Below are 288,358 nucleotides of genomic sequence, written 5' to 3'. Positions count from 1 at the left end.
TTTACACAACCGTGGCCAAAAAAAATTTTATTGTCCATATCTCAATTTATGCAAACCTGTCGTTTCAGAAATAATGTAAAAGGACTTGGAGACAATCCCGGGTCAATGGGAGGTTTTAAAGTTACCTGTAGGTCAGTGAAAGGACAGTGACTGAGACCAGAAGATGACTGGGAAGGTGTTGGTATGGGACCAGTATCATCAATGCAGTAGTGGGACCAGGAAATGGGAAAAGAAGGTTAGGTTAGCTGTGTTATTAAAGATAAATCAGCTCATTCCTTGCCAACATTTCATGTAGAAATATTTTAGCTTAGCAAGGACCTACTTGGTATCACGTCTATCAAAGATTTCTGCACTGTCCTCACTGGTTCTGCCACAGAAGATCTCCGTGGATCTGTAACTATACCTTTATATAAAATAAGAGAAGGCAGATTAGACAGCTAGAGAGATGTGGTTTTATTTCTCTCTTAGCAAATATAATCCTTGTGTTTATATTCCTAAGCACCTAATTAGTTAGGACAAATGCCCCTCATTCAACATTGGTAAGACTTGAGAAAGTAAAAAGTATTTTCTGCAACTTGATAGTTTTGAGCTACAGGTATTTTATTTTATTACAGAAAATAGCATAAAGTAATCGAATTTAAACCGCAAAAAGAATTAGAATGTTAGAAGACACATGGATATAAGCCAACAAATTGGCTAAATAACTGTCTGGTGAATATTAGCTAAATGTTTTTCCCCTAAGGAACATTACTAAGCTTGATTTAATTTATTAATATAGCTTAGTAGATATTATTTCAATTATGAAAATAAAGTAATATGAAACAAGTAGGATCTTCTTCTAGGTGATGCCTTGCTCATTTTGTTCCACATTAGGTTTACAAAAATATGGCCATGCCCATGTATGAAGGAAATGTAATTCAGCATACTGGAATTACTGCCAGCATTAGGCATGCCACCCAGGGAACTGGCCCAATCACCTTAACAGGATTATTCCTACTGGTTATAAGGGCTGAAACATATTCTGCAGTGCACTTAACACCTCATTCAAAGCACACTGGACATATTAAGCCTAATTAGTCAGCAGTGTAAGATCAAGAAATACAAATTTGTTGCTGGCTTGACACAACACTGCATCACAGTCCTTGATTTCAGTCTGTTACAAAGATCTTCTCAGTATATTTTCCTCTCAGTTCTGTGTGTTTCTTTCTGTTTCCTGTGTCCCTGTGGCTGAACATGCATATTAAGCTTTGAAAATTCTCAGATGAAAATACTCTGCAAATGCAGGGATAGAATCTCACATTAGCCAACAAACAGTCAGCAACCCACAGCAGTTTGATTCCTTCTCAACAGGTTTGAAACTGAAATAGTTGTCATGATAACCTTACCAGTTCTCTGAATTATCCAGTTCTCTCCCTCCTCAAACACTGCTTGGAAACTTCAGCCTGTGAGTCACCCTGCCTTTATTGCAAGTGTGCTGAGGCACACTGAAGAGATTTCATTAGAATTCTCTGCAGGCCTGAATAGATTATAATAAGATTACTGTCACCAGCAGAGGGAAAACTGCAAAGGTAGATAAGAAATTCTAAAGGTTGCTGGAGGTGTAAGGGATGCTAGAAAAATAGGATTCTTTTGAAATAAACAAACAAATCAAGTCCCCTTAGGGAACTGATAACAGCAAAATTGCGGAAATGGTTGAAAAATTGTGTGGTAGAAACATTCCACATTTGCTAGAAGTGCCAGTGGAAAAGAATTTGCAAATCATATGAATTTTAAAAGGAAGACTTTGAGGTTAACTGCTTTAAACTTTAACTCTCAGAAGAAAAATATAGCAGTCTCCCAGATATAGGTAACACTTTTTAGAGAACAGGTGGTATAACATACTGCTTAGAGCTGAAGAAGTATGCTCCAGCTGGATCCAAAACTTGTCCCAGGTACAGGAGGAGAGGTTCTGGGTAGCACAAACCAGGTGACGCAAGAGAAACCTAAAAGAAAGCACCATTTCTACCTCACTTACCTGCAGACTTACTGATAAACAGTGTAAAATAAATACTGATTTCCACCCCAGGTCTACCCACACCTTCACTCCCTTGTAATGTTTTGAAGGAGTCACATTCTTAGGACCCTTGCGTTGCCCTTAGAAGGAACAAGTACAAAACACAAGCAGAGCCAACTGATTGCCACCTTTAAAGCCTTTTTTTGCTGTTTTTCTACTTTAACAGCAACAACTGAGAAATTTAACAGCAATTATGATGCAGGTCTGCTGGGAATTGCTGGTTGTCACAGCATGTGACGTTTTCTTACTGTTTCATTTTAGCCTCTCATTTGACCACATCTGTCATAGTGCATTCTCTCTTGCAGGGTGCCACTGCCAAGTCTACTTCTACAATAAAATGCCCTCTCTTGTTGCAAGTTATGAATATGATAAACATTGTTACAATGAGCTGTTCCCTGCCTCTTTTTTTTCAGAAATAGGAAATACCATATATTCTGTATATTTCTGGCATTTGTCAAAGGTTATATTACTGTGACCAAAACTGTGCTAAAGATAGAAGTGTGGTCTTGCAGTATCCAACTTAAATGGCTAGTAACCATAAATTTCTTAACAATTAGAGATATTTTTGTATATCAACACTCCAAGCATTTTAATTTAAAAAAAAATAACCAGATCATGCAAACAGTTCATAAAGTTCTGACCTATCTTCACAATGCCTTCTCACAGTTATAACCATCACATGAGAGTTAGTGCAAAACTTACCAATACAAAATTTTTGGAATTCAATTGTATCTCTGAATACACTTTATGTCAAGAGTAACATATTTCATTCATTCATACACTCATCAACACCATTCCCATCCTTACCAACTTCACTTTTACACATTTGAACTCTGGTGAAACAGAAAGTACAACTTCCATTGCTTTCTAATTGCAAAGCAAATCCTTGGTCTTCTTCATGTTTTCTCACTGCAGATCAAAAGAAAGATCCCCCAAAGTCATATGTTATTTCCTAGACACATGGCAGTTTGAGTAAATCTGATTTATGCTGCTATGTGAATACTTGTACCTCAGTACATTTGATTTCTAAGTGAAGGTACAGGACTGAAACATTGCTGAACAATACACAGGTTTTGGTGCTGATATCTTTTTCTTGAGCACAGGGTAAAAATTTGGCTTTCACACACTTTCACTTTCCTGTGAAAGTTCATTTTAATCCTTAGCTGGACAGTGAAGGTATTTAAAGAATCTTTTCCACCTGCAGTGAATGTCACAGTTTCCAAGAACCTGCTTCATTGACTACAGGGATAAGACTGGACTATAATTTGCTCTTCTCCCGTCATTGCTGACACTTGCACAATATTATGGTTGCAGTAGGTCTGTTTTAATCACAGCAGTTTAAGAAAAAATGATTGTTAACGACTGAAGCATTTGGATAGATCTCCAGGGAACACAGTGCAAGCAGGAACTCTCACAATCTCTTTTCTGTAGAATACTGTCTGTTGGATCCTCTGGTAAAAAGAGACTGCAGCTATGCCAGATGCATGCATATGGAAATTGCTGCACATATTCAGTCTACATGGCCACTCAGTCCTCAGTCTCTCCCTTGGGCCTGCCAAAGGCACTGATTAGTGGGCTGTTTTGTTATCTGGGTGTTTCTTCACAGGAACTGCAAATAACATCATTACTGCCCTCAACAGAGACAAAAAAAATGGCTATAACTCATTATAAAAGTAGGATTTGGTGCAGTGATTTGAACAACAATGTTCCATATTACTTTACCAGTTCTTTCACTCAGCCACTGCTGTGAAGTCCCAGGATGTTCCACTGCTGAAGAATATTGGCTTTATAAATAAGATCCAAGACACAAAGTTTTTGAAATCAAGGGTCAGGTAATGATCAGAGCTTTCTAGCCCTCAAAAATCATCTTGTATTGTTGAGTACACATTTCTTAAGGGAACATCATTTAAAAACTCTTGTTTTGGTGTGTCAGACATTGCTAAATACATAAATGGAGCTTTCTCTACTCTTAAAACTGTCAACTTAACTAAGGTATATCATTTCCACAGGGCTTGGTTTACAGGCATTCATCTTAGGCATTTACAGCTGTGGGGCTGAACTGGTGTACTGCTTTCTAAGCCTTGACTCACAGCTCACAAAAAGAACTTAGAAAAAGTTCAAAGTTCTTCTTCCATCACAGACTCGGGGAAAATGGGGCTGAAATGGCAAATCACTGTATCTGCCCTCCAAGTGCAAGGCCAAATTAGCTGTGCATAAGACATTCCTGACAGATTGGCATCTGAAAACACCCATGATAGAGAACCTGCATTAGGACAGCTCCAGTTTTAATGTCTGTACTATCAGAAAGATTTTCCACAAAAGTCAGCATACTCCTCACGTGCTCATCTGTTACATCCATCGTGTACCCACAGAAAAGTCTCCTCTCTCTATTCCAGCTATTGTTTTAGTGTTTGACAGCCTTTTGCATGCATCTCAAGTTCCAGTTACTGGTCCAAGACATATTCTGACTGCTGTGGTGTTATGGGAAACAAAAAGAGCTTTCTATCTCTTTGCTCTCTTTAGCACATCAATCATAAATTGATCCTGTCCTTATGTTGGTATATGCAAATAATTTACTCCCTTTTGTTTGTTCATTTCTTCCCTCACTCTCCTGAGCTTTGTGTTCACTAAACTGAATCATTGTAGGGAAAATTGGATCTCCTTCCATGGAAATAACAATAATTTGACTGGACAAGACCCCGAGCAACTTGTTCTAATGAAAAAGTCTTCTTTGAGCAGACAGTTTGACCAGCCGACCTTCAGATGTCACTTTCAGACTAAACTGTTCCATGATTAATATTTGTAGGTTGGAACATTTAGGAAATTAGCCTTTCCAAAAGTATCATCTGCTCCACATTAATTGTCAAGCAACAGATTTCGTTTAACATCCTTCTCTTCTACCCATGATGGATGAACATTATCTCATTGTGAGAGAAAGGTGTGACTTTAAAAAACCTAATGCTGTGGCAGTTCTTTGCTGAATAAGTATGTCCTGAGGTTTAATTGGGGGAGGGAATTATACCTCCTTTTTCCTCATTTGAACCTGGCCACAAAGTCTCTGCTTTTGATTACCTATTCTGATTGATTGCCACTGGGCTCTTGCATTTCACATTTAAAAAAATTTTCCTTCCTCCTCACAGGGGCTGGTCTGCTCACAAATATTCACATATTTAAGCATTCTCATCTACTGGCATCAGGATTAGCCAGCATGAGTTTTCCCCTCTCAGCTTTGTGCTTTCCAGAGGCTAAGAACACAGCAGGAATGGTGGCTCTTGCTCTCCTGGGTGACTGAGTCACTGGTTCAACTAAATGAAACTCCATTAATTATGAAGGAGTTAGCAATAAATAAATAAACTCATCTGTGAAGATTTGCTTTATCAGGTTTAACCATAAATAATTGCTTCTTTAGTAAATTTTGGAATAAGTGAACAAATTTTTATGTTGCAGCAAGTATACTTGAGTGTCTTTTAAAGTAACAGCTTTTTATTGCTGATTGCATTTTAGTGGGTGAGCATATAAATAAGAAACTTACTATCCATCTGGGAACTCTTGTATCTTTCTCCTTAAACATAATTATTTTAGTTCAAAGTCTTCCCTTTACTTCCAGTAAACAATATAACTCAGGATTTTAATGCACAGTCCACTCTTTTCCTACCCATCATGGGCCCTGCAGTGCAACAGAGGTGAGTGTTCTGCCAAAAAATCTGCATGATTTGTCCATATCCATCCAGTTGGGACCAATCAGCTATGACTTAGAAAATTAGATCAGGAGGCCAGTCATGCCTCTGGAAAAATCCCATTCCTGAAGTGCAAGGTTCAGTCTCACTGCAGATTGCTGGGAAAAAATACAGGTCTAAGGTGTTTACTGTAAGAATGATTGGTCACAAAGTATTTAGTGCACCCAGGGTAAACAATGAAATGTAATGATTGCAATATTGTGAAGTGCTCTGCAAACTCTGCCCTGCAGTCTTAAGGCAGTAACCTCATCATGGCAGCAGTGTCCTGATGAATAAATCATTTCAATCACAGGACAGCCATGAAGAATCTCTCTCTGCTCTGCTAGATGCATGCTTAGGAAAGCACCAACTTTGACCACTAGCTTTCTGTTTTCTGTGTGCTGTTCACTAATCCTTTGTTCTAAGAGGTGATTAATCATGGAGAATCACATCTCTCACTGCTAAATTAGCATTAAGAAACCATGAAATATCTCAAAGTACAATTAACATCCTCTCTGTCCATCTCTCGATATATGTACCAACAGATCATTTTTTTTTTTTTCAATTTCTCTTATGCAAGAAGTACTTTAAAATATGGTAATTTTCCATTGTACTGAAGTTCCAGGAGTGAGAAGGTAATCTTACATTGCTCAGTAGAAGATAGAAGTATTTTGAAAATATCTACACTGGAAATCTATTTATCCCAACTGATTCACTGTTTTCCCTTTCATGAAGTCACCAAATATATAAACATTTTCCAACAAAAAAAAAAACAACAAACCAAAACTCCTTACTTTTTTGTTTTAATAAAATACAACTTTGGAACTGTTTGTACAATTATCCACCTCTCAGAGCAAAGAATGCCAAAGCTGTCAACAGCCTATAATCCATGTACCATCCAGTCACAGAGCTTCCTTTTTTCCCTTAGTGGGAAGAGTCTGTCAAGAATAAGTAATTGGTCAGATAGGAGGGAAGGGAAGTGCTGAATGATGCTGCAGGTTTCATGCTAGTCAAAACCCCAGTATACATCATAGTTTTTGGAGAGGGAGATGAAGACCAAAGCCTTTTTGTGTGCAGGAAGAATGGTCATCTTCACACATCTTGCACATTGGCCACCTGACTGTAGGATGTGCATTTACTGCTTGAATCATACTTGGACTCCAGAGAGAACATCCACAGAGGTGGATAATGGCAAATGGTCCTTGTCACGAAGGATGTCCCTGTGAACAGGAGGTGGTCCTGGAGCAGAGCACAGGGCTCAAGATGCACTCTCAAATTCAGAGACTGCAGCTCATCACCAGCCCTGGTATTCACGGGAAGATAAAGTCCTCTTCTCAAACTTCAAATATAACAGCTGACATTTGTTAATTAAATGGTTCTTCTCAGAGCTGCTAGGTACCTCCTACAGCAGGAACCTTGGAGAAGATCATTTATCACTGATGTATTTTTAATAGAGCAACTGTCTCTGAGGAAATCATTGATCATTGCAGCTAATGACCAGAATATCATACAGTGTAATTAATAATTGTATCAGCACCAGCCAGTCGTTTGAAAAAGAGAATTTTTGACCTTTATAGGGTTTCTAATTCTACAATACCTATGATAGAGGCTGGACAAAGAAAAGCCAAGTTTTAGGGCTCAGAAAACATTTAACTAGAATCCACTTGGATACAAAGTCAAAAATGGTCACAGAACCATTATATGTTGCTCATCATTATTTCTGGGTGCAGCCACAGTCAGTGAAACTGAAAGATCTTGCTCCCTGCATGAAATTAATATGTATTTGCAAAGGAGAATTACACCTATGGCCTTTATTTGCAGCATGCTCTTGTTCTGTTGCCTCATTCAAGCCTTTCTTATTTTGAGCCTTTAAATAACCTTTAAATATGCGCCTGAGCAGACAAATAGCAAAAAGTACATGTCAGGCTGACATTGAGTCAAGCAAGAAAACAAAAGCAGCAGAAGAGAAGGATGCAAAACAACACACAAAAACCTGAGGCCTCTTGGTCTCAGCATAAAAGGACTTGAGTGGAACAAACACAGCTCTAAGACAATCTCACACATTTATTGATCAGCTGGTGGGAAGGGCTAATTGGCTGATCCTTCCTTTGAGCCTAGCAGTGAGGATTTGGAGAATGCAAAACTGAGATGTTTCAGATATACTGAGTGAAAGGAGCAGGTCAAGGACAGTGTGACAGAGCAGAAGAAACTGGAGATATAAGCTCTGAGGAATGCAGAAGTTTAAAGCTCAGTAGAACAAAATGACAACACAGCAATACACTAGAGAGCAATTAATATTACTTTGTAGAAGCAACAGAAATTGTGTAAATCTGAGATAATTGCCAGCATGTTAAATAACCAAGAAAGATCAAACAAACCCCACCTACCATGGACTACTTACAGTGGTAAACATCCCTGCATATGGAACAACATTAGAACACAGTGGATTTATTCATAGGTGTCTATTCTAAATTATAATAGCCTTTATGAGACCATGTCTGATTATCAGTCATACTTCCCCAATGTGGTTTCTTTCATATTAGTATGGTACCTGGAATTCCAGCAGTGCATTTTAAGAATCAGATGTAAAGACTACACCAGGGGGGACCAGCAGGGTCTGTCTGGGACGTGACTTTTCTTCCACACTGCCCCTGCTGAGGCTGTGTCCATGGATAGGCAGCAGCTCTACATTGGCAAGTTAAGCAGCTTCTTCCAGGAACTCAGAAGTAAAAAATGACATACAGAGCCTGCTAGCAAATATTTCAGTGAAACAATAACCTTTGAGATTGAGTATGGATGAACTTCTCTGTTTTTTTCTCCTTTTTATCCAGCTGCCATAAGCGGCTGCCCCCATCTGTCTCTGAGGCTGCTCCCACCAGAAATAAAATGTGGTTGGGTTCTACTGTGGAAGGAGACCCAAAGCTAGGACAAGGCCAGGTGGAAAACATGGAAAAACCAGCTACTGGTTCCAGTTATTTAAGGCATCATGACAACTGTCCCTTACAGCTCCCATGGAGGCACCAAACCATGCCCTGGCAGGAGGATCATTCTTTGGCATGTCTTCCCTCAGGATGCAGGCACATCCCTTGCAGGCTGCCATGCAAAGCAGCTGCCTAGGGAAAGAGCCAGCTCTCCTACAAAGCAGACTTTGGAGTCCTTGATCATAGGTTCCTTTTACATCACTGCACTTCACATACTTAAAAGTAACAGGAAAAAACAAGGTGAGAACGTGCACATTCTGTGAGAACCTTCTACTTTCCTTAAAGCTTTCACTGTCCTGCTTCATCACCCCAAAATGCCCATTTGCACATATGAAGACCAGAGGATGCCTATTCCTGTGATCACAAGTTCTGAAAGGTTTAGCAAGAAGAGTGAGAAAGAGAAGATGTGGATCAATAAGAAAAATCTCAAAGAAACAACAATTTTCTGTGGATAAAATGGTAAATCACAAATAGAGAAGCAGCAACAAACTAAAGGCTCCTACAAACACAGCCTCCTCCAACAGTGCCGAAAATCTGGCCAGGGAAAGGTTTAGGTTATGAAGTGCCTTATAAAGAGAGAGAAAGAAACAAGAAATTGAATGAATCCCCTGCCCTGACAGGTCTTGACTTTTAATCACAGATTTGAAATGTATTTTCTGCTCCACTGCTGTCTAGTTTTCTAGACACTAAATCTCCCTTTGTGCTGGTCACTGTCCCATCAAAGTGTCAACCATCACTGTCTCCCACTTTGCCTGGTCGTTGAGTCCCCAGCTGCACCATCAAACCTATCCTTGGGGCTTGGTTTATTCAGCACAAAAGCAAAATGTGAAGTGCTCTGCTGCAGGGAGCTTGAGTTGCTTAGAGGAGCAGGATTTTGACATTTTTCCCTATCTGTTCTTAGAGACTTGCATCAAGGTGAGATTTCTACTGCCCACTGTAGAAAATACTGCAGTCCAGGGTTTTGGCACTGTACACAAATCTGTAACTGTACAACTTGGACACTTCTGAGGAGGGGCCAAACATAAAGAAAAATTGAAGCCACAGAGAGATATTGCAACCACTGTTCTCTCTCATAATATCATCTCTTTGTCTGGAAGGAGCAAGGAGCTATTCAGAGAACACCCAGAGCAAGGAACCTTGGGGAAACATTTACAAGAGGGCTGTCTCTGACAACCCAAGGAAGCTCTGAGTGGAGCAGATGGTGCTGTGCTTACCCTTGGAGCCTTTAAGCCAATCCTCCAAGGGAAATCACCCTTTCAAATGATTTGTACAACATGATTTGGACAAATACTTTTTCCCATTTTACAGATAAGATATCCTGATAGACCAACAAAGAAGGGAAACTAACTTCTTACAAGCTTAGTCAGATACTGAGGGAAAGATAAGCCAGGCCTATGAAGAAGAGGAATCTAAGTGAGCACAACAGTGACATCCAGAGGGCAGAGACCAGCAAGCAAGATTTTGTCTAATATAAGTAAGAAAATAAACACCAACACCACCACTGGAGGTGAGTTTCAAGCCCACTTGATGGTAGGCTTCTCATCTCCCACAGATGTTGCTTTATTTGTGTACCTGACCACCCAGGGAAAGCAAGGGATAAGGAACACTCCCTAGACATAAATGACTGACATATCCCTCCTTTTGTAGGGCAAATGAAGATGGATCTTCCTACACCAAATGGAACAGGAGTGGAGATGAGGTGCAGCACCACACCAACTGGTCCATTCTGGAGCAGTCCCAGCCTTCTGAGGTGACTCAAGCAGTGTTACTGGTCCAGGCAAGTTTGTCACCACTGCCCCAGGTGAACATCCCCTGCTCTTTTCTCTGCCCCACTGGGCATGCTGTGAGCTGACTTTTTGCAGCTCTGGCTGACCAAAATGGATTTTCAGTCTCTCCCCATTGCATGAGGGCTCTCTCTGTCTCTCTGTCCCTCATGCCAGCCCACATCTGGCCCGCTCCATTTTCTGCCTCTCTTCCAAATCTGCGATTTGACACGCTTTAAAAAAGTGCAACACAAATATGCATAGGAGCAGGTTGCTGTTTTCTGCAGTTTTCACCAGGGAGATTTAGTGTCTAGAAAATGGGGCAGTAGGGGAGCAGAAGATATGCTTCAAACTAAAATTGTTTGTCTAAGGAAAACCCAAGACCACAGAATCCCTCTAATCATTTATGTGACACATGGTGCTCTGGCTGCTTCAGGGGCAGGGATTTCAGACTTCTCACACAATAAAACAAAGAATGCTGTAGGAGGGATGCTTGTGCAGTATCTGCTTGACCCATCCAGATCCATCTGGGAGGGTGTTAGATCAGGATTTATTTATTGTGTGTGGCAGCAGGTGAAAAGGGGCATGTTTTGCCCTCCTGCAAGGCAGGCTTGAGCAGGCTGGGTTTCACTTGTCTGCAGGCTTAGCAAGGCTTCTGTTTCTTCAGGCAGGAATAGAAATCCCAGAGGGGGAGACCATTATCCTATTTACTGAGTCACGATGATTCACTTAGTATTCAGCTTTCATCAGATACGGCAGCTCCTGGAGTTTAAACTGAATCTGTTTCCATCCTGCTGTTATTTCGGCTTCTCACTGGCTTATCCAGCTTCCCAGAAACTTCCACTTTCAGAGAGAAGAAGGTAGAAAGTAAGTCAGAGTGTTTGTTTCTTTATTTATTGAAGAAACATTTGGAGAAGCTTATTTTAAAGGTAAAGTACAAGGAGACTAAGCAGAAGACAAAGCACACAGTGTTGTTAAAATCTTCAAAAACTACTAGTCTTGTTTAGAAAACAGCTTTTATGTCATTGAATGAAATGTTCTCACCTACCGTGAAAACAACGTCAGTGAAAGACATGGTGAAAAATGCTGTTTTGAAAATTCAGCCCAACTGTGGCATAGCCAGCTACAAACAGGGTCTTCCTGCCAGGAAGCAGACAGCTGTGTCCAGGAAAGGGCAAAGGCACAGCTTCCATGTGAGTGCCAGGGGCAGCAGAGATGCTCAGCAGCTGCAATCCTGACCAGCTCAGCGGTGGGAGACGAGAGTGTGCCGATGGACACCAGAGTGACGGAGACAAGTTCTCCTTCAGAACAAGAAATCCTGCACAAGGGAGGCTTCTTTTCTCCTCAAAGCCCAGTGCTACAGCAAAAATGATGTTGTGCCCAGGATCAGAGGGAGCCTGCAGCAGAACCATCACTCAGTCCCTCCACCCTGGAGACTGCCTGGTGCTCCAAAAGTTCTCAGTGGGCATCTGGATGCTGCTGTGCATCTCAGATGGGCACGGGCATATCAGAGCACATTGCTTGCAAATGTTTAGGAGGACCTCTGCTTTCAGCTACATACCAATCCTCACCCCTTTTCAAGTCAACAAAAATCCCCACAGATTTCAATGGGACTTTGATTTCAGTCTGTAAATCCATCTCTCCCCCACTCAAATTAGAAAGCATGGTTTGAGCTTAAAGACATATGATAAATTATAATTTCTACTGGGCAAGAAAGACATATCAGTTTAAAGGACATAACATTATGTACAGCTGAGTTGTGTTCCAGTCATACTCCTAGAAACAATGCTACTGTCCCAACTTGATATACTCTTTCAGGCTCTCCTTGCATCTCCAAGGAAAGAGGTTTCCCAGGAGCCATTTAAAAAATATCAAACATTACAAGCCACAGGAACATGCCTCTGAAAAATCCTCCACAGTGAGTAGCAATAATTCCTGAAGGAGCAAGTTAGGACTGATAACATATTTCCAAAATGCATTTTTGACAGCTCCAGTGGCTTGATCTATTTTTCATGGCAAAACAACAGCTTTGAAAAGTGACTTTAATCTTTGCTCATACAGCTTGTACTTCACTGCTTCCCAAAGGCTACAGATCCTCCAGGCTCCCAGGGCTCAGGACTAGGATTTAAGGTACTTGAGTCCTCACAAGGGAATGTCAGATTTGTGAATGATCCAGGAGCAAAAAGCTGTGTCAAAGCCCCTTAAGGCAGAGTTGGAACCAAGAAAGTCACAAGATCAGCAGCACCTTCAGCTCCCAGGTCTGTGGCCGTACTTGCAGGCACCATGTCCAGCTCCAGCCTGGTGAAGCACAGGTTGCTGTGAAATCTCTTGTGAGGACTTTCAAGCTCTCCTGTGTGCTTGATGAGAAACAGAAGATGCACACCTTACATCTAAATGAACCTGGTAGTTTCTTGGGCTGCTGTATTTGTCCATTCCAAAGGGCCATTTTCCACAAATGTTCAAGGAAGAAGCACCTGGCATGATTTTTTTTTTTTTAAGCCCTGAATGTTCATTTTTCCCGGTGTTACCACTATATTTTGTTCACTAAATCAGAAAGGAAAATTTAGGGAGTGTGAAATCACTGCTTTTTGCTAGAGTAGGAAGGATTTGGTTATCTCTTCATATGTTGAAGTGTTCTGTAAAGGGCTACAGCCATGGCTAGTGAGTGGAAGAAAGAAGTAGTAGAATTAGGTCCAGAAAAGGCTGAATTTATTATATACTCTTTGCTTCATTCTCTGCAAGGAAGGGGAAGGCTAGCTAGACACCAATGCACTGCTTAACATCTCTTTTCTCCAGCTGGCCTGTGTTCCCTCCCCTAATTACCAAGATGCTGGATGACCTTCATCCAGGAGTGAAGACACCTAACACACTGAACAGTCTTGAAAAGCTCTGGAGAATGGGAAAGGTCCTACAGCAATGGCTGTGATGCTCAATGATCTTCCCACCAAGATATAATAAATAAATAGAAAAATAGAAGCTCCTGTGAAATTACACTTTAGTCACCTTAACTGTGACAGGAGAAAGGCCAAGTTTGGATCTATTGAAATGACTATATGCTACTGACATGAGTGATAGACTAGGAAATCCCCTTCCAAAGGCTCCAACCCAAAATTTTATCCTGTTTTGGGGCAGGGTTAAAATTCAGAGTGTTTCTCCCATTTATCAAGCTCAGTCTCAAGGCAACAAACTGGAGCTGATTTTGGGAAGTGCAGAATAGCACACCACAGAGTGGGAGAGAAAAAGGATGAGCTGTGCTCAGATGGAAGGGGAGGGCTCCTCAGGTCTGCAGGGTTAGATTCACTTTAGGTGCATGAGAAAAAAAGTAATTTACAAAATGAGGGAGGTAATTACTCCTCTGCTTAGCACTGGGGGGGGTCACAATAAATAACACATCTACTCTTGGAGGAATTGCACTTTAAAAAAAATGTGGGAAAAATTCACAGTCCAAATTGGAGCAACATTGGTGATCAAAGGTTCAGAAATATGATTTGTAAGGAAAAGATGAAAGAGCTGAACTTGTGTAATGTCCAAAGGAAAAGAAGAGAGGAGCAGAACAACAGTCTCCAAAGATAAAAAGGGATTTTATCAAGAGAGACAGCAATCAACAGATTATACTCTCTGTCCACATGGGAAAGAAAGGAATTTAGTTGAACTTCTCATTATAAAACACCACTATTTCTGTTAAAAAAGGGTGGACATCTGTCAGGGATTATACAGGTAAAGCTAAGGGCATGTCAAAGCAGGGCAGCAGGCCCCTTGACATCTCCTTTGGAGATTGATTTCTTTTGATTACATTATTTTATCTGTCTTCAGTCATTTCTTTTAAGTGCCCACATTATAACTGCTAATAACAAAAGCACAGCTCCCTTCCCTTTGAAACCACTTTTCTCCACTGTATTATTGTGCATAATGACCATATCATTAAGTGTCAGCAGGACTAAAGGTTTTCTGTATTTTTGTTTCCAAGCACTGAAGCAACAGACTTAGAGAGGATAAATGCAGCATAACTGTTGATTCTGCTAATGAGGGAGAAGAAAAAGGTCAGGATCAATATAGAAGGAAAACGCTCCACATGAAGTGTGAGGATAAAAGCAAATGTAAAGAAAGAAATGTAGAAAACCAAATTTCCTTAGCAACCCAGAGTGACAACCACTCCAGAGAAATACAGTAGCTCACCAAGAGATATTTGTTTCTCTGAAATTCACAATACTGTCTATCCATGTTTTACAGTTATTTTAGCTTCTTCACATGAAATACATGTTCATATTTTCTTGATTCCTCCATGAATTGAGGTATTTATGGACCTACGTCAAAACTATTTTAACCTCATGATGTTACAGTGAATATAGCACAGAGCAATCCTTGACCAATTCTTGCAGCTCAGAGAATCTTGCACCATTTTTTCCTCCACCCTCGCTCACCAACAGATAATTAAAATGAAATTATTTACTCCCCCCTATAGATTTTTGCCCTTGGATAGAGGAAACCTCACGTGCTTGGGAACAAAGTAGGGAAACCCCAAACCTAGGCTGCTCTGAGGTGTGAAAAACAGGCTTAGTGGTGCTCTGCTATTGAAGAAAAAGAATGTTGTTGAGTTGAGAGTGGTTTGGACAAGGTTTGGAAAAGGTTTTGGAAGGATTCTGTTAAGGAGTTCTAAAGAGAGGAAGACAGTCTGGAAGGGGGAAGGGAGCTCCTCTGAAGATGGTGAGCCAGATGAGAGCAAGGTGGGTCAGCGGGACTGAGTTCCACTCTGCCATGTATTGTGGCACCAAGTAGTGGGGGATTACTGATGGGGAGCAGACTGTCTCAGTTTATCCCCCTAAAAACATCCTTGTGGCATTCACATTCTCTGAAAAAATTCCTTCTCTCAGGGTTTTTCTCCTGGGAAGCTGAAAGGCAGCAAGAGAGGCCTCAGAGAAAAGGAATCCAATTCTTATCTCATTTGCTTCTCCTGTGTTGTGCTCATGTGGAATATGTTTGGAGATTGTTTACCCACAGGTGATTGTTTCATTGGACTCCAGTGGGTTGTTTGATTCATTGGCCAGTTAGGGCCAAGCTGTATTGGGACTCTGGAAAGAGTTACAAATTTCCATTATTATCTTTTTAACATTCAGTACGTATCCTTTCTGTATTCTTTAGTATAGTATAGTATTCTTTAATATAATATAGTGTAATAAAGTAATAAATTATCCTTCTGAGAACATGGAGTCAGATGCATCATTCTCTCCCCTCATCAGTGGACCTGCATTTTCAATACATCCTGTTTTCCTTGATAGAAGGAGGAGGTCAGGGTGGGAAAGTGAGCTGTCTTTGCCCCTCACCAGGCATCTCACATTAAGAATAAGTTACAGTGGATTTCCTATGAAGCCTGCATAGTCAGGAGTCCAATTTCATGCTGTCAGTGAGGCTATAGAGAAATTGGCCTTTAGTCCCCTCCTACTGCCATCCCAAATCTGACCCAGATGATATAAACCAGGAGACACAATCATATTTGACCCGAAGGTCAGTATGCAGCGGCATCTGGCAGTGGTCAGAAATCAAGTGTCTTGTAGTGCTTCTCTTTGAAGGGCTCCCAGCCCAACTCTGCACTGGCTGCTGGCACTGATCCCCTACCAGGAACACTTCAGCACCCTTGACTCTGGAGGCAGGTGTGGCTTCTCTGAGCACTGAGCAGAGCTCATCATTTCTCAGTTCAGGGCTCTCCTAAATGATTACAGTGCAGAGCAGTGGCTTGAATTGCATAGTGTGGCTGTGGCAGGTCACCAAATGCCAGGGCTGTGGAACAAATCTGGTTTTTTTCAGCTTGATGCTGAAATAGACATTGAGACTGTTTGGACCAAAGTGCTGCATTTCATGTTTGTGTCATGTGCCTCTTCTGCAAGGCAGGTAAGGGTAGATGGAATCTGGGAAACCTAAAAAGAGCTGCACTGAAACCTTAGATGTCAAATGTCCCATCCTAGGCTTGTCAAAGTCAGCAATAGACAGTTTCAAATGTTTGCTCCTACATTTACAACCTTTTTTTCTTTACATCTTGCAATTTTTTTTGTTACAGAAGAGTCAAAAATATCTTGTATGGGGTGTGTGTGTGTGTATGTACTTTATATACAGGGTGACTGTAAAAGAGAGTGATTTTTCATTTTCTCACATTTAAGTAATAAAGTCCTACCATTAAATCCTATTTTAAAAGATGTTTGAGCACATCTGGTATTCCATCATCCTGACTCAAAACATAACTTGATAGACAAGAACTCATTTTCACCAAAGCCAACCAGGAGGTAGAAGATCACACCAAAATACTGACTAGCTCTTCCCTACCACACCATGCTTTCCCGTGCTGGAAAACAGGAGTGTGAGTTCCTGATTCCTGCCCCTTGCAAGTGCTGTGAGATAGAAGAATTTTTGGGTCTGGCCACATCCCCTTCCCAGCTGCTGTAAGATATTAACCCTGTCCTGGCTGAAATGAGGACACAAGCAAACAAGCTGACCTTCAGGAGAAGCTGGTGCAGTTGCCTTTGCTAAGGAATTGCAGAGCATCACAGAGTGTTATCCAGTGACCTGCCTTCAATCCCAGAGCAGATAAAGATGATGCAAAGATGATACAATTTCTGAGTACTCCAGGCACTTAGGATAGCAAAAATAAACAAGAAAACAAAACAAAAAAAAAAACCCCTTTGTCTTGTGACAAAAGTTAGATTATTTTGTTTGACAATCTATTTAACTCATTATTATATCACATTTCAGCCTATGTGCTCGGTGAGTCACCACCATGTGTTGCCTATAATAAGGAAAAAGAGGTTGTTTACAAGAGCATCAAAGTGTCTCCTTGTACGAGCCAGGAGAGAGGAGTTTTTTCCTTTAAAAAGCAGTAATATAATTCTCACATGACAGTCTCTCCTTTCACTGGGAAAAAGTTTTTGAACTTCAGCAAATGAAAAGTAACTCATATAATATATATCTTGGTATACCTTGTCCATGTTCCTAAAACCTTGTAGTGCCAGGGCAAAAGGAGATTTCAAAATCACCATTAAGGTGATGTATCAGTATGGCTCAGGTGAAGGGGACTGACTACAGACCCAGAGAGGAAAAAGGACAAGTCTGGGAAAAGGTCCTTCTGCCACTAATTACTTGTGGGGCCATTAGCTCAAGCCAAGGAACTCCTCCTGATGTGGAGCTCCCTGCTTGCTGTGAAGATACCTCGTTGGTTTTCACACATCACTGGCAGAATCAAGGACATACTTTCCAAAGGAGCTAACAAACATAAAATTTATAAAGATCCTACACTAATACATGGATCTGTAATTGTTGAGGACAGACCTTGCATTGCCTAGTGTGTCTGGGGTTCTGCTGCTCATCTTTCCTCCCCTGCACCAGCTATAACAAATGCCATGGTAAACAAATTTCAGATGCACAAGAGATTGCTGTTCTCTGTCAGAGAAGGGAAGTAATGAATCTGATTTAAACACCTGTTGGAGAGCTTTAAGTCTTTCCATTGTATTTTTAACTGATATTCAAATAGTCACAAGTTTGTAATGGCTGTTAAGCAAAATGATTGCAGCCATCTAAAATCAAAACTGATTTTTTTGTAATGCCACAAGAAGCAGTTTAACTCCTCCTTTTTTAAGTTCATAATCGAAGCTCAGTTTTTTCACATATCCAGAATGCTTTCCCATAGATTGCCAGGAGAAAATTTAATTTATTGACATCCCAGCAGCATATAACAGCATTTACATAGTAGTTACACAGGTATGCAGCCATCAGAGAGAATGTTGTTTATAAAGACATAAAGATAATTCTTTTTTTCTTTAATACAAAAAGGGGATGTGTCCCCATTTCTGACATTCACATATGCATGCAGTCCATATGATCCAGTGAGCTTAATTGACAAGGTGGTTTAAAAGTGCAAGCCCAGCAACTTAGCTCTGGTGTGGAAGTGCATTTGGCCATGGCCATTTGAATACAATAACTGGCAAAATTTGCAATTACAACCACTGTCATACATAGTAATCTCTATCATCTGCTTCACCTTAAGTCAATTACAGAAACTGGTGGCTTCAGTTACTGAGCCATAACCTTTAAAACTCAACAGCAACTTTAACCCCAGAACCAAAGGACCTGTCAGATAGGCCATGTCAACTGCAGCTTTGAGAAAAATCAGCAACCCTGGAATCTGGAGGGCCTTCTCTGATGAAAGCTCACATGACATTTGCCATAAGAACCCAATGCCTGCAGGTCTTTGAGGGTGTGTGATCAGAACCAGCCCTCAGTGGGTGCCCCATGAGGTGTAATAGAATTGCCTCTGTGCTAAAGGCATCCAAAAGAACTCTTGTCTGGCTCCAAGGGGCATGAATCTGACTCACTACAGTGAGATCACTGTTTGTTTGGTTTTTTTAACACAACTTCCATCCATCACTTAGTATTACTTGACTAAGTCTCCTGCCCCACCCTGTCTCTAGCAGCTTCTAGGAAATATTTTTGGATGGGCAGACAGGAATTCACTTCTCACTGGCAGAATTATCCCCAAATCTTTGAATTCGGTTATGTCAAAGCTGCAAGTTTTCAGCTACCACTTTCCAAAACCAAAATTACATTACAGAACTGTGCAGTATAGCTTAAGGAAGGGGTGTCTGTCTGACTTTGATAGCACTGGATCCTTTTCAGAGCTATCTTTTCGAGCCAGCTTGATGTACTGGTGTTGACCGTGTTTAATTGTATGAGCTGTCTGCTCTGCACTGCAGCACAAACGTTCAGTGAGATGGTATTTTGGATGCCACAGCTCCTTGTTCATTCCACAGCGTGAGCAAGGATCAACACAGGATCAGCACAAGTGTTGGAGGGTAGGTTAGGAGCCCAAAGACCCCGTCTGTATTCTGCAAGCATCTCCTGCTCACAAACACAGGAAGGGAGGGAATACAGGCTGTCCTTGGGGAAGATCTAGGAAGAAAAATGTCATGTGAAATAACACCATCCCTGTCTGACATTTCAGGTGAGTCTCACCAGCAAACAGGAAATAATACTGCTACCCAAAACATAATTCTTAAGTCGAAGGTGCCAGTTGCTGCAGCATTATCTGGGACCCACCTGTAGCTCTAAAAATACTGTTTGCACCAGCTCCTTGACATTATCAATTTGTGTTATTTGCTGCCTCCCCAAATGTCAGCTGCCTGACTTTTCCAGGCTGCTCTTACACAGTCTGGTTTTCCAAAGCTCATTAAATATACCAAAGACCAACAGTCCTGTGTAAACCTTCAATCGAGCCAAGCTGCAAAGGGTTCAAAGGTCTTGGTATTCTACCTCAGATGTTGGGTGCATCCCATTTCTGGATGCAGAGGTCTGCCCTGCTTGTGAAACTGTGAGAAAATGATGAGGGTTTTTTCTTTTTAATGGTGTAGACTGTGCTACTTACAGCTAGCTGATTTTCTTTACAAACATACTGCAATCATAAATTGTGGGGGGATACAGTATGGGTAGATGAAGCTGGTATAGAAGATAATCTTATTGCCCAATGAGTTGCAGCTGGACCAATTACTAAAGATTAGAAGCAGGCCTGATCTTAACAGGCCACACCTGTAGCCAATAAGAACAAGTGGTATAAAAGAGTGGATTGGTGGGCTCTGGAGTTAGAGGAGTCAAATAACTACTGCAAGGACCAGGGACAGTCAGTGCTTAGAGGAGCTGCCTGCGAGAAACATTGAGGAGGTACGCAGCTGTGGTAATGTGATAATCCTTACACTAGAATGACTTTAGAACTTGTGCTATCTAAGACAACAATAAATATTCCCTGGCTATACAGGGGAGAAATCATCAGCAGAAGTCAGTGCAAGGCCTATTCTGTGGTTTTCTGAATTTCCTCTAATCTGTGCCTATTGTTTAGATTAATCCCCAGTAAGGATGTCTGGCACAATGGGCACTTTATGAGTGTCTAAGAAATTGTGAGACTACTGCTATATGATCAGACATGTCAGTATTAATAGCAGATGATACTACATTATATTCCAGATACTATGCATTATTAACTTTCTGAAGGAAAAAGACCACCATTAAAGTGAATTCTTTCAGTCCAATATCCTGTTTGGTTTGGGATTTTTTTAAAGGAAAAGTAGTAAACCAGGATTTGGTGTTGTCTCAAACTGACTAAAAATAAACAAAATCCCCACCAAAACCTCCCTTTCAACCAGTGAGTTTAATTACAAAAAACTTCTGTGAATTGTAATTGAGGATTATTCCAGTGCTAGATTGTCATGCATGGGATGATGAAAGGCTAAAGGGAAAACGTGCTCTTCCTTCCAACACTGGGAAATGTTCCCTTAAGGAGGCAATGTTTAAATTAATAGGTTTCCTGTAACATAACTAATGAAGTGCAGATCAAAAGTTACCTCACTTGTCCATTGTACATCAAATAATAGACAAGTTGCCAGAGAGACTTTAAAAAAATCTCTCTCTCTTTTTTTCCTTTCTACAACTTTATATTTCTTATCAAAACATTTAAGAAGAGATGATGAGGGTTCAAAGAATTAAGTTTTGTACCTGAATGCCTCTCATGACCTTCATCAATGGAACTGGATCACTGATACGTGTTGTTTTTCAATGGAGGTGAACTGCACCCAGTGCTTTCAAGCAGATAAGGCAGCAACATTGTTTTGATCTTTTCCTTCATTAGGGCCATCTTTGTGTACAGTAAAGAGCCTAAACCTAGCTTTGATTCCTCTAATGAGCAGAGAAAGATGTCTGAGTGCTGGTCAGAAGTTGTTCTGTGTAGTCAGAAAAAAGGCAGGTCACTGGTAGACATGGGATTAGGGCACCCACGTGCATAGGGGGAATACAGCAGAAGAATCTCATCCTAGTCATTATGGTGGTTTGGACATTACCCTTCCTGTAAACCTCCCCAGAGAAGCTAGGGGTTTAGCTGCCCACCTTGTGTTTTCATTTCCTCTGGTGACACTAGTGGGATAATCTGATGGGTGGGGTGGGATGGTTTTAAAACCCCATCTGAGGTCTTCAGAGATTGTGCTCCTGCCAAAACTGCTGATAACCACGGCATGGGTGGCTCTAGGGGTGCTCAGCAGCAGCAGACTGGGTGGAAGCTAGGGAGCTCATTGATGGATTGCAAATGCCAAATGAGACAGTTGTGCATCCAAGGCATTTAAGCACCCCAGGGGAGCTGAGATTAACCCAGGTGATTTTGCCAGATGGAATTTCACATTATCAGCCAGCGCAGGAAAGCAAAGCAGTCAGTAACCTCCAGCAGCAGAGGATAGACAGAGACATGCAGCGTGGCCAACATCTGGAGCAAAACACACATTCAGGTAGCTCCAGAGGATGCCCCTCCACAGCCTCAGAGCTGCTCACTCTTCGACTGAAACTGAAGTGATTGCAGAAGGACCATTGTCACCAGCAGAGCTGGGGGTGGTGAATGGGGCTGCTGTCATCAACTGAGAAGACAAGTTTATTTTACAGATGTGTTTGGCCAAATCTAAACAGCTCTGTGGAAGGGATGAGAGTCAGTGCCCACACCAAGCTGAGTCCCCACAATCAGCAGAGGAGCACTGTGGTTTTCTCCCCCATTCCCTGCCCTCTCAGAGGAAACAGGCTCCCTCTTACTGAAAGCTCAGCTGTGGATGAGGTCTATTAGAAGGTTATTTTTTCATTATGGCTGTCCCTATGCATCTTATCTCAGTTTTACCAAGCTGATCCTGAAGGAGTTTATTCCATAATGAAGGGTTATTCTCCTTTAAAAAGCAGACTTAAACCTGTTCCCCCTAACTCACATTTGCATAATCACTTTGATGCTTAGAACCATCATTAAAATAACATCAGAATTTCATAGATGCCATGGGACCAGTTCAGCACCTCCCAGTAAGTTCAGATAACTGAAAACACACACACATCGCCTTTCAAGCAATAAAAAAAAATTTAAAAACCCACAAACCCCACCATTGCCCCAACCAACAGCAACACCCTGCTTCCTTTCTCTGCCCTCTCCAGGATTCAATTCTATTGAAAAAAATTGTCAGGGATTTAAAAAAAAAAAGGAAAAGAAAACCACCAAAACTGAGGTCTTGCTCTCAGTTTTGTCACCAAGAGTAAGGGTTACATTAGGAACTGTGCAGCTGTGTCTGGCCTTTCCAGCTTCACAGCTTATACATGACATTTCTTTAGCATTTACCCTACAGTAAAACCATGAGGTCAGAAAGGTCCAGGTTACCCCATAGCACTTGGATCCACAGAAGGCTTTAACATAAACAATTTCAGTCAAGATGAAGCAATAAAGAAAGATTTTGAATAACTTTTAACTGTTTATACTCCATGATTTCATCCAGATTAGCTGACTGTGTCTCAGCCCAAATGTTATGCTCTCTGCAGAGCATATCCTTCCTGCATGCAGTTGTTTCAGGGCCTTCCAGCTGCTAGTATGGTGGCCTGGGGGAGAAATTTTGCATTCTTGCAAGCCACAACTGTTCAAAGATTTTAAGGCATGGATATTCTTAACTAAAGAGTTAATCAGGTGCAAAAATGCTTGCAGGAGGGTGTGGCTGAAGATGCAACAGGTGCCTTCAGAGAGCCTGAGCCAGTTAGATTTATAAACACAGCAGCAAGCTCAAAGCCCTGCAGTAAAAAAAGGGTGCTGGCATCTGCACACAAAAGATGAGAGCCAGATTTGCCACCCCCTCCCACACCAAGAGCCTCATTCCTGTGCATGGTATCCCTGTCTTTCCAGGACTAAGACCTTTGTTAGAGGCAAGAAAATGCTCCAAGGATTGCAGCCTGATCACAGAGCTGCAGCCAATAAGTAATTTATTTCTTCTTTTAGTTTCTTTTATTCTGTAGAACTGCTAATTTAGTTTTGTTTGATTTTAGGGAACATGGTAGTGCAGCCAAGGGCTCTGCCAAGGTGGAAAAAGCAAACCTGTTTTATATTTTTCGGGCCAGATCAGCACAGCACAGATGGTGGGGTAAGAATATTACACCAGCTAAAAGGGGTTGGGCAGTGTAAACACACACATTTTATACTGAAAGGGAAGAGGAAATCAGCAAATGTAGTTTATGAGAAACATCTGCAGGAATGTGATAATAAGAATTTGTTAATTAAGTCAATACAGGTGAGGTTTTGTTGGATTCCTCTCCATTCCTCCAACTCTTGGAGTTCTTGAAGTTTTATTAACTGACATCTTAAAAATTTTTAATAATATCCTTAATTACCAAGCCAGACTCATGGAGCAGTATTTCATGAAACATCTTAATACAGCAAAAAATAACTGAAAAAAAATCCCCTCTAATGCTTTGTAGCATTTGCATTGACAGCAAGAAGAATCCATTCAGACTAAAAATTCAGCAAAAATAGTTGAGATAACAGCTACATCATGAACCACCACAGGAAATAAAAAAGAATCCTACCTGCTAATAGAAACTTCCATTAGAGGTAACCAAAATATGGATCATGACAGAAAACATTAGCATTTGAATACACTTACTATTTCTCTTTTGAAAAAAAGCTTCCAGAAATACAGATACACCTTAACCATTACTCTTTCTGAAGAAAAAGATCTTTGGAAAAAATAAAGCCCCTCTTAAAATACAGTGTGAGGCTCCTACTCTTCACAGACACAATTCTACAAGAAAAGCCATGTGGCAAATCACAGGGCTTAAAAGCATCACTTCTTTGGGATACTCTGGAAGTATTAGGGTTTACATATCCTTCCCTATCCCCTTATGGTGTTCTGCAAGTGAGAACAAAAAGTTGTTTATTATTAGATCATGACTATTCTTAAACAAGGCTCATCAGGGAAATACTGTTCTGCCAGAAGAGCTATGTGGGCTACTTGGTGCAACAACAAATTGAATTTAGAGGATGCAGTTCAACATCTTATTCAAAGCAAGACTATTTTCAAGTGGTCGAGGTGAAGAACAAAAGGACAGGAAGCAATTGTCACAAATTGCAGAAGGGGAAACCTCAAGGTAACCACTTCTGTCATGATGAACTTCTTGAGCACAGGAACAAGTGCTCAGAGGGCTCTCAGGAATTCTTGCTGGGAAGCCTCAAAACTCAAATACACCAAGGCCTGCCCAGCCTGGTGTAACTGTGAAACTAGCCTTGCTTTATTCCAGGGGCCCTTTGCCAATGGACAGCAAGCACTGCGTTCAGAATTTCCCCTTAGTTTCATTACCAGGAAGCCCAACTAAAGGACAGAGTTGCTTAAAGATAATGAAATAGCAGTGCTTCATACAGGGCTGAAACAGATTTCCATCACTTGAGTAATTAGCCATACCCTGGAGCTTGTGCAAAACACAGATATTTAAGCACAGTTTCTATGGCTACCCTCATTCTGCTCATTATCTCTGAAGGATTGGATTAGCCTGGGGATTCTCTTGAAAAGGTGTTAAGAAGGGGGAATCATGATGGCATAGTATTGCTTGGGATTTGATGGGTGTTAGGGTTGCAGAAAATCATTTTTTTCAGAACATTACTTTCAAGACCCTCTCTATCTTGGTCAAGTGTATTTGTGCTTTTGGCTCGTGACTAGTCATTCACAAACCTGCAAAGAGTTTTCCAGACAGAAACAAGTGAGCAGAGTTCAGAACTGCAGCCTAAAGATGGCTCAACCTGTCCCCTCCTCCTCCAGCACACAGGGAGATGGTCAGCAAGCTAAAGACTCTACTTAGAAAGAGCTTTAATTTCAGTAAGGTTAGGGAAGTGGATGGAAGGGACAGGGGAGATTCTCTTTAAGCATTAGAGGAGCCAAAATAATGAATTTATCTCTACAAACTTTGCTTTTATGTCTGAATCTATGACAAGAAGGAACTGGAATCTTCCAAAAGGATAATTCTCTGTAGAACCGATGGAAAAGGAGCCTCCTTTTCCCTGAGGAAACCCATAGACTTCAAAGAGTGTTTTCATTCTAAAAAGAGACTAGGAAGAAAATATCTTGGAAATTTCCACAAGAAGAAACAATTTTGCTCCGATGTCATTACAAAGGCTTTTTGAGCATTTATGTAATTTAGGTTCTGATACAAAATTTTAGAAATCAGAAAGTTGTTCAAACATCTGAAGAAATTAGATTAATTTACATAAGAAGCCACTTAGTGCTGTTTTTTTCCCCTTGATTCCTTGTTTTGCAGCTATAGCACCAGACAGACCTTGAAAAACCAGGTGAGAACTAAGCTGAACCTCAGTCCCAGGTCAAACCCTGGGCAAGTCTTTATTGTCTGCACAGCTGAATTTGGAAGGCTCAGGAGAAGCTCTGCTGTCTTGCATCAAGGAAAAAATCATGGCAAATGAATGATAAGCAACAAGAGCAAAATAATTCAGGGCACATTTTGAGGCTTACCAACACAAACAGAAAGAATTACACCTTCTAGATGCTGCTCCCTGTGTGCTCTAGTCTTAGGTGACTTCTGCTACCAGCTTTGTACAACTGATGCTGGAATGCCAGCAGGCTTTAAGTGCCTCCCTAAAGTCTGAAAGGGAAAATAATGGCATTTCAAAGTACTAATGAGAAACTTGGGATTCCTGCTCTCCTGTTATAGGAGTAGAAATTCCCAGAAGGCCATCTACCATTAAACTAGCTGCAGCCATTTTACAGCTCATTTTAAAAAGCCACAGCAAAACCCACCAACCAAAACACCAACACACTGCAGATTCCAGAATATTAGTTCTCAAAAATTTTAAGAGCAATTGTATGGTTTGGGGAGTTTAGAAGCACTGTAGGAACTTCACAGGGGTTTGAAATGTTCAGTTATACCTTACATGATTTGGCAATAGGTACAGGTCTGTAGCAGCTGCCTTAGTATAACCACAGTGGTACAGTACCACAGCAGCCTCCAGAGCTTTTCAGAGCACAGCCTTGTTGTGCTCAAGACTGAACTCACTTGGTTCCTTGGGAAAAAATGTTCCCACTTGCTCTGTGTATGTCAAGGCAGAAATGCATTTTCAGGACAAGTCCCCTTCTTCTAGGTTGTTACCATACAAAGAACAACAGAGGTTTTCTTAAGCAGTGGGGCTCCCACCCATCCAACACTGACAGAAAGATGCTGGCTGTAATGCAAGGCACCCTCTCCCAGTCTGATAAAGCAACATACAAAACAAAGGCCTCATCTCAAAGTTCCAATATCTTAGAGGAGTAGGTTTAATTAGAGTTTAGCCATCTCTTAAATTTCCTCGCTCACAAAATTGATGCTTACAGGAATTGGTTCAGAAATGGCCCCCTCTGCTCCAGCCCCAGCAGCCTTTCCAGCAGCCACAGGCAGGAAAACAGCCAGGCAGCAGCTGTAGCTGAGAGAACCTGTAATCCATGGGAGACTAACTGAGACCACACACTCCCAGCTTAATATTCAGTCCTACACCTTTTTGGTTTTATGCAGAAACAGTTGTCTTGTCTTCTTGCTTATTTCCTGACAGCATTTAGTGCCATGCTCTGGTTGACATGGTGGTCTTAGGTCATAGTTGGACTCGATTTCAGAGCTCTTTTCCAGCCTGATTCTGTGATTCCTGGTATTATTTCCTTTTTATTTTTTTTAAATATACTTTTAGGAGTATCACTATAGTTCCCCCACAGCATGGGTAATGAATTATATTAATCTGTCAAGCAATTTAAGACAAATGATGGATAGCAGATGAACCCAATGTTTGTGTCACTGCCAAACAGATTTGGAGAGGCAGAGCGTACCTCTGGTGGCAGGCTGTGTCTCTAACAGGATAAACTTCAGCTTGCTAATTGTCACCAAGTACAAATTGGCTGCTGGTGTTTGCCTGGAGGTCCTGGTGATTGACTGAATAAAGGAAGTTTCTATGTAACTGCCCAAAGACATGTGGACCAAAATCTTTAACCACTGTTTTAATGGCAAAACAAGAATTCCACTTCTGTCATTATCAGGTCACCAGCGCTGTGCTGGCTTTTGCCTACCAGGATTGGAAATGGCTCCTGGTTTGGGTTCTGGGGTGCAACACCTAGGCCATGCTCATGCCTAAACAGACCCTGCCCTAGGAAAGGTGGAGAAGTCATAAACACAACAAAAACACAGAGAGAAGAAAGAAACTCCGTATTCTTTTTGTGATATTCCAGAAAATTCCCCTGTCCAGAGAAAGTGGAGGGAGGGAAATGAGAGTCAGGAAAAACCCTTCAGCCCCCCACTTCTGGGGAGCAAGAGACAGAGATTGGTCAGGCTCTCTCATTTGCCCAGTAGCAAAAATGTCCATTTGGTGGCAGAGTGAATGGATGAGTGCAGCTGCAGCCAACTCTGTACTTGCAGTTAAACCCCCTCAGGAGCTTGCCCCAGCTCACGATGTCTGCACACACAACACAAGGATGGGCACTCCAGCTGTCTGCTACAGGGCTTGTTCTGGATGTTGTGGGAAGGAGCATTTTGGAAACAGAAACTTCTTCACAAGAACAAAGTCTCCATCTGCCTTTCCAAATCCTTTCCTTTCTATAAAGCTGAGCCTTGAAGGAACAATAAGCAGAAAATAACCCGATCAAGGTCACCAAGTTTTATGTCCTAGCAGAACAGTATAGCTCAGTTCACATTGGATAAACAAAGCCTGTGGATTTGTATGTACACCATAAAACAGCCATCTAATTCCCTACCTTCCTTTCTTCCTCCTCACTAACATGATTTTTGTGAAAAGATTCAGAGCCCAGGGGGGTTGTATTCTCCTGCAATGAAGTGAGGCTGTCTTAAGAAGCTTACAATCCAAGATGTAACACCACTCCTGATATTCCCTTAGATCCCCAGGGCCTAAACCACAACACTACCTGAAAATGCACGTCCCTCCTCACACTCCTGCTCTCTCCTTTACTCTGACAGCAGGCTCTGCAGCACCCATATATTTGCTTCCCAGTACCAGTGCTATCACACTGAGAAGGTACTGTGACATCCTTCTTTCCAAGGAACATCTTGCTTGAATAAAAAGGTAACTTGTTCCCCAGCACCTAAACCCAGTAATAACTCTTACAAATGCAACCTCCACACATGGACCACCCAAAATGGCCATTTTTTTGTCATGAACAGAGAGCCCCTTCTCAAGGCATTACTAGTGCCAAATGAATCTTTATTCTGTATCACAATACTCCAGGCAATGATAGTATGATGACAAAAAAGACCCTTTTAGCCACCATTTTGTACCATGTTTTCTATGTATGTTATGGAAAAAAGTCTCACACATTTTTCTGTCTTTCAGGAAGAGAGATTGTGGCAAATTGGAGTCCCTTTGTGTAATACACTACTGAAAGTTGATTGATTGGTTCAAATACTGATTATCTCAGTACTAATAACTGCAATTATTATGTTTACATTGTGGATGGACATCTCCTTAAATCTCTGGGACAACAAAAAAAACAGACTTCATCTTCTTTAGTATAAGCTTATTAGTCAAGATCAAGTATAATTCAGATTTAAACAACATTCTCTGCTAACAGGAAACTAATCAGACAAAAGGAGACAAAGATTCAAGTTTTCATATCCATTTCTTCTTAGTATGAAGGACAAGTCAGAGTTCAGCAAACTCCCCTTTCCAGACATCCACTAGTTTCCCTTTTATCTGGGCTTCCCTGCTCCTCCTTACAGGCCCAGCAGGGAAAGGTGGCCCTGAGCAGAAAGCCCCAGGTGTCACTAGGGATTTGTCCCCCTTGTAGCACCAGCAACACAGAGGGAGAAAATAGCAGAGGGACTAAACTCAAGACTGCAAGTGCATTTGCTGAGGCTGAAAACAAGGTGAAGTCTCAGGAGATCCTGAGAGGAAAAGTAACTTTAAGCATTCATCAAGGTGACAGAAGAAAGATTAGATGTCTTCCTACAGCTGGCATTACTCTAATTCTGTTTCAATAGCTTTACTTCCAGACACATGCATACTTCTACACACCATTCTCCAAAAATATCATTAGTATTTCCACAGACAAGAAAAATTATAAAGGAAACAGAGGTTTAAATATTTTTTTTAATGTTCTCCTATACTAGAGAAAAAGATTGACAGTCATCACTTGATTTCTCTGCTTTCTAAAAATTTGCATTTCAAAGAATAAGCCAAAAGAGATTCCACAGTAACATCAGCTTAATTAAAACAATTGTTGAATATTCATTTTCCCTCTCATCTCCACAGAAACACTGGTACAGCTGTAGCAGTTGCATGATGTGCTTACTGAAGACAGGAGCTCTAATTTCATGTCAAAGAATATCTGTGCATTTTTATGCTTGTTACTGTAATTATAATTCAATATTTTCATTGCAGTAATGCTTAAGCAATCCCACTGAGATTCATTCTCCTATGCAATGTACAAACATGTTGACATGACCCCCAAAAGGGTTGGATGGTTGCCAGTCCCACCTTGCAGGCACCTACATGATTTAAAGGCTAAGTCTACAAGGTTTTTGACAAGACTTGTACATTTGCTGCTAGCACAAGCTCCTGAGCTAGGAAAAGTGAAATGAACAGGAGCAAGCACTTTATCATGTTTTTCTATTGTGCTCACACACAATGGAAATTCTGCAGCTCTGTCTCTGCAGTTGAAGTGAGTTTAGCTCAGTATGGAACACACATTGGTCCAGGCACATCCCCAAAGCCCACTCAAGAGGATACAAGCACTACCATTTTGGCTAAGCACACCCCTGTGTTTGTGAGTCAGGCAGCTCACAGGCAAACCAGGGTTTTTCATTCATTGAAGTGTTGTGCCAGAAGACCTTTCAGAACTTCAAGTGATCAAAGATCTGTGGAGATTCTGAGTATTTACACATACACAACTTTGTGTGCATGCATAAATGCCAGCCTCTGTGTGCACACAAACATCCCCTTGATACCCTCCTATACCCAGAGAATTTACATTTTGACAGCTTAAAGCAAAGAGCAAAGAACAGTCACAAAAATTCTTAGGCAGGGAACAATGGAGGAGTTGCCCAAATACCCGCATAGCTTCTCCTGGGATGCATGGGATGGTCCTGGATGGACCAAAGGTGCTACCTCTCAGTAAATCCCACCAGCTTTAGTAAGGGATGGGAAATCCAGAGACCTCTCAATACTCAGTCCCAAGGACTTGCAGGGTAGTAGAGACAAGCACCCCAAGACACAGGCCAGCAAGTCTGGCACACCTTGACTCTCAAGTCAGTCATCAGCTGTGCCAACTCTGCACACCATTAGCCCATCTGCAAGCCATTAAGCCCCACCTTGTTTCAATTGGACTCATGAACTACTACTACTACTACTACTACTACTACTACTACTACTACTACTTTCCCCTTAGCCAGACCCTACTGTTGCCAGATTAATTCATACACACTAGAAGGAATTTTTGTGCTGTGAAGAAACCAGATAGAAAGCATTTACATGGAATAGCAATAGCACAACAAATGAAAAATCACCTTTCTGGCAGGTGAAGACCTGCACAGCATTATATAGGTGTGCTCTTGTACCATGTGGCTCAGCTGGAATCACAGGATAAAAACACCAGCCTCTTTCAGGGACCACAGCCTTCCTCTGCACTTAATGCTTGTATTAGTTCCTGCCATATTCAGCAAGCCCTTTCAAGCTAGTGATGAAATCCTAGTGAGCCTAGGAAAACTCACCTTAATTAGCTGATAGGCTGTGAGCAGTGGCAAAAGTGGTTTTGCAAGCCATGGGCTGTCTCTGGTGTAAAGAGGGCAAAATTGTTTTCCATCAGCACAGACCTGAGTCCACCCTGGCTCTGCAGTAGGTTTGGTGATGCAAGGGGTGAAATGGGGGCAGGCATCCAAACATCTGAGCCCTGAAATCTCTTCTCCCTTCTCTGTGCAAACTGCCACAGCAAGTCAGAGGCTGCTGGGAGCAGCTCAGCTCCCCACTTGGTACCTGGAATGTTTTACTTTGAGCAGGGAAAATCTTGATTTTGCTTCTTGGCCTCATTTAAATTAGCTTTGGGTGGAAGAAGGCACACTTTGTATCATTAGACACGACATACCCATTTTAACAAAATAAAACCATCAATACATGAGTCACCACATCTGCATTAGCTGGTCAGCCTGTTCCGTTTAGTGACACTCACTTTCTCCCTGTGGAGCTCCAGCTGGCCTCTGGCAGAACTCTTCTTGGCAAGAACTCTTCGGGGTTTGTTTAGTACCAGGTCTTTTATCAAGGGAACAGAAGAGATGTCTGGTGAGGATATCTGGACTAACTTGTTTTGAGAATATTCACCTTTAAGCCTCTTCGTAAAAAGTGATGATTCTTTAAAGCTGTTAGGTAGTCAGTAAAAAAGCACCATGTCTGAAATCATCCTATAGGAAACATCTTAGGAGATAGCAATAAACATACTGCAGGCTCACTGCAAAGATAATCCAAATCTCATGTTCATTTCAATAACGTTTCCCATCACGTTGACAGCCGCAGAGATAAAGGGAGGCAGAGGAAGGTGCTACAGGACTCTTTAATGTTCCTGTCAGCCATGGAGTTTAATTTGATCTCTTTATTTATTTGCACCTGAAGAAAATTCAATTCTATCATTTTCTCCCTTGCTCTGAGATGAACAAACTGTGTTTTTCCCAGAGATGACAATCAAATGCTGATCACAGTGACAGTTGCCAGCCCTAGTAGTCCATAAACAAATTAATTCCATTAAGACCTAATGATTCTCCGTTGTGAAAATGCACCACTTATATTTAGATTCCATGCATCTCCAGACACAGGCTTTTGAAGCAGTCATGAATATTATTGTGAAGCAGCCAGTAGGAATACCAGTTTCATCTGAACAAAGGTTCTTGTCAAAAACAAACTTAATGAAACCCCTACAGTATTGACTTTGCTCATTTGACAAGCAAACAGCATTTCTCAGGTAATCAGTGTTCCTCCTTCATGTCAGTTTTTTCCTCCTCTCATACTTGTGGTGGTAGCTCATCTTTCCTATCTTCCCCTGTTAGCTGCCTGCTGCCCTCCAAAGGTCCTCATTAAGGAGACTCCAGCCCTGCACTGCCCACTGAACAGCCATAGCTGGAGTTTTATGGTATTTCCAGGTCTCCATCCCTCTGCATCTGGACTGCACCCACAGTCCCCACTGTGGCTCCTACAGCCCAGAGCTGGAAGGCAGAGGTGGCTAGTTCATCTTTCTGGCTGGTTTTATGGCCGCAGAGCTTAAGAAACATAAAAAAGCTGTGCTGTTGCTCTTATCCAGCTGCATTTGACTCTGCATCATCTTTTAGCCTCTGCAGCATTGCAGCTCTTTATTTTGAAAATGCATGGTGGAGGTGGACTGTAGAGTGGCTTGAACTTCCTGCTGGTCATGGACAGCAAGGAAGGACTGCTTTGTTACAATCAGAGCACCAAATTATGGAAAACCTAGTGATGGTATGAAGTACTAAGGTCTGAACAACAGACCCTGAGCAAAAGCTGACCTCTAGGTGAACCTTCCAATCACATGTTATATATCTACATTCACTCCTTAACAAAGAATTGTTATATGTGTTCATTTATTGGCAAAACATGTATTTATCACTCCATATCTAGAAATCAGATAAGGCTGGTTTTTAGGAGAGTGTAGAATCAAAGACAACACCCTTGGCTCCTCCTTGAGCCCAGGCCAGGGTTTTCAAGAATGCCAACAGAAGAATGGAACTAGAAATTATGTCAGGTTGTTTGTTCTACAGTATAAAAGCTGAGCTACTGTCACAGCAAATGGGGGAGCTTTGTGTCCTGCCAGGTGGGTGCACCATAGGATTTCCCAATTCCTGGGTGTGGTTCTCCAGTCCTTTGTGTGACAGCTTCTCCCCACAGCTGACATGCAGATTTGGATGATGCTAAAATATCAGGGCAACTGGTGATGCACCTTTCTTAATCATTATAGGCATTCTTTTGTAGCAATGATTAGGTGCATTGCTGAGCTTATCCTTTTGTGATTGTTTGCAATTTTACATTATAGTAAAATATGCTATTACTTAGGCTGGTGCCTGGGTCTGTGTCTCTGACCCTACCACTGGCAAAACATGGTATCAGACTTCAGGTCTTCACTTATTACACAGGGATGCATGTTTATATAACTTAAAATTTCCAGAATATTGTAGAGACCAAAAGAACAACTGGGCTCAGAGAAGAGACCGGCAAGTTTCTGACCGAAAAAATTCCACTAACCTTTTCCCTCAGTTTGCTCTCCTTGAGAAATGTTTTGTCTTTTATCAGGGACAAGGAGAGACAGACTGTTCTGCAAATCCCCAGCAAGTGCTCCATCAAACCTTCACCTTTGCTGCAGCTAATTATCTCACTCCAGCAGAGAGTTCTTATCAGAGACTGTGCATTTCTCTGCAAACAGGGAAAATAACATGCTGCTCTTCCTCTGTGTGTCTCCGACAGCTCCAGCTATGTGTATCTCCCTGTATTCACAGACAGTATCAGTAGTGATGGAAGCAGGAAGAAAAACGTCCTCAGAGGAAAAAACAAATCCAAAGTGTTTCATCAGCAAAACCATGTAATTCTTACACAATAAATATTTTTCACTTTTTTATTGTGCATAACAATTTCTCAGATTAAGACTGTGCTGTGATGCCATGTAAATCTATAACACCATGCTCAGGAAAACCACACTACAGGGCTTCAACATTTCAACAGAGCAGTCCCTGAGGAACGCCTGAAATAAATCACTTCCTTAAAATGATTTTCTTCTTCCAGTACATCTTCAATAATCTTAGCACTCAAACATTTCCAAGCCCTTCCAAAAAATATCGTGGCAGACTAACTTTTAATTAGCTGTCTAAAAGATTTCCCTATTACAACACATAAAGTGCTGTAACTTACAAAGAAGCCTTGTAGACAAGCTGTATTTCTTTTCATAGGCTGCAACTTATGCAGTTAATTAAATGCTGCTGAACTCATTCTGCTCATTGTACAGCTCTGTAACCTATTAAAATATTTTCCTCTGCTGCACACACACTGCACTCATATAACGATTCTGCACACCCCCGGCTTTTAACTAAATTATACAAGAATCATTTTTATACTCATCAGGACTGGGAAGGTGAACAACATCTGCACACTGAGAGCAGGAAAAGGCCACGTCTGATTTCTCATTTCTCTTCCCACAGCGGTAGGGACAGCCCGAAGTGACCCGAGGGGCCGGGGCTGTGGGCAGGGTGGGGCAGGGAGGGGACACGCTGGGCCAGGGGAGCTGCAGGAGGAGCGGGGCTCAAGGAGCATGGAGTGACTCATATCTGCAGCTGGTGCATCCCTGCAACTGGTGCATCCCTGCACAGGCACATCCCTGCAACTGGTGCATCCCTGTGACATGCATCCCTGAGACAGGCACATCCCTGCCTGCCCAGCGGGTCGGTGCCAGCAGCACCACGGCTCCTGCAGAAACAAGGTCAGAAATATTCCCTTCCAAAAGACAAGGAATTGCTGTAAGTCCAGTGATGGAAAAGCTCTCTTGATGTTTCATTGCTGTGTGTTTGTGTCTAGGTTCAGTCAGAAGTGACAGAGTCCTTAGCTGGGTATCGCAGATTCACAGTGAAATCAGTGGCTGAAAGGATAAACTTTCTTATGGAGAAGGGTGTCAGGCTGTTGGCTACTTCAGCAGAGAATGAAAACACTCAGTGAGGAGCACCTGTGATAAAAAAACCTGAAAAACAGGGTTACCACACAGCAAAGAACTTCAGAAGATACCTTACAAAGCCAATTGCTTGGAATTGGGATATAAAAGTGCATGGAAGACATGGGAGAGTGACTGTCTCCAGCATTTGGAAAATAATGGAAGGAAATTTAAAACTTTTCACATTTTGAAACCACGTGCAGTGAGGACCATCCAGCAAATCCTGTAATTCTGTACAGCGGGAGGCAGCACAGGTGGCAGAGCAGACTTCTATGATGGGACCCTGTTTGCAAGAGCTGAAACATCCAAACTGACTCTTTCACAAGAAGCAAATGCCCCTGTTATAAGAAAAATGGAATTTAGAGAAAAAATGAGACTGGATATAAAGGATACCATTTTCTTTTATGGGAATGGTTTGATTTTGAATTGAGGAAACAAAACACACTTAAAAGTCTGTAAAATCTGGGAAATTAGGAGCTAGATCATATCTGTTTTTTTAAGGATGCTTGGTTCTGGATTTCATACAATGCATACAATAGAGGAATAAAAAAAAAAACCAATACATAAAATTAATTCTCAGATATCTTTACTGGGACAGGAACATTTTTAGTGTTCCACTGCCCAGCTACCAGAAATACCAATTATTTATAACTGTACAAATGTTTTTAAGAAGTAGTTCACTGACTGAATTAAAAAACAAACTGAATTTACCCGCTGTACCAGGGAGAAGTGTCGTAAGCAATTAATGTAAATATTTAAATATTTGGAATACAATTACATCTCACTAGCAGGACATTCTTATCATTATGGTTGAAGCTCAGTATTTTAAAATAATTTTAATGGATCTGGCCTATTTCCCTAAATAGGGAGAGTTCAGTATGCATTTCCAATATGCCTCATGGGAGCAAATACTGTTACAGAGTACCCTGTGAGTTAAAATTTCTTCCTGGCACATTTTTTCCCCCTAGAATGTGGTACCACAGCTTCCTAAAACAGCTTCCTAAAGGAATACAGGGGCAAAGTATCTTTTGACAGCATCCTGGGAGGACAAGAGCAGATCAGAATGAAAGTCTACAGAAAGGATTCCACAAAAGGGCTCAACAAACAGAGCTGAAATGAAAGAGATAACTTGAAGGTCACCTAAATGAAATTGCTAGGAGAAAGACTGAAAGTAATACAACTAACACAGAGGCATTCAGGCACAGTGAACTCTGGAGGAACATCCACTCTGGAATTGTCATCCTCTGCCCATCTCCATGTCCTTATAACAGAGAGAAGGAGCTGAAATGTCACCCTAAGGAGGGATTTTCCTGCTTTAAAAGCCTTAAAATGAAGCTATCATCCTTGCATGATGCATATGCACCAAAAGGCAGAGCAAGTTTTCTACAAACACCTCAGAAGGCAACATAAGGCACAGTATGTGTGCAAGAAAATGACAAATTTTGGGTGTGAGCTACATATGCCCCCAGAATTCTTGCTGAAATAAAGTGTTACTGCTCACAGGCACACTCAGTGGAGACCAGATCTGGCAAAAACTGGCAGTGACAATTCTGCTGCATAGAGAAGGATTGTACTTTGAGAAAACTGGTCTTTTTCAGCTTTAGCTGCATGGTTTGTCTGCTCTGTGCAAACTGCAACATTAGCTGCTGATGGCAGACGTGCTCCTAAGAGCACCTGATCAATCTCAAGCTCTCAAGACCCAAAGGAAAACCAACATAAGGCATGCAATGTCTGTGTATGAGGATTAACTCGTGAGAAATGACATAGAATGTATTTACAGAACCAATAATAAAAGATTAGATAGTTGCAGAAAGTAATTACAACTTATTTTATTGGGTGGCTGTGGAATTTTGGCTACATTACCAATTCAAATCACCATGGCTTTCTGTAATTGCTGGCTTGAAATTTAAGGGTGAGAGAAAAGTGCTGCCAGAGGCACTACAGGCTGACCTGCTTCTAAAAAAACAAGAAGGTCACAGTGGTAGGCAAAAACAAAGGAAAAGTCATGTCATCTACTGCACTGGCTAGTACTCTGTTTTTCTCTGTCCTCTCATTGGAAACCTCAGCATTGGAAAAAAAAAAAACAAAGCTAGGATCATGATCTGCATGCAGTACTTGTGTTGTCTTCCTTCTAGAAATGAGGATGCAGAAGAAGAATATTTTTTTTCTAATACCTCCACAAAATGAAACAAATGTGAAAGTCTTAGAAAAGGCCTGAAAATCACCTACAATCAAAAGAGAGGAAAAAACACCCCTTTGAGAACAGCCAGGCCAGACAGGGTACCTGCAAGGTGTAACAAGTACTGATAAGCAGCCCACAAAGCTGGATTTTGCCACACAATAGTAATATTGGATAATTTCGGATAATTTTCTATGAGTAGAGTGGAAAAGAAGTAAAGAACAGCAACTGTTGCTTCAAGAAAAGCTAAATATTAGAAGACAAACCAATGATCCAAACCAGTTATGCCAGGAGATGAAAGCATTGCAAGAAAGGGAAAAAGGGGTCTGAGCACTGACTTCCAACAGATCCTTGTTAAGTTTCTTCTCTCTTGTATGCTCTATTTAAGTCTCCTCCTTGAACCTTGCTGACAAAGTCACAAAAAGAAGTTGAAATAAATGAATATCTCTTATGTTCCAGATGGGGGCTTCAGCAAAATGACACCTTTCTCCTTGACTAAAGAGAAAAACTTTCACCAAAAAAATTTAGGAAAATGATGACATTTTTGAAAGAGGATAATCCTGCTATTTTCATCTCTCTTTTTGGTACTCCAAACAAAAATACTTTTGATTTAATATTCCTGCCCATATTTAAACTCCCTTTACTACCCTTAAGCCTAAGACTGCTTCTTTTTAAATCAAAGGCAATCTTAAATGAACACCTGAGATAATTACATCTCATGGCATCTCCTCAAGCAACTGTTAATATTTGGACCTAAGGCTAAAGGAACTTGTTTAGGGACCTCCCCTGTACCACACCCTTCCCTGCTGAGCTTTGACTCTTGCTCCCTGCCCTTGCTGTGTCACCACCAGTGCCCACACACACAGCAGCAGTAAAAACCAGCAGCAGCCAAGTGCATGAGTGCTCTTCAAACCTGTGCAATTCAGGATGATCAGAAGTGTGGAAACCCAGGGCACCAGGAATATTTCTCTGTCTGCTCTGGGGTGCCCTGACCCCCAGGGGAGCACTGACTTTGAGCCTTGTTCATGGAGAAGGTTTCCTGGACTTCAAGATAGACTGGAATCCACAAAAGTGGGAAATAGATTATAGAGAGCAGTGTAGGTGTAGCACTTGGTGAGAAATTTAGGTTTTGAGATTTTTAGTATGTTGTGGATAGAAGCAAGGTGGAGGGCACAGGGTGTTGTCCTGGGTTTCTTCTTCCTGCTTCTTCTTCCTTCTTCATGGGTTTGGGTGGCATTTTGTAATTGGGCAGAAAAGCCTTCACTGTGGGCTCTGTGGGATCAGTTATTGGGTTAAAAGGGAAAATAATCTAGGTGTCAGCTTTTAATTGGATAGTTTAGTCTTAAAAGACCTTGTAACAAGAGATTGTTGGCCTTTCTGTGCCTTCTAATGAAAAGCTCTGATAAGAAATAATAAACACCTGAGTCTGAATATGAAATACCTCCAGTGCCTTCAGTCCAGACCCAGAAAAACTAACGACTGGGTCATTAGAAGAAGAGTGCAGGAAATCCTACTTTTAACAGGTGAATGTCCTTGGGTAACAATTAGGGAAGAGATACAAGAGCTGACAAAGCACGTGGCAGAGTCTGACTGGAGAGCAATGCTCAAAACTCTCAAAAAAAAAAAAAAAAAGTGTGTTGCTTTCACGCCATGCAATGCCATGGTTTTTATCCACTACCTGCCCACTTGTGTGTAGTAAACAGGCAAAAAGAAATGGAAGGAGGCTGATGATTTTGAAAAAGTGCCAGTTTATTGAAACTAAGAACAACAGAGGATGAGGCCCCAAGGTAAGATTAAGACATACACAACAAGCCGGAGGTAACAGTTTGCGCAACAAGAAGTTTCTCTGGCCACAAAGTACCCTAGAAAGACGCCAGGTGCTTGGCACCGGGGCTTTTAAAGTCTCTTAAAGGTTCAGGATTGGTGTGTTTTCAACCCACTTGTTGGCTGGTCCTTTTTCTGGTTGTTGGTCCATAAGATGGGGCATTCCTGGCCAATTATTCTGGAATTCTGAGGCCTCATTGGCTGGCAAGTCTTCCAATCACAGTCTATATTAATGTTATCATCTCATGAGGTAACTTTCTAGAAAATTCCGTCACTCAGACTTCACTGACCCCCCCCCCCAGAGGGCACACACTCATATTACAGCACATTGAACTCCATAACTTATTACATAAATCAGGCAGAACAATCTATTACATTAACAATTCAGAATAAAATTACCTTACTAACAACTCATAACTCCACCTACGAGAGCCAGCTTTATTTATAACATGTGGATAAACACCAAGCCCCCCTGGCCCACACGTTTTCCAGTCACATTTCCCAGCCAGGCTGAGTCCCCCGCTGTCCCCGGGCCAGCGGGCACCGGTGACATCTGGTGGCACATCTGGTGGCACATCTGAGGGTGCCGTCTGACCTCCCGCCCAAAAAGAATTTGCTGTCATTCTCTTGAGCTTAACTTCTACGCTGGCACGGCACCACACAGTGCAAATTTGAGCCCAAACCTCACATCTCCTCCAGCAACAGACTGCAATTCCTTGCTTTCTCTCCTTTTCCGTACCAGGACTTGCTGCTGACAATCTTAGAAAAGTACAAGCAATCGACTGTACCAAAGGCATTCTTAAAATAGAGAAAAATGGTCTGCAGCATGGTCAAAAAGGATTTTTTTCCGGCATGAAATCATCTTACTTGCAGGTACTTCTTCCTTTTGCCTATAGCAACAGATTTAAGTGAGCCAAGCCTCTTTTGATGAGAATTAGTAAGTGTAAGCTATTAAACTCATCATTTGAGGGGGTCCCAGGGGATGTTTTAAGGTTTGGCTTTTTTTTTTTAATTTTTTTTTTATTTTTACTGAGTAGATTCCTTTTAGAGGAAGGAATCTACACAGTTTACTTGTTCTGCTAGTCCTTTGTCTTCCAATCTCTCCACTCTTGCTTTTTTTCAGAGAAGACAGTCCTTTCTTTTCCAAGTGCAAAGACAACTTTTTTCCTCAGCTGATGTTGCTGTTCCCAACTTCATCACTGTAAGCAGCAGAGGAATTTGGCATTGGGCACATTCCATGATTACTGGGGGAATAAGGAGTCTAACTGGCTTTGAGAATTGAATGGGTTACAGTTCAATTTTCCCTCTAATCAGCAGGGGCAAACAGATCTTGAGTATTTATATTTGAATAGAAAGCAAATTCTGTTGCTATGCCCACTATAGGTATGGGGCAGGGGGGAGGAGGCAGAAATTGCTTCTATTTGTTGACTTGATGGCTGTTTTTCTTCCCCACAGCAAAACCCCAGCTCTTCCACATCCCAGCAACTGCAGCTGTCATAATTTGGACCTTGGTCTCCAAGGTTCACCGAGTAGAGCAGATTCATGTTGATTTCCTTTTTAATCTCCCATCAAGTTAATCTATTGCATGAAGTAGGAGAGGGTGTACTTTGTATATGTTAGTAGCTGTTTTTAAGTTCATGGCTTTGTAAGATATCACTTTTCACTTATTATTACTCAACCATATGATTCAAATGACATCTGAAAGTTCATTACAGTAGGTCTTAAGAAAACCAGCATCCTCATCCACCAAAATGAGCATATCTAGCATACCAAGGAATAACCAACAAACATTATTAAATATAGAAAATCTTAGGCTTCCAGAACTCCCTCCAAAGGCATTTATGACATTGTTTAAAATCCTACAACAAACACAAGGGTGAGGGCAGAGAGGAACAACAGCAGTTATTGCTGAAATGTAATTGGTTGTATGCTGCAATACAATGGCTCAGTTATCAACTCTCTAAAGTAATTCAGAGAAAAAAGAAGTATCTTTTTCTGTAACCACTACAGAGCTAAAAATATGTTGAAGTCTGGCCATGATTTGAGTGCTTGCTTCTAGCCTTAAGAAAAGGGTGAGGTTAAGAATTTGTTTTTCAGCATTCTACCCTAAATATATTCTCTTGAATTAGATTCCTCTTTGGAATTACACTTTCCCAGGTGAAAAGACTCAGAGCTTTTGCCATCTATCCTTTTTAAGCTTTCGTATGATGAACTTGACTTCAAAATACTCCAAAATAGGAAAATCACTTTTAATGTAAAAACTCCAAGGAGATGCACAAAACTCAGGTAAATACAAGTTGTACCTTTAAGACTCCCCTTCCTGTATAAATAGGCTTATAATTTCTCAGTGATAGGAAATTGTTGGGATATGAGAGATGAACCAAGGATAAACTGGCTATCAAGCACATACTTTGACAACAATTTGGGCTTTGTCAGTTTTGCTTTTCTTTTGTCAAAAAAGTAAAGTCCCAACCAGCAATTTAGTCCCTTCTAAAGGCAAACAATATATCAATGACTCAAAAGGGACTGACTGGCTGTGACTGCCCCACCATTTGTGTACAAACACAGCAGCAGGTTACAGCCACAGTAACACAGTAGGCTGCACGATCTAAAAAGTAAAGGTAAACAAAAGGCTGACTATTAATCAGCAGAGACTTTGTAGAAACACCTCCTCAGCTCCTATGGGTGGTTAGCTTTAAGGGCAGAGCACTGCATTTCTGCTTGTTTAAAGAGCCGAAACTTGGCACGGCACGGTGCTGCCGTGCTGTTCTTCCACCAACTGCTTACCTCTGGAATTCGAAGCTGCAGGCTTCAAACCATACATTCTTTTAAGCTTATTAACTTATCTCATATTTATACCCTTAAAGCACAGAGATACCGTGGTGGTGAACGCTGGCAGTAACAGACTCTCTCCCCCTGCAGTGTGCTACTGCAGGATCTGTACTTTTGGGAGATGAGATTTATGGTGCAGCTCCAGGCACTCGCCTTCCGCAGCTCAGTTGTGAGCCAAGGCTTTCTGTACCATTGCCTGAGCCTCTGGAGAGCCATTCAGAGCTCACTCTTGCAGTTCACAGCAGGTACTTATTTCTGTATTGCCTAAATCTAGATGATGGAGTAACACTTCTCCTCCCTCATCCTTATGTTTCACATTAATTTATTAAATCCCTTCTCCAAGGTAAAGATGGAGCCTTTCCAAGAGATAATGCTTCAGTGAAAAAGACATTTGAGGCAATAAGCTGTAACATCATTCCTTAGGATGTATTTGCACATTTGCTGCTCAATCATAAATGGGGAGCAACCAATTAACACAGTTTTGTAAGAGCAGTATTAATCAGAAGTGGTTGAAATAGGATCCTTTCATCCAGACAAAGGAAAATACCTAGTATCCTAATGAATTCAGGGTGGGAGAGAACAATGAGACAAAATTTGTTGTATGAACCAGGAAATCAATCCTAAGCTGTAATTGCTTTGACCAATCATGAGAATCTTGAAAAAAACCCAACCAAAACCAAACACTAAACTTTGTGTAATTATTTCCCTAATGTGGCAGTTACTGGCTAAATCATTGCAACCAGTTGTGACTGGAATTGTTCCTTGCCAAAGTTAAACTTTAACTTGTGAGAAACCTGTGCTGTGAAAGAAAAGTATGTACAGCTGTGGTGTATTCAGCTCCCAAGCTGAGTTAGAGCTCCCCTTTGTGTGTGAAGTCAAGGCATTTCCTGCTGCAGCTGTTGTTTACTGCTGAAATGTGGTGCCTTTGATCACAGCTCTGAAAGTGCTTTACAAAAAAGGATGAAGTCCTTGTGCTCATCTTACAGACCAGTGCTACAGTGTAAGCAAAGAGAAATTCAGCGACTTGTCCAAGATCAAAAGCCAAACTTGCCCTGGAACCAGGGTGTGATCTCCAGTTTGTACTGCCTGCAACTAAAACTTTCCTGCTGAACTCATTGCACTGAAAACTGCAGAAAAGTAAAGCCATTTTAGAAGATGCTGTTCAATGTTGCATTTTCAAGATGAAATACTAAAACATCACAAAGTAATAAAATAGTATTTACTTCATTCAAAGGTAAGCAAAAGTTTTCAGAAGCTGAGATCTAACTGGACTTTAAAACAATTTGTAGAACTCCTAAAGTACTTGACTTTTACAACTTCAAACATAAGCTAAACTGGCTGCATTGATTCAATGCAATTACATGGGCAAACTTTTTAAAATCTTTCTTGAAACACCATTGTTAATTATTGTTGAAAGTGGCATGGGAAAGGTCACTGAACAGATAACACTTAGATATAGTGGTTTTAACTCTTTGATACTGTACACCTCTGAGGACAAGCCAACCTAGACAAGCTATTGGACAAAGATTCAATGTAGCAAATTGATTTCTTACCCTAGTGAGGATGATTTTATATAAAGATTGAATGGGGCAGTTGAGAAAGGCACACAGGAAAATAATAAGGCAACCTGGACATTGGCCTAAATTGAGGCCAGATGTATTTATAAATATGGTAACAATAAAGCAATGAGAGAGAAGGGTGAATTAGACTAGTTTTTCATGTTTGTAAAGATGAGGAAGAACCAAAAGTCTTAATACACTGAACAAGAGTGTAAGTAAATTATTATATTATATGAGAAGTATCATGATCAGAATACAAATCATAAAGGCCAAGGCTTATTAAATATGGGGAACTGATGGAAATGTTTCTTTTCTTATCAGAGATTCATATGCTTGCTCAGTAGTCCAAAATACAAGAACTACAGGTTTTGAAGAAAATCTGTGAACTTATCTGAAATGGGGACACTCCTCAATCTCTCTTCTCCAGACTGACAAAACTAGATTTCAGTACCTGAAGGACTTGAATATAGGCCAAGAAATAAATGGGAAAAATAAATTAGAAACTTTGGATCAACAGTATGACTTCAAACAAATTCTGTGTGAGAGAAATGTGATTCAAGGGGAGGACCCAGCACCTGGTGTTGTGGAACTTCATACAATTGGCCTTGGCCCATAAGTCCAGCCTGTCCAGATCCCTCTACAGTCTTCCTACACTCCTGTGATCAACACTCACACCCAACCTGTTGCCATCTCTTACACCAACACTCTACAGTTTTGATCCTTTGACCTCCTTTCCAGGGAGAAAAAGCTAACTGGTTTGCATTACAAGAATTAGATGCTTGTAGTACCTGTATCTCACTGCTTCACACAGTCAGGCCTGAACTGCCATTTTTAAGTACTTTATTTCACATGAAGGCTTTTGTGGACTACAGGATATCTGGGATTTTTTAGTGTTAACAGCAAGATAAACTTAAATTGGACGATATGGAAAAGGATGAAATAAAGATGAAACTTCCATTCTTGAGCTTCTTTTCAACTGTAACCCAGCCTCATTTTTTTCTGACTTCCACAAGTATTCAAAAAAAATTCATCAGGTACCACAAAAGTTAATACTTCTCAAAACAAGTACCACAGTCATCACTGTACACAAATCTGGGGTAATTTTCTCTTTTTGAAAAGTACTCGCTGTATGTATATTCATCCTATACTTTTATCATAGAATCACCTCCAGGAATATCTGTTGGAGCACGTATAAGCCAGACCCCCTCTACTTGCCTGACACACAGCATTGCCATCCTTCTTCCCTGCAAACCCTCAAAGTGTTAAAAGGTTTTAAAGTAAAGGGAGAAATACTGTTCCAGGAGCCTATTTACAGCTCCAAGAGTATCTCTCTTTGCTTTCAGTATCTACAAGCACATCATATGCAAACACTATGATTGCCCCTGACTTTCTCTAAGGGATTCAGAGCTCTATTTAAAAAATACAAATTGGTGATGGGCACACTTTTATTCTAAATATACTGCACAGCTGTGGAAAGAGATCCTCATGGTAATTCTGCAGGCCTGAAGAATATACATATTCATTCTGTAGAGTTTCCCTAACTTGGTAAAGTGATCAAGCTTGATGACTCCATACTATGATACTCTTAATATGCTTTAGATAGTATCTGTTCCTTGCATCTTCTAACTATGGATGGTGACAGTACAGGTTTTCTTCATAATATACCAGCAGAATTTCCTTAACCAAAGAACCACCACAGTAAAAACCACCCAAACCTGAAAAGGCACCTGAAAGACATGCTTTTGGTGGGTTAAATTTGAGGTACAATAAATAAGACAAGGCAATTCCCTTGCTCACAAGTATCTGTCCAACAAGTATTTCTTGTGGGTAAGCTCAGATGTTGGTATCTTAGCCCCAAAGATAGCCATCAAGCAGCTGCATCACAAATAAGAAGGAATCGGGGCCTTGGTGATGAGAATTTTGACTATCAAGAGTGGAGCCACCAATATCAATATCTTCCAGGGTTCCACGGTGAGAAAAATGAATATTTTGATCAAATTGTGATAAGAGGCATAGAATCACTGTTACTTCTGCCTTAACCATTTCAGGTGGCACATACACTGAAGGAGACACACTCATATCCCTAAAGATAGAGTCAAAAAGGCATGCAACCATGTGAAGGCCACTTCTGGAACAGCAGTGGATTCACCCTCTGGGTGAATACCCTGTCCCTGGAAATAACCTGCAAGGCTCTCCAGCACTCTCAGGAGCCACGTGCTCAATACTACTTAAGTGACTGGAAAATATATGTCTAGTATGTGTCTTTCTCTTACCTAGACTGCTGGTAGATACACCTGATGTTTGATTCACTTGCTTCTTAGCACAGCTACCTCCATCAGGCTTGGAAATAAAATCCTCCAAACCACTGACGGCATTTACCAGGCAGAATAAATGGCATCTAGCACAAGGCACAAATGTCACTTTTGGTCTGGAAGGCAGCAGAGACTAAAAAGGCACTGTAAAATATTATTGCCTAATTCTCTCTGCCATAAAATTGAGTTTAGAAACTTTTGAATTATGCAAGTGATTTGCAAAACAGTGAGCAAAATGAACAGTCTTACTGTTTATTTTCTCCTTTACCCCACATTTGCAGACTTCCACCTGCTTTCATAAGGACTGGCAAGCCCTCAGATGACAACAGTTCATAGTGACTACTGCTACACCAAAGATCTTATCTAGGTGTATCTGAAGCTGGCTGGAAGACAACAGCACATGTGCAGATTCTCTGGCATGGGGAGAACTCAGCAGCTACAGTAGGAATGGCTGCCCTGGGCACCCTCTTTGGAGAAGCACTAACAGTGTTCTGCTTCTGAGGAGCTCACAGCTGTGGCCTCTCCACCTCCCCTTCAGAGATCAGAGTACTCATCAATGTCTTCAGCAGCTGTAAGAGATTCAAGTTGTCAGATCCTGTAACTGCATACTTTACGTAGTGGGAGGGAAGACTGATGCTCTCAGATGTAACACAAATGTTTTTGAAAAGTCCACTTAGCAGTGCTGCAGAGCATGAGACTTCATACTAATGACTGCTCAAAGAAGTAACACCAAATTTGACACCTGACTGATATTTGACTAGTTTGGTCACCTGGGGTGAATTGATTACTTTGTTTCTAATGTAAATTGCAAATATTTTGAACAGATTTGAGCTGTTACATCAAGCAGCACAGAACTCAGGCCATCCTGACGCCAAGTATCAACTACTGAAGCAATTCAATAAGGCCTAGAGCTGAGAATGGCCATTATGTCTTTATTTTTGAAATGGAAAGGGGAAAAAAAGCATTTGAAGAATTGCAATTACCAAAATCACTTAGGAAAAATATTTTAGATTGTATGAATAAAATATAGGATGGTTTTAATCATAACTTACTTAAATGTCAGTGGTGGAGAACCCCTGGGGTTGATAGAAGAGCGGATAAGGTTTAACACCTCCATTACCAACCCAGCTGTCAGGACAGGGTGTATTCTCAGCAATGCACAGACAATTTAAAAATAGCAGGAGTGGCTGATGCACCAGATAGTTGTGCTGCCATTCAGAGAGACCTGGACAGGCTGGAAAACCGTGCTTAGAGAAATCTCGTGAAACAGAAATGCATTTGGGGAGGAACAAGCCCACACACCAGTACACGCCGAGGACCAACCATCTGGGAACTGGCTTTGCAGAACATGACTTGAGAATCCTGATGGACAAGAAGCTGAACAGAAGCCAGCAATGTGTCCTTACAGCAGACAGCCAACAGTTCTCTGCATTAGTTATGGTGCCAGCAGACTGATGGAGGTCATCCTACTTAGCACTGGTGAGGCCACACCTGGAATGCTGGGTCCAGTTCTGGGCTCCCCAGCACAAAAAAGAAACAGACTTAGTAAAACAAATCCAGTGCAGCACCACAAAGACTGGCAAAGGACTTGCATCTGTGGAAAGGCTGAGAGATCTGGAGAAGAGTCCAGGAGGTTCTTTTTACCACTGTTTATAAATACCTGATAATGGGGTAAAGAGAGAGGTAGGCTCTTCTCAGCAGTGTCCAGCAACAGGATGAGAGGCAATGGGCACAAACAAAAAAACAAAACAAAAAGAAAACAAGCAAAACCAAAAGCAATCAATGAACAAGAAAAAACCAAAACAACCCAAACCCCCTAATTAAAAGGAAATTAGTTCTGAATATGAGCAAATATTTTTACTGCAAGGATGGTCAAACACTGGAAGAGATTGCCCAGAGAAGCTGTGGAGTCTCCATCTGTGGAGGTACCCAGATCTTCAATGGACATGGTCTTGGGCAGCCTGCTCTATCAGAGAGGCTTAGACTGTTTTATTTCCAGAGGTCTTTCCCAACCTAAATGACCCTGTGATTCTGTGAAATAAAAAGTAAAACCATCCTACCTGCATAGCTCTGCATTCCATTCTCCAACTTACTAGATGAAAAAGCACATATTTTGGTTAAAGAAACTATGTTATCAGACTATCTATATGAAGCATGTTGGATTTCTGTTAGCAGTGGGATAAATGATGCATATTTGGTTTGTTTAGGAAGAATTCCACTACATCCTGGCAAGGACTCGGGACCTTATTTAGCATACCTAATACTGCAATCTTAAGCACCACCAACTGCATAAAAAAAGTATTAGATAACAGAGTCTCCTTAGCTCCTCACAGTGCATACACCATAGTGATCTGAATAGTTACATTAAGAAAGCGGTTGGCTACACTGCGATCTTTTCCATTACCCGACACTTGTACGCAAATCTTTGTATTACCATTGTAACTCTGTGGATAAAATAAACTGCCTCTGCAGCTTGGCTTACAATCTGGGCTCCATACTGACACTCACAGGCCACATAAATATTTGTTATGCAGCCAGTCTCACTACAAGCTGAGTGCAGGCATGTCTTTGTAAGATTTGGCTTGCAACCTAACAAATTCTATATATAATTCAATATATTTTGATTTGAATTTCACTGTATCTTGCCTGTTGTCACTGTTCAAATGGATACTTCCTTTTCCTAACTGAAAAATGGGCTAATGCATCCATGACGTGACCAAGGAAGAGTGAAGTTCAGAAAAGGTGTTAAAAATATTATAAGGAAAATACTGGCTTCATTAGCCTAAAGAAACCCCCCACAAACCTAACAAAAAACCTCAAAGTACCAAAACCCCCAAAGAACCAATGGACCCTCCCAACAAAAACCCCACAACAAAAGGATGTTATTACTTACCTGTATTCTTGATGTTGAGTTTATTTATATCCACTACTCTACCTCCTCTAAGACACTCAGCCAACATTGTAAAAAGCATCAAAAGAATATTATGGTCACATCAAAGGAAAAAACAAGCTTATGCTAAATGTTTCTGCCCACATCAAGTGCAAGATATTACAGGAATGCTCTTGTTACTGTACAGGATTCTTAATCTTAGAATAACAATTACATTACAATCTTCCAAGAACAGGCTGATCATAGTCTATAGCTCCTGGTTAGCAATGGGAGAATTCTGTACATGTTAAGAAATCATTAAAATGTATTTTTCAAGAAAATTCAGGTCACTTTGCAATACAGTAGCTACAAAACATTTATTTTTTAAATAAAAACATTTAAATCATCAGGTTTTGTAAAACAGTATATCAGTTGTTTATCTCAATCTTTGTACTGTAAGCACCTTCAGTTTTATGCTAAAACAATCAACATAAATTATTTGGTCAGGCTATCAACCTACATTGAAATAAATATCTTTTTAACCAAGACAGGTCACATAATGCATACCAGATTTCTGTACCTTGACAGAAAATTTCTCTGGTGATACGTGAATTACAGACTGAAACCATGATGGAAAGAATTGTTTTTTCTTTTTAATTACAATGAAGACTGGCCTATAATTGTAAACTATAAAGACAATTATAAAGCACTACAGACTATAGCTTAAAAAAACTGCATCACATCAGAGAAATATTTGAGATGGCTTGCCTAAACTGTCTCAGAATAAGAGATGGAATACAAACTCCTAAATTACTTAGAATGCACTGGGCTGGCCATATTATATGTCCCAATCTTATGGGAAATTGTTCATTGAACAGGAATAGAAATCTGTTTAATTACAAGAGAGAAAAGTCACTAATAAATGAAAACAATATAGCTCAAAGAGCTTTTTATGCTGATACTATTGATTACAAAACACAGGGTGCAAAATTCAACCCCTGAAATTATATAAACCTTAAAAATACAGAACTTAACAGAAGTTAAGTTTACAAGTCAAAATACTTCAGCACCTGAGATTTTCCTGTAGAAAGCCAAACAGAGATACTTTCTTCAGAAACATGTAATACAATCAGCTCATTTTCTCTCAGTATTACACACAGGAATAATTGATCAAGAAAGAGTTGAAATATACATAATGCTCAAAAATTCTAATTAAGCCTTGAAGGTAAATGTGCTGTTAATCTGTACTTAATATTTAATGACTTTATTTTATAAAAACATTTTGTATTACGACTGGAATAGACAATCTATTAGTGTTCTGATGAATTAAAGTTGAAACAGAAGACAAAGAACAGTATGTGACTTGAATCATGTTGACAGAAAACTAGGAATACAGCGACAGAAACAGGTTTGAAGAAAATGCAGTAACAATTTGCTACACAAACACTTATATTTACAGACAACTAGTGGTTCTGTCTTTACTTTTGGTAAACTTTAAGGAAATTTCCTATTTTCACTTTGAGGTTGGAAGTTACATTTTCTGGGTTCTGCTCTGTGTGATAAAGACTTGATGATTTCATTTGTATAATTGTATGTCATCTTCAAGGTGGACACTGTAGTGCATACACTCTTAGAACAGAAACTTTCTATTTTAATCCCTTGGATTTGAAGCTTTAAGCAACTGTGTATTCTATCTGAACTCCCAGACCCCAGAGTAAAGGAGAAGAAAAGATTGAAACACGAGTCTTCACAGAACAGCATTTGGATGGGAACACAGTAGTTTTAGTCTAACATTATCTAATTTTATTTATGAAAACTATTTAAATGTCAAATGAGCTGCAAAATTAAGACTTCAAAACTGGAAAATGAGGGATATTCCTTTAATTCTAAAAAATGCTTTCATCAGGGAAAGTATACTGTACATTTGGTTTTATTTAATCATTCACTTAGTGGTACTGTAAAAAATTAAACTACCACTGTTATCAAAGCTAAATGTTCCTCCCCCCACAATTAACTACTGGCAATTTTCTGGAAACTTTCTATCACTGAAAACCAGTCAAGCACATCTGTTTCTGTCCTTTGATTCCTAAATATGAGTAAGCAGGCACTCAGTAGTACCTTAGGAAGAGAAGCTACAGAGATTATACTGAAAATTTTCATATTAAATTATAGCAGTTTTAAAATTAAGTGCAATAAAATGCACCATTGGCTCACTTAAAACCAATTATCCTTAAAACCTACCAACTTTCTTCAATACAAGGTGCAGCAGAGTTTAAAAAACAAGAAGGGGGACAAACCCCTCCACCACAAACAAAAAATTCAAACTCAAGAATATTGCTTTCAGTGCAAACACTGTAGTCTTCAAAAGGTTAAGAGTACAAATATTTACGTTCCAGTGTATCCTTACCTACAAGGAATGTTGTTTCACATTGCAAAGTATGTCAAATACCTTTACTCCAATCTCAATACTGAAGTTTACCCTCTCAAATCGATATGGTGGCCGAAACTGAAATGTTTATACAAGCAGTGTAAATTTCTGGAGCAACTAAGAAAGTTCTCACGATAACCAAGGGCAAAACCTGAAAATTTAGCTCCTGGTTCTTAATCAATTTCAGTATCAAATGCCTGCAAGCAACCACTTCCTTAATGAGGAGTGAACAGAGCCTCCTGTACTTGCACCTTAAACCCCTAGTCCCTCTCCTTGAACCTACAAGCCACAGAGGCAAGCTGCAGATCACCACTTCTCAGGTGAAACTCTTCTTGACAGAACACAACCTTGCTCTATATGTCATTTATTTTTTTAATGTGCCAAAGTTAATTTTTTAGCAATATCTATCAAACCTAAAGAAAACTTCTGTGACACGGCAGAGGGAAGTGGGCATTTTATTTTAATAATTCAAAATATACTTAAGAAGTTCACCCAGAATATGATTTTGCAGCATTGTGCTTTTAGAATTACTAGCTGGATTCCAAGGAACATTTGAAAAAGGCACCTACTACACTTAATTAGCTGCCCATTTTAATAATTTTGGTACTATTTGTCACAGTACATCAGAAAACAGCAGCAGAAAGTGTTAAGACAGACAAGAATTTTATATTTGTTCCCCTTTATGAAGCAAAGATTTTTAAAATGAAAGGCACTCAGGACAGAAACTCTCTCTCCAGTTCATATATAGATGGCCGACAAGTTTTGCTCTTCATTCTGCATAAAGGCACAGTACAGTCTCTGTTTTGACCTTCCACATCAATATCAAGTAATGAGGGCATGTGGCAGTTAGTTCTTTCCTCAGTATCTGGCGAGAAGTGAACATCTGGATGTACATTGCCCTCTGAAGATTCAGAGTCTTTAGAGTTTGGTTTAATAATACGTGGAATGATCTGCCATGCATCAATTTTACTTCTTAGAGAAGAAGGTCTAGGCCTTGAGATAGTATTGACAGTGCTTTGCTTTTCATTTGAAACACTGCTGTGATTGCTTCTTTGTTGAAAAGATGGGGAGGGCAGAGTTCCAGGAACTGACAGGACTGGGAGTCTGGAGACATCATTGGTTGAAGCAACTCCATTAGCTAGGGGAAAGAAAGCCCAAACAAAAAAATGCCAATTTAAACTATGTGACTTGAATTTTTTGCCATTTATAGAACTGAGTTGCCGTAAACACTAGTGGCTTTTCTTCCACCAGAAACGTGAAGAGGTTTGTACTTTGTGGGGAATCTCCCAAGACAAGACCAGTGGTGCCCAAGTAACGTGTTTGCATCTAGACTCACTGCAACCAGCAATCACAATTTATTTTTTCTTGCTACAAAAGTGATGTAGACAAAAAGCACTAACCCTCCCCCTGCCCCCCCCCCCCCCCGATAACTGGATGAATATTCATACTGGAATAAAGTCCCATGAACTTCTCCAGTTATTCTGAAAAATCACACATGCACAGAGTATAATGAAGAATATCACATTTAAGCCACCCCAGAATATCAGTACTGAAATTTAGAACTTCTTTTCAAAAACTCATTGATCATGAGCTTATCAATTTCAAAGTAAATCGGATTTAAAGACATTATTTTATGCCTAAATTTTTATCAGCAGCTCAACTTAAAGATTCTTGGAAGTTTTTAATTACCTACCTGTGGTCTGAAAATGGCTCCCATCTGATAAGGTTCGCCTGTGACCCAACATTCTTAACTTTGCGGAGGAATCTTTTGGCACAATTTGAGACTCTTGTTTCAGACCAAGACTAAAAGGCTGAGTTTTCAATTGTGTCGAAACTGTGTTCGGAGCCAGCTGTATCCTTTGTTCTCTCTTACTTTCAGAAGATTGGGATGAAAAGTTGTCCATGGAACTACATTGACCACAATCCCCAAGCACAGTGCTTACAAAAGCATCTTCACTATCAGGTTGAAGCAGGCATTTCGTAGAAATGGAGGGCATAGAGAGAAGATTCACAGTATCTGAGGCTGGATTTAGGGATGGAATACTTGTTTCCTCTTTCTTGTACTGCAGTCGTGTAGGGCTGGCACTCCTGCGGAATTTTGAAGCACGCTGAAATATTCCATCACGCTTCTTCCTCTCATCTTTAGGCAATAGTTCATCTGGACCCTGCGATTTATTCAGCTCTCTGATATCTAAGCCCAGGGCAACAGATGCAAGGAAGACAGCACACCCATACAGCACTGAATCAGTCTTCTTTTTGTGCAGCGTCCTGCTCAGACTGTTTGTAGGTGTCATTTGAGGAGTACTGTTTGTAGAACTAGCTGAGGTTCCTTCTTCAAAGCTCTCGTGTTCTACTGTGTTCTCTCCCTGATCATCTTTCCAAAGAGGTAGATTAATATAGGCCTGATTGGGCAACTTAATTGGCTTTGGTCTTTTACTGTCCAAACCTTCAGGGATAAGTTTCTTATCAGTACAGGCACCTGTAAAACACCACAGTATTCTTTAAGATTCATCTGTTAAGCTATTGCATGTCTGCATATGTACATCATTATTTCCTTTAAAATGCACAAGTAATAACCGTGAAGGATAGTGTACAATCCATTTAGACGCTATGAGAAGCTCGGACTCACATTCTGAGTTTCAGAAACACATCCTACACCTATACCGCTTTGTGTTCTCAACGCTTTGATAATGCTTTTTAAACAACACAGAAAACATTTGGGTGTATGGATTACAGAGAAGTAATTTATTATACTGGCAGATAAGATCTGGAACATATTCTTTACAATACTTTCAACTCAACTGAGTTCCAAAATCCAGTCAGTTATTAGAAATTTTTCCAATTAATTCATTAGGTCATGCCGGTCTGGAGTAAAACGTAAATTTGACATCTTACACCTAATGACATACAAATGGAGGTTTGACTTGCAATTTGACTTGCATCTGTTATTCTACTGTAAATGACTGAATGCTAGAGAATAAACGCAGAAGCATTTGAAATTCAAGTATGGGAACTTTGTGTGCAGGATTATAGTAGTAAGATAATAAATCTCTAACATTACCATTGGCGAAGCTTTGACTTATACCCCTACCACTATACATGAAGATTAAAGTGCCTTTCTCCAGCAGTTTTCAAGCAGCTTCCTATTTCCTCTTCCAGATGACATGAATCTAGCTGCTGATATGGACACCAAGTTATATCACAGGCTTTTTTCCTGACACTGGTAACTTAATTTTCTCAGATAAGAGAATCCACAGTATATAAAAAGGGTGCGCAAACTTTAAAATTATTACAAATATTTTATCGTCACGGCCCATTATAGCAACGGGCATAAGAAGCAACAGGCAGCTATTATGCTTCTGATCCTAAAGGGAACAAGTATGTTTTTCCTTGTGATTTTACCTGTAAATAGCATCATGTTGTCTAAGACACTTTAGGATTTAAAATCTACACTTCTGTCTTGAAAATTTAGATAACAGGTCTCATTCAAAAAACCAGGGAACTAATATGTGGGAATATATCAGGGCTTACAGGTTTTTAAAAAACTATGCATTTTTGCAACAACAATGTCATCAATGATTATTTAAATGTCAAGACAATTATGGATTTAGGGTCTTTTTAAAAGAAACAAAAAAAATGGTGACTGCAGACCTCCTATACAGAGTAGCCTGCAACTCAAAAACATGGAAAAAATCTCTATATGGTTTTGTTCACAGACTACGTGTATTTTTTAGTTGCTAATGATGTAAATACAGGGTTTTTTTTTTTGCAGAGGAAAACGGTTGGCAGCATGATTTTTCCTGTAATATTCTGCATAATCTTTTAAGGAATTCAAGCAATACAATTTATAACATTGAATGTGATCTCAATACTATTATATGGCTCCTTTCACTTTTTCAAAAACAGCTCTTACCTTGGTCCACAAATAGTGAAGCTAAGGGCACACCCTTCTGATTTTTCATTACTACAGTTGACCAAGGGTTGCTGCCATCTGAAAGGGGTCTTACTCTGCAATAACAAGAGTTACTTTGAGATTACAGATACCATGCTCACATAAACTTTGTGAGAAAATTACTTTCTTTACAAACTATAAACTTGCAGTACATAAATGGAAAAGCTTTGCAAAGGTAAAAAGAAGATGGAGTAGCATTGAATCATATGATTATAAATGTAAACATGCCTTAATGTCAGGCATTCTTTTGATGATAAAAATTTTATGTCTAAAAAGAAAGCAAATGAAAAATGGGCCTTTGTTACCTATTGAACAACACAGGTTTCTAACAACCTGTGTGAAACAATAGTTTCATTGTCTCAAAGAAATGATGTGAATACTGGAAGTTTATTAAACTATAGTGACTTTTAAACAAACAAAAATAATATAAAGCCAGTTCCAGCTGATCATCTGGAACCAACTCCTGACACAGGTAACGGAGTAGATATCCCTACTATTATTTATAGTGCCTAAAATAAATTAAGGCACTATAAATAATAGTATATACTAGAGAAATAAAGAAAAGTATTCTTACTATCTCTGGTTTTGAGCCATTGGAAAATATAATCTGTAAGTAAAGCTGTCCAGCTGATTTTCATAACCTTTTCACCCTCTGTTTGTCAGCATAAAGGATGTTTCTGGTGTGAACTGTGCCTCACATATGCCAAATCCGTCAGTCTTACTTAATCATGCTGAAAGTACCCAGTGGGGGCCATGCTTGCAATTCCTCAAAATAATGTGAGGAAGGGCAAAAAAGACAGGCCATGAATGTCTGGTATGCACTGGTAGCTCAGCATCCCAGTATGTTTCAAATCTCAAAAAACCAGAGATAAAGGGTAATATATAAGAATCAATAAAACTTTAACATAAGTAGGTGTTTTATCCTGAAGATTACATGGAGGAGCTACTAATCAGTAATGTAATTTCTAAATTAATTAACAGGCAGGAATTCTTGCTGTAACTAGACACAGCAGAACATTTTTCACTCACTACCTATGCTACAAAGAATGCTTTAGAATACCAAAATGTAGTAGACATACTTGTCCTTACAATCTGCACGATCCTTTGTTTGAACTGAACTTGGTCCCCATGTACAACCTTTCTTTTTGAAATTTCTCTTCACATCTTCAAACTCTTCTTGGTGATATGTTGTGCTCCTTCCCCAAGTTCTGTTGCTTTCATCTGAAGTTACTGGAGATTGGATTTAAAAACACAAAACCCACACACATAAATGCTATTTCTAAACCCAAAATATTTTGACAGAACAGAGTATCTTCTGCACTGCAAAACCATTTTGGCACAGTAACACAGAAGTAGAAAAAAATTGTGATTGTTTTTTTCTTTTACTAAAAGCACCACACAAACTTCACTGATCCAAAGAAATGAGGAAGAAAGAAAAGTAATTTTTGAGTTTATGAGAGACCCAGATCAAAGATAAAGCAGCAAAGCAAGCACATTTTCCATGCTTCCCTTAACTGAGAACCTTATATTTAGGTAATTCAGACAAGTGAATTAGACTGAGCACTTAAGTTCAATGAATAAAATATATTCTGTGGACAACTGGTATCAAAAGAAACAAATATTCCAGTTGTGACTATGATTAACATTTTCTTTCTTACTACACCAAAACACATTATACTTTGGGTGTCTAACCTCCATTAAATGCTTAGTCTGTCACTGTCTCAGCTGACAAATTAAACAGAACCAGCACCTTGGAAATATAGCAAAATCTTGCCTTTTTTCACAACCCCACAGTGAAGTTCATATTCACTTGTGATATCTACATCTTGCTGGTATACATATACACTGTTTCTTCGGCCATTAGCTGTGTGTGTATCTGTTTTTGGAATCACTGAGGAAAAATTAAGAGAATGTAGTAGAGATCTTAGTCAAATTGATTTCAGAAACAGAAATGTTTCTCTCATATTTTTATATCTGGGTCATAAAGCCTGGATCTATAAAGGCATTAAGCATCTTCTAATAATGGGTTTTCATGGTAGGGTTTAAAGGATCCTCTTTCTAGGACCTGACCTGGGAGGGTAGATTTTCACATGCCACTGACTAACTGAAGCATTAGCTTGGAATCATGATGGCATGCTAACAGATATGATGGAGAGACCTAGGAGAAAAATAACATAGCCAGTTACATGAGCATGATAAATGAGGGAGCATTTACATGCCAATGGTTCTGCTGTTCCTTCACTGTACAGATTCTGCTCCTTCCTCACCATACACTTCACCAGCAGAGCTCACGCTGTACACTTGCCTACTTTACACTCTCATTTTCAACCCCATTCCTATGGAATATGTACCTTAGTGGTTTTCCTTCTCCCTCCAAAACTCCTTTCAAAATCAGCAGACTTTGTTTTAATATGAAATTAACTAGATTTTTCTTTTAACCTAATGTTTAGATTTGAAAGCTAAACTTGCTCAAGACAAAGTGAAGCAGTCAAGTAACCAGTTGTTACATAAGCCTGTTCAAATCACCTGTATTTGAGCAAGTCGTCTTGAAACAAAGACACTTTGAAGTTAAATCAAGATAAAACATTATTGTGGGAAAGAGAATTTATTTTGCACAGGTGCAGATGGGTGTGGAAGCTAAATTGTTTCAGCTAGATACTCCTGAGATATCTGATAAGCTTTCAGGTAAAAACCTAAGGATCCAAACCCAGAAGCAGACATGTACTTCTTATAAATGAGAGCCTTTATGTTGTCCCGCATGTTAAACCCTATGAATACAAATGCCTGCTCAAATAAAAAAGAAAAAAAACCCCTCAGTGGTACTTAGCACACATGCAAGGAGTGGCACTGCAATAGCTTACACAAGGCTATGCAATTAAGAAAACAAACACAGAAAACTCAAGTTTTCAGAACCATGCCAATACCTGACATTTGCTTCACTCCCAAGCATTTCCTCACAGAGCCAGAAACAAAGATAAAATGAGATAGGCTTTTCTTAGTAAAATGTTGTAATTACATATAAACTTTCTTTACCTTTCTGCAAAAACCAAAGCCAACCAACCAACCAGACAAACCCACCACATTTTGAGGACAGGAAACTATTGAAAACACTCTGTCAGCTAACACCTGAAAAAGACTCCAGTTGATTTTCCTTCCATCCCAAATTTTCATGTGAAAAAAAGCAAGACAGGGTTTGTCCACCTCTCTCCTTTATCCACAACGTTTCCAACTGTATCCACTGCAGCTCAAGCAAATACTGAAGTGCCAGAGAAGACATCACTGCTCCCCTTTAGACATTAACAATGAAAAGGATTTCATAAGGCGGAGGTGTTACAAAGGAGATGAGAGATCTGATTTCTATCCAAACTTTAAAACAAAGCGTCAGGCTGGTGGAAAATTCAATCAATCTTTACTGACTAGCTACAGAACAGTATGGAAGAAATCCTCATGCATTCTGATTTGCCCTTCTCCATATTTATAGCGGGCAAAGCCAGATTCTGAAGTATTCTCCCTCACAGGTGACTGTGCTTGCAAAAGAAGATAGCGAACATCCATAAGCAATCCGCTGGAACAGGTTCCACTGATTTCATAGAGAGAGAAGCTTAAGGCATTTCTCTCTGAATATGGATAATTAGACAATCTACTTTGCACAATAGATCAGACAGTACAAATGCAAGCAGTGAATCCTGTAAGAACTGTTTTATCTGTGTATATGCCATTCCCAAATATGCTTCTCTGTAATAACATGATCACATTCCTGGTACCTCCACTATGTGAGCATGAACATTCCTTCCTTTCTGTTATCAGTATCCATAATAATGTAGACCTACAAATGTACCCACAAATTTTTTTTGTCTCTTTTTCCTATCTTCAGAAAACCTAAAGCAAGATTTCTTCTGGATTTACACCTGTTTAAAGCCTGATTCTCTTTTGACATAACAAAGTTGGGTTATTGGCTCATTCTTTGATCTTTCCATCTTACAAGACTCCCTCACACTCTGAATCTTTCTTTTCCTTTATCAACTCCAATACCTAATAAAAACTTGTTTTCTATCCTACTTGGATTCTAAATGTAATGCTTTGCCTTTTGTCATAATTTTTGATTTGTCATTGTTTTATCCCAGTTTACAAATTGGTTCCCAAAGTAATTAAGTAAAGATACAATTTAAAGCATTCACAATCATTTTGAATTACTGAAAATTATTTAGCGTTTTAACAAGATTATCCCTACTTTCAAAGAAGCTGCAACTACTAGAACCAATCAAAGGATGTGGAAATCAGACAGAAATCTGCCAGGAATCTGATACTATTACCAACATTTCAGCATGTATATGGAACACCCTCTATTGATCAAATGAGTGGAGACTTACATTGTATAGCTCGAAGACGAGGAATTATTGTGGGGCTGCTTGATGGACTAGAGCTGTTACTGTTTAAACTCCTCCTCTTATCCAGATTAGGGGATGCCTGCACTGTTATTTTGTGTTGGAAATCTGTAAGAGAGCAAAGCAAATCAGTTTTAATGTTCAGAATAAAAAACTTCTCAGAAGAACATGCTGCTATACTTCTTAAAACAAAATTATACAATGAATTAGACTTCATTATATGTGACTTATTTATACAGGTAAGAGATATACATATTAAAAACACTGAAAAACTCTAAATGTAACAATTCAGATTTTGAGTCAAACAGGCAGGACTTCACACCTTCATGTGATAGCCCTGCAAGAACATGAACAACACCAAGTAGGTCCAAGTGGACCTGATCTGAGACACACCCACACCATAAGCTGTTATTCAATCTTTTTGGTTGTCACAAGAAGGGCAAAAAATACCCCTCAGTATTTAATCACAAACTAATCAATACTCATTCCAATGAGATTTGCCTTACTTTTTTTAGCATGTAATTCATATGCACCATAAAAAGTAGTAACAAAAAGTCACATTTATTCATGTTAGAAAATCATGACAGTAAACTACAGAATTACAAATATTTATAGCAAAGTAGTAAAAAAAGAAAAAGTAACATTGAGGAGGAAAAAAATTATGAAATTAACCTTAATATGCCACTCTAATACCCATCATCAATGCAATTATATTGTACACTATTCTTAGAATAGAATTGTCTCAAGGACAAGGTCATCTGGGTGTTTTTGGTAACAAGGAGCTAAATATTTTCATTCAGAATAGCAGTTATTTTATCACTGCTTCAATTTAAATACAAGCAGAACAGGAAACAACGGACCAAATATTCAATTGCAGCTGGCAATCCAGCAAAAATCTAACTAAAACTCATAAATGTACCATGTTTGTCTGGGAGGCTGTAGAGCGGCTTTTATCTTATTTGCTCTTATTTTTAAAGTAAGGAAAAATATTTCACTAGTGCTGAAGTAGTACTCTAAATGTTACTGCCTTCTTGGTGTCTTTCCAGCTGCCAGATAGCTACAATTTGGTCAGACTTTTATTAACACAACATCAAGTTCTTAATGCATTTGTAATAAACTGTCAGACTTGACCTGGAAGCCACTGAAAGGAAACCCACCAACCCCAGGATGAAGGCTTTCCAACCACTGGTGAAACCATGAGTTTGTGTAGAGCTATCTGGAAGCAACATTAAAAAGGCACCTCTAAACCAGACCCTCAGAACTGAAAGACCCTCACTGTCTACAAACACGCCTCCTTTGTAAATGGGGAACTTTAATGCATTCATAGGTGGAATGAAGTGCTCTAACATTCAAATTATACCATATTTGTATTCTGAAATCATCTGCTGTTAATATGTTTTCTTGCAAGAAATAAGGCACTGAAAATTGTAACTGCTGTGTTGTACTTGCAACTGCAGTAGGTGTGCAGCTCGGACCTACTGCACCTGTACATACATCCCCAGCCCTCTCAAAGCACTGTTTTTCTGCTTGGTATTTGCAATTTTAGGGCAAACAGTACTAATATTCGATCATGTTAGAAAGTTCTGGCATGTAGTAAAAAAGTACCTTCTTGTCTGTACAGAAAAAATGGTAACAAAAATCTGAACTTTGAACCAGTATTAAATCATGTGGCTCTCATGCTAGTGACCTTTCCCTCCAAATGGGTTGGACTTCTAGCTGAATCATTCTTCCAGATGAAATGAGGACTACTTCACAAGAACATGATATGTGAAAGCTTTTCCTTGTGGGAAGGGAGCTATACAATTCTTACCAAACCCTTCTGTGCGTTACTGAAGAAGAACCTGATAACAAAATAAAATAGGAGCTAGTACTGAAAACATGAACTATAGAACTGAAGAAGCTTGCATATTTAATCATTACATATAAAGTGAACTTGAAAAAAATTGCAAACCTGAAGGCAAACTAATTCTGTGTCCATCTTTGAGTTTTAACCGGCTTCTTTTAAACTTGCCCTTCCTCTTCTTGACATTGGGTTTCTCTTGGTTTAACTGGAATATCATGATATTCAGCTCGCGCTCCAGTACATCGATCTCGCGTTCCGCTAACTGCTGCTCACGGCGCTTCAGCAACTCTTCTTGAGATTTTTGCTGAAGAGCTGCTCTTGTCAACTCCTCTTCTCGGGATCGAAGCTCCTGAAGACAAGATTCACAAAAGTAAAACTCAGTAATAATGTGAAGGCAGTTTTAAAGGACATACGAAGTGCACAATAGATTGGATTTCCTGATTTATTTTTATGATGCACTATAAACATGCAACATGCCCAATCTTCTGCAAGTCCTCCATTCTGAAAAAAAACAAGATTCTGCATTCAGAATCAAGCATTACACAGATTTCCTTTAAACCAATTAACTTGAGTCACTCCACTTAAAACAGGTAAACCGTGGCAATGGGGACAACACATGCAATCAAAGATTATCAGCTAACAGCCCAGCAGAAAATGCCTTCAAGTATTTCACATGATGAGAAGCTCTTGCACAGCATGAGGGCTGCTATTGGACAGCTCCTACACTTTAACATAAGGCCAATGACCTGACGAATACACAAATTATTGCCTTTATCTTAAATTCTCTAACCTTTCCTGTTTTTCAGCCACGTATTAAGTAGCACTTTTCTATCTAGAAAAGCAATCAGTATTACACTGAATGGGGGTTAGTGCAATAGGATAAAGTAAGTCATAAGACAGCTGTTTCTTAATTAAATCCAGCAGGTATCTGTAACATCAAACAGCTACTAACCATTGAATTACAGCACACAGACTCCCCAACCACCACTCTCAGAAGAGTTGCTCTTCTTCTATGATTTTTTAATTTTGCAAAAGGAAAAGCTTTAGAAAGGAAGCTAGGTAATTTTTCAAGGTAAATGAATAACCAAGGCTAAATAGCTGTAAACCTAGCATCTTAAAATTATCCTAATCTTCAGTTTCCAAAATCTATTAAAATACATCTGAAATTTAAGACCTCCCTAATTTCAGACTTTCCTTCATAGTATGGGGCATATTACACAGGAAACAGACTTAGAAAGAACACTTATGGTCTATATTGCTAATAACACTGTAGTGAAAGTATAGGAAAAGGAGAACTAGATGTGACTCATACTCTATATGTTTCTCACGACATTTTTTTTCCACATGATTGTGTAAATTCACTTAATTCAACTCAGAAAACATCATTTGAAACAAAGCTATGCTGAAACTTCAGGATATCTAAGAAATTTATTTCTATTTAAAATTAATTCATTTTTACACTATACAATTTTATACTTGGGGTGTTGCTTAGTTTTGTTTGACTTTGTTTTGTTTTTATTTCAGAACTGTCTAATTCTTCCCATTGGTATCCAGCAATGTTGTATGCCAGAAGAATTCCTTATTTCATATCAATAAAGCAAAAAATTTCTTCCTGAACTGTATTCTTTCAGTGTTTTCAAATGAAAATGTTCAAATGTTCTTGCCAAAAAGACTATGAATTCCAAAAGACAGGCTGGCACTGAAGCAAAGTGGTTCAATGAGAAGTGTCTGTTCTTCAGACATGTTCTGGTTTTTTTTACAGCTATAGCACACATACACTGCTTATCATGGGTTTAAAATTTAAGTGATATGACTGACAAATTTCATATGGTATACTAATTTTGAGTGAGTATTGTTTCAACACAATACTGGAAACCAAATTTTTAAAAATATATTTAATAACTTTAATTTAGAGACTCATTAAAATTCTCACTTTCCTCCTCCTCTGTCCCCTCAAAAAAGGGCAACCTAAAACAAGGACTGAAAGCAGAAACTACATTAATTCAGATTTAGAAAAGAGATACTTAAAAGTTTAAATAGAGAAGATCTTTATTACTGCATTAGTACAGTAATAAAAGGTCCATTAGGAGACACTGCTCATTTTCCACTTTTCACTTTTCAAATCCAGGTTCCATAAACCTCAGCATCCAGGCAGAAACTGAGGGCCTGTATGAAATGGTAGACAGTATAGAGGAAGTAAAAGTGTTTCCTCAATGAGAGATTAAGTATTTACTCTTCTCCAAATAAACTAATTAAACCCAGACTTAGTGCAATTAGTTAGGCAATGTTTCCACATCACTCTACAATTAAAACACCCATTGTAAGGAAGCTTGGAAAGAATTCTGTATTTCAGTTGCTCAAGAACATTTGTCAAAATAAGATTGTGATCTTCTCTTCGAGTAGGCGTCACCATCACTCATTTGCAGTAAGCCCTTGAGGAAATTCCTCTAGCTACACAAGTTCCTCTTTTACAGGAGGAATGAGACTGCATGCAGAGGATTTTTGTAGTAGTATTATTATATAAATACTTTACAGACATGACTTTCCCTCTAGTAGCTCATAGCAAAATTGATAATATGACAAACTAAAAAACCCTGCACATATGAAAATCTTGTCTAAGTCCAAGTTACATGTTTTCAGCCTTAGAGAAGTACACCTCATTATGGTAGATGCCTCTGGAGATGCACTTTAGCATATTAGAAGTAAATTTCATTTTATCTTTTCCCCTACCTAACTGAGCTTAACTCACTTTTGTACCCAAGATATTACTTTTCCCGAAAACCTTTTCACCTGCTTATTTAATCCTAGACTTGATTTAGTCAGATTTTTCTTGGATAGGAAATCTCCTACTAGAGTAATGACTCCAGAAAAGCAAAAACTAAACAAAAAACCTGAACAGGAAGGCCTGTTACAATTGGTCTCAGAGTAAAGAGAGGAAAATGGTTGGTTAAACAGTTGCTGGAGGGGCCAGAAACAGAGTTATGTTCTATGGCAGGTTGAGGCAGGTGAACACAGTAGCTGGTGACCCCACGGCAAGTAAAAAAAGGAAGCCTCTCCTCTCTGTAAAGGGACTATAACTCAACTGCAAAGGAAGAGACCTGACAGCTCCTGAGGCATGCAACTCAGCTCTAGCACTCTCTAAGCCTACTGCAGGCAGAGCCGACCACACCACATACTCACCCACTTCCGTGAACCAAAATGAAGAGGGAAATGCAGAGGGTAGAAGAAACAGTAGATAGGAAATAATGATACTGCAATCTTATGGTAAAGGAAATTCTAAGATCACTATGCTGATATTACAGTACATATGTAATGTCACACCCAAGACTAGGCAAAAGTCCACACACTTTTGACAATTTGTGACATTTGATGAGAATAAGTGAAGGACAAAGGCTACAAACAGTGACTTGAAAGACAGGAGTTTAGTTCTTGCTTTTGTCAAACTTGGCGACTACATCTTCTATAAAGTTTTGTCAAACGTCACCGCACCTCAATTTATTGTCTTCCTTGTCTACAATCACTTCACAAAAAATAACAGCAAATATATACTGGGATATAATTATACTGCAAGAAACACCTGCTAAGAAGGAATCTCTTTTTTCCAGAAGCATTTCTAACTGGAACTTGAGCACACCTGGCCTATTCCAACTATTATCTTTATCAAGTTGTCTAAAGAAAAATATTAAACTTAGGGTGGTTAAAATCAGGTTGAAGAAGAGAAAAAGAGAATTAACAGTGAGTACTCATTTAGTACAAAAATATAGTGATGTGAGAGTATGGAAAGAAGATCAGCAACAGAAATCTGAGTAATAAACAAAAGAAACTAGATTTGCTGATTCATGTGTGTGAGTCTGACCTTCTTAATATCTGGCAAGAATATGTCCCAAACTATAACACTGAAAGGCATCCATATGATCAGTCTGTACAGCAAGAACAGAGATAAAAGCACAACTCCATTTTTGGAAAAGAAGACATGAGATATAGTCATATAACAGGAGGAAAAGATTTTCATTCTCACAGGTGGGGAGAATGTTCAACAGCAGCTGAAAATTTGCAGTAAAAGATTAGCTTAAGGGACAAATCCAATTTAAGTGATACATGCAAACATACAAGAAAAAAATAACACATTTTAAAAAAGAGCCTAGAATGCCACATTTACAGACCTACAGCCACTTTGGGGAGACAGGTGTGGATATCTCTTTTTTTCATCTGTATACATATTTGCATGAGTATATTGGTAAGCAACAATTCAAAAGTTCAAAAACTGCTGTATCACATAAACATAAATACACACATACCCTTCCTTCACTGCCATGCAATTGGAAAAACCAACTTACTTTTTCCTTGGTCCTCAATTCATTAAATATCTGCTGAATTTCCAATTTCCAGTCATCTTGCATGGAGTGGAAAGACTCTTGAGGCATTTCAGTCATAACTGCCCCTTCAATGGCAGTAAGCTGTTCAAGAATTAAGGCAAACGATGGTCGGATATGAGGATCCTGCTCCCAGCATTCTAGAATTTATCAAAATCCCGTCAGTTTGTAATAGCACATAGAACTTTTTGAAGAGCTACCTGAGTTTCAAGTTACTTGCAACTGCATTTCAAATTCTAATGTGTTCACTTTACCTGCAAGACATCCCCAGTTCTGTCTCAATTTACAGAAGTGACATGTACCTACCTGTACTCAGACAATTGTTTTTGTATTAACAGTAATTTTTTGGTCTATTTTTAGCAATTTAGCAATTTGCCAAATTGCTAATGAATGAATAATAATTCAACAGCTTAATTGCTAATGAATGCAAATAATTAAATGAATTAGCAAAACCAGCAATATTGTATGGAAGAAATAAATAAAAAGGTAGAAAAATTCACTAAACACAAGAACACAAGGAAATAGCCATTAGCAAGCAATGTTTATTTCTCCCTAAAATATTTCCAAAACATTTTTGACATTTATGAAGAAACATTTAAAAAAAAAAAAAGGGATTTGCAATTGTTCCCCTTAGGATTTTAATCTATCTTGTATTAATCCATAGTAGTATCCCATAATTTATGAAATTTAATGTAATTTCAGAGTAGAAAAAATCAGTGAAATCAGAGCACAAACTGTACTGTTGCTACTGAAAAACTTATATGCAACACCATAACACTGTATAGCTCCTTTAGAAACACACCCAACTCTCTCTAACACCAGAGTGCTGTGTAAAGAAAAATAAAATACTTAGTACACAGCACACTATCAAATGAGGTACTTATTTGGCGACCCATGATTATTTTATCCCCAAAACATAACTATTTAAAAACATAGCAAGAAACAACCTGGATACCTTTCATTAGTTTTGCAAATGGTTCAGGGCAGGTGGATGGAATGGGCAAAGTAAGCTTATTGACAGCTACTCCATAAGCCACAGCGAGGCCATCAATGCCACGGTAAGGAACTTCTCCTGTAAGCAGTTCCCACAGCAACACTCCGTAACTACAAAAGGTAATTTTTTAAACAGTTATTTTTCTGAGAAAGAAACAACAAGAACACATGAAAACACAAACAAGTATCTATCCCACCATGTACTCAAATTCACGAGGATTTCCCAGTCAAAGGTGAATGCCTTTAAGTCAGCTCTACTTTTGTCATTGTGCACCTTTCCAGTCATAGTGATTAAGCAAATTGGGTGCTACTTTAAGACTGGCTCACACTCTTATTCAAAATGTAAGCCTGAAGCCACTTCTATAGAAATGCTAGTTTCACATAACTCTGACTTACAATAGGAAGTCTGGAATGACAGGAAAACAAGCAACCTCTCCCCAATGAAAAGAAACCCTCAGCAGAGCATTCAGCCATTCCCCTTTCCAAATATTTCACAGTAATTTACCTAGAGGGACGTATTTTTTATTTTTTAAATAATAGTAATAAAAATTACAGAAAACTCCCATCTTTATCTGGAAGTTTGAATTTCTAATCCCGTTGCGTATATATGAAGACCAGTGAACTTTTCACTTCCCACTGAAGATGCAACAAGATTGAAAAATTATTTCATGCACACACATGGAATTTCTCCATACTAGAAAAAATCCCACCCACAAAATCCAAACACAACAACATTGTTTTCAGCAAAAGGTGGTGGCATGAAGAGATCTTTTCTCAATGTCAGGTACAGAAATCAAGAATCACGGGAATTCCTATTACAGTGGCAACAACCATAAGAACTTCGGCAATGCTCTCCGTTCAAAGAACAGCTGGGTGTTGCTTTTACCTTCTTTGGGTCTGTATGCCCAATGCTTGGCTTGTTCAAATTATTCAAGCCCCTACAAAGGGCAGGGACAGCACACTGGCTGCTGTGGCTCTAGAACTCCTATCCTACCACCACTGAAATGGACAGCTTTCACAGTCATTTCTGCGGAAGTGGGAATTGCTCCTTTCAGAATGCTAAGCCTAAAGTGGACTTTATGACTGGATTTGGTTTTTGTTCCTTCCTTCATCCCCCATGCCACCTCCACTTCTCTTCCTGCCAGGGAACCACTACCTGCAGAACAAGGACACAAAGGACAACCAATTGCTGCTTTTGAGTAGTAAAGTGAGTGGCCAAGAAAAAAACAGAATGCAAACGATTGCTCTTGCCCCTTCTCTCCAAGTATGCAAAGAAACCACTTGCAAATTTTGCAGGACTATACTGAACTCTCCAGCATGAGAAGAAAAGCATTCTGCACTGGGGAAGTGAGGGCTATGCACTCCTTAGGGTTAGAAATGACACCTCAAGGGGAGGTATCAGATGTGACAGGGAGAAGAACACACACCAGTCAAGGTTTTCTATCACTTTCTGCTTAATGAGAAGAAGTTAGTCAGTATTATACAACACCTTACAACATCATTTTAATAAATAACAGCAAACTACACAATATCAGCTCAAATATCAGCAGTACTTTGTTTTCTATGGTCTGTTTGTGTGAGAATTTTTGCATCTTACAAAATCTTAAAAACTAACAAATTTACAGTGCTAACACTTCATGAAAAGCTGAAGAAAACAGTCTGTACCTGCAGCCAGAAGAAAAAGGAATTAAAAAAGTTGTGGGCCTCTTAACAATTTCCTCCTGCTTTTTCTGGTCTAACTTCTGCATTTACTTGTATACTCAAAGAGGGTTAAAATAATGAATTCCAATTTGCTTTAAAACAGTGGTATTCTGACCATAATGAATACAACACTTCCTGTGGAACATACACATTTTATGCCTGATGGTGAAATTCTCCTGAACTACAGCTCATTTGTGTCTTTGGAGAAAGTATAAAGAAAAAATCTCTCAGTAAGTACAGACTGTTCTAAATTAAAGTAATTTCCTTGTTCAGACTATTCCATATGTATTTTAGTATGAACTCTGAAGATAAGCAAAACATTATATTTAACTAAAAAGAAGTCATCCTTTATTAAAAAAGTTGTCACACTATTAGCTTTAGTTGTATTTACAATTCAAGCCTTTAATCTTAAAGAGCTCTTAACAGTGCCAAGAAGGTGGTTGCAAAGTTTTAAACAGACCAACACAGTAACAGCATTTTAATGAAAGCAGCCTTAATGTCAAGTACCAAGAGCCAGCACTATGGGGGAAAAACTGCAAGGAGGAAGCCTAAAGACATAATGGTCTTGATACACTGGGGTTTTTAACTACTTCAGCACAGTAGTTTTTAACTACTGCTAGGGAGGTACTAATCTGCCATTATCTAGAAAAAACCTACTTGTTAATTCTCTCAGCTACACAAGTAGCTACTTAGTGTATTAAATTTCACCAGCTCACATACAATTGTCTTACACATACAGCCTGAGCTTCTAAGAAACAGCTTTTTTCTTAAGGGCAAAAGCCATGACCCTTTCCATAATCAGCAAAAGGCAAAGCCACAACTGTGTAATTGAAATACCTATTTTTAAACCACAAAAATGAATACACCTACAAAAATATGTTAAGTATTTTCATTATTAAAATCATTTTTCCTTCAATCAGGTGTGATTTAAGCCTTACTATATCTCACCCCAGTGAAAACTTTCTGATTTTACATGCTTTAGGAGCTGAAAATCTGAAGGTAAGATTCTCAAAGTTTATTTTACTCTACAATCCATCTTCTAGAGCAGAGGTTACTAAGCAGTGCTACATGAATCACTTCGAATTTATACAAATGTTCCAGGCAAAAGCAACTGCTAATTCTGCTGTACAGTAGATGCTTCCTGGCTTTGCCAATGGCTTGTACAACCAGGACACACGTAACTTTAAAGACCATTGCTGAAGCACACCATCAGCACTTGGAAATCTGTGGGCATATTTGCACTTTCAGGCTCCACACAAAACCAATACTGACACACCACTCAGAAACGTGTGATGATTCATGGAAGGGTAGGGTTGGACGAGTAGAATTCTTGTTTGGGAATTTGGAAGCATGTGCCAGAGTAAAATAAATACAGTAGCTGAAGCTCTAGTCTGGAAAGCAAAAGGACACATGTGCAGGGCCTGGAAAGCACTAGTTCTGCTATCTAGGATGACACCTGAGAACACACAGCCTGGAAGGCTCTGCATGAAAATACTCCCACAACATTTCCAAGCACTGGCAGATTCTGGAAGACTAACTGGAAGTGTAAGTTGCCTCAACTTGAGCAGCCTCAATTGCTCTCTTTTTTTTTAATAGGAGGTCTGCAGATTTCATTCAGAGCCTCAGGACTCAGTATTTGTAACTGAGATTTAGAAATTTGCTGAAACATACTGTGTTCCTGTCTTAGAGAGACCCATATACTTAAATTGGTAACCTGAAGGCTTTTAAAAACAAAACCCACTCCTGTAACCAGGATATTCTTTATTTGCTTTTCTTTTAAAGAAAGAGTAAAGATAAGCAACAGAATAGATCAAGGTGCAGTGAGCAGAAAATGTTTAGAAGCTAAGAAGGTCTAAACTATACTGCAAAACACAGCCTTTCTACTTAAAAACCTCTCCTGTTAGACTTCCATCATTGAACTAAATACTTACATTTTTACAAGAGAGGCGTGCAGAAGAGAAGGCGAAGAAGAGAAATACTGTAGGTTCCAAAAATGTAAACTAATGTTGCAGCAGAATATAAAATAATTGCACCAAAGCATACCCCCTCAGATACCTAAAATCACAGCAACAAGACTGGACAGGACCTGTAATTAAGCATGGAATACAGCTGATTAGGGAAACGCCTACACCCAACCTTCATCCCGCAAAAGAAAAAAAAATTAAGAAAAAAGTAAGAAGGAATGGAAAAAAAAAAAAAAGAATGAGGCCAAAGATGCTTCCCAACTGTGCATCAGCTGAGACTAATGCAAATAGAATTGGTTCCAGAGACAAGACAAATGAGCGTCACAAAACAGCAGTGCAGATACAGAATCATCACGAGAATACCAAAAGTATTACTTCATGCTGTAGAATATCATGCATTTAAGGAAAACAGAACCCTATTTAAGAATTATACACTCCAGAACATGCATAAAGCAGCAGGAGAAAACAGATTAAAGTCCTCCTCTCCTTCCCCAAATAGCGATCTTGGACCCTTCAGAGAAAACATATCAAAAAGAAAGGAATTGCAGACTTTTCAAGGTGGGGCACAGCAGCTTTTAGAGCCTATTGTGCAATCACTGCTTTTCTGCACTCACAAACCAGAACTAAATTAAAATTAAAGTTTAAATTACCTTTCTACACTACATGTATCCCACACTACACCAGTCAAAAATAGCATCAGTAGTGAGAGCCACATTATTTATATGATCCACAATACCATCTTAAATGAGAAATTCACAAATTTAACACAGGGCATTTCCCACCTTTAAAATTAGAGAGCAAGTTAAAACAAATTTGTGCTGAATACTCTCCTTAATCCAGCTACTGGAAGCAAAATCTCTGTAAATGTAAAAGCTTCAACCTAGTATTAACTTTTGCACACAACCACATTCCAGATTCCTAAAAACAGCATTAATTCAAGTTAACACTTGGCAAAGTTCTGGTTTGAACCTTATTATTATTTATCAGTCATATAAGGCAATAATTGGTCGGTGTCATTTTTAGGCAAATTGAGAGCTTTCAGACATCTAAGATAACATAAACCTATCAAAATGTGATCAATCATACATTAATGGATCAAGAGCATACAGTTATTTATATTAAGACTCCAGAGAAGCACTTGGGTATATTAACCAACAAATATTTTAATGGCTTCTCTTAATGAGAGCTTGCTTAAAAAAAAAAAAAAATAGTCTTTGTTTTCCCTCTTCCTCCCCCAGTTTGTAAGTAAGGGATAATAAAAGGTGTAACAACTGAAGTAGATACTTTAAAATGTGTTTGTTTCTTAGAAGAGCTAAACTAGCCGTATGTTGAGGCAATAACCTAGAAAACAACCAAAAGAAAATTCTATCAAAACCCTCAACACACCTCCACTGAACATGGTCTTCAGCAGAAAAACTTCTTACCTCCAAATATCACTTCCTTTAGAAAACATGGAGGACTTGATGACTTCTGGAGCCATCCATGCATAAGTTCCTGCTGCACTCATTTTGGTTGTTCTGTGCCACTCTCTAGCCAGACCAAAGTCTGTAATCTTCAGAGTTTTATTACAAATGTCATCATGCTCCATCTTCTCCAGCAATAAAACTGCAAAAGATGGAGTTTGTAAATTAATGCAATAGCAATAAAAAAAAATACATTTATGTTATTAATTTCACATATAACTTGTATTGCACAGATAACTGTCTATTTTTAGTTTTGAGAAAATATTTTTGCAATTTTTATCTGCATGAAAAAGTTTTTTGATAATTTTAAGCTATTCCAAGCTATAGAAGCAAGAAATATCTACAGTGTCATGAGCTTTTAATGCAGGAGCATACATTATTATGCTAAAAATAAATATAACAATAAATTATTATTTTTATGCAGGACCGTATATTAAATTAGCACAAGAAGAACACTAGAGATGGAAAGTAAATCAGATCATTTAAGTAAGCCCAGAATCCTAATAATCCCGGATGATGACAGACTGTCAGAAAATTATCCACTTTGCAACAAGAATCTGGAATAATAAAACCAGCAGCAGTAGTAAACCAAAACCAAATGTTAAGAATTCTTATAAAAGACTGATAAAACAAAGCAGTATTATGTCACAGTAAAATGAAATCCATTCTTAACAGTGCACTCCATCCTGGCCCCTACTCATCTCCAAAAGCCTGTAACAACTGAAAGAGGTGCAGGGAAGGACACAAGCAGGGTACTCAAAACAACATAACCACAGCTACAAGGAATGGTTAATAGACAAGAAGCCTCTTCCTAGACTTCCCCAAGGAAAAGAAACATTTACAAACAAAAATCTATATAACAATGCCTTGTTAATGAAGTAAACTAGATGTAATAATTGTTCAAAGTTTCTCACTACAAGAAATGGACACCACTGGGTAAAACTAGCAGATGAGAATCAAACACGTGTCAGTCATTCACACAACACCCAGGTAACAAGATTCTGAACTTTGGAATTCTTTGTAACAAGATTCTGAACTTTGGAATTCTTGGCATGGTATGTGAATATTATTATTTAACATAGATTTAAAAAGCATCTCCACAACTTCACAGAAGTCAACTTGATATAGGGAATTTATATAAAAAAAAGTTAGTTTAGTTTCATGAAATCCCTGGGCCACAAATCAGAACAAAGTTGGGAAACTATAAGCCAGGGAAAGTAGTTTGCCTTAGGAGTTCCCTGCTGGCAACAGGCCACTGGACTTGGATCCAGTCCCTTTTATATTATACACATTGCACCTTCATGAATGTTAAAGAAGTTATCTTTTTTTTTGCTATTGCATCCTACAGTGCCTGACTTGTTCAAGAGACAACATTATTGGCAGAGTTGTAGCACCTCTTCAGGAAACTGTTACAAGAAGAGAAATGGGTAATTGCGTTGGAGCTCACAAACAGGGGAACAACTGATGGAAAGGAATCAAAATTTTAACACACCATAATTTAAATCCCATATTCAGTTCCTCTGTCACTGTTTGAGAGAGCAGCTGTCAGTTTTTACTTTCTGTTAAAATGATCTCCTGGGACAAAGACCAAAAATTAAATTATATGTAAGAAGCATAAACGTGTGGTTTCTACCTGTATGTACAGCAAAACACAGTACAGGAAACCCATTAACAAAAAAAGCAGACAAAAAAAAAACTTACCCTACCTTACAGAAGAAAAACTGATGACCTCGCACTTGCAATTGAAAGAAATAATTCTTACTGGTAGAGATTAACTCTTACAAATATTTCAAAAATGACATCAAATCCAGATAAAAGGAAAAGAACCCACATTCTGTTTTCAATAAGCTTCTTAAGAGAGCAAGAGAAATGAAAGCCAAAATGGTACAGACAAACCAAGAGCTCACCAATGAGAATCACCAGAACAGGTTAAATTCATGCAAGTTTTTATACTTTTATACTTGAATCAAAGACCTATTGTTTGCTGTTCCATTTCAAACATGTTCAGCAGAATTCCTGACATTCCTTGTCAGTCAATGTGACCGAAACCAAAAACAGTCAGTCTTGCAAAAGGTAATAACTGGCATGTGACCAAGTTTCATCCTACAAAGGGACAACATTTCTTAGCAGTTCAAACTTCCCTTTCCGGCTGGTAGCCAGGCAAACAATACCACACATGCATTGCTTAGCAGCTGGGCAGTAAAAATGCTCAGCATACCTGAGTAGCACTCTGTAAGAGCTTACCTTGGAGTAGCCTAGCAACCTTCACTATAGCATCCTTCTGCCTCTTCCATAGCTTCCTGGCCCTTGCAGGCTGCTAACCTGGGAGAAACTATTTTATGATCACCAGTTTGCCCTGTTAACTCAGCATCCTCCTTGTTTCCTTTGCCAAACCTTTAAATTGTCTTTTCTTCCTCCAATATATGTGCAATGTTAAATTGAGCAAGAGCCAGTTTAAGACTTTTGGGTTTACTTAAATATTTTTCAGACTTTTTATTTTCCACGAAAAATGAAGTTCATACTTACATTCTAGCTTTGTTCCTGGCAAGCACAGCCCAAAATACTTAGATGTGCAAAGACTATTTGAAAACAAAACCCACCAACACCCACAGATTAGATTAGGTATGCAGAAATGCAGGAAAATCCTATGTGCTTACTTATTTACGTGTAAGTAGGACATGGGATAAGGATATTTATCTAATATCTTATTCACTTTTACATAAGCAAAACCAAATACTATGTTTCTGAATGATTCAGAATCAAAGAAGATTAAGTTTGGTCCAAATGTAAAAATCTACCTTGGATCCTCACCCAAACATTTCAGCCAGAAACAAAAAAATGATCAAGCAGTCTAAGGTTGCATATGATTTCTACCGGCAACACCATTTTCAACTAAATTCCGAGTTCTTACACCTCTCTTTGTGACTCTACCTTTCAGCAAAGAGATCAAGGGGAAAGTAAATTTATTAACATCACAGAGCAAAGGATTGGGTAACATATAATAGGCACTCCTTGAATATATGAGACAGCGCATGCCCAGAAATATTTACAGCAGGGCAACAAAGAGATGTTATTTTCAATAATTCCTGAAATATAAATTAACAAGTTAAAGATAAAAGCCAGGTAAGTCAGAGAGAAAAATAAAATGCTGTGTAGTAAACTGGTATTAAAAGTGGTAGATAAGATACTTAGAATCATAAAGGTTGGAAAAAATCTCCAAGATCATCAAATCCAACCTTTGACCAAACAGCACCATGTCAACTAAACCACAGCACTAAGTACCACATCCATTTGTTTCTGGAACATTTGCAGAAACGGTGACTCCACCACCTCCCTGGGCAGCACAGTCAGAAGGTAGTGCTCACTCTAAGAAAAAACAAACCATCATACTAAAAACTATGCAAGTTTGCATAAGATCAGTCGTAAAAGCTATAGCTATAAAAAAGAGAGGAAGAAAGAAGAAATGCCTGGCTGTTCTGGCTAATGGAAAACCAGCAAGTTACATGTAGCTGTGCAAGTAATTAAGTTCTAAAAGTCACTAAAGAAGGCTTAGTTCAGTAGAAACACGGAGGTAGCAATAGAATTTTACAAAGCACAACACCTCATAGGAAATACTGAATGACTAAACCTGCACATGCATGTCCAATACCAGGAACTGAAGCAGACATAGAAAATAGAATAGCTAGGATCTAGTAATGTCTTTTATATAGACAAAATCAGGAGAGCTTGTCCTTTTTGCTAGGCTAAACAAAGGTTTAGAGAAGTTATGCGAACAGAAGTTACCCGTACCTAACAACAGAATACAGACCTACAGCACTAGTGCTCTTAACAACAAAATACTTTACTAGGTGCTCTGGCTGGTCCATCTCACAGGTACACTTCTGATTGAACTCAGTTCTAGATCTGGAGTTACCAGGGTAGGGAATTTTATTGCCTCCTTTCTCCCATCCTCATTTCGGACCCCCTCTGCAGTGTAAAGCAGAGTTCACTCCTCAAAAAAGTAGCAAGATCAAACGCACGTTCCTGTTACAACTAGTGGTCCCTGAAATAGTACTCAATCTTTCTTGCTTTCTGCACTATCATTGTTATAGCTGGAATGTTTTTCTACTGATCTTATAGCACAATGCAAATATTTCATGGTGTAACAGTATGCAGGTAAGATGTTTTGCACACTTTTAGAAACCAAAATCTAACATGGAGCCAGCCAGTACTTCCCAAGTCTGTGCTCCTCTAATTAAAACAGACCCAGCAACAATTCTTTGCCACACCACTACTGTTTCCATACCAGGTGATCTTAGTCAAGAAAGGCACAGAATTTAAGCTTGAAAAGGACACACAGGTCTCAGGAAAATCCCCCTCAAATGCTCACAGTTGCCACTCCTTTTCCTGTGCTATTCCCATCCTATCAGTCCCATCTCCAAATTCTCCACGCAGGCAGTAAAGCTCTCCCTGAGGTGAGCAAAAGCTAAGATATAAATGAAATAGCAGACCAAGTCGGGCCAGAGTTGAACAAGAACTGCATTCTCTGTTCTTTTGAGCTTAGGTTGAAATTTTATTGGGGAAAAAGAAAAAATAAGCAAGAGCCTATATATAGACCCATTAGCCAGAAATAATAGAACAGAGCAGATTTAGACAAACCAGATTCCTGGAGGTGCACATTTGCCAAACTCAGGTACAGAATGACTACCACAATGCTACTTTCCAGACTAAGCTGAAAGCCTAGAGAAGAACCAGAAGTACTAATTTAAATTGCATGCACTTTGCTTAAAGCATAATTCTAAATAAAAGGCTCACATTCCTCCCTCAGCTTCTCTCTTTTTTATTTGTTAAAATTAATACAATTAAGGAAGCAGTGTTTACAGCAAGCCTGAGGGAGGCCTGGAGAGACATTTTAGGCAAGAAATCTAGGAAACCTATACCTAGAACTAAGCTCTTCAATGCTACTCTTTTAATGCAGGTTATTTCCTATGGTGTTAGTTTTCTTTTTGTTTCTAAGTACATATAGATTGTATTTCTCCAACCTTATCTAGTCAAAGTTCTCATTTAAGACAACACTTCAGTTGATTTTTTTTTTAAATCCAAAGACCTCATACACTTTAAGTTAGTTTTATTGCATGAACAATGCATTTCAGTGTTTTCAGGTGACTTTTTTTTCAGTTACCACTCATATAAAATAGTTAAGTAAAACAGGTATTCTGAGAGAAGCCAAGGTAAAGGATGGAACACCTTTTGAGTACTTTAAATGTACTGAATTCAAACTACCTTCTAATGCTTAAACTTAAAAAAAGAATCATCCTGAAATACTGAAGTCCATTGTATCCCTCCTATCACCTTTGTAGTTTCTATTATACCCTCTTGATACTATATATTTTGTTAGTACTAAAAATAAAACATTAAGCAACCTTATTTTCCCAAGTTAGTCAATTGCTACCAACCATTTCTTGCTACATTATCTGCAGTTTGTTAAACTATGACTATCATAGGCTTTGCAAATATAAGCTATTTAATACCACAGCTATTGAAGTTACTATGATTATAGGTAAGAATGCCTACACATCCACTACATTTACCACCAATGATAGTCATTCTTACAGAATACTATAAAGGAAAGAAAGTTGTTATGCTGTACAACTTTACTTGCAAATAGAGATTGTACAGACAATGCTGCTACTGTCTCTGTTCCCCCTGCACCCAGTCAGTTCCCTCTCCAACTGTTTGCAAGTAAATCTGGTTCCTGTTAGTTCGCTAAATCAACATACAACAAAGGGTGACCCTGCATCTTTATCTGGGGACTAACAGGCAGAAAAAAACTTTATTAAATGATGTATATTCAATTAATGAAACACAATACCTTGCCACTTTAAAAGACCCACCTCCATCATTTGGAACTGTTATTTGGCTCCAATTGTAATTGGGAATTAAAACTTCAACATTGCTTATAGAGGCCATGTCTAGGTTTTAAACTGTAGATTAACTGCCATAGTGAAAAAAATTAGATGTGCAAACCACAAATTAAATATCTCAGTGAAAACACTAACTGATCAGAAACCATTCTGTCTATAAAATAAGATGATACTTTTGCCCATGCAGCACCACTCCTTAAATACCTTCCTTTTCTCCCGTGGGCTCTCATGATGGGTTCTACTATCTCTGTAGCTACTATCTGTCAGATTGTGATTGTCTCACTGGATTAAGTTCAGAGGTCACCATCAGCAAGGGAATTTTAGACTTTAAAAGGTGATTACATATGCAGGAGACTTTTTTATTCTATGGATACTGTGCTCTTCTATTATCTATGTCCCTGTACAGCAGGCATATAACCAGCTCTCAATTTTCACACTTAACTGAACAAAAAAAAAAAAAAAAAAGAAAAAGAAAAAAAAATCCTGAACAAAGTGTTTCCAGTTGGAAAGCCAAAACAAGACAAGACTTGACAGAAAAAGTCCTTGACATCATGAATTGACAAATACACATCAACCTCATGAGAAAAGCACAGCCCATGGTAGGATATGTGGCAAAAGAAAAGCACCAAAGGATGAGAATGACTAGGAGTCACCTACCTTGTGGAGAAAATGGAGGGAGAAGGAAAGAGAGGAAAAGGGACAAGAGATTTCAACAGCTCCAACACACCTTGCATCACCATTTTTTTGCTTTCCTTTCACTTCTTTAATAACTATGATTAAAGCAACTTTGGGCAAATGGAAACTTGAGAGAAAGAAGCAGTTTTAACAAGTTATTGGCACAGACTACAGATGCTGCAAGTTACTTTACTGCATGCCATTTGTGCTTCACTTGCTCTTCAGATAGGTCTGTAATGCAATCAAGAAATTTCTATTGTGCTGTAACAGGAAGTACTAGAGGTAACAAGCATTTATAATAGACATTCAAATAATTGTAATTTAAACATTAGATCAGCAGTAAATTCTGAAAAATGTAGGATTTGGATACTACATCAGCAAAAAATCAAAAGCAGACTGGACATCAAACATTCTCAAGTTCTCTTTAATAAAATATTAAACTTAAATTTAGTTTTTAAATAGGAGAGTTAAGAAAAAACAACCTAATTAAAGTAATTCCTCCATAATTTCACAATGACATGGAAATCAGTCAATACTGAAACTAAGCTTTAAAACTCAAAACATTCAGTTGTGTTCTATCTACCATGAACTTCCTCGCTTACTTGAAACAGCATTTGCTTTCTTCACTTGCTATTTTTAAAAGGCAACTCTAAAGAAAAAAGACCCCAAAAATAGAAACAAAGAAAAGTGACCAAAATGGAGGCAGATAAGAAGGATAACAGTTAGGTTGTGAATTCCTGAGTTAGATAATGTTCTAGTTTCAAATTCAGCAGAATAAAGTGGCTGCGAATCCATTCCTTAAAGTACACCATCTTTTTTTATGGAAGTGATTTATTTTTTTAAGCAACTTCATCCTGGTCTTAAAAAAAACAATATATAAGGCAAACTAAAGCTATTGTGTTCAAACTGCATTAAAAGTTTTTGTCAATATATAATATATGAGGTACAGTTTCCACCAAGAGAAACTTGGGGAAAATATTAATTTCCTGCCTAACTCAAATTTAAGACCTGGCCATTCGCTAAAAAAATATGTGTCATACAACATACAGAATTTAACAGGGAATGCAGATGAAGTTTTTAATCTCACAAATTGCATCCAGGGGCAAGAGCTGACAGATGTTAACTTAAATTGTTAGTTCTGAAGGAAGGTATCTATTATTAGTCAAATCACCTTTTCAATATTTCATTTTGAAACTATGAATGTTTCATTCAAATTTGGCTTGGATTTATAGGTATTTTTTGGGAGTCAATGGAATATGACTTGATGTAGTTTGATATTTCAAGCTAATCAGAAGAATACACAGCTTCTGAGTACACGGAAGTATTTACATAGTTGGCATACTTCTGCTGACCATAACACATTACACTCCACAATTACGAACTTCCTTGTTGCTTTATTTTTTGTGAATTATCTCAAGGTGCATTTGATGTGTTGAAATTAGAATATTTAATACAAAAAAAGAGTCACATCAAAATGAAATAAAGTTTAATAGAAATACATAGATACATACCTAAAAAATTAAAAAGACATTTTACTTTTATAGGTGACTTACCAGCAAAGCTGAAGTAAAGAGGTGTAGTGTGATGTCACAACCAAAACAGTAAGAACCTGCTGTCACTGAAATACTTTAACTTCCTCTTCATTGATAGCCCCTCACCCTCTACAGCTTTTTCCCCCCAGGGTAAGTCTAGCAGCTGGGTAGTCTTGAGAGACTCAATCAGCCAGATAGCTCAGCAGAAAATGAAGCCTGCAAATAAACCAGCTTAGAGTAGTTTCCTGCTGAATCTCTCCAAGGTTTTAACCTGACCTACTGACCACACAGGCAGAGACTGAGATGTGTAGATTTGGCTTACAGGTGGGAGGGGGGAGAAGCTGCCTGGAGGTGGGTGGGGAAGCCTCCTCATGCAGCTATAGCTGTCCCAGGAAACCATGTGGCACCTGTTGCAACAAGTGGGAAGTCAAGCAACAGAAAACAGGTCAACCCTTTTACACCTGGTTTTAGTCAGAGATTTAAAGATGGGATCCAGCTTTGCTATGTTTTTTTCCATTATAAAATCCCCTCTGACAAAATCTACTATTGGAAAGAACCCAATAAATAAACCAAAACCAGAAAAAAAAATCCTGGATTCCCTTTGAAGATGCCAACTGCTATGAATCCAAATTCTGGTTGTAGATACTTAGTCAGGTTTACTCATTGAGTTAGAATCTAATCAGTTAACATGAAATCCTGTTAACACAATTTCTATGAGGAATCTTAATAGGTTACCCTTTATAAAGGATTTTTAAGTTGTTAGTTTATTTTATAAAGAATATTTGAAAGAGTCCTGCTGTTTTAACAAAAAATAAAAATCCAAACAACCTGTTACCTACCAAACAAAGCAGAAAAAAAACCAGACAATTTTTGAGTCCACTTTTTTTAAAATACATTTAAATGCATTTTCAAGAACATCAAAGTGAAAATGCTTATTTTGAAATGAGAACTCTGCAAACTTGACAGTGCTGTCCTTCTCTTCAGAAGAGAAAATGAAAGGTAAAGCTGATTGCTTGTCTCAATAGTGTAACATTAAGCAATGAGTTAAAAAGTACAATATTTTTCCTTTCTACATGATACAGGAGGAAAAAAAAAAAAAATTAACTTCGGGAAGAACAGTAGCATCTAATCCTAGTAGAAAAGAAAATCACAGAACTGCCTAAACAGTCAGAACTAAAATATAACCAGTTCCAAGGGTTAACTTGTCCCGTAATGAACCACAGCAATGAAGCATTTACTCCTACATTTTTGAGAGGGAGGGCCGACTTATCAGCTCTGAGTTAATAGTACACCTGCCAAAACACAGATTTTAGTCACTGTAAAGAGAACAAAGAATGATTATGTAGACAACACTGGCATGTCTAGGACTGATTTAACTGAAGCTATGACCCCCCACCCCACACAAAAAAGGTTAAAAGTGGCAGGAAGCTCCAAGAAGGAAGAATACTTTTGTGGTGACATTATATAAATATGTAATTTTTCTAACTTATCATATTAAACCCATGAATTTAACATGCAGTAAGAGGGTTAAAATTTAAATATCCACTTATTTTCAGTGACTGGATTGAGGTAGGCTCTTAGTAACATGGTCAAGCAAGATAAAAGTGATGAAATGTAGTTTAAAGCTGTCAATCCAGGAATCTAAGTTACACCAGTTGTTATTTTTGTACTGCTCATGAATATAGACAGCCAAGTATTTGGTATTTATCTGTTTGTATCTATGTATCATCTGTATTTAGTTTATTTCAATGTCCTAATTCTGCTTCTAATAAACAAAACAATCCCCTCCCCCCCAAAAAAAAAAGAAAAATATCTGCATTTTTTAGAAGCATTATTACTGAAAGTCATTGAAACAAATTTTAATACCTTAAATTTTAACAAATATTCAGAAATAAATTTCAAGGTCAGAAATTACCCTATGCTGCACCCACTCCCTGCAAATGTTTATCATACAAGGTCAGCCTGTTTCAGAACTTGCAACACTGAAGCAAGTTTAGAAGAAAGCTCATACTCCGTGGTAAGAAAACTTATGGATTGCAAACAAAAAGCCATTCTCTTCTAAGGTCAAAGAAACCACAGAAAAGCATTCAACATCCAAATACAGTTCAGTGATGTGTTACTTCTCTATTCTTTTGAGGTTGCAGAACATTTTCGTGGAACTTTTAATATTTGTTAAGAGGGTCCAAAGACATGCTCTGTCCCTGCAGTTCCAATGGGGATGGGGGAATAATCTGTAACTGTAAACTCAGTTTTATCTCAATTTCTTCTAATGCTTGGATAACACCAACAACATCAAAATTTCAACCACACTTTGCAGTTTGTTTATTTAAGTACAATACCTCATTTAAGAAGCCTTGTGGTCAGCAGTTAAAATTATTTTTCACTGTTTTAAGGAATGAACAAAATACTTCTACAATTTTGTGCAAGTATTTTAACACTAATGGGAGGTGTTTAGCTGTCTGTTTTTCTGTTGATCTTTGTGGAAATAGGTTGCTTGCTCAGTACAATTTTCAGAGGCAAAAAGGTATATATGAGCCTATCTTTAGGGTACCAGCTTTTTAAAAAAAAATTGAGCCAAATCATGCTTGAAGTCTTCTTTAATACACAAATACTAAAAACACTCTAATCCAAAGTCCTACACTTCAATTTATAATGCTACCCCAAAACAGAGCTCTTTATCATCAAAAATGGTGAGCAAACACAACATATAGACTAGAATGTGACTCCCACATTCTCCATGAAAAGGTCAACTGAAACCCTGGTGCAAATGAAAGTCCTGAAGAAACCTGCTAGGAATGAGTATAACACAAAGCAGAAAAAAACCCAACAACAAAACAAACAAACAAAAACAAAGGAAAAAAAAAACAAAAAAAACCCAACAAAACAATCTTACAAAAGTTGTAAATCAGATCACTTGGTGTTATACAATGATAGAACAAAGACAGAGAGAAGAAAGACATGAAAAACCAAGTTAGATCCAGAGAAAGATCAAAGCAATATTATTCTGGACTAAATAATCCAACCTGTTAGAGACGCAGTCTCAACACCAAATAAGAAACAACTCTCTACAGCTGTCAGCTGGACATAGTTGGGAAAACATTAAAATGAAAGTCTGAATTAAAAATAAGTTATAAATAAGGGTATTAAAATTTCATGAGCTTTTAATTAATCAAATTACATATAGCTAGTATGAAAACAGCCTACAGTCTTGTTTTCAACATTAAGCACTACATGTATATACTTCAGCCTTGTTAAGTTTGAGGGACTTTGTTCTAAAATAATGAGCAATTTTTTTCCACCTGTTAAATGTCCAGACTTGAGACACAGAAAAACATCAAACAGAAGCAAATTTAGAAGACAGTAATTGAGGTGAAATAAATGGCTACTGCAGTTAAGTCTTCACCTACAAATAAAATAACTGCTGGATATTATTCCTCTTCTGAAAGCTTAGACAGGTCAAATACTGTGTTACAGAGCAGCACATGGCTATTGTATTAAAATCATAATGTTTCTGAATATTATTCTTAAATGCTGAAACGCATCCTTCAACTGGAAATTAGGCCTGTACAACATTTTGCCATTATAATTATCTCTATGGTGGATTTAGACAATCGCAGCAACCAGTTACTCAAAATTACTCTCTCTTGAATTCCAGCATCTTTCTGGATATAAACTACACAACATTTTTATATGCAACAAGCACATATATCAAGTGAATATTAAAACAGGTGCAACACGTAGCGTTGCCTTTGATGAATTGGAAAAAGATAATACTAGCTTAAGGCTGCTAAGCATTTGATGCTCCCACAGAATTCAGCTAACCTTCAGGGCCTTTCAAAAAACAGAATCCCTATTTACATAGTCTGAGCAACATGAAACAATGAAAAAAAATTACTGGGAGCGATGTTTCATGAAACACAGAACTCTTTCATGTGACATAAGGACATTCAAAAGAAAAACTTACTGGAATTCAATGGAACGCTAAGTTTAAAGTAGATCACAACCTTCAAAACAGGTGTTGTTTCCCAAATTAATGAAATTTTGCAGTCTTCCTGATATTTGCATGAAGGTGATTTGATTTTGTTTTTCTGTGCTTTTTTGAAAGAATACTTTGCCAGCAAGTGCTCCTTCCTGCATATACACTTCCAGATGCTTGAGGATGTAGACCAGTTCTTGATGTTGCAATGCAGCAGCAGTATTTTTATAGCAAAGCACAAGGCAGGGCTACTGCCTCTCAGAGATGGGATAGGAACCTGCTAAACCTGGCATAATTACTTAAAAATCACATCAAGTTGGAAACTAAGAACTGTGTAAAGCATTTAAGTACCATGACTTCCTATATGAAGACAGCATGAAAAACTACAGCATACAGATTTTAAAATGCTACATAACTTCTGGCCCACTATTCTACCTGACTGATATTTATCAAAGTGATACCATGTTCTCAAAGACATGGTTCTTACGGGTTTTATAAAAATCAGTTGCCTTCTGGCAGAGGAACTTCAGTTAGTTCTACCAGGAAAAACATCCACTCCCCTCCAGACCTCAGAGACACCAGCCACCAGCAGCTTAGCAGCTAGCCAGGCAGTACAAGCAGTGTCAAACCAATTACAGCATTTGCAGCATGCGACAGGAGGTGCCCGAGTCACCCAGCACTGGAGACAGGCACCTTGGGACAGCCAGGCTTAGCCCACCAGGGACACTGGAGACATGGAAGCCAGTATGAGACTCTAAGTTCCCCAAATGTGAGTGCCAAGAGGAGGAGACTGAAATGCAGAATACATCAGGTTTTTTAGTTTTGTTACACCACAATAGGCGAGCAGTAATTGGCACAGTGCTATTGACAGAAAAAACCTCCAAGTTTCACTGCCATCAGTGGGCACCTTGGAACTTTATTTTCAAAGGAAATTATACTGAAGCTCAAATCTACTGAAAAGCCATTTCTCATCTCTCTCAAAACTTCCAAAGACAATTGCAATAGAATGTAATTTTGAATTCTCTTGGCAACTGTACAAGATTCTGCTTTTCAAACATTTAATAACAGCTGTACTTGTGATGTGAACAAGTCTTAACCTCTTCAAAACAGTTAAGAAACAAATTATGCACCCTAGTGATTTCAGAATGTATAAAATCAGCCCAGAAAATGGCAGATAGGCTTAACTCCAGTTTCTTACTCTTCCTCTCCCTGAACAGCTAGCCTAAAGCTGCTATACAGAGAAGTTTGAGAGAAAGCAGTTTTTATGAATTCTGGAAAACATCTCCATCCATCTTATTTTAGATGATGTTTAATAGCATAACTTGGGCAATTTTGCGGCAAATAACCTGTAAAAGCAAAGAACCAGAGAGAATTTGTTCTTGCTCTTCTCAAACTCCAGGACACCTTGCCTCATCAAAAGCAACCGATTCAACAATTCTCTCAAAACACATCACACTTCCTTTTAAGGTTTTAAAATCAAATGCTTTCTGTTCTAACTGCTACTCATTATACTAGTTTGAAGAACATGGCATTACAGTGAGTTGCTCTCTCCTATGTTTGATCCTTCAGATTCCAAGTAGTTCTCATTAGCACTGTCGCTTCCATGGCCTTATTCAACAATCCTTGAAACTCAAGCTGACCTTGACAATTTCAAAAAGCAATATAGACTCAACACCCTTCAAAGAGCTGGGGGCTGCAAAGGATCCTGGATTGCTGGAGGAGCTGGTGAAGCCACAGCAAACCAAACCCTTAAGGCATATCCATCTATAACAAGTGAGTACAGAGCATTTTATCAGTACTGTGTTAGTACACTTAATCTACACATAACCAACTCTGTAATCGTGGATAGCTCCACGCCATAAGCAAGATATCATGAACTTATTGCAACGCTTCCCGAAAGTACACAAGGCTGCTGCACTAGAGATAAAGTGCATTTTTTTTAAGGCAGAAGCAGTGCACAGTCTGAAATCAACCCCAGAATCACAAACCTCTGTTTTCTCTAGCCTTTACTTCAGAAAGTGAAAATGTGGCACACTCTAGCTGAATATATTACTAGCTTTCTTCAGGACAGAATAATCAGGGAAGGCTGTGCTGAGCCCTTACACAACCACTGGTCTTATAACTAATAGGGTGCCCTTGCTCAGAAGCAAATTTCATTCCCTCAGAGAAAAAAAAAGTTGCCCTTCCAAAGAATCAGTAAAACAGCTGAGACACGGTAAAAAGACACACATAAGTTACAGTGTCTAGTCTTGTAAATGAATTCTGGTCTTCTATTTCCAGTAAAACCTAAATTTTTTTCATAATCAGCAGGCATGCTAAATCAAGAATAACTTTCTACCCAGAAGACAGAGTTAGGAATATTCAAGTATTTTCAAAATTTATAAGACATCTCCTTTTCCGTTAAAGCATCAATTAATTCAGAATTCCTTTATACACAATGATGGTTTGAAAAAAATAAAATTTTCTTCCATTATTTTTATTCAGATTTTAGATTAGGTAAAATTCACCTCTTAATATTTTATTTTAGATTATTTCTTTACTCCATAAAGTACATTGAGGAATGTAAGAACTGCTTATGAGAAATCCTCAAAATAGGCCATGATATTCGTCAGTCAATCTTCTCACCACTTCAGCCACACAAGGTTTTATAAAGCACCTACAATTCATAAGGCAACATTAGAGACTATGGTTGCTATGTTTCATTTAATCACACATATCTAAACTAAGTGTTTTTTTACACTTTTGTTTTGTCTGCCTTTGAAAAGCCTGTAAATTTAAATTTATTTTACATGGACTCCAGAACTGAAGAAACTCTCTCTGCTGTTAATAAAACTCATGAGATACACTTCACTTCCCTGTTCAGCCCTCAAAACCAAGTTTGTTACTTTTCCTTTCCAATATGGAAAACATTTGTTTACCTATTAATTTCCCTTCCTCAGGCAGAAACACAAACCTTTTCCCACTTCCCAAAAAGAGCCCATGAAACAAGAGCATTCAAACCGAAAAAGTTACTGCTGTTAATAAAAGCTGGCTGCTCTCGTGGCTCTTCTGTTTGTGGCACTTTTTCTCCAGTCCTGTAAATTTGGCATCAGGAAAGCGACACTAGATATACTGTAGAGATCCCAACTCCATAAAATTGCAGAGAGAGAAGTAACATGCTTGCCTTTGAGACGTTTGCTATTGCCTGCCAACCACAAGCCCAGACACATACCTTTTCTGGATCAAATACACTGGTAGAAGGGGCTCCCTTTCCCTGGCTGGAAAAATTAGTTCCTGCCTACTTGCTAGGGAAATAGTTTGAGAAGCATTCCTTACCACACTGTAATAACTACAGTCATTTTTCCAATTTATTGTTTGAGGAAGAAAAAACATCCTTCTTAACAACAATAACTAAGCCAGCACAAAACAGATACATTCATATGCTACCTAGAGCTGCTTAAGGGCGAGCCCTGAACCAGCAGCAGCAGCAGTGCCTGGAAAGCAGCGATGAGCAGGTGAGGAATGGGTGCTGCCAGACCCCTGTTTGGAGCTGCAGCCACTGCAGAACTGCTAGTATCCATGCCGAGCAAGTCTCTCGCTCAACCCTGGCAGCATTCCACTCCCACTGTGCAAGACTGCAAAAGACTACAGAAAAAGAATGAAGGGAAATCTTTGATGAATGGGTGAGTTACCAGAACAGGGGATACTGCCATGACTTGCAGAAGTCATTTTAAATTCATGTTGTTGAACAGTATATGGTACCACCAGTGCACCACTGTCTTCCAACACTATCATTTAGGTAGATGATCAAGAGACATAATTCTTTTTAGCATATTCAATACTTCTTCAAACTAAGAAGTTTGTTTGAAGTATATTGCTAAGATTAAGAAACAGGTGAGAGATATAACCAGCTCAAGTTAAGTGCATCTGCAACAGGAGCTAGCAATGGAAGCAGTGAATAGGCACCTAGGCTAAGGTTATAATCAGAATTATATTTTTTAAATGCTCTGCCATTACCCCTATAAGATAATAATGGTAATCAGTTCTCAGAAGTACCCAACTCAGCTCCCAGTGTTATGCTAAACCACAGGCTTATGAATTTATTTCAGACATAAACTCTGTCACTGTCACTTAACATGCTGCTAGCATGCAGCAGCCCACTCTGTCTAAGGAGAACACTAAACACTCAAGGTGCAGCAGCTCATTCCTTACACAGCAGCAAACTAAAAGAGCACAAGCTGGCAACAGACCACTTGCTGAAAATAAAGGTGTTGGCCATGACACTAAACGTCCAAGAGTTCACCACCTATGCTACAAACAGAACCACAAACACAGCTGAGCTAGGTTCTTTCTTTATCAAACAAATAGTGAAAGTATGCTCAGAACAGTCAGTCCCATGACTGAGCCTTGTCTTAACAGGCCATGCATGGTGACCTTCAAGACACACAGCCTCTTAAACAAAGTGCTTCAAACTTGAATGAAGCTTTTTCATTTCTACTGGACTACTTAAGAACTCCTAACTGGAAAAAAAAAAAGAAAACCACAAAAGACTAACACATTGCAGCACTTTTGGAACATTCAGAACAAAAAGTAAAGAGTTGAGATAGTTTCAGATATTTATGGAAACACACAGATTTCCACTTTCAGGTCATCATTTCTAAACACAACTACAACGGCAAGCCATAAACACTCTATCCTAGTAAGCCAGCTTTCCAAATGCACAGTGACCAAAATCTTAGATGCTTCTGTATTGCCAGATGGACCAAGGAGCCATTAAGCACGAATTGAGGAACTCCCTCATTCCTGCAGGTGCATTTGCCCATGCCAAAGGATGAAAGCAAATCTGTCATCTGAACAATGCTTCTACTGGTTTTAAGGTACTTGTCTTTTCCACCTCATGCTGGCAAAGTGGGTAAATTTTACCAATGTTAACTGAATGCAGTGAAAACCAGAAACACATATGATTGGTCGGCAGTGAAATGAAACATAAGTGATATACCCTTATTAAATCTTTTCTTTACAAGGTGCTTGGTTCTTGGGTTACTTTTAAAAGCCAGGACCAGACAACATATCAGAGTAAATAGAGCCTTGTAGATTCGCAATTGTGGTGGCTGCGCAGAGAATTTTATCCCGCTCTAAGTGAGCTTCCCTCCGAGGGGGCAGGACTTTACGGGCGCTGAAGGTACCCCCGGTTCCTCTCGACCTTTCCACGAGTTCGTAGCCGGCTAACAGCCCGGCAAACCAACCTGCCGCTTGCCCAAGCTTCTGGCACCGGGTGCCCGAGTTGCGACACCCATCCCCCGGTGGAAGAGGGCTCTCGGACGGAGCCCGTCCAGGCCCGGCCACCCGCCCCCGCACCGCGGCCAGCGCCGCCAGGCCGGGCTCACGCCGGGACCCCCGGGCCCAGCGGCCTAAGGCGGGGACATCCCCTCGCCGTCGCCGTCCGAAGGTCCCTCGTCACGTCGTCCCCCCCCCCCCACCGCGTCGCCCGGGACTCACTGTTGCTCGACTTGAGGTCCCGGTGCAGGATGGGGACGATGGCCTCGTCGTGCAGGTAGAGCATGCCGCGGGCGATCTGCACCGCCCAGTTCACCAAGATGTGCGGGGGGATGCGGCGGCCCCCGCGGGCGGCCGCGGCCCCGGGGGCGGCGGCCAGGGCCCTGTTGAGGGATCCGCCGCGGGCGAACTCCATGACGAGGCAGAGGTTGGGCTCCCGCAGGCAGACCCCGTGCAGGGCGATGATGTTGGGGTGCCGCAGCATAGAGAAGAGCTTGGCCTCCTGCCGCACGCTCTCCGCCGTGGCCGTGATGTCCTCGTCGGGGTCCTGCCGTGCCGCCTTCACGGCCACCTCGCGGCCCCGCCAGGTGGCCCGGTACACCTTCCCGAAGCCCCCCACGCCGATGATCTCCTGCAGCTCCAGGTGCTGGAAGTCGATCTCCGTTAGGCTCCCCGCGGGGTCCCCCCGTCCGCCGCTCCCCGCCGCCGCTCCACCGCGGGGCTGGCGGGTCACGTAGTTGGCCGGGAAGATGCCGAGGCGGTGGCGGATCTTCCCCGCCCACCAGCCGTCGTCGCCGGACACCGCCGCGTCCTGCGACAGCACCTCCACCACGTCCCCTCGCCGCAGGCTCAGCTCGTCCTCGCCGCTCGCCTCGTAGTCGTACAGCGCCGTCCACAGCGGGCACGGAGCCCCGCTGCCACCGGCGGACGCCGCCGCCCCGGCCCCCGGCAGAGCCATGGCAGCGACCTCAGCCCCGGCGGCCACCAGCAGCAGCGCCGCCGACGCGGGAGCGCCCGCCCAGCCGCATCCTCACCTGCCGCCGCCGCCGAGCGGGAGCCGCGGGAGGGGAGGGCGGGGCGCGGGCAGGGGCGGGGCCGCCCGGCCCGGTCGCCGCCGCCGCTGCGGGGCTCCAGCGGGGAGAGCGCAGGCGCGCGCGGGAAAGGCGGGGAGGGCAGCGCCGGTGCCGCGCGCCCGCCCGCCCGGGCCCGCCCATTGGCCGCCCGCCGTCACGTGGCGCGGGGCGCGGCGGGCGGAGCGGTCGGTGCGGACCCGCGGAGCCGGGTTACGAGACCGAGGCAGCCGTGACCTCCCTTTTGTCTCTCGGGGGCTGCAGACCGGGCTGAGGGCTTGAGCCTCCGCCGCCGCAGCTTGCTCTCTCCTTCCTTGTGCGGTTCTGGGGGTCCTTTGGAGCAAACCCCAAGCGGGTTCTGAAGAAATCGAGCTTCCTCGGTCCGTACTTGCTCTGCCACCTGGCTCCGCCGCTCGTGGGCTCTCACAGAATTGGTCGGGTTGGAAGGGACCACAGTGGGTCATCTTTTCCAAGCCTCTTTGCTCAAGCAGTGTTATCCTAGAGCACCTGGCACGGGATTGAGGCCAAGTGGTTCTTGAACATCTCCAGTGAGAGATTCCACAACCTTTCTGGACAATCTGTTCCAGTGTCCAGTCAGCCTCACCTCATATTCAGGTGGAATTTCCTGAGCGTCAGTTTCTTCCTGTTGCCTCTTGTCCTATTGCTCAGCCCCACTGAGGAGAGCCTGGCGCTTGGCACCCTCCCTTTAGATACTGATAGACATGGATGAGGTCCCTTGTCAGTCATCTCTGCTCGAGGCTGAGCAGGCCCAGCTCCCTCAGCTTGTGAGAGACGCTCCATGCCCTTAATTATCTTTGTTGCCCTCTGGACCTACTCCAACTCTCCCCTGCTCACCACCCTGTCCATGCAGGGGCTGAGAGAGTCCCAGCCCTGTGTGGTGAGATCACACAATCCTTTCAATTAAGAGGTTGCCTGAATATAGCAAATGCCGTGTATGTGCTATTTCTGGGTAAAGATTCTCCTGGTCTTAAGTGGAAAAATCGTATCGCTTTCTAAACTACAGCTGTCCTTTCCTTGGAAGTTGGAGGGAAGCATGTGGGCTGGGGACGCCCACCTGTCTCGCCAGCGTGGTGGGAAACAGTGGTTCAAAGTGGAAGGAAATGAGTTTTCATGCCAGGAGCCAATCACTGTGCTGTGGGACCTGTGGTTATGGATGTGGCTGCTGCCAGCAGAGGCCCTGAGGAGGACAGTAAAGGCTCAGGAAAGGTGTAAAACTGCACTGCTGGGCTGAATAACCTGGTGCAATGAACACAATGTTTTTGCACAAAAACCTGCATTCAGAGCACTGTACATCTCTACATAAACACAAAATTTGCAGCTGAATACCACAGAACTAAGGTTTGAACGTGATGATAGTAATTAAAAAAAAATAAAATTACAGTATTCAAAAATCAAAAATTCTTGTTTACCCCACTGTATTTATAGTTGTACACAACGCAAAAATACAATTACGCTAAAGTGACTTACTGAACCACATTAACCAAAAAGAAAGAATGCAGAACCAGCATGTCTATCAAGTCTTCTCCCATTTCCTTTAATATAACATTGCCTTGCAGCTATTCAGAGAGGTAATTACAAGCCTTTCCCTTATCTGCATATTTGCCTTATTATAAAAGCCATAAAGTATGTTGTAATACAAGCGTTCTGCCACACAAATTCCACCTTGTACTTTGTTATCTAAAAGAATCTGCAGGAACTAATTAAGTGTGGAATGTTTTGGGTCAGACAAGGTATTGGTTGGAGTACAGTGAAATGTTTAAATATTTATCTAGAGCTATTATTCCAGAATTTGCTTTCTGAAGTGCCACTATCCACTACCAATCACTGCAGTCAGGTTAGACTTTGTTCAGTATTTCTTCAGCACCCAGCGCTTCAGGATCTTGGCGTATAGTTGCTGTTCCTAGGAGTTCAAATAATGGAAATATTGTGACCCAAAACAGTGTAAAGTGTCCCTAACTTTCCTGACGGCACCATCTAGTGGAGTTACCGGTTAAAAGAACGGCGTACAGACGGCTCAGACCCTCTCCGGCATCTCTGTTGAGAAAAGAGATCCCTTTTTTCATCTTTGGCACTCCTGCAACTGCGTAGCCACAATACTGTGCATCTACGTTGTGTCCAGAACACATTTCCTGACCTGGAAATTACAGGAACGCTTCATAACTGCAAGTATCATTATGCCAAAAAAATACTTGGTGTCAGCATTACCCAAAGATGAGGCAGAGTTGAAAGATGTGAGCGATGGGTGGACAAGTGTCTTGGCTTAACCCCAGTCAGCAGCCAAGCCCCATGCAGGCACTCACTCCGCCACCAGCAGGATTGAGGAGAGAATCAGAAGAGTAAAAATGAGAAAACTTGTGGGTTGAGATAAGACAGTTTAATAGGGAAAGGAAAGCCATGCTCACAAGCAAAGCAAAACAAGGAATTAATTTACCACTTTCCATGGGCAGGCAGGTGTTCAGCCACCTCCAGATCAGGGCCCCATCACATGTAATAGTTACTTGGGAAGACAAGAAACTAAGATGCTATCACTCCAAATGTCCCCCTCTTCCTCCCCCACACTTTATATACTAAGCATGATGGTCTAATATATCCCTCTGGGCAGTTTCAGTTTACCTGTCCATACTCCCTCCCAGTTTTTCTTTTTTGTACAACCTCATTGTCAGGACAGGAGACACAAAAAAATTAAGACAAACATGACATAGCAACAACCAAAATATCACCGTGTTACTAACAGAATTCTCATAGGGAATCCAAAACACGGCACTGTAGCAGCTACCGAGAAGAAAATTGACTCTATCCCAGCCAAAACCAGGACAACGAGTTAGCCTAATATCAGTTGCAGTCTGGATTATCTAGGCCTGCCACATTTTAACCTACATGAGTTAGAGGTCTCAAAAAACAGAAGAGAGGAGGTTTTGAAGAAGCTTTCTATTTGCACCCGAGTTTACCCACCTTTCTGTTTTGGAGCTGTGCATGTAAACCAAATTATTTGCTATTCTGCCTGCCTGTGGGAAAATTACTTCAGTAGTTTCTGAAACAATATTTTTAGTTATCATACATCAAAAACATTATTCATAGCTGCATATTGCACTTGATTCAATTATTACAATTGGTTTAATAAACTTTGTCATCTTTGAAAAGAACCTGCAAAGGTTAAAAATGTTCACTCAACAAGGCAGAAGTTTGGGCAAGATGTGTTTACAGGAGTAGCCCATGAGGCACGGCCAGGACTGTGCCTCCTTTACACAGCTCACATAACTTAGCTGCTCACCGAGGTCACGCTGAAGAAGTACTCAAGCCCCAAGGCTGTAGATCCTTAGGCATCTAATGGTGGCAGTGCTGCTAAGGGAGACTATGCCATTCCTCCCCTGCTCCCAACCACTTGTTCACAGGGCTGTGAGCCCTCTCATCAGGCCAAAACTAGCATCCAGCATGGCCACATCACCTGCAACATCAGGAAGAAAGCTGAGGTATGTGGTTCATGAGCTCACAATTACTATAATAGCATCTGTGGTCTCTTAACTTTGTCAAAAAAAAAAAAAAATCCACACAAAGCACAGCAGAATGGCATGTTTGGTCTGTGAAACTATAGCCACGGTCAGGAACAATTGAAGTAGAGTAAATTTGGTGATTTGCAAGATGATCTATGTACCCATTACATACATGCATCCTTCACAAAATTGACTGTAATAAAGGAAAATACATGTGGAACAGTTCCTAGAAGGGGCTGGCGAGACACTTAAAATTTAATTTCGCTATTTTCTGATGGTCGGTGGTGAGCATCGTGTGAGGTCAGCCCTGGTGTTCACAACCCACTTTACACCCCTTCCTTTGGGGGCGTCCCATAAGAATACACCTGGTATCCTTATGTCTCATTCTTTACTGACTTTAGTTTCCCCTGCCCAAGGCTTCCACTCAGCTCCATCACCTTTTCAGCCCCCCTCTTCCCCACTTCGCCTATGCTTCCTCCAACCCGCCCCTACCTCCTCACTCCGCTAGTTTGAGGTCAGCTGCGTAAAACTCTTCAACGAAGGCAGACTGGGTTCTTCCCTAAACCCATTCTTGAAAGAATCCGATTTTTTTTTTTTTTTTTGATCAGTCTTCCCCCATCCCGCCCAAAACACATCTCAAGTCAACGCAGAACGGGCGACACTGAAGTTGGGCAGAGCTCGCAGATCGGAAACTCGTGATGTGTCGGGCAGGATCACTGAGAACCCGGCGGTGGGGGAGTGGCCGGCGAGGCGCGCAGCCCAGCTGGCGGCCGCCGAGGCTGCCCCTGTGCCGCGCTTTTTTTGCACCTGTGAGCGCACCTCGCGGTGCCCGGGGCGGAACGCGGCCGTGACGGACACCCCCGCGCCAGAACCGTCCCCCTTCCGCCGCGGCTCGGCCCGGCCCCGCTCCGCCCCGCGGCCTCCGAGCGCTGCCGCCGCTCCCGGCAGCCGGGCGCGGACCCCGGTGGGGCGGCGGCCCCGGCCCCGCGGCGGGGCAGAGCGAGCGCGGTGCCCGGCGGGGGGCGGCCCGTGACGGCGCCCTCCCGGCGGCGGCGGCGCCCGGGGTGGGGCGGGCGGGATGCTCGGCGTCGCGGGGCACCATGGGAGAATCCGCGGGCGCCCGGCATGGCGGCGGCGGCGGCGGGCGGCTGAGGGGCGGCGGTGGCGGCGGCGGGGGGCGGCCATGGTGTCGCCGGCGGCGCGGCTGGTGGGGCAGGGCGTGTGGGCGGCGCTGACCGGGGGCTGGTACCACGACCCGGAGCAGGGCGCCTTCACCAACAGCTGCCACCTCTATCTGTGGCTGTTCCTGCTGACGCTGCCCATGGCCCTGCACTTGGTGAGAGGGGCTGGCTGGGGGCGGGCGGGCGGTAGCGGGGCCGGGGTGGGAGCCGCGGGCCCCGGCCCGCAGGCGGCAGCGGCGAGGGCGTGTGCGCTCAGCCGGCTGTGAGCTGCCCTCCGGGGGCTTAAATATTGGGCGTTCTGGGCTTTCCTTGAGGGGTTTGTGTCTAAAGGTTAATGGGGTGAGTCTGCCGGCTGCGCTAGGCAGGGGCCGGACCCTTAGCCCTGCCGAAGGAGTTGGGTAGGGGTGCAGCGCTGGCCTCTGCAAGTGCTGAATGACCGTGGGGACGTTTGTTCAAAAATCTGTCTTAGAGACAGGTGTTTTGGTTTTGTTTTTTTAAAGTTTGATCTAGTCTTACCCGCTGAGAAGGGTAAATAAATGGAAAAATCCAGATGCCATGTAATTAATACGCCTTGCTGAATGTCACTGGTGAATCACATGGCTTTTTGTGACATGCAGCTCCCTTTGTGCTGAAATTTAAACTTTGCAAGTGAATAATGACTAGAGTTTGTTTGCTGGACTTTAGGATTTATTTTCCTGAAAAGCTTGAAACTTTTGCTCTTGTTTTTGTGTGCTTTCCTACTGTGTGAAAAAAGCTTAAAGTATGCTGGATCATCGAATCTATTTTGGTGTGTCCTTCAGTGATTATAGGGTAATATTGCTTCCGTTAGAAGCAGTTTCCATCCATTTGGTTCCTGGAGTGACTCAACTAAATTCTCAATTTCTAAATAGGTTTCTTCACCCTACATGGTCAGATATGGGCCTGATTATCAAAAGCAAAGAGCATTTATGAATCCCGCTGCAATCCCAGTGGAAAGCAAATCTTGTATTTTTAAGCATGAATTGGTATTGGCTTTTGTGGCATGGATTGCAGTGAATTCCTGTAAGAATGGCTCATGGAGTTAATGAACCAGAATAACAATGTGCTTCCTCCTGATTGATTGCATATTTCCTATGCAAACTAGCAAGTTGTAGGATTGTCTTGCATTGTAGGGCTTGCTGTCCAAGTCATAAGTGTGATTAAAAAGGAAAAAAAAAATTGAAGGCTAACTTTTTTTAGTTGAAAGAAGTATGTATCTGGAAGGATTCCTTGTGGGAAACTTCTGAACTGAAGAAGGTCTGGGGGTTGCACAAAAGAACACTGGACTGTAGGTCAGAGCTAAGCTAGAAGTAAAGGGGAGAAAATGTAACTTATCTAGTGAACTCTCTTGGGCATCATCTTTGCCTGTCTAAATAGACTTGCTTTTTCTGCGGACTGACTGACTTTCTGATGAATCATCTGCTTAAATGCAGGACTTGTGTTCTTGAGCTAACATATTGCTATGGGAATTCTTTGTCCTTGATAAGAATAAAGTGTTTATTATGATGGCTGCCTGACAGTAATTATGTTCTTACACATTTTCTTGTTTTCAAGTGGCTTGTTTCTAAGGCTTTGTAAACTTTATGCAAGACATCTATTCTTGCCACTTAGAAATTTGAACCTGCTTTTCAGAAAAAGGTTTTTTTCCTGCTTTATAAGAAATTTTGTTTATAATATTCAGTAATGTTTGGGGTGATATTTATGTTACATACATGACACCAATATTTTGGGTACAGCTGAAGCAGTCAGTGATGTTTCTTGAAATGGCAAAATGAAAACAGATCAGAGTACTACTTTTTAAATTTTTCGTTTGCTTGGGATAGTCTTTTGTTGAAGTCAGGAAGTCTCTGAAACAGTGTGATTTGAATCAAATGGCAAAACTCATCCATCTGTTTTTAGTTTTTTCACAGTGGCTCAGCAGAGGAGTGCTGACGGTAGCATTGAGAAGCTTAAAGTATCAAGTTGTTTCTGTTGTGTGGATTGAGAATTTCTTTCTCTAGCTTATTCAGCATAGCTTACTTTGGAACTAAGGATTCCTTTATTAGCTTTCCCCACCCCTGAAAATGCAGCTCTGTCTTTTCATTACTTTTTTTTTTATCATTTAAACATTAAAAATGTACATTGGCTATTTGGAGTATCATTGCTGTTCAAATCAACTTTCAAAATTATAATGAGATCTCTTCTAACTCTGCCATATCAACTTTCATAGTATATTAAGAATTAAAGTTATCTTATTCCACCCAACAGTTGAGGATCCCGAGGTGTTTTGCACATGAAAATAGTGATAACTCTTGAGTATTCAGCCCCCGGACTGAATTCAGCTCCAGTAAAATACCAGTGACCTAGGGATGCAACTTTGGGAAACACTTGTACTACTGTAGCTTATTTTATAAGCTGTAAGAGAGTGTGCAATGTGTTTGGGTGACTCCCCAAAACAACCTACTGAATGTTTCTCCTGCCTTTTGTTAGACAGGGAACCCTTGAACTTACAGGGTTGTTGCTTCTCATTCACTAGATCTTCAAAACATGCTGTGATAGAAGTACAACCTGGCAGTATAAGGGTGTGGGCACATAAATTACTCAGAGGTAAACTGATAAAACTAGCAGTGTGTCAGCTGCTTCCAGTCTCACTTGGCTGCCTTTTACCCCACTCTATCTCTCTGTAAAAGTTAAGGATGCATATATCTCCACAGCAGAAAGATAGGCTACCCTGTTACGTCCTGTATTTGTTGTGTGGGAGGACATACTTAGAACTCAATGTACACCCCTGGAAATTTATTTGCTACCTGCTTTCCCATATTTCATATTGCGTGATGGGCATCTCTTAGTATTTGATTCACCTTAATTAACAGATAAACATGGATCTTTGGCCCAGTGTCATGTCTCCCACGCATATCTCTGATGATAGTGGCTGACTGAACATTTGGTAGTGGTCCTTCATTTGTGCTCTGTAGCACACTGAGACAGTGAGGCCCAGGTGCAGCACTGCCTTGCTCTAGACGCCTCAGGGGCTCAAACAGTGGGTGGGATGCATCAGGGTCTAAGCACCCTTTATCATTCAGCCAGTTGACAAGGCGTGGTATTTTGTTCAAAGGTTACATACCTTTATGTGCATATCTCAGTCACCACCACCTTTGTGCTACTCAAATAAGGCCAGTAGACACGTGAAGGAGAAGGTGGCTGTTCTTCTGAGAGCAATCTCTGGGCTGGGCAGGCAGAAGCCCCAAGCAAAGGTGCTCCTTAGGTGGTGATGTCAACCCTGTTGCATTTGCAGCTGTAAGTTGGGCCACATTTGGGGCACACCAGCCTGCATTTCTGGCTGTGACCCCACGCTATTCTGGTGTAGGGTACAACAACAGAAGCTACTGGAGAACAAAAAGTACATTATGGTAGAGTTTTTAATGGGATGAAAGAATGAAGAAAACTAGGGCTACAGCTTCCATAGAAACCTGTGGGAAGTCATGAAGCCCACTTTCTAATGAATTTGTATTTGTGGATTTTTTTTTCATAGCTTCTAATAAGATGTCAACTCAATTGAAGCTTTTCCTGTCACTGGGGTGGCATCAAAAGGTCAGAGAACTGTGTGGGCTCCTCTCATTAATGGAGGAGGTGTGCTGCTGTGACCTTGCCCAGTGGGGTGTATTCTCTTAAAGTTTGCTGAATAACTTTTTAATTCTTTGGCTACCTTTCAACTGAGGGGAGGGAGGGCGATGATGGATATGCAGACACACGGTGTGATTATAAAACCTCATTTTCATAGAAAACTGGGCTAATTATAACTATAGTTCATCAAAAGTGACTCTATAATCTAATTCCTCAGTGGTCTGTAACTTAGTTCCTCCTTAGCATGGTTTTGATAGCTTTCACCTGTCTGATCCTGGGAACACCAGCTGCAGTCATATGACACTGGTACCTTATGCAAGAGGCCTGATTCAGAGAACGGAGGGTTTTCCATTATTATCTTTCTCCTAATTCCTCATGTGGATAGAGAGCAACCTGTTGGCTTGTAGTACTCAGCCTGCCCCAAGATTCAGAGTATTAAAGATGCACAAGATGCCATTGGTGTCTTGGTGTGGTGAGCACACTAAAAAACAATGTGTCTCGGACAGAATGGGCACAGAGATCATGGGCTGGCTCAGGGCACAGCTCTGGTAGGTCTGGTCACAAGGCAGGGATGAGCACATGCTGCACTCAGCATTTGCTAAAACTGGCCCTGTTTTCCACTCAAAAATCTAGGAGTTTCCTTTGAGTCTCTTTTGTGGTGTGCTCTCTGCACGCATAGGCTGCGCTACTGGAAATCTATTTTTGTTGTGTCCTCTTGACATTATTCATATAATATTTATTAAGCTTTGTGAATGTCACCTATAAAGCACTTCTTAGTGGGCCATTCTGAGTTATTTAGTAATGAGTGGTTGATCTGTGCCTTTTAGTGTATAGTTGAAGAGATTCCTTGGAAGGTGAACAAATCTCTCTTAAACAGTCATTACAGATAATTGGCTGCTGCTCTTTGTGAAACCAAGCAATTTCTTACTTGTTTTGTAAAAACATTAGTCATAAACCACAAATTCTATAACCTCAAGTTCTTCAACCTCATCTACTAAGCCTTATACCCTGAGAACATGACCTTCAAATGGATCCTCTCTCTGGCCTGAGTTCACTAAATAACTGAAGGGCGTGCTGGGAGTCAGTATTTACACAGTACCATGAAGTTCTCTTACCAGACTTAAGCCTCAACTTGTAGAAAGTCATGTCTGTCTTATTAGGGATCATTGGTAGTACGTATGTCCTAAATAGCTCCTCCACTATTGTGCAACAGATTCTTTGTATCTGAATCAGAATAGTCATTAAAAAGGATTCGCCTAAAAATTTTCACGTGTACATCTTGATGGTATGAAGTCCCCGTCAGCCAAAAGCAGCATCAGAATTGCATCCCACTTGCTTGTCACAACACAGAAATGATTCAACATAGTAATTTCAACATCAAGATAAATGTGGTGACTTGTTCTAAAGATGAAATAAGCATGCCTTGTTCCCTTCCCTTTATCTGTGTGGTCGGTGTGATTTATTTATGAACTTGAAAAAATCATTGATTTAGTCCCAAGTAAAGACCATTCTTTAAAATTACCTTCAGCAGGCTTTTAGCAAGTCCTGAGTATTTAAAACCTTTTTTGTTTTTGTGTGTTGCTTGGGGTTTTTTGTCATTGTTCTTGTGTGAGAATGTAGTAAATCTCTGTTTAAATAAAACCCTTGAAACTTTAAGAGAGATTAAATTCAGTGTGAGACTGCAGCTGTATAATGACAATACATAAACATGTTCTGTGACTATAGTGGTAAAGACTCTGGTACTTCAATTATAGCTGCAAGTGTCCATTGGTATGATTTGCCCTTTACTTTAAGGAAATATTTGTATATAAAAAAGTTGTTAGTCTGTCATGTCTGTGAAAGAACTTTACAGACTATAGTTGAACTGTAATTAATTTTAATGACTAAGAGCTGTGGTGCTCATCACAGATCATCAAACAGATCACAGACAGCTGCAAATTAACAATTATGTACTTTAGAAAAAGAATTCAAAGAGGTTGTGTCATAGCTTAACCCCAGCTGGCAGCTAAGCACCACATAGTCAATTGCTTGCTCCTTGAACATCAGCCGGGACAGGATGCCTCTCTAACTGTGTTTTTAGTCATTTGTTTTGACTAGTCCTGACTAATTATTTAAAATTCTTCAGTGGTTAAGGTATTTGGGAACATGTGGTGAGGCATTAGAAAATGGACATCAAACAGCAGTGTTCTGCTTTTGAGTCATAACTGATGTATAGAGTAAGATGACAGAATTTTTCTAAAGGTTTTGTGTTTGTAGATAACTCATGTTTCAATTTGTGTTTGCATTTTTATGTATTCATAGTTTAGGGAAGACTGCAGGTACATTTACATGGGACTGCAGTATTTTAAAAAGCTTCATAATATTTGTCAACGGTGAGATTTTGCTGATTTTGATAATAAATAATATCCGCAGCTAATAAAAAGAAGAATAGATCTTGTGAAATGGTTTGAAACTTGAAGAAACCCTTAAACCTTTTCTGGGAGCAGAACTCAATACATATATTGTATTTAAAGTTTTTAACAGCATTTTCTCAAAGCAAACTGTTATCATTGTGTCCTCATTATTTCTTCCTGTAGGCTTTTCCAGCAAATGGGGTGACAGTTTTTGTGTACTGCAGCTCGGTGACAGTTTTCTTCACGGTAATAAAGGTGATCAGCTACCGTTTACACCTTATGTTTGATAAAGGCGAAGTAATTCAACAAAAGCTCTCAAGAAAAAATGGAAGGCAATGTAAAGATACAGAGGTTCAAAAAGGAGAAGCGGTTGAATCCTCAAATTGTAGGTAAGGTTTTCCTTGTGTTGCTGGCACATTATGTAAACTCCGTGAGTTTGCACCATGGTCCTGCACAGCAGAAAAGTCTGTTGAAACCAAGAATACTCCTTACAGCTGTATGAAGAATGACACTTTCAAAAACTTGCTTAGTGCTTTTCAGCTGGGTAGCTGAAATGTTCTTGTGGTGCAGCAGGCAGAGCTGCACCTGCTTCAGAGGTTGGCAGCAGCTGGGCACCATGAAGGTGGTAGAGGAGATATGACCTGGAGGTACTAACAGATCCTAAAGAAAACGTGGCAGAAGTTTTCTGGGGAAGCCTTAAAATGCTTGCTTCTACCTGCAGGGAAGTGGCAAGGAAGTGGCAGGCACCTGTTGGTAAAGAAAATGCTTTAATATCATGGCTTTGGAAGACAAGACAACCTCTTGTTGCCTTTGTGCTCTCGGTAACTTCCCTCTCAGATCACACTGAGATACATAGGTTGCTTTTCCTCCTTATGTTTTATTGTGATAATTGTGATGTTTTTGTGGTCTTGTTCATGAGGGAAGCTAGTACTGTTTTTATTTCTTAGGGGCATTTGGTAGGCAGTTTTAGCTCCTCTGTTGAGGAGCCTATTATTAGTCTTTACTGCATATAATCAATAAGGCTACTTCTAGGCTGTGATGGGATTGAAGGTAAAAACATAGTGAGATGAAGACTAGTACTGATATTTTCCAGATTTGTGTACTGGTAGAATGTTCTGCTATACACTCTTCAGAATAAATAAATAAACCCTTCCTGCTGGTTTTTCAAGCTTGAGTCATACAGACAAATGAAGCTGGCAAGTGGCTTTCAGTGATAGCAAGTGTTGTGACAGATGTGAAAAATGCTGAAATAAGGTATGTCTAAAAGAGACAGAAGCATAGAAATGTCTAAAGCAAGCCTAAATTGATTAGCTTTGTTAAAACTACCAGCCAGGCTTCAACAGAGGGCTCTGTATAAGAGAACTTAAGGTGTTTTTTTGATGCATTTGCAGTTGCTACTGCTAGCTCTGTGCCAGCTAAGTAGTATCAAGATAGTTTGCGTTCCTCTGTGCTTCTGCTCTTCTGTGTGTTTTACACATGCACATCTGTGCTACACTCCTGGTAGTGATGTTGCTGGAAAAGTCAAGGTCTGCCTGCATTTGAGACTCTTGTGAGAAATGCCTCTGTGTGTCACTACCCATATGACATTTTTATTTTAGATGGGGTTATGCCTTTCAGACTATTTTGGCTGAGAAGTAAAGGTAGAATAAGTTAAAAGTTGCATGTTAAATCGTGTGACTGTTCCTCCCAGTTGATTTGTGTATGCACAACAATCCATTAATTAGTACTTGGTCAGAAAATAAAGATCTTAATATTATTTTGACTGGATGGATGACAGAATTTTTTAAACAGACCTTCATAGTTGGTGGATTGGTTGAGCAGTTTTTGAAGCCAGTTAACTAACCCCCCAGATAAATAATGTTATTGCTTATATACAACTTTAGAATTTTAAAAATAAATTTTTCATTAAAAAACCAACCCAATGAACAAATAGAAAAGCCCAACCTCATGTTTTTCAACATTTCATTGTGTTGTTTTTCTGGTTTTTTTTTTAATTTTTGGTGGTTTTTTTGTTCAACTGAATTTTAGTTGTGTTATATCTGAGAAAAAGAGTATTTGTAGGTTATTGATAGTAAACCTTGTCCAAAAATACCTGCTTATGCATCAGTTCCTCTATTAGCTTTTCCATGCATGCTTATTCCATAAGCATGCATGGAAAAGCTAATAGAACACATGTGTAAAAGGAATTTGTGGATAGTTTAGTGCATCCACAAAGGAACTGATCTATAAATTGCCTTAGAATACATGAAATTAGTAATGGCTGTATATTTACTTTGCCTAGATCAGAGCAAAAATTTTATTTTCTGGTCTAGTGATTATATTAGTACTCTCTGTGTTGTATTTCAAGTAGGTGTTTTATGGGAGCTTTCCAGATAAACAGGCAGTTGGATAAGGCTTGCATACTCCATGACTTACAAAGCAAAAATTGTGAAAGGAGCTGCTTTTGATTGTCATATGTCTAAGGAAAAGCCCCAAATTGCCTTTTGTGCCAAAAAATCTGTTTGTGTGTCTGGCAGGCTAATGGCATTATATATGCATAGGGAAGTTGAAGAGATGTCGTGCTGTTTCTCATAGTTCCAACCATAATTGTTTTACACTGAAGGGTTTTTACTCTTTAGGTTTTATCAAGTTGTCTTGGTGAGGAAGGAAGTGCAGAAAGGTGTTAGAGTATTTTTACAGCCCTGTTCTTTTATCATTGGAGGGGAAAGAAGTGCTGTTACTTCATTGTGCTGTGCTGCTTCTTCCCATTGTGTTCTTATTTGTGAGCTACTTCCCCGAGCTCGCTGTGATGCCCTGTGGTGAGAAGCATTGCTTTATCTTTTGTGTGCTTCCCCTTCAGCCATAACTCGGGGGATCCCGCCGTCGGTGAGACCAGCCCAAACGGCTCTACCCAGACAATTCCTGACAGTTCCAGAGTGCCAACCCAGCACTCACAGGACTCCCCTGGAGCCACGGTTAGTATGTGCACTCCTCCAGCAGCGTCCTTGCCTCCATCAGTCCACAGCTCTCCACACACGGTTTTGTGTTGCCAGGTGCTCATTGCTTGTAACACAGGCCTGCTCCAAGCAGGAAGGGTCATTCCCTTGAATGCATCTACTGGGATTGCCACTGCTGCCTGTCAGCCTCGTCCTAAAGGTTTGGCTTTGCAGAGCTAAAACTGTCATAAATAATGATGCACTTCTTAGGAGGGCTCTCTCTGGTCTACAGATAGCAAGTGGCCTTTGTAAATCTTGCCAAGAGCAGCTAGCTTTTTGGGGCTGCTTTGACAGGAGGGAGAGGCTAAGGCAGTCAGCATTATTTTGTTGCCTCTGAAGGGATCTGCTCTTGGAGCATTAATAATTTGGTTTTCTGTAACTAGACTTATGCTTATGAAATGAACCAAAAACATCTCTTCAGTATTTAAAGGAAGCATAAAAGCCATTTAAATCTAGGGGATGTCTAGAGGAGGTTAAAAGTACCTGTATGTGCACTCAGCACCAGGGGCTGTGCTTAATAAATCAAAGGTATATGAAGTCATGAAGGTGATGTATGTAAATGTTATTAAAAAAAAAAAAAAATAGGAAACAGTCGTGATAAGCTGAATAAATTTTAAAAAAATTAAGAAACAGAATAACACTGTCTGTGTAATCTTAAGCTACTCCCCTTGCCTACTGTAATAACATCTTTAATTATGTGATACCATGCTATTTTTTTCTACAGGACTCCTGCCTCAGTCAGTGCAGAGGATGGTTAGTGATTTCTGAATAAGTGGCTATTTGATACTTCATTTTGTCTTCATATTCCTCCACACCCACCCTTTATCCCTATTTACTACAAATTATTCAAATCCTGATCTGAATCAGAACTATTTCTTCATTTCCTGAAGTGTTTTTACCTTTTTGTAGCATCTGTGTGATTCAGAGACATTATTAGTTCTTTTTGTTGGGTTGTTGTTTTTTTTTTTTTAATGAGGTAAAATATTTTTCACCTTGTTTCTGTCCTAATCTCCAGTATTCTGGTATTTGTCCATTCTGCAAACCTATGCCTTCCTGGGATCTCATCCTAGTCTCCCGCTTCCAAACATGTAGGTTTAGTCTTGTCACAGCAAGTCTCCTGTTCTTACTGCCAGGCTACCACCATGAAATTTTAGAAAATAATAATAATTTCCTCTTGGTTTTGGTGCCTGTCAGTCAGAAAAGAGCCACAGTAATTTTTTCAATGTCTGGTTCCTAATTATGCACTTAGGCTGTTGAATTTAAACTGAAGTACTCCTCTGGGGTGTTGTGTTTAGCTTTGAGCTCCCCAGTTAGTTCCCATGCACATTGACCTGCTGGTGAGAATCCAGCAGAGACAAACAAGGTGATTGAGGAACGTGATGTTTGAGGACAGGCAGATGAGACGTTTCAGCCTTTGTAAGGCGAAACTCTTTTATAACCATACAAGTAGAGCTTACTGCTGTCTTCAGTTTTCTAATAGTAAGTTACGCAGCAGGTTGAGCACTCTCTTCTCCGAGGTGCCCAGTGGCAGGATAAGAAACAGTTGCAGCCACGGAAAGCTACAGTTTGATCAATTAATTACATTTAATGTCTTTTGTGCGGAGTTGTTTTGTTTTTTGGTGGTTCGTGTGTTGGGTTTTTTTTTTCCCCCCTGCAAAGTGAGTGGTCAAATACTGGAAGAGGTTTTCCAGAGAAGTTGTGAAATCTCCTTCTTTGGGGATTTTCAAAGCTCTGTTGGAGATGACCCTGAGCAACCTGCTCAAACTGTATCTCCTTTGAGTGTGTGTGTATGGCAGAGGGGATTTGGACTAAATGACCTGCAGTGATTTCTTGGAATATAAATGATTCTATATTAATTTAATGTCTCTGTCCTCTAGTTTTCCATTAAGAAATGGAAACCAATGCTAGAGGCCAAACTTTTCATTCTAGTGCTTTGGAAACACACAGCTGGATAAGTGGAACAGATGAACACATTTTATTCCTTACTGATTAAAAAAAGTGTGTTTGGATTAGGCACTGCAAAATTTTTTTAAAAAACATTTTGCTTTTCTTTCCCCTCCCCAAACATCACACACAATTTCAGTGATGCAATTTGGAGCATGACTGTTCTATAACCATCTTCCTCACCCACCCCTTGCATTTTGTACAAGGTACATGTTCTAATTTCAGTGATTTTAAGCAGCTTACCAGTGCTGTAATTGACCTTTGATTAGATAGCTATTGATAGCTTCATTGTTAGATTTTTTTTTCCCCAACAGAATTTAATAAATGACCATGTTAATCTTGTGTGTTTCTTTTCATTTTTTAGGACCTGCCAACACGGGAAACTATTGAAGATCTTAGAGGTATTTTAAAGGCTTTATAAATCCCCATAGCTGTTATTTAATCATTGCTTGGCACAAAAAGTAATGGCACAGAGGACCCCATGACAGGTTCTGTTGTGCCTCCTGTGTTAGGGTCTGAGTTGAAGAGCCAGAACTAAATTTCAAGGGTATTCTAAAAGACTAAGCTTTCTCAACTGTCAGCCAAGCTGTTTGGGACACAACACTTTGAGGGGTGTTCTAATAGCTCTCCCCATCTTGATATAGGGAGGTGAAAGAGCCTTGCCTCACATTCTTTGGAAACTCTGAGCTCTTTAAAGCATTAAACTAGGAAGTTAGCACTTGGCTTGCATCCTTGAACATGTGGCTGTAAACTTCTGTGATTGTCAACCTTTAGCTCTGTGTTGTATATGCCAGCACACCTTACTTTGCCTACACTTCCATCTCACTTGAGATGTCTTAGTATTTTAAATTTTGTTTCGTTTCTGTTAAGGTGATCACCATATCCTGTGTGACCATTTAGGAATTGCAGAAAGTGATGCAGCAAACCTGCAGCATTGGCTTATTTTTTCTTTCACCTCCCCCTAAGCGGGGATAGTTCTGTAAAACATTTTGATTTTGAAACTAGCTGTTTATTCAGCTATTTTGAGTATTTGGACATGCTGCTATGCTTGTCCTGACTTGAATGGAGTCTGTCTTGCTTTTGTAGTACTTCATATGTAGCTACCAAAAAAAGGCCTTGTTGCTTTAGAACTGTTTTAATCAGCTGCATAATCTGTGCTTCCTTTGCTCTGCTCTGGATCAGGTTTTATTGGTTAAAGATCATACTTTAATAATGCTTAGTGTTCATGTGAGACTTAATGCCCAAATGTTTTTTTTTAGGTGTTATGGTACTAGAAGATCAGGCTACACCACCAGTTTCATCTACCTCACCCTGTATCAAAGCAGATATATTACCTGTTTCTACCACCTCTGGTTCAGGTGCCACCACATCAGCAATAGCAACAAAACCAGCTGCTATGGAACCATTTCCTGGTGATGGAATAAAGGAAAAAGGATTAAATGGACAGCCTTGTGGGCACCATGGATCCCAAGATATTCTTGTGGACAGAGACGTAGCTAAAAACTTCTCCAATATTTCTTCATCACAAGGTGATATTTTAAGGACTGGAGTTTCTTCAGAGCCATGGGACAGTGAAAATTCAGTTATTTCAGACCATTTAAGTTATCCTAAAAGCTACAAAAGAGAGAAATTGCCAGATGGATCACCACAGACAGGCTTTACCAAGAACTGCCCACAGTGCAGTGCTGTTGCAACCAAAGAGCATGAGCAGATGGAAAGCTCTTGCGATGCTGGTAATAGCCATGAGGCCCTTGATTGCTCAGACAGTGAGACTGCTGTTGCAGTTGTGGACAATTCTCTTCCTGCAGACCAGCTGTGTGAGCCCATTAAAATTGTCATCACAATGAGTACTACACCTAACACCACCCTTAGTGACCTACCAGGCTCTGTCCGCTTACAGGCCCTGGAAAGTGAGAGAACAAGCTCAGCCCTTGACTCTGGTGTAGTTAGAGCAGGATGGTCAAGTCAGCAAACTAATGAACAGCTCAGAATCCCTGTTATCACATTTGACCTGTCTGATGACAGTAAAACTAAGCCTTGCTCAGAAGTTACTGAAAGTGACAGAACTCCAGAAATGTTGAGGGCAGAGCTGTCATCCAACCAATGCTCTGGCTATGAATCTGGTGATGCAGTAAAGGAACTCAGCAACCCAGCAAATACACCTCTAGAAACTAACACTTGTTCAGATCCAAATCAGGAAAATGCTTTGGAAAATGTCCAGACTGTGGATTTAAGTTCTAAGGAAGACTTGCATAACCTAGACCCGCAGTCCTGCAGAACTGCTCATGAAAAGAGGCACATGCGCGTGTTGAGTGTAGACAGTGGGACAGATGTGCTTTTAAGTAAGAATTTCGTGGAGGTATCTGACAAAGAAAAGACCTTACCGACCTCTAAATCAGATCTAGAAGCTAAAGAAGGTCAGATGCCCAATGAATCTAACTTTCTAGAATTTGTCTCCCTCTTGGAATCCATTAATACCTCAAAGATGAAGACATCTAATCAATCCACTGTCAAAATGGAGACAACAAAGGAAAATGGGCTTGTTGGAGGTATTATACATGGATTACAATTCTTTTGGAATAAAGATGTTGTGAAGAGTTTGATTGTTTAGAGCAGCTTAGCTGGATATCTGCAGTAAGGCAGATTCCCAGAGGAAGACTGGTTTTGCTAATAGGGCCAGGGTAGGACTGGACTTGGTGGGACAAAATGAAAGTGTGTGATAGTGTCAGCTGCAGTTTTAAAATATTTTTATTTTCTTGAAGAAAACTGGTTTTCTTCCTCTAGGAAACTAGTGATAAGCTTAGTAGGTATCCATTATTTATTTATTCTGTACTAAAATAGTGTGCCTGGATTGTTGGAATACCAGAAGTATGCAAAAATGTGTATAGCTATAGCATTACTCCTGTCCTTGCACATCTTACCAGGTGCATGTTGAGGAGTTGTCTGTGTGCCTCTAAGTATAAAAGCTGGAATGGTCACTGGAGATGGTTCAACTTTCAGCTAACACGTGTGTGCACACATACATATATTTCTAAATTTCCTGCATGGTTGTGGCTTGGCTTATAATTAAAAAAAAAAAAAAAAAAAGTAAGAGTTCTTAGTAGGGAACAGTTCTGATTTTCAGTCACTTATAGTTAAAATATTTCCATTTTAAGGATGAAAATTTGATGGCAGTTTTTAGTGAAAGCCCCCAGTGTTTTAATGAAAAATAGTATATTCCCATGCAGTTTTCCATTTAATGAAGAGCACATTTGTTTAAAACACAATCAGTCTGCTAATTTTAAGACCTATATGCAGTACAATTTATAGCTCTAGTACAGAAATTTCTGGTTTTAAACAGCACTGTCATTGCTGTAACTGGACTCTGTGACCCTTTTCTGTTGGGATGGACTGTTGTTTGAAGTGTCTCTAGCAGCCCTCCAGCAAAATTAGTAGGGCCATGTAATGAGGATGTGAAATACAGTGCAGTGAAGGCAGATGCAATCTTGGTGTACTTCCCCAAGTGATCAGTGCAATTGGTTTAGAAGATCTGAGTCAAAGTGAAATAAAGCAACCTGTATCTTCCCCTTCTCCGAAATGTTTGGTTTACCTTAGATCCTATAATAAGCTCTTTTAAGAAAGCCTAAGAGGATGCTGTCTCAATACTTAGTTTGCATGGAATGTAAGAAACTTCATGGTACCCTAGAAGAACAGCTTGGCACTGCTTTTTGTCTGCTCCCTCCTGTTCTACTAGCTCGCTCCTGGAAGAACCTTCCATTACATCTAAAATGCCCAACTGACTTAACAGGTTTTTAAAAACTATTGTGAAATGTGTGCTTTTATCTTGTTAAAACAATAAGATTTATCTTCTCAGTGTGTTATTTTCTTTTAGATTCCGTTTACCTTTCACTCTGTCTCTCTCTAAGTCTGTCCTATCCAATGTATTACACCCCCATCTCATTCCATCTTTCACCTGGGTCCATTTTTTCTAGTTCTGTGCCTTTCCTTCCTCAGTCATCCCTTCCCATTTTAGGCACTCCTGTCCTGTGCCACCTCCTTATTTGTCTTCATATTGGTATGCCCTCTTCTTTCCTTCTGTTCTTACTAATCCACACTGTTGCTGGTTTAGGCTTTCCCACTCTATTGAGCCCACCTGAAGCTGTTTCTTCCCCACAGCTTGCATTCACTTCTGCACTTACCCTCCTCTCTGTTCCTTCTGATGAATTCTGAGGAATTGAGAGAAGGGTAAGTGCAGGAGTAGTGAATTTTGCTTTTCCTAGACCTGCCGCCTCTCTTCTGGTGTATCTTACCCATCTCTCCCGCCTTCTCAGGCTCTTTATTCTTCACTGCAGTTTCTGTCCTTTTCTATCAAGTTTATCAGCCTGCCCTGCTGGCTCCAGTCTGTGCTCTGGTTGCCCAAGACAAGTGCTGAGCAAGCCCTGCTTGTCACCTGAGCCTGCTGAGCCCTGCTGGATTCCCGGGGTGCAGAGTCACCTGCCTGCACAACAGCACACAGCAATGTGAGGGGTGCAGCAAGCAGATTGGGATTTTTTTTTTCTCTGTTCCTCAGCCATAAAAAGGAGTGTTTACCCAATAATTGTACTTCTGAGTGATGTGACTTAGCTTGTAAAGAGAATTTTAGAGGTAAATTTTAATGAAAGTTTAAAAAGAGAAAGTGCAGCTAATTTAGAAAGGCCTTTCAGACAAGTACCCTCAGATAATATGAACAGGCAAGGTTGCTGCGTGAAAGAAAGTAATGGATGGTCAGAATAAGTCAGATTCAGATTCCACAGTAAAAACAAAACCCAAAACTTATAAATGTGTGTGTAGTTATTGTGCTTCAGATCTGGTGAACAAGATTCTTATACAAGAGAATGAGGGAACAGAAGAATTCTGCTCTTCCCTCATATCAAGCTCTCATTTAGTGACTTCAACTTAATCTCAAAGAATCACAAAATGATTTTATTTGGAAGAAACCTTAAGCATCATCTAGTTCCAAACCCCTGCCATGGACAGGGACACCTTTCATTGGGCCAGGATGCTCTAAGCCCCATCCAACCTTAGCTATGAACGCTTCTAGGAATGGGACATCCACAGCTGGTCTGGGCAACCTGTTTTGGTGCCTCACCACCCTCACAGTAAAAAATTTCTTCCTAATATCTATTCTAAATCTTCATATTTCTATTTTCTGAAATCTGTACTTCCATGAGATAGTGAAGTTGAGCTGCATACCTGTGTAATTAAGTGTCTCTGCAGTGTGGGCTCAGCAAGTGTCATCCAGAAACAGAAGAGGGATTGGAAAGGGGGTGCCCTGCATGAGCAGGGATGGCAGCTGTGGATTCTGCCCCTTGAATTGGTGCTGTGGGAAAAAGGAGATTCAGTCTGAACTCCATGAGGTTGGGAGAGGTAGTTCAAAGGCAGTTATTTTTAAGGGCAAGTAGGCTTTGTTTTCCAGCCTAGTCAGAACGTGCTGTTTGTTAAAATAAATTACTGTCATTACTGGGAGCTTCCCTTTTGCAAGACTGAATTTTAGGAATGAGAAAACCTTTAATTTGTTTACAGCCTTGCAATTGCAAATATGCTTTAATAATATAGTATCTTGGAACAGATCTGAATAAACATTATTCCCACATTAGAGTGGTTGTTAAGAAGAGTGTATGTGTGTGGGAATACAGAGTCGAGCTGTGCACCAGTTGTTTTGAGGGAGGAGGTTGGTTCTGTTTGGTTTTTGTTCTTTTAATCTTGCACACTGTCTAATTGGCAAAAGTTAGCAATAGATGTCTGGTCCAAATGAGCATGAAATGCACTCCAGAAAGATTTTTATTAGGCAATGTGAAAAACTTGGCAAATTCCTGGAAAGCTGGATATTCAGAGCTGTGCTAAAGAAAGCTGATATAATTTGTGGAAGGTGGTGAAATGTGCCCATCAGAACTGTCTGGCAAGTGAGTGAATGTCATGGATGGGTCTTTGTTATGGGTGGTCCCTCACAGAACTTGGGTGTTCTGTGGAAATAGAAGAGTTACCATCCTGACCACATAAGCCTTTGCTAGCAGACAGCTTGGTAAAATGCAGTATGAGAAAATGAAAGCCTTTCTTTACACTTCTAAGGGTGCCAGATTTAACCTGTTTAAGTACAGGATATAAAAGCTCTAAGAGCTGTTCTATAGCCACTCCACCTCTTCTAGATTGTGAGAAAACACCACTGACACTGTTGCTAAAACTGACTTTCAGATCAGAGTCCTTTCAGTTTTGAATCACACTTATACCACCCACATGATGAAAGTGTGTTGTAGGGCAACTGCATATTTTTTTCAGTCTTTGAGAGATGTAAGAAAATCTGGGTTTATTGGCTGCTTTGGGTCCCTCTGACCTGTCTTGAACCAAGTAAGAGCAGTTGTGCATCAGACTTCTGCAGGGCAAAACCTCCTGTAGGTCGCCTTTGGCACAGCTGGTTTGTAATCTAGGACAGACAGTATTCTCTCCCAGGGAGAAAAGCCTGCCATGGGAGTGGTGGGGACTGGTGCAGGAAAAAACTAAACCAGGGCTGCATGGCCCGAATTTAGATGTTTTGCAGGCTCTTTTTAGAAAAGGTACTCATCATTCTGGGCAGTGCACAAACCACAACCTTGAGTGAGTTGTTCTGGATCCCAAGCAATTACCTTTCTCCTATAAAAAACTAAAACATACTCCTGTGGGTATTTTTAATTTTTAGACTTCTTTTTTTTTTTCTTCCCTTGTGTGTGGGAAAGAGGACTGTCACATGCCATGTAGTCAGGGGGAAGAGGGATCTTGTGCATTGAGTCACTGGTGCAGTTGACAGTAGTAGTGGGAAGTGACAGTAGGTGATTTTGTTGGCAGGTGGGTGGCACCTAGGAAATAAAGCCCTGCCTGGTGCTAGCTCATCTCTTGGAACAGCTGTGTATCACCCCTGACTCTTGTGCCAGAGAGGGGCCACATGGCATGTGGTGCACCTCTTTGGATGTGGAGGAACTGGTGTGCAGAACTCTGAATCTGATCCTCAATGTGTAAGGCTTGACAGGCTAAAATTTTAAAATTCGGTCTTTAAGTTGAAGAGGTAGTAACATGTATGATGCCAGTCTGACATCTGCAAAAAAAATGAGGTTGTTTCAGAGGTCTGTGTTCTGATATAATTGGTAGGTATTGTGATTAGGCTATTAATTCCTAGCTCTGCTGCTGACACATGAGATTGCTTCAAGCAAGTCACTTCCTGTAGCAGGTAGAATGCCTATTGCTAGTTTTTCCTGTTGCTTCGGGATTAATGTGGCAATCCTCATTAATGGATAATGCCATGTGCTGCTTCAGTGTCCATGCTGAACTCTTGTAGCAATTATTGGGCAGTGTGGTATTCCCTGGGCACTCCCGTTGTTTGGTGGATGACCAGCTTAAATTATGTCATTTTTTCTTTTATGTATTTGTTGCATAATAGGCAAATTTGGATTGAGAAGAAAGTGCATAAGCTAGATGTTTCTGCTAAAGCAGTTGATGAAGAAAGGATGAGGGATGTTCTTAGGATTTATAATCCACTTATATGAATGGCACAGTTCACAGCTTGTAGAACTTGAGTTTCGTGTTGGTACTAGCAAAAGCATAGAGTGATTTGAAATAATTTCTTTGTGGCTGAACAGGCAGCAAATATATTTTAAAGTGAAAATTTCTCTTTCAGAGCATAATGTTGTTGAAGAAAGTGGATTCTGTAGCAAAACAATTAATGAACAGAAGAGAGACAGGCTTAATTAGCTTAATTTTGCTTGCCCATGTTTCAAACCAGATGGTGTTTGAAATTATGACAGCAGTGGCATTTTGTTCTACAGGAGTCATCTATGAAGGTTGGGATAGGGATATGTTAGTAGAAGATGAGGAAGAAGGTTTGGAAGACTCCAGTAGGGGGCCACAAATAGTATAAATGTTTTGGAGTAAAGTTACAGAGTAATAAAATTTAATTCAATTACCTAATAATAAGGCCCCTTTAAGGTTGAGATACACTGATAGTTGGTTGTCATGATTATTGTAACACAGAATTAAAGAATGGTTTAGGTTGGAAGAGACCTTAATAAATATAATCTAGTTCCAACACCCCCTCACCCCTCTCCTTGGGCCAGGATGCCTTTCACTAGACCAGGTTGCTCAGAGCCCCGTCCAACCTGGCCTTGAACACTTCCAGGAATGAGGCATCTGTAACTTCTCAGGGCAAGCTGTACCAGTTCCTCACCACCCTCAAAGTGAAGAATTCCTTTCAAATATCCAATCTAAACCAGCCTTCTTCCAGCTGAAAGACGTTCCTCCTTGTTCTATCATTACACATTCTTGTAAAAAGTCCCTCTTCAGATTTCTTGTTGTCTCTCTCTGGGTACTGAAAGGCTGCAATTAGGTCTGCCTGGAGCTTTCTCTAGGCTGAAATCTCGGCCAACTCTCCCACCCTTTCCTTGCAGGAGAGAGGTTCTATCCCTCTGACCATCTCCATGGCCCTCCTCTGGACTCACTGTATTAACATATGTACAAAGGCTGTTTCATTTCAGCTGTAAAATTGTTCACAGCCTCCTCCTAGAGTAGAACAAGGGTTTGTCTATAAAGATGATCTGGGATACTTAAAATCTGTTCTACAAGTGAAAAACTTGCATGGCAAAAGTAAGTATGGTACTGTAACCGCTTTTAAATTAGGGGTCCATTTGTCAGCACTGGGATGGCATACTTGCAAGTAATGTTGATAGGCTGATAAAAGTTGTTAGGGCAGAAAAAAGTTTACTAAAAGTATCTTATGTATGGGACCTGTAAGAATTTTTCCTTTTCATAAGTATTTTACCACGGTAACTTAAGCTTGTGTCTTGTGTTATGTCAAAATATGAAAATGGTGTACAGACCAAAACCTGGCTGTTTTTGCAGGACTCTTCTGAATCACCCCGCCCCAAGACTGATTTGGCCATGAGTCCTGATAGCTACACCTCTCATGTCTGAGTCATGTGGCATATAATTTCCAGATAAATTATGTGGTTATTGCAGAGCCTAGGTCTGATCTTGATACTACTGTGAGCCCAGCTGTGCATGTGCTGGAGACGTGTGGAGCAGTGGATAAGGGTAAATAGCACAGGGAAAAGTGCAAGTACACTGCCATATTGTCCTCTGTAGTCTGCTCTTGCACTTGGGAAAGGTTTTTCCTGGTGTTTGAGCTTTGCCAGCACAATTTCTGTGCAGGGAGCATTTGGTGACGTAGAGCTGATTGCGTACTCTGGCAGGGCACTCCTCGTCTAGACACCTCTATCTTCATTTAAATACTGAAGGTGTAAGTCACCTGGAGAAGAAGAGTCATCATCTTGAAAACCAGTCACAAAGCCATCATGGACCACTTTTGCAGTGCTGGAAGTACTCATCACCATAGTGCTGTCTGATTGGCATATAAAGCCTGTAAGAAGCAGTATGTTTAGGTTTTTGCTATTATGACTCTTTACCACAGCAGGAAAAAGAAGTCTGCAAGGCTTGTGGTTTGGAATGGAAAAGAGAGAAGTGTATTCTGAAACCACTAGATAATCAGATTTTAAAAGATCTTTTTAATTGTTCCAGCCCTAAAGCTGGTTTGGGGCACTATGGGACCAATTAGGTTATTTAAACCACAGTTTCTGATCTCTATCAATTATTCTTACGGCTTGAACAACCCAAGCCTTTAGGAAGGTCATTTTGATTAGGTATCTGTGGCTCCATCACCGCCCACAGGTATGGTTACATCATTAAGGGGGTGCTTCAGTAATGACACAGTTTCTGCTTAAACTGGAGTTTAAGTCTTTAACTAGGAGAGGAAAAATTTGTCTCTTCCCCTAACTGCTTTTTTTTTTCTTTCTTTTTTTTTTTTTCTTCCCCCAAGATAGAATAAAATAGACCTGGAAGACCTATTGAATTTTGCCTCCACGCACAACAAAGAATTTCCCTACACCAAACTTGTGTTTGTTTCATTGTATTTATAGTATTTATAGTACAGGCTTTAGGGCGTGAGGGGGCTTTGCCCTGTGAATTGAAACTGTTGTAGGGATGTTTTAGCTCATGAAGGTAGGTTTGTTTATAGAAATAATGTGTTGGTAGGTCAGCTGATACAGTTCAAGGAAAACAAGACAGATGATCTGAAAGGTCTGCATATGCAAAAGCTTTTTTCAGTTTTATCAGCTGACCTTATAAAAGGAAAAACATCTCTTTATAAGTCTTCATTATCTTTAATCCTTAGACCAACTTAGATATGACACCACTGTTTCTTTACTGGTGATTCTTACAGGTTAGGATGGTAATTATATTGATGAGAAATATGGCTTAAGATACGGAATTTTCGGTGGGGTGAAATTTCAGTCTTTTTCGCCTTGATCTGAGATGTTTTAACAGCAGGTATTGCAAGAAATCTGGGTAAATAAGTTTCAGTACACTTTGCTTGGTGCAAAAAGCTACAGGATTTACTGAGGCATCTCCTACAAGCACCATTTTTCTCCATTTAAAGCATTTAATTGCTCAACTGCACAGGGTGCTGATGAAATCACTGTCTTAGTTGCACTTCAAAACCCTAACAGGTTATTGTTTTGATTTATAAACAAAGCACAGTTGAAAAATGTTTCACTCTTCACCATGAATATGTTGTACACGTATACATATATGAAAAAAATTACATGCATGTGTAGAGAGGCAATATAAATATAATTGGTACTCAAAGTAGTAGAAATTGGACAAATACTTTATGTGTATTTTTAAATCTATAGTTCTGTATTTTCCAAGCATAGGATAGTCTGCTGTGAAATTGTTTTGCCAGTTTGTTCTTTGTCCTGCACCAGGTGTGTGGCCAGTGGGGAAGAGAGATTAGGCAGCTGCTTTCCTGTCCAAGAGCTCTATTGCCTTTGAAGAGGCTGCTTTCCCTTCTGTAAAAGGGGAACGGACCAGCGCTTCTGCTCTTCCACTGCCAGCATACAGTTTGGGAAACAATTACAGCCCCCAGGGAAGCAGCCTCTTCCCATTCCAGATTAGGAACAGATTGCTTTCCTCTGAAACAATAGGAGAAGCAAAGCAGAAATTCTCTCTTGTTTGTCCTCTACTTCACACAGTTTGTTCTCGAAACAGCTCATTCATAAGGGTGAGAGTACCTCCTCATTCAGATTTGTGGTTGTATTGTTTTAAGTAATGGTAGTGCTTTCAAAAAAACCAGAAAATACTACAGTGTTTTAGATTTTCACTTTTGGATGCTCTTGTTCAGCAGTTAAACAAAACTCTTGAAAGTCGTCTGTGGAGAGTGGCTCCACTTCACTGCCCTGTTTTCCAGATAGCCAGATGACGGAGAGAAAAGAAGAAATGGTGGGAACAGAAAAGCACTGTGAGCAACTTCCTAAACAGGAAAGATCAGATGTACAAAGCCAAGATCGTGCTAGTACTAGTCCGGTGCTACCAGAGTCTGCCAAATTTGCAGCACTGTAAGGCCAGTTTACTTTACAATTTTGTACTTCAAAGATATGATGTAAGCTGTTTTGTTTCACTGAGTAGAAATGACATAAACTTTTAATTAACCTCTCTTTCTTTTTGTTTTATTGAGAACAAGAAAAAAGTTCCTCATAGTAGTTTTGAAACATTTTTGTGTCAAGTTACCAGGGCAGCAGGCAAAGGCAGATAATCTACCGGGTAACTTCTCAGCAAGACAGTTCTGTCTTGCAAGTAATAAGTGGACCTGAGGCGTCTGTGCAAGATGAGCTCTCCGTGGATGCCATGCACGTGTTCATAGATGAAAACGGTGAGTTTATCTAGTTGGGATAATTGCAACGCGTGAGGAAATTTCTGAACACTTTGGATGTCCTGGAAGGATATTTCTCTTGTCTGTTACTGGTTGCATGTTTTTCTCTGTGTGTGGGGAAAAAAAAGGACTTGGTAATTTAAAGTCAGATGAACAATAAATAGAGTTTTCCAAACCCACCAGTGACCATCACAGACCTGAGCCGTACACACTGCCTGAAGTTTATCTTCCAAACATCATCCTCAAAAGATGCTGGCTAGGCCAGAAGACAACTTCCGTCCCGTCAGAAGAACTCCTGGTATTTTCTGCCTGACTAGAAGGTTTGCACTGACCTGGCTGGGCAAAATATGATTCCTTTTTACAGTTTTGTTCTTCAGCTGGCTCAGACTGACCTCTTGGTATGGTGGTGCTTATTGTATTTGGAGTTGTGATCTCCTACTCCTTTAAAGAAAATTAATGAGTGAGCTAGTCTTGCCCCATGCATACAGTTGGGATGCCACTGCTCTGAAGCTGTTCTTGGGGTCTGAAGCTGTAGGATGGGTTTGAGCCCTGTTTAGTGCCTGTGAGGTACTGGCTCATACCTCTGTAGACAGCTGTCCCAAAAGCCCTATTTCTTTTAAAGTTACCTTCAAAACCATCATGGAGTGAGTGCTTATGGTACTGGGTCGGTGATCCTGGAGATACTTTGGTTTTCTGCCTGTTCCTCCTGGCTCTGCTGTGGCCAGAAGGGCAGCAGCTGCCAGTGGGGCAGGTGACACGCCTCTGGGTCACCCAGCACCCACCCTTGGCTTTGTGCTGCCTCTGCAAACAGGGAGGAGCTGTGGCTGCACTTCGAGCAGAACTTTTTGCTGCTTTGTACCTCCTGACCTCACCTTTGTGAATGGAAAGAGGGAAATCTGATTTCACATTTTATAGTGAACTTACATTAATTGATGATGGGCTTTGCCTTTAATTTACATGCCTTTTAAATTTTCACTGTGACTTCTGTGTTTTGATTTTTCACAGGTTTGCAGTTGTTCAAATGTTAATTTGCTTTCTGAAATCTTAAATGAGTCTAATGCACAGACTGAAAAATATATATATTTATAAATATGCCTGATGTAGAATGTGTATTTTATAATTTTTTTTGTGTACACAAATGATTGCATCACTGAACTGACATTTTTCCCCTCTGTATTTTCTAAAGGGGAAATCAGATCCTGCTATTTAAAAGCTGGCTGTCAGAAGGAAGGAAATTTTAGACATCAGCTATCAAATTGTGATTGTATGTCAAATGCTCAGTAAGTAAGCCCTTATTTTTAGAAACGTTGAAAGTTTTCATTGCTGGAAACCATGAAACTGTAGCTGTGAAAGATGCATATGAAGGGGAGTAGTGGTGAATAAATGTGCTAACCTTTTCTAGAGAAGTCAAAGCAGGAAATTTTTTTGCTTTCTGCTACAACACTGGCAGCTTTATAAGAATATAGGAAAGAAAAAGTGAAAGTGAAAATCAGAACTATGCTCTTGGCTTTATTTATTTTCTGGGAATAGCCAAAGTCAAATGTAGCTATTATAAATGAAATTGTAAACAAAGTAAGTGGGGCTGTTCTATCAACCTTGTCTTGTTTACTTCCCATACCTGTTGCATTCTTTACAAATTTTTAGTGCTGTGTCTGTGTCAGTCATTGACCTGTGGATTCTAGCAGCAGAGCCTTTCTCCTTGCATTAAATCTCTAATAATAATTTGCTGCTCCTATGAGGAGTGGATCCAAACAATTTTCTTTTTTCAAAAGTTATTTTTGGAGTGATCCATATAAATCCTGTATTTATTAGTAGGATTTCCACACTCTTTCATGTGATCTGTTGTTTGCATATCTGTAAAAAGAATTGCAGCTATTCATAAGTATTTTAATGAAATAATTTTGGTTTTCATACTGTTTTACAGCATTTGGAGAAGTTGAGTGAGGGAGTGAGAATGGTGTTTTGTTTTTTTTTTAAGCAAATATTGTTCTTCAAGTGTTTGGCTTTCAGCAGAGGCTTTTCAAAAACTTGGGACCATGTTAAAAACAGCATTAGCATTTTAGATAGAATGCTAGTATGAGAGACATGAGAATAATGCTTTTATTTGTCAGTGGGAAAAGATTAAAAAAAAAAAAAGAAAAAATTGAATAGTAGAAATGTTCTGTCTGTCTTTAGCAAAATAGCCCCCCACCCCCATCCTGGTAAATTCAGTTTTGACCTAAAAAATCAAACATTTTCCTTGAGTTCTATTTATTTCTTGCAACCCTCTTAGTTTCACCTTGCACAGAACACTCTTCTTCTCCCCCTTCCTCTAACTGTGAATTTGAATCTGTCCTAAATTCAGAAATAGTTTTCTGTCCCCTGACTTTTTTTAATCAAAGGAAGGACCATCTTCCTTCTCATGTAAGAAACCATGCAGAATCTGCCTTTGCTAGATGCTTATGTGACACCACTGTCTTGGTTTGCAGACCTTAAGGGATGAAGTTTATTTTTTAGGGGTCCACTCAACCATGTTAACAACAGCAAGTTCAGATATTCTTTACAAGCATTTACATGCTTGTAATTTCTTAAGGTGAGCACCTTTGCTGCAAGTCTCGGAGTAAAGTGATAATTAGACCAGGGAGTGGAACAGATCAGCACAGAGGAGTGGGTTCCCAGGACTTTCTTTGTGGGAGTCAATGGGAAGCCAGAACATGAGCTTTTCCAAGAAGAGAGCAGCATGAAGGAAAGTTCAAAGCGGAAGTTAATATGAAAAATGAGGAAAGGGGACAAGGAAGCTTGAAGTATGCTTGAGCTGGTTTTTGCAGGGGCAGTTTGTAATGTCTAGGCCAGAGAGATTAGTGAGAGCTGTTGGTTCAGTGGGCAGTTTCTACCATCTGTGAGCAGCTTGAAGGGTAGCACAGGAAGGAAGGAAAGAGTTTATGTTTTTTCTTCAGGTGTGCACCATCAAATAGTTTTGTATTTAGACTATATGGAGCACTTACAGCATAAAAAAAGGAAGAGCAAACCTGCTTTAAGGACAGTACAGGAATGGTGCATCTTTTCCTCTCCCCTGTCCCCACCACAGGCTTGCTCATCAGTTGTGTCAGGTTGCTTTCTTTTTTGCTAAAGATAAACCAAATGATCAGTGAAGGAAAGGTTATTAGTGAAGACAAAGGCAAATAGGATAAAATAAAGCATGAGGTATAACCAATGAGTGCTTCATTTAATCTCTTCTGTGTGTCTGTCTGGAGAGGCTCCTTGAGAAAAACTATTCCCTTGAAGATGGGCCCTCCAGGTGGAGATTTCACCATAAGAGTAATCCATACCACCAGGAGATGCTGCTGTTATGGAAGAATGTTAGAAAAGAGACACAGAAAGCACCTTTGAGATGAACATGACTTATCTACCAGCCCATGAAAAAGTTAACTATGGAGAAGACAATGGTATTGGCAGTACAGCTTCATGAGCAATTGAAATGGTACAGAAACAACCAATAGCTTTAGGCCTCTTGTCTAGATTCAGTAATGAGACATCCAAATTAGATTTCATGAGTCAAGAGATGTGGGAGAAAATGAATGCCTAGCCAAAGGAGGTGTCATCCTCCTTTCATAGGAGAGGGTGGGGTTTTGATCTCATGGAGGCCAGATATCAGAATTTAGAATAAACACAGAGAGCAGTACAAAGGTTTGCAGTAGATGTGTATGAGCTCTTGAAACACTTATCACCAATCCTGCTTGCTTTTTACTGTTAAGATTTAGCAGCTCCTAAGCAGAAAATGTCAAACCGAGTTGAGCAAGTGGAGTAACCATGTGGATTTGAATGGACTGTGCCCTGATGTGCCTCTTTATGAGGAGAGTTGACTCAGGACAGAGGATGACAAGAGGCCTCTTGCTTTGTGGGTGTTGTTGGGAGAGGCAGCAGACCTCCAGCAGACCACCAGCAACAGGCAACACCTGTTGCTGGTGTCCAGGAGCTGTGATGCTTCTGGGATACTGCAGTTGTGAAAGGAGAAGAGGGTATGAACTGTGGCTGGTTTGTCAAGAATGAAGTAATTGCCTTATGAATTGGCCATAGGTAACTGTCTTTTAACAGTTTTATGCAAAACTGAAGATGCTGTTTAAATATTTCTCAAAAAAAGTTCTTAGAGAAAGCCTTGAGGCAATCTAATTAATGTTTTATGATCTTCAATTCAAATTCTAACTTTCTATTTCTATTGAGTCCTAGTGTTGTCTTCTCCATTTGTAGGCTTAAGCATTTCACATCAGATTATTAGGAACTAAAATTAAAATAGTATCCTACGGCCCAAAAACATTTTTTCTTCTTGTCATAGCATCTGAAATTAATTTCTCACAAATAATTCAAAATCTTAGCAATGTCACTGTCACAGAAGTGAGGATGTGTTATGGTTTTGTTTTTCTTCTTTGTTTTTGTGTGCTTCCTGCTTTTCATTTGCTTAGGAAGGGCTGGATGGACAACATTGGATTGCAATGTGCCAGAGAAAGCAGATGACCAAATGCGAAGGAGTCTGTGATTTCTTCCTTCAGACACTCCTTGACATTGCTGGCAATAGTGTTAAAGGGGATAGACTTTGTCTTGTCATTGTCTTTCTGGTTCTGCAGTGTTGTGAGATGATCTTTGGAGTATTCTCCAGTTTATTAATATTAATATATATATTCCATCAGTTTCTACTTTTTGTCTTGGTGTGTTTTTGGTTTTTTTGCTTAATTGTTGGTTTTTTCAACTGTAGTAGTTGTTCCTTATATTACCTGTACCTGCAGTCCTTGTCCCGAGAAATTTACAGAGCTTCTTAAATGTAGTATAAATACTGTCTTACTAATAATTCCCAAAATTATCCCTTAATTCTGTTAAAAGTTACTGAGAATTAGATTTTTTTCAGATTGTTTTTGTACTTGGTTCTTGCCAAGTTGTCTCTCACTTGTCTGGCAGTGCAGCATTTAAAATATTTGAAGATCTAGCCAAGTTAAATCTTGAGGAGGTTTTTATGTTGTAATTATCACCAAAAGTAGGTAATTCCTTTTCCATCATAATCCCCCTTTGGTGGGTGATTCTTGTCACTGAGTTTGGTAAATTATTTAAACATTGGCAGAACTAATCAAGTCCCCAGTTATTGTCAGTGTAATTACCCTGACCCCACTTTTGTTTGTTGGCTTGCCATCAGCACTTCTTGCCAGCAGTCCCAGTGGAATGGGTTCCCTGCTGAGCTAATTGCATCTAAATTTGATGGTCCCATTACTCTGCCAAGTTCACCTCTAGCCATAAATTGCTTTGTGACAGGCTTTGACTAGAGTATCAACTCTATTCCCAGCTCATAGATCATGTTAGAAATTAGTACAAAAAGACCATTTGAATCTATTCTGAAGTGAGTCACCAGACATTTAGTGAAGCCTGGCTTTCCTGGAGATGGCTGAACAGAACACCTGCTTGCCCTGAGTCTTGGTGACATGGGGAGACAAAGCCATCACTCCAAACATCCTCCCTTCCTCCTGCTTCACCTAGATTTATATGCTGAGTGCCATATTGTAGGGAATGTCTGTCTGGTCAGTTGGGGTCAGCTGTCCTGGCTTTGTCTCCTCTCAGCTGCTTCTGCACCCCCAGCCTCCCCACTGATGGGGTGCTGTGAGGAGCAGAAAAAGCCTTTGGGGCTCTGTGCAAGGGCTGCTCAGAAATAGCTAAAACATACCTGTGTTACCAACACCATTTCCAACACAAATCCAAAACATAGATCCATACCAGCTACTCTGGAAAAGTAACTCTACTCCAACCAAAACCTGTACAAACAGAAAAAAGGATTACCCAGCTCTTAGCAAAAACCACCTTTATCTTAGGTGGAGATTGTTCTTGCTGTGTGACACTTGAGTTTTCATTTGGAATAAATTATATGTAAAATCCAACTTGCTCTACACCTGTGAAAAAATTGTCATGTATCTTTTAATTTACCTGTAAAATTATTAAAATGCCATATTTTGTAGGATAAAATTATATTCATGTGTGTTTCATTACTACACGTGGCTCAACCATACCAGTACAATCATGCATTCATATTGCACTTTCCAGACATGTTCTGTCTGAGCAGTTCATCCTCTGAACTCCTCACCTTTTTCAGATGAGGCTCTAATACTGAAACCAGGCTTCTAAAAAGCTATATTATAGCTAAAATGTTTTGCAATACAGATAGACACCTCCATTTAAAACAATTGCTTAGATTCTTTTGCTTGTTTTGAGAATAATTTTATTTTTGGTATCATTGGGGCCAAAAGTCTTAAAAAAGTATTTGCAGCAAACTAGTGGCTAACAAGTACTAAAAAAATAATTTAAGGTACCTGTCAGTACAGCTGCAGAGTGCTGGTGTTTCTGGCCCTGGGCAAAAGAGAGAATGTCAGATCAGTGAGCTAACTTATTTGATTTACATTCTCACCCCAGAATAAGCTGTTTGAGTATGTTATACTATATGAAAGTCTGTCTGAATGCCTTAGTGGTACTACATGTCTCCTTCATAAATCCACTAAGTGTGTTCACTGCTGGAAAATTCCCTGAACCTTTGAGATTGTTTCTCAGAGGAGAGAGCAGATTTATTTTTTTTTTGTGTTTCAAAATGTTTTAGAACATGACCAAAAAGCGTGTCACTAAAGCATCTTTTTATTTCTTCACAAGGTGACCCAAATAAAACAATCTCCCACTGCTCTTGTAATAAGCTGCTGAATCTTAAAGATTTCTTAATGCTGCTTGTCAGGTTGTGCAGTTTTGCAGCTCAGAATGTTTTGAAAGAGATGTGACAAATGTTCCAGAGTCCTCTTTGGGATTCAGTGATTTCAGATGAGCTGCTCCCCTGGGCATAGAGCTGCTTGAACACAGAAATGAGCAGGGGGTGTGCACTGAAAATGGTAATGTTTGTGTTGAAAAAAGCCATGGATTTTCCTGAAAAGTACTCTTTACAAACTCAGCAGCATTTTTCTGATGGCTTGCAAGGAGCAGGAGGAAACCCTTGCGTTAAGCTTGGCCAGTTAAAATCCTTTCCTTTCATTTTATTTGTGTAGGGGTTTTTAGCCCTGCTTTCGCTGAACATTGGGCAGGGACATAAGTGTTTTCAACAGAGTGAGACTCAGAGGTGAGAGGGGACCATGCTACCACATGATGGCAGCAAAATCCTGCTCGGTACTAGGAGTTTATGGAGTGCTTTATGTGTTGGGACTGGTTTCTCTCCCATACCCTGCCCTCCCTTAACGAGAGCAAAAAGGAATATTTTAAAGTATTGGAGATAACACAACTGTGGAAGCTATTAATGCACTAATTCCAATAAGGCTGCATCTTCTCAAAATGCATCCTCTAGTTTATTAGCTAACACATACTGTTTGTTTGTAAAGTTTTTAGTATATTTATCTTTGCTTTGAAATGTAGTAGGCTTGCAAATTATCAGTTTACATGCTTATTAGCAACATGAAAGTATCTGAATACTGGAAAGTAAGAGTGAACTGAATGGACCCCATTCTTAACATTTGAGTTAGAAGGCATTCATCACTTCCTGCCTTCACATTGACCACAGTGCCTTTGGGAATGTTTGCAAGGTCTTTTTGTCCATCTGCAATAGCTGACTTAATATGTACCACTACTTGTTTTTCAGTCTATTGCAACACTGCAACAGTGATCTGATATCTTTTCTGCCTATTATGTCTGTATATCACTACATCTAGCTTTCACATTCTGTAAACTCAGATATTCTGCCTTATTGACATTAGGGTGTTATTTTGCTAGTTAAAACAAATGCCAAAAATTATCCCCAAATCCTGTAGTAAAATGTGTTTAAATACACATTTGTACAACTAGCAAAATATGAACAACATTTAAGAGAAATTTAAGTTTTAGCTTGAGCTTTCATTAGATGTAAGCACTGAAGAAAGTTAATATGCACATTCTGAATTAATTTTACACTTTATGAAACTGCTAAGTCTTACAAAAAAAAGTGAAGAGTGCTTCCTCTGAGTTTTTTCTTTTTCCTGTGATTGGATTTGTCACATAATTATCCACTGCTAATGCAGCTATCACTGGCATATTTCAATCTTCTTACATGCTCTGAGTTGGTTTTTAGTGTGAGTCTTGTTATTTGGGAACTGTAAGCTATCATTTTCTTAAAAGAAGCAACATCCACAACTTTAGTGGCTTTTAGTGTCAGTCTTGGACTGTGCAGTACTCTGGTCAGATTGGTGCTGGCAGCTCTCTAGTTGGAGACCTAATGAGCAACATCAGTTCAGACAGCTGCATTTGAGCCACAAACTGACTCTTTTGAAAGAGCACAAGGGTATGGGTGTGTTGAGTTCCTGCTGTGTTGTCAACACTGGCTGGCTTTTGTACAACCACATCACTCAGGTCTCAGTTCAGTGCTTTTGGGTGTACCTCAGACCAGCCCTCCAGAAGCAATTGCTTGTTGGATGTGCAGGAGGAGACATTTCCAACTCTGAGCTGCCTTCTGGCTCTTCTCAGCCATAGTTGCTTACCATCACCTAAGGGCAGTATTTTAGGGAGTATTACACACAGCTTTCAGCTGTATTATTTATTTTCACTCTGATATTTATTACACACTGTAAACTCTGTAGTTACCCAGGCAGCTTTCTTAGGCAGTCCAGTGCAATCTCTCTGGTTTTCAGCATGTGCAGACCTGTCCTTTCTCCAATATGCAGGTTAAAATGAAATTTAACCTAGACCTGCAAAACAGCTTTATTAACAGGGAATTCTTTGTGGTGTGCCTGTATAATGAGCTCATGGGGGGGGGTCAAACTCAAAGCAAGCTAATCCTGACAAAGGGGATGACTTAGGCTGGATTATGTTTTAATGGCTCCGACCAAGTTGTTGATGGTATAAAGCAACAGGGTAAACAGAGAGGGAGAAGGAAGATTTTTCCAGCACTGTGTGGTTATACTAAAACATCCTATGTGTTGTGTTATATGATTGCTCCACTACCTTACGCTTGCAGAGTATTCTTACGAAATGGGATTATGAGCCAGAGAAAAAATTCCTGGTTTTACACCCAGTTATCAGTAGAGGGTGCTATGTTGCTTTTGAATTTGATCTGCGTAGGTTATATGTTTATCAAAGATATTTTTAGTTAATAATTTATTACTCAAAATTTAGTTCAATTATACCTTTGCTTACATTAGCAGTGAGTTTACTGTGATAGATCTTGATAATATTAATTTGATTCTGCAAATGAACAGATTTTCTATTTAGCAAGATTCTGTGTTATGCTGCGATCAGCTCCGTTATAATGATTTTATGATTAGAGAGTGTTTGCTCCTATTTATATATGGTAATAAATTTACAGAATCTCGTTTATAGGCTTACAAAAACACAAACACCATCACTGCATTTCTTACTGGTGTTTGCTCTCAGTGTGATAGCAATGTCATCAGATGAGATGTACAGTTTCTAAGTAGCTGTGCAAGCAATTCATCTTTGGGGGTAGCAAGTGAATGTCAGAAGGAGGTTTTGTGGAAAATAGGGATAAGGAAGACAAAAGCAGCAGACAGGAGCTGAAGGAAATGGAAGATGAGGAGAGAATGAGTCTATACAGAGAAATGAGGCTGATGACTGCCAGATGACCGATTCTGATTTTGGAATTGTTGCTTTACTAGCTCTGCCTTCCCAAGTTCTCTGCCCTAATTGCTTTTTCAGGCTTATAAAGTTTCTGACTCTTCCCCTCAGTCAGTGTCCTGGCTGCTTGTGGTCTCCTCTGCCATTTGCTGAGAGACGGAGCTATGGATTTTTGGTGCAGACACAAAACAGACTATGGGCACTCTTGGCTTTTTGGTTAACTTCAAGTCTGGTGGGAGATGATTTGATCTTCTAGGTTTATTCATGGAAGAAGGCTTATTAATAAAAGATTTTTGATTTCTGACAACTGATAGGCACCTCTGGTATTCTGTTCCATCCATCTGTCCTGCCATTTACATTTTTGGTGAATGTGAGAATTAAGATGTGGTCCAATCTCAACATACTTTTGGCTTTTGTAGAAAGACAGCTAAAGATGCAGCAATTTAGTGAAGATTGACTCTTCATTTAGGAAGGCATGAGCAACCACTGTTTTATTCCCCTGCTCTTTTGTTGAGTCACCTTTTGGGCAAGAATTCCCAGGCTAGTGTTCCTGCACGGCCTGGGATAAATTTGCTTCCTTCTTGCTGTGAACAGGGAGACTCAGGGTAGCACCCATAATGATAAGGAATGGGACAGCTCATCCTGAGGAAACAAACAATCTCTTGCCTTCCTTCTGACTGGGCAGGGTTGCTCTGTAGTCCATATCTGTGGGAATCTTACTCCTGGGAGACATTCCTCAAGGCTTCCTCCATTTTCCTCCTGCTTAAATCTTCTGGTTGTGATCCAGGATCTTGGATGAGTGCCATCCCTTCTGTACTGTTTTGTTAATAACTGCTGACAAAGGAGATGATTCTTACAGAGGCTGCCTTGTGGCTGGGACATCAAGTGGGTTGTGGTGGACCACGTTCTCATTTGCTGGTACTGTCCAAAGGGAACATGACAGCTTTCCTGAGTCTGTGGAGTGGATCATGCTGCTGTCTGTAGCAGGAGGAGCGTGGTGTGCAGAGAAAGCCATGAGGGTCAGGAGCATGGGGTGCTCTCATTTCTGCTTAGCTGAGAGTTCTGCTGGAGTGGCAGATGGTGAATATCAGGTCTGGAATTCAAGCCTGATAGCAATCAAGCCTTTGAAAACATAAACTACCTGGCTCAGAAACCAGAGGCAGGATGGCTCCTCTGCTGACATCCCAAGGCTGATTGTGCTCCTGTTGGTCCAGGCAGAGCTATCAAATCCTGGAGGGGAGGAGAGAAAGTGTGCATTTCAACCTGCTGGTGTGACACTTCAGCCCTTCTTTTAAGTAATCCAGACACTGAGCTGTGTTCCAGAACAATGCTAACCACTGCAGCTGAAGTTAACAGCCAGTCATGTGCAGGACACCCACCATTTTAATGCTTTAACAAGGGAGCCTTTGGGAACTGGCAACCAAAGGCAATGAAAGTTGAGTTAACTAAAATTAATAAAGTGCCTTTGGGGCAAATGTAGGGTATGTAATTGGAGGGTTTTAATCTTTGCACTGCCATAGGCTTCCTGGCTGACTGTAAGCAGATTGCTCTAGTTTCTTCCTGCTTATCTTTTTGCAAAATGAGAACAACAGGTATTGACTACCTTGCATGAGCACTTAGGTGCTTTCACCTCATGTAGATACAAAAGTAGTAAGAGCACAAGGCAGGTATCCAGGGGCAGTGGGGCAATGAGCTTGGAGCAGAGCACTTGATGTATAAATCCCATTTGGAAGAGAATTAGAAAGAACTCTTTGAAATAGATCTCTTCCCTAAGTAACAATTACTTCATTTCAATAAAGTTGTCTCTGTAACCCAGTCAGTCATGTCATGGTAACACGATTTCTGCAACCCAACAGGCACTGCTGCTCTGAGTGCAGATTTTCACAAGTGTTTAGGTGCTGTACTACATCACAAAACAGTAAATGTGAGGAAAAACAATAAATAGTATCTTGCTCAGGGCCCTCCCAGGCTGAGTTTACACTCAGTATGTGGGCGAATATCTGAATTAGCCTTATGTGAATTAGCTCATGTATTATTATCCTGGTAGGGCATAAGGAAGTTCCTGTAGCCTGAATTCTCAGCAGGGAAAATCAGTACTCACTGAATTCAGTGCAGGTGAAAGCAGTCTGGCTTGGTACCTAAGTGAGCTTGTTGGAAGCTATTCTAGTATCTCTGCAGTATATGCTTTGCGGTTTTGCTCTGTAGATGTGCATCTCTAAACTTAAATTGTCAATGGACAGAAAAAGGCACTTCTGAAGTGTGATTCCTTGAGGGTGTTCATCTCAAAATGAGAAAAGCTGTGATACAGAAGTATCTGTTTCTCTGTGGTGGATGTAGTAAATCAAATGTATCTGAATTTGGGTGTTGACTGCTTTGTGGATCTGTACTAGATTTCAAGATATGAAAGTAAATCAAGTGTATCTGAATTTGGGTGTTGACTTCTTTGTGGATCTGTGCTAGATTTCAGATATGCAAGTGGAAGTTCCCAAGTCCCGTGAGCCAACCAGTATTGTAATTACAGGCTTTCTCCTGTAATATTTCAGAATTGCTAAGAAAATATTGCTGCATAAAACAATCTCTTTCCTTCCTGTCCTCTGTGCACAGTGAAATACAGTTCAGCTCCTCCAGTACTACCACTTCAGAGAGCCAAGAGCCATCTTCTGGGGATCAAGCAGCCAGTGCGCTTCAGCAGCAGCTCCTGCTGATGGTGGCCAGAAGGACCCTTTCAGAAAACCCACGGGTACACTGTTATAGCTGAGTTTCTAGCATCTTGATGAACTGCTCAATAAACAAATGCTGCAGGCTTGTTCCTGAGACAATTTTTTGTTTTTGCTATACTGCTTTTCCTGGTATTGCTCATGTGGGAGAAGATGTGTTTTATGTTGATGGATGCAACTCAGCTGTTTTATACTGACACTGAGTAGTGTCCTAGGGGACTATTTAAAGACTCCATCACTGAAAAAGTTCATCTTCTGTCTTCAACCATATTTCATTTGGAAGAGGACACAGCTGTTAGGATTTTAGACACCCCACCAGATTTTAATAGTATGAAGTGTTTATTCCAGATTCATTGCTGTCATAAAACCTCATGTCTGGTTTCACTTTTCTGAATTGGGCAACCAGACCTCTGGATGTTTGCTGTGGAATGTTGAAGGCACCTCCTCAATGCAGCTAGTAAAAGGCCCTCAGACTTCAGTTTGCATGGTCTTATGTGGACATGAACTTCACAGTGTTTTGGTTCTGTGACTTAAGGCTGTAACCTGTTTTTACAATTCCTTTTATAATACCTTTGACTTTCTCTCTGCCATGGCAAATTCTAGTTTGGTATTTATGAATAACAGTAAAATGACAGTTAATTGCCTTTCATCTCAGAGTTCACAGTGGAACGTTAAAGTAGAAGCAACTTGTATGAAGGAACTATTTTAAACTAAAAATTAGTAAATTATCCCAAATAGTGTCTTTCATATTTGGACAGTGTCTTCCATCTAAAGGATCTGATGATTTCCAGATAGTTATAGTCTTGTAAACTGCCTGTAAATTAGAGAACAATTGTCATTTCTTTCTCTTTTAGGGAGACTGCTCCTCAAGGTCACATTAGCAAATTTGTAGCCAGGCCAGGCAGTAATTTTAGAATGTCCTGGTTTCTGAATTTTTTTTCTTAAACATGAAATTCTGAGCCCACATAAGTCAAGAAAAGCATTGTCATTGATTTCAACAAAGCTATGGCTTCAGGCTGTCACTGACACCATATAAATTTATGAAGTGAATTTTTATAAGCCCTTGTTTGATAGGAGAAACAGTTAGACTTGAGTGACTTGCTCAGGGCTAGTCAGAGAGTTTCCCAAATTCTCAAAAATCTGATTCCCACCTAAGCACTACAAGACTCACACGGAGGATTTCATCCAAAGGTTATTGTTCCTCAGGAGCCAAAATGTTCAGTTATGCACTCAGCTAAAGGCACATTAGGCTGTGCTGGGGACTCAGTGATCAGATCCTCAGGTGTTTTTAGTGAACTCTGCCACTGTTTTGATTTTTTTATCTAGTTATGGTGAGCAATGTACATTAGACGTGTGAAGTTAATGACTGTGGCAGTCTGAGTTTTGCTTTTTTTCTGGTGGGTAATAGGACCCAAGAGAAACAAAACTGTGCCAGTATTAGCAACTGTAATATTTTAAAGCATGTTTTTTTCTTTAAAAATGCCCTGACCCCATGTTTAAGTTACTTTTTAAAGTAGTAATAAAAATATTAAAATTTGGACTACATAAACTACTTTCAGATTTTAAAGTCAGCGTAGTGAAAGGATTGCACTTGGTCTCATGGCTTTTAAGTTACTCAGAATTGTTAATAAAGGAAAGAATTCTAAATAGCCCAGCAGCCCCTTGCACATCTCAGTGCTCAGAAGTATGAGGGATTGCCTTGCACTACTAGCAATTGAGCTCCCTGGCCCTGCATGGCTGTACACTTTTAGCCAATTGGAGACATGAGGTAAAGTGCCTAAACTTGAATTTCTTTCTCCAGAGCTTATGCTAGCCTGTTTCACCTCATGTTTGCCAGCAGACTGAGGATATGAACAAGTTGTTTCCCAGCTGATGCACAGCAATACATTGTCATGTGTAAATTCTGTGTAAAATTCCTTTTCCTGGAAAGGGAAAATGAGGAATTATTCCAATATTCTGAGAAAAAAATGTAACCTTTCCTTTGTGCAGGTGGACAGGTTGTTTAAAAAACTGTGCTTTGCTAACAGTTATGATTCTAAAATCAATTGCTTCACACAGAGATCCCCTGCCCTGACTAGGAATGTTAATCTAACATAGATAACTCTAATGTAGACATTGCCTAGAGTTCCATAATAAGTATATTTATTGATTAATTATCTTTAGGGAGGGGTGGGTAAAAGGAGGAGGTTGAAAACCACTGGACTTCACAGGAATTTGAAATCTCAAATTCTTCTTGGAAGAAAAAGAATTGATTATTCCCCCTCCATAATATCAGTAATGATATACTATGGAAAAAAGTCACTGCTTTGCAGAGGTTTTTTCATCAGCTAAGCTTTGTAGGCTTGGCTGATGGTCTGCAGATGGTTGGAGGGGAGTTGTAGAGAAGAGTTGGAAAAAGTCTTAGAATCTGGCAAAAGCAATATTCAAAAGGGTGGATTTATGATTATGATGGTGTGATTAGAGACAGTTAAATTAATGCTGTTTATGCTTTTTGTGCTTGTTTGCAATTTTTTTTCCTCCTCTTGCTGTTCTTGAGGAGGCACACCTGATGTGGTATTCAAAGCATCCCTGGAAAGATAAACAAAGCTGTGTTCTGGAAGAAATGTTGATAAGTCATACCTCTAGACTTTAAGGTCAACTTATTTATTTTTTTATTTACAAAGAAGGATTTGTCCTGTCATGTTTTTGTGTTGTGCTGTAATTAGCCTGATACATGGGAAAATCTTCTAAAACAAACTTTAGACATGTACTGTATCTGGACTAAAAAATAATTACTTTTTAAATGAATATTTAATATTAGTTTTTAAAGCATATTGTCACTATTGAGCTCCATAATTTATATAGCTTCTGTTCATCTGCAACAATTAAGCTGGTGTGACATTTTTGTTTCTAATTTAAAATTAAGAAAATAAATATGCTAATATGCTCCCACCACCCCTATTAGTTAAAAAAAAAAAAAATCTGATAGTTCATGTAAATTTGGCCTTTTGGACTCTTGTTTTGCTGGCAGCTGTGTGAGAGAGTTTTGTGTATTTCTTTTTTTGTTTGTTTTTATAGCAGCCCAGCCAGGACCCTGAGGATTCTTCATGTTCTTCAGCACAAAGGAAGCTGAACAGGCAGTTTTACAGATTTGTTATATTCCCTGGCAAGTGGATTAAAGTCTGGTATGACCGTCTTACCTTGTTGGCATTGTTGGACAGGTAAGCTTGTTTCTTTAAAGCTGCTCTAGGTAATGTTAAGGTGGATGGCTCCTCATGTCCAGAAAGCAGAGCTGATCACTAGAGAAGGAGAATTCAGGTTGAGTAGATAGATGTGTTTTTGCTTTAAGTTGAAGTTCAGGGTTGGTTTCTGTGGTTCTTGCTACCCTTTGTCTTCAGGTAGAGACTTTGATTCATGTGAGTGCCAGGCTTGTAGACTAGTCTGTAATTTGACTCACAGATGTTACAGATCCAATGATTTCTGATGAGAAAATCAGTAGTGGAAGGGTCCCAGGGTATTGTAAACCAAATACTTTAATATTTAAAAAAAGAAAATAATTTATAGAATGGTATTCAGGTGAAGATTTTTTTGAGCTGCTGCATCTGTTCCAGTTCAAGTTTATTTGTCTCTGCTTCTGTTGGTGGTGCTGTGCCATATGGGTTAACATGGGCTCCACAGCAGAAATTTCAGATGACAGTTTTACCTGATGCAGAAATCGGGCTACATGTCAGGGAGCTTTAAGTCCAAAAAATATATTTACTTATCTGTGGTGTCTTATCTCTATGTTTCAATTGCATGGAAATCTTTTCTGCTGATAAACTCTTTTGTTACAGCCGGATTATTGATACTGTTTTTTATCTCAGTTTGTATGTTCTAACAGAATAGATCAAACAAATAAAACATCAGATGACAAATTTGGTCTTTCATCCAGTTCTTTGCTGTCAGATGTGTGTTTTTCATTAATAGAATGCCTGATTTCCTCATTTAAAAGTGTTTGGGTATTTGATTTTATTTGTAGTTGTTCATGTATTGGGTTTTTTTTGTTTTGTTTGTTTTTGCTTTTATAAGCATATTTTCTACACTCAAATAATCTCCACTGTGGAATTCTCATTGGAAAGTGAGATGGGAAGGGATGTTAGACTTCAGTGCATATGGCTTTTTTTCCTGTAAGGTTTTAGCTATCATTTTGGGTAAGGTTTTTGGCATGAGGATGAAATACTGTCGGACAGGGAAATGTCGTTATGGGATCCAGTGAATTCTGATGGCTGCAGCACTCACAACTCATACCAGCTACAAATGCACCTGCCTTGCTCTAATGAATCTATAAATATTTTTACTTCTCCAACACTTTTATTCACATAGGACAGAAGATATAAAGGAAAATGTGTTTGCTGTCCTTTTAGTAGTTCTTGTTTCACTTCTTGGGTTCCTGACTCTGAACCAAGGCTTCTGTAAAGACATTTGGGTTCTGTTGTTCTGTCTCGTAATGGCCAGCTGCCAGTATTCTCTCCTCAAGGTAGGACTCAAGTTCATAGCCAATTGCTGAATTCTCTTCTAACTTATACAAAGATAAAAAATCCTGTGAGAAAACATCTTTTTTTTTCTGTTTTGTTTGTAGAGTGTTCAGCCTGACCCTGCTTCGCCCATACATGTAAGTCTCAGTCAGTAAAACAAGTCTTTCTCCTCTGTTGTCTCTTGTGTACTGTGAAACAGCTGGCTGTTCTGTGAAACACAGGTATTAGCTGTTTGCTACTCTAGCTGATTTATGAAAAAGAAAAATACATCTGTGATTTCAAGACTTTGTACAAGGTTTAATTATTTTTAAGCTATTTGAATTCATCACTGCTATTAGAAAAGTGCTTTTTCTTGAAGTTAATATGTGCAATAAAAAATTCATTTGGACTATCTTGTTGATGTTTGATCCTGTGCATCTCACAAACCTTTTCTTTGCCTTCCTTTAGAAACAGGCAGAAAAGAGCAGACTAGCAGCTCAGTCCTTGCTCAGTTGGGTTTTTTGGGGTTTTTTTGAGACTGGGGATTGATCTTTTTATTTTTTTAAAAACTGCTACTAAAAAATTATTTATTAAAAGTATTATTAACTCATGAAATGGCACAGATACTTTCCCTTTGTTACAATATGGTCACAGTTTCTCTGCTTGTGTCCTGAAGAAATCGCCAAATCTTTGGGTGAATGCAGGATGTAAGGATCCTTGCTGATTGCTATGGGTTTTTTTATTGGATATGTCTAAGAAATTGAACTCTGATGGTGCCAACCATCTTGCAGAGAACCATTTCTTTACACAAGTCTGTCTTTGTTATAGGACTGTTCTAGAGGCATCATCCTACAACTTCAACATTACCACTCCACCTGGAGTATCATGGTGTCTCAGCATTTTTGATTTGTGGATCTTGGGAGACATTTCAGTGGCCATAATGCCTTTTCCTTTCTTTTACACTGGGTGCTAGTTGCTTATGTTTCTTATTTAGCTCTTTGAATATTTTTGAGGATGTCCTCTCTTCCCTCAAGTTTCAAAAATGGAATGTTGAATATTTCAGGTTTGCTGCATCGGTTCTCTTTGGCAGGGAGCAATTATTTTTGTCAGTTTAGAGGCTAGAAGTGCAGGCTGAACTTGAAATTAATGTTATTTATATATGTATACTGCAGACTTCACTAGCTGGATTTCAGAAGATTCTTAGTTTCTTTTCCATGCCAATTATTAAGGGGTGAAGTTATGGTGGTTTTGGTTATAATGCATTCATAGGAAATACCTGTCTGCATAAAAACTAGAGAAACGTAATAAACAGCAACTTACCCATTGTAGGGTAACATTTTCAACACATTAGAGAAACAGTCCAATATCAGTGAAAAGTTGGGGGATCTTGTGAATAAAATAATATGATTTGTCAGTTCAACTGGCATCTGTCTAGATATAATAATGTAAACTGTAATGGAGTAGTTTGCACTTAATCAGACATTAGTAATGAGTACATTTGTTTAAAGTGAGTGGCAAACAGTTTAATCAAAACTTCATTATGAACCTATCCAGCCCATATGTTTTTATAGTATTAAACACAGTAGTTTAGTAGTTTTAGTTTAAACACTACCTTAATACTAAAGGTAGTGTTTAAACAGAACTTTTTTTTTGGTGCAGAGTCCAGGTCTGAATTTCAGGTTCTCACAGTACTATTACAAGTGTTATTTGCTGTATTGTATTGTGTAAGTCATGCAGCAATGGAATAAAGTAACAATAGGTGTACTCCCATCTTCCTTTTCTTTCCTAAAACTTTATTAGGGATACTCTCTTGCAAACTTTTTGATGCACTATACAAACTTCAATACAAATAAAATTTAGAAAGCTTTTCCACTAAGGGTTTTAAAGATGGAGATGTTGTCCTGCTAAAATAGAAGATTAGCAATTTCTACATTTAACTTTTTAACACAACAGGTATTTGTAAAGGTTTGCTTGAGCTACTAAGCACCTCAGAAACAGGAGAATGAGTAGGCAAGAAGAAATACCATGTACTGTTTCATAATTCATGTGAGTGCATTAAATTTGAAGACAATAACATATTGTGATGTTAATGTAAGGATGCAGAACAGCAGAGCAATTGAAGAATGATCAGTATCACACCCATGAATGAAAATGCAGATGAGATTTTTCTGAGTGTGAAACAAACCATTATGAGCCTCAGGTCTGCACAGTGAATTAAATTCTGTTCATGGATCGTGAGTAGCCACTAATGCCTTATGTTATCCACGGCTGCCAAGGAGATTCCAAACTTCTTCCCTATATCATGTGCAGAGTTTGTTTCCGTTTAATGTGATTTTGTCATCTCTAGCCTGTAGCATTTTGAAAGACTGCTTTAAAATAGCATCCAGTGAGTTCAGAAAACACAGTGCCTAGAGATGCTATAAGCTTTTGTTCCAAACTCCTCCTGAGTGTCAGTGTATTCACTTGCTGCTGTTGAGGAAAGAACTGGCATTTATTCTTGCTGCAGGTTTAGTTCTGGTGCCTGCTACAAGATGTGAGTCTAATTTTCCTGTCAGCTGGAGCTTTAGCCTTTCCAGTTCTGGTCCACTGGGAGCTTGTGGCCTTTAGCTGCTGTTTGTACAGGGGTACTTGGTTCTGGGATGGTTAAATTTGGGAGCAGTCTCCTCACTGGAGTGGTGGAGAGAAGAAAATCAAGTCCATTCCAAAGTGTATATTTTGCTGTTATTGACCTGATACAAGCAACCTGCTGGCGACTGCAGGGTATTAGAATTCAGAGATCCAAGAGGTCCTTGTCATGTGCACTCAAAGATGTTAGAAAAACCTTAGGCAAGGCTTTACATTTAGTAAATGGCTCTGTAGAAGCTTCAGGTGAGCTTATCTCTAAGCACCTCATAAGACACCTGTATAGCTCAGGATCTAGCTTGGGCTTACAAAGGCATTGGAGCTTGAAAGATTGCAGTTGTGCTCTTAACAAGATTTAGGGAATCTCTTGCATAAATTGATTGTCTCAGTCCTGTTATGTCCCAAAGCAGATAGCTAACTCAGTTGTGTAGCTACCACAGGCAGTTTCCTAAATCCCATAAGGCACTTATAAAGTATTTCTAATTTGTCCCTATAAGCTTTTCTGTAGAACTGAACACATGCACATTTCTTTATATAAAAAAGCCTTCTTTTACATGTGTGCACCCACAAACAAAAAAAAGCCCATTAGATCTTTCTAAAATTTTCCTATCAAAATGCTTTGCAGTCAAAACTACTGTTGTAGTAAATGGAAGTGTTTGTGAAATTATTCTTTGTTGAAAGTCTTGATGTTGTTTTAGAAACATGAGATGCATCACTGCTGTGTTGGTAAGATGTGAATGTGTATCTGAAACTTTTTAATGAGAAACATGGGCATGAAAAAAATTGACTTTTTTAGCAGACTGTGGGAAGGGAAAAGCTTTCACTGACATTTTTATCAGTGAAGGAAAAAGAAATGATTGTTTAACATATGAGATGTAAAATATAAAAGGAATTCTTCATTATTTAAATTTTTCTAAACAAGAATGCAGAGTGGAGTCATTTCACCAAGATTAAATCAGTTTTGTGTGTCAAAATCTGGTGAGCTTGCCTAGTAAAGCAAAATGTACCCTCAATATCTAAAATAGCTAGTTAAGCAAGTTGTACTGCCACATGCCCAATTTGGTGAAGGGCTGCCTAGCTATGTCTGTCTGTGGCAGTTACAGGAGGGCTTTGCTTCTATTTTTCTGTTTGTTTCTTTCTAAAACCTTAAAAAATTAAGTTTTATGTCTATTCCCTGGCTGTGGCTTTTGGAAGGTGATCTTCTCTTTCCCAGAAGGTGCCCACTGTTGCCCTCAAACCAGTCCTGTCCCAAATAATGCCCCTCACATGAAGCATGTAAATGACAATGAAGTACCACATGAATACTTGCAGCAGTTCCTCTTTCTTGTGTTGTGTTGCATGTTCCCAAGATGTGGGGACTGGAGTATTTGCTGTGCTTACAAAGCTCATTCAGCTTGAGCACATCCCAAGTAGTGCAGGAGCTGTGCAGACACTGCCCTTCTGAGTGCATTGCTGCTGCATTGCTGTGCTTCTGTTGATAAGATTCTAGAAAGATTTCGAGGTTTTGTCTCATTACGCACCACCACCTGAAAAACAGGGAAGGTAGTATCTGTTCATGTTTTGCAGCTTTCAGAAAACCTCTGGAATCAGCTTCCTTAATCATAAGTGGCATTACTGTAGTTAGCATGGTAAGAGTGATTGAATTAGTCTGTTCTAGTCTAAGATAGAAGTGACCTAGAATCCAGTGGCACTGCCTGACCACTTCAGGGCTGACCAAAAGTCAGACCAAGTTGTGAAGAGCATTGTCCAATGCTTCCTCTAAACACTGACAGCCCTGGGGCATCAACCACCTCTCTGAGAAACCTGTTCCTGTGTTTGACCACCTTTTCAAAAGAAATACTCCTGCTTAGAGCCATTCCCACATATCCTGTCACTGGATGGCACAGGAGACCAGCACCATCTTCTCCACTTCCTCTCCTCAGGAACCTCAGGAAGCTGCCCTTCAGCCTTGTCCTTTCCAAACTACACAAGCCTGAAGTCCTTAGCTGCTCCTTATAGGACATTCCTTCCATCCATTTCACCAGCTTTGTTGCCATCCTCTGGATGCCTTCAGGGACCTTCACATCCTTTTTAAATTGTGAGGCCCAAAACACACAGCACTCAAGGTGGGGCTACACCAGTGGATAATCACCTCTTGACCAGCTGCTGTGGCTGTGTTTGATGCACTCCAGATGCAGTTTTCGCTCTTGGCTGGTGGCACTCACAGTGGGCTCACACTGTACCTGCTGGTGAGCAGCACCCCAGGCCCCTTCCTGCAGGGCTGCTTTCCAGCCACTCATCTCACAATTTACACTTGTGCCCAGCATTACTTCATCCTAGGAGCAGGATGTAGCACTGTATCTCGTTAATCACTGCCCAATGTTCCAGTCTGTCTAGTTCCCTCTGCAAAGCTGCCTGAGCCTCAACAGAGTCAGCAGCACCTCTTGGGTTGGTATATTTGGCAATATTGCTAAATGGTGCAAGAACTCAGCCCTGAGGAACTTCACTGCTGATGAGTCCAGGCAGATGTGGCCCCTTTCAGTGCAGCTCTTTGAGCTCTGCCTGCCCCTCAGCCAGCTCTTCACCCAGTGCACCAAAAAATACTTTAGAATGAAGAGTTAAATATGCACTGTAATCCTAACTGAGTATGTCAGTGTTCTGCATGGAACTGCAAGGTGTGTGGAGTTAAACCTCTGGGCTTGTAGTCATCAACTCTGTCTTACCCAGCTTCCTTCAAATAATCACCCTGCAAAGATAAAACTGGCTTCCATAGGTCAAGAGGTAAGACAAGAATGTAACAGAATGTAATCACCGTAAAACAGCCTTGAGTGAATGTCAGGATATAAAACATTAAGCAATTGTTTAGGTGCATATTTATTGGTCTCTTCCTAAGATACAGCTCACATTTACATAAATGAACTGATGTTTAAAAAAGGCCAGAAAGTAGTAGCTTAAATTATTTTTCTTTTTAAAGTTGTGTCTTTATAATTCTCCACGGATTGTTTTGTGGACATGTGTCCTATTAAAAAAAAAAAAACAACAGCAGTTGTAAAACTGAAATTGATTAAAGAGCAAGAATTTATGTCCCTGGCTTGATTCATATTCCAAGGATGTGAGGCACGATGTAAGCCCACCAGTTCCCTGTAATCTGCCACCTTGTTAACTGATCCCAAAAGAGAGTACAGATCAGTTAATAGCAATCTAACATGCGAGCTTGGCTGGCAGCCAAACAAACTCAGCCACAGTTTCAAGTCAGTAAGTAGACTCAAAAAAAAGACATGATATTTTATTATACTCACTTAAATTACGTTTTTCAAATAAGAACAGTTGCACGGCAGCTTTAAGCGAGGCACACTTGGATTCTTGTCACTTTGATTCTGGCTTTTCACACTCTAGGAAACTTTTGACTCACCAGTGTTTAAAATGTCTTAGTTACACTTAAGCTTGCTACCAGGAGAGCTATTAAGGTTCTTCTTAGGTGTCTGTTAGGTTCCCTGGCCTGCAGCCCCACAAAAGTGTTTTGTAGGATTAGTGGGAATCAATTGTGTGAGAGATTTGCATGAAAGACATCCGATGAAATTCCTTCCGCTTCCTACTTCCTTTGGATCATAATTTCAAAGTGCTTCATGAGAAGCAGACCAGAAACTGCTGATGAGTTTCACCCCTTTCAGAAGGCATGCTGATTTGCTGTCAAGTGGTTCAAAGAAACCAAAAAATTAAATTCATGGAGAAAAATCCATCCCCGTGCCTCACACTGTACCAGGGATATGCACTATTATAGTTTTTATTCCCAAGAGTCAATTAAAAATTAAATTTATTTTAAATTTCATTAAAAAAAAAAAAAGAAGTCAAGCCACCTGAAGCAGATGATCATTGAAATAAATTAAATACAGAGAAAAATTCTTTTTCTACTGAGAAGAAAGATGCAGACAGATTGAGGTTCCTTTTTCCACAGAAAATGACGACTCCTGGAATTAGTAAGTTTTTAAAGGTCCAGAAGGGTAGGTTTTCAAAAGCATAAATGGTTGCTGGAGTCAGTCTTAACTGCTCATTGTGTCTTTTGAAAGTCTCCTCTGGAGAAGATGAAATACCTTGTCACATTTTTATTACTAATTATTATGTATGAGTCATTAAAATATTTTGTCTGTCCCCTGACCCTCTCTCCAAGTTAATGCAGTGCATGCAGTACAAGAATGACTATTAAAGTCTAACTTTTTGGTTTTTCTTCCAGGGACACAATAAAATCATAATCTACAGCAGACCTGTATATTTTTGTATATTGTGCGGCCTTATTTTGCTGCTAGATGCTGGATCTAAAGACACAAATCCTCCTGTTTATACAATGTATGGCCTGAAGCTCTTCTCACCCAGGTCCCTCCAGTCAGCCAGAGACCATGTAATAGGTGAGTCAATATTTTTCCTAGGACTGCAAAAAGGAGTTAAGTGTGAGTCTGTGTTTTCCCATGCTGACAATCAAATGCAAGTTATGAGGCACAACCTGAAATCAAATTGATAGAAACATTTGGAATGAGTTAAGATGGGGCAGGGGCAGCTGGCAACCTTCCCTCATGTAAAAGGAGTTCTTAATGAAATGAGGCTTGTAGAAAAGTCTCCATAGAAAACTAAAAGTCGCTGATGTTATTAGCAAAAATCATCATCTGTGAAATGCTGTTCATCTGAGTAATGGCTTGTCTGTGTGGAGCAGTGACTGCAGAATAACTTGAGTTTTAAATTTAATGCCTGGAAGCTAATCCATGCCAGTTCCTCAGATGGACATCAATCTTCTGATCACAGAGAAAGTGCTTTATCTTGGTTTAGTTTAATCATACTGTCCATATGACCAGTTAGTGTGGAGTAGCCGCTCTGCAGTAGCCCTTTCAACCTGTTTCCTTCTAGAATCATGTTCTGAGGTTGCTGAGGACATTCAAATACTGCTCCAAGACAGGTGTGATGATCCCTTGGCACTGATTTGGAGTGGCCACAGCTGACCTTACCCTAGTCTGTCAGGACACTTCCTCCTGTTGCATGCCAGACTTACACTCTATAACTGTGATGTTACCCCAGCCACAGATACAAGTGCTGGACTGGACTCCCATGAATAGTGAAACACTGTTAAGGTACAAAGTAGGAAATGGGAGGTTTGCTGTAAAAGTTGTGAAAATTTCCCAGAAAGCTGTGTTGTAGTGTACCAAAGATGGTCTGTTGGTTTGTGAATTTAGAACCAGAGAGCCTACTGCAGCAGAAGAAAGCCATTTTTTTGATATACAGTGTGTGACTGTCGAGATCTTTGTTCACCTGTGACTGTTGTACTTGCTTTTTGCCATATTCAGGTCAGACTTACTGCCTGAAAGGCATTCTATTTTTAGGAAAGCCTCCTGGTCCTTAACAAGGGTACTATGGCTCCCAGTTCTTCTCACCAGAAACAGGGGAATGTGGAGAGCTGCATACATCTCACTTATTTTAATTAGCTTCTTTCATTACTTTCCTTTGGTCTCATTTAAGTTTCTCCTTACATCTTATTTTTTCTGTCTGTCAAAGGTGAGCAGTAAAAATGCTGATAAATAATTCAACAAGAATTCTAGATGACACTTGGGATAGAGATAAATGAAAAACTATAGCAACCAGCATAAGAAAACAAAGTGTGGTTATAAATGTGTTAATTTTGGCTGGTCTCAAAAGAGATGGCAGAGCATGTTCTTGAAGCAGGAGGGGGGGGTGAGGGAGAGAGGAAATACAGGCTCATCTCCCCAGCTGGCATGTGTTAAATGAGAAAGAGAGAAGAAACCCTTTCCCTTTGCTTGTCCCTGTTCTTTTTTTGCCATGGTGTCTTGATTCAAGTGGTGTTTGGTGCTGTGCTTTGGCTATTCCTTTCTTTTCTCTATGGGAGCCCTAACTTCTGGCTGCTGTGAATCCTTGCAATTGTTCACCGTGCAGTGACCTCTGTAAGCCATGGCAGTCTGGCATCCTGTGGCATCTTGCTGCACTTTTAGTGTAGATCCTCTTAGGTAATGAAGGTATAGAAGTATTTTGTTTGGGCTATAAAATAATGAGGGAAGTTGGTGACTCCGAATACCAATAGAGTCTTAATGCTGTCTTGTAGTTCTGCCTATTTGCTAGGTATTTTTTATATCTTTCTATTGGTCTGTCATCATAAGGTGACTCTTTAGTTTATATTTTAATCAGAATTTTTTGTGGTATTTGGAGTTGATATGTTTGGAAATCAAAGAACTTTTGACTCTGCGTTGTAAGTACCAAGGGAAGGAAAACTCTTCTATTTCAGGTACTTATTATGGTAGAAAGCAAAAGCCATGTAAATCATAGAATGTACTGAAGAGCTAATGTGATGCTGCATATCATACTCTGATAAAAGTCTTGAAGCAAGGTCATAAAAGAAATAATTGCAGATTTGTTAGATGTGTAACCTAATTACTTATGAAACATGGTTTTTAACACATTCATTTATTTTCAATCTACTTATGGTCTGATTCTGTTTTATTTTAAATTGGTGATGATTCTGCTATTTATTTATATTTGTATTAGTTGGAGGTTCATTACTTTAATTCTGACTGTGGTTTTCATCTTGAATTCCTTATTTCAGTTAACATTTTTGCTAGATTAACAAATGAAGTGCAAGTAAGGGCACAGACAACCAACCTCAGTCACTGGGACCTGCAGGTGTGATTAGTGACAAAAACAGTTGTGCATTTTATATATGATAGTTCTTGTGATGAAACCACTTAAACATTCAACAGGTAAATGAAACTGTTTCACAGACAGTTTGTCTGAAGGCTTAAGAATCAGGAGGTGGCAATTTTTTTTTTGATAGTGAGTCCCCTGCCTGCTCTTTTTAACAGTGACTGAGCTTCTGTCAAGGGAGGAAAGCTGGTGGAAGTTATGCTTTCCCATATTCAAGAGTGGGAGAACAAAAAGACTATTTCTCACTGAAATAATGCCTTTTCTTTTCCTTGTGAAAAAAGCATGTTTTACTACTCAGATATATAATTTTTGAAAATAATCTTTTTTTCTAAACGTCTAAAATGTTTGCAGCGTGATGTTGCTGTTCTACATTGCTCCAAAGACACAAATTTTCCCAAGTCATAATTAGTGTTTCCCTCTCACTCATTATTTCCCTTTCTCATTATGTGATATGTGCTTGTTTAGAGGAAAACTGCAGTGTTAAATGCAGCACCTTGCACAATGATCTCTTAGTGGTCCAGCTTTTAAAGGGGTTATAAGTCTCTATGAAAATGTGTGATGCTTAAAGAAATTCTTTCTGGAATTCATAATGCAATTTTGAAGTATTAATCAGTTACTTTTATTGTCTGCTTCCCACAAGGGAATCTGCTGCTTCTAACTGTTTATTTTCCTGTCCAGTGTGCTCCTTGGTGCAAGATGAGATAAACTAAGCTGCCTTAACTAAAGAAGTTGCTAGGGTTGTTCAAGGTATTAATAGAGAGTGGATGAGGCGAGGACAGTTTTATAGTCAACTAACTTTTACCCTCCTTGTTTATATTTGTCTCTATATATCTTGGTGTACTGTCAACTCTTTAATCTCATCCTTCCTTCCTTATTCCACTTTTTCTGAGGTTGCTACAGCAGAGGCAATCATTTAGACTGTAAGTCTGTAGTCTAAGATGAGTTCTGACAGTTCTGCAGGACCTTTGCCCAAGGAACAATATCTCCTGAGAGTTTCAGCAGTGTGTTTTTGGGATAGTTAAAACAATTTCAGCAGTGTGGTTTTGGGTCCACGTGGCCTGCTGAGCAGTTTTCTGTTGTGCCATTGCCTGTCTTCGAGAGTGGCCCTTGCTTGGCTTGGCATGACTTGGTGGAATATCTAAAGATGCACAGAGAAATAGAGGAAGAGGAATTTAATATTGGCTTTTTAATGTAAAACACTGAGCAGAGAGCATTTCCTCATATTCTTGCATGTGAATGATTTGTGCCAGTAGTGGGAAGTAGTGTTGAAGGTGCATTGTGAATCCAAGTATACTGAAGTGAGTGCTGTCTGTGTTTAGCACTTGAGCATGTCTTTTTCTCTCCTGTGTTGGGCTTTCTCAGCAAGATTTAGAGTACTAGGTAGCAGCAGTGTATAATACAGTGAAGATAAAAGCTGTCAGATCAAACTCGGTGTGTTGTTTCCTTTTAGCGCAAGATGCCTTAGTGAGATGAGCTGGCAGATGTGAAATTAGCATTCAGCAAAGAACACAAATCCTTTTGTTTCCTTCTCAAAAATCTGACTGGGGGAGTGGGGAATAAGTTGTACTAGTGATTTGTTTAATTTGCTTTTTATGAGAATGAATAGGGGGAAACTGCAGTCCTCCTAGGTTCTGAAGTAACAAAGACACGCTTGTTTTCAAGGAAGAGTGGCTGACACCCTCTCTGCCATGCAGAGCATTGTGGCACTACTACAATGAAGCAGTAAGAATATGATTAACAATATGATAAATGTTGATAAATGTGATTAGGTGTGTGTATCCTTGAACATTTACACTGCTAAGCCTTGCTTAGCATTTTCTATGGTGGAGCTGAGAGGGGATTAATGGGGAGGAGGACTGCTGGAAGTAAACAGGACTTAAGACTAGCAGCATGATTACCTGAATTATGACTCCTGCTTTTCCTTGCCAATAAAAGTAGCATTAAATTAGCATTTCTATTCAGAAAGAGAGTATGTAAAGCTGTAGGACTGGGGTTTACCTTTGAGTTTCTTTCCTCTTTTTAGTGTTCTTTCACTACTGTGAAGTTCAAGTCCATTCTGCTGGAATATTGTGGGGAAGCTTCACTATAGGTTTCGCCCATTTTTCGGGCTGCTATAAGTATCTGCTCTTGATTGCTGGGAGAGGAAGGATATTGTGATAGCCAAGATATTTCAGATCTTAGCCATTGATTAATTTTTTTTTGTTTATATTGAATTGTTGTAGCTGTTCTTGAACTATCTCAGATTCAAGGAAGAAGTTCCAAAGCCTGCAAATTCAAATTTCTCTACTTTGAAAGGAACAAATAAAAGCTTGAAAGTATTTGAGAAACAGTAAGGAGGCTGTGCAATGCTATTTTTTCTGCCATTGTTTTTTATCCAAAATCAATTTTAAGGTTAACTCTGAGTTTTAGTTTCTTATGTGTAAAATGGCATTATTTATTTTGAATACATGGGGAGGAAAGTGTAATCATTGCTGGTAAGGCTAAGGTATGCTCACTTGAATAATCTTCAGAATTTATTGCAACAATTTCTTATTCTAGTGTCATGTATATTTCTTTATTTTCCATACATTGGATGTGTGGCTGTGTTCTAAAATACTTCTTTTTTTTTTCCTTAGTGTTTTTATATTGCTTTCCTGCAATTTCTCTTCTTGGACTTTTCCCTCAAATCAATACCTTCTGCATATATCTTTTGGAACAAATAGATATGTTGCTTTTTGGTGGTTCTGGTAAGTAGCCATCTTTTTGGGCTTACAATCTCAAATTAGAATATATTATTTCATGTTACATAACACAGTACATTTTAAAGCTCAAACAGCTAATACTATTCATCTGACAGTGAGGTGAGTACTTATGAGGCCCATTTGATTAGATTTCTTTTTGCTTTTGAGAAGTTGTATGCAAGTTTTTAAAACTATAGTTGCAAATTATAGTTGATATCAAAGAGCTCTTTCCTGCCATATGTGATGTGAATCTTTCGTATATTTATTAAAAAAGAAAGCCTTTAACTTTCTTTTTCTGTTAACATCTAGAAAAAAAAAGTTTGAGTTTTTCCATGGATAGGCATATTGACAACAAACTTGATGTGTAATAAATTTTTTGTGTTATTTCAGTCAGAGATTAAAGAAGGCCCTTGAGAGATAAAGCATCGAGTTTTTTTTGTTGGTAGTGCTTTTTTTTTTTTGTTTGTTTTTCCTTATAGCTTAAGTAGCTGGGAAGACTGAGATGCATCTACACTGTCATCTTAGTTTGGGTCAGAAATAAAGTTCCTCTTTCTTCCCATTTACCACATGTCTCTATTTCAGCTGCTGCTGGGTTTGTGTCTGCATTGTACAGCATTTCCCGAAGCTTTGTTGTTCTGATTGTCCTCTATGCCTTCTGCTTCAGTGCAGTGAAGGTAAGCCAGAAAAACAGCACTGGAACAATTCAAAATTTCAAGCTGGAAACTGATGTAATCTCGAGAGACTAGCATTGTTTGGTCCTACATTGTCGTTTCTTACCAAAATAAGCTTTGCAAGCCATGCTTCAGTTTGTGCATGTTAGTTACACTGAAATAGACCAAAACTGTAGCAGAAATTCTTAAGTAAACGTGTCTCTAATACCTGTGATTATTTGCCTCTTATATGTATCAGTGTGAAATGATCCACTGAATTTTCTCTGCAAACATAAATTGACTTAAAAAGCTGCAGTCTCTGTCGAGCTGCATAGCCAGGCCAGATTTGCTCATAATTGCCAGTAAGGTTTTGGCTGTTGCTTCATAACAATATGCCTAAGAACTTAAATGCTGAGCAACCAGTGGACCGTCTAAGTAAGTAATGTGTCTGCATCCACAGGGAAATGCAATTTAGGAATTTAATTCTAGCCAGATGACTGGTTTTTGCCACTTTTTTCCCCTAATATCTCACAATTGTTACACTAGGGATGTTGGAGAGTGTGCTTATAATTTGGTGTCTGTGAATTTGTCAAGTCCCTTTCTGAATGTGCTGGTCCTCTCTGAGTCCACAGCTTTGTGCCAGCAAATTCTAGATGTTCACTGTGCTCTGGGCCAAGCACTGCTCTCCTTCATTGGTTTTAAGCTGATCTGCTAATTTCACCAGGTCTTCCTGATGCCTAGTGTTGTGGGATTTGTGGAAAACCTGGTCTGCATTCTTTTTATTTGCTATCTTTACAGTTTTGCAGGCATCAGATATATGCCACTCAGCCATCTCTTTAAACTGGAGACTCCCAGCCTTTCTCATGTCTCCCTGTAAAGCAGCTGCTTTCTCAGAGGTAGCTGAGTTACTCACCCTCCTCTGTGCCTTCCCTTGCTCTGCTGTTAACCTCAGATGTGGAGAGTCAGTTGTGTATGGTGCTCAGGATGCAGGTGTGCCACAGCTTTCTGTGCTGGCATAGGACTGGTTTTCTTACCAGTGATGCCCAGTTTAGGGCAATATTCAATCTAAAGCATTTTTAATTTTTTTTAAATTTATTTTAATGTGTAGTGCCTTTGTCCTCTGCATGGGACACTTAAAAAACAGCAGTGAAATTTTGTCTGCCTTCAAGTCAGCTGTAAAATTCCCAGTGAACACAGCAAGACCAGAACTTTGTATTAGACTTGTAGAAAATGTATCCTATAAAGGGACAACCTTTTGGCAGCATTTCATTGAGAGCTGGATGCTGTCAGTGTCCATGCAGGGATGCAGCAGGATGTGCTGTGGTTGATAGGCTGCCCTTGACATCTTGTGGGCACATGTCAGAGGAAGCTTTGTGGTGGCACATGCACAGCACACACAGGGAACCCAATACGAGGTTCTGCAGCTGCCAAGGTTCTATCATGTCAGCACCTATGCTGGCACTTTATTCAGATGAGAGGAGCACTCAGGTGTTCCTTTAAGGGAATTCTTTTAGGAACATCAGCATTTCTATAGTGGCTTTCAATATTTTTTCTCTTGAAATTTTCAATAGGAGCCTTAAATCAAAGAAGGACAATTATAATGCCTTAATGGTTACCTGATCAGAGCTGGCTGTGTGTTCTTGACCACTCCCAGCAGTAAGGTAAAAGGTGTTTGGCAGCTTGAGTCCTTACAAAATAAATTAGAGCAACTCAGCTGCCGTGTTAAGACACTTGAAATTAAATGTCTTAGAACATGTGGTGTTCTCCCAGGGAATCTCCTGTCACCTGGCTCACCCACTTTGTCAGTTGTGTTGGTTAGAGCTGACCCAGCTGTGTGATGGATGTTACAAAGTTTAACTGCTGCTTGTGCAGCTTCCTGCAAAAGTAGCCAGTCCCCATACTGCTGTTTTCTGGCTGTATTAACAATTCAGAAACTGGCAGCTGGGATGGAGAAGGAGGCTCTTCTTAAGGATGAACAGAAGGAGAAAATGGGTAACTGGGATGAGAAACAATGATAGAAATGAAAGGAGCTACATGGAAGTCAGGAGTTAAACTACTGTTAAACAGGCTAATACCTGGGGAATGACTTTGTTTTTCTTTCTTTTTTTTCTTCTTTTCTTTTTTCTTCCTGAGATTAGCAGATGGTGATTCAGTAGTTGAGGGTAGGGAAGTTGTGTTATGGATACTTCAAAAATGTTTTTTATAAACAGTGGGGGAAAAAGCCACTTAAAATAGTCGACATACTCTTTTCTCAGCATAATACTTTAAATTACAGCATGCAGGTGGCTTTGTAGATAAGCAATCTCCTTGTGGATTAGGCTTCAAACTGCTCAGAAATATGCTTTTAATGCTACCCTGAAGTTGAGTGCTGTGAAAGATTTACAAGATATCTGTTGTAAATTACTAATATTAAGTTCAGACTTTCTGTTCACACAGAAGTTAGAGTTAATTTGAATTTTAATGGCACTGTTCCAGTAAAGGCACTTCTGAGAAGGTTAATTTAAAGCATGTAAAGATGATTCCTCTTGCCTCAGCTCATAATCTCAGTCTACTGGGGTGCTTGAAATTTCATACATTTTTTTCTTCTAGAAGTTATGAAATAAGCACTTGTCTTAAACCTCCTTGTTCTTCAGTCAGGTCCAGATATTTCTATTTTGAGCTGATTTCTGTAATGTTGCAAGAGGATGATTATTTAGTTGATGGAGGAAGAGTAGGAATGGGCTTAATCTGATCCTGAATAGGGCTCACTGTGAAAGGTGGTCTAATATCCCTTTAAGTAACTCAAGATGTTTTGATAAGTAGTGAGCACCAATTTGTGATCTTAATCAAGTGAAGATTTTAACTTTTGGTGTGCTAGAAATTGTAAAGTTTAACTTAAAACTGAGCAAATGCTGTCGTATGTTTCACTGAGGTGTTTGCACAACAGTGGTAACATGTTTTTTTTAAGCTAGAAGTAACATCTCTTCCATGCTTGCACTTCATAGCTGTGGGGTTTTTTTTTTTATTCTTATTTTACTCTGTTCATTTTGATCAGTTTGCCAAAACCAACAGAACAAAATTTTCAATATTTATGGAGGTGAAAAAAAAAAATTACCATAATCAAAATTTTTCAGGGCAGGGAAACATGATAGATTCTATTTGGCAGAGGACTTCTGGGTTGCAAAGCATGTTGTTTTGGCTGAAATGTAGCATCCTCAAATGTCAACTCTATTTATTGGCAGAACATCTTATAGCTCAGCAGGTGTAACTACCAGAGTTCTATTTCCTGAAATAAATTGCAGAGGAGAATGGATCTCGAAGTGATTTTGTGCTATTTACTGGTGAACAATTGCTCACATCAAATGCCCAGCCTGAAGAACATTCCAGTGGTATCAGGCTTGATTCTCTCCTTTCTTAAGTGGTTCTTGTGTTCTAGTTATATTCTTGCAGGGTGAAATAGTCTAACCTGCTTTCTCTGTGTACATTAATTATTCTGAAAGGAAATATATTACTCCTGAAGAAGTTAATTGGAAGAATAATTAATTTACCCTGTTAGTTCCCTTTTTCATTAAAATAAAACCAATTTTTATTTTATAATTAACCTGTGTTCTTAAGTGAGTTTTTCTTGTCCTTTTTTAGAGCATAAGCTATATATACATACCATAGTTTGATTTAATTGTGCTCAGATTTTGAAATTCATTTTGAATAGCAAATTCACAGTGATTAGTTATTTGCTCTAGAACTTCACTTTTAGAAAATTAGGGAGTAGGAATTGTTTTGGGGTATGTCCACAGAACAGTGTAAGTACTCAAGGTACCTTTCAGCACGTGAATATAAGCTCTGAAAACTGAGACTAACAGGCCTGTGCTGAAGTCCTGTGCCTTGTCCAGACTGATTTTGCTGTTGAATTATGTTGTACAAGACCAACGGAGAGCCTGTATGAAAAAGCAGCTGTGGTATAGACTTATCATTTAATATAAGTTTAACTTACCAGTTTAACTTCATAATTCTCATGGATTTTCAGTCAGGTAAGTTGCCTGAGGAAAATTATTATACAGTATTCTCAGTTCATCCTGTGACCTGCAGACAATGTTTGGCACGTCCGACAGGTTCATCTGGCCCTGCCACTCTTTCTGAGTGACCTTGCGGTGCCTTTGCCATCACATGACCAGACATATTCCTCTCTCCTGGCCAAAATGCACATAGCACCTAAAAGAGGATGGACAGATCTGTAGTCTTGTGTGAAATGGGAGGGTGTGGGTTGGGTCAGGTGTCAGGCTGCTGTCATGTCCCGTCACAGACCTTGTTCAGAAGCACATGACATGTTCTGGGGAGTGGCTGCACACTGCTCACCAGGTAGACCTGGGGTGGTTTTTATGTGGTCAATTGTGTGCTTTCACACAACTGAAATAAATGACAGACTGTCACCAGGGCAGGCACAAACTCTTTGCAAGATGATGATACCTGTGTGTGCTGTGTGACTTGGACACTCAAGGAGAAAAAAGAACCTGTTCTTCAGAGGTGACTGGGAAGCAAATGGGTCCCAGCTGCCATGGCCAGGCAATGGCTCCCTTCCTCATAGTGCTCCTGAGCAGCTTTGCCCTTGCTTGATATTGGTGTGGAGGAGCTGTGGGTCTGCTGCTTGTCAGGACCTCCTCTCATGGTGCTACTGCTGGGATGATCAGTTTTCATTTTCCGTAAAGCTGTCACATAAAAAGGAAACCCAAAATTGTTCACAGTAGGAAGTACAGAGTAATGCATCCGAAATTAGAAGAGATAATTTCTTCATAAAAACCATGAGCACAAAATAGCAGGTCTCTGTCTGTGTATTTGAGGCCTTGAGGACTGATGGCCAGGACACTATTTATCACTGCTGTCAGTGAAAGCAGCACGTTGTGAGTGGAGCAGGTTTACAAGTCTGCCCTGGCTGGTGCCGAAGTTGTTCCCTGTGGTGTTGGTGTGAAGTCACATGGAAAGATTTCTGTTGTGCTATCCCAGTGGTGCAAAGGTGACTTGGTTACAGCTTTGAAGTGCTGTAGAGCATCTCCTCATAAACCTTACCCATGACACATTTGTATCATGAGTAATAGGATGCCAGCTGCTTATCCATCCTTGCATACAGCAATACTGCGAACCTGGTTTCAGGCGAGTATGTAGGTAACTGCCTTAGATTCTGAAGTGCAAAAACCTGAGTTTCTCCTGCTTGCTTTGAAATTCCTTTATCTCCCAGACCTCTGTTTAATGATATCATCACACCTTATCCAGTTCTTTCGGGTCCTCGGTGAACTTTCATTTACTTTAGCGAAATAAAAAGCTCTAAATCCTAAGCATGGTTTTATCAGCTCTTTTGTTCATTCCTTGGATTCCTACATCCAATAGCAGCAATTTTGCAGTTTACTACTTTTTTTTAAGCTCCTGGGTGACTGAGCTTAGTTTAACATTACCTGAGTTCACTTCAGCCAGGCTTTATTTTTCATCTCATCTTCAATCTCGTAATCTTGAACAGAAATTGGCAGCTCTAATAGCTACCTTAGCTTTGATATACGAAAGGGTTTCGTCTTTTTCCAGGAGGAGGTGTTTTTATTTTTCAGATATTACATCCATCAGATTGGAGACATGGGAATTTCTGTGCCATCTTTTTCACTTGACTAGAATTTCATGATGTACTGATTTTTGTCTCCTGCTCCATCTGTTTTGTGGTCTGTGCCCAAATATTTAAGAAATGCTTTTTAAAAAAGTCAGGTATGCCCTGTTACTTTTTTTTACAAATATTTGGTCTGGAATTTAGCCATCCTGATATCAGTCTTTAGCATTCCAGTGTTCCAGGGTTTTGCCATGGGGCAGAAGAGCGCATCCCTGAATGTTTCTGGAATCAGTCAATCCTTGTCTTCTGCCTTCTGTTCATATCAGTTAGTTTGGATTTGAAATGTATCCAGAACCAGTTAAGTACTTGTCATATGGATATTTTCTTTTTTTTTCTTCTTCTTTTCTTTTTTTTTCCTTTTGTATGGAAGTTGCAGTTTGTCTTGATCAGCCTGGAAAAAAAATAGTCAGATTTTTGGACTTCAGTCAGAAAAATGAAACTGATGTGAATGTATTCATATGTGGCACACCAGCTTTTTCCAGCTCTGTGTAAATGTATATTTTTGAAATAAAAGTTCATACCTGAAGAAAGTACTTTCTGGTGGCTTATTTATTGCTTCAGTGGACAATTACTAAAAATCCTGTGTGGATTTTAAACTCAGCTCACATTGATGTAGTTTGGTTTGTTAAATGAGTTTGAAATTCATTAATCAGAATAACCATGCTCCTTGCTTCCCATCTTCAGTGATGCAATCTTCATTTGTGTACTAATAGTTTTGAAATATTTGTCTTAGGCGTTCATGGTGGGAAAGAGTTGCAAGAATACATCTCCTTCAATCTGCTAAGATTGCCCAAATAAATTTCTAGACAGCAATGAATGGGCTGGTGTGTATAGACAGAATTCCTGTACATGTAAGTGACTGAAAATAGAAGTATAATATTATTGGACAGCTTTATTTCTGCTGCATAGAATACTTTCAGTCCTTTTGGAGGTTTTGGAGGCTTTTTTTTTTTTTTTTCTAATTTAGAAACCCCTGAGGTTCAAGCAAGAGCTGTTAGGGGTGTTAATTCTGGAGAGTATTCCTAGATACCATGCCTTTCAGTAAGTGAAGTTTGCAGCCATAGTCAAGTCTTGCACTGTAGACATAACTTCAGTAGTTATGGTCTTAGTTTTCTGTGTATAATAACTTATTTTCCAGATAGAAAAAGAAATTATGCCTGTAGAATCCGACGTGGCCCAGGCTTGCTCTCACTGTCTGTCACTGTACAGGAATGTAGAAATCTGCACTATTTCTTTAGGACAAACTCAGCATTATGTGAAAATATGAATATCCATGCTTCCTGCCTGAAGCTGCTGCTCATCTTGCTTTTAGCCAAGGCATTCCAGTCACAGACTGGGCTCTGTTGTGTAAGATGCTGTGTGTGGACACACATGGACACCCCTGCATCAGTCCAGTCTGTATGGATTTTAAATTTCAGCAATGAAAATACAGTCCAAGATAGCAGCAATTGCAGAGAAAGAGGGCCAATGTTACTTGGAGTGGGCAGTGATACCTGTATTCTGGTAACTTATCACATGTCATGTTTTTGGAGATCATCTGGGAAAGTAATGCTTTGTTTTCCTTGGATGATGGGAAGATAAGGCTGGTGGGCATCTCTTCCTAGAACTTGTCTTAATTCTGTGTAACATGAGGCTCAGTAATTTACATCTTTTGGTTGTTAGTGTTTACTGGAAAGGAATATCCATGGTAATATGGTGTTAAGCTTATAGTTAGCCTTGTAGAGAACAAGTTCTTACTGTTTTCCCATATTTTGGGAGGTGAAGAGGGTTCCCTTTTACGCTCTCTTTCAGAAAGTCGGTGTTTTAGATCTTCAGAAATAGGGTGATGGTATTTATTTCCATCTTTACCATCGCACATGGGGAATGGTTGACCCTTCCCACTTATTGCTTGATATGTGAGCAATGGCACAGATCCATGATGAGGCAGCAGTGTGGGGTAATGATTGAATTGCACAAGTGGCTACGTGACTTTTAATGGTCCATTCCAACCCAAGCCTAGCTAATTGCTGGGTATAAGGGAGTTGCACAATATGACCACAAAACATGCCTTTAATTGCAAGATTTTTTCACAGTAATAAACTTTGATATGAAAAAAGTTCTCTGACTCTGTAAATAGTGATGAAAACATGAGAGTGGAAAACCAGGTGTGTGAAGACCAGCTGGAGTTTGTCTCTGTGTTTAAAAACCCAGCCACTATGCCAATGCCTCCACCTTCAGTGACGCTGTCACTGCAACAATCTGCAAAGTCACTGTTGAGTTGAGAGGAATACTCTGAAATAAAAAAAAAAAAAACAACAGAAAAAGTAACAAGAATTTCTACTTAGCATACTTGGTTCAGAGCATTTTTTGTCTCTGTAGTAGAACATTTGATTTATTTGAGGATATCTTTGAAAGATAAGTGTTACATGCTGGTTTTTTAGGAGAAGAAAGAAGTAAAAAGGGTAAATAATGTAGGACAGAAAACTGCTAGCACTACTTTTTAAAAATGCATTTGCCTTCCCACCTCTAGCAGTGCCAAAAGGCTCATAAATTAAAAGACACCTTTATCTCCCCTTCTAGTGGATTTTTTTGGGATTAGGCAATTCTGTGGTTGGAATGGAACACCCCGCTCCCACCACTGGTCTGTTGTAACTCATGGCTTTCATCCTTAACCCTGTAAGTCTGTTTCACTTGTTTTAAAAATGACCATGTGAGTGTCTGCATCGAAGCCAAAACCCGATATGAAAGGGCTACGTGTCACCTCAACCCCATGAGATAAACTAGGAAGTGAAAGTCCCTGTCTCATATGACAGATAATACCAGCTTCCAAGAGTAAATCCTGTCAGTCCTGTTTTCCCACTGAGAAGAATCATTGTTCAATTATCAACTATATCATTTGTTTTTCATTTTTTTTAAATTTAAAGCTACCAGGCATCATTTGTGGGGGAGGAAAATGACAAAATGGAAGAGGGTACGTCACACTGACACTGGAGAAATGATACCTTTGTTCATTCTCATCTTTTTTACAACATTGTGTAGCATTTTTCAGGAAAATCTTGTTCTCTAGGCACATAGTGAATATTGATGCCTGACCTACCTGCTTTCCTGTCTCCCTGATGTCTGAGTTTTGAGGGGACAATGACAGTTTGAAAATGGAGCACAGACCAAACAAATGCAGAAGCTATGTGTAATATGCAGAAAATATGGAAATATAATTCCCAAGACATTAATGTGGGGATTTTCACCTGTGTGCAGCTTTATAGTAGAAAGATGGTGGAATGATTTTTCAAACTGGCTTCTGATAAATTTCAGTCTCAGGAATATTGCTCAACTCTTGATAGTATTTTGCTTTCAAAAGAAGTTGCAGAGCAAAGGGGCAGTCATGCACTAGAAGCTGCTGGGAGGGTCTGTACACAGTTGTGTTGCCCTGAAAATGCAGAGGATATTTGAATAGGCTGTGATTCAGCCATTTTCTTCAGTGTTTTAAAGAATATGAATTGAACATGGCAGGAGACTAAGCACGGGAAAAGCTAACTGAAAATAAATTTGACCCCAAAACTGAGAACAGTGAAATGAAGAGTAGGATTGTATGATAAAGTTTAACTTGTCATATTAATGGTGCTGGATTCTTTGAGTGATAGCATGTGAATCTCTCTGTTTGTAATTACTATTTTGTGTAGGATTGTTTGATAGAACCAGGCTCTTCTGTCTTTTATCTTTGTGATTTTCAGTAGTATGATGAGGGGAAGATGATTCTTGGAATTAAAATTTCACTTCTTTGGTACTACTCTTAGGATAACAAGGAATTTCAGAGTTAAATTGCGGATGTCCATGATGCAATGGGTTAGATGTTTGACATTTAAAATTAGTTTGTCTTAGGTATTCATTGCACCTGAAAGAAATAGAGTGTTTCCTAACATGCTGAGAAAGCATGCAAATAACTGAGTAAAATAAGGCTAATAAACCTACGTCCTCCTTTGAAAATATTGCTGCTGTACTAACTTTAAAGTTTTTAAAGCAAGAGATAACCATGCAGAAGGAGTCTTGTTCGCACTAGCCTGAAGTTTCATATATCCTGCAAGCATTGCTTCTCAAAACCTGTTCAGAAAGTGCTCTGATGCCAGGATCTAGTGAGTTCACATTTGGTTGATCAGGTAGAAGTTATGTGGAGGCAAGGAATACAATTAGTAAGTGAAATGGCTGTGGATTTGTTCCAAGTTTCTTCGTCCTTCGCAGACGAAACTTGCATTCTTCACAAATAGGACTCACAAGTATGTCTTAGGATCCCTAATTTGTACCTGAGGATGTCACAGATAATATTGATAAGTGTTCCTTAAGCTTTATATTTTTTCTCTTACTCTTTCTAGCCAGTTTTAGCTGTTAAGAGTCACCTGGAGAGAGTTTCTCATCTCAGTTATATCCAGAGTGTGCTGGCAGGTGTGCCAATTGTCTGTCTCTTGTTTCCCTCCTCGGGGATGGCACAAAGAGTGGCAAGTGCTCTCCCTCTCTGCTGTGTTAGCATCCTGGCAGGGCCTGGGTGGAATGCACAAGGCAGCAGAAAGATGTCTGAAAGAAACCCCAATGCCTGATCTAGGTGATATTGTCATTTGTTCCGTGCAGCCTGGCTACAGGTCAAGGAACAGGGTATCAATTTAGAAAGTAGAGAAATGCACTACAGTTGATTTCACTCAGCTCTCATTTTAATGAGAATTTTCCTCTAATGTTTCATTGAAGAGGAAAGAAAACCTGCCTTTCATGTGGATTCCTAGCTAATTGCTGGGTATAAGGGAGTTGCACAATATGACCACAAAACATGCCTTTAATTGCAAGATTTTTTCACAGTAATAAACTTTGATATGAAAAAGGATTTTCAGTCTGTGGTAGATGGTGTACAAATGTAGATGTTGTGCATGTAACATTGCATATATGATGTATGGCTTAACCTACTTATTTTGGCTTTTTAAGTTCTGCATTACTAACTTTGCTTTCTGTCATCCTCTCAGGAGCCCTGGGATGCACAGCACATTCCAGCACTGTTCTCTGCTTTCTGTGGTCTGCTAGTTGCACTTTCTTATCACCTCAGCAGACAAAGCAGCGACCCATCTGTGCTGATGTAAGTTGCCTGTAGATGTTTTTTTGCTGATTATTCTTTACAGCACACAGCCAGAGTAATGCCTGGGTTTCAGAACCACAGGGGTTGCTTCCTGAAAGTGCTGTGGCGATGTGAAATTCCTCACCATGTCTGCATGGTTGGTATCCGTCCTGTATATGAATGAAGTGCTGCAGTCAGATCACCAGCAGGGCTGGTGTTCTTTAAGCAGCACTATCCAAAACCTCTGAAGCAGACTTTTCCCCTCTAGGAGGTTGTGTGCTTGCCAGGTTGGAGGACAGTGATTTAGGTGAGGGGAGTTCAGGCGACTGGAGCTGCAGAATGTGCATTGGTTAGCACTGGGACCAGGAGAAGGAACATGTAAATGTGCTGGGAAGGTGGCTCAATTCCAGCTCTTGCTGAGGATTGCTTCAGTAGGCTGTGCCTCTCAGTTTGAGGTTCCATCCTTCCTTCTGTTCTCTGACACAGTCTGCTAGAGGTAACTGAGGAGAGGAAGTGTATGCTAAGAACTGACACTGCAAACAAGGGAGCTTAAGGGGAGAAGTCCCAACATTGTGATCTGCGTGTTGAGGTGATGTGTGAGAGAGACACAATGTGAATTTCCCAGTGAGGAAACTGATATATGGCTGTTATAGGAGCTGTGGGGGTCAGCAAGCAGCTGCGCAATTACATCTGTGGCTGTGGGGCTAAGCAAGCAAGTGGGTTTTGTGCTGCTAGTATCACCGTGCCATTTGGAAGTCTGCTTCACAGACAGCTCAGTTTTGTCCTAGGAGAGTGCAGAGGGCCTGTGGGAAGTTCTCTCACAGAGAATTCTCTCCTTTGATTCATAAGGTGAGGCTCAAGGCTCATTATGCACACTTCTGCAATGCAGAAGAGAGAAGGGGGAAGTGGAGAGCTTTTTAGGCTGTTCAGAATTCTGTTTTAATAGAGAAACTTGGAAGAAGCAGAACAACACTGATGAGGAAGGAAAAGATATTGAGGACTAGTAAGAAATTATCATCCCAGTAAATCTTCTAGAAGAGTCAAGAAATCTTTTATTGTCCAAAAAATTCAGGGAATCTGACATTTATGCAGGTTGCTAGGCTCTGATGTGGCAAAGCAGCAAGAACTGCTTGCATGTCTTGCCATGAACTTTAGCCACAGCCTACTGAGTGAGACACGGGTGTCAGGCAGATCTTGATCAAGATTTCTATGGATGGTGTGTAGTTTTTTGGTCATTACAGTATGGAAATTATGTATGGAAGGAAGTAAAGCAATGTATTAGGGAGAGTTCTTAGCCTTGGAATAAAATATACACAGGTAAATTGCAGATCAGCATGAAATTGTGAGTTCTTTCAATTTTGAAGTAATTTAAATGTATCTTTTTCTCCCACTTCCAGAAAGGACACACCAATTCATGAACCTCTTTAATAAAACAGAAACTTTTCTTCCTTGGAACTTTAGTTTTAAGGAAGTAATTTTAAACTACTAAATGCATTTTAATTTGTAAATCTAGCTAGCAATTTCTTAACATTTACAATGAAACCTTCAGCAACTGAAATGGTTCCTAAAAATCTAAAAATTAAAAATACCTGTACAACAGCATCAAATGTTTATTGTGTAATTGTAAAAATGCATCATCCTTAAAAAAAAAGATCGAAGATTTTTTTTCTAAACAGCTCTGAACTTCTTATAAATTAGTTAAGGAGATCAGAAAAAGTATTTAAGGTATGGCCTATGGCATAAAATTCAAGATGGATGAGGAGGTAGCACATAAATCTCAGAGAGAATTAATATACAGTTTCTACAGAATTGGCTTCCTTAGCCATTTTAACATGACTCTAAAGTGCTCTCATATTGGTTTCAGCTTAGCTGAAACAGAACTTAGAGTAGTAAATGCAGCAGTACTCTCTCTGCTCATTCCTCTAAATGACTGAGTTACATTGGTTGGGCTGCTGAGACTCCTTAGGATTCTGATGAGGAATTTCTGCCCTGATCACAGGTAGAGCTGGTTTGTGTCAATCTCCAGCTAAACAGACATAGGAATGCCAATGTACATGTAGAAGGAAATCTAAGGCTGTTGTTCCTCCTCTGTCCTTCAGGAATATTTGTATCTGTTTCACGTGTTCCGAAGTATCCTAACTAGGAGTTTTTTTTAAAACAGGTCCCTTATTCAGTGTAAATACGTCCCTCACTATCTACGCCAGCGATTTGAAGATTCATCAGAAGATCCACTCCCAGAAAAAATGAGAGAATCAGTGGTAAGGCTTTTTCTTTCATTCAATTTCTTTTCAAAGCTCTCTCATCCATTTTGCCCACTGAGGAACCTCGTAAATATTGTTATTTAGTAATTTAAATAGCTACTAAGAGCACAGAGGGATGGTCTTTACGGTAAGGCCAGCAGTAAGAAGGGGATACATGCCCTTTTCCTTTCTGAAAGGCTCCTTTGAAGGTCTCTGCCACATAGACTTTTTAATATAGTCCATGGGAAGTGCACTCTTAGAGCTTGGGGAGTGGTGCATCTCTCATCCTTGTACACAGAGAACTAATGCAGGTTCTGTGCACAGAGTTGCAGCCTGGGAATCTGGTGTGTCCAAGGTAGCATGGATTGTTCAACGAGCACTCAGAAAGGTGAGCAGTCCTGCCAACTCTCTGTGCACTGCAGAGGAGCAGGATTTGGTCCACAGAACTACACATGTTTAAAGCAGCCCATTTTCTTTATTTTTCTATGGCTTGGGCTGCCTGTTTTTTAGGAATTCCTTTTCTGTGCCAGGAATACTCTTGACTGTGTGCCGTCCACCCCAGCCGAGCCAAGTGGAGCACACTGTCAGACTTGGCACCTAGAGGTGGAAGAAGCACATGAAACTGGGATAGTATGGGAGAGGAAGGTACATGCCTGGTGCCAAGCATTGCCATCTCATCATCTCTTCTTTGCTTGGCAGGCTGTTTATTTACTACTGTCTGGCAGGAAGCTGTAAGTTTGTGTCAGCTTATTTCTCACTTCAGCATAAATATCGTGTAGTGACCCATCTTCCTTTTTGTGTCTTTTTATATTAAAAAAATGTTTGCTGTTACCCAGGGGAGGTTGATCTTCTAAGGCGTTCATGTGGGAAAATCATCAGGTTTCCAGAAATGCTAAGGGGTGTTTGACATTTATTAGTCATGTGAGTTGTCCTGCTTCCTGGCTGTCAGACAGCTCTTCCTCCTGACCACATCCCCAGTGCCTGCACATCCAAGCAACCTAGGCAGCTATTCCTAAATTTCTGAGTGCTCTCTGAAATCCAGGAGCGCTGGAAGATAGACTACGTTTTTTGAACCTTAGACGTGACCTGGGAGTCCGTAGTTCCTACTGGCCTCCAGATGCCCCTTCAAAGGAATGCATCTCCCATGTACATCTTGAATCATTTCTTAGGCATGTTACAAGGTGTTGCACAGCCTATATTCAGCATATGCATTGATCCCTCTCTACCAATGTTTTCTACTCTTCTGAGCTGCTGCTTGGATTGTCATTTTTGCCATGTATAATCTTATTTTAAACTGCTTCCTCTAATAGGTCCTACATAAGATTAAGTGATATTTTTTGTTGCTTGTATTGAGCTACAGTTTCTTGCAAACTAAACTGTTTGCAGCACTGGAATATGAGTGTACATCTAGAAACAGAGTAAAAAACATGAAGTATTTTTGTTAGAATTTTGCTGTGGTCTGTAGGTTGTTGCTGTGGTTCATTGTCATTCTGTTCTTGTACACAGGGACTGTATGGCAGATGTAATGGAAAGCTTCTCATATTCCTGTAGTTCTGTCTTTTGCTGATAGTGCCTTTCTTGGAGGAGTACAGAGTCTGATGTCATCTGTTCTGCAGATGGAGCCCAGCCCAGGGACTGAAGCAGTTACTGCAGCTGTCCACTTCCCTGGTTTTATTTCACAGTGCAGAGGGAAACATTGAGCAAGGCTTTAAAATATTGAAAATAAAACCCCAAAATAGTGGAAAAAATCTGCATCTAAGATCCTGACTGTATTTTCAAAATGAAGTAATTCTGCAGACTCTTAACAATTTTTATATCAGTGACATGGACAGGGATCTGCTGTCTTACACTAACACTGCACAGCTGCACTTGAGCCCTTGAGCCAGTGGGGTGGAAGGTGCAGAAGTATAGGGATAACTGTACTGGGATTTGCCAGAAAAAGGACTTCAGTTCTTCTCCTCACAATGTTTCATTCCTGTCACACTATTTCATTTTGTCACACTTTTAGGATTAATTAAGTGGGCTTCCTGGCTCCTTTGCTCTCCAGGAAATACCTAGATTTGGGAATTGGCACTTTTCTGCTCTGTACATTTGATACTCCATGGTGCTGCTGCTATGAGGCAGAGGCTGCTTTCCTTCAGTGTTGCTGGAGCTTGCTAGTTCTTAACCTTCATTTTTTTTTCCTCTATCTGGGCTTCCTTTAATCTGTATAAAAATTGTAAACCAAAGTGTTTGCTTATGATTAGCAGTGCTAATTGGGAAGAAATTAGCTGAAGAGAGAGAGAGAACAATTTCTGGTGAATGTGGGCTCTTTGTTTAACCCCTGTGTTGCCTGGTACCTCTGTCTCAGTTTAACACCAAGGAGACTCCCACTGCTATCTCACCAATGTAGTGCTAATGGGGCAAGTAGGGAAGAACTGAGGCAGGAGAAAATGCACGTGCATCGAATCCAAGGAGCACAATCCAGCCATAGTCCCTGCTGACTCGCTTCAGCAACAGCAGTCATGTTTAGGATGTAGGACTCAGCTGACTCTTCAAAGCCAATTTAAAATAATTTCCAGAAGTTTTGGAAGGGGATTTTCAAACTGTTCAGCAGCTGGGTGAAACAATAGATCAGTATTCGGAAGAGATTTCACGAAGGCAGCTCGTTTTTCCTTGAAGTGCTTCCCTGTGAGGAGAGTATTCCTAACTCCTGTCAGTGGCAAGAGATGGCAGGATGTAACACAAGCCAGCCTTGCCTTGGTGACATGGGGTCTACAAAACACCATTTAAATAAGACCCATTTTAATCAGAAAGCCAGAGGAATACCGAGCCAAATCTCTTTCTCAAGCAGCTGAAAGAAAACAAGGTTAATATTGAAAATTAATGTGTTGTTTTCTGGATGGCTTTGCATTGATGTAAGGAGTAATAAATACAGCATCTCTTATGTTTGATTATATGACTTTTACCCTTTTCCTTTCCTTGAATAGCTGTGTAAGAATTGCCAGCTTTGGAAGCCTGAATTATGAAGCAGCTGTGATTGATAATTGACCATTCAACTTTGAGAATGGAGCTTCCTACCATTATAATTAATTTCTGTAGGCATCCACATGGCTGATTACTAGATTAAGCAGTGGCCTGAGGATGATAATGTATTACATTCAAACTCAAGGTTCCTTCCTAGTCTTTAGAACAAACATTTAGATAGCTAATAAAAGGATTCGTACAAAGCTCCAAAAATCTAATTGAAAATAATGGTTGGACTTGATGATTTTAAAGATCTTTTCCACATAAACAATTCTATTATTCTGTGATAATAAGTAAAACAAAAAAAAGTGCCACTCTAGTATATTCTGCTTGTGAAATCTCCAAAGCATCAAAGGTAGCAATGTTGGTTTGGGGTTACTTTTTTTTTTCCCTTGAGTGTAAAATGGAGAGTGTAGAATGGCTTTCAGCCCAAAATATAACAGTGAGTGTCTCTCACTGGAGAGATCTGAACCTGAATAAAGCTTAATTTTTACATTTTTGGACCAATTGCAGTGAAGGGCTCAAGTGTGATGCTGTAGAGCTATTCAGTACTCAGCTCGTAAATTCCTGACCTTGGGAATGATATCCAAAATCCTGCTTTAGACAGTTGGGTCTAAGGTAGGCACATGGTTTTCAGGAGCTAGCTGCCTTCCACAGGAAGGGCAGGAGGACAGATCCACTCCCAGCAGGTAGGTGCCCAAGGTTTTCTCCTGGAGAGTAGCTGTGAGTCCCTCTCAGCCAGAGAGATCACTGTCATTTCCTGGGGGACTGTCCCCTGTGCAGTGACATGGAACAGAAGCAAGCATTGCTCAGCTTTGTTTTAGAAGGAAAGAAGTCTGAATTTTGTGGGAAGCTTGAAAGCGTTGGCCACATCAAGAGGGAGCTGCTGTGTGGACCATTGTGCCACACAGCTGTGCATTATATTTATATTTTGAAACAGTTCAGTGCAAGGACAAAAGGACAAGCCTGGGCATATATGATACTTTAAACACATTCAGTATTGCCAGAAATAGACAGCAATTGTCAAATTTGGGGTTGACTATATGAATAATAATAATTTCCTTAAAAATATAGGCCTTTTTCTGTATAGGATTGTCAAAAGTGATGAGAACAATGTTAAAAGGGCAATTGCAAAAGGAAAGATGGGAAATACAAGTCCTGTGCAATATAATTTGTGTAATGTGTTCTCTTCTGAATGTAGTGTTTGAAAAGATTCTCTTTGGTGATCTGGCCCGGAATGGAAAGTTAGGATGGCATCTCTCCCCAGAATGTGCATTGTTATCACCTCTGCTGATTTTACAGCTAAATTCTTAATATTTTACATGGTTTTTAAAGTGTCAGCTTCTTCAGCCATCTAATTGTGAGAGAAATCAGTCATTTTAATAGTAAGCCTTTTGGGTTGTGCAGAAGAGCTTGTGAATGTGATTGGAGTGTGTTTGTTGTTCTTAGAAGCTTCTTTTAGATTACTGAGTAGTTGAATTCAACTGTGCAGAAAATGATACTTGATCAAGACTTTCCATGCTGTGTATTCACAAAGGGGCTGAAATAGTGCTATAGAAGTATGACACTGCCTAATTTTCTCAGATACTGCTGTTTTACTTAGATTTTGTACGCAACATCTTTAAAAATATCTGGAAAGCTTAAAAAATCATTTCCATTGCATAGATTGGTAATAATTCAGTTATTCATTTTTATTAGACCGTGTTTTTTCCATACCGCTACTTGCTAGTGAGAGGAAGCTGTGAGAGAACTGAACAGAGAAGACCTGTGGGGACAGGCAGGGAGCCAAGGTTTAGTCAGGGAAGAGAAGGCTTTTCCTGTCAGCTCCCTCATGTTGTGGTTCTTCTGTTGAATGTGGCAGCCAAGGAGCAAGGCTAGCAGGGCTGTGCTTTGAAAAGATGGTCAGGAGGAGTTCCAAAGACCTGACTCTGCTCCCACACCTTCGCAGCACATGTAGCCCATGCAGAGTACAGGGCTGTCCAGAGCAGGATGGCTCTCAGAGTGGAGGGAGCACCACTCTCCTGGAGTACATACATGCTCCTGAGCAGCCTGGGAAGGGCAAAGACCGTGGTGGTTGCTTGAGATTTCAGCTAAGCCATCCTGGAGTTTCCTGGGACAAAGCAAAAGTACTTTCAGAGCCTGAAGGCTTTTTAGTCCTGCTGCATTTCAAAGGGCTGCTGCAGTAAGTGGAAGTGCTGATGCAGGTGACCTTTTACTGAGAAGCATCTTTCATAACAGGGAGTGATAGGCAGCCTAAATATAGAGGTTGCTACCAGCTTCCCTGGTAATTCGCAACCCTTCTGTTCTTCGCTTGTTCTGCTTGCTTTCTTTTTTATCTCCTTTATTCATAGGTTTGCCCTACTATCATTATTTTAGTTTTCTTTCTTTTTCTCTGATGAGATTCATTAAGCTTACCTAGATAGCACCACCATGAAGTCAGATGAACCTCTGGTTCTAACAAAAGTGTTGCTTTTCACGTGTTGTTTCTAGGTATCTTTGAATTAAACCATAAGTCAGCTTCTAAACCAAGAGCTACAAATAGTTTCTCATTTGGTAACTTAGCAGCAGAATTGAGTGCTGAACCTAAATGCCCTTCTCATAAATCTAAGACAAGATTTTCATTTACTCACAAAAGCATTTGGGTGACCTCTGAAGTACAATTCAGAAGACCTCACAGATCACAAGCTATCTTGTTTATTTGTTTACTGAGAATGACATTTTAATCACAAGAAAAATGTACTGTAAAGACAGTGATATTTCCAATCTTTAGAAACAAAGTTACTCCTACCACGGTTACAGATCTTTGTATAAAGGCAAATGTGTCCTTTCATTATCCTTCAATGACATTGGAAAAAAGCCTTGTCTAAAATCCACAAAATCTTGCTGCAATTTGACTTCCAATAAAGAAAATCAGGAAATGGGACATGTCACTTTAGAACATAATAAATGTATTATGTTGCGTCTTAGAAGACATTACGGAAAAGCACGACTTTTTTCAGTAATGCAAGAGAAAGGGAATAAGAAATATTAGTTCTTAAAAATAGGAAATGGAACCAGAATTTTGATCCCCAAAAATAAGAAGGTAGTAATGGAAAAGAGTTATATTCCTCAAGCAGAATCAGATTCAGTATTAAAATGTATTGCTTTCATTTCTCCAATATTATAACTTTGTTATTTAAAAATATAATTCAAAATTAGGCATGAAGAATTTAAATGTGATTATTTCAACAGACCTGGAGTGTGGAGAGAGAATTTCCCAAAGCAGAGTGGAGAAAATACTTTTTTATTAGAGAATGCTGATTAGCCTTATTGCAATGCAGAGTGTAAGTAATTGAGAACAGAGTAATTACTTTGGTTAAAATAGTGCTGCCTTACTAATTGTGTGAAAAATAATTATTTTCACAGAAAGAAATCTTGAAATCGGATCTCATTGTCTGCACAGCAGCTGCTGTTCTGTCATTTGCTGTCAGTGCCAGTACTGTGTTTCTGTCACTAAGGGTGTGTATCTAGCTTTTTTTTTTTCTCCCCCTAAGATATTATGTCTCTTATGCAAAACCACTGGGTGCTTTAACTGGAAAGAATAGATGCTGTGGAAAGAGAAGTTAGTTAAAATGCATTTACTGGTCACGATAACACTGTTATATCTGCAAAGCAGTTAGTTTCTGGATATTTGTATTAATTTCAGTATTACTTGTTTGACAAGCTCTTTTGATATGGAACCCAGAGGGCAGAATGAATAAACATGACATTTCACCTTTTTTCCTCCAATCAAGGTGGAAAAAGTTGGTTAACTCTGTGTGTGCAAAACACATATGTCAAAATTCAGATTTACCTAGCGTTAAGAATTTGAACATAGGAATAAAAATCAATTGCAAAAAAATGCATTCATGGAAACTGTTAAAAAATGTTTGAAATATATGAATATATATATATGTTTAAAAAAATGTTGTATGTTAATTATGACTATGTTTCCTTTTTTTCTGCTTTGGCCCAGCCATTTCTCAGCATTGTGCTGTTTGCTTTAGCGTGGACAGTGGGATTTGTAACACATTACATCCTTCCTCAGCTCCGCAAGCATCACCCCTGGCTGTGGATCTCCCACCCCATACTCAAAAGCAAAGAACACCAGCAGCGGGAAGTGAGAGGTTTGTAAGACAGTCTTTTCTAAACAGTGGGTGCAATGACTTCCAGCTCGCCTTGGTTTGAAGAACAAAAAAATAAAAAAAATCCAGAAGTAACAGAGCTGGGAGAATAAATGATCCTTTTACTTTTGAGTAGCACATCTATCTGTCATATTAATTTTTCCACCGTGCCACCAGCAGATCTGTGAACCTGTAGGAGTTGTCTTCTCAGGCCACTGCCCAGATGGGCTGAGGCCAGGCAGACACGTCTGCAGATTGTCTAGTCTGATGCCCCTGCTCAGAGCAGGGTCAGCTAGAGCAGGTTGCTCAGGGCTGTGTCCAGTTTTTAATATTTTCAGGTGCAGAGACTCTTAAAACTTCCTGGACAATCTGTAATAGCATTCAGTCATCCTTACAGTAAGAAGAGTTGCTTCAAACTGTGGAGATTGGGTTGTTTTTTTGTTGTTTTTGTTTTTTTTTCTGCATTTTTTTGGTGGGTTTTGGTGGTTTATTTATTTTGGTAATACTATTTTCTGGAAATGGATTTTCAATTTGTGCCCATTTCTTATGTCCTATCTCTGGCCACTTCTGACAACAGAGTGGCTCCATCAACTTTACTTTCCCCCATCAGGTATTTATACCCCCAAAATGCTGCCAAACAGGCATTCATAAGATGACCCCCAAGGCTTTTTCTTCTCAAAGTTAAGCAATCCCAGCTCTCTGTTTCTCCTCATATGTTAAATGTTCCTGTCCCTTAATCATTTCACAGCCTCTATGTGATCTTTCATGAGCCACTGTCTGATCTGCCTTTTGTTTTACATTACAGCACTGTTACTTGCTGTGTTGCTTGACACAGTGTAGTTCATGCCTAATACATTGGCATTCTACATAATTTAAAAACTTAAAAGATTGATGAAATTGAGGCATATTTTTTTCTACTTTCTGACATATCAGCAAATGTAGTGCAATTTAAATGTTCTAATTTCAATTGTAACACTTTTAGAGAAACATTACAATTGAAAAGAACTTAAATTTTCTGTAAGATCTGTTCTTGCTGATGTCTGCTGGCTTCAGCGGGTGGTGCCTTGGTGCATGTGAATATCAGTCAATATTTTAGTACGTGGAGATCTGATTTCCTGTTCTGATAGAGTTATTTCTGAAGCAGGCAGTGTGCTTTGAGAAGTAAAGCTACCCCCCTCCACCCCAGCTCTCTTTTTGCCTTTGCTACCAGCCAAAAGCTTGCTTGTCATTTCTTGATGGATCCCACGCCTTAATAATTCTCAGTATATGTTTCTGAAGTGTTTGAAGACAGCATTTGCAGAACAGTCTGTTGAGGGACTTCAGTCTGTCTTTAACTAGACCACAAAAGAGTTCAGATCACTCTCTGGAAAACCATACATTAAATCTTTTGTATTTAAAAAAATTGTCTTTCAAAACAATTACTTTCCAAACAAGGGTTGGGTATGAAAAAAGTACCCAGGAGACTTGATTGAAGGTTGCCTTTTAACTTTTACTGCGATATGCCAAGGAAGGTGTAATAGAAATATAAATATTATTAACCACCATGCCCAGCTGAAAAGAGTGGCCAGGACTTCCTGTCCCTAATAACCAGTAATTCTGATAAACACCCAACTTGCACTGTTTGTTTCAGCACTTAATCATAAAAGACCTCTGTAGGATTTCTTTGCCTTGTTCTGATTAAGTCTGTCTTCATTTGTCAAAAACCATTGTTTTCCTCGGTGCAGTGACTCAGCATTTGAAAAGGTTGAAGGTAGAGACCTGCTGCACTTACTTCCACAGTTGGGTTTCCTTCTGTTTTGAGATCCAGCTGCATTTCTCATGCTGCCTATTGTAGGGAACAGGCTTTTTTTGCTTCTTTTGCAGTCCTCATTTATATATGGCACATTCCTGTACTTTGGGGTCTAAGTATTATTGCAGTGTAGCTGGTGTTTTGTGTTAGAAAACAGGAGTAAAAAAAAAAAAAAAAATTTATATATATATATATATTTCAGTCCCTTAGGCTGCTGCAGAGGTTTTTTATCATGTCTGAGATGAGACAGACTGTGGAAAAGGTAATCCCTTTGATAGATATGTCTGACGGGCTGTCTTCCTTCTTTTGTCCTGTAATAAAAATGTAGGAACTAAACTTGAAAATGTTCCCTCTATGTATAGAAAGAGAAACTTGTAAAAAGGACAGTAGTACCCCATAGTTGTGAGATACGGACAATGAAAGAATGAGCACACAAAATAAGATGCCTGTGAGGAGTTTTTACTGCATAGATTTTAATTCTAATTTATTTTTTTTTCAAGAGGAGTGCTATTGAAAGACAAATGACTACTTGCAATTAGACAAACAACTGGCATTTGTTGCACAGACTTTGGATGAGCTTCTCAGCCTTTAAGGTGTTCCATAGAATAGCAGTTATCAGACCAGTTCTTGTGCTTGTCGTTGTCTTGCCTGACTGCAGGATGAAAGGCTTAGGTCAAGATGTATGAGCTTATGGTATATAGGTGTGTAGAAACTAGTGCAGGACTAAATGAGAAGGAAACCCTGACATACTAGGCTATTTTTTCTTCTCCTTCCTCCCCACTACAGCTTTAATACCCCATGGGTTTGTGTAAGCCATTTTCAAATCATTCTCGTCTTTCCCTGGGGCCCCTTCTGAATGTGAGCTCTTTTTTTCTGTCTCCATTGTCTGAACAGACCTCTCTCTGCTCCTGCACCTACCTTCTGTTTGGTTTGTGTGATATGCTTATCTCTTTACTGAAGCCAGAGCTCAGCTTTGGACATGGCTGATGTTCTTGAGCTCAGGGGGAGGAGAGAGGAATGGGGAAGAACAACTAGGTTCCAAAATGGACATTTTGCTGTGTGTATGGACTCTTAGGAGGGGCCTTCCTGTAGAGGAAATATTTTTGTGCTCTAGCAAGAAACAGAAGCTGTTTATATTTTCTGAAGGGGGATTTATGTAAGGGCATTGTCTTAGCTTAAGGTACAGGCAAAGCATGGCTTCAGCCTAATTTAGAAGAATTGGTTTTAGATCTTTCTCTTAGCCTATTCAATTCACTGTGCCTGTAGTTTGTAGAAATCCATTGATTCAGCATGTCTTCTGTGTCTGTCATTGAAAAGGTGTATATGGAAGAGAGGGTCTCTACATAGAATTGTTTTCGTTTCGCAGGGATGGTTATTGGAGATTCAGTAGCTGGCATTTTTATTTCTGAGTTAATACCAAGTTCTGCCTTTTTGTGTTCACTGTTTTTCTAATAACCTTGTCTAGCTGAACTTTAAGGAAAAAAGGCATTGTTTTGCCTGTGCACAAGGGTTTCTGCACTCAGTTCACCTTAGTTCTCATAGGGGCTGAATTGCATGGAGCATTCGGTTCTTGTTTAATACTCATATTAAGCACTGTGGTATTGCTTGAAAAGTCTACTGCAAAGGAAAAAAAAAGCTGTTCCTTAGAGAGGAATTATGTGAGATGTGATCCTGGCAGATACTTCTTACAGTGTCTGTTTTAGTGTTTTGGGAAACATCTATGACAGTTTCTAGCTCCTGATATTTCTTCAGTATTTAGATCTCAAGGGGTGTTTCATTTATCAGTGAGGTCAATGATAATTTACATTCTAAGGAAGAGTGTTTTGCTACTATAAGATGGGGAAGAAGAGGCACAGAGTTCAAATGAGGTTTCCTAGGTGATTCATCAGGTCAGTGCCAGAGCTGGAGAGGGCCTCTCTGGGGTCATTACATCCACTGAGAGTACTATTTAATGTACTGACTAAATAATTGAATGATGTAAAAACTACCATCTAGCAGGTACTGTCTTTTATTGTTTCTGAATGTGTCTCAGGAGTGCAATTATAAGCAGCAAAACAGATACTTTCTAAACTCAGAGAACAAAATTATTTCTCTATTGCCAAAGAATTATGAATGCCATTGTTTCATAAATTAGTTGGTTGACTCTTTTTATTAATGTGAGTTAACTCATGTCTTCTATGGTACTCCAGTGCAAAAAATGCTGATGATTTGACGACACGACCTGTTATCTGAATTTCCATTTCAGATGCTGCTCATTTGATGTGGTTTGAAAGGCTTTATGTGTGGCTACAGTGCTTTGAGAAATACATTTTATATCCAGCCATAATACTGAATGCACTCACCATTGATGCTTTCTCAATTAGTAAATACAAGAAGCTTGGTACACAGTAAGTAGATTATAACTCAAAGCATGTGATTAGTAGAGTATTTGGTTTCAGACTGAAGACTGAGAAATTGAATTTGTTTTTAAATAAGCCTGTAATCTTGTCACAGTTTGCTTTCATGCATTTTAGTTCAAAATACAATAATCATTTGCTTTGCTGCAAGAAAAATGCAAAACTACCTTAGCGCCCTAAAATGTGTCTCCAGTGAGAGAGAGTGAAATTAAAAGATTAAAGAGCTATATAGAGATATATGTGGAAGGTCTAAATGTCAATTAAAAGCAAGACACACCATATCAGGCTGCAGGTGTTTGATGGGCATAAACTCAGTGGGGTAACTAGAATTAATCAGATGAAAATGAGAAATCTACGCTGGATATCAGGAAACATTTCCTAACTGAGGATTTTTAACACTATGCCATAGTCTCCCAAAGGAGTTATCAGAAGCTTCACCACACAAGTCTTTAAGGCTGAATGAAATATTAAACAGTGTAGAAAGGCAGGTAGTCCTGCATTAAGAGTGGTTTGAAAAGGGTGGGGGTACAGGCTTTGACAAAGTCTGATGTCTTAGATATTAAGCAGAATGGGTGGTGCTGATCCACGGTCTCACAGAATGATCCTTGCAGACTGCCTTTTATGGTAAGTATTTTAGTCAGTGACTTGCCTACTGCAGATATTCAGCAGGCTTGGTGACTGCAGTATCCCCAGTGAGCAGAGTTTCTGCAGTCTTTTTATCAGAATGACAGTGATGCAGATGATAAAACAAAGACACAGCCTTGGAATGTTCCAGTAGCAAGAAAAACTGCTGGGAGGTGGGGGAGAGTTCCTCAATATCCATAATAATGCAGATTCTTAATTTCAAATATTAGATAAAAGAACTTTGATGTTAAAATTGCATGTTTATTTAATTATTTCTCTCTCTTGAGGAGCAACACAGCATTAAGAACAACACAACTATAAGGAAAAGGCAGCCCCTGCTTTTAGGCAGCCCCTTTAGTTTGAAATTTGGACTAGGGCATTAGTCAAATTTTCTGCATATTTCTCCCAGACAACTACTTTTGCAGAGAGACTCTCACCAGTCATTCATTGATAGCCCCTGTCATTTCCCACTGACCTTTTTCCCCCCCAGGCACTTGGAAGATGCTTCAAGAGTTCAGGTGTATTGTCTAGGGTGACACTGAATCCACACTTATCTCTCTGTTTAGTTCTGCAAGGCTGGGAGAATTAAAAGCAGTCAGAATGCCATTTGTTACTAGCTAGCAGACGTGACTGAATACATGCACGGAGCAAATATGTAGGGTTAGGAAGGTGCTATTTTTACATAGTCATTCCTCCAAGCTAGATTGCACTTTAAAGTATCACCTCCCTCAAGTGTTCAGAAGAAATGAGTCAGACCCCCAGAAGTCTTGAGATTAAAGAGAGTAATTACATTTGTCTGCCTCTGATTGTTTGGCCTGTGGGGGAATACCACAGCAGTCCTTTCCTTCCCCATCCCCCTTGTGTCTGTGTGATCACCTGTGTGAAACCTTCTCTCTCCTTTTCCTTGTAACTCTGGTCTATCCATGAAATTCCCAGTATGCCTTTTCCTCTGGCTCTCCCCTTTAATGCATTCTCCCTGCAGCTGCCATCCAAATGCCACGCACAAAGCATTCAGCTTCAGATCCCACCTCTCTGAACTCTGTAAACCCACCAGGCATCCTGGGTTCTCCTTGCTACTTCCATATACAGTGTTAATGAGGGTTTTAATGCATAAATACCTCTTTTCTGTTGCTGGAACATTCCTTAGTTATTGACCACCCAAGGATCAGACCGCATCATGCTGGAGGGAGGGGAAGACACTCTCCCACTCTGTGTCTGAAAGTGTCTGAGGTGGTACATTTTGTGGGATTTGATGTTGGAGTTTTCCTCAATTTGAATTTACCTTTTAAAGAAGCTTCACCTTTGTGATTTAAAGGACTGCACCAGTTTCTTCTTGAGGAGGCAGAGCAGCTCCTTTATAGTCAGGAGTTTCCTTGAGCTTTCCAGACCCTGGGGTTAATAGGACCCATGCTGACAGTGCCTGCCCCTGTTACCTGCCAAAGAGGCACTGGATCACCCCCCTTCTCATACTCCCTTATATCTTTTCCCAAGAGTTAAGGCCCCAGGAAAAGCACCTGGTGTGGCAGTATTTTTAAAGACGAAGAAATAATGAACAAATTATTTTGTTACCTCTGAAAGCATTATTTTGTAAAGTGTCATTTTTTTGGTGAAAGTTTCATCATGGTAACAGGCACAATGACTAAAAAGTCTTCCTTTTGCTCTATAATCTGTAAGTTTCCATGCGAAAATTTCTCCATGATGCATGAATTTTCTTCTTTCTGATAAATGAAATACACAACTGCTTCATATAGGATGCGCTGGGGTGGCTTCTGTTGGCTTCAGAATCTATTTAGCTTACTCATTAGGTTTTTCCATTCACAAGTGTGAGGCAGATTGAAAAGAACAGCTTTGACAAGGTGGAAAGTAAGGTCAGCTTGGTGTTTCATTCCAACAGTAATGCCCTGCTGATCCTTTAGAAGGACCAGCACTCAAAATAAAGTTGCATCTGCATTACGGGAGATACATAAAAATGAATAAATGCCACATAAAATAAAATCAACCTGGAAAATAGGAATCTTGCTAGGATGGTACAAACCTGTTGAGAGCTTTCTAGCCTGCCAAGTGTCAGTCATTGCAGCAGGTATTCTCCTGGTTAGCAGCAGGATGAAGGGGAATCTTCCAAGTATTTTGCAAAAACCTGGCCTACTTTCTCAGTCATTATACATTGAAGTCCCCACATTTTGCAAGACACAAGTGCAACACAATTTCTTTTCATCTGATGAATTGCTATATAGAGTAGTCAACTTTCTGATCAAGAACTGTGATAAGAATTTCAAACACTTCACATCTATGTGTAATTCTATCCAGAATTTTGGCAGCGTGTAATGAAATTACAAGTAAAATTATAAATTCTGTCATCAGGTGAAATTTCTTGTTATTAAAAAAAAAATGAGTTTAAGGGTATTTTTTTTCAAATTACAGTAATGTATTAATGAAAGTGCCAAGGTACTTCCTGGACCCAAATTTTATTTTAAGAAGGACATAAAAATGTCTGGTCTTGATTCTTGGGTTTTAGTAGTCATTACTACTCTTTTTAGTACAGAGTTTGTTCTGTTTTACAACTTACAAATGTGTCATAATGATAAGAGAAAACCACAAAATTTCACATAAGTAAAATAAATTCTGATATTACTTCTGTATCCTTTTAATAAATAAGATATGTAGATTTAGGTATGCATAGCAATCTAAAATACATCTGGTACAGATATTTGTGCTTAAGAGCTTCTTAATTTAATGCCTTATGACTTGATTAGGTTTTTCCCTCTGCTTTTCTTACAGCTGTGACATTATCCTGATAACAGTTGCTGGGATGAAACTCCTCCGCTCCTCATTCTGTAATCCTATTAATCAGTTTGTTACTTTGAGCTTTACTGTGATCTTCTTCCGATTTGACTACAGAGACATTTCGGAAAATTTCTTGCTGGATTTCTTCATGATGTCCATTGTGTTTCATAAGGCAAGTTTTAGAGCTCCTATAATTTCTTTGGAAAAAAACATATTTTCAGTTTCATCTGGCTGACCAATATGTGTTAGGACTTTTTAGAAGTAATGAATGCATACATAGACTCAAATTATTGGTATTATAGAGGGAAAAAATCTGTTAAATTGAAAAAAAGGCATTGATTAAGTGTTTCTTCTGGCTTTGTGCAATGTTTTTCATCTGCTTTTTGTTCACGTGTCTCTGTATAAAGTTCAGAATTGTTGTTTCCAGCAGGAGAATCCTCCATGAGTTTGAAAGAGCCTCTTGGGTCATTAGTGCAGGACTGCCCTCCAGATCAATCGCCTGGTGTTTTTATCTCGGTTTCCTTTGAATGCCTCTAGTGGTTGACTCAACAACTTCCTTTGGGAAATTATTCCATTATCTAATCACCCTCATGATAATAAATGTTTTCCTAATGTCAGCCTTAACATTTTTCTTTTCCTATTTTCAGTCTGTTATCCTTGTGATGCTGCCCTTAACCTTAACCTCAGTGCTCCTTCCTCTCTATTACATTGTTAACTCTTGAAGTGTGCTCCAGTTTAGTTTATTTAAAAGCTACCAAAACCTTTCTGCATCAGTCAGGTCAGACCCTGTCTTTATTTGGAATCTAAGCTGTTTCACTGAAAGAATTAGGCTTAACTGATACCTTGAGAAAACATGAGAAAGTACCAAAGATTTAAAAGTATTTGTCCAGGGGTAATTCTAGTGAGGTGTTTGGTTTTGTTGTTCTTTGTTTTATTTGTTTTTTTTTTTTGCTCAGGCTTCTTTGCTCAGTTTCTTTTTCTAAAATATTCCTACTAAATGTGTGAGTATGACCCAGCTAGCATCCCTTTGTTGGTGAGAGAAGAGAGACATGGTTCCATATTGGTTGCTGCATATGCTGTGGAGATATTTATCCCTTCTACACAAGCAGCATCAGCTCATATTGCTGTCTATGCCCACCTGGAAGTTTCAGGCTTCTTATGGAAAGGTCCAGTTAATTGGTGTCACATTGGGAGTTCCCAGTCATTTAGGGAAAGAGTGAAGGAGAAATTAAATGCTTTTCCTGGTTTATTTCTGTGCTGCTGTAAGGGAGGATGCGAAAGGAGGAGTCACAACTTGGTGAGGTAACTTGAGCTCACACTTTTTGCTGAACTCTTAGACCACACCCCAGCAGAAGCTTCACCTGCTCCAAGCCTTCACCCTCAGAACTGTTGTTCTGCTTTCTCTCTGCTGGGGTGAGAAGACAAGGGCTGGGGAGGAAGGGCAGAAGAGGTGGAGTAGAAGAGATGAGACAAAACTCTGCTTTAACAAGATCCCCCTCCACCATACTCTGATCCTAAAACAGGACTAGAGTAATTTTTTAAGCTTCTAAGCTTAGAGTGAAAGATAACCAGTGAAGGTGATTCAGAGTTTGCTCACATTAGGCCACTTTTCATTATTTGTTTTATTACCATGTTCCCTAGAAAAAGGGGTCGATTTTTGTCTACAGAGAAGTTTATCACTGCTAAGTTCCATGTCTGAATGGTGACTTTCATAGTCCTAAAGCTCATTCTCTAAAAACCTCTTTACAGGATCAAAAAATTAGCATGCCAGAATTTAAAGCTCCACTATTTTTTAATTCTTTTGAAAACGTTGACCTCACGTCAACGAGCATATCGCAAAATACTGCCGTGAGTTATTGCATGCTTTTGTAAGAAAGAGATACAAAATCTTTTCAGTAGGATTTTTTCAGAGTTACTTGGGTAGACTGAAGCTACTGTTTACAGTAGAAAGACTAGTGTTAGCAATGAGAATGAAATAATGAAGGATGCTTATTAATTTAAGCAGAGGTGTTTGCTTGAATAACTACTTATCTGCTAGACTGAGGGTGTACTGCAGACATGTTTTGAAAATGTGATTTCAGCATCTTCCATCTTCATATCTAACAATATCTGAAATTTTGCAGGTGTTCAGCAAGTGGAATTGTCCTTGTTCCATTTAAAAGTTCTAAGTCAAACGGTTGAATTATTTATATTACAAAAGCACATGCAAAGTTTCTCAATGATCATTAGATCCAATATGAAAAATAGCATTGCAGATGATAGCAATTAAATTCCTTTTAATTTCAAACCACAAAGGGCGTAACTTTTCTTTACCCTAATTAAGATTTGAACTTTAATTAGCTCAGCAATATGGAACTTCAGTAAAGGATATGATCACTTGATGATAAAGATGATGTGTGTTTATTTCATACTATAGCTTCTAAGCAAACTGCATCCACCTTTGTTCCTAAAAGCTTTATGGGTCTTCACAGATTCTGTCTGTATTTCAGTCATTTTTATGTTTGCACTTATTTTTTAAAATACAATCAAAATCTGAAATACTGTCTACTACTGTCACCTTTAGCTATGCAGCATTTATTACACAGCCATCACTGATTTCTGTTTGCACGGTGAAAATGTCAGTTTGCCACTCTCTTAATTAGGGAACATTAGAAGCGCTGTCTTAGTCACAGTGGTGGCAATTTTTAAGCAAGCTTACCCCACAAAAAGCTTTGCATGCTTTCAAAACATGGTGATAATATTTTTTTCTTCTACTAGGCACTGGGGATTAAAGACTCTAAATTCAACAGGCATTCACAACTACACTAGTCACTCTTGAAGCAGATTATATGGAATAAAACTTTGCTAATAATGTTTGGTAGAGTATTTCTAAATAGATCACTGATTGTGCTTCCCTTGTTTTCCCCACTATGCTGTTAATTTAATGTAATTTAGTCAAATCAGAAACTCCAAATGAGCATACTGCTCCCTGAGCAAGCTGGGACACAGAAGTCCGAATTGCTGCTCACAGATTTTCATCTCTCTTAGCCAAAACACCCACACTGAGGTAACACAGAGAACAAGAGAGTCTACTCAGTTCTATTCCTGAGAATTTTCTTTATATTTTGTCTTTTTAACATTATAAATGTTAAAAACATTATAATTACCAATGTGGCACAGTTAATTCAGTTCTTTTATAAAAATTATTAGCTGTTTACATTTTGACAATTCACAGAATGTGAAAACATGAAATGTTGATTTAGGCATATGCAGAGTGTGCTATTTTGTATTTCAAATTGCCTTGGGAAGGCAGCAAGATAAACATTTAGGAAATATTTTCTTACTTGTTTTTGAGAATGATTGCAGCATTTAATTCAAGTGAAACAGGACTTCTCCATCTTTCTGAAACTGAGACTTTCCAATCTGCAAGACCAGGTTGTGACCTTGACTACAACCGGGGAATCTTCTGTTCAAAACTCCTGTTGTCTATAATCTTTAAATCAGAGCTGAATGGCCTTTTAAAAGTTTGTGGTTGCTCATTCAACGTGTGTGGGTGTAATTCTCTGATGTATATTCTGCAGGAAGTCAAACCAGATAATCAAGATAGTCTTGGTCTACATGACTCCATATAAACTTTTCAAATGAGCCAGTTACTCTCCCTCGATATTTTAGGAGATAATGTCAGTGCAAAGGTTAATAAGAATGTTCATATTAAGTGAAAATGGAAACCCACAAAAAATGGAGAATATATTCTTCATAGGCATAACAAAGATCGAATATATAATAGGACTTAGGAGATTTCTTCCTAGACTTTTAACACTAGGAAAAATTCTGAGACTCTTTCTTGTAATAGAGTAAAAAAAAAAAGTGGAAATATTAAATAGTTTGAATAGTTTATTTGGAACTGATGAAAAGATGGACCTTTCTTCCATTCTTTTGCTGTCTACTGACATAATATTTAACTGAGGAAAAGCTCTAACATATGCAAAAGCTATCAGAGGAAGAGCATATGGATGGTTAAGTGATATTATAGCTCATCCAGTCCATTTTTCTTCATTGTGATAAAAACAAGCAAACAAAAAGTAAAACAGTAATGTACCCAGCACTGCCTTCTGTGGCAGATGTGTGAGATGCTTTTGAAGGGTGACTGGAGTAGCTGCTCAAGAATGATCCAGTATTTAAGTGTGCAGTAGAAGTGAATGCAAATCATTCAAACAGGAGGGATATCAGTTTGGAACTGGCTGAATGTTAAAAGGGATGCTCAGGGCAGGACTTGTCCCCAGCTCTTTTGCTGTGCTCTGTTAGAAATGCGGTTTTCCGTTTCATCTAGTGCCACAGGCACCCTCTAAATTTTGCTGGTGGAAAGGAGTCATAGTATCTCCCTGAACTGCTTTTGGAACTTCAAGCAGAGCTGATGTTGAGCTGAAGGAGCAAAGACAGCAAAAACCTCTATACTGTGCTGTGGATGCTCCTGGCTGTAGTACGCTCTTGGCTACTACAAAAGCCTAGCGGGAGGTTCTTGCCAGTCCCTTCACTCCTGGGAGCATGCTGCCAAACTGGCTCTTACCAGCAACTTTTCCATCTCTACAGCACAACTGAGAAATTATACTTGTACTTTGGAATATGGATTTTTCACAAAAAATCCATTTTTTTGGTGAAATAAAAAAAATCTGTGCAGCTTCCTTTAAGCTGTAAAGAGTGAGCCACCCCTAGCCTATACACTCATCTACCACACAGATCTGAATGGGAATGATAAGCCCAAGTGCCATTAACCTTCAAATGTATAGGACTACAACTTCTTAGCTCTTTCACTGTCTTATATGTTACTGTCAGGTATTTAATAGCCTCCTAATTTGTGTGTGTGTATGAACTAATTAGCAATACAAAAATATGAAATCACCTTATATTTTCTTATCATCAAGTCTTCTGAGGGTTCTGAATTTGTCTTCATGCATAAGGCAAAATAATCAAAGAAGCAGAGCTTGTTAAATTTGCCTTCATTAACACTGAATTTATTTGCCTAAGTACTCTTATTCCTGCTGAGCTCACTTAAATATACAATTTCCCTGTTTGATATTTTTTCTTCTTTCCCAGAATACATTTTCCAGCTAAAAAGGAATCCGCATTTTTATAAGAATTTTTTCACTTTCTGTATATTTCTTTCTCTTGGATATAGTATCCAAGACCACATGTTTATGAAAGATGATCTTTGTCAAAGTAGATCCAGCTAACGCAGCCAATTTGTAGCAACCTGGAAGACCTTTGCTGATCAGGCTTAACTTTCAACATCTGCAACACAATCCCTTGGACAGGAAAGAAATTGGGTGTCATCTTGTTTTCCTTCATTTTATGAGAAAGTGCTGCCAAGTGCATTGACCTTCTTGGTGCTTTGTTGAAGTCAAGTAATTAACCTATTGGATCTTTTTATTGCCTTTGTGGCAATAAAACTCTTGATTAGTTGGCATGTCTCATTGATTTAGGTGTGACTTATAATCAAAGGCCTCACTCTTTTTCCTTTCCTCTTCTGATTTTTCATCCTTCTCTAAATCTGATGTTTCACTTCAAAGCTTCTGGGCCTAAGTCATTAATTCATATTTTAATCCATTCCTTGCCATTTGTGCATACTGAAATCCAGTGTCTTAATCATCTGTACCCTCTTGGCTCCCAGCTGTTCCCTCAATTTTTGATACCTGGCATATAAACCCTTTTAAGACACTTTCTGCTGAGTAAAATACCCAAGGCTACATCTGATATTTGACAGGATAATCCCAGTGGTATTTTCCATAGACTCATTTACTCTCTTGTGCACTGTACAGTTCATGTTTCCTCTTAATATTGGAGGAATGGTTTAATTGATTTTTCATTCAGCCTTCCGTCACTGACCTCTTTGTCAGACTTCATTCATTACACATTACAATTTATATTTTCTCTCTCTCTCTTTTTTATTTTTTAATTTTTTTTAATTTTCTCTAGAATGGGGCAAGTGCATTTGGGGGTTCAGGGAGATGTACACCTGTACACCCACTCCCTGGGTCAGTATGGCTCAGTAGGCACTGAGGTCTATGTTCATGTACATTCCTGCTGGTAGAGGCCTGTTCTGTCTGTGTTGGTGGAGGCACTGAAAGAGAAATCTGGAGAACTTCTGTGCAAACTTGGTATTTTCCTTATGTCCACTTTTACAGAATGCTAGAATGGCTTGGGTTGGAAGGGACTTCAAATATCATCGAATTACAACTCCCCTGCTTCTACCAGATCAGGTTGCTCAAAGCCCCATCCAGCCTGGCCTTGAATGCTTCCATGGATCAGCTTCCATCCACAGCTTCTCTGGGCATTGTTCCAGTGCCTCACCACCCTCCTAGTGAAGAATTTCTTCCTAATACTTTATGTAATTCTCTTTTAGTTAAAAACCATTCCCCCTTCTCCTATCACTTCAGGCCCCTATAAAAAGCCCCTTTTTGCAGCTCTCTTGTGGGTCTCCCTGGAGCCTTCTCTTCACCAAGCTGAACAGCCCCAACTCTCTCATCCTTTTCTTCATAGGAGAGGCACGCCCTTCCTCTGACCATCCTCTGGACCCACTCTAATGGGTTCATGTCTTTCTTGGGCTGGGCAGCCCAGAGCAGGCTGCAGGGTTCCAGGGTGGGTCTGGCCAGAGCAGAGCAGAGGGGCAGAATCCCCTCCCTCCCCTGCTGCCCACACTGCTGTGGATGCAGCCCAGGACACGTTTGGTTTCTGGGCTGGGAGTGCCCATGGCTGGGTCATGTCCAGCCTCTCACCCACCAGCACCCCCAAGTCCTTCTCACAGGGCTGCTCTCTTATCCATTCTCTGAGCAGCCTTCATTTGTGCCTGGGATTGCCCCAGCCCAGATACAGGACCTTTCACTTGGCTTTGTTCAGCTACATGAGGTTTGCCTGGGCCCAGTCCTTTCAAAAAAGGAAATTTCTGGGAAGATACAGTGTTGGGAGAATCCATGCCTGTGAAGGCTTTCCTGAAAATGCTTAAATCAGTGCAGCTGATGAGTGCACTCCCAGCTGCACTGATTTATTTTGCTTCTCTGGCCCTCTTCATATCAAGCTGATGAGCTCTGATCACCTTTTGCCCACCTTGGGATATATGTGAGTCTGTTTTTTTACAGTGCCACAGGTTCCTTCCCTGGGCTCTTGCTATCAGCTGACAATGTAGAAGAAGCAGCATCTGCCATGAGCAGATCCAAGGCTCTTAGGTTTTATCATCATCTTATTGTCAAAATCCTTACCATAATTACATCTGGCTAACATTTAACTTCAACTGTAAGTCTTTCAAGGCAAGCTTGCTGCTCAAACTGCTTAAAACATGCCTGTTTTGTACAGTGTCACTGTTAAGTGCTGAATGTTGTGCTTGAGGAATATATTCTTTCCTCCAGGGTTTGATATCAGAGACTTGGAATGGTTATATTTTGATCCTCTTGTATGTATTGCATTAGACAACGATTTTGAAGCCCACGATATAAAGGCTTCAAGTGTCTCTAAGCATGTGCAGATGAAAACATCCTGGAAAGTATTTGTTGTAGGTTCAAGTACAGCTGCCCAAATACAGCACAGAATGTCACAATGACTTAAGCATTAAAAACCTCTAGTATTTCCAATAAATCTTGTTTTGCAGGATTTCATAGGTGAAGTTTGTTTCAGATGGTGTTAAATAAAAACCCAAAGTCAATGGTTTGCAAAGCAAAGCCATGAACAAGAGTAAAATCATTACACCAAGTTTAATTTTATGTCCTTAAACACATACATACTTACAGCTTTTCCTTCTTCATGTATATTCATTTTTATTGACATACCAAAAAGAAAATGAAAATATAGCAGTAGGTATTAGAGTTTAATTCCGAAAGCTGGAGTTTCCACTTGATCAGAATTAGCTTAACATGAAGAAGTAAATACTCCTCTCAGAGTCTCAGTTCAAATCATCTCAAGGTCACAGGATCTAAAGAGAAATATAAAGAAATACCTGTTCAAATTAAATAATTTCTTTCTGCACTTAACTTTTTTAATCTCAATTTGTGTTGCATGTAGAGCATGTAGCTATATATTTATGTATGTGACCATTATTTTTGTTTAAAACCTGTGTATATATATATACACAGTTTTTTAAAACATAAAAAAATTTAAACTTAGCAAGAAAATGTTAATGTTTATGCATTATTTTGTCCTAGAGTTGCCAAGAAGTCTGCCCACACAAAATCCTAGCAGATGCCAAACACATGGAAGAGCTGCCAGAAGCTGAGAGCATTGCATAGTCTCCATCTCACACTGAGTCATTTAAATTCAGGTGTTAACCTCTGCCTAGTTTATTAAAATCTACCAAACTGAGAAAAGGATACATGATTTTAGTGGTGTTTCAGACTCCACAAATCTTTAATTTTTCCTGTATGTTAACTAATTTCCATTAAATTTGTTTGTAATGGTACTTAAATTTATTTAAGTAAGAATAACCAGATTTAAAGGAAATCCTGGGAAGATGAGTCTTTGCCTTTGCTTTATTTATTACTCACTGGTGCACCAGAAATTTGTAAAAGCTTCAGAGCTCATGGAAGACTTAAGGATGATGAAGATAAAATGTGTATCCACATAAAATAAACATGAAAGATGGATGCATTTTCTGCACTTTTACTTGACCGTAGCACTGGTTTAAATTCACCAAACATGCTGATAATTTAAGGTCTTTATCAAAGACTTTAAAAAACTGTTTACTGTGTAAAACTGTCACATGCATACAGATATCTAGGAATATTAGAACTTTTATGTCCCCTACATAATATATACTTATATATTGTAAATAATATATAAACATTTAGTAGTTTCTGCTTATTGAACTGTAGAAAACCCTGAAGATCTAATAAGGCTTAACAAAAATATTCTTTTATAAATCATTCTAAACTGGGATGCAAAAGTCTTAAATAAAAATTAATCTTTTATACATGCTTAAGGAAATGGTTATAAAAAGAGGATTAAAATTCACCAGAGACTATTTTTGTTTCACCTTGACTTTAGAAGGTTCCCCCTTCATATCTAGCATTGTTTCACCTCACCCTCACTCAAACAGATCTCTACTGGGGATAATTTGTGTGTTTCACAGAACCACAGAAGGGCTGAGGTGTCCCATCAGGTCTCATGGAAGTGGGTTTTTTCTAGTTTGGTTTGATGTGCCTTTAACTAATCCTTGCTATGTAGGGTGTCTCAATTTCTCCATGCTTCCTCACAGCTCTCAGGGGCCTCTGGCTTGAAGGGTCACTAGTAAAGACCAAGCCAAGGAAGGCATTGAGTACTTTGGCCTTCCCCATGCCCTTTGTCACCAGGTCCCCTGCCCCACCCCTCAGCAGGTCCATCTGATTTTTTCCACTTTGTGTGTTGCTGTCAGTGCACCTGTAGAAGTCCTTTCTGTGGCCTTTTACTTTCCTCAACAGATTCAGCTCCAGATGGGCTTTGCCTTTTCTCTCTCTTTCGAATTCATTCTGTATTGTTTCTGACAATTTAAAAGAGATTAAAGTTTTCCTCTTTAGCTCATGTCTTCAGATTGCTGAAGGATGAAATGCAGCTAGTTGTAGTTGAAATAAGGGAATAGCTCAGCCTCCCCTATTTATGAAGGCAATTTTTAGCAGCTTCAGTTTCCTTCTGTGAGAAAAGCTCTGTGAGTTCCCCTATCAGATACAGGAGGAAGCATATTGCAAATTGGATGAAACTGAGAAGAAGAAACAGTTTCTCAGATCGTTCTAGCAAAATCAAAAAGGGAAAATGTAAAGCCATGTCCTCCTTTCCTAAATCTCAGTGTTGTAGTTGGTAGATGACATCACTTTTAGCAATTATAGTTAGAGATGTAAAATGCTAATGGCATATCACCCTGAAGGCATTTTGCAGAACATGCCCTGGAAGCAGGGATTTAAGAGGTAATAGAGGCACTTGACAACTCTTAATGAAAGCAGTAGCTTGAAAATCACACATTTCCAGGCTTTTAAGTGCAGGGTTGTAAGGCTTTCAAAAACCAAGAGAGGTTCACTAAAGCATTCTTGGTACATGTTCTCGAATGGAAATGAGCTCCTTTGCCTGTCTTGTGGAAGTGTTAGCTGAGAGGAAAGTGTTGGAAGAAACAACAGGAAGTTCAAGCAGTGGGGAATGCAGAAGCAGTAGGACTTGTTAGATACAAAAGGGAACCTGGGCTCCATGGGCCAAGTTTTGCAAGGTGTAAATTGAAAATTATATATTGGACAACTGAAAATTATATATTGGAACAAGGAGCCAGAAGGTGTCCTCCTGGCTTTGGTTTCCTAGCAAATGCAAAACCTGAATTTTATTTGAGATTTGAAAGCCTTTTGATGAATTCTGTGCTTTGAGCACAGCTAGGGTGATTTATGACTCTGTGATGTCAGTCTGTAACTGGCAGAACTTTGCTGGGTTGTGTTGCAGTTTTAAATTTTTGAAGTTTCAAATGTAAGTCATCAGTTTTTTCCAGCCCTTCACTTAAATCTTTTTGCAGAAAAATTTTTTCTTCCAGCAGCTGTTCATTATGATGTTTCAGATAAATAAAACTGAAGTGAAACAAAGCAACCCCACAGCCTGCTAAAAAAGATTCAGATAAATGTGTCCATTTGAGTTTCAGTTCAGTTTTACTTGCCTACTTTAATGCTGCAGTCTGCAAGTCACATGTGGTATTTTTGACAGAAAACAAAGTTAGCAAGGTATGAGTTTCTCAAACTAAGTAGGGGTAACCAGGCTGTGCATTGAAGGGATTGTAACAGCTTGGTTTTATCGGTGCTTTGGTGGTTTTAAATAGTATATCTGTGCAAAGTAAGTGTAATCTCTACTTTGTGTATTGCTCCTAATTTTGAGTCATGCCAAAGCAGAGAAAGTGGGTGAATCACTGCTTGCATCTCACCTGGAAGGTTTATAAGTTGTAGCTGGAGCTAGGGTGACACTCATTATACCGAGTTAACAGCTGCTGTTTGATGGTTTTGTGGCACAAAGACCAAAACAGGTCAATGCTACAAGTGATTGTTGCTTCCCTCACACTTGATAGGCAAAAATTTACTGCATTCTCTGGAGAAGCTCAGTGAAACATCCTGTAAGTGCATTGCCACTGGGGGTACAGATAGCCAAGTGGGAGTTTGGGGCTGGTGACTTAAGGAGCTTGTGTCTGTGCTGATGAACTCTCCCAGTCTGTATGCAAGGTGCAGGTATGGAATTGCCACCTAGAAATGAACCATGGAGGATTTTCATTCAAAAGAATTCCTGGAGATTGTTTGGAAGACTGTTAACTGGGCCAGACCAGAACCTTCCCAGATGCCTTTCTAGCGGTTTAAAAATATGCTTGAGAATCTCAGTGCTTGAGAACATTTCCTGGAAGCATTTTAATGTACAGGTGTTGATCCAGTCTCAATGTCTTTCAGGATGTTGGCAAAGTCTTGTTTTTCCCAAACTCAAAAAAAATTACTTTAAGAAATTCAACATATATTTGCTATATGAGCATGAAATATTGCATATACTCCTGTTTCACTGACAACTTCCCTGTGTGTTGATCACTAATGTCTATTGATGGCCAAATCTTTCCTGACAGTTTGTCAGGGACCCAGTCTGCAATAGATGAGACATAAGATCTGCTTTGGCCTGGTGCCAAGAGAAATGACAGTAGGGAAAAAATGTATTCCAGGGAAAAAGTACACATCATTCTTCAACCAGAAACTGTTGAAGCACCAGGCATATTTTATAGGAAGCAAAAGTAAATTCATTGTGATTTCCAGTTTGCACTGCACAACAATAAAAGCTCATATTTATGCAATTTTTTATGATCTTGCAAATGCAGGTACAATTCATGATTAATGCCGTGCGTATACTTACATCATGATAGCGTCTCCCATTGAGTCAAAAACTGGGAATGTTGTGTTCTTGAGAAGTCTGATTTCCATGTGCACAGCCATGTATCACACATTGAACTTTCTCTGTTCACAGTATCCAATTTCTCCCTAAGTCTTCTCTCCTGTAACCCTCTGACTTATGGTCATATATAGTCAGTGAATGTCAGAACCTGCTCTCCCCCTTTCTAATTAGAGCAGACTTACTTCTGAAAGGTAATCTGGGAACTACCTCAGTATGGTGGTCGAAAATGTACCTCATTGCAAGTTTGAGTATTGAATGAAGAATATACTTTAATGCCTTACTGAAGTAAGACCTTAATACCTATGAAAGCTAATAATATAATATAACTTATCTTTATTCCAGGGCACAGTTTTTAAGTGTCTCTTTCAGATCCTAGTTTTGAAATTATCTCAGTGCTTAAAAAGTGATAATGTTTTTCTTTTTTTTCTTTTTTTTTTCAGCTGTGGGACCTACTGCAGAAGTTGCAGTTCATCATGACATACATTGCTCCCTGGCAGATTGCCTGGGGGTCATCGTTCCATGTTTTCGCTCAGCTCTTTGCAATACCTCATATCCTTTATGAATCTGTTTTTCTTTATTCTTAAGTTCCTCTTCATATATGCAATTTATTTACAGTGTTTGAAGGAGATTTGAAATTCTTAGGTAATTTACTGTAAAATTTGAAAATCTGGGAACATCTTCTGAGAAACACAAGTTTTCTCTTTTTTTCTTTTTTTGGCTGCATAGGATCTGAAACTGGGAAACTGAACTCTGACTAAACCTGGTGTGTTTATTCCCACCCAGCCACATTCTGCAGATTACTTACTTCCCAGTCCTCAGCACTGAGTTTTGAAGCATCCAGAAAGAAATGTTGTGACAGACATATTGCAGGGCTTATGGCTGACTGAGCTCTCAAATATTAGTTTCTTTCTCGCTTGTTTCTAGTTGCTGTGTCAGATATAAATTCATTTCAGTGAACCAATTTCTGCTGCAACTGTCCTGATTTTTTTTTTTTTTCCAATTTCAGAAGCAGCTAGATTTTTACATTTTAATGTAAATTGTTTCATTGGAGTGCTGAGGAATATTCTCCTTTTTAACCTTTCCACTCTGTTTTATGAGTAACAATATATGTTTGTCAGCACCAAAGGAGTCCTTCAGAAGGAATCTGTTTTGGTGCTTTTTCCAGGGCTATCTCCAGGTTTGTGGATAAGGGGAGTAAAACACAGAGTTCAATGACCTCTAAATGACCCTAAATGTCTGTAGGGTTAAAAACTGTATATTGAATTTTTAGAGCAAAAATTACTCAATTTATATTCAGATTCAGTTAGAAACTTGATTGAATATGGAAGGGAAAAAAAAATCCCCTGAGAAACGTTTTAACTGAACAAATGTGATTATGTTGATGTCTAAGGTGTAACCAGATACTAACTTTTAATTTCTACCTTCCCTGCTAACCAAAGTTGACAAAGTGGTTCTAGTTCAGACCTACTGCTGAGCTCACTTTGTACTGTTTGTTAGATTTATGCACTTCAGTCTTTGTCCCTTTCATCCCACAGGGCTGGGGTTTTTTCCCTTGAGCGATTCCTTCTGTCTGCTCTTTGCTGTGAAGCATAAGCACTGTTGAGTAACAATGCTTATGTTTCTAGATGGGAGGAATTAATGGAAGCCTCAGAGAGAGGGAAGTGCACACAGAATAACTCCCAGAGGGAAAGTTTTAGATTGTCTCCTTATAGAAGGAAAGCATTTTAAAAGCAGTGATCAGTCCTAAGAGTTTTAGGTTATATATTGCTTATATATAAGCAAATCCTTCCAGAATTGCACAATAAAAAAATATTTTCATTTCTGCTGGGGAAGTGTATATGATTTTATTTAGCAAAACATTTAAGAACTAAGATTGCATTTCAACAAGTTTCCCTTTGGTCAGAAATGTTTTCTGCAGTGGTAACTTTGCTCTTGATAAAATTACCAATTAAATTTTGCAAAATGGAAAGTAGTTAAACCAGAGTTTTGTTTGTTTACAGAGTTATTGCTAAAGTGATCTAGCCTAGCTTTTTATTATTTATATTTATAGTACGCTTTGTAAATGCAAATCTGTCTTCTAAGGCAGTGCTGCAATTAAGATACTGGTTAAATGCTGAAGTTAATATTCCCACAACAGCAATAACTCTGCCTCTTTGCATGGTAATTTTATTTGTTGTTATCATAACCCTGCAAACAGTAATGATGAATGCATGTTGCAGTTTACAGAGGTACTAAACCTGCCATTTCTTTACAGAGTTAATTATTTGTGGCTCTTAATTGCTTCAATCAGTTCTGCAAACAGGATGTAAATTTTTAAATTTCGAAGTGCCTGGGTGAACTTTTGCTGCAGAGCTCAGTGATATGAGTAGTTCAGCATACTTTAATGGCTTGGAGTGCAGCATGAAGGGCAACATGTGGAGCTTTGCCTGGTGGAGGTTGTTGAGTCTCCACCATTAGAAATCTTCAGGATTGTAAATGAATATCTATCAGGAGTCATATAGGTTTAGCTGATCCTGCTTGTGGCTGCTAGATGGAATAGGTGACCCTTCAAAGTCCCTCTTAAAATACCAGGAACAGGAATGGGCTTCAGACTTGAGGGTAGATCTGCAACTTCCCTTCCTTGCATTTAAGTGGGTAAGACGAGGTTATGCATCTATAAATATCAGCATGCTGAGAAAGTCCGTGTAGTTTGTGGTTCAAAGGCAGATTTAACCTAAAAAGGGAACAGTGAAATTTGAGGGGGAAAAAGAGTTTGTAGTTGAGATTATCCTGTTGAGGAGAGTTTCTGCTTTGGTTGTTTCAGGGTTACAGCTCTAACATCAGAAAGCAGAGCCCTGTGACAGTCAGTTTTCCCATCCTCTAAGTGGTTGTGTGCCTGGAAGGGGCTTGTAGTTATTGCAAGTAAAAATGTGGATTTTGAGAAACAAAGGATTTGAGCTGGCCTTGCTACATAGTTTTGTGTTAAAAGGAGGGGATGGAAGATTTTCAGAATGTTAGTCTTTCACTTAGTTGTTTTGAAGCTGGTTTGAATTTAAACAGATTTTTAAATTGCAAGAATTAATCTTCAAAGGCAATATTTTATTTAATACTGAAGCTTTGGGGTTTTTGATCTCAAAATTTGATTTTGGCCACGTTTGAAAGAAAATCCATTATTCAAAAAGAAACAAGTTCTGCTTCTAGACAATGTAGCCTAACAAAGATGGTACACAGGAAACCTGGCTTAGGTCAGAGTGTAGGAAAGTATGCCTGTAAGTTTTGACACTTCTTTTTTACTTAGACATTATTAAAGCATTGGATTTCAAGTAAATAAGTAATGACCTCATACAGACAAATTGGATGTCCTCTAATAAAAATACCCCCGTGACAGATAATTGCCCACTGAGATATACGTAAGAGAGTCAGATGCTGTCATTTGCTCTCATGACACACTTACAGATATGAAACAGTTAAAATTACATGTCACAAATTAAATGGGTAGTGTCTTCTACTGTCCATTTAGTAAAGCATTATGTCTTCTGAGAAAAAAACCCCCATTGCTACTGATTATGTCTAAGACACAAACAGTTCACAGTAGTGTGTGAAATGTCTTAGCTCATGATGGTGGCAATTTTTAAATCAATCATTACATTAGTACCAACTTAAAAACACTTAGTTTGCTGCCCTTATCTGTCCTCTTTGTTCTCTCTTCCTCTCTTCAGCTCCCATGCCTCCTTCCTTTATCTGACACTTGTAAATACTTGTTCATCTTTAGCAGCCAGTGCTTGGTTATGACTGCACTGTAATGTGACAGTTCAACTTTTTTGATGCATTTGCTTTCTGCTCTGTGCTCTTTTTAAAACTTTAGACTCTCAGGGCAGCTAATTTTTCAGTCTCTCTAATGCACAAAGACACCTTTCCAGACCAGTGTCTTTTAGTAAGGTTGAGAGATTTGAAAGTTATCTTTTGGCAAATATTTGTTTCTAGATTTTGCAAATGGCTTTTAAAGCATGGCTAGCTAGCAGTTTTATGGAAATGCTGTACCAAGAATGATGCTACTTTTGTTAAAGTGGGCTTTTTGGGAAGTCTCAGGGATTGTGGGACACACGTACAGTATATTGCTATAAGAGGGTAAGCTAAAACACTCTGGTAGTTGGGTGATTTTACCTGAAATTGAGATGTGCTTGATCACTGTCCAGTGATAGTGGTTCCTTTAGTTCATGGCTTCTTTACTTAGCACCTCCCTCCCAAGAGAGGCATAAGGAATGACAACTGGTCTCTTATGCCAGTTTGAAAGTCTTTTCCTTAAATTTCATGGATGTAGTATGAATTAATGAAGAATTTAAGCCTAATATTTTATTTGCTTGCATTTATTTATGTTCCTTTTAACTTGCACCTTTTTCAGTATCATTATCCATCTCCTAACTTGCTTTTCAGCAGCCTGAAATATGACTTTACATTTGAAGTAAACTATGGATTCAGGCATTCATTATGAAGTTTATGTGTTATACTTACTACTCCCCTGTCCTCACCTTCTCATTTCTTATAAATTTCAAAAAGTATGAAATGCTAAACATTTTTTAGCTTTTGTCCAGCATGGAATAGTAAATTCTCAGTAAGAATCAATGTGAAAACATGACTTTGAACCAGCAGGTTGGAGTAGAGAGGCATAGTTTCTCCACATACAAGGGCATTCCAAAAGAAGCAGAACCCCACAGAATGGAACACGACATGGTGAAAGCAATTCTCCAGTGTGGAGAGCAAATAATTTCCAAGAGATTGTTTTTTTTTCCTCATGTGTGTGTGTTTTAAACTCTGTGTCAGACTCTGGAAAGGCACTTTTGTGTTACAGAAGGTAGCTTAGGTAGCTGGAAAAGGGTGTTTGCTGCACTGCCTATGCCTAGCATCTGTCCTTGGGCAGGGATTAGGCAGGGCCACCCCTATAATAAAACTGTAGCATTGAAGAGCCACTGACTACCTGCTGGTAATGGCTGATTTGGCACTGCCTGCCTTCCTCCCTTTCCATGTTACCTTAACTTGCAGTTTTCAGACTCTGCTATGCTTTTTTTTCAAACTCTGGCCGCTTCAGTCTTTTCTACACCACTCAGTCCATTTCTGGGTAGTGTCATCTTCATCGCATCGTACGCACGACCAGTCAAGTTCTGGGAGAAAAACTACAAGTAAGACTATTCACAAACTTCTGCCTTTGTTATTTGTAAAGGTTTTGCTCTCATTAGTTTCATTTCTGGTGGTATTTTTTGTTTCCAAAGATAATCCTTAAATTAGGGCACGAGAGGTTAATCTTTGAATCTTGTTTCTGCTGTTTTACTTTCCCATGGTTATTTGGCTATTTCTGAAAATGCATTTAAGCAATTATCAGTGTGTTACAGATGAGGCGTCATGTTGCATTTGTTGTACAGACACACAGTAACGAAGCTGTGAAAAGGAAAAAAGCAGTAAAACTCCCAGTTGTCAGCCTTTTTTGTCTTGCTAGCAAATAAATCTGTGAAGCCTTTGGCACCAGCAGTCAGACTGCATAAATACATTTTATACTAACTAGGCTGATTAAATGCTACCCTCTGGGATGCAGCAGGTAACTCTGCAGCTGCAGAACTCTGAGAGAAAGGGAAAATTGCATTGGCTGAGTCTGGGCTTGGCCTCGCCAGTGAGAAGGGCCACACACTAACCACACCTCTTGTCTTGGTGTATCTTCGTTTGAAGAGTTTTCTTTTGTTGCATTTTGACTTGTGTCAGTGAGTGAATATGTACTCACCTATAAAGAAATTAGTCAGACAAAGCCAAGTTATATAAGGGGGCTTTGTATTCATTTTTGAATGTGATGAGATTTGTGGAGACCTTTCAGGGGGAACTGAGTTTTGTACACTGGGACTTGATCTTAACAGAATTCTCTCTCACATCTTTTTTACTGGGTCAGCAGTTTCATTCTCTCAAGGAAGTGAAGGGGAGGGCAGTTATGGAAAGGTAGGAAGCTACCACTAATCCCACAGACAGCTACACATTTTTGGACAGGAACTTTGAGCAATATTAAGTAGGAAGTGAGGATTTTAACATCTGCTACATTTTACTTCAACCAGAGCATTTTGAAGACATGCAGTTACCTTTCCAGGTACCAGTTAGAGAACCAGCCTCTGTTGAAGGCACATCACTGCCAGATAATTAGGTTGTGTCAGGCCTTTAGGTTATTGTCAAGGGAAATAAAGGGAGTCATTTATATTTGCTTTTGGTTTGTCTAATATTTTGATTCAAAATGAACAGAAGATATTCACAGGAAGAATCTAAAAATAGTTGATACTCAATACTTTAACAAGGGGGTGTGCATGACTTGTTTTCATCAGTAGTGACCATCTGTGATTCCCACTAAGGGAAGTGAAGAACATGATGCTAATAGTTTTGCAAAGCAAGGTAATTATTTTATCCATAAACTGTAAAACCTCAAGTGCAGAAGACCAAATCCTTTTAATACTTTAATCCACCACTGCTTGTCAAAATAAGCAGCAGCTACAATTTTGTCTTAAACCAGAAGGCTTATGTTATTCTTTGTAAAAAGAAGTGCTTTGGTGCTTGTTAGAAATTCTGCTGTATCTTCTATGACCTCACTTAAAACAAATACCTCAACCTTGCCTCTTGAAAACCTTTCAGAAGTAGAAAACAGCCTTGTAGAAGGTTCAGGATTGTCATCAAAGTAAAATAAGTCCTTGCCTGAACCTGTGGCATCTCAGAATATGCACACGGAATGGCTCCTCCTAAATTTGTATTAATTTTGTCTCTAGTACTGCTGATTCTCCCTTGTCTTACTTCCATTTCACATGAGGAACTAACCAGAATGAGTGAGAGCTGGACTGAAAACTTCTTGGTTTATTAAAAGGACACTGTGACAAGACAGAAAAAGGCAATGAAGGGGAGCAATTTGGTATTAAGAATGAGGACATTTTCTATTAAATACTTCAAATAATTGAATTAAGTGAATGGGCCTTGCCTTATTGCTTTGAATTTTGCCCTTTCAACATGTAAAAATTTCAAGGGGTAGCATAATTGCTTTCTTTTTGAGCGATGGAGTTAGACAGGATCAGGAGCTTGAGCTAGAATGGAAAGTTGTTCTGGCTCCTGCACATCTGCCTGTCTTTGGGCTGCAGTTCTTACAGCCAGATGTGCACTGAATTTTATGGTTATATAAGACAAAACAGAACAAACAGATGGGGAAGTTGCTGTACAGTTTTCTTTTTTGGAGTGCATTGATGGTTTCCCCAAGTTCAGCTCAGGGTATTTGTGGAAAGTCACAGATTCACTGCAGTGTTGTCTGAGACGAGTTCAAAGAAAGCAGAAGCTCTTGGAGATTTTTTTTTGGCTGTTTCCATACTCACTGCTTGTTGACAGGAACTTTGCCCAGGGCAAAGCTACCTTCCATGTACTTTATATAGCTTTTTTTACTGCCTGCTTCATATACTCATTTTCAAACACTTCTTTGCTGTATTGATGACTATGTTAAATTATCACATATTACCTACAAATAATTCATTCATGCAGTTAGGTATTGTCAGTTCCAAGGCTATTTTTTTAATATATAATTTTTAAAATGGCATAATAATTAGAATAACTGAAAGCAACTTTGACAAGCAGTCTAAGTATCAAAATTGTTTTTCTTTCAAGTCATAAATTAGATTGCTTTCTTAGGCTGTAATTTCTGTACTGATTGTAATCAGTATTTGCACACTTCTCTGTTGTCAAGCAAACTTCATTGCTGTTTCTTTTAAGGAAAAAATTTTTTTGCATCTCTTTTGGGCCAGCAGCCTGAAATTAGATGAGGGAAAAAAGATCCAGTTCATTTTTGGTAGAGTGAATCCAAAGCTGAAACTTTGAACTTTAGCAAGTACAGAGTACCATGTTTATTAATAGAACAGGGCTACTAGGCCAGCAGTCTGAGTGCTGAGCAACTGATCCATCTGTTCCTTAAAATGTTGGTTTGCTTGTCCCTACCTGGTGTTTTCTGAGTGCACACACATGTATCTTGTGTTTCCAGGTTTCTTTTAGTTCCACTTTTTCTGCTAAAGAGGAGATTGAATCCTCAGGTTTCTCTGACTGAGCTTCTTCTATTCTAGATGATTCAAGTTGGAGCTGAAAGTCTTGGAGAATTAAAATGGTGTTGTTTGTTTTTTCAAGGGGCTGAAGGACTCAAGTGGGTAAAAAAAGGAAAAGGGATTCATTTTGATAGTAAGCAAACTGTGAAATTCCTACCAGGCTCTTCAAAATTCAGGGCTCATGCTGTGCCTGTTTGGGCTCTTGTGGTGTGTGCACAGAGCATGGGTGTTCTTCCCTGCAGTCAGCAGATGCTGTTTGTTTTGAGTGTGCCCTTTGGTACTCCCTGCAGGCAGAGCCTACTACACCAATACATCACTGAGGTCAGGGATCCTTCAGAGGGGAAAGGAAGGATGACAAAGAAGAAGAAAAAATAAGGCAATAAGGAAAGTTGATGAGAAAGAAGACCTCTTGCAATCACAGTCTTGCAGCTTTTACTGCCTTTGTTGTTGAAAAGAGAGGGGTGTCAGATGAGACGCTGGGCTGCTGCTCATGAGGTGGTTACCTTATGGGAGTTCAGCTATGAGAATTTTTCTTTCTCTCTCTCTGTTATTTCTGGGTTTGTGTTTTTACAAAGGAAAGTTTGCTGTGACACTGGTTTTGTCCAGCCATTGGCCTTGGTCCCGCTTCTCAGTTTGAAGACTGCTCTTTTAGTCCCTATTTTCACAGCTGTTGTAATGATTAGGCTGTAGATGTCAGAGAGAGAAGAGGAAATAGCAGTAAATCTTGTTTAATGTATAGGCACTTTAAAGCATGAAGCATTTGTCCAAACACTATTGTTCAATTCCTCTGCTTTTGCTTTTTTTCTGGAATACTTCGTCACGCTGCAGCCTGACTCTGTCCTTCTCCTCCCTTCCTCTTATCTTCCTTTCTATCTTGGATATGACAATGACAGAACAGAGGAGGAAGTTTACTTTTATTCCCCAGTGGGTCTAACAGCTGGATCACGTGGAGCAGCCTGTTTGTTCTCTGCTGCAGCTGTGACTTGTCCCCACCAACAGCAAACTGCCACCAGGAATCTGGAGATTTTGCTGTTTACAAGCTTCTTGTCTCTCCTGTACCTTCCTGTTTCTATTCTTCTGGTGCAGTGCCTATTTTTGGGTAAGGCACAGCTTGCATTTGCTTTGAAGCGCCTTGAATGAATTACAGTGCGGCGTAACTGAATTAATTAGGTGTCTCTAAAGAGGCTGTGATTAAATTGCCAGTTATCTCAGACTGGCATTACAGGATGCCTCTCTGTGTTTGGGACTATGTGAGCAAGTCTTTCTTTCCTCCACCTTTTTAAAAAGTGTATCACTGTGTTATTGTTCCAGTCATTGTGGTCTGGAAAATAACCACCTGTAGGGTTAACACAGCTGGGAATGGAGGGCAAGGAAAACCTGCCCTGCTTCAGATGTAGTGCAGATGGCTTTTGCTTCTTTTTTTCCTGCCAGCTCACTTAACCTGCCCATCACAGACAGCCTGCAGGTGGAATGGGAAGAGTTTTCCCAGTGTACACATAATTCTGGTTGACCCCACATTATGCACATGTGTGGGAAAAGGAGCTGTGAAAAGTACCTGTCTGCTCCCCCCCTTTTTCCCCATAAAATAACAGGCCTTCCACTTCCAAATGCTTATTTTTAACACATGCTGGTGCCTCTGGTTTCCCTGTGAGCCTGCTCATCTGTTACAGCTGTTAAAACCCCTGCTCCAAACACAAAATGTCATTCACCCGTAACTGTCCATGGGCCTTGTTTGGGATCTGCTCACTCAGACCTTTCAAGCTGTTGTTTTTAAGACTGGATTTCTTTTTTCTTAGTCTCTTTTTTGCTGTCTTGTTTGATTTTCACATGTTTTTAGACCTCCGTAGTAGTGATGTTTACAGAGGAACAACTGCAGCAGATGTTTGTAGCTCAGTAATGGTTTGGATTTTAATTTATAGTGAATAGGATAACTTCAGCATTTCCCCCCTAATTGACTGGAGATAATATTTGCCTTATTTCATCAAATATAATCTCATATGTTATGTTCTAACTACTGCCACTGCCCTACTTAGGGTTCAAACTTTCTTGAATATTTCCAGCTACCTGGTCTGAAAGCCACATTGTAGCCTTGAGTTTTACTGTTCATTGTAATTATTTTAGTTTCTTCCAAACTGATTTCTCTGCAAATTTTTGTGTTTCTCTATGGCTGCCTCTATGTCTGTCCTCTTTTTATGAACTGACCAGAAAGAAGCACTGTATTTCTGTTTGCTCTAAAATGAACTGAGGTTCTAGTGCCTTTGCTCACAGCTATTACTCACTGGTGAATGCTGGTCCCTTTGGTGACTGTGGTTCTTCTAAGAGAGGTCTTCACTCAGTTGGCCTCAGGGCTCCTTCAGGCTTTTATTGAGAGTTGAGTCAATTTAGAACTCTTCAAAATAGTATAAATAAGTATCAGCATGCAGATAAACCTGAAATGGGTGCTTATTAGTTCATGGGACTTACAAGTCCAAACAAATAGGACCAATGAATGAACAGTTTTTGGCCTTAATTTTGGGGGTGTTTTCTCCAAATCAGAAGGGCTTACCAATCCTATTTAAAAAGCATGTAGAATTTGGGGAATTTGTAGACTTTCCAGTCTTTCTGGAAATTTCAAAGGTGCTCTGTGAGAGCCCAGCCTGTATTGCCCAGCAAAGCCCAGCCTATGCTGAGGTTTGCTTAGGCCTGCCTTGGTATCCTTGGGTATAGCATTGATGCAGTTGTAAGTGGCAGTCCGTGGCTGGCAGCAGTGCAAAAGCTGAAATATTGGCAAGCTGCTGCCATTTTTCCTTTATTTCTCTTCTCTTAAGGCTGGCAGATATCCCAATAGAGGTGACTTTTTTTTTTTTTTTTTTTTTTTTTTTTGGAAAAACATGCTCCTCTCTTTAAACAATGAGTATTAACTGGTTTTTGGGAAGTTATGGCCTGTTCTCCAGGGGCATTTGTGGCCATGGTTCTGGCACTGGGGGAGAGAATAGAGAAAACCAAAATGTTTGAAGAACAAAGAACATCTTTGTGTGAACTTCAGGCTTAGTTCTTCACGAGCTCTCTGAAATTACATGTAACTCATTAGACTTACTCATCTGACTGTCTTCTCAAGACCCTTCCCTGTCTGCTCCCTGCTGTAGTGTGTAACCACTCTCTGTCTTGCATGCCACCAGTACTGCCCATTGCAGATTTGTTCCTGCAACACTTGGCAGCTTTGGGAGTCTTTAATTCGTTTCAGTGTAGAGTTTTGCAGAGTGACAAAACCCACAGCATTCAGGTGTGGGGGGTGTTGCTTCAGGTACAGCCCCAAGCCTAAAGAAGCCCTGTTAGAAACTCCCATCCCTTCAGTGTCTTGGGCTGTGATCTCCCCTAGAGCAAGGGGCCATGTGAGCCCCTTTGGCTACCTGCTGTAGCACGGAGCTGTGCACACCTCCTCTCCAACCCAGCCCTCACCTCATTGCTTGACTCCACGTGTGGGGTCACACCAGTCTGGGAAAATGTGAGAAAGGATGGGCAAGGAAAACCAGGCACCTTTAATCAAGTAGGTTTGATATTAAAATCAGTGTTTTCTGAGTTGCCTGCAGTTTCACACTCAGGGGAGGCTATACAAAATTCAAAGATGTAGTTTAACTGTTTGGCAGTCTCTCTTTTACTGGTAACATCTCTTTTGCTCAAATTTTTGCCCCTGGCAGTGAATAAAACAAATTGAGGCTAATTGAATAGGAGCCATATGTGTGATAATTAATTGGGAATGTATTCCGATCCAGTGCTCTGTAGTTCCCTGCCGAGTTAAAGATGCAGTCACAACTCCAGTTCACTGAATCTTTCTAAGAGGACAGAGTAAAGACAGAAGGGAGACATCAGAAAGGGAATGCATGCTGAGATCAGGAGGAACACAAGTAGAGATCAAAACTGTAAGTGGCATAAATGAAAAGGGAAAAGGGTGGGTGGGCAGAAAGGAAAAGGCATGCAATGAAAAATCTGAGGGGGTAACCCAACAGCCATGGGTAAGCAGGAACTCAGACCTACACAGGAGAAGAAATCATGAGCATAATAAAGAAAGGACTTTTAAATATATATTTAGAAAGGAAGGCAGCAACAGGATGCAATAGACAATAATGGACTCCCATCAGAAATAGGGCACATGTAATATTTTAAGGGCATATGTGGATATACAGTGGCACTAAAGATTTAAAATGCTGTTCATCTGATCATTAGCTTCCAAATTATGTAAATCCAATGAGATCAAGTTAACTCATGAAATTTCTGTCATGTGAAATATTGGAAACCCCTTGAAATGGGTTGTCTGAATTTCCATAAGATTAAGTGTTCTCAGCAAGTGTTCATCCATTCACTTGGATAATGTAGATCACATCCTGTGTTGGATTTAACTGAATCAAACATTTAGGGGCAAGCTGAGGTCCAGAGTACTAAACCTAAGCCTTACATTCAAGGAAATGCTTATTCAAGCCACTTTTGTCAAAATGTGAAAAGTGGTAAAGCTGAGATCCAGGAGGAGATGCTCAGCAAGTGTAACCATTCTAACCAAGGTGAAACCTTGTGCCCAGGCAGTGGCAGGGAGCAGCTCATGCTGCAGCATGCTTGCGTCTTGGTTGTCTCCTGGTATACAAAGGTATGCACCGGACCTAGGCTGTCTTGGGGCTTGTAAGAGCAAAATGTAAACCATCTCCTCTTTCTGAGATAGTGGAAAATGCAGAATTGTGTCACCATTGCCACTGAGAATTGCCTCTGAGACATCGTGCTAGCTGGGACTAGGTAAATACTGGATGAAAGCTAGTGGGATTTTTTTTTTCTTTCTTTTAAAGTCCTTTGACCAGCAGTGTTTGCTCTCAAAATATCAGAGATGTTTTCAGTCTGAAGAGTACTACAGAGGATACAAAGATGAATGTTGTAAATTATTAACATTCTCAACAGTTCTTGCAGTAAAAAAAAAACCAAAGAAACAGGGGTATTGAAAGTTATCCCTCTTTTAGACTGGATTTTGTACAACTGCACAGTAGCAGTAAGACTTTTGTTGTTCTTCATCACTGATGCTGCATTTGCACATTTGCAAATGGAAACTGGAATGTCTTGGTTAGCTTCTGTTTTGCCTCCTTTCATCTTTTGTTGAAAAATATAGATATGGAAAACCCTGTAGTGAACTAAAGTAGTATTTCTGATACAAGCTTTCTTTGGAAGACCAGTCTTTGTCTAAGTCTTGTATTTCCTCACACTTTCTTGCCATCTCTTCCTTCTAATTTTATTATTTATCAGTCACATTGGGTCTGAAACTGAAAATTAAAACATCTGAAATATTTGGTATTTTAATATTGCACACTGAAAAAGCTTAAAAACAGATTGTTATTAGCAGTAAAAAATATCAGGAATGAATTCTCAAATACCTTGTTTTCCTTTCCTCCTTTTATGGTATTTAAACAATGTTTCCCTCTTTGTGTGGAGTAAAGGAGAAAAACATCTTGGCCTCATTTGCTGAAGCAGCTCCCAACATTTGTTTTGGTTTTGTTGTTTTTTTTTTTTCCCTTGTCTGTTCTCACTCTCTCTGGTGAAAACTTCACCAGGATATTTCTCATCACCTCCTTTCTACTCTCCAGCTCCTTGCAGTTTCTCAGGCTTTTGCTGCTTCCCACATGGGCCCATCAGTGCAGAGCCCAAGTGGATCAGTCCTGGGGAGCTCTTTGCCCAGGGCTGGGCTCGGTGTAGTACCTTTCCTATAAAGTCTGTTGGCTCATGATGGGAACAACAGAAGAATAACACTCATGTAGCACTCATATGTACTAATTCAGATACCTGTGTTTGTGTAATGTCATTAACACATTTGCTTTTAAATTAAAAGCTTTTCTTTCAGCTGCAGCCAGCCAGGTCCAGCTGTGAAGCAGAATCCTGGGTTAAACCCCATCCTTAGGATGGATCCTGACCTTTTTTACATCCTCAAGAGTGCACACAAAAAAACTCTGCACAGTTGCGTTATCTTTTCACTTACAAAGCTTATTCTATTTCATAGTAAAAAATAATCTGAAGACAGTAATTGAATGTCTTTTAAAAGAAAAAGCACATGTAGACAAGGGAAAAGAAATTAAATAAGACAAAAGCAGGAATACTGGTGACATTTTAGTAAAATATTAGTGAGTATTTTAAAGTACACAGGTGCTTAAATCACCTGGTTTACAAATAAGGGGTGAATTCCCCAGCTAAACCTTTGAATGTTAGAGCACTAAGGTGGGCCGTTTAACCTGTTTGGGCACTCAGCTTTTGATCCTGAGTTCACACCTCGGATTTTCATCCCCCTTGCCTTAGAAGTACAGAAATTTCCAGGCACTTGTTGGAATATGCCCAATAAACATGCTGAGTCATCTCAACAGATGACTCTGGTTTTAACACCCACTTAAACAAACAACAGCAACAAAAAAAAAACCAAACCAAAACATCAAAAAACATTAAAAAAAAAAAAAACAAAAAAACAAAGGAAAAACCCAAACAAACCCAAGAAGCCTCAAAATCAGTTATAAAAACCTTTTTAAGAAAGTAAAGAAACTCTAAGAACAGGAAGTGTTATTGATAATAAGAGCTTTCTGTGTTTTAGAAGGATGCTTCAACAGAGCTGTCTTTAACAACTGGGGCTGTTCACACCTTAGCCCTCCCCCGGTTTCCTAGTGTGCAATCAAAGCCACTTTTTATTGTTGTTAGATGAAACAATGGCCCAGTCAGGGAAGGAGAGATGGAAGAAAGCACAAAAATAAAAATCAGAGTGAGTGATCAGGAAGGAGAAATTGCTTTCATTTTTAAGAGATCCCTCTTTCTTAATGTGAGTTAAATCCAAGTTTATGTTCCATGCAGTTGCCCAGAAAATTTGGGCAGGGTCATGCAGAAAGGGGCTGTCAGCCCTTGCTGTTAAAAGCACACTGAAATAATTCTGTCTTTTAGATGAAATTGATTTAAAACTACTTCAATATCCTTTCCCTTCCAGTTAATACCATTGTTTTTAGGTCTGGTGTCCTTCAAATACTGATGGGTACCTGCTTATTCTGCCATGCCATTCTCCTCCTGCCTCACAATATAGACAACTGCTACTGTGATTTTAATGCTAAGCCTTTGTTTGTAGAGCCAGCAGCATTAGGCATGCACATGAAAATACTGATTTTTTTTTTCCAGATTCCCATGAATAATCATAGGGCTGCAGCACTTAAAGTTTCTCTCTTTTAAATTTGCCTGTTAGATGTCATCGAGGAGTGGATTAAAATTCATTGACACAAACAAAGAAAAACTTAGGATCAGCCCTAAAAAGACATCTCTGCATCTCCCAGAGGGAAACTGCTTTTCTTTGTTTTCTTCTCTTTCAAAGTAGAGATCTTCTACGCAGCAGGAATCCTGGAAATCTTGAAGTTGTGTTTTGGGTGAAAACTCAGCAGCAGCAGGGCAGATAGAACAGCTGGAATTTCATTTTGATCTTCTAGAAATAATGATTTATTTAGCATCATCAAATCAGCAATGATTTATTTATTTTCCTCAATTACCTGATTCTTAATATACTCTGTATATTCCCCAGACTGCCTTGATTTCTCTCAGCCTTTTTTCTATCTTTCTAAGGAAATAGGGAAACTAAGTGGGAGAAGAAGTTCTTTCTGGGCAGAATGTTTGGGAATATAAGAAGTGACCTAATTTTTTTGCAAAAGGAAGCAATAGTTTTAATGACATGAACAGTGCTACAGAAACCAGTGGGTTATCTCAGTGTCCATGTAAATGGGGAATTAAAAGAGCACGAGACAGATATTTCAGGAACTAAGCAGGATGTTGACTTTGAAATTGCTGAAGACTCAGCTGAAGACAGTCCAACACAATCACTTTTTCTCTAGGGTAATTGCTGGAGGAACTCTGCTTGGTTTGCATAGAATAATGCAATTCAGGAAGAAATTCAATTACTGAGGTAATTATCACATTGGATGAGTGGTAACAACCAAATATAGAGTAAGAGGCCACTGGAGGAAAGCCCAAATCACCTATTAATCCCAAAAGTTCACAGTGAGAGGTCCTGGTTCAGAAGTAAAGGTGTTGCTGGTTTGATTGTTAGGTGTAGTGGATTATAGTTTAATCCAATGCAAATTCCCATTGCTTTCAAGAAGATACAAAACAAGCTTTGGTTACTAATAATTGTAGAAGACTTTTAAAACACAGAATTGATTACTGGACAGCATTTATTCAACTAAACTGAATTTCAGCACAGAAGTTTGCTTTATAAACTGTCTATATTACCCTTGGTCTTAAAAAAATGAAATAAAATTGTGCCTCTTAATAGCTGTTATAAAGATTTGAGCTCTAGTTGTATCTGAAAAGGTAAATTCTTCTGAAAAGGTAAAGTCTCATGTCCCAGGGCTCATGTTTTAGCTGCTCAAAAAAAGCCTTGATGGGGCCTGGTTTTATTTTGTTTTGTTTGTGAGAGCCGTTCTCCTTCCTTCCCTTTTTCCCAGTCAGGCTGCATCATTTGAATTGTTGTGTCCCAAAGCACTTGTGATTTTCCCTGATTGTTTCATGCATCTTTCAGTCAAAATAAAAAATAGGGGGGGAGGGGAAAGAAGTAGACCCAGAGCTGCATGCTGGGCAAAAGGATTCCTGTTTATTACAGATTAGAATTTTCTGAAGTACTGGTTGATTTTATGGGTCTCAGTAAGCCTCTACAACAGAAATGGTAAGAAACTGGGGTAAAGAATAGTATTAACTTTTACCTTACACTACCACACTGATTTCAGAGGCACTGAAAGTTAATAAAGCATCTTATAATCTTAAAACATAAGCATTTGGAAATCAGCAGTGCTTCTCTGCTGAGAATAGAAAATTTACTGAATTCCACAACCTAATGTTTATGCTTACTCTTGCATATGCAGGTGGATATCTGTCAGGGTGAAAGAATTCTGACAACCTTTTTAAAGTAAAATGATTCTTCATAATCTGAACTGCTTAGAAGGCACTTCCCCCCAGTGTCATTTTCTGTTGAATAGGAAATGATAATTGCAGTTCCAATGAGCAGGGCCAACCAGAAGCAGGAAGGTAAATAATACCTCCAATAAAATGTTAATCTATGTAGGTAATATACTAATATTAATTACAAATCATTTTAATTCAGATTCTTATTTTCTCAATCATACTTTTTGCAAAGTAGAGAATGTGCCTTTTTAAGGAAAAAAATCACTTGCTTTTGGTAGAAAGTAGAAATAAAGCAAATCTGTTCCTCTTCTGTCTCCCATATGGAAACCTGTATGTAATTTTCCTGTTGGTCAGTTTTCCACAACTTTTTTGGGTAGGCTGTGGGGAGTGGTTGAAAAGACTTTGTAACATGTCAGTGGCATCCTTCTCCCAGTTGGATTCAGCATGAACTTACACACAAAATCCTGGAAACTGCTACTGAGTCTCTGCTGTGTTTGAAAGACACCATTTATCTTTTCACCATCCTTTTCCAGTGTTATTTAAGCGGTTTGAAATCCTCCCTTAGAAGTGATCCCTCTTTGGTGCCATCTTCCTTGGGGCAGGTTTGCAGTTTCCACAGTGAGTAGTGAAGTTCAGGCTGTGGAGGCTGACTGGCCAATCCCAGCCTGTTCAGGATCTCCTCTGCGCCCTGTGCTCCCCACACCGTGAGCCAGACCCCAGCCAGTGCCACCCAGCCATGCCCACCTCTCTGCAGTTCCACCAAGGACACCATGAGGGACACGCCTGGGTGTCTCCCTTGGATCCCATGCCAGGAAAAGTGGTGGTGTGGCTCTTCTCCCCTGTGCTTGCAGGTCTTTGTACACACGAGGTCCTCGCCACTGTCACACGTGACCAAATGCTGACTGCTCTTTGGGCCTTTTCCTGCTTTTGCTTCAATCTTGTTTTCCAAGGAATCAGAGATCATATTTGCATATTTGATAGACAGGTCTTCTGTTAAGGCTAGTGATTGAGAGCAAAACTTTTGAGGCAATATTTTCAATGAAGTGACCTGAAATCCTTATATACCCATGCCAGAGCAGCATTTCAGGGAAATTGATGTTTACTATAACATTTTTATTAGCCAGAGTTCCACCTTTATCCCAAGTACCCTTGGGTGCTTGGGAGATGCTTTGGACTCAGTGTTGAATATCCCCACTCACCACAACAACCATTGTCTTCTTTTCAACACATGCTGGCCCACAGCCATTCATTCCTTATTTTCTGATTTTAATGGTGTCTTTTGTTATAGTTAGTAGTAAAAGCTCAATCCAATCTACCTTTTTAGTTGCTTTCTCTTTTGTAATCATTTTTCCCGTGTTGTTTATATTCCACTGCTGCAGTGAAAATACTGAATAGGGAATGTGCCATTCATAAGGGTGACAGGGTTAGTGCCTGTATGAACCAAGGCCCTCTAATTTACTCTTTTTCAAGCAATAAGAATGACCAGGGACTCTCCTGATGCTGCCTAGCTAAATATGAAACTAAGTAAAGTATTTTTGTACTGTTGTTTTTCCGTAGATGGTAAACACCCACAGAAATGTTTTCACCCAAAGAAAACTCCTTGAGTCCAGCTGTTTCCCTTAAGGCTTAGAAGGAAAGAAAGTCTGAGTAAATATTCCTTCTATTCACTGTTTTGGTGGCACCTGGCTGATCTATTTCTGGAGCCAGTTCAATTACTGAAGTACATAGTGTTGTGTCAGATGCCAAATTCTGAATGGACTGTGCCCCACAAGAAGGGAAATGGGCAGGAAGAGTGTGCTGATAAGCAACAATATCAATAGCAGTACTGACCTGAAATAACTGTCTGTGCCTGATGGATGGATTAGTGTGAACTGCCTAATTATATAAACACAAAATGAAGAGATGTGTTAAAGGAAAAAGGTGGTTTTTGTGAGAATTGTTTATTTCAAAAAAAGGATTTGCTATAAACATGTCTTTATTTTCAGCACCAAAAGATCAGACCATTCCAACACCAGACTGGCAATTCAGATTGAAAAGGATGCAGGTATGGTTTGGGAGTTTGGGTGTCTTGCTTGATTTGCAAAATGTGATGTGTTTACACTGGTGAGGCTTTGCTGGGAAAGCTGAAGATATGCAAAGGGTTTAAATGTTGTGTGTACAAACCAGAGCATTTTAAATGTAGCAGAGCACCAGTCTGAGTGGTGACCCAATGAGTGAATTTACTGCTCAGTTAGGTGTAGCTGATCAGACAGAGAGCTGCTGGACTGCCAACTGCTTGGTTAATCAGAACATTGGTGTTTGTGTGGAATATGCAGCAGGCACCCTAGCTACACTCAGAGGTCAGCTGTGGGCAGAGAAAGGTTTGGGGAAAAAAGCAGCAAGTTAGAAGTGCCCCTACCACTGAGCAGTTTGGGCTGACAGGTATCTCCTCTTCCCTGGAGAGAAACCTTTCTTAGAGGGGCGAGAAGAGAAGTTGGAAAACTTGCAAGAGGAAGAAGTAGGAAAGATGGTGGGCTGCTTTGCTGAGTATTGGTGCATTAAATGAGCACCAATCCATGCAAAGCAGCTTCCCAGGCCAGTGAGACTGGAGAGTGAGAGCAGTTTTTGGCACATCAGTGGACACAGAGAATATGTAGTACATCAGCTGGCACTCTTCAGTGCCTGGTGGGACAGAGCCCTTTTTGGAGGGAACTGATACCAGTGTCTCTTGCCAAAATCCCATCCCAGTGAGAGAGACCAGAGTTTCATATACGTGTTCTTCCACTTTAGTGTTCTGTGGCCAATTTTATCTTGCCACTGTGATGGCAGGGGTGGTATTGGGAAGCTGGACATTTACATTTTAATTATTGCTGGTTTACGCCCCCATCCTTTTTGTCCTTATCCATCATGTCAGTAACATGAACAAATACATGTCTTCAAGCAGAAATTGATGTAATCCAGGGTGTCCAAGTAGGCAAGAGAGGTATTAAGTTTGAAGCATGAATGGTGGTTTTTAATTATTTCTCATGTAGGGCAGAGAGCTAAGATTTTTCTTAAGGCCATTTTGTCATCTGATAGCAGTGACCTTTAGCATTATTATGTATGCTAATAAGTGAATTATATTTTAAACCCTGTAGCACAAGAAAAGCATTCCTTTTGTGTATGTGCTTAAAAAACTCATTTTGTGACTTGCTTAAATTTTGACCAAATACACTGCAGAAGGTGCACAGGTGAGTGTGTCTGCATGGACATGGGCACACACAGACAGACATACCAGGGCTGGGTATGTAATGGCTATGGGCACAAAAAGCAATGTAGTTGCAGGCCCTCCCCTTCTCTGGTGTCAAGGAGCAATTTGTAGGAGAAGCCATACCCTCTGCAAGCCTCATCTTCTGGGTTTTGTCTTCTCCATGTAAGATCTCCTCCTAAATTTATGCTAACAAAAAAATGCATGGCTGCCTGTACATCAGTATCCACATACACTCCCATGCATACAAATACACCCACAAGATGTTGGTTTGCACATGTATTTGTGCACCAGCATTTTAAGAGTATTGAAGGTGGGACACTGATGCACTACAGAAGAGAAAAGCAGTTCTATTGTCAAGCATATATTGTGTTAAAAGAGTACAAGCACAGGGCAATGCCATGGTGGATTGTGTGGCACCATGACAGCATTTGTGAAGGGTTCAGTCCCTTTTACAAATCACCATCATAAAGTGCTCTTTTTAACCCAGTTAAAGGCTATAGACCTTTAAGAGATTACACTTCTAGACTGTGATGGGCTGTTGTTCAGCTGGGCATTTGGTCTAAGCCATGTGTTACTGAACAGCTACTATTTTATAATTGGTAGCAATTCTGGTGATGCATGTTTCATGCTTACTCAGTATACTCAGTAAACTCTTTTAAAGTGAGTATCCTCATCTTGAGTACCAACAGATTCTTCATGGACAAAGCCTTGAAAAATTCCTGGAGGACTAGAAGAAAAAAATCCCAACAAAATTATTGGTGTCTGTATAACCAAAGTATTTGAAAATCTCTGAAAAAACATTAAAATTTAACAACATGTACTGAAGTAATAATGATTTTTTTTAATATTTCTTTACATTAAGAATAGTATATAGACATTAACTTAGTATTGCAGAGACTTTTAGTGGAGCAAAGAAATTCTTACTGTTGTAAATCATGGAGGTTATTTGACTGAGTCTGAAATATGTGTTATCACTAATGTGATCTTATATCTACAATATTGCTCATATTAACCTGATTCTTGGAAGAGCTACCTAAGAAATGCAGATTGTGTAAAGTATCAGGAAGGTATCATCTAGCCAGAGGAAGCAGATTTAAGTTGGAATGAAAAAGAACATAAATTGTAATGCAGAATGGCTTTGTATAATTATTTTTTTTAATAAATGTGTACTGCTCTGGTTGTAGGAAATGATGACAATAATCTCAACTCCATTTTTTATGAGCATTTGACAAGATCTCTGCAGGAGTCTCTTTGTGGAGATTTGATCCTGGGCCGCTGGGGGAACTACAACACAGGAGACTGTTTTATTCTGGCATCAGATTATTTAAATGCCTTTGTGCACTTGATTGAAATTGGAAATGGCCTTGTCACCTTTCAGCTCAGAGGGCTCGAATTTCGAGGTAAGGATCTGCGATGATTTAAATAGCAACAAAACCAGCAATAAATCCTGTCTGTCTTTTTAATCTATCACAACTCTAGAGTAGGACCTAGAGTTTGAGGACCTTTCTCTTTCTACAGATACTTGTCTGTCTGAAAGCTGGGTACCTTGTGTCATTATATGAATGTTGCTTTGAAATCTAGATGTTAAGAAATTTGGAGCCATGTTCTGCAGTATCATAAGACTTCCAGAAAAAAGGCTTGCTGAGTGGTTTGCTTGGTTCACAGATCTTTTGATTAATGCTTCTTTACATTTTCAGATTATTTATTTTCCTCCATGACTATGAAAATTGGAGTTGTTCTTAAAATTTTTCAACCCAAAAAAACCTTGTCTTTGGGAAACAAACAAAAAAAAGAACCAAAACCAAAATAAGACCCCTTTGATGGAAAATATCCTGTGTCAAGCCATGCAAGAAGCCAGTGCTGAGATGGTCTCTGTCACACTAGAACAGCAGAGTACAATCAAGGTGACTTTTCAGCAAGGTTGAGTGTGAGAAAATAAGTGACAGGCTGGCTCTTGGAATGCACTTAAGTGTGGGAGGATTAGACTGGGAAATAACATGTGTGGGCTCAAGTCTTGACTCTGTGACAGACTCCATGTAGGATGCTGAACAGGTTGTGGTGAATGCTTTATGTTCACTTTCCTTCCTGTGTAGTGGGGATGAAGATAACACTCTTGTGTCCTCAGCAAAGTTATGTGGAAAGAAAACAGTAAATGCCTGAAACAGTTTGGTATTGTAGTACCTCATGAGATGCCTATTCAGAACAAGTGCAAATTGTGAGGAAAAACAACTGGAAAGGAAGAAAGTTCATTTGCTTATCAGCCTTATAATTTCTTGTTGTTTATGATGATTGTTGAGGAGTACATGGTCATGCACATGTGGTTCTTAGGCTTGCTTCAACTTCCAAGAGATCTGGCCAGGTATTCTTGTATTCATCTTCTCCTTCGGTGTCCCCAGGGTGAGCAGTGGTGCTGCTGTGTCAGGGATAAGTACTTGCAATCTAACTTCCAAAATATATATTTGCTGATAATTTTTGTGTTTTTAGTTCAGTGTGGGACTTGAAACAAACAGAAGAAATCTCTTTCCCAATTAAATTACAGGAGTTTTGTGAGATGGTTTTTCTTTCTCCTTGTGCAGTTGCCCCTCACTGAGGGTCCCTCTCTATCATCACCGTCGCCAGGCAGTAGAAGTAAAGTAAATGTTGGAAGCAGATGAAAACATGAGAGGTTGCTCAAGCCATGTGCTAGCTGGATGAAAAGATCAGGGCCTAGCAGACAGGCATAATGAACTGGAAGTTGAGTGGGGAGCAACTGGATAGTTGCAAAGTGGTTTGGGAAGATTTTCTTTGACGTTGAGCCAGGATCATTCACAGCCAGCAAATGGCATTTGGCACTTGGATCTGAGAGCAGAGCTCAAACATTGCAGTGTGCCACCTGTCGAGGTATCTCTGTATCCCCTAAAATCACAGTTTAAGTAATTAAATGTGTCTGAAAATTGACCTTTCCATGCAGATTGCCTAATGCTGTTCAGTGTTGATTAACTGTAGTTAATACTATTTTACTTTGTGAATAGATCCAGCATGCTGCCAGCTGCAACAGGTCTTTAAATTCAGCTGGGGCTGAGCCCCACAGCCTCTCATGTCTTTCACAGACTGCTGTTGAGAGCCAGCTGAGTTCCCAAGAGGAATATCCTTTTTCCCAGTCTTTCTTGCACTCCTGAGGAGGGAGGCTGGCATCCTGCAAAGCAGCACCCCTTTCTTACCTGAGTCTTGGACAGGCCTGGACCAAGAGAGCAGCAGCAACTGAACTGGAAAGTAATGCCAATTACTGGAGGTGGAGAGGAGTGGGGAAATGGTGGTTTCACCTAGATTATTTCATCCTCAGTACAAATCTAGTCCCCTATGCCTCATCACCCTCAGTGTCACTAGGGGAAGAGACTGCTCAGTATTAGAGGAGGAAGTAGTAGGAAATAGGAGAAAAATGGACTCTCTCTCTTCTCTGAACCCACTCAATAATCCTGTTTCAAGAATAAGACAAAATTTGTGGTTATTTTGTGTCCTCACAGACGTGGTATGTAGGGAAGTTTCTCTGGTCTTCAGAGTGTGTGGTAGAGGAGTTGTTATGGGAACAGAAACTAGGAGTTTGTGCATTGCTATTCTGTTGTTTGGCCTGGAACAGAGAAGCCATGTAGTGTTGGATAAAGGAACTCACCTGAGATAAAACCTGCTCAAACATGTGCTGTGCCCTGTGAGAGCTGAACTCCACTGGATTGTGTGGAATGAGTGCCAGAGAAATCACACAAATTGCAAGCCTGCTTAAGAATGGAGCAGGAGAAGCAAAGGAGCCCAGAGGGGAACCAAGCACAATCCAGATAAGGATGCCTGGATCTGATGGAAACTATACCAAAAGCCTCATGGACACTAAAGAGTGAGCAGATAACCTGCTGTGTGCCCAGTGGAGACTTCCTGGGGTGATATGCTGCCACCAGAGGGTTGTTTGTGTCTCCAAGTAACCCATGAGGGCTGGTGTGCTTTAGATAAACTGTGCTGCAGGACTGTGCCCTTCCTGTCTGTGGTTTGGTCCTTCTGCCAAGGAGGAGCTGGGCTGCTCTGGTGGGGCTGCAGGCCACAGCAGTGCCTGGACACTCAGGCACCAGTCTGAGTAAAAGGAGCCAGAGGGGCTGACCTGAATGCAGAATTTCTTAAGGGGATGAACCAAGGCTATTCAAAGGAAGTTGTGTGGAAGGTGAGACTGAAATTCTGCCTGGGAAGGCATTCTTTGCTCCTTCCCTTGGAAGGATTGCTGCCAGCAGGGGCAGGAAGGTAGAGCAGGCTTCCATCAGGCAGCACCAAGAGACATCTCCTGTGTGGACTGGGCACATTCTTCCCTATTTCAAATCTTGCAAAGGGCTGGTGAATACAGCCTGAGTACTGAATACAGTAGGGTTTTTTCTGCAGAAGTGAGAGAGCGTATGGAACTGCCCTGGAAGAAGCTGATGGTTTACAAAGTCAAGTGGCAGCTATTAAGCACCAGACTCTTCTTTGGGCATCCTGCATTCCTATTTTTAGTTGTCTGGTCATGCCCTGTTTTTTACAGTGGACCCTAATTCCTTTCATTGTACAGAATGGTTTCCCACAAGGGGGAGAAAAGGGCTAGAGGAGGAACTTGTAATCTGTAATTTCTGAGCTTTGGCTGCTTCATTTCAATTTCAAACAAGTAATTTTAATTGAGGGTCCCAAAAATCTGCTGTTCCTGAAATAGGAAATCTGTGTTTGCTTTGGAAATGAGTGAATCACAACAGTGTTCTCTGTGACTGTTTTATGTTTATGACTAAACCAAAAGCAATATTTGCATTGTGGAGCTCTGGATTTTCCTATGCCTGTTTCTTGTTGAGGTAGCTGAAAGGCTGTGCTGGCAGTACTGGTAGTGCCCTAAGAAGGCGTCACAGAGCCTTCTGAATTTAAATGTAGGAGGAGGTATTTGCTGCCCCCCAGTTTGCAGTCCATCCTAATTGAGGCTTGGCATTGTAAGTGACCCATCCAGATGCCTTTCTAAGTGTTTGTAATAGAAGCATTTGTCTCAGCTTTTAAATGAGAAAACAAACCCAACCAAACGCCTGCAGGCAGCCTAAGAAGGTGCAGACTGAGCAGACTGAAAGAACAGAGTCAGCGAATCTGGGATTCCTTTCATCTGTCTTTAGTCCTGTTTGTATTCAACACCTTGGATGGATTGGTTTTTCACTCTATGGACTGAGAGGGGGTGTGCCTCCTTTGTGTCATTCATCCGGAGCATAAAGCAGAGGGGAGGCTGGAGACCTCCAGGCGTGTACAGGGAATGCCCAGCTCCTCCCTTGTGGACAGCAAGGAGAAGGTAGAAATGAGCTGAAACTAGGGGAACACTTCCAAGGAGCTGCACAGTGGTGTGGGGAAATTGAGCCCTTCAGTAACTTAACTCTGCTGGGTGTGCTACACCACAGCAGAATGCTAAAAGCAGCCTGCCAGAAGAAATACATAACATATCATTTAATTTGAAAGGAAGAGATGGAAAAACCCACATCCAGGGAACAAGCAGAAACAATGTCAGAATATCTCCCTCTCACGAGTTCCCTGTAGAACAAGGGAGGTTTAAAATATTTTCCTGTTTAGTCTGTGTGTCTACAGAGTGTCTTTTGGGGAATATTCATTTAGCATCTCATGTGTAGAAATGACTTACTGATGGTGTTGCTGAAGTCTTCAGGAGCTGTTTTCTAACTCTTGCACAGTATTCTTCAGTCATTTAATGAACTTCTAAATCTCTGCTGTGATTTTTTTTTTTTTGTTACTGCATGTTGCACGTGCAATATTCATGCTTCACTTGGAGCTTCATTAGATGGATCAAAGCAAGAAGCACAGAGCAGACACAGATGTAGTTGTACACAGTGGCAGGCAGCTGTGGCAGCAGGATGGGATTGCCCTTGGGGCTCTCTGTGCTTATTTCCCACACAAAATGGTGTAGGAGAGCAGCCAGTGCAGGCTGTGTGCTCTAGGCATGGTTCTGGTGTCTTATAAGGACAGTTCCTCATTTCTGCAGCATGTGTGCATAGTTTTATTACAGTAGCAAGTGCATTACCAGTGTAAGGAATATTTATTTGTGTTTGATATTTGTTTCTGAAGGCTCTGTAGCACTAGGAAGAATCATTCTTTATTTAAAGAGTGGTTGCAACTTTTATTTTTTTACAAATCACATCCTGCTGTTAGGAAATAAAAGTGCCCATGTTCATGTTTTTCTGGAGACCACACTTGAGGTATGTTCAGTGTATGTACCAGAACATTAAAAAGTATTGATAAATTACAAAGAGTTCAGAGAAAACCAGCATTTTTTGACATAACCCTTGGGAGAAAAGGTTAAAACCAAAATGCAGTGTTTGTGGGAAAGAACAAAAACTGAGAGACACAATTCTTGGACATACTAGAAACATGGACAGGAAAGATGCAAAGGGGCTTCTTTAATCTTGGTGATTTAATTGGGAAGAATAGCATGAAACAGGGAAGAGGATACTTCATGTTAAATGCAGGAAATCTGTGATGTATAAGGCTTTCTAGGTGTACAGTGATGCTCCAACAATGGAAGCTGTCTATAAATTTCAAATAGGCTTAGAACAGTTTCTGTAGCACGTACTAGAATAAATATTTGATGCCTTTTTCCCTTTTTCTTCCTTTCACAATTTTATGTGTATTTATGGGTGCACTGGAGAAGACTTCTGGGAAGAAGGGAAATGTTAAATGCAGTGCAGCCTTTTTGCTGAAAAATATCTTTGCCAAAACCAAAATATTGCCTCTTGCATTGCTCTGCAGAAGATGCGACACGAGAGGTTTTTGTGGTATTTCATAGCTGCAAGTTTAACAACAAACATCTTTGGAGAATGCTACCTCCATGTGGCCTTTCTTAGTGTGCCTCTGTGGGCCAAGAAAAGGAAAGGTTTCTGAGGAGAGGGGATGCCTGTTATTGTAGCAACTGATCTGGTTTGAAAACCAGATTGGTTTTCAGGCATACAAACACCCGATGCAGCTGAAAGCCAAACCACAGTTTTGTACCTAATGGCTTTGATGTTTGAGGAATTGATGCTGTTTTTTAAGTCCTGAAATTTTTCTTTGAAACAAGCTGAGACTATCAGAACCTATAAATTACTGTTCATTTTCCCATTTCCAAAAGCAGAAGAGCAGGAAGGAGCCAAAAAAGTTGCAGGTTTCCAGAATATCTAATTCCGTGGTTCATGACTTTCCATTCGTGAGCTCAGTTCACTCCTCTTTGATGTATTTGGTTTTTTGTGTTTCTAGAACCATATCTGATGTGTGTTTCAGTAAAGGATGGCCTTCCAATGGCCACAATTATGCTCACTGTGCTTTTTCTTCTGTGATAACTTAATGCTTGTTAAACTATCTGCTATCCTGAGCAGAAAAGAAATGCTGGTTGAGAAGGAGTCTTATCCATCAGAATTTGGGAATATTTGGATTTGCAGCATAAGCTTGTTAAAGCAGAGCCAGATAATTCTACTGCCATGCATTTATTGGTAAGACATTCTTGTGCTTGGTTTTGCCAAACAAATGCTGGGCAACCAGGTGTTTTTGTGGAGTCATCTGTGAAGGGACCTCTGCATGGCTTAGGAAAGGAGTTACCCTGGGCATCGGCCCTTTCTGTGTAGATTTGCACCCTGGTTGCTTATTTGTCAGCAATCCTCAGTGCTCAAGCTGTTGCTACCTTAAGCCAAAATAATTAGTCCCTGTTCTGGATATGTTGTAAAATTGGAGTGTTTTATGGAAATTTAAACTGATCCTAGAATACTTCTAGTATGTGGCTGTTTAATGGATTTTTCTTCCTGGACTCTCAGATCTTGGAAAATACTTTTCACTCCCTGAGTTTTCAAAATTGAATTCAAAAGCACACTGTGGCTTCAGCCTTTAATTCTAGAAGGCTGGGTGATCATTCAGTTAGGTGTGTTTTATCCTTTTGAAGCAAGATTAGCCTTCAGTTTCAGTTTTCTCATTTCCATTTAGATCAAATTGTTCTGGCAGAGCACAAGTCTGTCCTCAATCCTGATGTGTCAGGAAAATACAAAGAGCTCCAAGTTCTCACCCTAGCTTTCTCCTGAGCTCCCACAGGCTGACCTTGCTTTGTTCAGCTGGCACATTTTTTTCCATTGATGAGCTTGTGGCAACCCTCCAGTGTTAGATATCTTACAAATGAATTGGTCACATCTATACTAGCAAGAGTCAGAGTGAGTGACTAAACTTTTGTGAAGTGCACGAGATTATTTCCCTTCTACTGCAGAAAGAAATGTATAAAAAATGTTTTCCCTCAGATTTTGAAATGTCTAATTACTAGTAAAAACATTTTCCTGTATTTTAATATTTAATAGTACTGCACCTAATTATATTGCAGAAGTGAAGTGCACATTCTGTTCCTTGCTCTTTGGTTTTATGAATAATTCTCTCAGAGATGCTTGAACTTGCTAATTTTTTGAGAAGCAATATAAAAATTGTCATTTAAATCATCAGCTTATAGCACACACAAAAAAGTCCAGGGCCTGCCTTCTGTGAAAGACAGACACAAATGCTTGACTTCATTTACTGTGTCCTGTTCCTTCTGGCTCAACTGCTGTAAAGCTGAGCATGTGCTCTCAGTCTCTGTGCTACCAGTGTCTGGAGTAATGAACCAAAAAGGATTGATGTATGCACTGGTAAATGAATTTTTACAGTAAAATGCCAATCTGGCATTGAAGTCCAGCCAGTGCATTGAGGACTAAAGCAGGGCTCCATTAAAGATGAGAGGAAATTACTGGCAGCTGTTCCAGAACTGACTGCAGGAATTAGGAGGGAATCAACATGTACTTGAGCATCAAGCCTGAATGTTGTCTTTATGGGCTTGAGTCCTTTTACTAGATGCTGTTTGGAAATACCAATCAGCAGGAATGAGGATTTGGTGTTTTGTCAGAGCACTGGCCACGGCTCAGCTTACACCTTTAAACTGAACAGGAACATCCCAGATGCTCCACAAGCAGTGAGGACACCAAATCCCCAAGGTGGTAGTGCCCAAGTCCATCAAACATTTTTTGTTAATCAAGTGCTTGTTTGCCAGATGTTGAAGAGCACACCCCTAATTCCATTCTTTGGAATAAATCCATAAAATGACCACATGAGCTCCTTTGGTTGTTTCCCATAGCTTTTGTAATAACACAGTTCCTCTTAGAATGACTCTTGCTCCTCGAGTTCAACATTGATTGCACCCCCTGTAGTATAATTTTAACTCTGGCTGATTAAAATTACCTAGCAAAGACAACTTGGAGGCATTTTAACCTGTAGAATTAGCTAGGAATGCAAATAATGTTCTGGCATCATCTTCTGTGTGCTATGCATGTGATGACAGTTTCCTTCAAACACTGAGATTCCCTTGAATTCACCTTTTCTTTGCCTTGCCAGCCTCCTCAGCCCTGTATTTTACAAAATATGTCCCCTGAGAAAACTAGTAATTACAGAAACTGCAGTAATAATATTCAGCATTTGTTGAAAGAGGAGGTAGAGAGAGTAAAGCCTTCCATAGACATAAAATTTGATATCTTCATACCAAAAGAAAAAAATATATACAAATAGTTATATAGACTGGAAAAAGGCATCTTTAAATCCTGTTGTTGTAGAGGGATCAGGGACAATTGTTTATTGTATTTTCCATTCTCCATCACTTGCAAACATTTGGCAATACTTAATTTTGCACCTGGGATGAAGATGTATCTTCACTTAAAATCAGTGTAATACTGAAAGACCTTTAAACTTTCATAGTTTGAGTACTATGTCTTCTGACTTGATTTCACAGAAGCATCTGCTGACCCACAGCAGTTCTTGTTTTTTTTGCTGTTGAGCAGTAAGTGTTAATTCATGTAGAAATCTGTGAAATACGAAGCAGAAGCAGTCCAGTTCATGTCCAGTCCAACTGGAAATGTCAGCCTAATAGGTCATGTTTTGTACTTGGCTGTATTGAAAGGCAAGTTGTTTGTATTTGGATGACCTGAAGACTTTTAATAATTTTTCATGTTGTCTATCCCTGAAGTCTAAGGAGGAACGTATATCAGTGTGTGAGCAACACTCGTTCACAGTGCAAATTTTCATTCATGGCAAACTGAACAGAGAACACTGGAATATACTGAACCTTTTCCATCCATCTCTGAGTGCTACGATCCTGGTTTTTCTCACACATTTCCTTTGGATTTTGCTTGCTGCACAGATTTTAGCAGATGCACAGGGACAAAAAGAAGTGATAACCCATACTTTAGCATATTTTGTTGTGTTTTGAAAGGTTTTTGTTAGTGAGGAGAAAGGAATATTCTAGATGCTACTTCTGTTGACACAAACTGGAGGTCACAGGTTGTTGACCAGAGTTGTGATGGGACTGGAACAGACAGTTGAGGGCAGTTGTCATCATGCTCCACAGAAAGGCCTTTGAGATGCTCCCCTGCACCAGGCTTTGTTTTGGGGTACTGGCAGACTGCAGGGAATTGAAGCTGGCACAGTGTTCTTTCCTGGCTGAATGTTCAGGTATGAATGCAGCCAAAGTCTTCTTCCATTTACAGTGACACAACAGGTCTGTTGGTCCTGGTGTGGGGGGGGAGTTGTTGAACTGCAGTGCAGTCTCACATCTTCCTCTCCTGTCGAGTCTGTTTAGAAGCTGATGGAGTCAGCAGTCTATGGGGTGATCCTGAACCTCTGGCAGAAGGCCTGTGCAAGGCGTGTAACTTGCATCACAGGAGATGCCCTTGAAAGATGGTTTATGTACAAACTCAGTGGGGAGTAAGTTCTGCAACAGCCTATGGAGAGTAAATTTTAAAAAGAAGCATACATCAAGAACATAAAACTTATGTATTTTGAGAGCACTGGGGGGAGCACATCGGAATCTGCCTCGGTTTTTATTAGTAGTGCCCTACATAGTGCAGAAACTGCATTTGTGGAGTTCAAATCCACAAGGGCTCAGCTTGACCATCTAGTGAGCACAGGCTGATAATGCAGAGTCTGCATTATTGCTTCTGCATCTGCCTCATGACTTCTTTTTGAGGTAACATATCCTTTTTAGAAAAATTTGCTCTACTTTGATCTAAAGCCTGTGTAATAGACTAATTAGAAAGCTGTTCTGTTTTTGTGATGTACTGCCACTTGTGCTGTTCATTAGAGATGTTTGATCCAGAGTAGCTTTTACTCCAGTGGGAGAGAGAACAACCCAGTAGATGTTATTTTTGGAACCTGCTTTCCAAGATAGTTTGCTAAAACCCAGATTTTACAAGTGCTTTGACACACTAAAATTTTTCTTTGGGTCCAGTATGTTAGTTGAACAAGCAGACTGAGACTTGGATCAATTTACTTAATGTGCCTTATGGAGCAAGGCTCTTTAGAATTGCTTCTTGACGAGTTTTTATGGAGGCAGAAACTGTGGTCTGTGGTTTAGCTCAGCTCAGAACCCATTAGAACTAGAACATTAGATCAGGCCCTTTTTGCTTTATAGCTGATAGTAGTAACTGAGTAATGTTCAGCCCTTTATTTGCTGCTGCTCATGGCTCACATCGAGTTTGTTGCCGTAGCTCGTTCTCTCCGATTTTTGTAAGTGCCTACAACCTTCAGACACTTTGGATGTGAGCTTGCAAGGCGTCCTTTGTTTCCTCCTCACCCAATAACTGGCAGCACACTCTTTCTTTCTCGCTGCCAAGGGACATACTGCCAGCAGAGAGAGGTGGAAGCTATAACAGAAGGAGATGAAGACAACGAAGGCTGCTGCTGTTGCAAGCCCGGGCACTTGCCCCACCTGCTGTCGTGCAATGCAGCCTTCAACCTGCGCTGGCTGACGTGGGAGATCACCCGGAGCCAGTACATCCTGGAGGGATACAGCATCATCGACAACAACGCCGCCACCATGCTGCAAGTGTTCGACCTGCGCAGGATCCTCATCAGATACTACATCAAGGTAAACCCTCTGCTCAAGTGCACCTTGCTCCTAGGCAGCTTTGTCAAACAGAATGCTGCTTGGCTATAGAAGAAAGGGCATTTGAAGTTTTTTGCTTTGTGTTTATCCATCTGCTCTGCAGTCTGGCAGTCAGACTGACTTGATGTTAGATCATAGAACCATAGAATCATTTGGTTTGATCTAAAGATCGTCCGGTCCCAACCCTCCCCCTATGGCAGGGACACCTTCCACTGGAATTGGGATAATAATTCTTATCTCCCTTTGCTAAATTTAATTCTGATCACTTATATTACAGTTAGTCAGTTAGTACAGAAAATGGCAGGCATGCTTCAGTGGAGATCAAGAAGGTGAGTTACAACCTGTAGGGATAAAATCAGACAAAGTGTTCTTTCTTATGTTCTTACAACACTTCTCTAACAGTTTGTAATTTCTTCTTGCCTTGGCCTTTCCACTGTTCCCTTTTTTTTTCCCCTGGAAAATAAAAGGAAAGAAAGGTGTTAACAAGCATAAGGTTCTTGGGAAACTTCTGAAGAGCTGTTTCTCAAATGTACTTTTTTAGTAGTGCAAAGCCCCTCCTCACCTTCTGTTTTACATATATATCACAACACATTTGACGTTGGTTTATTACACTGATTACACATCAGTTCATTTACACCACTTCTATTATTGCATTGTTATTAAGATCACAATAACCACACAGATACTAATTTGTCAAAATAATTGAACCTTACAGTCTAGCAAGACATCTTCATCCTCTGCCACAACAATTCCCAATCCAGCAAATGAAGAATTTGTTGGGCTTTATAGTCTTCTATTGAAGCAGCAAGAGCCAAGTGCTGCTTGCTGTGCCACTGGTACTGCCATGAAGCCAATTGCTAAAGCTCCAAACCACCCTTGACAACTCCTTTTTACTTACATCTCCACAATTGTAAAAATCTGTCAGCTTCAGAGAGAGACCTCTTGTAAATAAGTTAATCACCATTTTTTGCAAATGAACCAGTGTAGTTAAAACAAGCTCATTGCTTTACAAAGCTGCTTTGATCATACAGTTGATTACTTCTGGGATTTCATAAATAATTTTGCAGGCAGTACAGCCTGGTAACCAACCTGCTTTGTTTAATAAACTATTTAGAAATAAAACTGCATGTGAGCATGATTTTTTCATTTTAGAAGTGGTGTTTGTGGCTATAAATTGTTTTAAAGAGATGTAACTAAGCTTAAAACAAAATAAAAAACCAACTCTTCTTTAATGAGTATATTGCTACAATTGGTTTGCTTTACTTTAGAAGGTAACCTGAATAACTGGAACATAAACTGGTGCAAGCTGGCAAATGACTCAGCTTTTGATGGGGAATGAGATTGAAAAAATCCTAGTCTGAGCTGCAATCAAATCAGCATTTTATTAGTTTAAAGCATTGAATAATTTTGCTTTTTATTGTGGTGTCACAGACATATTTTATGAAAAATCCTTCTGCTAGGATTTTTCTCCTGAGAGGCTGAGAGGCCTCAGAAACAAAACGTAAGCAATGATTATCTGCTGCTGTGGAATGCAACAAGTGGATCTGTGATTGGTCTCATGTGGTTGTTTTTAATTAATGGCCAATTACAGTCCTATTGTCTCAGACTCTCTGGTCAGTCACAAGATTTCATTATCATTCCATTCTTTTCTATTCCTTGCTAGCCCTCTGATGAAATCCTTTCTTCTATTTTTTTAGTATAGTTTTAGTATATAATTTTCTTTTAATATAATAAATATGATAAAATAATAAATCAGCCTTCTGAAACATGGAGTCAAGATTCTCATCTCTTCCCTTGTCCTGGGACCACTGTGGACACCACCACATACTAGAACTGGTTTTGTGCCTTAAAATCCTCCAATATATGGAGGATTTGTGGGAAGTGTGAAGTTCACCACATGGGATGTAAAAACTTAACTGAAAGGTAGTTTAGAGCTTCTGGTTCTGGACACACCTGAGAAGCAGCTGACATAGGTAAGAGGGCTTAGACAGACTTCTATCCCATGTGAGAGAGGTGTGGTTAGTTGATCCTGTTTTGAGTAGAAGGGAGTGGGTTAAATGCTCTCCATGTCACTCAGATGTGCTGTGGCTCCATCTCTGCTCTGTGCAGAGTTCATGTGCACTACTGGTGGCTCTGAAAGCATGAAAATCAAATCTCTTCTTGTTGGGTTAAGTTGAGCCAGTATTATTATATGGCACTGACAGAGCTTCATTCTCAAAAAGGTCAGTCTTCAATCTCAGGCTGTCAATCTCTACTCCTCCTTTTAGGGAAGGACAAACAGAAGATAATAATAACCTGTTGGCTCCTTCAGTATTAGCCTGGGCTGGGGCTCCCTTTAGTGAAGGGAGGGTGCACACAGGAAATCCCTTCTCTCGAATGTCACTTCCCAAAAGAAAGTTACCTGCATATTTTCTCCTGGTATTTTTAAAGTAATTAGCTTTTTCCATAAACAGGGGCTTTAAAAGGATTTGGTAAAATCTTTAATACAGCCTTGGAAAGTGCAAAGATTATAACATGTATTAGATCAACTTTTTTCCTGTTTGTTTAATGCTTGCTTCCAAATAAACAGTATCAAACACAGAGGTGAGAATTCATTCCTTCCCCAGCTCTTTCTTCTGGGGGAATGTAGATCAAGACCCTGTGCAGTTTCACTGTGAACTGATTCTCAAAGTCCTTCACACTTTCTTTTTAACACAGTGAAAGTAATTGTAAGAAGAACTATAGATAAGGCAGTGTTCAGGTCACATAAAACACAAACTCAGAAACCACTTAGGCTGGAGTTTCTGCAGGAACTGCACTTCCATTGCATTGAGCATTTGGAGTGTTTCTGGTTTATTCTCTGTAGCTTACAATGTTGTAAATATTTACCATATTGTTTCAGAAATGCCATATAGCTGAGGATGTACTTGTGCATAAAACATATCTTGTAAGAGTTACCAAGAGCAGAATTTAATTAGGTGACAGAAGATTTTGTTGTTTCTGAGTCTGATTACAAGTCTGATTTTTTTCCCAGCTGAATCAGCTTTTTTGTAAACACAGATGAGGATAATAAAAAAAGCAAACTCCATCTCAAAAATCAACAAAGAGAATGTATGCTTTGTTTTAGTTCTTCTATCCTTCAAGAATAATTACTATATTGGTCTTTTAAACAAGGAGTTACACTGAGAATCTTATTCCTAAATGATATTTATTTCATTTGCAGCTTCACTGACAGCCTAGATATGCATACATTTCTTATTATGGAAGGATTTTTATTCCCCACAAATAAAATGGGTCAGCTCCTATAGCCCTTCTGCATATATTTTGAAATAATTTCCTGCCCAGCTACTGTGATATTTTTCCCTTGTGCCTCTTCCATCTCTTCTCAATATATTCTTATTTAAACATCTTTTAGTATTCAAGAAGTCTGTGCATTCGCTGAGTGCTGTGTTTTCAGCTCCTATTGTTTCTGCATGAATCTTTTTTAAGGAGTGTATTGTTCTCCACATGCCAAGAAATTAAGGGTCCATCCTGTATGTATCTATCTGACTTGTCATTTTCCTCTGAAGCTGGATTCTCCTCTTACTTTTGTATGAAAAATAAACTTTGGAGAGCATCTGGGGTTTTTCAAAGGTCTGCTAGTGCTTCTGTCCTCTGTAATCCATCATATATTAATTTTATGCATTTATTTGCTTAGTACTCTTTCCATTGACTGGGTAAAGTAGAACTACATCATCTTCAGCCATGTATACTTGCTCCTCATTTGCTTTGGTATCTAACTCTAAATTAATATTATAAAACATTATAATGGGACTTTTCTGCTGATAGAACACACTAGAACTTGTTAAGTTTCATATTCTTTTGAAAATATGCCCTAAGTTGTGTTTGTATAGAATTTTTTTTATTTATTTACTTTTTTATTTATTATTATTTTAATGTGTCCAGACAGAGTGGTTAGAAAAACTTAGAAACTCAGGGACAGATATGAGATAGGTGTGTTGCTGCTTTCTAACAGTTATGTATTTGGTTAAAGAGCCCCTGCTGAATGCTCCTCCCCCTTCAGTGCTTTAAAAGAAAACTCAGTTACATCAGTTATCAGCTTTTTAACCCAACACGTAAAAAAAAAATCTATTATTCTTTACCTGCTGCATTGACAATTAAAAACTTGTGTTATACACATCTGTCACATCTCATCTTTGTGGCTAGTAAAGAATTAGGAAAGCATCATGCCCAGAAAACAATAAGTTTGCTGAGGAAAAAAAGTGCCCTGTTTTGAGGATGGGACCATCTACTGCTGTTTTTTCAGAACATGCCTAAGCTGTTATTGATATCACCTTCTCAGTGATAGACTCTAGAACCCCACTAATACTGACATGTTTGAATGCTGGAACTCTCTATTCCTGGCATTGTATGGATTTTCCTGGAAGGCAGAAGGATATTAAAAATACTGATTCTTTTTCTGTTGTCTGCTATCAATATCAATTATTGTCATCTTTTTAACTTGAACACTTTGTGAAGCAATAATGATGCTAAGGAGTAAAATGTAAGAAATAGATATTCTATTACAGTTCTTATCAGAGTCCTATTTGGCTTACTCTCTTCTGTGTAAAATATGTCTGCTTTAATCAGAGTGACTAACATTTGCACATTTTGCCAACAGAGTATAATATACTTTACAGCAAGTTCTCCCAAAATCCTGGAGTGGATAAAAGATGAATCCATCCAGAAGATTCTGCAGCCTTATGCAAAGTGGCATTATATTGAGCGTGACCTTGCCATGTTTAACGTTAACATAGATGAAGATTATGTTCCGTGTCTCCAGGGAATAACAAGGGCTAGCTTCTGCAGTGTTTATCTGGACTGGATTCAGTTCTGTGCCAGGAAAAGGGTGGAGGTATGTGCCAATTTTTTTTTTTTTTTTTTTTTTTTTTTTTAGTAGTATTAGTTTTAGTTCTTGGGATATGAGTGAAATGCTGCGTGGCTACTCTTTTACTTGCTCAGGATTAGTAGAATAAATTTTATTTCATATAAGCTTTTAGTTTTAATGTAAAAGGAAAACAGGTTTTGTGGAATGGAAAAAACGTATTTTTGAAACTACCTGTGTGCAAAAACTGGAGTCTTAAGGAGCATCAGTCTTTGAATACAGAACCATTTATTTTCTGTGCAAATTTCCAATAATGTTAATTTTGTCAGCTCTAGAAAGGACAGATGTATCAAGTGCTCGCAGAACTACTGCTAGAGCAGGCTCCACTTGGAGAATGTCACTAGTTCCTTCAGTGTTGCCAGTGATTGGTACATTTGCCAAATGTCTGTGAGGCCTGTGCATCCCTTTCAGGAATTTGTGTACAGTTGCAGGATGGTAAGGGAGTGCATGGCACACTCCCTGCTGGCACAGGTTCCCTCTGACAGCTCGTGACTCTAACGTGAACCACGCCACAGAACCGTGTGCAACCACTGCAGCTCTGGAAGGTCAAGGGCAGATGTGCAGCTGTGCATTTGCATGCTCTGAGCCACTAAGATTACTGATGGTCAGCAGTTGTTTGTCAGAAATGCACTGCTGTATTTCCATGGAATACTCGGAATAGCCCAGAGGGAGAGTACAGTTTCAAACGAGCATATTGTCTCCATCTAATTTTCTGATTATTGCTGATAGCGACAAAAGTGGAGAAGTGTCTCTTTCCTGGCCATGATGTGCTGTATTTGTGCATTTTTCAACTCAGGATCACAGAATGCACATCCCGTTACTGACCTTAGCTGGTGTGACATCACTGAACCTCTCTTGAAACATCACCAAATATTTCTGGCCCACTTTGGTTCCTTCTCATGACTCTGATGCTGAGTACTATTCCACCAGTTCCCCTGCATATCATTATATTGATAATGTTTTCGTTGAATTGTCTTCTGAGACATTTCCAAAACACCATCTCCTCCTACTAGGAATACTTCACTTCTTTCTCTTCTCCATGTCTTGGCTCCCAAGTTCTGACACACAAAGAATTGCACGGTGTGGGGAAAGCCACTGTTAATTGATGCCTTTCCACTTGTGCTCTGCCTTAGGTTTTCAAATTCAATAATAGATTTAGGGATGTCAATAGACTTGAAACAAGTTAGACTTCAAAAGGCAGATTAATGCCTGCACTGGTGCCACACACACACACACGTATCTTTTTGTTACATGTTTTACCTTTGTTTTCTAATTCACTGACTGTAGAGAAGCACATTTCATGTAGGAGGTGGGATAAAAAAACCCAAGTTCACTGTACACATAACCCAGAAAATCAATATATTTTGTAGAAGGAGCTACATTCTCCATTATAATTAGCTTCAGTTTTAGAGTCAAAGAAAGCTCTAAGAAATCACTCATTGCATGGACTGAAACAATAATATGTATCCTCCTGAAGATTAACATGCATGAGGCGTTGTTCCAGTTTTTTCCTCCTGCTTGGTAGCAAAGTTTTCTTTGTGAAAATTTCATTAAAAGACCTCTCCTGAGCTAGTAAACATAAATGCAATATTCTGAGTGCTTGTTAAAATGGGCAGTCAGTGTCATCAACCATTTAGATATTATTCACTGAAAGTGTTATTCACTGAAAGTGTGTGCATCTGAACTTTTCCAAAGATATTGTACTTGTGAAATCTGTGGTAAGGTTTCATAGGAACTGTGGTCCACAAAAAAGGTTTTGGCTGTCTCCAATTGCAGTGTCTCCCAACAACAAGGAACCTCCTCCAGTTTAGAATCTCAGATCTGGGAGGAGTGGAAACAAAAACAAAAACCGTACAATAAAACATCACTGCCACCAAAGCTCCTTTCCCTTGGGATCTCACTACCTGACAATGGAAAGTTCTGTTTCCAGCCAGCGGGCAAAACAAGCTTGCATTTTGCAAAAATCCTCTGATGGTGATGATCTTCCTTCTTGGTCTGTTTAATTGCAAAGAATGTTTTGGTGTGCAGGTCCAGCTACATGCAAATGTTACGAATGTCACTATTTGTGGTGCTTTTAAATGTGATGTTTGCACTTAAGAGTAACGTGCTAATCTTCAAACTTTGCAGCACCTGGACAGCGATGAGGATTCTCCTCTAGTGACGCTTTCCTTTGCCTTGTGTATTCTGGGTCGGAGAGCTTTGGGAACTGCATCTCACAATATGGCCATCAGGTAATCTTAGGAATCCCTTTTTCCTCGTGTTAAAACAAAGACATGTTGTCTTTTTTCGCAATGTGGGATCTCTAGAGAAGATTGAATCAAGGTAAAATCTCATTCCTCCATAAAATGTTTTCTGTCATTCCTGGTCATCTTTTTCTTTGTGGTTGGCTAAGTAACTAACACCAGTCTTTATTTTGGAGGGCAGAGCAGAATTTTTGATTGAAAGAATGGGTACCAATGGTTTTTGCTTGTGTTCACTCATGCCTGGCTACTGGAATGCTGTCCTTCCTCTGGCCTTCCAGTAGAAGGAAGAAATCTACAGAATGGAAAGAAACTGCTGTCATCTGAGTTGTAGTTAGCTAAATAATAATAAATGTATGAGGGTTCTCCTCTGCATTCCTCAGGGGTCTATTCCTGTTCATTGTGCCACTTCATTCTGGCAGCTAAGGAGGGGGAGAACCTCTCATTTCCTGAGGCTGCAGCTTTGTCTTTTCTCAGTCTACCTAGCTCTTTTGTTCATTCATTCTAAACACTTCTTCCTAGGAAATCTGGTTAATTAAAATATGCTTCAATTGAGATTGTTTCTAAATATGCTCTTCATCTTATATTTTCGTTAGGGATTCTTCCATTTTCACTGGGAGTTCTGAGTTATTTGGGTTTTATACAGTATAATTTACACTGTGCTATAGATGAGGCATTTTATTAATGAAATAATGAATTTTTTAATGGACTTTAACTTCCCACATAATTTAGGGGTTTATTAGGTTTATTTGAACCCTCTGTGTGCACAGGAGCTTAGTAACAATGGAGAAGCTGTATTTATTCAGCTTCTAAGTGACCTTGCTGTGTGGGCACAGAATGGTGAGCAAAGCTACCTAGACCTCTATCAACATGCTCCTTAGAGAGGATTTTTCTTACTAACAAGCAAGCAGAGACAGCATGTGTGATTTTGAAGGCATTTTGTTAAAGCAGTCTATTTAAATATTCATTCTAGCTTTGTTATCTGTTGAGACGTTTATAACATTTTGCTTTATGTCTTCCATGCAAAATGTTTGTGGCTCACGTGGCTTATTTCTTGTTGTGCTGCTGATTTCTGCTTTCTAAAGTTGCTTTTGTCATCTATTTTCTACTAGTCTTTGCACATTCCTTTCCTGTAGTAGTTTTCTTCTGGGCACCATTTCTTCTCCCTTCATTTCTATTCACTCAAATTAGTGTGATGTTAGGTAAGTAATTGGTATTTTTTAAATTGTCCTGGTTTTTTGATGATCCAAATTTTAGAGTTTGGGGACATGATGGGAAAGTTTATGTGCATTTATTATATTTGTTTGATAAAAGACTAAAGTGATTTTTGATCTGTGCCTGCAATAGATAGGTCACAGTGATATTAGGAATTCGTCTGAAAATAACACAAAAGGTTCCTAAAACTGTCATCACATTGCACATACTTTCCACAGGATCTTAAAATCTTCATTACAATGCTTTGGCTCTAGTACAGATACAATAACAATGTCCCCTATTTGTACTGGCTTACATGGTTAGTAGCTAATACAAAGGGATAATATTATCAGAGACTTTCCAAAGCTTAACATGGAAAGTATGAATATTGAGGATAATTATTTGTATAGTGTTCTGTAAAGATTTTAATAATAATTTCAGGAGTCAGCTATACCATGTCTTTTCAAAATCTGACAAATACCAATGAACTGGATTACTTCCTCTCTTTTGATAAGTGGACTCTCCATATTTAAAAATACTTTTCTTAGGGAGGGAAGGTCTGCAGAAAGGCAAAAACTGGGGTAGTCATCTGAGGTGCACAGCTCTGTCCCTTTTTTTAATCTGTTCTATATAATCTTCAATTAAGCCCTGGTTTTCTTTTTATTAAGCAAGTGCTCCAGGGCAGTATCAAATAATTGTATTTTTAAAATGTATTTTGTGACATGAAAGGGACTAAGTGGAAGCTTCTGTCGGTATCTTTTCCAATGCTATTTCACAAAAGCTTTCCCTGGAAAAGTTTCACTGTGGAAAAACTGTGTCACTTTCCCACCTGGCTCAATTGCCTTTAATGCATTTCCACTGTCAGAAGGATCTGGACAAATAGAAAAGGAATCCGAGTAGCACAGTTGAAGTTATAAATTGCTGCAGCTACAAAACACGACTTTAGCTTGGTAAAATACATTTCTTCTTGTCTTTCAGAATGTATATATTCACTGACAAAACCAAGTTAGTAGAAATTATTAACTAAGTAGGGAGGTGGATACCTTACCCCCCTGACATCAAGACCTTTATCAACAGAAATCCCCCAAACACATTCACTTGAGCATGAAGGGCACCCTACTTCCGTTGTTCATTGCTTCAGACAGATCTGCACAACTTGTTTAAGCACAAATTAGCAGTCAGTCAGTGAGACTCCAATAGGAATATCATTATACAGCAAGCATGCCAGGGGAAGGAGACTTTGTCCAATGTGTGCAATGCTGATGAGGCCAGGACATGCTCGTGAGAATTGTCTTTAGGCACTCCTCCCTCTGTGTTTGGCAGAGCACAGCAGCTCTCACCAAGGGCAATCTCCAGTGTTCTGCTGGTCCTTGCCCCCAGCTCTCAGACTGCTGCAGGTCTGCATTCAGTCACGTGGGGCAGAGGTTACTTAAGGTCCTCAGAAGCCAGAGGAACGTTTCCTTGAGTGATGCTTCACAATCCTTTCTTTGAAAAGGTGCCATGATATTTTGGGGACCTTTCAGAGCCTACTGGTGCTGAAGAGGGTTTTAGTTTTCTTAGGAATGATTGGAGCAGGCAGCCCCACAGCCAGATGTGTGCATGAGAGGGAGATGTACCACATGCATGAGGTTGGAACTAGATGATCTTTAAGGTCCCTCCTAACCCAGGCTATTCCATGACTCTGGCTGTTGGGGTGTGGCTCATTTTGTCAGAGGTCCGGGCTCCTAACACGTTTTGTCATGCTCAAATGCTGGATTACAAAAATACAGATTTAGGTTACTTTGGTAAGTCCTGAGAATTTATCTTGGGATAAAAGATAAATTAATTCTATTAATTCTCTCTGAGGAGCATCTTGTGTACAGCATTTCTGGAGCTTTGGGGGTGGGTTTGAGGTGTAAGGGCCAGGTAGGCATTGAACTCTTCTCACTGTATGAAGCGTTTCAGATGTTCAGAGGAAGCAAACCAGCCAAGAATCTGCTGTGCTCTGCAGTTCATGTTTCGTTCTCAGGGGTGACTATGCAGGTATTGGAAACTTTCTCTGGACTAAATCTAGTCCTTGCTGTGTCTTGGAGGAGTGAGTGACAGTCACCCAACTGCTGTGCAGTGGAGCAAAGGTAATGTTACCGTGGGCTACAGAGTTGAGAGTCAAGTTTACATTGTGTATGCAAACTATCAATTTGCACTCATTTACACATGATTTTGTCTAATCTGTTAATCAGCAAATGTCACTGTGTAAACCAAGATTTTAAATGCTCTTATATAATGTATGTAAATAATTATTCACTGTACCTGTTCATGTAAATGTCAGTAGAAACCCAACATTAACACTAGATTACATAATAAGTGCATTCATTAAGGAGGCAGAACATTGCAATGCAAATCACTTGCTCTTTTAAACTGTCATTAGGAGGCATCCTGCACAAAATGCAATTTGAAGAATGACATGACATTACCATTAACTTATTCAAATGTGGGTGATATGTTTAGTTGTGTATTTGTTAAAAAATTACAGAATAATTTTATTCAGCCACTAAAGCTACTAGTAAAGAAATATTTACTAAAAATTTCAAATTTGGAAAAATACAAAAATGTCTCAGTAAAGCATGTCTCATCAGATACTTCCAATACTACCAAGAGTGGCTGCTCAGGTTCCCCAAGCTCAGTTTGGACAAAGGGTCATTCCAAGGAATGCCTCTGCCTGGACGAGCTGCTGCTCACTTTGAAAGCCAGGGAAGAAGCTGGCCACACTTGCCTTGTCCTACCTGGTCACCCCACTGCACTGCCCAGCATCTGGGGGAAGGGGAAGTCACAGAGGGCACGGGACATGGCACCACAGGGCTGCTGCTGGAGCTGCACTGCTGGTGGGAGTTCAACAGACAGTGCAGCTTGATGTCTGCCAGAGCTGAGCAGGGCAGAAAAGTTTAACTCTTAGCTCACAACCACTGTCATCTAAAATATCCAATTAGAGGGGCTACCACTGAAAATATTTCAGGTGAACTATGACATTCAGGTCATGACTAGCTCACAGACATGCCTGTCCCTTTATTCCTTAAATAAACCTACAGTTAACACTGGAGAAGGTCTGCAGGTACAAAATACACACTGAGATATTCACCAGCTCATTAGTCTGCATCCATACTGTTTTCAGGCTGGCACTAAATGCTTTTAGTTTCAGCTGTTGGAGCAGCATGAGGAATGCAGTAGGAGGGAGTATTTGCTTTGGCACTGTTGCCCTCCCTCTGGTGTATGTGGTGCTACTTAATCTCCTCTTTTCTGCACCTTCAAGGGGCTGACAGTTCCCACACACCTACCAGCCTTGTTCTAAGATAGCTTGCAGTTGTGGCAGCAGCTTTTCAGGTTGTTAGCTCAGAGGGTTGGAAATGTTGCCAGATACCATAGTTATGTCTCTTACAGATTAACGTTGTTTCTTTGACATGTAATTTTACCTTAACTTGTTTTTAAAATATTTTGAACCAGCCTGTAACTACAGCAGATTACTAATTGAGGTATGTTAAAAGTGGGCCAAGAAAACAGCAACAACCTTGAGTGAGGCCTGAGATCAAAGTGGTTGAGAGTCAGGCCTGAGATCAAAGTGGCTGACTTTTACAGCTTCGTAATAATCTCATTAGTGTCTTCAGGAGAGAGCATAACAATGGGAAGAATAACGAGAGCTGTATCTTATATGGATTAAGGAGGCTGCATGTTACAGAAGTAATGGCTCGAGATAGTGTCACATTATAGGCAGAATGTGCCCAAAAGCCTCATTACAATTGTCAGGAGAATAAAAGATGCCCATGGTTTTGTGAATACAGCAATCTCCTCCAGACCGTTCTGGTGGAAAATACAATTCATAAAATAATTGACTCTCAGCCTCTCACAACTACTGCCACCACTGATTTGCTCCTTGTAGCAGTCATGTTTGTTCTTAAAAATCCCCTGATTTAGAGAACTTATTATGCAGAGGGATGACAAATGAATGAGCCTCCCCTAAGCCCAGGGAGAGCTGTACTTGCTTCCCCCTGCTCCCTCTGCTGATGCTGGGCTGCAGTTTGCATGGCTGTCCTAGTCCTGGCCATGCCTTCAGCACATCCTGCTCTTCACAGCAGCCTGTTTGGCTGGTGCTGATGCCTGTAGGGCACTTGGATGTGGATGCTAGCTTTGTGTCTGCTCTGGTGTTCAGATTTGACTCTGAGACCCTCTCAAGATGTAAAAGCCAGTTCTCTCTCCTGCCTACTCCTCCCTTCATCCCAGCCAACTTTTCAGAGCAAATACAGGGGGTGTTATGTGGGGAGAAACTATGCTACAGATCATCATTAAATGCAGAGTTCAAGGTAGCTTTTAAATTTCATCCTGGGAAGAATATTTAGGTACAGAAAGTTTTTTTTCCAGAAAAGGATTCAGCTGTGTATGCTGATGTTTTCTGGTGGGTGGGCAAGTGAAAGGAGCCTTCCTGATGCGTAGTCTTTTCAAAGGGGGCAATAGTCACATATTTCACCATGCTGGCTGCAGTCATCATTCTCCCCCCACCCTCCCAGCTGGCTCATTCTGGGGCTTTCCTAGCTGTTAAGCAGGGTTTGAGTATATTATCATTCTCTGAACTGTGGGGATGATGGATTGAAGGTCAGTGGGGACCAGGACTCAGTCCTTAAGGACACATAATAACTCCCACTGAAATCAATGCTTGAATGTTTTGAAGATCAGAGTGTGCCTGTCTCACACAGGCATGTTTTAATGCATAACTTAGTACTAATAAATGCAAATCAGTTAAGAATTCATAAAAGTTTCTCTGTACTCCTTATGTTCCCAGCAGTGACAGCAGCCCTGCCTTTCTGGCTAGTTTTGGTCCCACGGCTTAGTTGATTTGTATTACATGATCCTTTCATGGAGAAAATCAGTATCCAGTTGTTTCTCTAGTAACAACATATGTATTTCCACTTTAATTTCTAAGACATGCTACCCACCAAGAGCAAAATTAAAATGCATTTCAGCTGAAGCTGGCCAAGCATTCTCCCAGTCTCTTCTTCCTCTCTCTGAGAAGAGAATCTATTGAAAATATTTTCTTTCTTTTTTTATAAAATAATTAGGAAAGCTCAATTATGTGGAAAGATTGTGTCCTCTAGAGAAAGGCTGAGCAGTAATGAAAACTACTAACATCTTAATACAGCTTTTCCCCAGAGTCTTTACAATCTAGAAGATCAACTGTTGTAGAAGTGAGTGAAATCTTAGCAGGTAGATGAAACCATATCCTGTGGGTTTGCAAGATATGCCTGTTTTTAACAGATGGTTCTGTTTTCCTCAATTTTGAGATCACTTCTTCAGAGCAACATTGGGACACCAGTAACCTACAAGCATTATACAAGTGACAGTGGCATGGGAATCTTCTAATTCAGGGCACAGATCAGAGCTGAAGACTGATGGTTTCCCTTCACAAAGCCCTTGCACAACCATCTTCTAACAACTACCTGATTTTGTAGCCTTTACCTTGTGCTTGTATCTCAGCTCCAAGCAAGCCATCATGCAAGGCCAGGCAGAACTGCCTACATCTGGTTTCCTACATTACAAAAAAGAAACCCAGTGTGTATTTGCTTTAGGGCTCACTGTTTGAGTAGGAAGCACCTGTTGGTTAATTCCTGCTCTCACCTGGTTTGCTGAACAGTTCTGAAATTTAGTATTCTCAGTACATCTGCTTTAATGTTCACATTTAGGTTTGAATGTAGTGAGAAAGGTCTTAGATTTCCTGAAAGTATTTTTTTCTATTATTATTTTTCACTCACAAGGAGAAGTGCTAACAGTACTATCAATAAACTTTCAAATAAGGAAGCAGCTTCTGCTGGCTGCACAGGGAGTGCAGCTGGCACTCTGACCTGGTCTCTTTGGCACAGCAGCAGAGGAGCAGTGCCCTGAGACACCCTGTGACTCAGTCACCCATCCTGAGGACATCCTTCATTCCATCCATCTCATGGCCAGTCATTTACAGAGCACACAGAAGGAAAACTGCCTTTCCCAAGGAATGGGATTTTTTGCCAAAGAAACGTGATGTGACCCCTGCAGGCACTCACCTTGGGCCAGAGGGTCACTGGCCACTGCACAGGTCAGCAGGAGGCTGGTGAATGACAGATCTGGCTTGGAGAGATGGGAATGACTTCTGGGAATGACTGCTGCCTTTCTCTTACAGCCTGGACTCTTTTCTTTATGGGCTCCATGCGCTGTTTAAAGGAGACTTCCGGATAGCAGCCAAAGATGAGTGGGTCTTTGCTGACATGGATCTGCTGCATAAGGTTGTTGCCCCAGCAATCCGAATGTCTCTGAAGCTGCATCAGGTAGGGTATTTATATATGTATTTATTTTTGACATTTACTATTGTGTCAGTTTTCTCAAGAAAATGCAGGATACCTCAGCAATTGTCCAAAGGAGGGGAAAAAAAAAAGAAAAAAAAAGAGGGAAATTGAGTACTTACCACTTTATTCTTAGAAACATCCTTCACCAATATGGAAGAGTTTGGCATTTATTTATTTTGCATTCACTTGATGTTCTTTTCTGAACCCCCCTAGCTGCCCATTTGAAAGCACTTTGCAGAGCTTGACCCTGCATTTTTCATCAAAAGAAAGCAGAAAATCTTGTCATATGCTACTTGTTTGGATAATATAAAGGTGGTTTCTAGATTGAAGGGAAATCCATTGATCATGCTGATTTCACTGCTAATTTCAGGTCAGGCTCTGTATAGCTTGGAGTTGATTTTGTTCCTATTCTGGCACATTATGATTTAGTATCATATGCTTTTATCATTAGTGATATTTATAATTGTTCTGGATTGTTACTTACTGAACTGCTGTGAATTTGTATCTGCTTCTTTGACACAATAATTTTATGATGTTATCGCTGGCCGTGGTGCTGCTGGATGAAATTTCAGTATTGTGGTATTTGCTGATGGATTCCCAGTCTGTGCTATTTTGGGTGGTGTTTTGTGAATAAAAATAAGAATTTCCACAAGAACTGTGGACTGTCCTAGCAAAATCTGTCTCCAACTTACCCAAAAGCTCTGCCTCCATAGTTTCACACTCCATTAAAAAAAAAAAAAAAGAATAAAAAGAATAAGCTGGTATTCTCCAAGTGCCTTTGTCCAGTGTAGTCATGGGATCAGAACAGGTTACAATAAAACCAAAATTGTACCTTTCTATCTCACTGTTAAATGAACCTCCCAAAAGACATTCTTTAGCAAGTGTCAAGTCACTTGGAGGGGAGTGACAGCTGGCAACTGTTTGGGAGCCAGTATTTTATTTACTGTCAATAATTTTTGTGTTCTCACCAATGTATCTGACCTGTTCAATACTTTTTCCTGTACGAGCAGGACCAGTTCACGTGCCCAGATGAGTATGAGGACCCAGCAGTTTTGTACGAAGCCATCCAATCCTTTGAAGAAAAGGTTGTGATTTGTCACGAAGGGGACCCGGCCTGGCGCAGCGCAGTCCTGTCCAACCGGGAGGAGCTGCTGACTCTCAGACACGTGGTAGATGAAGGAGCAGATGAATATAAAGTTATCATGCTCCACAAAAGCTACCTGAGCTTCAAGGTGATCAAGGTACATATGCCATCTTTCTAATATTGCAGTAATTTAGGACTGTGGTAACTAGCACTATTGCTGAGTAATGTGGCTGAAAGGAGAAGTTAATAATTGTTTTTAAAGTAGGGACTGGAGGCCAAAAGAGCTCTCTTCAATTGACTTCCATTTTGCCACCTGCGTTTGTGTCTCTGAAATAACATTCCAGGCTTTACCAGGGAGTAGCTGCAAAAGTTCATAAAAAGCTGTTGGTGCAAAAACACAATGTGTTTGCACACTCAGCCACTGCTGTTCTACTTAGATCCTGTAGTTCTGCATCTTGAGTAGCAAATGTTTTCGCATGATCTGCATGTTTTAACCCCCCTGCAGGTCAACAAGGAGTGTGTCAGAGGGCTTTGGGCTGGCCAGCAGCAGGAACTGATTTTCTTACGCAATCGTAACCCGGAGAGAGGAAGCATCCAGAACAATAAGCAGGTGTTGCGGAACTTAATTAATTCTTCATGTGATCAGCCACTGGGATATCCAATGTATGTTTCCCCCTTAACCACCTCGTACCTTGGGACACACAGCCAACTGAGGAACATTTGGGGGGGACCTGTCAGTTTGGACAACATTAAAAAGTGGTTCAAATCCAAGTGGTTAAGGTAGGTGTTAAATTTTGGCTATGCTGATAAGAAACTCTGCAGTCTCAGTTTCACTGTATTTTCTGTTAAAAGAGAGTAATTCTGTATTGTTATCTATGAGTAAAAAAATTAACTGCAAGTAATAACAGAATATAACAAAATAGTGCTGCAAATAGAACAGAAAGAAAATCCATTAACTCGTTCATGACAAAGCTTTCTACTTGGTCAGCAAGAGTCATTCAAATCACATGGCACCACAGACACTTCCCTCATTCCATGGAATTTTACTGTTTATGCCATCTAAATAAGGGTATCTTTTCTGTAACTCTGACCATGAGTAAATGTACTGGTGGATTTTGGTGAGTTATGCTCCAAAGCTTTGGCAGTTAGACATGCACCCCCAAATTATTGTTCTTGACCAAAGCACACCTAAAAATGTACTTGCTATTCACCAAAACTGCCTGATTTCTCCTAGCTATGTATGATCAGTACCTGACACTGCATCTCCCATTCCTACTTGCACTTTTAACACAACAGTAGCTCCCTTGCCTCATTCTCTGCCCTGTAGCAACAGGGGAGGAAAGGCAGGGCACCATGGAGACAGGATGGGAGCCAGCTTGCATACCAAGACCTGTGTTAAAATGTCAATATTATATTTGATGGCTTAACATGCTAGTTTCCCACTATGCAGCCCATCCCTCTGAGCTCTCTCCAGCCCATTCCTCTTGGCTACTTGGTTATCTCAGGCAGAAGTTAATCTTGGGAGACCACTGTAACATTAGATAAAGATCCCTAAGGTATTTCAGGATTCCAAAGCCAATAAACATAGACAATTGGATTGTGTCATATACAATTTTGTTCCAAGAAAGCTCATCTTTGCCATCTCATAAAATGTCACAAGACCTGCAGTGGTGTGAGAGAGAACACTCTTGGAGGGCACCTAACACTGGTGACACAACTTTTCACGTGCAACAAGTGGCTGACCCTGTGTGTGTTCCTGCAAACAGAATGCGAAAGGACTGCCATGCAGCAGCTCACCACGAGAGAGGGAATGTTGAAGAGGTGGATAGTGCAGGGGGGTCTTCATCTAGCAACAATTCCACAGGGAATTCAAGCCAGAGCAGTAGCTCACAGCCCACCAGGGATGGAACCCCTCAGCTGCAAACTTCATCTCAAGAGGTCCACCAGCGGGCAGGTATTTGCACAATTTACTGGCCTTTCTCTGGAGTCTTCTTCTGGGGGGTCACATGGGCAGATGCCTTTGGGGAGTACTCAAATGCAGTGGAAAACTAATTTTAGAAAGAGAGTGCAGTTTGTCTCTCCTAATGACCAAGAACATGAAGGAGATGGCTTCCCGATACTGTTCCAGGTATTTACTGGGAGGGTGTAACACAAAAGTGATTCACCAAAGGTTCCACTGTCAAAGTCCATTATGGGTAATTTTTGGCCTAGCAGGTGCCACTAAGAATGCCAGAATGAGAAATGCAGATGGGAGGGAGTGTACACATGCCATGCAGGGAGCCTGTACCTCAGTGAACCTCTGCTTATTGTTGTCTATAACAGCAGAAAGAAAGCATGCAAAAATCTTAATTATCTTGGAAGAACCGTGGCAATTTATTTGAGGAATTGGTTTGGCTGCTCATCAGTGCATGTGGAGAACAAACAAATGGAAAATAGCTTCTTATGTCTATATAGCAGTTACCAAGAGAAAATTAAATGTTGCCAATCATTCTGTCAACTAACAGCTGAGCCCTTCTCAAATTATGGATTCAAAAGCGCTTCAGACATACTCGCAAGGTGGAACTAGTGGCCTTTACACTGGAAATGCATGTTAAATAATAAGGATAAGGATATGCAATTGTTTGGACAGTCACATCCAGAGGGTAGTGGTCAAAGGCCTAGAGTCCTGATGGACATCAGTGACAAGTGGTGTCCCTTGGGGGTCCATACTGGGACCACTGTTATTTAATATCTTCATTAATGACAGAGACAAAGGGATTGAGTGCACCCTTATCAGATATGCAGATGACATTGAGCTGAGTGGTGCAGTTGACACAGCTGAAGGATGGATGTGCAGATCCAGAGGGACCTGCACAAGCTCAAGAAGTGGGCCCAGGGGAATCTCATGCAGTTTAACAGAGCAACGTGCTACACTTGGGTCAGGGGAATCCCCGGTATCAACACAGGCTGGGGAATAAAGGTGGAGAGCAGCCCTGTGAGAAGGACTTGGGGGTACTGGTGGATGAGAGGCTGGACATGACCCAGCCATGGGCACTCCCAGCCCAGAAACCAAACATGTCCTGGGCTGCATCCACAGCAGTGTGGGCAGCAGGGGAGGGAGGGGATTCTGCCCCTCTGCTCTGCTCTGGCCAGACCCACCTGGAATCCTGCATCTGGCTCTGGGGTGCCAGCACAGGAAGGACATAAACTCGTTGGAGCAGGTCCAGGGAAGGGATACTAAGATGATTATGTATGAGGAAAGGCAAAGAGAATTGGGTTTGTTCATCTGGAGAAGAGAAGGCTTTGAGGTGACCTAATTGTGACTTTCCAGTACCTGAAGAAGTTCACAAGATGGAAAGTGACTTTTTACAAGAACATGGTGTGAACAAGGGGCAATGGCTTCAAACTGAAAGAGGGTTTAGGGGTTTAATTGGATATTAGGAAAAAAATGTGTACTGTAAGGCAGTGAGGCACTGGATCATGTTGCCCAGAGAAATTGTAGATGCCCCATTCCTGCAAGTATGCAAGGCTGGGTTAGATGGGGCTTTGAGCAACCTAATCTAGTAATAGGTGTCCTTGTCCACAGCAAGGAGGCTGGAACCAGAGAAGCTCTAAGGTCCCTTCCAACCCAAACCATTCTAGGATTCTATGTTTGCCAGTGGGTCACTGTGAGATCTACCACTGTGGGATCAGGACTTGTAATGTAAAGCAAATCAACTCTACATTTCAACAAGTTTGTAGCATTATTGTATAAACTAAAGCAGAGAACTTGAGGGGTTTGACACTTGTTTGTTGCCTGATAGATCATTTTGACCTATCATTAAAGATAATGGGCAGGACTGAAATAAATCTTGTCCTGAATATAAATCACATTGAAAGAAAAAAATAACTGCAGCTTTTAATTGTGTCTAGTGTTAGAGGAATCCCCATGTGCATACTCATAACTTGACACAACAGTAATCAGAGTAGCAAACATAATTGTGATATAATGATCCTGAGCATACCATACAATAAAGTATGTTAATTGTGAGTTGTTTAAAAGAACATATTGATTGGGTGCCCAGAAGAACATAATCAAGAGACAGTCACACTTAGGTAACAAAAGCAACCTGGCTTTTGTTAAGACATGCACAACAAATCCAAGGAAATGGTAGCAAATGGAAATCCATATTCACTCCTCAGATACTGTAGAGAATGAAACAAGAAGAATTTTTTGGCTAGGGCCATTAGGGACAAAAAGAAGAAGGTGAGCTTGTAGGTGTTTATTTTTAAAGAGTATTTAGAAGCAACAGAAATCCTAGCAGTGGTCTTGATCTGTCACTGTATAGAAAGGCAGAGTTGCCAATATGCAGTATGTAGAAATGAGAAAATAAATGTCTGATTTATTTGGGGAAAAAACACTGATAATGTATTTCTATGATGTGATCATGAAACAGTTTCTTCCATCCTAACAGCTACAAAGAACATGGAGTGGCTATCAAAGCTATATGCTTAATTGAGCTAAGTCAAATGACTCATTCAAGAAGTGTTTTAAGAGAGCTGGTTAAAAAACAAGCTCTGTTCGATCTTCAGTAAGTATCAGGACATCAAGGCAATACCACAGCATTGGAAAAGAACTTATCTATGCCTGTTAAAAATCATAATATTGTGGTTCTGTTGTACAGTCCTAGTGCCCTAATGTAAGGGCATTTTTAGTTTCGAAGCACTTCAAAAAGAGCCAAAAAATGATCAAAATTCTGGGAAATACATCCTGTATTGAAAGATAAAGTGCTTTCCAGCAATTGGTATTGTAGGAGATGCCTCGATCATAGTCTGTAAGTGTTTACCTGGGCCATGAAAGGTGACCAAAGACCATTGGTCTCAGCAGACTTGGATGTAACAAAACTAAACAAATTCAGATTTGAATAATATTTTTAATATTAGGAGAGTAAATAAATAGTGAAACAAGAGACTAAGGGTTATTGTGGAATCTCCATGACTGGAGATGCTGGATGCATTTTTTAAAATGACAGTAGCATTAATAAAACTACACAGGAATTAATTCTGGGAAATCTTATTGCCCATGCTATATAGGACAGCAGACTAGATAATCATAGCAATGCCTTCTAGATCATAATCTGTGCATCTAGCACATTTAACTTCTTCATATTGCGTTTTGCAGCCCGGTACCACTGAGTCTGCAAAACTGCAAAATGCAATGAAAGCCCTAGACAAAAGTGCAACCAAAATCAGGAGCACTGGAAACATGTGGGGTTTTCCCCCATAGTTTCCTTATTTCATGATGCTGTTTATAGAACAGCCTTTGTTTTTCTAAGTGTTTTCAGGGACAGTTTTTTAGGTGTAGATGCGGGTCGTCTCCTGCCCAATGCTCCAACCACTGCATTTGGGATGAATATAGAATACTTTTGGACAGGGGTCAGCTCCCCAATTTAAATCACAGATGTTTGGCCACATTAGCCACGGTGCACAGTAATACACCACAGCCCCTCTGTTCTTAATTCCAGTCCTTTCTTTTTATTTAAGAAAGGCAACCTCTTGAAATAACCATCAGATGTAGAAACCAAAGCACTTAAGCAGAACCCCAGAAGAACCTGAATCCCTGCAGAGGCCAAACGCACGCACAGCTGCAGACATGGCAGCCAGGCCTGGCACCCCTCACTGCATGTGAAGGACACGGGAGACTGGCAGAGCAGTGCACAGGGGCTATGGAATCACAGAATACCCTGAGTTGGAGGGGTCCTACAAGGACCATCGAAGTCTAACTCCTGGCTCTGCAAAGACCATCCCAAGAATCACATCCTGTGCCTGAGAGCGTTGTCTAGAAGCTTCCAAGAGCCAAGTGTGTCTGTCCCATCATTCTCCAGCAGAGCTATTGGGGCTCTTATTACTTACGAAATTTATATTTTTTATAGTTTGGAGTATGAAAGTAGAGCTAAAGATACATTGTAAATGAGGTGTGAGTGTCCAACACTTGCCAAACCATCTAGGTTTTAGCGAGCTCCAGTTAGGTTGTAGCCCAGCTCTGCTCATCTGACTCTGTGCCGAGCTACCTAAATTCTCTTTGCTTCAGCATTTGAAAAATGGGGATAATGATGCCAGCCTCTGAAAAGCAGGTCTGTGAATGTAAAACATCATGTTTCAGCCATATGATGTAAATGGCTTGGATATGAAATTCTGCATTGCTGGAACCTGCATGAATTCAGCAGTCATGTTTTTAGAAGATAGTGTGAGATTTATATTCCTTTATGCCAGCAAAATTTCAGTATTTGGAGGAGTTCAGGTATTGGGGGAAACCAAAGCAAAAAGAAAAAAAATTACCAACAGCCTGGAAATGCCTGCCAGAAAAACTTGTTTCTGTGTTGATGGCTCTCAACAGATTTCCTGGCATCAACTCCCCACCCTACAGCTACAGCTAGGAAACCAAAATGCCAGCTTGTGTTAATGTTTGGAGTTTCCTGGAGAGCAAAAAAACACAAGCAGGCACTTTTGTGACTGGGTATTTGCTGTGTGTGCCTGGGTTAGAGCCTGTCTACAGAAACAGTGAACTGTGCTGGGGCCTGTGGCACACACCAACCCACGGCAAAATGCCTGAGTACAAGCTGGCCTCTGGTGGGTTCACTGGCCACCAGATTTTATGATTGATTTTTCATTCTATGGCTATTCAAATACACAAGCATAAGAAATTTTTTGCTTGAATGACAGAAGGTGTTGGTATAAATGTTAAATATGGGAATGTATTTCTATAGGAAGGATTTGTCTAGGCATGTCAGAATAGTTTATCTAATCTACTTCCTGTATCCAGTGGTGGCTGCATAGAGATGCTTCCCAGAAAAGGACAAGAGTCTTATGTGGGTCTCATTCAGACCTCTAATAGTGTATCCTACCTAAAAGCATTCACATCTTTTCAAGTCTGTGGTGTATTGTAAATGTCTCTCTTGGAACTCAGAGTTTACTGTTAGTCTTAAAAACTGTCTTGTGGCTTGAATGCTGTATTCTTCCACTTGGCTGAATTTTCAGATTCTCCCTCCCCAAATGCAGGAATAATTCTTTTAAATGTGCCATTGTTTTAACATAGAGGTTTTTGGTTTTATTGTTGCATTTAATTATACCAAGCCATTTAAGGTGGATATTCAACATTCCATTAGTGTGGTTGTCAAAGGGGAGCAGAGTTACAGCAACACTATGCTCAGGCATTCACTGGGCTGATTAAACTGTATGTAGCAGAACTGTACGTAGCAGCTGTGAGCCTGTGATAGAGAGCTTTGCTTGGGGTCTCTTCTCATTTCCCTGTCTTTTGACTCAGTGCACAACCTCTAGAGCTATTTTGACCAAAGCTTAGAGCACATGTAGTGGAAAACACAGAAAGATTTATAGGTTTAGGTGTTCATTACTTTTGCTGTTTTTGGAGTTCTTATGCTAGTAAAACCAGCGGTAATATGCCAACAGTAATATGTACACATGAGGCACTGTAAATGGCATGGAGTTCATCAGAATGCCACTTACTTAAATATATTAACTTTCTTTTGAAGGCAGGCGAAAACCCAGGAGTCAGTCTGTCCAGGCACACACCGCTTTAAACCAAAGGCCCCCTGCTTCAAGTCACTCTGGACCAATTGTAGAAAGCCGGCAGCCTTTCATCCAAACATCGACATCTGCCCACGAAATTGCCCAAAGGCTTTCTAGTAGTCAGCTATCATTCCACAACTCTGCAACATCTGTGTTTTCTCAGTCCCCTGCTGTTCCTGTTGCTGGCCAGCTGACTGTGCAGGACCGAGCTGCAGCAATGCTCAGGTCCAGCCTGGCCTCCTCCACCAGCTCAACTCTCAGCCTGCTGTTCGGCAAGAGAAGTTTTTCAAGTGCTTTGGTGATTTCTGGGCTCTCTGCTGCAGACGGAGGCAACACGAGCGACACGCAGTCATCCAGCAGTATGAACATTGCCATGGGGCCGTCTGCCAGAGCAGCAAGCCAGGCAGCTCGGGTAAGGCTGCAGCTAAAACAGCACTACTGAGTGCAAGTCCCACTCTGCTCGCCTGTCTGGTTCTTAACAGTCCTCAGCCCCACGGCTTTCTTCCTTCTCAGTGGTCAGAGAACAGTTTTCCAAACTAGTGTTCGGATTTTGGTATTTTTGGGGGATTTTGCTGCATCACAATGAGACTGTTTAGTATTAGTGTGTCTGTGAGATTGTTTGTGAGTAACCAATGGGAGGCTGTTGTACATACACCTGAAATTACAAACTGGAGCAAAGCTGCTTTTCCTTTCACTCAAACCAGGGACTTATGTCTCCAGTTTCTGCAGCCCAGGTGATGAATACCATAACAGCAGACTAAATAGCTCCTTCCTTGCCTGCTTTAAGTCCTATGCAGTGATGCCTTGAGAGGCTGACCTCGAACAGAGACTAGACAGAGTTAAAACAATAAAGTAGGTATTTATTAAAAGGCCTTAAAAGATACACCTTGGCCAGTACAAGAGCCTGGCCAGGGCTACACTCGAGATGAATCCAGAAGGGACCCAAAACGGATGACTGGTCACAAAGTTTCACACTTTAATAAGTTTTTGGTCCATTCACATATTGGGGTTAATTGTCCAATTGCAGCTTCAGGTTATGAAGCCCCATTCTCGCTGTCTGCTCTCTTCAGTTTCCCACTTTTTGGGCCTCAGGCTTGTAACAGCTGTCCTTGGGCTCAAGCTGGAAAAAGGATTGTTAAGTCTACCTACCCTGTCAGGTGACCTTACTAGCACTTAATATGAAGCTCAGATCTACACACCTAGGCAGCACAGAATCTCAAAAACAGGAATGCTAAAACTTAAAATTATTTTATCTGTAGGAAAAGGAATGGTTTCCCCTGAATAGTGCACTTGTTCCGTCTCTCTCTCTGACCAGAAATTCAATCTAAGACCTGAAACCTTGTTGCTGAAAGTTAGTCAAAGGAATCCTGTAGGAAATATTTACCAAAGGAAACCAGTATGCCCTGTAATAAAGCATTTTCAAAGAGCAAAACACTACACACAAAAAACTCCCAGCCTTCTTCCCAATATACTCACAGTTTTATTCCTATCTTCCTTGAAAAATTCAATTCATGTTGTAGAGTTACTGTTTTATTGTTTATTTAAGCGTATTTATTTAATTTTGGTTGCTATCCATTGCTGCCCTGAATTTTGAAAATTCACCTCAGCACTAGAAAGCAGAAATATGAGATGGACTAGAAATAAAGGGTGGCTGCAATTAGACAACATAATTAGACAGACTTTTGCATTTGGCCTGTCAAAATGGAAACCAAACTGGTGACAGGAGAAGACTGCATATGTAAGTCCCAAGCACTTTTCTGTTACTGTGCTCCTGAACTCTGCATAACTTCCCTAGTTTCCAAAGAGTTCTCCAAACCTCACCTGTGAAAAGCTCCTTGGCCTGTGCATATTTTGCTCTCAACCCAAAAATACCATGTGTGGTACAGTTCTCTAGAGTTTTGCCATGAACTTCAGCAGGAGTCAGCTCAATGTTACTCACCTGGGTCCAATCCTGCTTTGTTACAGTAACAAGTATTAATATTTCTACACATACAGCTGAATATATCCAATGAGAAGGAACAATTCCAACTCTCAGGAGTTTACGGCCTAATTTGCAAGAACTCAGCCAGTCTGTGATACTGAGTACTAATGGTAGGATTCACCTTGTCAAACTTTAGGCTATCTAAAAGTTTGGCATGATGCCTCAGCAGGTTGCTGTTGAGGCTTCTGTTTTCACTGAAGAGGCCTCCATCTACTTCATCCTTGGAGCTATTACGAGGAAATTCTCCCCTGGGAGACTTGTATCTCTCTGCCAACCATTGGTAGCCTAAATGACACAGCCATACTACATGGTGAAATTTAGATGAGGTGAATCCTGGCCAAAGTGCCTGCTCGGAGTCCAGGTGCCCGTCTGATTGGAAGCAGTAAAGAGGAAGCGTTTCATTTCAATGTTCACACAGCAAAGTTCTGGAATGCTTTTATCTTAATGGACTCCTTACAGTGGGGTGGCACTGCGCTTAACATTTGCAGACTGATAACTGCATTCCAGTTTTGATGAAAAGGTTTCTTTGTAAGTTGGATTTAAAATCTGGTGTATAAAGCAAACTCCAGAGCAACCTGATTTAACAACTTAGAAGTCAGCCCTGCTTGAAGCAGCAGTTTGGACTGGATGACCTCCAGAAGTCCTTTTCAATCCAAATTCTTTTACAGTTCTCTATACATGTACATCTGTGGTACTAAACCTCCAGCTCCTGGTCTGCTTTTCCTTCCAAATTTATGCGTTACACAAAGTGTGACAAGTACCTCTTCAGAACTCCCTTGTGAATAATGCATGTTAAGAATCCCATGGAGTTTCACAGAATGACATCCCTACGTCAATTTTTAAACTTTTTTCACCCGTCACTTCAAAAAATAGCTGAAGTGTTACTTAGAAATTTCCTAAACTAGTTGACTTTTTCTTTCTTACTTTTTCCAGCAAGTCACTGAGACCTGTGAAGCAACAGATACTACAGAGCCAAGAGCCCAGCGGGAGGCGGGTCCGGCCCATGCGCTATTCATGAGTCAGAACCTGGAGTGCAGGAGGGCCAGCCAAGAAGATATGGCCCTGGAAGACACCGCTTCTCAGCAGAGCCTGTCTGAGGAGCAGTGAGGAGCATCCCTAGCACAAGGGCCACGCGCTTCTTAGCATTAAATACAGAGTTACGTCAGGAAGCTGCACATGGGTTTAGGTTCTTTCCAATGTAATAAGCAACCTTCAAATGTTTATTTTTCTAACTTCCACAAGAATAATACAGGGCAGATGTTCTTCAGCTAATGGCCTTGGTATGGGTAGGGTTGGAAAATATCCTAAAAAATACACAGTGCCACTTCATCTCAGGTTCTTGTAAATCCTAGAACAATGAATACAACCTGTTTAACGTTCCTTCCCTTGGAACGGTTAGGATCACAAACGAATACAGTAGGAAATATTAATAAAACTCAGTGAAAAGCACACAAAAGACATCTCTTTCCTGCCATAACTAAAGAGCTGAATTGCATGCAAGCTAATTGAAATTTGGTATATAACATATACAAGAGGCAACTAGGAACAGAAGCAATGAATACATAAAAGGACAGTACAGTGTCCTGTTACATTAGAGCTAAATCTGATTTTATTTTTCCAACAGCAAATCTCATTTTTCTTTGACGTATTATGCAGGTGCTAATGCTGAATAGCAACACAGCATCTCAGACTGATATACTGCATGCAGCCATACTGAAATACTGTGTGAACGAGCCACGCTACACCAATTAACAAAAGTGTACGAAGAGAAAGTATCCAGTGCATGGAAAGTCTTCAGAGCATATGGTGCACCTTATTTGCAAAGCAGCTTTGCATAAATTAGGTATTATCTCGTGCTCCTGTTTGGTTTACAGCAGTGTTTCTCAAATTCTAAGCAACAGTACCCTTAGGAGTCGCAAAAGGACCATGGGGAATCCTCCTCAAGGACAGAAATGTGCAAAGCAGGCTGTAATTACTGTCTGAAAGTGTTTGTGTTAGGAAGGGAACAGCTAAATACCTTTAATTGCTGGACACAGCTCACTGTCCATAAACACTTGTAGCCAGTAATTACAAAGCCTTTTGATTTCCCTCCCCCAGAGAAAACTGAGCTGCTGCCAATAAAGATGGATGATACAAAAAGGGAGGCCATGCCATACAAGGTTTGAGAAACACGAATTTACAGGAATGCATGACTACTTTGAAACCCAAAAGGCTACAACAAATCCTTCCTCTACTACAGAGTCTAAACAAACACGTGTATGATTTTTTTTCAATTAAAAAAAAATTGCAGCTATCAGTGTCTTGCTGTTCCTCTTTACTGTAACTACCACAGTGTGTTTCTAAATCTCAACACAATGATGTGCAGCCAGGCTGTCTTGTCCCAATTAACAAGATTTAACAAGAGATGTTGTAGCTAAGTCTCATTACTGTTAGGCAATACTCAGTTGCATTCTGAGCTTCCTACTGTGCCACACTTCAGATCTGAGTAGTAGAACTAAGTAAGACTGAGTGAAAATAAAATGATACAAGTATGTTTTGTGTGGCAGCTGATTCTGGGTCTTCTGTTTGCAATTGTTTTCACTCGCTTTCTGCATTACAAAATTAAGAAACCCATTCTTTTTTACTTCACTTCAGATCTTGATGAGTTGATTAATAAAGCTTAGCACAATCTAGGAAAAATTTTGCTTGTGTTCACAAAGACTAAAGCAGAGTATTCATACACAGCCCTCTAGACCCATGGTCATCAGTGCAGTTCAGGCCCTACTAATGTCTCCACTAGCATTCAGGTGAGATGTGGAAGAGGAAATTGAATTTAGCTGCTCCCTTCTGACCAATTCTGGCTGATGATGACTCTTGTCCCACCACACTGTTGATGAAGTGCTTTATTACAAATGAAGGATGGAGGTTATAGAGGTAGGCTCCTACTAAGAGCCACCAGCCCCATTTCTGCCATCCTGGTAGTCCACAGGATAAAGCATCACTGCTTTGTCTTCCTGCAAGGAAGCAGGGCAAACAGGTGGCTCTGGAAAGCACCAAGAACTTTCCCATGTTCACCTAGCATCACTTAGGCCTCCAATTTTCACATCTTTAAGTTTGAATCAATTTCCATAAAAAATAAGTAATTCTAATAGTCCCAATCAACCTAAATTATTCTCTGTATCCAACTCAAGCATACTAAATACTAAACCAGATTGGGGAATGACTGCACAAATTCTTTCAGCAGCAACCACTGTATTTGCTTAGCATGGTTTGAGGCCCAGTGACAGCACCTTCTCCCAGCACCACAGCTTCTGCAAGACTCCACCATCTCCACAGCCTCTGGTACTGCATCCTAAAATAACACAGCTGCCTCACTGTTCCTGACTTCCTACTGTCCCCTGGAGCATAACTCCTTGGGGACAGCAGTTATGCCATGAAGTCCAGACTCCTGATGCATAGGATGGCTGCCAGAAAGGGCAGGTTCTAATGCCTTTGTGGAGTCACAGTGAGCAAGCACAGAAAAACAGGAGTCAAGGTAAGATTCAAAAATCATTTCCTTTTTTGTAGCCATGTCTTACATAGTTTTTATTTTGCCTTAAAGTTGCTATTGTAGCATAGTAGGTTGAAAAAACCCAGGAGTGACCACTAATAAGCAAGGGTAAGATAGGAAAAAAGAATCAAAGTGAGCACATTCTCCCATGTTACTTTACTCCATATTTTTGGAGATAGTCTGCTGTTATAGTAGTAAGACTACTGCTATATGCATCAGTTTTAAATATGAGACAGTCCTACAGAATAAACTGACATAACGGCTAGAAATGAAACCTGCAACTAGGCATGAGGTTGTATTGATTAAACACAACTTAAACTCCCCCATTTTTGCATGAGGTAGAGATACACACAGTGAACTCTGCTCGGGACAGAAAGTACATTTAAGGGCTCTGATGCACACCAAGCTAATAAAGAGGAACCTAACCTTTACACAAAGCCTAATTTGAACAATAAGCTGCTCCAAACAGTTCTACATAACACCAAAAGGCACCAGAGTCCTCAGCACCAGTGCCTACATAAATGAAGGCTTTGAGTGACACCTTTACTCCTGAAAAACAGCTGGATACTTAATCTCACACACGAGGTGCCTCAGAGTTGCAAGATGGAAATACACCATTTTTGGAGCAGGTATTAATTAGCCTTTAAATGAAAAGCAAATGCAATTTTTTTTGCTTTTACGTCATCTGTGACCCTGCTGATGGGTTTCACAATGCTGAATGCTGTTAAAACATGGCCCTAAATTTGCTCAGGCTTAACAGTTTGCCTACATGTCTGATCTCTTGCAACAAACGCGATGCAGGAAGGATTCTGCTACCACCATGTAAGGACCATTTACCAAGAGTTCCATCGGGTTTTTTGTATCAGGTGCTATGCTTGAATTTTCCAGAGCTGCGGAGGCCACTTATCTCACTCAGCCAGTCCAAAATGTTTTTGTTTCTACAACATGAAAATAGTGATGTTCCATCTTGTTAGCAAGCTGAATGAATCCTTTGAGGAAATCTAGTGCTCAATCCACAAGACCATTTGTACATGCAGTTCTTTCACAGACAAGTCAGAAGGGATGAAGAGATGGAGGCCTTTTCCTCAGATAACATCACTGCTAAAAAGAAACAGTAAGAATGATTTTATTCACACTGCCTCAGCAACCAGAGATGAATGGGAAAAATACAACAGGTTACAGGAGGGAGGATAATGAGTATATGGTAAAACAAACAAAAACACAACACTTCAGCCTTTGCACTAAGCAGGGGATTCTTACCTTCCCCACATTTTGTCTTCCTAAAATTTCCTTTCCTGAACAGACTCTTGTTTATATCATATAGGAAGAGTCAGTTGCTACACTCATAATGGTGAAAGATGGCCTGAAGATCTGGCAAAAAGACTTTCTGTAACTTTTTACTGAGCCAAGCACAGAGTGCTGAACTGCTCACATCCACCAGGAACACTGGCAGCCCCAGCCTGACCTTCAAGCCAGCTGTTTCCCACCACAGCAAGCAAGTAGGAACCTGTGATGGATACAGTATGCAAAGTACATTTCTATTCATCCAAAAATAAAAACCAGAGGTGCTGGCTGTTCCCTCCATTTTGTAGTGTCATGCAACTTCTCTGCAAGGAACTGAAGTTCTTGTTGCAAAGTCTCACCCTATTCCCAAATCTTGGTACTCACTTCACTGAAAACAAATCTCAATGAAAAGGACTTACCAGTGTGAATCTTTTTCCCTTGACATGATGACTAGATAATATCTACGAATGACATTCTGACACTATTAAGTTCTTAGGACACTCTGTGATGTCATTCACAGCTTTTTATAAAAACTGCTTATTAGAATAAAACAAGAAATGTCACCTGCATTTGCCTTCAGCCCACTAACTGATGGGTCTTCTCTTACTGGAAAATTTAAGTTAAAGATTAGCTGAATTTTGTGCAGCTCATTATAGAAGATTAGAAATACCAGTGAGATTCTCCAGCATGTGATAATCATCTTCTCTTCAATGCATTTTTTAAAAACACCCAATGATTGCCATATTTAGATTACTCCCTGGATTAGGAGCTGGTTAATTACCATGTTTCACTAGTGCTTGTACATCCTTAAATCTGCAACACAGACATATTACTTATAATTAACTTTGCAGTAGGTCCAGTATCAAAGATTCACCTCTCTCCCTCAGTTTTACAAGTCAAAAATTGCCTAATGCATGATAAATAATGCAGGCCCTGTTTATTCCATGCTGTGTGCAATTTTATGCTGGAATTACAAGACTTGTGCCAAAAACGTCCTTGATTCTCAGGCTTTGAAACAGTAATTGGTACCTCACATTCACCCCTTTTTTGCGCCAATTAAAACCTGCAGGTGCACTAATGTTGTCATCTGGGATCTAGCTGGTACATCAGAGGTGCTTTTCACCAAATGTGTTCTATTAATAAAATCAGCCCATCAGGGGAATAGTGAATGCTCCGTTTGCTGTTACAGTGCTCTCAAGGCCTTTTAAGTATTTTACTAGTGCCAAGACCAGACAATAAAATTTTTACCTTTGAAGTAAACAAAGGTTGTCATAAAAACTTACATGCAGTTGGAAATACAACCTTCTCACTCACTCTTATGTATATTTGAAACAGGCAAATTGTATCTTCAGGACCATCTGAGATTTAAAGGCCAGACATAACTGTTAAGGTCATCTACATTCTCCTGCTGAACACAGATCACAGAATCTCTCTTTATTTCTTATGAACAGCACTCTAGCTCAGAGAGAAAACAGGCTTTAAAAAAGGACAACAAATTAATGACACTCACCAATCTTGAGATAGGTAGCAGAAAACAAGATACATTGATGTCAGTAGCAAAATATGCATTACTTTAAAAGGGCTGATATTTCACTCAGAGTTGCAGAGAAGGAAAAATCCACCTGCATTTTCTAGTGACTATCTAGCCTCAGTACAAAATCATGAGACAATGGATTAAAAGTACTATAGGCACTGATCAAAAGTTCCCCAAACTTCTTGTTTTAACTCTCTGGGGTTTTTTTTCTTCCCTCTGTACTAAATGATGGGACTACAGTAAGCATTGTGACACTACATGCAGGTCAATATATCTACTTTTATGGGGAATAAACAGCACTTTAAGTGATCTCTCAGCACTACTGGCTGAACCAGAAGACTGACTCCTAACAGAACATCCCTCTTTGGCCTCTACCAGAGAAATGTCAAATCTCTCCATTTTTTATTTAGCTTTAAAGGCCACTCCTCATTTAAGACTCAACAGCAGTCCCAGTAAAACTGCTACATTTTGGATAACTCTTTAATCATTGAAAGAGCTATTCTTTTGCAGCATATTTTACAGCTTAAGAGACTTAACATTGAAACAGGAGGGCATCCAACATTTAGGTGCAGAGAGGTTTCTGTTCAAAAACCTATGGCACACAGCCCTGACAAAGTTTACTTTGGTCCCAAGTTCTTCACATCTAAAAAGGTGTTTTGTCTGAGTAGAATGCCTGAAGTAATTAAGGGATTAACGTGTCTTTAGAGCACAACCTCATTCTGCAAATAGCAGCCACGAGCTGTACATTGCCAAGTAGAGACCCTAAGAGCAGTCTTCTTTTTCCCCAAACATGATTAAGACAGTACTACCATCTAAATGGATTTGGGCAGACAGGCAGTCCTAACAAGGCAGTGAGGGAATTGAGCCCATGGCATCTTTTAACATGGCATGCACTTCCTACCACCTGTGGAGGTGCAATGCCTGTACCAGACCCTTGTTCTGCATAGAAGAAAGAAAAAGGACATTCCCGCTATGCTCCTAGGAGGTGTTTGCAGGGCATCTGTAAAAATACCTGTCCCCATCCACCCCTATACAACTCTGGGTGTCAGTTTAACAGAAATAAATCAATGAAATGATACTTGAAGATGCCTTTAAATAGTTTGCTCATTTTAACAGCCATTGAACTGAACAGAAAAAGAGTTAAGAATTTTTAACGACTTTCTTCAGCCAGAGATGACCATAAATTTTACAATGAACAGTGTGCACCTGGGAGGGAATTCTGTTTTCAAACATGCAAAACTGATTAACTGGCAGCACTTTTGCTGAACACATCTGCACTGCTCACAGGGAAACACATTGTCTAATACTCTCAAACACTTTTTATTTCACCATTAAGCATGTACAGAATGGAATGAGGCAAAATACCCCAAACAAACATAAGTATCAATAAACATAAAAGACTGTAAAATGAATATAGACAAATGCAGTATTAAGTCAATCCTGATTAACAAACTCAGCATGAAAAACACAAGATTTGATTAACTTCATGGACTTGAAGATTTATATATAATTTGTAAGGGGACATGGAACAGGATTGCCACCAGAAAATTGAAAATTAATTCAAAATGCAGTCCTCTTATCAATTAGTGTCTGTGCCATGTAAGAGAGGGTAGATTTGGCTATTTTTCCTGCCAAAATGGCATCCTGTAAATGTCACTTGTGACTACAGGAAGTTTCCTTGAAATTCTGGATAACCTTTCTTATACTGCAACTGCAGACAGGGGTGCCTAGGGGTAGGAGGAGAGAGCGTATCGGCTTATTGCCTCTACCTGCTGATTTGTCAGCACTCATGCTCTAACACCCTTGAATACACCTAAGCTGGGTCACCAACAGCTACACTCCTACATAAACCAGGCAGGATTCATCTACATTTTGGACAGGGTTCTGTTCTTTTGCACAGGGCTATGTTGCAGATATTGAATTGATCTGTAGGCAGATACTGAATTGATCTGAACACACTCAGAAAGACTAAGATCTCAAACAGATTTTACAGTTAGTTGTTCTCACATGTAACTTGGATCAGAGTTGACCACCTAACTTCCAAACACCCAGATTAGAACTGGATATTAGCTACACATCTGTTCAATTTTTTTCAATTCAGTGAACTGAATAAATTACAATCCTGCCATCCCATTTTAGAGTATCACCAGCTTTACTCTGCTTACCCTGAAGGCTCCAGTAAAGCCTCAAGGCGGCAAAACTAGGAAGGACAGACTCTAAACCATCCACAAAATGTTGTAATGCTTTGCTGAAATGAAAGCTTTAGTGTTTAAGGACAGAAAAGGTCTTCATTTTCTGCAGGATTCCACAGCTGCCAAGATGTCTTGCAAAATGCTGTTTCTGTTTTCCTTACTAACCTAGAGAAAGAGAAATTAAAACTGATGTCATTTCATGAATAGCTTCTATACAAATGTTTACTTCAAAAACAAATCAAAGCTGAAATTCCAATGCATTTCTTTTTCAGTGCAGGAATGTTAAATGTCAAACACCTGCCTTCTTCTGCTACTGAGAACACAGTATGCTAAACCCACAAAAACTGCAATTGAATATTTAGTAATCTTTTGATTTAATTGCCCCTGGTATTTTGAAATATTATTCAGGACTTGAGTAACTAACAAGAATCACTCAAGAACCAGCATGTACTTTTGTCATTACTAGAAATCCTTTTTAACTACCAAATTTAGCTTTCTTGATATAAAGTGGAGTTCTTATGCCTTCACTGCTTGAAAGGGTTGTATTTATTAAGATGACAGGATCAAAAACTCCTAGTCAAAAACATCTGCAAAGAAAAAAAAATTAAAAGTCTTAGCAGCATAACTCTGTACTCTGAGAAACCTTATTGCAACAGGAAAGAAACACCTTGGAAAAGAAATAAAACTGAGCAAGCTGGGGTGTTCTGTAGCACACTGAAATATGCCTTTGGCTGACCAGTCCATGGCAATGCTGGGCTTTAAGTCCAGCATATGTGAATACAGATGACTGTAAACTGCCAAGCAAGTTCTGGTGCTTGCTAGACAGCTCAGCTCCCAGGGACACAGAGCTGGGGGCTGTGTGTGTGTAAATTATCCCTTCCTGACAGACTGGGTCCTGATCCAGAGCCCTGTGACCCACAGTGCCATGCATTACTCACTCAAACAAAACCTGGGGAGGTGACTGGGGTTGTAAAGGGGTAACAAGCAACTGTGAAGCATCAGCAAAAGCTTCGTTTTAAAAAGTCTAAGACATTTTTCCTATTGTTCAGATCCCTGCAGAGAGGGCAGGAAGAAATCAGACAAAGACACATGAGCTGAAAAAATAAGTAAAGCCACTCATACAAAGTTGTAGGAAAGCTGTTTGATGAGGAAAGAGACACAACACCATGCACAGCATAAAACTCTCTAAGAGCAAGGTTCACTGCACTCCCTGTATCTGCATTTAGGATGGGAGCGCAAGAGTTTGTATCCCTTCCAGTACTACAGTCAATAATGAACAGGACAAAGTATTACTATTATTATTATTGTCGTTGTTAAATAGTTCTATCTGAGGAATTTGGCCCGAGGAGCTACCACTATTTACAGTCACCCACATCCTATCCAAGTGCTGTAAACCAACACTGTAAAACCTACAGACAGTGGTCTCACCTACCACTAAATTCAAGACAGCAGATTGACATAGGACTAATGAAAATGTGACACTGAAAAAAAAAGGCAGGGGAGAAGAGTAATGGAAAGGAAGATCTGTCTGAAAATATCACTGTTTTTACTGAGAATCAGTCCAAGCTTTATAAGATAAACAGAAAACGCCACAAAAACAAAGAGAGCAAGACAAAGAATGCTCTTCAGTAAGGCTGTTGAGACCCCGAGGTAAACAATACACAGCACTGATGAGCCAAACTAAATCTCACAGCAAGTGTACTGATATCCTGACTTTTGAAGGACCTTCTGCACATTTAATAGCTTTTCCCACTCCCTCACAGCCAACAGAAACAATACTACATTTTATCTGTCCTTTTTCCATACCTATATGCCAGAAGTCCAGTGAGAGCAGCATAGAGAAAGCGCCAAGTGCTAGGAAATTTTCACAACTGTTTTACAAAGGCTGTTTGATAGATATAAGTCTCCTCTTAAGATCTGGAGACATTCTGTGCAGGCAGCTTTCCCAGAGAGAACAAACCTCCCAGTATCTGTACTGAATGTACAAACAGATGGGTATGTTTTTAGAAAGGAGTTGAAAATAACTGTAGATGCTGCTTATATTAAGCATTTATGTAATTTGGAGGAAATTGCCACCTAGACTCCAAGCAGGCAACTATAGAGGACAAAAGCTTTCTTCCTCTAACTGTTAAAAATACCATCAAGGAAACCACTCATGTACAATCTGTTCAAATGGGACCTTTTCTTCTCCCTATCCATTTAACTATTTTGTTTCTTAACAGGCATATGCAACCATACTTCACTAATGGGTTTCATGCAAGCAAAATTAATAGATGGGAAAATGGGAGAAAATTAGTATCTGCCAGCTGCTAAGGATAACCTGATCCTATTCATGCCACCATGTCTGCAGAACTACACAGATGCAGGCAGTGCAAAAAGAGCCTCTGTAGTTTCACTGGAAAGTTTAGTTCTCAGCAAAATGGAACTGGGTAACAATAGAAACAAATGTGTTAAATATCAGAGCTTCTATCGCTAAGTTCCCTAAACATAACAAATTAAACATTTGGGACCAAATGCTGAATTGCTTTTAGGGCATCTGGGCCCACTTACACCAACAAAATATGCTTTTAAGACAGAAGGGACTGTAAAACAACAAACAGCTGTTCTCAGAACTGTCCTTGTGACACTAGGAACAGGATGAAAAAACTGAGATGAGCTATATGAATCCAGCTTAACTCCATATTAAGTGACAAAGCAGGCAGAATGTTTTTGGAATTTAGCCACCTACTTCTGTACACTTGCAGGTACCATCCAAGTTAGAAAGAAATACTGACTGTGAGCTATTTGGGCACTCCAGGTTTCCTCATGCCACAGCCCTTGAAAAAAACAGCTGGTGACCCAGCATCCACTTCAGCTACAAACACCTCTGACTCCCCACGGGCAGGTTCTGCTCCTGGTCATGCACACATTTGAACCAGCTGGGAAAGATCATGTAGAGTGTCACTGGAGCAAGAGAGACATGCTTTCCTGCACAAGACTTCAGCTCAGCAGGTCTGTGACACCTGGGAATGACTGCAGTCTGTCACACATTTCACATCCATGCTTTTGGTTAATGGATTCACCAGAGATGTCTATTTCATTAAAGAAACATGCATGTCCTAACCTCAGCAGCGTGAACAGGATGGGTCATTGTTTTAGTAAAGATCTTTTAGCTAGAGAAAACACTGCTCCATTGAAATTTATAGAAACACTTTTGCTGGCTGGAGTCAGTACTTGAGAGAAAGATTTATCAGACTGATAAAGCTGAAAGCCAAGGGCTGAGTAGCCCATGCCCTCTGAATATCACCTGATAAAACAAGACAGTAGAAGCCTCAAAAGCTTCCTTGAAAAGCCAAATGCTGTCTTCCAGCCCCATTTCCCCTCACAAGAGGACCAAATGCATGCACCATGCCCTGCCATGATGGCAGCCCAAGCACTGAATGACTGGTACTTTCAGCAAGGCTTCTCCATCCCGTCTTCCCCAGTCCTACCCCTGTAAAGCTACTCATACAAAATTCACATTTATGTGCATTTCTGTTCAACAGCCTGACTACAAACACACATCAGCTCGGTAGTGGAAAAACCTGGGGGTTTATCTCTGAAAGGAATGAAGGTAGTTGAATGTTTATGCAAGGAAAGGAATAATCTCTCATCTTTGCTCCTACTGCTGCTTTAGCATTTAATTAAATCAGCATTTAATATAAAAACAGAAACTGAAGATGATGATGGGACCCTCAATTAAAGAAAAGCTGAGGAACTCTGAGAACTGCAAGTTTTTAAGTCAGCTTTGAGTAGGAAACAACATAAATCAAAGGAGTGAGAGGTGCCTCTGCTTTTGTGAAGCATTGAGGACACATACTGATGTTAAGGAAACCTCACACATGCACTCCTAGGAACAAGCTAAGTTTTGCTGTGGTAGGTTTTTGAGAATTGCCCTGTAATGGATCAGAAATGTACTCTGAGGCCCTAATATTCTGAAAATTATGCCTGTAAAAGTAACATAATGAATTCCAAAATTGGTTCACTGACTCCAGAGAAAGTACACTCCATTTACAACTGTCTTTCTTCTATAAATCAATCCTGCAAACTCCACTGCTGCTTTTTTCCTTTTATTTTTTCCTTGAATATGACTACTGGCAACATTTCTGCAAGCCAGTTTGGAAAAAAAACAAGAAAAGCTTAAAAATCTGACTGTACTTTAGAAGATTTAACTCTTAGGAATAATGAATACCTATACAGTAAAAATACTACAGCAAAGAAACCTTTTAAAATAACTATAGCATTACTTCTGCAGCCCCACACAAGCAAAGCCAGCTGTGTGAAACGGCTACAGTTAGTGCCAAATGGGATTTTTTTTTTTAATAAGGTGAACACCTGCCCGTTAAGAATAAAATGGTAACGAAAAAACTTATTTCATGCAAGCTACCCACAGCTATCAATTGGCAGTAACAGTTTTTAAACAGAGCCAAATATAAACCAGTAACCTAGAACAGAAGGCTCTTTAAGGATATTAAATATTACTCACATTGAACACTTTAACATCTTTCCTACTTCTTATTTCTTCAACAAGATCCAGTGGCTTTCCCTTAGGTATTGGAATAGTTCCAAGCACCACAGTCCCCGAGCCAGCCAGTGTTTGACGAACAGCTTGAATAAAAGCCTGGCTGAAGAGTTCCATTTTACCAATCTCATCTATGACACAAATTCTTTTCTCTGTGTCACCACCATGGTTTACCTGTGGAAAAGTGCACCAAGAGACTGTAAACAGCAAAACTTAGAACAAGCAACAAACGTAATCCCTATGCTGACAAAAGAAATACCTCCAAAAGAAACAAATTCAACTGTAATACTGGGGAGAGCAGGAAGTCAAAGCTACTGCTGGTAAATGACAGACTTACAAATCTGTAATTCCTTTTTTAGGACAGATTTTTGGAAGGATGGAAACAACCATACAGTATAAATACCAACTACAATAGGAAATATCCTTAACATCAGATTTTCTTTAAAGCAGAATTCTCACAATGGTCCCATATGACCTACTTGACAATTAAGAACTGCACTTTGACTACAAGCAGCTCTCAATCATTCTGAGGGCCAGTAATTTTTAAAAACTTTACTCTTCACACTAAATTATGCATGTAGTGATTACATTTAATTATGTGATCAGTAGTCACACAAAACAGGTATCTAAAAAGAAGACTTCCATTAAATCTAGATTTGGAAGTTTCTCCTCTTGTAGTTGGGATGATGGAGCATTTCACTCAGAGCTACTGACTGTCTTCAAAGCTGTCTGGATAATAACCAAGTCATTTGCAAGCCTCTCTCACATTAGAGCAGACACATATTGAGATATAACTTATTCTGTAGTCCTAGCTACTGGATTGCAGGAGAGACAGTTAACCACATTTGCAGCTTCTTTGTTTTTGCCATGAAGTGAATGCTGTGCCAAGCAGCGCCATGCTGCAGGCAGCTGGAGCAGCAGGGAAGCCCAGGAGAAAACAAGGGTGATTGCTATTGAGGAAAAGGCAGCTCACAAGGCAGAGGAACTCTTCAACTGCACTGCCTACCCTATTTTGGTAAAAGCGAGTGAGAACTGTACTCCATTATTTGTAGAAGTGAGGAGAAAATCAACTCAATTCAAAACCATTATAGATCCCCAAATTTGTACCAACACAAGCCATATAGTACAGAAACTAATAAAAAAGAAAAAAGATCGAAACATATCCCTTGTGAAGGCAAAGTATTTGCTTCTGGGAAAGTGAAAGAACTGTATAACATGCATCCTAAAATCCTTTCAAGCTAAGTCCCTACTGAGTAGCTGTTTTATCCAAAAATCCTTTCAGAGATCAGTGAGCCAAAAAGCCAATACTAGTCACTAGGTCACATATTGAGGAAGAGTATTTTGCCTCAAAAAAAAAAAAAAAAAAAAACCTGAAAAAAACTGTCTGTCCTGCCTGATAAAAGTTCGCAGAACCAGAGAGATCTTCCACTGTAGGATCTAGCCCATTCTCACTGGAGTGAAAAAAGCCTAAAGAGTTGAATTTGTCCTCAAGCCTAAATGGGCATGTGTCCATTCTGCACTGCTCTCTCATCAAACCAGAACATATCTATGATACTGCTACCCTCATTCTTCATTTGTCTCTCCTTGTTTCAGTTCTCTCATCTTCCTCACTCTCCTCTTCCATTTTGGGCTATCTTCATGTGTGACCACATTCCCACAAAACTGATAAACAGCACTTTCTATGAGCATGGGCACATCACCGTGTGACTCTGCTGGCCCCAGCTCTTCTCTTCACTTTCTTGTACTTGCAGAAATCTATATAAGTAATGGAAAAAATTCAACAAGGCTAACACTTTTCCAGGAAGATCCCTCCTGGATTTCAGTGGTAAAGGACTCAAAATACAGCACTGGCCTAATGACGTATTTTTTAATGAATTATCTTTCTATTTACTAACATCATAATATGGTTACAGTGAAATTTTACATATAAAAGTTGTCCCGTTTTCTTATTACCTCCCTTCTCCCTTGCCCAAACATCCTTGCTTTCCTACTCTCAGACTTCAATGTTCTTTGACAAAAACAAGAATCAGATCCTCAGTCTCATTTTTGCTCCTTGCACCTCTTTGGGCTTTTTGTTTTAAGTTCACCAAAAAATCCCTTCTTCCTTGTCCCCTTGAGCTTTGGCAGTGTAGAAAAATCACAACAGGATTTTTTTAGTAGTACAGTTCAGCAGCTGCTGCACACTGTTTGTGGTATGTTATTGCCGAAATAAAATCTGTTCTTGTTTAATTTTGGAGAGGGGAAAGGTTGGAGTGAGAGAGAGAAAGGCGAAGAAAAAAGCAGTGACAGAATATTAGCGAAAGGATAGCAAAAAGATTGTGTGGGAAGTCTTGTCACAGCCAGAGCACTCCTTGCGCATCAGGCTAAATCCCAAATAATCATGCTGGTATTATCAATCTGCAGGTATTTATACAATCGTAAAAAAAATACTGGATTCAAGAAACAAATGCTTCCACTCTCAGAAGACGGGAATCAGAGGAAGAGGGAAAAAAAAAGTCTGTAAAGAAGAGCAGCAGCAAAAGCCTTTTTCTTAGACCCACTGATTCCACCCAGTTCTCCGTGGTAAGCCACTTGTGCATTTTGTTTGCTTTCCAGTATGAGACAGTGACCTAGGAAGAAATTTCCTACCTGCTGCCTCTTCAGGTCAAGGAGGTCCTGCTCACAGGACTGCAATCTCTCCAACACCACAATAATGACAAGAGAACAAGCCAGATTTGTCCCTCCAGCTTCCTGACCCTGACCTACATCAGAACTAGCAATACCCAAGAAACAGGCCATTAATTAGTATCAAAAACTAGCTGTGTAAAAGGGCCTTTCAATAACACTATCATAAAGCATACATTAATCAGCAGATTTCATAGAATACTCACATTTCTCAGCATAGGTAGAACCAATTGCTCAAATGAAACAAGATCTACAACATATTGTCCAACCCGATATTCACGTCTTGAAGCAGAAGAATCAGAACTGGGACTGAAAAAGAGAAACACAATTCCTTCAAAGTACTGAGTTTAATGAGAATTCACAAAACTCATTTCAAGTGAATTTATAAGAAGTTATCCAAATAAATCAAATCCCCTTAATTCTTCCTAAGAAGGAAGGGAAAGAAATTCTAAGCCATGCAGTAAGTCGTTTTGCAGATAGCTTGCTGTCAGAAAATAAATATAGCATATGCATCCTTCACAACTATGCAAGCTCAAATTTCAACAGTGTATAGAAGGACAATGGCATTTAAAAGTCAGCAGGTACATTTACACTGAAATAAAAACTCATGTCTGCAGTTCAGATCTTTGAATTTTGTTATGTGACACTACAGATAGCATCATAGCAGCATCATCTCAGTATGGGCTGCTATAATTTTTCCCTTAATCTTGGAAAAATACTCACTTTGCATGTGCTATACCGCACTGTGCCAGGTGCACCTCTGTTATTAGCAGAGTGCAAATTATTTTCACATCAACTCTGTGTGAATGAGATGCTAAGATCACACTGGACATAGACCAAGTTTTGCACTAAGTATGAAAATCTAAGTCAAGTGAATCAGGAGAGAATGTGAGGTTCTCTGCACTTCAGAGGCCCCCCTCTAGGGCTCTGAAATCCTTTTTTTTTTTTTAATTCAGACGACTTTTGTGGATCAGTCAAACGTTCTTTAAAACAATGCTATATGCAATTTCCCTTTTCATTTTCCACTTCTGTCTCCATAAATTAGCTAGTGGAAACACAAAAATCTTTCTTCCTGCCCACAATGAGCTACTTAACTGCATCCCAAAGGGACTTGGCCTCAGCAGTGTTTCCTCTATCTGGTGTAAAATAACCAGTAAGGGAGAACACCCCTGCCCAGCAGATTTTCAATATTTCACTGTGCAACAGAAACTGCCTATATATACAATATAAGTATCAGCCAGGACATAAAAACCAAGCAAAGAACTTGACCCTGAAAGCCATGTGTGCTGGAAATCACCTTCTGGAGGAGCATTTAACATGCTCCAGTCCTTTGGACTGGAGCAGACACATAAAACAATACGCTGCTTACAGTTATTGAAATTTCAATACCTGACTCTAGATAAAGGTCCTCGGTTTCCAGACAGAGTGACAACATCAAATCCTGTTCTCCTGCCACCTTCTCTAACTTCCTGTGTGTAAAATCCATCAATGGGAACACCTGAGGATTTTAGAGCTTGAGTGACTTTCTGGATCAAAGTAGTTTTTCCAACCCCTAAAAATAAAGAACGGAAAAAAGCACACAGCATTAATCTTCTTCTGCACTAAAAGCCCATTTTTTTAAATGCCACAGTAATGATTCAGTTCAGCAGGAACATTGATTACTTTTGAAGGTTGCAAATTACTTTTTCTACATGGTAGGAAAGAACAGAAGTATCTTTTAACATTTACGCTGTACTGACGCTGTAAAGCTTCACAACAGAATGGTACAAATATCCCAGGCTACCAACGAATTTGTTAGCTTAAATGATGCATGAGCAGGCCACAAAACTGACCACAAGGCAGGTGGCACGAAACTGATATCCAAGCTTGCTGGAAGACTGACTGATGAATCTCCCTTTCTACCACTGATATTCACTACTTTTAAGATCAGAGCTAAGTTCACCACCTTATTAGATTAAAAAGTCCAAGCTGACTGTTATTACCAGATGCCTAACTGGCACGAAGGACACACTTCTTCCACTGATGTCCTAGAAGCACTCAATGTCCCTGAGATACCAAGTCCTTATAAAGACCCAACAACAGAAAACTTTTCCTTCTGGTAACAGAATCAGGAAACATTTTTACTAGATACAGAGAAAAGTTTGTTTATAGTGAGGCCAACGAAGCCATGAATGAGGTTGCCCAGAGAGGCTGTGCAATCTTCACATACTTAGATGTTTTCAAAACACGACTGGATAAAACCTAAAGCAACCTGGTTGGGCTTGACAGCTTAAACTTCCTCAAGTCCCTTTTGACATGAATTATCTTCTGATCCTATAATTTCATTTTCTTACCCAAAGACAGGTCCTTAAAACTCTTGCCACCTGATATGTCCTTGCACAATCTGATGCACCTTTTACAATGTGAACACTGGCCATGTTCCAGACATCCTTTTAGTTTTTCTCCTCTGCCATAGTACAAGTACAATGATCTCCTTTTAAACTCATCTTTATTGCCTCTCACAAAATTTAGTGCTATCACTTCATTTAAAGCATAAAGCAGTGCTATCACTGCTTTAAAAAATTCAGAAGATAGAAAATAATCCTGCAGAATAAACCTTCAAATTCCTGGAGATAAGGAACACAGACCAAACAAGAGATGCCTAAAGATGACAACAGAAATCATTTCAACATCCACACACCAAATTTCTAATTCAGACTTTAAGCAGATTTAGGAACTGCTTTTGTACCAGTCAATAGCAATGACAAAATATTCTGTGGCTTTAAAGGCATGTAGTCAAATGCCTAAGCAAACTTTTCAAATTTGAAGAAGAGGGCTTCCTGGCAGTTGAAAAACTAAAAAAATTCCAAATGTGGCACCCTAACTTCTTTTCAAGGCCTTGTCTCTTGTAAGTGAATTTATACTAATTTTGCTAAGTGGATTTGCTATCTCTAGTTTTTTTACATTCATTTAGTTAACTGCCAAACAAGCTAGAGTAATTCAGACTAAGTTTAAGGGAGCTTGAAGTCAGACATTTAGCTAATCAAACCCAATTTCTAGTAAATGAAGAGAGACAAAACCTAAGCAGCCCTAACCTCTGCATCTCCTGAAAGGCTGCCTTTATTCAAGTGGTTGGAAAGCCAATGTGAAGTGGATGGAATGTATTTCCATCTCAGCCCATCAGCAGGATTTAAAATTAATTCCAGTCAAAACAGGCATCTGCAAGATGTTCACAAAAAGGAGAATTAGGCCCACTGCTTTACTCCCACAGCACAAAGGAAAATTCTGCAATAATAATAACTGGTCAATTCCTTTATCAACCGTAGAGTTTGACCCTCATACAATGTCCCACTCAGCCTCCACAATAATCAGATTCCCTTACCATGACAAACTACTTCACTGCTTCAATCAAGGCTGCCCATCCGGGACACCAGTTATTACCTACACCTGCACTTCACTGAAGCTGGAAGTGCTAAATCACTACAATTAAGTTACGGGAAAGATGAGCTCTCAGAAATTATTAATAGTTGCAGTTTATATTGAAGCAGGATTATTTGTCCAGGAGGTAGGTTTTTTCCCCAACACTGAACTCCAGGGCAGAAGCCAGGGACAAAGCCGCAGCGCCTGGAAAAGCGCATGGCTTGGAGGACTGGACAGAGAGGTAAGTCACTTTATCAGGAACAAACTAATTACTGCAAAAGCTCAAACCTCGACACCGGGGTGGAGGGGGGGGGGGGGTGGCTCCGGGCCCGCAGCCGCGGAACCTCGGGCAGTACAGGGCCCAGCTGCAGCTGGAGGCGCTCCCGGGGCATTCTCGGAGCTCGGGGCCCGGCAGCAGCTGCCTTCCCCCGGCTCTAAGCGCCTCACAGCCCCGCCGGTGCCGCCGAGGGCCGGGCCCGGTCAAGCTAGGCCAGGCCGTACCCCTGGTCGTCCCCTCGGCCGCGCCACCGCCCTGCCCGGCTCCCGGGCCTCCTCCCGCCCCCATTACCTGGGGGTCCCGTGAGAAACACGTGCTTGGACATGACGTGCTCCCCACTCCGCCCTCACCCCCTCCCGGCGCTCCGCTCCGCCCCCAGCCCGGCCCGGCCCCGCTCGGCCCTGCTCCGCCCCCGGCCCCGCTCCGCTCCGCCCCGGACGGGCGGTGCCTCCCGAGGCCTCGGGCACGACGGGCTGTGCCCGGCCTGAGGCTGTCTCGGAGGCGGGGCCAGGCAGAGGCTGCTGCTGTGCTGTGTGCCAGCCACTTTAGGTTAGGGAAGAGGAGGGAAAAGGCCGTTAGTTTCCAAGTTGAGGGCCAATGTCTTCTTTACCCAGTCAGCTTAACCTGTCACAAATCTGAGTATTTTAGTACAATAATAGAATGTTAAGGTATGGTAATAGACCTTAAAGATCAGTCCCAAGCGTCCCTGCCATAGGCAGGGACACCTCCCACTAGACCAGGTAGCTCACTCAAGGCCTCATCCAGCCCGGCCTCGAACACTGCCAGGGTTGGGGCATCCACAGCCTCTCTGGGCAACCTGTTCCAGTGCCTCACCACCCTCACAGTGAAAAAATCTTGTTAATATCTAACACAAATTTTCCCTCTTTCTGTTTTTACCTGTTGTTCCTTGTCCTATCACTATGTTCCTGTCAAAGAGTCCGTCTCTAGCATCACTCTTTGCCCCTTCACATACTGGAAGGTTTCTGTAGGTCTCCACACAATATCCAAGCTGAACAGACACAACTTTTTTGGCGTGCCTTGGTAGGGAAGGTGCCCTGTCACTTTACCAACTTTTTGGCCTCTTCTGGACTTGCTCCAGTAGTTCTATGTTCTTCTTATGGTGGGGACACCAGAACTGTACCAGTGGAGACCCCTCCAGATGTAGTCTCACAAATGCAGAGATATTACAATAAACTCTCCCTGAGCTTTTTGCCTGTTTCAAGTAAGCAATGTGCTCCAGGGTGTAGCAAACCAGCAAATGAACAGATGAACAGTTTTGTCTGATACCTCGATGCAGACAGCAATCTGCATCGAGGTATCAGACAAAACTGATACTGGAGGGGTTGATATACAACCAGTGGATTGTTACAAAGCTAAGCAAATTGAGAAGGTCTGGGAGGTTTAACAAAGATGCTGATAGATATCTACATCCCAAAATGCCATATGCATGGGGCCTCCATATTTGTTTAAGCTTTCCTGATGGGGAGAAGTAAGGGAGCAGGGAAAAGGATTTTTGTGTAGAGCTCTCTAGGCGAAGTGATGTGTGGACACCAAGAAATATTGATTCCTGCCTGGCCATAAGCACCAAAGTGGTTACCCAAAAATACTGGGCTGTGGAAGGGATACATTCCAATTTTTGTTCGCCTCACTAGAATGGATCACTTCAGGTTCAGCCCATCATTGTCAGGCTTTCATTTTCAGTAATTTCTCAAGGAGTTAAAGGTTATTCATCATTTTCACAAAGATGATGAGTATCCTTGTCAGCCAGATGAAATGCGCACATCAGCAGGTAGAGTGCACCTCACAGTAGATGGGCATTTCCATAAATTGAACAAAATATTTTTGGCCACTCTTCCTTGTATTCTTTTATATTCTTAGAAGGAATGACTGCATGTGGAACATGTTTCATGCTTAAATACTTAATTAGAAAAACTTAACAACTCTGGCATGACTCTTGGGAGGTCGGAGGATCGAGAAGTAACAAAGAGAGCTTCCCTTGTCATCTAAAACGAAAACTGCATTTTCATAGTTTACATTCCAGTACTTTGTTCTGGTGGCTTTTTAGGATCAGTGAAATTGTGATGTTAACTTACAGCTTCTTGTTTGTCAGGCATCTTCAGTCTAAAGAGAGCTGCAGAGAAAAACTGCATATTTGAATAGACTATTAACACAAGAACAACACTTGACAATTGGCTACTTCACCCTTGCCCTGAACTTCCTGTGCAGAGCTTACCATGATTGATTTTACAGGTAGGTTTTCTGTATAATATTAAAGTAAATCAGTCTGTTGGCTGGTCTCCCAGGCAGGCCACATAAAGAGACCCAGACAATGTGTTGTTTTGTTCGATGTTGTTTTACTAGGTTTTACAAATCAACCCTTTATTTTTCAGAAGTGCATGTGGAGAATTTTAAGGCCATCACTACTGTTTGACAGAACCCTTGTTTTCTGGTATTCTAAGAACTCTTTCATCCTGTTTTCCAAAACACAGCTCTCAGAGTTATTTCACTGTGTGGTTAAGACCTTTCTCTTGCAAACAGATGTGTAAGCAAAGTAGTTGCAGCACCAGGGCTTAAATTAATTAGCATTTCACTTTGGTTTCCATTGTAATTTCTATTATAAAATGTTGTCTCTTTCTGTTTCTCAACTTCAACTCTGTCTAGGTTGAAGTAATTTAAAAGCATGAAAGCCATGAAGTAGTTATGCCAGTTGTGCTTTGTAGAGTTTTGCTCTTAAGAGGACCTTATGTTTGCTACACTAACTGGAATTTTTATGCATATTTTGTCCAAGACTTACTATTTAAGCTTGTTCCCTTTGATATATTTATTTTATAATCAGTGATTGCATAGAAGATGCCAATTTTTCAAGAAGTACAAGTTGCAGGACACAAGTTGTCTTCTCTGTCGCTGTATGCTGGAACCAGTAGTGTTGGGAGTCAGCCTATACGCTTTCCTGATTTTTGCATTCTTGGATGAAGATAGTTAGCTAAATTAAGCAGAAAGAGCATATACCCTATCAGTGTAAATAACTCTAAAATAAAATAGGTAAATGGGTTTTATTCCTTCCAGGATGAGGAGAGAAGAACACAGCTTTTCCTCTTCCAGTACAGGTAACTTAATTAGTAGTAATTTATTCCTAAAAAGTTTTCCAGTTCAAAATATTTTCTTGACCAAGTACCTATACTCATTTTTGCTAGGTGAGGGTGAGTAAAATTCAAATCATGCTGAATTGAATTGTGTGATTGGGCAAGGCCGTGAAAGAAGTATAAACAAAAAGACCCTCTCTGCAGTTCTAAGGGCAGGCTGTGATTCTGGGTGAGAACTTGGAAGGAGCTGTCAATCATTTTTATGAACTGTTAGCTAAGCCTGGGGAAGCTGGATGTTGACTAAAAAAAATTGGAGAGATTCCTAGACCTTTATGTTGAATGGGGTAAAATTAATTAACTACAAATTTCCAGACCAGTGACTAAGAAAAGAGGCCATTTATGATATTTATGGTATTCCCTAGAGTAGAAGCTGGAAGGAATGAGAGTATAATCTACCATCTCTGACCTGCCTCAGTAGGCAGGAGTTTACATTTCAGCACTCTGCCTTGGGGTAGGCACCATACCTTGTTACAGTTTCAGCTCTTGGTTTATCTGGTATTAGGTTTTGGAGTTTCCGCCCGGATGGAAGAGAATGGTCAAGTTGGAACTCTTTTCTTTCTCTCCAATCGAACTTGTCTTCTTGAGTCACAGTACCTCAAGTTGGTATAGCATTTTGCATGCATCAGGATAGGGAGGTATGCTTTTCTAAAAAAATAACACTTTGTATTAGAGAGTTCCATATTTTGTCCTTGTTCTCCCCTGCAGAGAATTCTTCTGCTCGCAGATAGTGGGTCTGGCTGTATACCACTGGCCATCAAATCATATTAGTGATTGTATTTCAGAGTTGACTTCCTTTTGGCTTGTGGAGCAATCATGGCATCAGCAGGTGTCTGAGAGAAAGCACTGAGCATCTATAGCCTAACCATCTTCAATGTTAAACTTCCCAGAGAGATAAGCCATTAGCTACATGCAGAGCTTCCTCTAGATGAAAACTATGGTCCTCCTCCTATCAGAGATTTACCTATAGAGCTTTATTGTGTGGGTCATGCAGTAGAAATCCTTTATGTTCATTCCATCAATGGTTGTGTCCCCTAAAAGAGAAAAAACTCCTGAAAATATTTCCGGAAAATAGAAATAAATAATAGAAATAAATATATCAAATGTTATAAATAAATATATGGTAGTTGGTGAGCATTTGTGAAATTTAATTTGCTATTGTAAGCAACAGAGACCAACCAACATTCAAAGAATGTAGTCCTCTGTCTCTCCCAGTGCAGCCTGTTGAACCTTCTGGGCAATTGCAGACAGAGGGGAAAAAGTAAAAAAATCCAATAAGCTGCTGTACTTTTAAAAATGTACATGTCTGAATATAACAGGAAGACCCTTGTAATGAGTTATGCAGCATAAACAAAATCCTTATTAGGCAGAAGAGAAGTCACATAGAGCTCAATCAACAGCACAGATCCATAGGAAGCCAGTTTCATTGTTTCCATTCTTAATGAAATACCTTCCTGGTTTGCTCTTCTAGACTGCCACCTCCTTCTTCTTGAAAAAGATAGTCTCCTTGAAACTGCATGACATTTTGTACAGTTTTCTTACAGTTTTACTAGAAATAGCAAGATGCATTCACTTGGAAAAGAAATGCAGCTTAGTTTGTTATGGGATGATAAAACCAGATTTACTGTGATAATCTGTTATTTTGACAGGGATACTGACCTGAAAATTTCAGATTTCAGCTGAATTCTGTCAGATGTCAATGGAATACTCTGTAGTTGAAGAAGAACATTGCAAAAGAGAATGAATTTAATTGTATTGCTAAATTTTTCATTGCTGTTTTTTAAGGTGTAACAATTTTGTCAAGCAAATGTCATTCTTGTGGTTGTTGATTTAAATAGGCAGGAACATAAGTGAATTTCTATACTACTTTGAGTGACAGTTGGCAGAGTACAAACTGCTTTACTAAAAAGCGCATTAGGCAGTAGTTCCTTCAAGACAGTTCAGAGAAACCATCGGATGAAGTGAATTCAAAAATCATAAGAAAGTGAAGCAAATAATCTCCCATTGGGACTGAGAGAATACAAGGAAAAGCTAAGCCAGTTTGACAAGCTGTAGATATAAATGTATTTAGAAGAATATAATTTTCAGATTTCCTCTCCTCAGAGATGTTCCTTTTTTGGGTAACAGCTTTTATACCTAAAGGATGTAGTGGTGACCCATGCAGTACATTAGTACATTGACAGACAAGTGTAAGGATGTTTCAGGAAGGCTTTCAAGTCTTTGGCACCTACATGGAAGAGGGTAAATATGGAGTGATCATGTATGCTGTTAGTAGTTGCTGAGTCTGGAAGCTTGTGAGAGGGAAGTCTGCTCTAGCTCCATGCTTCCTCATTCAACCAGTAGTGAGACTGAGCACATATTCCCAGTGTACCTATTACATACACGAGTGATTGGCTGTGCAGATCAGCACAACAGAAAACACAGCATAAACAATAGCAATGGATTCACCCTGTTCCCTCTCTGGCTGATCAGCATGAAAAGCCCTTTAATAGAAAATGTGCATACCTGTATGTATATTATCATGGCTTAGGAATGGTTCTCCCCAGTTCAGTGCCCACTGAGGCTCTCCAAACAACACTGCTGCTCTCTCTCACTCCCCCCACCACCACCACCTTCTTGCTGCAGCAGGATGGAGGTGAGAATTGGAGGCACAAAAGGGAAAGGTCATGGATTGAGATAAGAACACTTTACTGGAAACAGCACTGAGATAAGAAAACAAACAGTAACAGCCACAGTAACAAAAGTATACAGAAAGAGAGAATGATTCACACGCAGAAATGTTCACCACAGATCCCGGGACAATCAACAGTATGGGAAAGCTTCCCTCACACAATTTTTCAACAGGAAGGAATGCCCTCTCCCTAGAAGAGCAAGGAAGTTCCTTTTCTGTGGCTGGAAATGAGGTGAGGTGGTACAGAATAACATCAGGGTCCTGGCCATGTCCCCTCAGCCACATCCCTCCTGGCTACTGCAAAAATTAACCCTGTCCTGCCCAAACCCAGCCATATGTATATATATATTTTACACACACACACATATATACACACAATATGGATTCATTTAGATGTTTCATGCAACATGAACAGGATAGCCAAGGATCAGGCCCAGCCAGCATGGGGTATGAAAGGCAGGTCCTACTTCACCAGCCTGATCTACTCCTGTGACCAGGTGACCCACTTATTGGATGAGGGAAAGGCTATGGATGTTGTCTACCTAGACTTTAGTAAAGCCTTTGATACTGTCTTCTACGGCATTCTCACGGAGAAACTGGCTTCCCACTGTGTGTGTGGATGAGTGTAGTCTTTGCTGGGTAGAAAATTGGCTGGATGGCCAGGTGGGGGTTGGTCTCTTCTCCCCAGCAAAAAGTGATAGAACAGGAATAAATGGCTTCAAGTTGCACTGAGGGAAGTTTAGGTTGCATATTAGGAGAAATTTCTTGACAGGAAGAGTTGTCAAGCATTGGAACTACCAAGGACTACCCAAGGAAGTGGTGGAGTCATCAGATTCAAAATCTGTGGTTATGGCATTTGAGGACATGTTTTAATGGTGAACATTGAAGTTCTAAGTGCTTGCTTGGTGGTTGGACTTGATCTTAAAGGTCTGTTCCAATCTTAACAGTTTTATTTATCTGAAATTTGCTATTCAGCTTTTCTTCTATTCTGAATAATTTAGCATCAGTTGCAAACTTTGTCACTTTCCTGTCTACTCTTTTCTATGTAATTTGTGATGAAGTTGAATAAGATAGCCCTTATTGTGGATGCAGATGGACATCTGGTGATGAACTTCATCATTATGAAAAATGTCCATTTGCCCCTGCTTTACTTTCTTGTATTTTATGTAGTTATTTATCCATAGTACGATTATTCCATGGCAGTTTGGCTCTTCAAAGGCCTTAGGTGAGTGGCCTTTCAAAGGCCTGGTGGAAACCCAAATGAACTTTTTCATTCAGATTATCTATTTCCATATGCTCTAATAAAATCTAGGAGAGCTGTGAAACATGACTCATTTCTTGCCAGGATCAGACACCACATTCTTGCAGTGAGTCTCCAGACGTGTATATGTCAATAGATTAATTCTTGAAGACAATGAGGAAAAGTAAGTTATATGCCTGGTTATATCAGCTTCAAGAATGTAATTTCTCAGACACTTAGTATCCTATTTGTTTTTTAAATTAGTTATTACTTTCAAAAGTTATTAAGGTCTGAAGGAATGGAGAGACAGCATAGCTACAAAGTCTAATTTCCCTAAAACAGGAAGTTTCCAATTTTTCCAGGCTTATTCACACTAGTGATACCTTGAAATTACTTAAAGTTAGATTTTATTATCCAGTAAAATACTAATCAGCATAAATGAAGCTGTCAGAAAGCTTCATTAAAAAAACTGCCATAAGTAGTTTCCTTGTTTTTTGTATATTCAGTTTGGATTAAAGTTTTTGATCATTCAGGGTCAGCAGAGACCATTGTATGATATATATGTACTCATATCTGTGTTAAATCAGATGCCAGGAAGTAGTGCCTATTTATTCTGTGTGAAGTCTAATGCATTGTGGTCATTTGAGAGTCCAGGTGGGATGCTGAGGAATCTACCAACACATTTCAATAAAATAGCACTGTAGTTTATTACCTTCATTTAAAATTTGCATTTCTCTTTCTGGTCAGATTTTTCTAGCTTTGGATTTCAGCCAGTGATATGTCTTTGTCTTTCTAGAAACTGGACACTGTTCTTCTAAGTACTATGTGTACTTAGATTTGTGTCACTATCAAGAAAATGCTTGTACATTTCTTGTGTTGCATCCTCTTCCTCACTGTGATGTTAAAGGGACGTTGTGTACCTCTGTGCTTATTATAACATTTTCCCAAGAAAATTAGGTCTCTCTCTGGTAGTTGTTTTTCTATTTCTTTTTTTTCTACCAAGAAAAGAACAAGGGTAAGAAATTTGCCTGCTGAATAAATTCCTCCTAGTGCCACCTATGTTTTTGCCCTGATACAAAGAGGAAAGTCACAAAGAGTAACAAACAGTCTCTCCTGTGCTAAAATCTATACAGTCTCTGGCATGGCTGCCACTCATGTATTGCTTGATGTAAAAAACAAAACCCTATTTCAGCATGAGCAGTTAATGGTATTGACATTGCTGAATAGCCAATGCAGCTCAATATTGCTGGGAAAAAATGTAATTTGAGCAATAAGATGGATGAAATTCATTTTTTAAATGATAAAACCATCTTCATGGTTAGTATTTTCTTTAGTTACCATTTTTTTATCATATGTTTTTTAGCGTAGCTGCATTTGTCATGTTACTGGTAATTAAGTTAAGTTTAATTTCTCCTATAAACCCTTGTAGAGGGTTGTGTATAATTCTGTTTGTGTCATTACAAATTCTGATTCATCAGTTTAGATTGTTGTTCTGAAGTCTTGGTTGCTGGAAACAGTGATTTTCCTCCTTGCCAGGAACTGATTATTTGTTTTCTTCCCAGAAGAAAAGTGTGTTATTTACTTGTTCATAATATGTACTTTGTCTGCCTGACTGATATTTGGAGTCCATTTGTAGCTTAGGTGTTTTTCAAGTAAAAATCTTCCATGAGTGAAGCAAGTGGATCAACACCAAGTGGGTAGATTTAGCAAGGCAATATATTTAACATTTAAAATGTAATAAAGGGTGGATCTCTGCCTCATGATCTTGTATCAGAGGTTGGCCATCATTCTGCAAGCACTTAGGTTTGTATTCAGCCTTGCCACTGTTATGTGTTCATGAACCAGTAATGTAATGGCCTGTTCCTAGGGGTGGTGGAAGCCTCCTTCCTTTTAATTTAATTTGAAAATACCTACTTTTGTGATAGGAAACTTCTCTCCATTTATTATTTTTCCTACTCCATTGTGAGGGGAATCAGTGTTAACCTTGAATTAAGTCTAATTGTTGGAAATTAAATTTTGGAAAGTAGCATCTAAAGATCACCTCAGCATTCTGGTGTTGAAAGGAGAGCTGGCTGCTCTGACTTGTTGAGTTAATGGGAGATTATGTGACAAAAGTTCCTCTGTTAATTAGGGAGACCATGAGATGAAGAAAACATGGAAGTGAGGGAAACAGTTAAGGCTCATTAAGATACTCTTTTTTCCCTCAGTCATAAGTCTCTTTACCAGCAAATGAAAACATCAGACTAGTTTTGTGCTGAATGAATAGCAAGAACCATTCTTTCGGTGCTCTTTTCCTGAGTTCCCAACCAGAACTGAAGGGCAGCACCTTTGTAGGTTGTTTGGTGTTGTGGTGCATAATTTTTATGTTACCTTTTTTTTTTAATTCCTCCTTTTCAGGATTCAGCATAAGTCCTGACTTTGCTCCTGTTATCTCTATAGGTAGTCCTGTTCTTTTCCACCTTTACGGGAAAAACCAGCTTATATAAGTAAAGATGATGGGACCAAGACACAAACTGAATTAAAGAGGGTAATTGAACCTAGTGAGAATTATCCAAATGCATTTAAAATACAAATGTTATTCTATACATGCTTTTTGTTCATGTTATTTAATTTTAAATCCTTATTGTTTTACATTGGGTAGCAGTAAAAATCTAGCAGTTACCAACAAACTTTTTTATGTAACTTACCTGGAAATAGCACTGTCAAGTTCAGCTTAATGGTTGCTAATGTTTTAGAGAGCAGCCTGTATGAGAATACATTGAGAGAAACTAAGGGAGAGCCAAAAGGTCCAAAGGGAATTTAAAAACAAATTGGATGACTGATACCATGATACATGTTGGAAGTTACTCTGTTAGTCTCTGCATCCTGACTAGAACATGGTTTTGATTATTTATGTTCTGTTTCTTCAAGTTCCCCACTATGTTTTATACTTAACTGTTGTAGCACATGGCATTGCCTGTCCTAATCCATTTTGTTTGGGATGTAGCAATTCTCATAGCACAACATTTTCCTCCAGAAGTGTAAACAGCTTTTCCCATTGTAAGTTGGCAGAAGAGAGGACACTTATTCCCATGGCATGCACAAAGCCCATAAATGAATCCTTCTGGATGAAAGATTCTCTGTAAGTGTAAGATCATTATCATGATTGCTATAAAAACCTGAATACTGCTTGGAGAGTCTTAAATATATTTCTGACACTCTTTCCTTGCTGGTAGTGCTAGTTCTTCAGTGCTTTTCCTGCTCTTTAATCCTAATGTTCTGGCATTTTATTTAAAGTGAATAAACTGAGAATCCTAGCTCCCACAACTAACCATTCTTCAGCACAAACAGGTCCCAGCACCTTTTACAGGAGGTGCTATTAGCTGTTATAATACCTGTATCAATCAAAGCAGCATACAAGGAATATATCACTATTTAAAGTAATTTACATCTTAAGTTTGGTATTTAATTCCTCAAGGGATGGAATGACATTTAAGCATCATGCTTAGTGAGCAGTGATACTAAATGTTCTCTAAGAATATTAGTCACTGATGTCTCAGGTTATCATGATCAATAGTAAGCTAAGTTTTTTATCCTGTCCAGTCTCCAGTAACAGTAATTTTGGACCTTTCACAAGTAGAAGATTTGAGGGGAAAAAAAAAGAAAGATAAGAAAAACCAAAAATAAAGTAAATAGTCTTCTTCTTTCTGCAGTCTATGAACTGGTGTTAGTTGAACCTTCAGGGATTTAAAATTCAGTCCAAATGAGCATCTAACAAGATGAAGATGATGAGCATCATGAGCTTCAGATTGTTATCAGATGAACCAGTCAAATCTAGAGAGCTCGTACATAGGTTTACCATTCTGTGCTATTACAATGAAATAACATGAGGATAAATTTCTTAATTGCATCTCATCATTTGTTGTATCAGAACAGAAATTGGAACCTGTCTGAATCTGGACTGCATGTCAGTTTAGAGAGACAGAGAAAAGCCAGAGATTTCCTGGTAATTTGAATTATTTTGCTCCTGCCCACTAAATATGTTGGCTTGGACAAAACCCCAAAATTTAAATACTTGACTGTGTTTATATGTGCAGAGATGTGTGTGCTTCTGTCAAATATACATCATTTATCCACACATCTATGTTACAAGAGAATGCTCAGAGACACAATAACAAGCGTTTTCAGTATATTCTTATTTCCACTTACGCATAACCATCAGCCAAAGGTTAACATTGCAACCATTTTGCAGCTATTTGCAGAACATTAATTATTTCTCCTCACTTCAATGTGTCATTGTAATTAATTCACATTGGAGAATAGCATTCCAATTTAATTTACCTAGTTCAATTTAAACAATGACCGTATTTTATGAAAATATATAACAAGAAAATAACATCTGCTGCACTATGCTGGCAAACACCGAGCTAATGAATGGTTGTCAGTATCAAAACAGATGTCTGTTAACAGTTTAAAAAATACTCTTTACCAGTCTAAATAAATCCCCAAATTATTTTAACTCTTGTTTGCAATGTGTGGCTCAAGTTACTTTTCTATGGTGAGGCATGATGAAAATATTGGTATATTGAAAGGTTTCTGTTCCCCTTAAGAAGTCTGACTTCAGGGTGACATCAGATTTGGCTTGTGGAATCCATAAAAACAGTTTGATTTGATGAGGATTATCTTGTCAGTAGAAGAGGACTTTCCTAAAATGCTGAATATATTTATCTGCATAGGAGTATTACAGTTCAAAATTCTGGAGGGTATTCCTTGGAGTGGAAAAGGAACATTTAAGGGAAATACAGATAGCTGTATTGTATAATCAAGTGAAATTAAATGGAAACAGCTTCAGTGCTCTTCACTCCATATGTCATATTCTTAGCAATTCTCAGCGTATATACCTTGGGTCATCTTAGATCTACCCCACTTCCTAATGTAAGCAATGTAAACACCAACACTCAAAACAATGAACAAACTGCACAAAACATCCATAGGTCACTCTTCCATTTGTCTCTCCTCACTCAAGTCATATTAAATTCAGTTCCTTCTTTTTCCTGGGATGACAAGATATTTTAAACCTTTTGGTTAGTCAGGTCAGTATTAGGAAAGGTCATTTTCTAATGAGGAGTCTCATTTTTTCAGCTGAGGCATTCAATGTACAGATCGTAGGTTTGCACGTCAGGACAGAGCCACAAGTGCAGATTCTAAATTATTTCCTTGAATGAATAGAATTTTTTAACCTTGTAACAGTGTCTCTAGCCTGTCAAGTTTCATTGCTCTAAGTACACTTCCATGGAGATGTGAGCATTACGCAATATATTTGGATCACTTTTTTCCATAATGGGGACGTTAGTACTTGAATAACTTCATTATGACGTTATTCTTTTTCCTTGTTACTTTTTCTCCAAAGCAAACAGTATTTAAGAAGATTAATTGATTTTGGAGGATGGGTCAACAAATTACATGTTATGTTTTATCTTTATCATACACAGAAAATTACTGCTACACTGTGTCAGTAATTCACACTGGCATATAAATAGGACTGAATCCAGCAGAGATACTAGTGTGGCAAACACTGCTTATTATTCAATTTACTTTTATGGACATCAAGAAGAATTAAAAAGGAGTCTGTAGGTGTTACTGAGGCTTTTGCTGTTTTGCCAGAATAATCCCTAAGTATTGCACATACTTAAAGAGTTACAGAGGTTATAAGTAGAGCACAAGTGCAATGACACTTAATGTAAGCAGTCTTTCACCACTTGCACTGTTAAAACTTGCTGGATTGCTATATTATTCTTACTAAAAAGTGCAATCTAGTTTTGTACCTGAAGTTTTAGATGTATCTTCCTCTTTGTTGTAGGTATTGACTTGCTTGTCATAAAGGCTTCTCAAGTAAGATGCAATAAAACCCATGGGAAGAAGTTTTTCCAAATGATTTTCTGTCTTCACAAAGCAACTTTTTATGAACTACTTACTACTTCAAAACTATGGATTTGGGTTTTTTTTTAATCTTCTCATCTTAGTTTCTAGCAAGTGTGAGGCACTGTTTATCTTGTAGAAACCACTGAACTCTGACTTCTTATTCCTTTCATGCTTCTTATGTTGAGTTGTTTCTCCCAGCCAAGAGTAGAAGCAAGGCAAGGAAAGAACAAGGTACAAGGAGAGAGAATTTCCTGTGCTTAGAAATTAAAAAATAACCCCATGAATTATAGTTTATCCCACAATTACAATTTATTGTGCACTAGATGTATGTGAAATTCCAGAATAATTATACGGTGTGAAAAGTTGGTTTCTTTGCTTTCTCTTTGTTCTTCTTTTCACATAGAATCAGTTTTAAAATTGCTTCCTTCTCTTTTGCCTGGTAATAGACTATGCATTTTACAGCATCACTAAAACCAAAAATAAGAGACAGAATGTGGCCTCTGACCAGGAAGTTTGGCTGTGTTCTGTTGGGATGACAGAAAATAATCTTCTATTCCCTGCCTTTTATTCATGTAGAATTGTAAGAACCTCTCATCTGTATGTTGTGTCCTGTGAGATGGAGGGGCAAATTTAGGCTGACAGAGGACCTCCAAGATTGTATCACAACTTCTGTCTCTCTTTGCCATTGCCAGTCTGACACATTGGGCACTTAGGGTCATACAGTAGGGATCATCTCAGCTCTCACTCTGCATTAAAGCTGCACCAGTGTAGGAGTGTGTTGAACGTGAACATAGACTGACTCACTGCCCAGGAAAACTGGAAAGCAGTGAGTCACCAGGAACTACAGTATTGGTCCAGTTTTGGAGGATCCTGATGACAGACTACCTGAGTTGCTAACAAAATGTTTAGAAAAGAGAGTGTTGTCCTTGAGTCTGGAGAAGAATTATTTAAGAGGCATGTGAGGAAAATAATTATCTGGAGAAAAGCAGACTTCAGAAAAATAATCTGCTTGAAACATTCAAATTGAGGGGAATGCAAATCAGTGAAACTTTTTGTTCAGGGTAATCCGTTTCTTTCATTCTACTCCTCCAGTCTTCTTCATGTGTTGCAGAACATAATTGAAAGAGAGAACTGGTGGCAAGATACACTTAAAATAGTGGCAGACAGACAATAAATTTTATACATTTCTTTGTATTTTCCTATCATAAAAATACAGATGTGGTAGAAGACCAATTCTGACTTTCCTGAGGAACTTTCTGTCAAAAGGATTTGCTAAATGGCATTCAAGGAAACAAACAAAACCCAACCACACCAAAAGCTCATCAGAAATAGTAACATTCCTCATTTTGTAAAAGATCATGTGATTTTGAAAAGTCTGCATTTATAAAAAAGCTGTTTGGGGGCATAGTTCATAATAAAGGTGATAGTATTTTTTCTCCTCTTACTTCTTTCCTAGATATCCTATGGTCTGAGTAAATACCCGAGCATACATAGCTCATAATTAAGCTCTTTATGTTTAAAACTAGCTATGAATTTTATATGCTTATTGCACATTGTAGCCACCAAATATCACTTTTGGCATTGTCCTCAGTTAAAGAAAAACTGTGATGCTTGAGTTGTTTTTTTAATAAGCTATGAGGAGTGAAGGGAGGAATAGCTTTTTGCCTCTGTGTCTGATATTTTGGTGGAACTGTGGCACGTTCATCAATAGCAGCACTGGTGTCCTTTATGTTGCTGGCCATCTTTTGTACAGAAAATCTACCAGTCTTGCTTGCAGATTTTTAAGATTAAGGAAGGTTAAGTTATTCTCTCGTCTATAGAATTAGTTTCCCTCTGTAGCATGAAGGAAATATAAGGCATTGCATGGAAGTTTGGAGACAATAAAATTGGTAGGATAAAACAAATGAAGAAGGTACATGTGCATTATAAACTAGGAGCATTTGCACATGAAAAATGAAAGCCTGTGTGTTTCAGAAGCACAAAGATGTTAATCCCACTTGAACAGTGGGGGCTGCATATTGAGAAAGAAAGCTTCAGAAATAGCAGGGAAGGGCCAGGGGTTGAGGGGTAGTTGCTTGAACATGTACTCCTAGTTTTATGCTGAGACTGAGTAGCTATCACAGTCCTTGTAGGCAGTGTAGCAGAAGGAATCCAGATCAGGGACAGAAAAGCACATTCTGCCATCATTCAGCCTGTTTCTGGGTTCCTTATCTGTGCTGGTGTTAATACACTTAGGAAGGAAGAGGCAAGAGAAAAGTGGTATAGAAAACTCATTAAGTCTCCCAGAATAAAAGGTAAGCTCTCAAATTTACCCATTGAGGTGACTTGAGGTGACATATCAATCTTAATACCCACAGGAAGATTTGTAGTATGGCAGTTTTAATGAGCTGTAGTAGGGGAATTGGACCAACTCATACTAGAAATAGAGTGCCAGATTTTCTAATGGGATGGTAATTAGCTCCTGGGTCATAGCAGTCATGATGGATTTTCCATCACTTCCAAGACCTTAAATCTGATTGTGCACTTCTCCGTACAATTAGTTTTGACTGCAGCTTATTAAAGTGACTTGGGAATTGTTGAGAGTGTCTGTTCTGGCTAGATGAGTGTTTTCTGTTTTAAACTTACTTGTAGTTGATGTGCATTCCTAGTCAACAGAAAATTCCAAGGTTCAATTTTACCTAAAGTACAAACCACCTTTAAAAGTGCAGATCCCTGGAATACTTCCACTGTGTTGGAAGGAATAGAAACACTCTATTCATCTCTCAAAGCAGCATTACTTTTATTTAGATTGGTCTCTGCTCATCCTGATCACCTATGTCCTCATTGGATCTCCAGTGAGACCTGGGAGATCACCAAGTTCTTGCTACTGCTTTTCAGCAACACTTGAGAGTGATTCCCTGGATGGTTTCTTAGCCCTTCTTAGCCCCAGAGTCCTGCAAATTACAGTGAATAGTGACATGCTACTTGTTATGTAACAGATTGGAGATAAAATCCAAACCTCTTAAACTGTCTGTACAGCTGTGAGAGAATTTGATGCTGCTAATTTGGGAAAGGTTGTTCAGCATTTTTTGGCTACTTAGAGGTTGTTATGATTCTTCTCATTCTTCAGATCTTCTGTAGCTGTAGTTTTCAAGCTGGTTTTGTTCAGTGTTAAAAGTATATTACTTTCAAAGCTGGCTGTAACAAACTGAAAGCAAGGGCTGCAGTTCCTTCAACATGACTTGCAGTGGTAAGGGGAAGTAACCCCTCTCCTCCCCAAAGAGATGGACGTCTGTGGGACACATTCTGCTCTATGATAGCTTTGTTACTTACATGGGATTCTACTGGTGTGAGGGGACAGTATATTCTATGGTGTTCTTCCCACAGATGGGCTTGTATTTCATAAGAGTGACATGTCTCACAGCCAGTATGGTTTCATGAGAGAGGGAAGTCCTGCTTGTTAAACCTGATTTTCTTGTATGACAGGGTAAGCCACCAAATTGATCAAGGAAAGCCAATAGATGTAATCTTCTTTGATTTCAGTAAAGATTTTGATTCTCTCACAGGATCCTTCTGGACTAAATGTTCAGCACACAGCTGGATAAACACATTATGAGATGGGTGAGCAGCTGTACAAAGGGTCAGACACAAAGGGTTACAGTGAATGGGATGACATCAGACTGGTGACCTGTCACTGGTGGCATTCCACAGGGCTCCATCCTCAGCCCTGTGCTCTTCAACATCTTCATAAATGACATGGATGCAGGATTGGAAGGAACACTGAGCAAGTCCACAAACAATGCAAAGCTGGGAGGAGCTGCTGACTCCCTTTAAGGCTTAGAGGCCCTGCAGAGGGCCAGGCAATCACCAACCATATGAAATTCAACCAGGGAAAGTGCTGGACTCTGACCTTGGCTGGAGCAACCCCAGATGTATGGACAGACTGGGGAATGAGATGCTGCAAAGCAGTGCCATGGAAAGGGACCTGGAGGTCCTGGTCAGTGGCAAGGTGAACACAATCTGAGAGGCCCTGCAGAGGGCCAGGCAATCACCAACCATATGAAATTCAACCAGGGAAAGGGCTGGACTCTGACCTTGGCTGGGGCAACCCCAGATGTATGGACAGACTGGGGAATGAGATGCTGGAAAGCAGTGCCATGGAAAGAGACCTGGAGGTCCTGGTCAGTGGCAAGCTGAACACGAGCCAGCAGTGCCCTGGCAGCCAGCAGGGCCAGCCCTGGCCTGGGGGACATCAGGCACAGCATCACCAGCCAGGCAAGGGACGGGATTGTCCTGCTCTGCTCTGCACTGGGGTGGCCTCACCTCCAGTGCTGGGGGCAGTTCTGGGTGCCACAATATGAGAAAGACATTGAACTGTTAGGGAGTGCTCAGAGGAGGGCAATGAAGATGGTGAAGGGCCTTGAGGGAAAGGCGTTTGAGGAGCAGCTGAGGTCACTTGGTCTGTTCAGCCTGGAGGGGAGACCTCATTGCAGTCAACAACTTCCTTGTGAGGGGAAGTGGAAGGACAGGCACTGATCTCTTCTCTTGGTGACAGAGATGACTTTATCACTTCTCAGTGACACGACATGAAGGAATGGCTTGAAGCTGTTTTGGATATTAGGAAAAGGTTCTTTACTGAGAGGGTGGTTGGGCACTGGAACAGGCTCCCCAAGGAAGTGGTCACAGCCCCAAGCCTGACAAATGCAGGAAGTGTTTGGACAGTACTCATGGTCACATGGTGTTGCTCTTGAGGCTGTCCTATACAGGACCAGGAGTTGGACTCAATGATTCTTGTGTGTCCCTTCTAACTCAGAATATTCTGTAATACTGTGTTCTCAGCAATGCAAGGGGGAGGTCCAGGAGAATAAAAATTGTGTTTAATTTTGCAAGAGGGAATGTGTCTCATAGGGGCTACTGCTTTCTTCTCCACTACTCCTTTCTTCTCCACTTCCCCTTCTCTCCCCACTGCTTTGTTTTGACTTGTACTGTCTGCTTCATTTCTGCCTGCAGTGCTGAAGAGATACCATACACACGAAAGGTTCCCATCAATGCAATGGGCACAGAAAAAGTTCTGGTAGGATCCAGAAGCAGCTTGAACCTAACCTAGCTGAAACAATCATCTAAAGATACCAAATCATTCATTATTGTAGCAGCTTTAGTTGCATCTGTTCCATCTCATAGAAGAAATATCTCTGAAGGGAATTATTTTATTATCTGTAATTTTGGCTAAACACTTTACTCCCTGTCAGAGTAATCTCTCCTACTTTTATGAGTCACTACCGTAGCATAAATCTTTTAATATTTTTTCTGGACTAACTTGCTGGTGGCTCATCACAGCAAGGTTTTTGTTTGTTTGGGCTGTGAAACCAGTGGTTTTTTTCAATCAGTTTGGTTTGGATGAAATGGTTTCTATAGTAAAGTCCTCAGCGTGGGAAAATGTATCAATTCTCAAAGCTATGTGAGTAGCTTCCCCAGGCTGACCAGAATCACACAAGAGAGTGGTTCAGTAAAAGTAATTTTCCCTTCAAACATTTTGAATGAGTGAGCTCAGAGAAAGAGTCTCAAAGAGACTCCTCTCCTTCTTTTTAATACAGTCTTGTTCATTGTAGTGTTCAGTTCACATGTTAGTCATGTTTCAAGACTAAGGTGGTCATGCAGACCCTGAGATGAGCTCAGCTGATTAGAGAGCATGGTGCTAATAACGCCAGGTTTGCAGGTTCAAGCCCCCTGGGGGCCATTCACTTAAGAGCTGGGCTTGGTGTTCCTGGTGGGTCCCTTCCAACTCAGAATATTCTGTGATGCAGAAGAGGAGAAAATCATCCATTCAGCTTTGTGAATGTAGTGACTTATGTTGTAGTTTCTAAGTTACTTGTGTCTCTGGTTTCCCATGGTTCTAGCTGCAGTCAAAGGATGGTGTATCCTGTGCTTGATAGTCCTGCTCTTCTTTCCCCACTGTTCGGTCCTGGGCTGATCCTGTCTGAGAGTTGACCAGTTCTCAGGGAATGCATCTCTACAGTTGCAATAGAGATGCCAAAGCTATAAATGACCTGACTTGGTATTATCTGCTCTAGGTTTGTGTTTAATGTGCAAATTGCAGTTCCAGAAGGGAGAAACAGCACAGTCTTTGTATTGCAATAAGGCTCCAAGTTACAGGAAGGTATCTTGCACTGCTGACCTTACTTGCACTGCATGTGGATGCAGAGCATGTGGGGCCTGTCCTTGGCTCCCAATGTGTGTTGTGGACAAATGGCCTGACTACCTTGAGCAGCCTGATTTTGTTATAGAAGCCACAAGTTAAAGCAACAGTATTGCTTATGACCTGTCAGGGCTTGTGAACCAAAACATTAGCTCTTCAGAACTCTCCCTCTCCTGTTCTTTTAAGCATCCATTGCTAAATGGTTTGTCCCTGGCCTTTCATCTGTGTTCCTCAAAGGCCAACACCACAGAGCACTACACACAGCCAGCTCTGCTTGACTGTGAGTTCACACCCATTAATAGAGACTGACTGTCCTCAAACCAGTATTGTTATCCACAGAGGCCTACAAACCTAGTTAAAATATTCCATGCTTTTTCTTGTGGGGTGAGGATGTGAAAAAAAAAAACAACAACTTTTCTTCTCTATTCTGGTACAGAGGGTTTACATTAACTAGTTCTCACTGTCTGAAGTCTGTGAAGGAAATGGAATTTTATCTTGCTTTTCTGGCTCTGTAGACAAAAAGTCCTTGCATATGCAAGCAGCTGTCAGAAAGTTCCAACAATACTTTCTGAGTTTTCCACAACTGTGGGGTCTCTGTCACGCAGTACATACTGATTTACTTATTGGGCTTTAGAGACCTCCTGTGAATTCATTTAATACCGACCATTTAGGGTTCAGTTTTTATTGCAAGCTTTTGAAGAACAGGGTGATGTAGATTGTTAAGAAATATTTCCTGCCCCTTCATTTAGGGAAGATACTATTTAAGTAAAAGCAAAGATGAATGCCTGTACATAGCAAGGAAAAGGCAGACAAATTATAAAAATAGCAAGTCCTGCTCCTAATGGAGAAATAACAATTCAGTCCTGCTGTAAAAGTTTATTTGGTTTAGGTTGGGGGTGACTCTGTGAGGGGGCTTGCTGGTTCTGGCTCCTTGCCAGATGTCACAGCAGCCACAAAACATGGTGTGGCTGTAGAAAAATCTGCAGGGAGTTCTTTATCTGGGGACACAAGTGCTGTGTCATGCTGTTTTCTCAGACTGGATTTTGAAAGTGTTTCTGCTGCTGGATTTTTTTTACATCTTTCTCACTGCAGTGTGAAGGGGTACTAGAGTATCTTTTACCTCTACACAGCTGTCTTGTCTTCTTACAGCATTTTTTCCTAGGTCAAGCAGAAGCAGGTTTTTGGGATCATGTCTACTTGCTCCATGAACAACTTTTGAGATGGACCAGTATGTTTAGGCAGATTAGCAGGCGGGCATTGATCTCAGGGGTGTAATAATCCTACAGGCTTCAGGAAGAAGCCAAGGAGGAGGGAGAGAGACCCCTTATGAGTGTCTCCACAAGAAAAATAAAAACTGTGGGACAGACTTGTGCCATTTTAAACACCAAGAGTACACTTAGGAAAAAAAACTGTATGATGCCCCATCTTGATGGTTTTCTTCACTTACCCAGTGCCATCTGGCATCATTATTAGTTAGCATCTGTATCAAATTTTATTTAAATTGTCCAAGGTTTTGAAAAGATATGTAGAGGACAAATATAGGATACACATCGCCTGACTCAAATGTGCCTCTTGAAACTGGCAGTGGATAGTTCAAACTTCCCATATGTCAACAATTAAAGAATAAAGAGCAAAAACTAGGGAAATAGTCATAAAACATTTCTTCAGAAGAGTGTGGTTTAGAGGGAGGCAGTACTTCAGCATACAGCAGATGAGACTAGTATAATTTGATGCCATGGTTTTCTTCTTGCTGTTTGATGTGTTACCTCTCTGGGACAGCACCATCCTATAATTTCAGCTTGTAGGTTCAACATGATAGAACTCCTCCCAGAGGTACTGCTCTCTAGAGCAGGTTATGTGGTGCTGTGCAGCAGGAAGTGTTTGTCTTCCTACTTTTTAACCAGCTTCGTTATATCTCTTCTCTGGACTTTTTCCTGCAGCCATTTCAAATTGCTACAAGGCTAATTCATGGGTATTTGAATAATGTGTGTTTGGTGTGGCTTCTTGTAGGAAGTGATGTCTGCTTTCAGTATCTGAAGGGGGTTATTATAAACAGTTCAGACTACTGGAAGGACAATAGGTGTGGTTTGGATTCCAGTTTATTATCCAAATAGTGCCATTTAGTTCTAGATGGGAAACAATTTGGAAGTGTAAATGTCAGATATACCGGAAGTTCCTCCACAGCCTGGCACCCCAGTAGGCAATTTCTTCAATCAGTCTCTCTGCTTAGGAGTAGAAGCTCTCTTTGCCCTTAACCAGAGTTGTGGAGGCTGCTCATATTGCACCTTAGAGTAGAAATGGACTGTCACCTTCCTTAAACTACCCCAAAAGTCACTTATTTTTTAATGGAAAGAAAATAATTCCATGGACCTTTTAGTTTGATTACACATCAAAACCAGCAGCATGTTTGGTATCTATAGAGAATTTTTGGTGACAATGCAACAAATCAGAATTTTGTAAAAAGAACATTATTATTAATATACTTATTACCTGATTAATATAACTGAGGAAGAAAATGTGAATACTTCTTCTCTAGGAGTTGGCACAGGACATAGTATTTTCTGATTCTGCATCTAAGGAAAACAAGCTCAGATGTGACCTAAACAATTCTTTTTGCAGGTTATAGTTTTTTGGAAATATGTTTCCTTTATTATCTGTAGCTCTTGTCTACCAGCCCAGTGTACTATAAACTGTTGTTCTGATGACTGTCAGCACTATTGCAAATATAATACTGGATTTGTGGGAGTTCTTACTAAAAGTTTATTTGCAGTTTAATACCAAAGGGTCAACTTGAAGCACTTTGTTGAAAATCCCATTTGTTTCTTAATGTCAGACCAGAATAAAAGCGAAGTATTTATTTTCTTCTAACTTAGCTTAGATATAGGAATACTGTTTCCAAATGCCTCCCATCCACATACTTTGTTTCTGTTAGTTGTCTTTGGGTTTTCTGGATGTGTGTGCTGTGCTTTGGGCTGGGTGTGCTAAAAGGTTCCTTAAGGCTAGTGAGTTCCATTACTTCACACACACACATTCCTAATCACTTTGAAAAGATAATAAATATCAGCTCATAAATTAGTTATTTTCCCCTGTCTCCTAATATTACAGTTAGTATGTAAGAAGCCACCTGTGGGATATCTTTATTCTTGTCTTGTATGTGCCAAATATGGACAGATAATCCAAGGTGCTTCAAAGAACTGGTCAGGGAATTGCTTATTTTCCTCATGAAAATGCTTGATTTTTTATGAAAAGCAAACAACCATAAAAAGTCACAAATCCCAAAACTATGTAGGAGGTTTTTTTGAGGTGGAAACCAGATCTTTTAATGAAAATTAAAAGGTATTTTTACCTTTTACAATACAGGTTGGTTTTGTGGGTTTTTTTGTTATTATTGGTTTGTATTTGTATTGGTTGGTTTTTGTTTGTTTGTTTCAGGGTTGATTTTGTTTTTATGGCAAGTTCCAGCAATTTCAGTTTCTGGTTTCCTTTGTTTGAAACAAATGTATCCACATAGATTGGAAAAAATATATCCACATAGATTGAAATTTATTTATTGAGGTATGTTTTATAAGACTATAGTACTGAAGCCTTTTTAACATTAACTGAAGCATTTTTAAAATGTTTTTTAAAAATCTGAAGGCAATTTGACCAAGTCATGCAGGTAAAATACCCTGTCCCTTAATAGAAATGAAATGTAGATGTTTTAAGATCATAATAAAAGTACTTTGGAAATGTGTGTTGTACTGTTGTACATCAGCATTTCTAAGGCTTCTAAAAAAGGTACTGTCCAGTTTGTTGAGTGGAAATTTCCCAAACAGTACAATAAATTGGAAGGTTTGGTTATGCAATGTGGCGTTCTGTGAGAGTATTTTATTCCTACAGGGAAAGAACCCAAGGTTTAAAAAAAGCACCAACACAAGAATATGATGTGTTTTATGGGCACTACCCAAAAAGTTTTATGCCAAAAATATGCAAATATATCTAAAAGGCCTGGGGGCGGATGGTGGAAAATATATGACATTAAGACATTTCTCAACCTTTGACTGTAAAAGTTGAATTTCTTGGTCAAAGAAAAGAGTTTAAGGGAAAGTTCAACAAACTGTAAAGTGGGATTAATAAATCCAGTATGTTAACAAACTATGGAGGCTACTTGGAAGGATGGCTGCCAAGCACACGGGAATAAGTGGAAACTATTGAAGTGAATGTATAAAAGGTTTCTGCTTTTCTTTTGCCAGAGGGAGATACCCTTCGAATAAAGGTGAAGGAGGTTCAGCAAGGTGGGGAATGCATTCACCCAGGTACACACTAAACTTGTATTTCTCAACCTCAGGGGCTTATAGAAAGGCAGTCTTGAACAGATAAATTTATGTTTTAAAGACAATTTTTCACTATTAGGAAATATTTCTGGAAAGCATGCATTTATTTGCTTTTACTGCCAGCAGCTGCTCCTGCTCTAGAGCAGGTGAGTCAGGATTTAGACTTGTAGCCAATATTTGCAGATGCTTTTCACTTTCACAGTCTGGTGGGGCTTAAGAGCTGCTCCCAGTGGAGAAGAGCTGGTCAACATGGCAGTGGCATCAAAGGGGGTATAAAGGGCTGATAGCTGTGTAGGCAGGGTTTGTGTGGTTTCAGACAAAGTTTGTTTGAAAGAAGGGAAGGATAATCTCATGTAGATGGCACGCCCAAATAAGGAGGCATCTCTGCAAAAAAAAAATTGAGATGTGCAACAAATTCAAGGAATACTTGTTTCTAGAGTCCTACCATGAGGCAGGGTTTACTCCATCTTTGTCCTACCCTGCAGGGCTACTCTGAAACTAAAACTTTAAATATAAACACAGTGTAATACATACACTCATACACTTAAAAAATGTAAACAGTTTGTTTAGCTCTTTCAGAATGGGGCTCAGTAATGGGTGTGATACTCAGGAAAGAATGAAACAGTGTTTTTTGGTGTCTTTTATCCTAGCCTAAGTGAGATGGACACATCAGGACAGCTTGACCTCTGAAATCTTTCATTCTTTCCAGTGTGTTGATACTAATGAGCCTCTCAAGCAGAATGATCTCCCCTCTTCTGTCATATCTTCACTTCATCCATTCCTGACACCCTCTCTCTTTGTTCTCCACATGAAAAGCTCATTTACTTGTTGTCTTGCTGGCTGTAACTGCTGGGGTTCATTTCCTTTCTGTGCATTTGCTTCAAAAGACTTGAAATGTCACATAGCTACATGTCCTGCTGAGATGCTCTTGTCTTATTAATGTACCAATGGGTGTTTTTTAATGAGAAAACATGAAAGTACCATGAGCCTCTTCTGCACCTCCCCAGACTGATCATGAGAAATTGATGAATTGTGTGAAGTCTGCAAAGACTTGGGAATTAATTTTAAGTCTGTTTGGGTAAATATGCACAAATAAGGGCTTGTTCTTTAGGAAATGGTTTGAAATTGGCTTTTCCAAATAGGATATTTTGATGAGGGCTCAGAGCTCTGAGGCTGAGCACAACCTGGCACAGGATCCCCAGAATGATATGACTAATGAATTCTCCTAATGCAACAACGGAAACTTACATCACAGAAGCTTGCATTAACTATTTTCATTGACTTTCATCTCTCAAGTTAGTAATTTGGGGCTCATATGTATTCTCTAGCAAGAGCCATCAGATGCTTGTGGGGTGGGTGCTGCTCTCACTGCTGTTCTCCTGAGGAAGTGACACAGCACAGACCCCCTGACAGGGACCAGGTTCCTCATCTCAAGACTGGGCTTGAAACTCTGACGGTATGTGGTTGTTCCTTTGTGTTAGGCTGAGGCAAAAGTCATCATCCCAATGGTGCTCTTCAAGAGAGCTGTAGTAGGTGTTTTCTTGTGAATTTGGGAGCTTCAC

At 39.9% G+C, this 288,358-nt stretch overlaps 3 protein-coding genes across 5 annotated transcripts; 1 reads left to right on the top strand and 2 right to left on the bottom strand.

Annotated features, from left to right (window-relative positions):
- Positions 1-48,738: 48,738 nt before the first annotated feature.
- MAP3K21 (mitogen-activated protein kinase kinase kinase 21) lies at positions 48,739-90,136 on the bottom strand. Of its 2 annotated transcripts, XM_030235999.2 has the most exons (11): positions 89,279-90,136; positions 71,676-71,856; positions 66,549-66,697; positions 65,558-65,733; positions 61,329-61,569; positions 59,363-59,485; positions 56,767-56,883; positions 56,072-56,222; positions 54,954-55,048; positions 52,734-53,519; positions 48,739-52,178 (listed from the first exon to the last, which is right to left on the bottom strand). In XM_030235999.2, exons 1-11 carry the CDS (start codon positions 90,012-90,014, stop codon positions 51,754-51,756), a joined length of 3,180 nt encoding a protein of 1,059 aa, XP_030091859.2. In that variant the 5' UTR covers positions 90,015-90,136; the 3' UTR covers positions 48,739-51,753. The 2 variants fall into 2 exon arrangements, with proteins under 2 accessions (XP_030091859.2, XP_050828318.1); XM_050972361.1 differs by lacking the exon at positions 56,767-56,883.
- Positions 90,137-94,820: 4,684 nt separating this feature from the next.
- Positions 94,821-246,230, top strand: PCNX2 (pecanex 2). The gene is made up of 34 exons (XM_050972315.1): positions 94,821-94,974; positions 101,017-101,222; positions 103,673-103,787; positions 106,117-106,153; positions 107,012-108,301; positions 117,034-117,181; positions 117,350-117,495; positions 118,682-118,775; positions 129,685-129,820; positions 132,855-132,997; positions 134,139-134,292; positions 134,395-134,427; positions 141,102-141,273; positions 146,182-146,292; positions 146,869-146,960; positions 157,542-157,651; positions 159,792-159,888; positions 166,282-166,374; positions 166,871-167,021; positions 171,053-171,194; positions 174,606-174,783; positions 186,935-187,045; positions 191,523-191,650; positions 205,474-205,532; positions 207,902-208,117; positions 218,381-218,634; positions 223,292-223,525; positions 225,683-225,786; positions 233,165-233,309; positions 234,338-234,568; positions 234,917-235,191; positions 236,178-236,365; positions 241,920-242,368; positions 244,871-246,230. The coding sequence occupies exons 1-34, from the start codon at positions 94,822-94,824 to the stop codon at positions 245,042-245,044; spliced, it is 6,369 nt and encodes a 2,122-aa protein (XP_050828272.1). The 5' UTR covers position 94,821; the 3' UTR covers positions 245,045-246,230.
- Positions 246,231-251,588: 5,358 nt separating this feature from the next.
- NTPCR (nucleoside-triphosphatase, cancer-related) lies at positions 251,589-263,748 on the bottom strand. 2 transcript variants are annotated; one of them, XM_009092848.4, is made up of 5 exons: positions 263,648-263,748; positions 261,070-261,232; positions 259,887-259,989; positions 256,981-257,190; positions 251,589-252,641 (listed from the first exon to the last, which is right to left on the bottom strand). In XM_009092848.4, the coding sequence occupies exons 1-5, from the start codon at positions 263,679-263,681 to the stop codon at positions 252,573-252,575; spliced, it is 579 nt and encodes a 192-aa protein (XP_009091096.1). In that variant the 5' UTR covers positions 263,682-263,748; the 3' UTR covers positions 251,589-252,572. The 2 variants fall into 2 exon arrangements, with proteins under 2 accessions (XP_009091096.1, XP_018772608.1); XM_018917063.3 differs by lacking the exon at positions 256,981-257,190.
- Positions 263,749-288,358: the final 24,610 nt, after the last annotated feature.

This window comes from Serinus canaria, chromosome 3, assembly GCF_022539315.1.
Source record: "Serinus canaria isolate serCan28SL12 chromosome 3, serCan2020, whole genome shotgun sequence".
In the NCBI taxonomy this organism is placed as follows: Eukaryota; Metazoa; Chordata; class Aves; order Passeriformes; family Fringillidae; genus Serinus; species Serinus canaria.
This window is presented reverse-complemented; position numbering and strand designations above follow the sequence as displayed.

Coding starts and splice junctions, on each gene's coding strand:
- PCNX2 (XM_050972315.1), top strand. CDS start 94,822: ATGGTGTCGCCGGCGGCGCGGCTGGTGGGGCAGGGCGTGTGGGCGGCG. Junction 141,274..146,181: donor AGCCAGAGACCATGTAATAG/GTGAGTCAATAT, acceptor TTTTTTCCTTAG/TGTTTTTATATTGCTTTCCT. Junction 235,192..236,177: donor TTCAAATCCAAGTGGTTAAG/GTAGGTGTTAAA, acceptor TCCTGCAAACAG/AATGCGAAAGGACTGCCATG.
- NTPCR (XM_009092848.4), bottom strand. CDS start 263,681: ATGTCCAAGCACGTGTTTCTCACGGGACCCCCAG. Junction 261,233..263,647: donor GTTTCTCACGGGACCCCCAG/GTAATGGGGGCG, acceptor CTTTATTTTTAG/GGGTTGGAAAAACTACTTTG. Junction 252,642..256,980: donor AAGATGTTAAAGTGTTCAAT/GTGAGTAATATT, acceptor CTCTTTCTCTAG/GTTAGTAAGGAAAACAGAAA.
- MAP3K21 (XM_030235999.2), bottom strand. CDS start 90,014: ATGGCTCTGCCGGGGGCCGGGGCGGCGGCGTCCGCCGGTGGCAGCGGG. Junction 65,734..66,548: donor ATTTGCAAAACTAATGAAAG/GTATCCAGGTTG, acceptor GATAAATTCTAG/AATGCTGGGAGCAGGATCCT. Junction 56,223..56,766: donor CTGTGGGGTTGTGAAAAAAG/GCAAGATTTTGC, acceptor TCCAATCTCCAG/TAACTTCAGATGAAAGCAAC.